Source organism: Tripterygium wilfordii, chromosome 19 (genome assembly GCF_013401445.1).
Source record: "Tripterygium wilfordii isolate XIE 37 chromosome 19, ASM1340144v1, whole genome shotgun sequence".
Lineage (NCBI taxonomy): Eukaryota > Viridiplantae > Streptophyta > Magnoliopsida > Celastrales > Celastraceae > Tripterygium > Tripterygium wilfordii.
In genome coordinates this window covers 1,940,437-2,208,180 of record NC_052250.1, presented here as the reverse complement: position 1 = coordinate 2,208,180, position 267,744 = coordinate 1,940,437, and the positions used below count along the sequence as shown (strand labels likewise).

The window sequence follows — 267,744 nt, the reverse complement described above, 5'->3', positions numbered from 1 at the left end:
TGTTGAAATGTTTTAAAATTTAGATATAACTAAGTCCATCAATAAAAGTCTATTACTTGTTTTATAATTCTTTTTTTTAAATCACGTACTTTGGAAACAAAAAGAAAAAAAGAAGCTATTATCAATAGTAACTAAATTAGTTGTCCTATCCAGAATTTGTGTCATACTTTTATACTGCTTATCAAACGGACAAGGGATTTTGTGGAAAAGAAAAACTCTTTATTTCTGTTGACTGTTACATACATGTGATCATATTATATTACATCAAGTCTAGTCTAATCATAGATGTTAATTGCTTCCGCCCGGTCTAATGCATTTATCGTGGTCATGGTTTGGACTATGATAGTCAAGCACTAGTTTAAAATAGATTCAGGGTCACAAAGTAACTGTGAATTGGAGGCATCCCGATTTAACTAAATTAGTTATCATATCAAAAATTTTGGGTCATGCTTTTATCATAAGACTGTTTATCAAACGGACAAAGAGGGATTTGGTGGAAAAGAAAAACTTCTTTATTTCTGTTGGCTGTTACACGGATATCACATCAAGTCCGGTCCAGCCGTTGATGTCAATGACTTTGGCGATGATAGTTTATCCAAGCGGATAACACAAGACCACCGCCCACCGATTTTCTCTATCCTTTTAGGCTATTTACGGAAAAGGCCCACAAATTAGATGGATATTACGCAGCAGTCCCTGTGCGTGCGTTGAGTCTATGTATTTAATTATTTATTTATACTGGCATCATTCCCTCTCAACCATTTCTCTCAATATTACTTTTCCCATCGATCTCGTTCCCTCTGTCTGTATCGCTTCGGTCACCAGATTCCCTCTGTCTGTATCGCCTTTGGTCATCAGATTCTGTGATCGATTCAAGGCTTTAAGGAGAAGCAACTCGTCCGTTTGTCTCGATCTGTTTTGGATTCTTAACTATTAGGTACGCTTTCTTTGTCATTCTATACGGATTCCTTCGTTTTTTAAGTTTGGGCTGTTTGGGTTTAATTCTTGTTTGCTGAAAGGTCAGTAGAGGGTGTTTGGTTGTTTTATTTTTGTTCTGGTCTTGATCCATTAATGGGTTTTTTTTTATGGGGGTTTTTGAGGTTGCTCTGCTCTTGTTCTGGTTTTAATGGATTGATGGGTTTAGTTTATGGGTCTTCAAGGTTTATATGTTCTTTGTTTTTGTCCCCTCCTATGTGTATTTGACTTTTTCTTCCTTTTACATTTGAGTCCTAGCTTGATCTTTAAATTACTGCTTCACAAAACTACAATCTTTCATGGTCAATTATGTAAGAAGAAATATGCGCAGTGCTAGGATTGTACTTTTTGTTGCCTGAATCTCCCCCCTATATGGGTTGTAGTTTCACTTTACTTTGTTTCTCATTGTTTTTGTGGATTCTTCAAGTTATTTTCTTTGTTTTAACTTTCATCATCCACCACAAATGCGTCTCTAATACGTATCCTATTGGTTTTCTTTGCATTCTTCTGCTAAATGGTTTTTGTTGTTTGACACGTTTTAAGTAATATTGGAAATCTGAATGATATGCCAAAAAGAAAAGTTCACCTATTTCATAATACGAAATGAAGATCAAGTGGTTACAAACCCAATAAATTGATGCACTTGTGATGGAATTATTTACTTTTTAACATTTTGGAGGATTGGAGTAGATTCTATGTTTCTTCATTGCAACATATATGGCCTCTTGAAGCTATCACAGTCCTGTCTGTCTTGGACTTGTCACAAAAAAGGACAACTTTGAAGGCTGAATTTAAAATTATGCTATTCCTAAAAAAGTTGTATAAAATGCTCATATTTATGTTTACTATTGGTGGTGGTTGAATCTTTCTTTGTTGAACTTGTTTTAATTTAGATGGGAAAGCAGACCTACCTTCCTTTATTATTTTTCTTATGTGATGTACATTACAAAATTGTGTATATGCTTTGATTCGTTAGTCCTTGTTCATTTGTTCTTTATAGATGATTTCCCCCTTGAATGTTGAAATTTGTGTGATTAGTCGTGATTATTGCATTTATATACTTGCATTGTTTGGTCCCTAAATGTCCTAATCTAAACATTAAAATTGGCATAATTATTGGTGAATGGTTATTGTGTATGGACCAATCTGTCTCTTTTTCACAGGAACTATGGACTTTATGCATAATTGTATGTACTAATAGAACTCAATGTGTGAAACAGGACACATGGCTGTGGAACAAGGTTTCTTTCAACCAGAAGCTCAATTTGAATCCGATGGAGATGTTTCACCCAAGCAGAAGTGGGATGCCATGAACAGCTTGAAGGAAGTCTCACATAACATAGGTGGCTGCTTTGATTGCAACATCTGCCTAGAAACAGCACGCAACCCTATTGTCACACTCTGTGGCCATTTATACTGCTGGCCTTGCATTAATCAATGGCTCCATGTCCAAAGTCCCTCTCCTGAGGCTGACCATCACCGGGAACAGAATTGCCCCATCTGCAAGTCTAATATCTCTCTCAATACGTTGGTGCCTCTCTATGGCCATGATGCATCCCCTTCCGAGTCTGAAACCAAGAAGCCTGAATTGGGTCTCGATGTACCCCGCCCGCCTCCTCCTGCCTTGATTACTTCAGCTTCACCTGCTGCTTCCCTCGGCAGAAGTCAACAATTTAGCCCACAATTTTTCCAGACACAATCATTTTACAACCATCAATACTTTCCTAACCCTTATGGAGGTATAACGACGACAAGTCTACTGAATCCGACCATTGTGATGTTGGGAGAGCTGGTGTTTGAAAGGGTCTTTGGGATGTCAAATATGAGGTTGTTTCCGTATCCGAATTCTTACACAAGCCCTAGAATGAGAAGGCAGGAAATGCAGCTTGACAAGTCTCTCAGCAGAGTATCAATCTTCTTCTTTTGTTGCCTTATCATATGCCTTCTTTTGTTTTGAGCACATGATATCTTATAGGTATAGAAATTTATAGTTGTAAAGAAAAAGAATCCACAAGTCAAGTCATGAACAAAGATAGAAGACATACATTTTGTTAGAAATTTTTGTGAATGATCATTGTTGGGGATCTCTCTCTGGTATTTCATGATGTAAATGAATATTTTTTGGCAAGGATTCTTATTAGTATATTTCACCTGACTGAGCATTATTATTGCCTCTTCCTTTGTCATCAAGTGATTTTCCATCCCTTCAATTCCTTATTGCATAATGAGAAGTGAGAATGATATATGCATCAATATAGGAAATTTCAATATGTATGTATATGCCAGGATTTGCATGAACATTATGAGAATCCAAACACTAAGTTCAACATACTCAAATTTATTTTGTAATTTATAAGTTTAAACTTAAAATTTAATTTAATAAAAAAATTTATTAAAAAATAAAGAATTTACCAAAAAAATAAAAATTCATAAAATAACAAACCGATGATTTATTTTATCTTCTAAATTAAATTTTAATAGATTTTTTCACACCAACAGCTACATATTATTTCACAATTTATAAACGAGTTTGCAACTTATTTTGTTAGCAAATAAACTCTATCAAAAGGGAATAAAGTCTCCCGTAAGAAAAAATTTAAACCCAGGCCCAGCATTCACTTCAGGCCCAATTATGACAAGTCCAAGTCCAAGTCCAAGATTCATGAAGCCCAGCCCATCCAAATTTGTTAAGACTTGAGAGGTCGTCAGACTCAAACAGTCTTGCTGGCAGCATGAAATGGCCTTGCAATGAACCCTCCCTCCAACACACAAAGCAGCTTAAACGACAAACAAAACCCTAAATCCTCAAAAGTTGATGGCTTCATCAATCTTCTACACAATTTTGAGGAGAACATACCACACAAGAGGTAGGGATATCCACCTTTTTACAAGAATCAGCCCTCTTGGGGACCCTGATAATAATGCCGCTTCAGTTCTTGATCAGTGGGTGGGAGAAGGCAGGAAGGTCAAGGAGCTTGAGCTCCAGAACATTATCCGCGATCTTCGTTCCCGCAAGCGCTATACTCAGGCCCTCCAGGTGAGTCATCTCTCTTTCGTTTGCGGATGATTTGTATGTTGCAGAAAAAAGATGAATGAAAATGTGGGTTTGGTGTCATTTTCTGTGTTGGGACCTTCTGGGTTTTACAGCTTTTGTAAGATTAAGGTAAACCTAGTACCTATTAGATAATCTCATTAAAAATAAATTTGATTCAGAATGCATGGGTTTAGACTTTAGAGAGGTACTCACCTTGTCCTTAATATATTGCATATATTATAAGTATAGGAGTTGGGAAAGAATAGAATGAGAAAAATAATGGACTGATTTTCGTGTTGTATTTTGTTTTATAACCTAAGAATTATATCTGCATGAACTAGAAATATTTATAATTTTATTTTCTTGATCAGGTTTTGAAGCGATGAACTTTTTTATTACAATATGATAATAGAAAATTGTAAGGAAATAAAGTAGAAATTAATGTTACCTGATTAAACATCGATAACCATTTTTTCTTGATACTCAATGAAAGTAATTTTGATGGGCGTGTATGGTCTTCTCTAGTATCTTCTGGAATTTGTTAGTTATACAAATTTGTAATTAGATTTTAGATTTTTTTCTACATTTATCTGTTTTTTTTTTACAATATGGCACTTCTGTTCCATCTGTGGTGCTTCTGAAATATTTAGCCCCAATCTTGCAGATGCATGAAAAAAAAATATAAAAGCTAACAGAACCCAACTGATTTCTTTCTCAAAAAGCAGAGTCATGATATATTCATTCATCCTTGTGCACTAGCCACTAAGGATTTTGTATATCTTGAATGGGTAACCATTGATTTTTTACATTATTGAATTGTTTGCATTCAAGAAAACATTTCTGAATTGCTGATGTTGGATGCTGGGTAGCAGGTTTCGGAGTGGATGAATAGCAAGGGACATTCCTCATTCTCACCAGCTGACCATGCAGTGCACTTGGATCTGATTGGTAAAATTCGTGGAGTGGAGTTTGCAGAGAGCTACTTCAATAACTTGGCTGACCAAGACAAAATTGACAAAACCTATGGTGCTCTTCTAAGTTGTTATGTCACTGAAGGCCTGGTAGACAAGTCCCTCTTCCATGTGGAGAAGATGAAGGCGTTGGGTTTTGGTGTCACTGTTCTCACCTATAATAATCTATTGTGCCTCTACGCTAATATTGGTCAGCTCGAGAAAATTCCTGATGTTTTTACAGAGATGAAGGCCAATGGAATCAACCCTGATAACTTTAGCTATAGAATTTGCATTAACTCTTATGGGGAAAGATCTGATCTTAAGAATATGGAGATGGTGCTAGAAGAAATGGAGTCCCAGCCTTATATAACTATGGACTGGTCAACGTATTCCATGGTGACTAATTTCTACATAAAAGCAGGCCTCAAGGAGAAAGCTCTTATATGCTTAAAGAAATGTGAAGAGAAAGTAGGCAAAGATGCACTAGGCTACAATCATTTGATTTCACTCTATGCAAGTCTTGGAAGTAAGGATCAGATTATGAGATTGTGGGACCTTTCAAAAATCAAGCGTAAGAAACAACCGAAAATGAACCGGGACTACATAACCATGATGGGATCTCTGGTGAAGCTTGGAGAACTTGAAGAAGCTGAAAAATTGCTGACGGAGTGGGAGGTTTCTTGTGATTATTATGATTTCCGAGTGCCAAATGCTCTACTTATCGGATATTGTCAGAAAAGCTTGATCGAAAAAGCTGAAGCAATGCTTCGTGGCATAGTCGAGAAAGGGAAAACTCCAACTCCCAATAGTTGGTCTATCATTGCAGCGGGGTACTTGGGTAAGCAAGATATGAAAAAGGCTTTTGAGTGCATGAAGGAAGCTCTGTCTATACAGTCTGAAAATAAAGGATGGAGGCCTAAACCAAATATTATTTCTAGCATATTGAGTTGGCTTGGTGATACTGGTACTATCGAAGAAGTGGAGGCATTTGTGAAGTCGTTGGAGACGCAGCTGCCAAAAGGTAGGGAAATGTACCATGCCCTGATCAAAGCAAATATCAGATTTGGCAAAGAAGTGGATGGACTCTTGGAGAAAATGAAAGCCGACGAAATACCAGAGGATGATGATGAAACAAGGGCAATCCTTAGCTCAAGACAGCAAAAAAACCCAAATCCGATTACTGGAGATGATGCTTAAAGATGCTGCCAATGTGAAGCTGTAGTCAAAGTTTTACGTGGGGTGCTGTCTTCAATCCACAACCATTGCTTCTCAGCCTCAAAATCGCTGGATTGAAAGCGGAAATAGCTCTGTGGTAGCAAACTAACAATCTTGTTTTCGTTTATAGTTGATTCTTCAGTTGTATTTATTGGATTTGTTTATTTTGTAATCATTTATTTATCAGTTTCTAATTAGCTTGCCGTTGTTGTTATTTTTTTCTAAGAAGTTCATCTGAGACCTAGTCCCCCCACCATTCTCTTGAACAGGTATGAAGTTCCTCTGTGTTTCTTTCCCTTAAGAAGCCCATGCCCATGATCCCTTGGAGCAATTAGGCCTGTTAATGGATCCGGATATTCAATTAGGATCCAATCCACAGGGCAATAACATTTTTGGGTAATGAATAATGTGATTCACTTCGATTCGGGAATCCATTTTTCAAACGTTTAAATGATATATTAGATTTAGGAGTCGGTCGAGGTTTATGTTTTAAGATTTAATATATTGGATGTTCAAAAGAAAATTTTGTATGATGTTATTCTTTATTTTTTAAAAAAATACTTAAATATTTTTCTTCCAAAATCTATTATATTATAATATTATGAATATAAAAAATAGTTAACACATTTAATCGATATTTTAAATTATTTTAAAAAATTATAATAAATTTTTAACTAAAATGAATTATTGCGCCCATCCCGCAAAAAAAGGGTCATATTCTTCATTCAGTAGTGTTGTCGTCAGTCTAAACGGCGGATTATTTATTCCTTAAAAAATAGATATTTTTATATCGGCTTGTTTTATGTGTAGTTCGGCTAACGGCTCCTAGCTTAAAGCCAAAAAGTTTACAATTAGCCGAGTCTAATGTCTAAGCTGAAGAGCTGAGCCATCAAAAGCCAACCAGACAGGGATTCTGCCATTCTGTAAGAGTAGGGACTAGGAGGAGGGACTAGGGATTCATATACTTCACTAGATTTTTGGGGTGCCGGGGCTCTGCTGTAATTTTTGCTGTAATAAAAATTACAGCAGACCCCATTGTAATGGCAATTTGAGACAAAAGATTTTTTTATTTTATTTTAAAAAATTATAAATGTGTAGTTTATGGTCTAACGAATCCAACGATATATTTTTTGTTCAAAACAAAAATCATATGCTACATGAAAAATGCTTAACAATTTTAGACTATCGGATATAAACTCAAAACATTCGGTGTCTGAATCATGATAAATTTGATTTTTGTTTCGAACAAAAAATATACTATTGGATTCATTAGATCATAAACTACACATTTATAATTCTTTTAAAATAAAATAAAAAATTTTATGATCCAAATCATCTACAGCGGGGTCTACTGTAGTAAAAACTAAAGCAGACCCCTGCCACCCAGATTTTTGTCCTAAAAGCAAAAGAAATAAAAGTTTATTAAACTATTTTCTTCTTAAGATTTAAGACTTAAGATGTTAAATAAGACTTCTTTAAAAAAAATTCCAAATCTAAAAACTTTTTTTTGAAAGGATCTAAAAACCCTTTTGTTTCTGCTTTCCCCTCTTTTTAGCTCCTTCTCTCATACTGTTAGCTGCTACTTTACCATACCCATTTCCCTGAAACTTCCTCTTTGTATCTCTCTCTCGTTGTTGGGGAGGATTTGATAGATAGGTGTATATACAGTGAGAGTGTGTATTGGGAGAATGAGGGGTCCTTTGGGGGCAGTGGTGGGTAGATACCCATCAAGTGATGGGAGTACCCATCTTGGTGGAATAATTAGGCACAACAGGAAATGCAGAGATGTTTCGTTTCTTGTCATCTTTGTAGCATTTTTGGTTGCTATGATTGTTAACTCCAGTTTTGGGTTCAATCAAGGGAACCCTTTAAGGTAAGGATTCTGTCAATTCCCATGCCCTTTTCGTTTGCTGCTTTGAAACGCGAATGGGTTTCAATTTTGGAAATTTTTTTCTTAAAGTTTTGATTTTTAAGGTAAGTCTCACTTGGTTAGGTTCGGATGGTTCCCTATCTAGCTCTAAATTACCTTGTTATTGCTGCTGCTTAGGCAATCTACTTTCCTACTGTTAATCTTCACTGAAGCTTTCTTGCCTTTTATAATCTTGGTTATCTGTTTGGTTGCTTAGAAGATTGTGTGAAATGAAAGAAAGTGGAATTATAATTTGCAATGCCCTTGGATTGTGTTATGACTATAAGTTTGGAATGTTTGTGCATATAATTTACCATTACTGATGTAATTAACGGAGCCCTTATTGAGCATGCTGAGCAGTTGAAATCCAGCTTCGGAAGTCTGGGTATTCATGTTTGAAGGAGATAGAAAAGAGTAGGTAGTGAAATTTCGTACTTGAAAATCTTGTGGAAAGCTCTCTCAGTTTGAGCCTGCAGGTCGTGTGTCAGTATTGTTCTCATGTTACTCTTGGTCTTAGCAGAAGTGACCCAGATTTACTGGGGAAATAACAATGGGGAACTCAAACTATTGTTAATCGGTTTTTCTATATTGCACTTTTGCTATCAGCAATACTTACAAAATCATGTACGACTGGATAAATGCTGATTGTAGGTCCTTGCCAGAGATAGAATCTGTTGATATCTGCTCTATGCCTCTAACTGGTTTTTCATGTTATGACATTGCTTTGAGCTATCTTTACATTTCACACTTTTCTTGGTAATTATACATTTCTAGATGGCTACAATCTGTGTCAGTCTATTGTTCATTTATGTTATTCTGATAGCTGTGCTTTGACTTTATAGGCTTACTTATGGGTTGGACTACAAGGGAAATTTGTGTGGAGACAAGCATGCACATCCTAACCTTCGTGAATTGGAACTCAGATATTGGTTAAACCCTAATCAGGTCTATCAAAGTGGGTTGAAAGATAGTCAATACAGGTTGACCAATGCTCGGAGTATTTGCTTGTTGGATTGTCCCATCCCATCAGAAGATGGACTTAATTGGGTCTGTGATTATCCAGAAGGAGATATCCGTCTCTCAGTAGATGACTGGATTGACCGGAACTATGATTATTTCGAGTTCCTTACCCCAGAAATGAGAAACAGTTCTCTTCAACTTCAGGGTCCATGCTACCCTGTGATATTTCCAAGCGTAAATGGTAAGTGAAAACTAATAACTTGTCAATTGGGTTAGATTATCTAAACTAAACATTATTTTTTTTCTTGAAATATAAAATACCAATATTTAAACTTTTCAGTATTTAAAATGTGTATGTATATGTTAGCTGTTTGTGTACGTGGTTTGTGAATTTAGCTTTGATTGAAAAGTTTAGGAGTACATGACAAGAACTTTTGCACTCTCCAATACTTTACTGTACAAACATCAATCCAAGGTTTAACATAAGCAAGTACACTTATTCTTTTCCCAGTTTATTGGAGCTGTCAATTTATTGCTCGTGCATCAAACATGTCTTTGCGGCACTGGCAGCAGATGGGTGGAGTGAAAATCAATGAGGACATCGTTATTGACAAAGCCATTCATAGGTCCATCAATTCTCGGTCATCTGTCTTAAAGGTTGGGACCAGCATTTGTACGTCTTTCTTTCTTGTTTAAATCATTAACATTGTAACTAAATTAAGGGATAATATTGCACTTTTTCCACAATTACATATTATTTTTTTAGGGAAGAGTATGGCTTGTTCTGATGTTCCAAGACTTTATGGCCAAAACCTATGCTGGGCTGACTGCTTTTTGGTTAATAACATGATAACGAGCTTCCTCCTTTTTGCTTGCCTATATAAACCACCAAAATTATGATTAAATTTAGCTTCCACCTAATGTGCTAATATTCAACTGAGCTTCTTCCTACTGGTGTGTAAATCCTCTAAAGAGAGCCTGGATAGTCAGATTCAAAAAAGAATTCCATGACTTATTGGGCATTTTATTGCTTAGTTGCTGTTTCTGACTGAGATTAAATGCTATTGTGGGTTTGAAGATTACATGCTTGATTGTTTGATTGAATACAGTTCTCAAGTTGTTCCATTCATGACTAACTGGATACTTCACCATCTGGATGATAATATCAATAGATCTAATCTAACAGAAACTATATGATAAATTAATTGCTGCAAGCTGAGAACTTCAGGTAATTGATTGGTTCTGTCTGACAAGGAACTTTCACTGATTCATTCTCTCAGAATTTCGTGTTTGTATACCATATTAATATTGGGTTCTCTGTATGTGTAATCCTTTTTTTTCCCATTGAGATATATTTAGGGTTATTACATATCCTTGAATTTGTAATTCTTCATTTACACGCTTTTTGCAGAGATACATGGCTGATATTGGAAAGGCATGGCCAGTATTGATCGTTTGTGGAGGTCTCTTGCCGCTATTTTTATCAGTGATTTGGCTGCTTCTGATTCGGCATTTTGTTGCTGCTATGCCGTGGATAACAGTTGCCCTCTTTAATGCCCTCATAATATCAGTCACATTGTTTTACTACTTAAAAGGTTAGAAATGCATCTTCTGCAGTTATTTTGTTTCCACGAAAAATTGGCCTTTTAAGTTTTAATGTAATCAGCAATATGGCAATCTTAATGCTAATTTTCTTAATATGTTCAGACAATATTTGCATGTTTTTTGAAATCTTCTTCAGTGCTTCATGTAATGGTCTAATTACTGAATAATCTCACTGTGGAAGATTGAACTAGTGTCTCTTTCCTTGCAGCTGGGCTATGATTTCTTGGCCCTATCTTGATCTGGTGTTTTAGCACCGGGAATGTGTTGAATTTTGACCTTTTTTTAACGATACATGTTGAAAATCTCATTAACATATGTGTTTGTACGTTTATTATCTGAATAATATTCTGTATGTTATATGGTACGGACAGTGGCAGAAACTAATAGTGACAACTCAACCATAATGAAAATTCATAAAAAAAGTATTCTTTAGATATAATTTTAGAAAAAGGAACATTAATAGGCTTACGTGAGTTTCACGACTCCTTTTTTACACTTCTTGTTCTAGGATTTCCAATCCAACAAGTGCTTTAATTCTACTTTCATCTTGCTGAATTAAAAGATTAGGGGCACCTGTACTCCTTTTCAGATTGTTACTCGATCCTCAAAGATTATTCTTGTTGTGTAGGCCCTCTGAGTTGTTATATCTGATGCAACGTCACTGTCAATTGCTTCTGTTTCTAGTAGTTGGAGGACTGATGATAGTTTATGGTGAATGATTAAACTGAGGAGTAATTGGCAATCATTACGAAGGTTCCATTGCAGTGGTCTTTTAAAGTAATGCATCAGATTTCAGATTTTCTTAGGTTCATTTACTTGAAAGATTTTCTTAAGTTCACTTTCCTCAATTTTGGACTTTCTATAAATTGTGATGTTATAAAGTTAATGGGTCACTTCATCTTTAACCAAACACAGGTATTTTCATGAATAAATAATGCTAAGTTTGTTTGCTTATGTTCTTTGCAGCTGGATGGATTGGAAATGATGCCGTCTCCCCTATCATTGGCAAGCATGATCCTTATTACAATGTACATGGACGGGTGGGTTCCATTATTTACTGAGGCCTTTGAAATATTGAAGTCTAAAGCACATGCACACTATCAGTCTTACAGATTTGAGCTTCTGCTATAGCGACAGATTTGATCATCAACAACATCCTTCGGATTGGGAGGGTAAATGTGATCGGAGATGTTATTCTGTTTCTCGGAAAATTGTGTGTCAGCCTCTCGAGTGCCGTTTTTGCTTTCCTCATGTTGGATACTCACAAATACAGATCTGCTCATAACAAGATCTCCTCCCCACTGTTTCCGGTGTTGGTATGCTTTCGTTTTATTAACTTCAAACTCAGTTGCATGAAATTTAATTTGTTGCTGCATAAAAGGGGAGAAAATGTTTTAGCTTTTGACACAAGGCTTTGCATTGAAATATGAATATATGCTAACTAAGAGTTCAACTTCTGGAGACTCGACTTTGCTATTGCATATGTAAGTTAATGGGCACAATTTTCCAAGGAAAATGCAAATTATCGTTGATAGAATACACCGAAGCAGCAAACTCGTTTGCTAGGTCTGTAGTGCCTACTGCAGAAAGCAATGTGGGTAATTCTTCTGAAGTCCAACTTTGTTCATCTTATTGCCGCCATTTTTGATATACTTGCTTTCAAAATGTGCTAAAGCGTAGCCATGCCACAAGATCCTATTGCTTAGAAGCTATAGTAAACATTCGAAGACATTTATATCGAACACAATGAAAACTTTATGCAATTTTTGTGTGTGTGCAGGTTTGCTGGGTTCTTGGTTATGTTGTTGCCACTCTCTTCTTTGGGGTGGTGGAGATGTCAATCGATACAATCATCCTATCATTCTGCCAGGACTCTGAAGAGCACCAAGGCACAGCTCAATATGCTCCCCCGCTCCTCATCGAGACCCTCAATGACCAGAATGAGATGCAGAGACTTACTCAATAATCATATAGAACACCTCAATGTATAATGCACCTTTATGAGTTCTGCCTAATGAAATTTCAGAATTTGATTTTAACTATCTTTTTGTGCTATTATATGTGAGAGACTGAAACCTAATTCAGAGCTTTCCTTTCGCAAAAGGTTCTCCTCCGCAAATGACCAGAGAGGTGCAACTACAGACACAATTATTAGATGAATACAAGTCAATTACTTGAGAAGAGGGGTGATTTAAGTATCCCGGGTTTACATGAGCTAGAGGTCATGGTTCCTTGTAATAATACGCACTGTTGAGTGTACACACGAGAGTCTACAATTAAGTAATGTTGAATGAGACTTTCGAACAATCTTGCAAAGATCACATTGAAAAAAGACGGTTAAGCGGTTAAGCTTGACACTGATGTGGTGTCGGCCGGAGAAGTTTCGATAGTCAAATTAGTTGACGGTTTAGTGATTTATAGTGAGAGAGTTTAGAGAGTGCAGAATACCTTCATAATTATATGATGAACACGGGACCTCTGAGCTGGCAAGTACTAGGGCGTTGATCAGACCATGGGCCGATGAAGGAGCTTTCTAGGTTGTGAGCCCATAGACTAGCAATGTAGGCCTTGGGCCTTTGTCGAGTGAGCTATGATTAAGGCAGAGGGCCCATTGAGTAGATAGCCGAGGCCGTGGATTTGTTGGGCTCGATTGTGGCTTGCATGGGCATGTTGGGCCCGACTGTAGCTTGCGTGGGCCTTTGTTGAGTAGACAGTCTAGGCCCATGGCTTGTTGGGCTCGACTATGGCTCGCGTGGGCCTTTGCTGAGTAGATAGCCTAGGCCCTGAGTATGTTGGGCTTGACAATGCGCAAATACGGAATTTGACCCATACATTCTGTTATCTGAAAATAAGCTTGGAAAAAGGCATGGTCACAAGGAGATAGGGAGAGCTCCAATTCTCCATCAAAATCATGTTAAATCATGAATTAAAATGTGTGATTGAGTATTTTGGTGTTTATATAATGTTATAAACTATAAACTATAAACCCTAAATTCTGAACTCTAAACCCCAAAAATTAAAAATTAAATCCTAAACCCTAAATTCCAGACCTCAAACCCTAAACTCTAAACACTAATTCCTAACTCCTAAACTCTAATATGTCATTTTTAACAAAAGATTTCATGATTTAACATGAGTTTTGAAAAGGAATTGGAGCAAAAATTGAGGTAAGAATTGGAGCTTCTCCCATCCTGGTCAGCAAGAGGAGCAACTGGTAGCTCATTATATTTGACTGCAAGAACCATGCGTGGGAGAACAAGTAGTTGGGTCAGATCTGAAAACCACCTCTGTTGGAATCTCAAGCACCACCTTTAGAAGAGGCCTTTGTAAGTTTATTGGACAAGCATATTAATGTTGTCCTAAAGTAGAAACAAAAAAGCATACTAGAAATGCTAGATCTAAGCAAGGGAGAGGAGGAACAGAGGCTCTCTTCTTCTCCTTCCCTTGCAGCCATAAAACAGCTTTGGATCTCTGAAACTTTTAGAGAGAAGGATGAGAAAACGAAAGAGAGAGAAGACTTTACATCAATATTTATTGCCATAGAGAAAACTGATAATGATTCAAGCATCATTGAAATGTTACGCTGGCAAATTCTAGCATGAGAGCTGTTTCCCCTGAAGAAATATTTATTGAAGCAGTTCAAAAAGGTCAAGAACCTCATGTCCATGGAATTTCCCATGCAACATTCATAAAGCAGGAAAAGTTGGCAGGCATTATCATCTCACATGCAAGCATCAGCTTGACAATTTGAAAAACCCTCTTCCTTACCAAAAGCATAGTTTTCTAGTCGAAAACAGACGGAGTGATCTAATTTGGCGTCGGATTCTTGTTTTTAGCAAAACTCAAGCTCTTCGGGTCAATCCTGTCCACTTGGATTAATATAGTGTTGCCATTATCTCCCTCAGTCCATTGTATTGATTCTTTCTCCAGTTGCTTCAGTAGCTGCACAAAGACATGTAAAAGTCACTTCTCTTTTCCATTTTCATATCAAAATGGCAAAATGTCTGAAGCATCTAGTGCATTATAACCAACATTCTAGCTTTAAACGTGTCTTCTTCAGTTCTATTAGCCCTAGCCCACGATACACTACTTTCATATTGACAGCCCTATGTCATTTGTTAGTTTATCTATTTTTCTAATGAATGGATAGTTTTGTATAGTTTTGACTTCTGGTAAGATAATCGATGTGATGAACCGAACTTAGTGAGTAGTTAAAAGGAAGTGGAAGATAATTACATTAAGCACCTTCAAGGAATGCTTGTATCACTCTGGGAAAATTGTTCAAGAAATGTGCCAACTGTACCTTGAAATAGGAATATCTATTTCTCTAATAGATTTGCAACTAGTACATGCACATGAACCACAGATGAAATCGTTATTAGCATAACCATATCACACATACTTCATTTGTTATACAATGTTGAATTCAGCATCAAAGCAGAAACCTACTTCAGTTAATGATTAAATGCCCTATTGGTAAGTCTTTACTATTAGTATCTTCTCTGAAGGAAAGGTTGTTTTTTTTTAAGAGAACAGATTGAAACACACACGTTTGACAAATGTAATCAAGCTGTGAACAATGGAACAATAGAAAGTTCACTTTGCTTTGCTTGATTTTAATAACTTGCAAGCATGGCTATAGCATCTGCACTTGACACAAGAAGTCTTGACTTTCTAAACAAATTTGAAAATCATTCATCAATGGAAAAGGTGAAAGATCAGCACTAGTGCTTTACATTCTACTAATCACCATTTATGCTCGCTCTTTCGATATGATTCCAGTAACGCTGTCCCTCCTATTAATTCCATGGAGTGTGGAGATGGAAAAGAAAAAAAAAAAAACAAGTGATGCTAAAAGGAAAAGAGGGGAGACCCAAAAAGTCATGGATGGAAGTGATAAAAAGGAAATTCTATAGGATTATTGAGTGTAGCTTTTGATGGAATAAAGGATGATTCGCTTGATAAATTCTTATATGGAAACATTTAGATGACCCCAAGACCTTTTTTTTTGAACCTAAGATTGTTTTGAATCAAGGCTTTGATGAGCTTATATAGAACTTTAGCTTCTTTTTTTTTTTTTTTTTGTAATGGGTTGGAGGCAAGGTTTTTAAAACCGGACCGGTCATTAAACCGGAAAAGTCTTCGGTTCACGGTTCAAAGGTTCAACCGAGGTTCAAACCGGGTTCGAACCGGTTTTAACATAATGAATTATTTATATATATATTTATATTATATGCATATAATATGTAAGAAAACTTCATAAAAATACAATATATTTAAATAAAGTACCATTTTAAACAAAGAAAATCTCATAGCCTAGTGGTTAAAGCATTTTTTAATGAACAAAGGTCATGAGTTCAAACCCTACAAATAACAAAATTTCAAAAATATTTTATTAACTTTAATAAATGACCGAACCGGTTAAAACCGGCCCGGTTCTGACCGGTTCAACCGAAGAACCGGCCGGTTCAACCGGAAATGTCCCGGTTCATCAATTACCGGTTTTGGCACCTCAACCGGACCGGACAAGTGGCCGGTCACCGGTTGGACCGGTCCGACCGGCCGGTCCGGTCCGGTTTTCAAAACCTTGATTGGAGGAACTTTAGTTTAGTTTAGTTTCTCAAAATCTATGCATTTCCCGGAAAAGCTTGGAATCTTATTTCTTTTGCATTAACTATATATGTATAATAAAATGCATTTGTTTAGCAGATTCCAGAGCAAAGATTATAGTCAAGAAGGAACCTTAATCTACTAAGGTTCAAATAAAATACTAGGCCTGATAAGGGAATTAAAACATACAATTCAACCTTGAAGGTTTGAATCCTCTCGCGGACCAAAAACAGCTAATAATAAAATCCCTATTATTCATAAAAAGGGAATTTAAAACATATATTAGCTTCGTAATTTAGTCATACCAGTCTTTTCCGAGCCTCCCTTGTGTCATCTTCACCATCGGCCCCCACTATTAGTCGAAGATACTTCATAGCTGCACGCGAAACAAAAATAGAATGTCAAATTGTTTTTATACATTGAATCAGAGAGAGATGGAGGAGCAAGACAACCTAATTGCGATACCTGATACGGTGGTTAGATAAAACCTAAGAAGACGCAGAGCTTCCTTGGGCTTATGGGAGCGCAAGTCAATTGGCAATACTTCATCTTCTTTTTCCTCTCTGAAACAAAATACTCATATATTTAGGACATTTGGTGAAGAAATTCCTAAGAGTTCAAAGAAGTAGTTTATCACTGACCCATTTTCGATAATCTTTTCCCAAGATTTTTCATCAGCTTCCCGAGCCTTTTTGCTGAAAAAATGCCCCTAGACATTTTTTCAGAAGAGTCAGAGATCTACATATCTTTATACACAACTATAAGGATGCACCGTATATGGAAATAACTATTGCATGAACCGAAATCGAATAAAAGGTTTTCTGAACAGCTTCCATATTAAGTCAAGGAAAGTCAAGATTTTGACTTTATCTACCACAACATGGCATCCCCGACGGAATAAATCCAATAAGAAAGTTCCTGCTAGGACGTGAATATAATAAAAATCGAGAACTAAGAAGCCATACATGATAGTACTGAAAAGCCAATGACATAATCCAATACAAGGATAAGACTATCCAAGACCTCCACATCCCAAAATTCTCGAGTGAATCTGCAGTAGATCCAGCCATGGGTCGAGGGAAGGAGGAAAAAGGTTTAAAAGCCATGTCACTGTCACTTGGCCATTTTTAAAACTTCAACAGTCGCTTAATTGTACTTTCTAGGTTTTCTTGCATATAATTTCATGTTGACTGTGGACCAATCTTAAAAAGACAAAGAAAAACAAAAAAGTAAAATAAAATGTAATAACCAAAAACCTTTAGAATTGAAGTATTGAGCTGTAATCCTAAATAAGTAGGCATGAAACTAATTTAATACAGTAGAGAATGTAGCATAGACTTAATATAGTAGAAAATTTGGCAACGCCAAAGAGCAAGACACGAATGACCACTGCATGTCATCACTGAGCATTGATACATTTACTTTAGCGAAGCATAGGATTTTACCTCCTCCAAAAATTTTGCAGCACGTGCATGATCACCATTAACAAATGCATCAACAGACTGTAAAGCAACAAAAATAATTGGTAGTAAGCATCAAACTCTAATGATGACAATAACCAAGTCATAAGCAGTGTATAGTTACACAGCAAAACAAAAACTGAAGATCAATTCAAGGAATGGAAAAAATTGAGATTCAACACCACATGGAATAGAAAGCTGTGACAAAGACATCAATAGCCTTTAACCGTTTGCTAAACCACGTGGCTGGATTGCAGAACAGGACCAACCCTTATCCTCTTACAATTTCCCAATCCCAGGAGATGTTGAGAATAAACCCCAGAACATTTTTTACTTCGAAAAAATAAAGCTTTATGATTGCCCTTTACCACCAAATTGAAAAGGGTCAGGGCAGCAGCATCCTGATGTAAATTCCATATAACTTTTTGAAATACATTTCACAAGAAAATAATGAATTAGAATCTTACAGCAGTATAGTATGCTTTCATTGTAACCCAATGTTCCTTTGCAGCTTGTCGTAAGACATCGTAGCTATTTTCATCAACTTCAACATCTATTTGCAAAAGAGTACCAACATGCCAAAACCAATGATGTTATCGTATAAGAAACATGAAAGGGAAGAACAAATTAAAGCCTTATATAGGACAATATATGGCCATTGATATTGGTTGTAATGAGTACTAGGGTAATATCATGTCAGTAGGCATTCTGCAAAGCAATATCAGTCAGTTGATAAATTTATACTAGCCCTTCCATTAGCACATGGAATTACACTTGCTAAAACCAGAAAGCATTTGTATTTATGATATAGTTTTGCATTCGTCCCAGACGAAGAAGAAGATGATCAGGAAGATAAAGTTTCACAAGCAATGTAGGAGTTAGGTTGACTCAGAGTAGAGGCATGATTCGGAAAGCTTTTATTTGGCAAAATAAATGCATCACACCATATAATGTTACGGACGTAAGAAATCAGTACCATCTCTACTAACAATTTGCGGTTCTGCAGCAGTAAGCTTATGTTCCACAGCAGGGTCTTTGAAAGGTTCAGTCACCAATTTACCAAATGCTCTTGATCTCTTCACTTCCCTTAGCAGGCGAATTTTTTGTGGTGTTTCCTCAGATCTTTCAGGAACAGTAAACAATGATTGCAGAATTTCTTTTCCCATGTCAAGTTTGTCTTTGTCCCTTCTACGTGATTTTGTCAACTTTCTTGACATGCCTTCAGTTCCGTCACTGCAAAGGTGCAAACAAAAAAGAAAAGACAAAACAAGAAAGACGAAAAATAGAACGAATTTCAGGTCTCTTTCTAAAGAATCAACCAATAATAAGTAATAACACAACATCATACATTTGAGCAGCAACTGGCTGATGGGAAAGTTCTTGATGGAAAAAGGATTCACAGTCTAGACTCTTCTCTCTAGACTGTTCAAGGAAATTAGATGAAAGGATTAAACAAAATTTTCCAAAAAATGAATGATTTATTATTATCTCCAACCCAACCATGTCCTTGGACAGAGCACATGTTAAAGCAAAAGCTTACAATTTCAGCAGCTTCATCAACAACATTCCCACGCTTCTCCAAAGAAGAAACTGATAAATCAAGCAGTTTATTTACGCTCTGCATTATCAACAACATGGCGACTTCAATACATATACACCAAAAAGAGAACTCTATCTTGTGCATGGAAACAATGAACGAAAGCTGAATGGCATGAACATATAGATGTGTAAAAATAACTAGTAAGGGAAATATAACCTCTAATGCAAAAAGATATGAAACAAAAGGCAAAAGGAGACACTTCAATGTTAAAGTTGAAACGCACTTTACCTTATGTAAATCATACCCGCACTGGCCTGCAGTTGAATGAAACGCCAGATTAACATACAATGATATAAGCAAGTAAATTTGACGAGGTACAAACACTACACACAATCCAAATCAAGACAAGAAACGGCAACATTAAATCTTACATTTACTGCATAAGAAATACAGAATTAAATTTACACTTTGGAGAGAAGTAAACAGTAACGCATAAGGTTAACTTGCATCCCAAATCCTGACACGCCATTCTACTGTGGGGAAGAGCCTCCGCAGGGGTCAGCTTATTCTAAGGTAAGATGACAACAAACAATTTGGGGTTGGCTACACGAGTTCATTAGAAAATAATTGGTCATATCATCAAACGTTATCTGAGAAGAAAGAATTAGCTTCACAAGCACATAAGGATAATGGGTTAAAGTAAATATGAAATCGGAGGAAGTCACTCATGGCTGATAGTGAGTAAATTACAGCACTCCATTAGTGAGCAATGACAAACATCCCAGTACAATCATATTACAACAAACAAATGTGAGAAAGTCCAGGGTTACAAATTACAGGCCAACTATATTAGTGGATTAAAACAATTTTATCCAAACAAATCAGGCAACTTAAAAAATTTTGGTAAAGGGAATAAAAACAAAAGGAATGAGCCAATGAGAGGAAAGCCACAAGGCTCTTGACAGAATTTGGTATATTAGAACATTTGTTCAGGGAACTTTATAAAAAACAAAAAGATGTCAATCTCTTTCTGAAATACAAGATGTTGAAGAAAAGTAAAGCATCAACTGGAGAATGCAGGGGGCAAATTAGGGATTCAGGGTCCAGAGGTCCTACCAAAAATTAAAACAGTTGCAAGACAAATAAGACTCGTGTACTTAGCTGTATAATATGCACACTAATTTCCGATGGTATCCTCAGACATTTAACAGGATATTAGACATCTTACATAACCAAGGGGGCAGAAGAGTTACCAAGTACATCTTGAATTACAGTCATGTCAAGTTGAAAGCCATCCCCCAGCATTTTGAATAAAAATTCTTCGATTTCCGCCTGCTTATTGTGCCTTGCTGTCACACTAAGTGAATTCTCCTGGTAAGATACTCCAGAGACCGGAAGGTCCTTTGAATCTGATTTCAGAGGTTTGGTTGTGTTTAAAGATCCATCAGTAAGTGTCCTAGATCAATCATAGTCTATTCCCATTATACTTGAAACAGTACCTATTGATGCAGAACAATCTTTTGACTCCAAATTTTCACTATTTGTTTCATGATAAAATTTTGAGGAACCACTTTTAGATGACTCTTTAGTAGATGCTGCACTGGAACCCTTCAGTTCAGAAGACATAAGAAAGGGCATGGCATCTGCACTTTTGAATTTATTTCTAGATGTAGAAATAGCAGTCCTTGAAGTTCTTTCACGCATTCCACAAAGAATTTCACCAGCCATATCTACATCATGCCTTGCCTCGCTATAAGCACAGGCAATGTCTTCAAGAGAAAACTCAGAGCCAAAAGCTTCAAGCAACTGTTCCAACTCCCTTTCTTCGGCATCAGAATGTGTAGTCACTGAAACTGCTTGCATAGTTGTAGATGCTTTAACAGAAGAGAAGGCAAAAAAAAAAAGCAAAGATATGTCAGTATACAAAGTAGTCTCTAGCTGGATAGAAAGAGGTTGACTCAATAACTTTTATTCTCATCAACTGATGAGGTTGACTCAATAACCTTACATCTGATCCACTATCAATGGAACTACACCAAAAGGAAGGATGACAAACGGTACTGGATAGTGTTTTTTCTTTTTGATGACGACACATTGAAGCTCTCACAAGCAACACATAATTCAGTTATTTCCCAGGAATGAGTGGAATTTCCCATAAGAAGATATAAATGACTCTAATTTCATGCACTATAAGATTCACAATTAAAAGTAGATGGGAAATTTTGAAATATTTGTTGCTTGCACGCGCCTCAAACTTTGAGCAACAGCATACAGGGAAAAATTCTTCGAAATAAAGATCACTATAGCATCATTTCTGCATGCCCACTCAGAAAAGTAGTCGAATGGCGAAATGATCATTATATTTCTTTCTTCCTCTACTAGGAGAACTTAGCTACAACTATTTTAATGCTATTCGCCTGTTTTAAAGAGAGAACGGTATCAGCACCTGCAAGTATCTAACTCCACAAAAAGGCCACCTTCCTAGTCTCTAAGATGCTGAACACAGACCAGCCAGGGAAAGAGAGAATGGAGGAGACATATACCAAGATGAAGTCATCAGAGCAAGAACATGTTTAGCAGATTACAATCATCTTCATCATTAGGAGAAATCAGAGCCCTACCACTCAGCTTATGTCTTACTATCAAAATCAGATTTCTACTACTCATCTTTCTTACTTTTCAAGAACGCTCAACCAAATTCAACTCCACTCCAACAATTTTCACACTTACACTCACAACTCTCCATTTCCAAGTCCAAATAAATCAGTATTAAAACACTACCAAACTTTATTTTCTTTTCTTGGCAAACAAACAGAAGAACCTAAAACAAGTCGTCCAAAAAAGCATCAAATTTCTTCATCAACCAAGAAAGAAACGAAGCACAAAACAAAAGCATTGCAGTTCCAATTCGTCAAGAATAGCAAACATTTCAACGAAAATGGCAATTTACATGAACAAATGCTACGCTCCTGATACATCTCTGGAGCGATTTCGAAGAGCCAATATGCGATTCTCTCTTCTTCTACGGATTTACGCGAAAGCTTGTCCTCCGCAGAGAAATATATCGTGTGAGGTGTGTTTTTGGACAGAGTTGGCTCCGCTAACCTTCCAACGCAAGGAAACCTCATATGTCCGATGATGAGAGGAGTTGGTTAGGTGAGGTCATTTCTATGATAGTTAAGGCACTGTTTGGGAGGGTTTTTTTCCCCCACTTTTGGCTTTAAAACTTTGTGGGGTAAAATTGCAAAAAGTTTCTCTACTCCGGGATTTGAATGAAAGAGAAACAGAAGCTATGGACGTGAAAATAATTAATACAAATTAAAATCCTCATTTCTTCAACCCTTTTTTATGAAAAATCAGAACACAAAAATATTTTCCAAAATTACTCATAATAGAGCATCTGAAAAATCATAAGTTACATTGATATAATTCACAAATCTTTATATAACAATCACTAAATCATGATTCATTTAGTTAGATTTGGGGACAATTTTGGGGGTTTTCTTCATATCGGCCTCATAAAATCGTATCGCACAAAAATCAAATAAATGCATAGATTAAAGCATCTCAATTAATATGATCAAGAGGTTCTCAATAAGATTTCATGATTCTGTATGGGGTTTCAATAGAAATTGATATACATTTCTTTTAATTGGTAGATTATGGGGTTGATCTAGGTCTTACATTAATAAAAGCCTACATTATACATGAAAAAAATCACTTAAGAAACAAATATCGAATTTCACCATCTTTACTCGTATTTGACGACTCTAATATCACTTTCAAGAATTGTTTTCAGATCAAAACGCCAATCGATTCAATAAATTTAGTGCATACCTGAAGATCTACTCGATTTCACTGCAACCTTGAAGATCTGAGCCGAGGAGTGAAGAGGGGAAATGACCTATTTATAAATAAATCGGGAGTTCCGCCACAGTAAAGTACAATGTATTAGTAACGCTTATATGGTACATTTCAATCGTATCAACCCACTTGGTGTGTACGTAAGAGTGACATGTACATACCATATGAACATGGTTTTATTTAGACATGTAGAGCAATAAAAGTAAAGGAAAACATAGAATTTTTGATGTGATTGAATTTAAAAATATTAGACTAATTCAAAATGAGTTTGCTTATATTATTCTCAACATGTCCTCATAAACAAAATAAGTCCAATACACACAACCAATTTATAATTCATCCCTTAGGAAGCCTTTGAAAAAATAAGTCCAACTCTTAATATTCTTGGTAGAAAATGAAAGAAACTAGGACTAATAGGATGAAAAAATTTGTAGTTGGGCTCATAAAAGAAACTAAATAGAAGTTGGGTGGGTTTTTAATTTTGCTAGTATAGCCTATACTTGATGAATATATGTACTTTTTTAATCCAAATATTGAAATGTGAAATAATTCACTAGTGTGCTCACTCAATTGCCTAATTGAGACAATTTTTTTTAAGAATAATGCTTGAGACCCCCAAAAAGTGACCCCCAAAAAGACCCCCATTTAATGTGGAGTGTTGGATGTGAAGTGAGTCCTACATGTGTTTTTAATTAATGGCTATTTTAATGCCACATAGATTTGGGGGACTTTTGGGGATGATATTTTGGGAGTCTCTAGCATTGTCCTTTTTTTAATATTATAATTTTAACCACGTGAATGATAACTTAGTTGGTGAATGTATATGTAACCAAATCGTATGGACTCGGGAGGTTTTGAATTCGATTCCCACTAAGAGCAATACTCGTATGGTCACGTGCTGGATTTTGGTTCAATTTATCATATAGTCAAGTGAGAAGCTTATGTAAGCACGGATTTGATGGTTCAAGTTTAGGGGCATATTAGATGTCCGAAAAACAAATTTGTATGATATTATTCTCGCTTATTAAAAATAACTCGTAATCTTAATAATCTAATTTTTTGTTATAATCTTCGCACAGGTAGACAAAGGAAGGAAATACAACACCATATTGAAGGCTAAAATGGTAAAACGAGCGCAAGAACCCGTTCCGCGATCGGTCTCACCATTACGACCACTGTACAACACAAAAACCCAAACCCTACTCAAAGAAAGCAACTTTGGGTAGCCACAATTGGAATCCAATCCAACTCTGCTTACAAACAACTCTGCAAGTTTCTGGTTACTCTCTTTTTCAGGTACCCATTTTCTCTCTGTGTATTTTTTTCTCAATTTCTTCTGTTCTGAGATTTTTTAATTTGCTTGAAGATAGTTGTTCTGTTGTAGAAGCTGTCGTCTTTGTTGATCAGCATAGCATTTTCTATTGTTGGCGCAAATGGGTTTAACAGTATTGGAGTTTATGTTAAAAGATACCTATCCAACCATTGAATTTTAATAATTTTTTGATTTTGAATCTTGTCGTTATTTGTTCTTATCGCTCGCTGATTATTTGATTGAAATTTGATGTATTTCTCTGTGTCCTTCAAATTACACAGTCACACAAATGGATATTTCTATACTCAAGGAATTTGTTGACCATGAAGAGTAAGCTAAATGCATAGTTTTAAGGTAGAAGGCCATTCCAGTGCTTAGCCACCTGAGAAAGACCCACGATGATGAGGTGTTAGTGAAATATCCTCTATGTTTTGGCAGATAAGTGGGATTGTGAAGCTTTCCCCACCTCCACATTGGACCAGAATAATACATTATAAAACTATAATTTTCGAAGCTTCCTCAGCTTCTTTTTCTTCTCATAGGATGTGATGTACAAATAGGATACATCAGTGCTTCGTATTCATCGTCAGGGGCTGGGATTTGTTTTACATTTGAGGTTATCTTTAACAAGGGTGATGTTGAGAATGCGATTCTCATTGCAATTTACAAGTAGCTCCGACACCAACTTGAAATTGGTATTTTGATGCCCCTAATATAAAATAATTAACTAGCTAATAGTACCAATATATGTTCCTTAGTTCAGTCTGAGTACTAACAAGAATAGGAGAAGAATTTTACAGATGCTTCCTTTGTTCATAATTTGGATGATCTGGATGGAAAGCAATTGTAGGATTTTCAATCCTAAAGGGTCTTTGGTGTACCTTCCTTTGTAACAATGTTCTTTGGGTTATAATTGTAACCACTTTGTAAGCTCTGTTTTGCATCATCATGGTATCTCGATAAAGTTTTTCCTTATGGTGGGAATAGGAGTACAATTCCCATGGCACGATGTCATTACTTGCTAACTGAGTGTAGCCTAAAGATGTCGGTGTACTTAAAGCCATTTAATTGTTTTTGCAGTGAGGAATTATGTCGCGGGGTGTTATTGCTGATAAATGGTCCATGAGGGTTCTCTGGCTTTGTGCAATTGGCAGTGCAGTCGGTATGGATATCAGTTTATTTCCCTTTCTTTTGGAAACTTGCTCAAGACAATTTCTTCTTCGTTTTAATATCGCCTCTATCTTCTGTTTTCCCCTTTGCTGATGCATCATTATTTATTATTATTTTTTTAATTTCAGGCCTATACATGGTTGCTGTAGAAAGACAGATGCAGAACAGGGAAAGAATGTTGGCTGAAAGTTTGAATAACATGGAATCAGATGCCAACACTGGCAAGGAAGATTGAATGCAAAATGCTTTGCTGTTGATAACTGATCCGTAGCAGCACGTCCGTGTAAAGTCTTCCCCATCTTCCAGATTCAGTTACGTATAAGACTATTAGCCTAAAGGTCTCAGTTTGAATGTGAAGTTCAGATGATTGTACTGAGTTTTATTTCTACTTATTCAGTGCATATAAAGGGTGGAATCTTTGATCTTCATCTTTTGTTTCATTTATCTGTTGACACATTGTTCCTTGGCTTGGCTTTTATAGCCTCCCTGTGCCTTTCAACTTTGTAAGAAATGAAATATGAACTGCAAGTGTATCGAAGATCGCTTGTGACTGCAGATTTGATATTGAAATCGTACTCTTTGCACGTAGCTTTTCTTGTTACAGAAACTGATAAATGGTAACAAACTGCATGGTTTAGGCATGGAAGGAATGAAGGAGTCCAAACCATGTAAAATGCATTTAGTGAAGTCGTGATGCAGATGAACATGGTTGAGGGTCTTCTGCAACATTGACAACACGCAAGTTCTTACTCATCAAAGCTTCATGACACCAGATTCTAAGCTTAATTCAAGCAAACCCTTTGGTGCTTTTGAAACACACATTCTCCCTCTCGTGTCATGCATGGCTTCTATTATATATAGCTGAGGAGGATCATCAGAGGGTATTATCTCATAAGAAATGGCCTCACTAAAATGTGCCTTCCTGGGCTTTATGTTGTTGCTCTGTTTGAGCTTCAGCTTTGCTCACAGACTCCTTTTGGATACTTCCACTGAAGCCCAAAAACTCAACGGTGTTGAGCTTAATAGTGCCGTTGGATCCGGAAGTGGTGTGGGAGTCGGGTCGGGAGGTGGGTATGGTTATGGGTCAGGAATTGGAGTAGGTTCTGGCTTGGGTGGTGGGAGTGGAATTGGGTCTGGTACTGGCATTGGATTTGGGAGCGGGCCTGGAAATGATGCTTATGGGTCAGGAACTGGTTCTGAATCAGCTGGTGGGCCTGGAACTGGCAGTGGATCTGCCCGTGGGCCTGGAAGTGGCGCTTTAGGATCCGGAAGTGGCACTGGAAGGGCTTCTAGTGGGCCTGGAGCTGGTGCATATGGATCAGGAAGTGGCTCTGGAAGTGCTTCTAGTGGGCCTGGATATTTACCAGGTGGTGGTGGTATTGCGTATTGGCCAGGTTTTGGCCCAATAGGTGGTTATGGGCCTGGAAGTGGATCATATGGATCGGGAAGTGGCTCTGGAAGCGCGTCTAGTGGGCCTGGAACTGGTGGTGCATCTGGATCAGGAAGTGGATCTGGAAGTGCTTCTAGTGGGCCTGGATATTTACCAGGTGGTGGTATTTGGTATTGGCCTGGTTTTGGTCAACCAGAAGTTGGAGGTGTTGGCCCAATAGGTGGTTTTGGGCCTGGAAGTGGATCATATGGAACAGGAAGTGGCAGTGGAAGGGCTTCTAGTGGGCCCGGAGCTGGTGGTGCATATGGATCAGGAAGTGGCTCTGGAAGTGCTTCTAGTGGGCCTGGGTATTGGCCTGGTTTTGGCCAACCCGGATTTGGTGGTGTTGGTGGGCCAAGCCCAGGTTGGCCCATAGGTGGTGGTATTGTGTACTGGCCTGGAGTCATGGGACCTAATACTGGAGGTGGTGCAATTGGCACTGGAACAGGTACTGGTGAAGCAAGTGGACCTGGAGGAGGTAGTGCTATTGGTACAGGTACTGGTGTTGCAAGTAGTGGGCCTGGAGGACCAGGATATGTTGGTCAAGGCCCATATATCGTACCCGGCTTTGGGCCTGGATACAATTGTGGGCCTCCAGTCTATGGCTGTCCTACAACTGGAATTGGTAGTTCTGCAATGCATAAGGCAACAAAAGCTACACATGACAAAACCAAGGAGACACAAGGAAGTAATGTGTGAAAAATCCAACCACAATGAGTGAAGAGAATAGTTTGTACTTCAAATAAAATCTCCAAAAGAGAGTTGAATAAAAGCTCACTTTCTCTTCCGTCAGTGTGTGTGTCTATATATATATATATCATCATCATCAACCGAGCTATTATCCCAAAAGTTTAGAGTCGGTTACACAAGTCTATAGTAACAAAGTGGAGAAAATGAAATAAGAAGTATCTTCATACTGAAACAAAGTGGAGAAAATGTTACTACATTTTCTAATTCAGAACTACCAAGAAGACTATTACAGAAAAATTCATAAAATGATTCCTTAGTCCATTCTACAACTTACAGCCAGAGTATTCTATCCGACTTAATCCTTCATTTCGATCCATAATTTTGCTAAACAGAAATTTAGCCGCGCCCTCTATTGTTGTTTTGTCGCAATGATGAAGCAAAATCCGTATTGTTGAATCAGTCTGGCCTTCTATGTCGTCCTTCACATTTTGCTTCACTCTCTTCTGGCCGGCAAAGAAGAAGATCGTGTAATGCCTTCAATATGCAGATTATATGGTGTTGATGGAGAAATGGAGGCAGAGGGCCGGAGGAGAGGTGTTCCAACCCGACTTGAGGTTTCGTTAGCAACTGGGGAAGGTACATTTATGCTAACGGAGTGTGGCTGTAACTCAATTTCATGGAATGTAGTATCAGCATTATCAGGAATATCTGTCAACTGACGATCATCTTCCTCGAGTGATAAAACTGTGCTGGTGTCTGTGCGTACAGTTGTTGAGTCATCAACCCAAAATCCATTTCTTCTCTTTCTTCTAGCTTCCTTTCCCCATCCATGAATTGTTTCCCTTATCCTTTGTGGAATTAAAGCAGCCTTATAGTTTGTTCCCATCTGAAAAACAGCAGTGTGGATAGTAACTAGAGAGCGACAAGTGAAGATCATAGTACTCAATAAACGAGCTGGCGTTCACCAAATAGAAAAACAGCAGTGTGGATAGTAACTAGTAAGCGACAAGTGAAGATCATAGTACTCAATAAACGAGCTGGCGTTCACCAAATAGGAGGCATGTGTGTGTCTAATCACTTGCTTACAAATCAAGAAGAAGAAAAATTAAATCCCAGAGTTAATTATAATACCTGAGTTACTAGTGCATACAGTGGCAACGTGCTGTAGCTGCAGAGGAACTGTCCTGCAAAACTATGGAAAAATGAAAATAAATTAAAGGTCAGAAGAGCCAATATACCATCTGTAGAATCACAACTAGGTAAAAGCTATACATACCCAAAAACAAGCCGTAAGTATACAATAAAATGGTTCCGAATAAAGCATGAATTATAGCCAAACTGCCACTGTAATTCAGCAAAAACGAGAGATTGGTTAGAACAGAATATCCAACACCCTATGCTAATTATAGAGAAGAAAAACCACTTCTTGTGATATAAAAATTATTCAGGCACAGAAAAAAAGGAGGTACCCAGAACCAAAAAAATGAAGCCAACTCAAATGCATTCTGCAAAAGGAAAAAAATAAAAGAAACACGAATCAGATACACTGACGTTAGGTCTTGAATTTTCCAGGGTAAAAAGGATATAGCAACATTTAGTGACTGATTTGTGAAGAGATTTCCACCTGGAACAGAACAAAGTGGATCAAAGACAACAACAGTTCTGGCTTCTTGAACCAGAAAAGCTCATCTCGAGGCCTCAGCTTTGTACCTCCAAAATATCCAGTTATGCCAGCATTCTCCAATGCCAAGGTTGCAATAACATGCTGTAGCTTTGCGCCCACCAGAAGAACAAGCTGTATATGAACAAAAGATGTCAGAATAACATGGCATATACAACACAAGCTCTTCTAACGAATCATCTGACAAAGGAATGGTTCTTCAGGAATCACCCTTTACTCTACTAATTCAACACCCAATTTTTTGAAGTGTTCATATGTTGGGCCATTCAATTAATGCATATCACGGTGACAGAAATGAGCACTTGCTCAGCATACAGGTGACTGATAAACAGAAACTGGGCAGATTGATTGCTTACAGTGATAGGAATGATCGCTATCCAGAAATAGAGATTAGACCCTGTCATAAGGTGCAATAGCCAAATGATAATTATTAGTGTAACGGGTTCAAACTTAAAAAGACTGAAATGTAAGATGATCATAAAGATGGGAACTATTATCTCCATTAGTTACATATGCTATCAACCATTTGTTCCATTGTTCCACAGCATGTCAGGAGCGATTTTCCAAAAGTTCAATATGAAGTTCCTCTAATGTTTGCCCGAGCATTCAATAAAGCAACAGTTTCTCTATTACATAATTTTTCACGCAAATTTAAAGCAAGAAATATAACCTCATTTTGCACATAACCTGCCATAAAGTTCACCTATTGGAGGAAAAAGAAAGACGGCATACCTTTAATATTAAACAACATGAAAGCAACAACAAATCCCCATAGTGGAGCACTGCAAGAGAATGAGATAAACAGGCATTTGAGCTTAGAAATTCCCAATGGATTGCAATCATGATTCACGATGGACAATAATAGTATAGCTCTCATGCCCTAGGACATATTTGTCTGTGTGTATGACAAGAAGAGAACTTATAGCTTCAGACAGTTTGCATGCAAGCCTCCAATGAATAGTCTAGGCAGAGAGCAGAGAACTGTACCACAGATTTATAAAATGACAACACTAATAACAAGTTTTCCAAACCAAACACACTCCGAAGTCAACTAGCAGGAGAGGAGGTTTAAACATGACCACAGATTAGACTATTCAAGTTCTGATTATTATGTCCTGAAGGGAAAAAAAATTAAAAAGCATTATATATCTTTTACCTCACACCAACAATCCTTTGAAATTCTTCTTCCATTGAGCGAATCATGTAGCCGTGAAAATCATATTTCAAAGGGAGGTTGTGATTCTGCATGAATAAGAGATTAAGGTAAGTAATTACCAAGCATTAATTTCACTAGAATTCCCTTGCGTATTAACATCAAAAAGCTATCAAATTAAAAAACAGTTCAAGCATATAACAAGTGGACACAGAAGCAGTCATATATTCCAATACCATTTCTTTTCTTTTGCACCAACTCACAACACACATTGGTATGCACTATATGGCAGTGGCACAGTAGGAGTGTATTTCAATACATTTTAATCTTGTGATATTCAGACCAGAAATTGACCATTAACAAGTTGAATGAGACCTAAAACAAATGTCAAAGTGTCGATGACTAATACAAAAAAATAAAAAATTTCACTTCAATAATTTGGAAACTCGGTAAATTATTGCCATCACAGCCACCTAGGTGACTCTTTAAGATGCAATCAATTTCAATAGCTATTTTCAATTTTGCACAGATCCTCTAATAGAGTAGCCAACTACAACACAACATGGTCAAAATGTCAGTCATTGTTGATCGTTATAAGGTCTATTTGAATCCACGATTTCCCAGTTATAAGTTATACTCACACAAAGTGTTGAGTTCTTTAAAAGGAGTGTGGCAAAGAGTCTGTATTCTTAGAACTACACACGTGCCTAACATACGATAAAGCTTGGTCTTTGCAGAGATCATATCGTATTCTTAGAACTGTTTGAGTCATTTTTCAGTTCGGAGACCATGAACAATAAAAACAGAGGACCTTTAGGCTTTAAGTCTTTAACACATTCTAAGCGAGAATTAATGCTAGCTGTGACTGTTGAGGAGGAACTGTGCAAGGATAATCTTCCTCCCCCACCTTTGTTGAAATCTTTTGCAAAATTAGTGAAATAAAGTAAAGGATGAAAAATTGAACTCTAAAGTAAAGGATGAAAAATTGCAATTACGAATTAATTCTAGCTAAACCTCCCTTAGACCTATTCTAAAGTAGTCGGATGATTACTAGATGAAATTATTAAAAAAATTAATTTGTTTTGTTTATTTCCCTAATTGGGTGGTATAGTTTATTGCATATGCATGCACTTTCCTCTCTTGATTGCATGGGATTCATTGGCTCAACTTCACTAACGCTTGCTATACTTTCTTTTATCAGGAGCAATGAATTCAAAAATTTTCACAAAATTTTCTTTCATTGTATACCTTACAACTTTAGCCTTTAAAAATAGCACCACGTTCCATATGAAGAAAAGAATGTGTACCAATTCAAAAATCAGCGCTATTTAGAACTATCCATTCCGACATAAATAGTGGCTTATTAGCCAGCCAGAATTAACCCAGTGCAACAAATGTAACTTCTATCATTTCTATCTCACGATGGCCTCTTATAGGTAGTCAATTTCAGCCCCTCGACTGGAGTTGCAGAAAGCAGGCCAAACTGGGGTTGCCAAGTGTCTTAGACCGAATTTATACATTCTTTTTGTTGATAAGATCTTTTCAACATTATTCTGCTCTCTTTGACCATCGCAAATTCTTTACGACAGGGTATAAGCCTGTTGGATTCTTTTTATCCTTAATTAGAGTATATCAGCAAATTATTCAAAAAATTTCCAAAAGAATTTATTGCACAGGAAACCTTCAGCAGCTAATATAAGAGAGCACAGCATACCGTGATGAAGCCCTTGCGAAGTGTAAGGTAGTCAGTGCGAACAACTGAGCGGCCAAACTGGCGGAAGAAGCATGTCTGCGAGTTGGCAAAACCAGCAAGCACAGAATAGAGAGTCACCATTAGATGCTTTAAAGCATGACTAAAAGTTGCACAGACAATTCAAGAATAGGTACCAAAATAAGAAAGCTTTTGAATACAATTTTAAGGGCAAAGCAGAGGAAACCTTGCATAGTGCAAAATGCGAACAATAGAAAAAACTACAGAGACTGGTGGGTTGGGGGTGCTTAACATTATGTCAATGTCTCTAAATTCAAGTGAAGCATATGATTGATATACAAGTAGTTTGTACTTAAATTTACATCATACAATAACAAAATCTGAAATCATACAGTAAGAAATGCCATTTAAAGGTTTTCGTCAAAAGGGTGTATCAAAGGGTAGAATTTAAATAGCAGAATGTAATTAAGCTAGAAAGAAAACTCTGAACCCACCACCCAAATAAGAAAGCTATTCCTGGTCAAAGGATTTGACGTGTGATATCTAACGAAGGTTGTTTGCCTCCGCATTGTCTTCTCTCGTGCAATTTCTGTTACAAAAGAAATGGTTAACTCGTGAATCTTGTAGTAATATTGTGCAGAAGGAATATATAACATTTACCTTGAACTGATTAAGACTTTAAAGTATGAGGTAGCCAGAGTAACAATCATAGTTGAATCTCATTCAAGATTTACCCAACATCACGTTACTGTTTTAAGCTTACCTGTTAAGGAGTCCTGATGGTCCATATGAGCCTCATCCTCCCATTGTCTCCAACTGTGGATCTGGCAAAAAATTACTTATCAACGAGGTAGCCAGAAGTAACAAAGAAAATGGAGGTCTAGTTTCTTGTTTGCAAGGGATAAGTAGCATTTACAATTCAAGAAAGGTAAGATAAAAAGAGTTCCATCTTCTTGAAGAAAAATTTGGCAGGAAATGCATTTGGTTTCAATTGAAGATACTGAAAAGTGCCTCAAGTTTCCCATTTCACAACATGCATAAGAACAAAATATATGATCAAGAAACATACAATTGCACCTAGATGCTCAAAGAAAGCCTCCTTCCGCCAAATAATCAAAGCAAAGTTGTGTTAGCTCTATAACCATCAGAATAGATCATTTCAAAGAGCTTGTTCAACTTGTAGTTAATTGGTTCTCCCACAGCAAGAGCCCATTTTTTTCCACCGCAAGGAGCTTAACCACAATGGATTATTGACCTTTCTTTACAGTAGAAAAAAATAATTTTCCCTTCTAATATTTACTAAATAGTATTCATCCAACCACCAAGGATTCAAACTCTATTTCAGGTGTCTCCTTTAGCATTACCTTGCCGATGTTTACATAATATAAAAGGCAAACAACAACTCCCGTGCCAAGGCTTCCACAATGGGCAAAGTCGAAGACAAGCAAGATGTACGCAACCTTCCCCGCATAATATGCAGAGACGCTGTTTCCGGGGGTTTGAAACTGTGACCTCTAAGTTGCATCTTTGAAACTTAACCATTGGACCATATTTTCGCCTGTTACCTTAAACAACTCTCGTGCACAAAGTTCCCACAATGAGCGAGGTTGGGACACAGCATGCCATATACTATGCTTAGATGAAGCATCATTTTTATTTATTCCATTGCACAATCTAAAATGGAATTAAAAAAAATACTAATAAGAACAATACAATTTGAACAAAGAATAACTATGTCCACAAGATGCGGAAAGTTCGTAGAACTAGAGAACCACAAAATTGGCATTCATAGAAGCAATTCTTTGGGCTAGACGTAGAAAATATGCAGTAGAAGATCTAACCTTCACAATTGCAAGCAACATTGTCAAGCAACTGTAAGATACATGAGTGATTGCCATGACAAAAATGAAGCGGTGTAACTGCTCGAGACCTTGATATGAAACAAATGGCTCGTGCCCCTGCACAACAGAAGAAATTTTAGAGCACCCCCACTATATTCAAGATGTAAGCAGAAAGAATTCACATCAAATTATATTTTAAAAGTAAATGTTAAAAATTTTGTATAAATTCTACATAAATAAAAACAGCAAATGGTAATAAAATAATCCTAATAAATTACTTTGGAAAATTTCCTCTTGTAGAAAAAAGTAGACAAAAAGTGAAAGTGTGAAACTGGAATCCTAGAACATTTTATACAGGCAAGTGACATGCCTCTTTGCAGGTATTTTTATCCAAGCTATTCAACATTCTCCGAAGTGAGTGTGGAACTGGAAATGCAGAAAGCATTAGCAGTTTACGGTCCCCAGAAACATTTTGTTCTGTTTCTTCGTCAATCTCAGACCTGGTGCATGGAGCAAATTTGCTGTCATAGAACTTTGATGAAATGCAAATGTTTGCTATTGTGCTTGAGGTAGCTGTCAGAAGGAGTGATATGAATCCTAGAAGCATCAACTCTGAAAACAAAATACAGCAAAGAAGAGCTTATTACATTGAAGATGTACACTACGCATATGAATAATTTGTCTCTAAACCATCAGAGACAAATCTTATTGTACTTCAAGCAGTTGCATTAGTTAATATACCTTCTTTCATCTTCTCCACAGCTGCAAGCAGAGGTTTTCGATTTGTTCTCCGCAACCACTGAAACAAAGGTATAACATGTCCATATAAGAGTGGGCAAAGACATTAGCAAAATTCTTATTGCAGCAAAAGATATCAAATTTAGGCCGAATTATATACTGATTAGTGACATTTTCTTGCTGTAATGAGTAGTTCCACTAAACAAGAGCATGTGATAGCAACACTATTATCAACACAAGTTCGAGCCAGTCCTTGATCACAAGCAGTTAAACTCCAAACAAAAGCGTGCAGCATACCATACAAGTTTTTGATGCAGGGCCCACCACAACAAAATTCACCTAGACATTTTGATTTCGCTGACTGCTGAACATACAAGTCACCTTGAAAATGATTTTTCTTTTTGGAGGGCGAAGAGGGAGGGGTAACTAGCAACATGATAGGCACATGCCTGAACTAGGAGCTTCTTACATAAACTAAAAAAAAAAAAAAAATTCCCCAAGTTCAACAACTAGGAAAATTTTGAGGAGTCTAATTTATGGGTTTTCTACTCGGATCAGTCTCCTAATACCTAGATCTAAGACTGCTTCTGAAATTTTGTAAAGTCACCAAATATCATAAGGATTACACGAAAGAGGATATATAATGTAACCTTGAGTGTGGGTGCAGAGATTCCAGTTTAGGCCTAGTTACCATTTAGGTCAGAAATCCTCATACGCATTCATAGCAAAAGGGAATTTCAAGGGATAATAACTTTAATTATCTCAACCCAATGTAGGTGTAAATTGAACCAAGTCTCCTCATATGTATTTATCTAGGTTGTGGTTCTGGAGTAAAACATATTCACAGGTACAATAATTAAGACTTCAATAAGGTTTCAATGTAAATTATGAATGAATACATCAAGGAAAACATGATTTTGGTACTTTATAAATAACTATTTCCTGATTGAAATACTTGTCCCAACAAATAAACTTGATGTGTGAACTTGCATTTAGTTTCAGTACTGAGAACCATGTTCTATTTTCAAATTATATATACAAGAACTACTTAAAAGGTTTACTTATTTTTTTTTGAATTGAAACATGATTAATCTGTCAAAGTCATGAGGACCAAATAGTTAAAAAGGTGTTGAGACTAACAATACAAGCTTAAAGGCTTCATCAAAACCTTAATACCTTCATAAAATATAACACGAAATACTGTGTTAGTTTTTCTCCTTGATTTGATCCACAAAATCATGAATGAAAGTCAAAGGCACATAGATCCTCATTAAATTACTTCCTGACCTCTTGCCTAGTGCCTTGGGCAAATATCCCTACCAAATTTTCAATAGCTCCATTCGAGTACTTAAAGCCTGTCTGTTTTCAACTTCTATTTTGCCACCAGAAACTCCCAATGAATTTTAAATGAAACTTTCCCTCCCTATTTTTGAAATTATGGAAGCATGAACATGAGGTTTGGAAAAAGAAAAGGATGAAATGATGGGACATACAAAGAGGCCATGATGCAGGAGGACCATTAATATAGGCTTTTATAAGTTAGTCTATTATTGGGTTAATTTGAAGTAAGTTTGTTTTAGTTTTGATACCAAGGGTATTGTCGAAATTTCCAGATATGTTGGAATTTCGAATTTAGTAATAGTTATTTGTTTTGAGAGTCTTATTAGGTTATTTTGTTAAGTCAAGTCCTAGTTATAATTGGAGTCATATTAGTTTACCTTTAGGGATCCTAGTTTTATTTGAAGGAAGTTTCTTATGTAATTAGGATTACTAGGAGTCTATATATATGGATGCAAGTCAAGAATAAATAATAATGAGAGTTTTTATACAAATTTGCTATAGGAGAGATTCCTTAGACACGCTCGGTGAGAGGCTGAGAGGGGAAGGTGAGTTTATCCAACCCTACCTGAGAGATTCAGGATCGTTTTGTTTGATTCAAAAAATTCAAGAATTTTGGTTCCAGATTCAGATGAATCAGACCTGGAATTGTGAATTTATGTCCTAGGGTTCTTAATTTTGGGCTTAATTTGGGGGTTAGGGTTTTGGTTGCTCAATCCTAAACAAATTCTGCATCGGTAGTTCAAAAACTACATCAGGCCATTTACTAATGGAAGCTCATAGGCTTCTACAAAGTTTTAGTACCTTTGAGAAGAAAGAACACAGAATATTGGCTTGGTTTATCTTGCATGGTTTTATCCACAAAATCATAAAGGAAAGGCAAATGATTCTTATGGATTTTAGTTTGAAATCTTTCTACGAATGACTTTGTGAATATCCCCTCCCTAAACATCCAACAGATCATAGTAGACCTTTTAAATTCTCAGTATGAGATAACATACATAGGCATTCATATTGCAGTCTCCATCAGAATTCAAAAATCTCACTCCAAAAAACACTAAATATGGAATGTAAAGACATTTCAAGCAGCTGCCAAAAAGCACCGAAAATGAATGCAACCATAACAGCAACAACAAAATAATAACTAGAAATTCTTAACTCAAATTCCCCAAAGATCTCAAGAATAAAATGTATGCTTGGAATCATGCCACTGTTAGAACCATTACTACGTTTGAATGTCCACATTTTTAAAAACCCAAGACACTAGATTGAGTTAACAAATTTGTACTTTGGAAATGCACCTAGAATTTGATCAAAGAAATACACATATTTGGCATATTGGATTCAGTAACACGAAATCATCGCTCAATTGAATGCTCCCACAGTTTCCTAAAGACAAATAAACTGAAGCAACCAAAAAACTACTCTTATCAATTTTCTTTTAACTCAATTGTGTGTAATGATCCAGATCATTTCTCAATTTCCAGAAAAAAGGATATTAAGAAGTATCAAAAATGACACCAAGCCATTTCACATAACATTCGTAGTATTAAAACTAAAACAGCAGCAACAACATAAAAAGACATCAGGAATCACTACTAATTCAAATATCCAAATACTAAATGCCACTTACATTACTCAAGCGGTGAATTAAGCGCTCCACAATCAAAGAAACAGCTACGAAGATTGTCAATACTGTAGCAACAGACCATGTTGGAGTCAAGGCCAAGGACCGCATTTCTTTCGAATCGTCTGACATTTTGAAACCCCTAAATCATAAACCTTATCAATCTGCCCCACAATCACGCTCTTAGAGCAGCAAATATTTTCATACAAGCACTGACAAAGAACCTTCCTTTCCTTAATCATACAAGAGAACCCATATAACAGAATCAGAGATCACAACTATTACATCAGACACCAGTCTTACAATGTATGAACACCAAGCATACTAAACGCTACAAACTACATCCAGGCTAGTACACAAGAGATAGATACAAAAGCCCTCAATTTATATATCCTCATAACCAAATTTACCAAAATGAGGAAAAGAATAGGCCCAAGAAACTGCAGTCCATCCTGAACGACCCAAATACAAAGAAAATAAAAGATCCAAGACCCCTTTTGCAGGCGAATAGAATAGTACCAATTGCCAACTACAACAACGTCGATGGGTAAAGAAACAACCTCAAACTTCTTCTATTCCAAGAAAAAAAATAATATTCTTCAGCACTTGCAGAAGCGCCAAGAAACTCCCAAAGGAGATGGCGTTCCCTCAATATTGGGGAAATCGATTTGCAATCACAAAACACCAAACCCCTCTTCAAAGAACACAGAACTCGCAAAAACGCAGAAACGACTCCCCTTTCATAGCAATAACTGCTCAACTGCCTCTCTCACTCTCACAAAAAGTCCTGAACCAGTAGTTCAAACTACAACACCTACCGATATCAAATGTCTAGCCTTTTTCTCTCAAAACCAGAACCCACATCAACATTCAAATTAGATCTCCCTTGCAACACAAAATCCGCCTCAAATTCTTGGTATCTGACAACAACTAGACCAAAAAAGTTAATGAACTACTGGGGTTTTAGGAAACCCAACATTGTACAGACCAGAACACTTGGGACAAAAAAAGAAAGAAAGAAACCTTCACCAGGAGAGATCTCAGTCTCTCCTCTCTTTTGATTTATGAACAAAACAAATGGCAGTCCATGAATTAAATTTATTCATTCATACGAGAAAGTCGGCCTTATTTTTACTTTTTTTTTTTGTGCCACAATAACAAAAGGTTTGAACTTTTTGGATGTTGAAAGTTGGGAATTGGGACCCAACTACTCTAGTGTTTTGGTCCTCACTCCTCACAAATCCCCCGTTAATTGGGGGGCTCCTTTCCGGAAAGTAGAAACCCAAATGCATGCAGAGTTACAACTAATATATACTATTAATTAAAATATCAAACACATGCTTAAACTTTTCTTTTCTTTTTTAAAGAGAGGTCATGGACGTGAATGTAACGGGTGGCAAAAAAAAATCTGATTTTGGGGTGAGACAACAACACGAACTTAATTGATCAAATTTATATTGAATTAAATTTGGACAAATAAATCGGATAATGATCTAATTCAGGTTAAGGTGCAGACAAATAGATTGAACAAGATTTTATGTGTTTAGATCCAGAGTCGATTTTAAACGGATAAAAAATTTGTATTTAGACCCAAATTTCGGATATATAAATTATGTTCAAAGCCTAAATTTGATTTAATCTGAATCGAACAAATTTTGACATCCAAACCAAGATAAAATAAAACAAAAAAATATGGGTGTTTACTTTTCCTAATTCCTATGAACACAATGACATAAGGCAAAAATAGGCGCTTGGCTAGATTAGGCCCCAATTTCACTATTCACAAAATTTCATGTGAGGTATGAGCCACCAACAACAAAAATGTCAAACATCATTATCAATAGATTTCACAAAGAAAAGGAGGCTCAATTAATCAATTTGGATCATCTCAAACTTCATTATGAAGTAATTCAACATATTCCACACAAGCCATATATATACATATTAATGTTTTTCAAGCCAACAACCCCTCAGCAGACGTGATTAATACTTGTATTAAAATTATGTGGTACCCATGTTCGAGTCTACATTCATACTTACCTACTAAAAGATGTTTTTCATACACTTGGCATTTTGATATTGTGCATACACTTTGTTAACAAAATGTTTCATACTTTTATATATAGGTCAATTAATTACCTCAGGTATTTATTAATTTTATTTTAATGATATTAATATTGATAAATTTATATTAATGACATTAAATTTGATTTTGATATTCATCAATCTCTACATTAATCACATTGTGATTCTTAGTAATTGTATATTAATCATATTTTGATGGTATTACATATGAGATTGCTGTATTAAAGAGAGGTGGTTCAGTTGATAATCGGTTGAATTAGGTATAATATATGTGTCCAAAAGTTCGATTCTAACTGTAAATATATTTCATTACAATATTCTAAAAAAAGAAAAAAAAAGAGATGAGATTGATGTGATATTTCCCCACTTTTATGGTGGGGATTGATATGAAGAAAAACACAAATTAAGGAATTGATGTCTCACTTTTGAAAAAGCAGTCTTAAAAGAGGATCAACCACTGGTACTGAAACAGAAACAGCCATGCAACAACGTAAGCAAAGCTGTCCAATTTGGCCCTTTGCACTTTGAGACAACACACTTGTGTTTGTTAACAAGACGGACCCCCCCACTAATTATATTAATTTAAGTAAAATACCCTCTATTTGAATATATAAAATATTTAAAAACTGAAACGTTTAGAACTTATATACGTGCACTGGTCAATAAGAAATCTTTTGACCAACGAAAGGTGATTTGGTTGATAATTTATTGGGTTAGACATATGTATGTACAAGGTTCGATTCTAATGAGAAACATATTTCTCAACGGTATTTCAAAAAACATGCTAAGAAGAAATCCTTTGTATTTGGACTCTATAAACAATGACGGATCTAGAATTCCAGTCATTAGAGTGCATACTAATCAATTCCCATATTGATCAAACCGGGCTGGCTTTTTGGGGCATTGTTCTTCGTATTATCTTGAAGAGAAAATTGACTTCTTTTTTTTCTTTCCGTGTCGTGACTTTTTGAGTCTTGTTCTTTCTTCGTCTTTGTTGTGTCTTTTTCTTTCTAGAGTTTTTGGAATGTCGTTCTTGGAATTTCGCTGGAGGACTAACCCCCCAATGTGGTAAGAGTAGATCCGCCTCCGTCTATAAACATATATAATGACTTTTTTTTTGTATTGTTGTGACTTTTTGGGTCTTGTTCCTTTTTTTTTTTTTTTTCTTCTTGCGTTTTTTTTTTCTAACGTTTTTGGAACGTTATTGAGTAGAGACAAAATGGACTATTCAGACGTGGATTTAGCCTAATAGATTTTTTCTTAACCAGCTCAGCTGCTCAATACTTTTGCATGTGTACATGATTTCACTAGGGGCCAGGCTCGCAGTGTTATGATAGTGGATCACCCCTCTCCGGAAACATATATAATGGTTTAATTAACTTGAATGTAATTATATTACTATTATATATATGTGCGTGTTGAAAATTAATTTTATATATAATATTTGTTAAAAATCAAAATTTATATTGTTGTTGGCACTTTCTGCAAATAGCACGGGCTCCCAATTAGTTCAAAGAAGGCAAATATATTTTATGTGACGTTGCTTAATTATACATAATTATTTACAGTAACCTAATCTGTGTGCCTTACTCTTTCTAATTAAGTCATATTTTGTCCTCACTTATTTTAATGTGGTGGTTGAATTTCACAACCACAATCATGTTCCCACCGACCAAATAAAATGGAAATTAAATCTACATGCATGCATAGAGAGATCTGAAATGATTTGATTGTTTATTGATCGAGGCTATCCGATTTGGCGACCATAAAAAAACACATTTGATTTTCGGGGTAATATAATGTTTAGTCATTGAAAGAGTTGACAAGCTCAGTCACTGAATTTTCAAACATTCCAACTTAAAAATCCAAAGTTGAAAATTGTTCTAATATACACACAGACAGATTTCTCATTGTTTGAACATATTTCTTAGTTTGATTTTTTATGCCACAACAGCGAGTTTATTGTTCGAAGAGTGAAAAATCTGCCCATATATGTAAATTGGAATAATTTTCAATTTTCGATTCTTAAATTGGAACGTTTGAAAATTCGATGATCTAATTGAGTCTGATCAATTATTTCTGTGACCAAAAATTATATTACCCCTTTCATTTTCAATGTGAGTTCATTCCTAACTTCAGCACCAAAAATAAATCAAAGTCAAAAAAGTTTTTTTTTCTTGGTGTGGATCAAACATATATGGCATGGGCTAACCTGGTAATTCATTTTATCAAGCAGGCCCAACCAAATTTATGTGAGTGTGATCACACTCTTGACAATAAATTCTGCAAAATAGATAACCACAAAAAAATTGAAACAATTTGTATTTTAATTGAAATTGTGTTTGCACTCATTTGTCTTGCTCTCTTCTCGTGTGTTCTCATCTAATTAACGATTGAGAAAAACTTGACTTAATTTGGATTTGACATCGCTTTGACTTGAGTAAAATTTCAAGTCGCTAAGTTCCCTGGAGCATCTCTCGGATTCAATGCTTTAGATTTTGGGTCAATGCACTTGAAGTATTGTTTACGCTATGGATTTAAAGCCCATGTGACTTTATCTTTTTTAAAGAGCATCAAGTTTTTGAAGATGACTTCAAATTTATAAACCACATGGTTGGTGCTTACAAAATCGATGTAGGACATTTACGTCTTACACTCCCCTGCGCTTGACTTGTGGGCTCGATTATACGAGACCCAACAAGTGGAATATGTTCTCTCTTTCCTGACTTTATAGTAGCTAAAGTTTCTTGACTCTTCTAAAACTTCTTAAATGAAAGGAACCCGGAAGGAGTGGAGTCGAAAGATCATTAGTATCGTGTCTATGCTCCAATATCATGTAATAATTTGAAGAAATTGCGAGAAATGTGAAGAATGGGATCATAAGTATAAGAAAGAGGGGTGAGAGATTTTGGGCCCAATCCACTTGAGGTATTGTCTACACTTTGGGCCCAAGGCTTACATGATTTTGTCATTCTAAAAAGCACTTCAAGTGTTTAAAGATGATCTCAAACTTATAAATTATATGATTGATACTTATCAAGCTGATATGGAATATTTTAAATCTTACACGTTTAAAGAAGTAACTAGTGAAAGCAAAATAGATATAATGCTTAAGGAAAATAAAAGTTGATTGAAACTACACTACACGGTTCTTAAAGTTGCCTGATTACTTAAATAAAAAGCCTATAATCTGTCATGTGGTAGGTAATGACGGACTTCGTTACCTCCAGTGTGTGTATATATATATATGTTCGATGTCTTCTGTATTAGATAGTAGATATCCAAAATCCAATTGTTAGGGATAGCAGTGTTTGGGTTATGGATGATGTGTGGTCAGATGTGTTGGAACTTACTGTCAGTCCAAAAATTTTGATTAGCGGTTGTACCAAATCTGACCTCTTCACCAAACGGACTATGTGTAAGCTGAGAACACAAGATTGCTGGTTCAAGGTTGCCTTATGAGAAAAGGACTTAAAATTCGTATCGTGCCAACCTGAAAAAATAAGAGACATAAGACTATCACCGGAATATAAGAACTTATATTAGAAAGAAATGAAAAACAACATATTGTTGGAATGCATCAGGAATTTCATTGAAAAGGAATACATCCTAAAATGTATCTGGCGTGCTTTATAAGCCAAAATGAAACATAGCCACGGAAGCCTTATAAAGTAAAGGGCTGAGCTAGAAAGTAGTTGGTCGGAGCCATGCTAATTGACAAGATAAGTGATCGGAGTCATTGCCTAAGAAAGCAGTAAAGATATGTAGACGCATAGTTTGTGTTTGACGCGGGGTGCTTGTAAATTTCTCTTCCTTCTCCTTTTATATTGTTCACGGTGACCATGGTGAACTTCAACTCCTATTTCCCTAGCATTTCCCTCATGTATTTTGTCATGGGGAATTATGGGAAACCACATTCTCTTTGCTTTCTTGAGTGATTGGGTTAGTGGTCTTCATAACCACAACCTTCTCCTGAAAAGGGGGATGATGACACACTTCCCTAGTCGTGCTCCTTCTTCAAGGTGGATGTGGATGCTCAAGGAAGCTGTGGTGTGCTCTACCATCCTGGTTTGCAGGCTTCGTGCTTCAAATTGTGGAAACATGACTAGTAGCCGCCATTCTATTGATACTCCTGCATGAAGGGTCATAGGAAAATGTCTTCTTCTTCGGGGTACAGTGATTTTGGCTTCTTAGTGCTGTGTAGCAAGTGGAAACGTGTTTGAGAGAATTAAAAAACGTAGGGCTAACAAACCCTCGACTTCTCCTGGACTTCCTTTGAGATAATTCCGCTAAAAACTCGGTTCTCTTTTAACAAACTAATTTGAAAGATGATAAACCGTTAAGACAATAATTTCCCTATTTGTAATCTTTTGGATATTGATTTTCAGACACTCCTGATATCCAGCAACTAATTCTTGGATATCACACTAATAAACACCAAAAAAAACTGCAAAATGAACAAAAATCAAAAATAAAAATCGTCATGCTCTTGCCACGTGTCAGCTGGAGGTTGACTGTTCTTTGAAAAATGTGGGACCCAAATTCTGACATGTCAATAGATATGTGAGGGTCATTTACGGTACAAACAAACACACACACAACACAATATTATATCCATTAATCAAACTTTCTAGAAAATTGTAATCTATTCAATTGTGTTGGCACTTGATTCCTACTTTACATTACCTCTTTCACGAAAGATTAGAGAGGCCCAAGAAATAATAATACCTCATTAGGGTTTCTTGTATTGAGCATATGATAAGAATGGACAACCATGTGAGAAGAATGAACAATCAGCTTCTCTGTTTTCATTATATTATGTACAAGAGTATACACACACACATATATATATATATAGCTCATCATGCTATTCTTGGGAACCCCTAATTCGTCAAGCCTACAATCACGGGATCTCACTGAGTGTGAAACCTATACAAATTACGACATAGAATCCCTACAATCTCTCCTAATCAACTCATGTCAACATCTTGGTGGTCTTAGAACAAGCTTTCCAATAGAAGGTACTATGAAGGAAATTGTTATTTGTCCCAACACTTTTGGTCCCAAATCTTCCCATGAAACTTCTTTCACATGCAAATGTAGTGGGTGCCTTTGACTTTGGCTGGTATATATGTCCTTAGTTCGCTATTAAGCAATGGACAAGGCCGGCAACTGTCCTATCGCCACCAGTCTGTCTTTTTGGCTGTTACTGTCCAAAAGTCTCAGAGGAAGTTCGAGTGTTGGGAGTTAGGACACATAACACGCGCCAAAATGCCAACTACCATGTGTGGATAATCTATTGTTATCCACTAACATGTTTTTTGAACGAGGAGTAGAGATTTGAACCCTGATTATCAAGGTAATAGACATCATTTTTATCACTCCAATTAATAACTCGGGTGTTAAGGTATGCGGATGATTTACTCAGCAAGATAACATTATGAATTCATATTCAAGACTTATACGATTGTGTTCCTTGTAAACCACCAATAAAAAAGTATAACCCAATAACTTTTACCAATGATAACTCTCCCACATGTACATGAAATCACACATTTTTGTTGGAATGAGAACATCATAGCCATCCCCAAAACTTAGAAATCAAACCTAATATTGGTCCTCTATTTATGACTCTCATTTTATCCACTATTTCTTGCGATATATTGAATGTTAAATCAACCTTAGGTGTATATTTCACGTAGGATTGAGAGTAAATTAAAGGTCTATAGCATTGCTCCTCTTTGGAATGGTCATATACCTTAACAGGGGACACGTGTATGTCACATATCGCGTCTACCACCTTTCCCCTACTTGCGCAGCTGATGTTGTTATCTATAGCTCCAATGGCCAGCTGACGCAGAAATCCTTCACTGTGCCGACGTGGGAGCTGCATTGTCCTCCACGTTTCGCCTGAAACTCGCTAACAAATGCTTGACGAAGAAGAAACAACCAGAAGTGGCATCCACAAGAGCCCCACTTCAGTGCCCCCTTAAATTCTCCGGAGAGAGAGACAGCAATGACAGCAAATAAATGTGGCCCATAAATAGCCGCACAAAACACTGAACTTTTTCTTCGTTTACTTACTATTTCAATTTTCAATTGGTCAGAGTTTCTTTTTGTTTTTCTATAATCCCAATTTGTGACATTTCGGTGAAATCAGTGGGGATCGGCGACGAAAAGCTGACTTCTTTTTTTTCTCCTGGTAAGATTTTTGGATCTTTATCAGCTTTTCTTTCATGGGTTTTTGAATTTTTATCATCGCTTGCTTCGACGATCGCCCAGTCAGTGTCTTGAATTAGCTCTACTTTTGATTTCCATACTCCGGTTCAATTTTTGTTTCTGATTGTTGTCCTATTGGGTTTTGATCAATTTGCAGGAAAGTCTCTGCATTTCGTCGAATTCACGACAAATTCCCCCGGGGGGGGAGGGGGGTTGATTGTCACACACGGATGTTTTATTTCCAATCACTGTGTTATAAACCTGTCGATTTTTCGTCCAGTCCTCCGTTTCTGAAATCAATCTCCTGTATTTCCCTTCCTTCCGACGCCGTTTTCTTTATATGTTGCTTTAATTGCCTTAGATTCCGCCTCAACATTTGATATATATTAAGGACCTAAACCATCTTAGTCACACTCAATTTTCTAAAACAAGAGGAAGAAAATTTGATGGTGTTATTCTAACAAGATGGCTGGCCGGCATAGATTGCTCTCCATTGAGGAACTGCCCTCACATTTGATTCTAGAAATTCTGAGCTCTGACCGGCTTAGTGCTGCTGATCTGGTGTGTTTGGAGTTGACTTCCAAGACTTTTGGTGGTGGGAGTTCTTTGTTGTATCCTCAGAAATTCAGGTCGTTGGTAGATTTTGCTGCATTTCAGCTATGTATTGGGCATTCGATATATGCTGGGATGGAGTTGAATTTGCAGCGGCAGTTATTTGACCGATGCAATGGGAACTGGAAGCGGGTTTTGAGGTTCTTGCAGGCTGTGGAGCAATCATCTGATACAGTCAAGACCTCAGCAGGCAATGTACTATTTCTTTTGATTATTTGCTTTACGTTTATGAATGACTGAATGATCTGTTTGCGTATGGTAGAGTATGAATACGATACTAATATCGCGAGCTTAACCTGGTTGTTAGACTATGTGAATGCTTGTGGAAGAATTGTCATTTTTTATACATAAGTAGGGGAGATGGGAAGGTTAACACCATTTATTTTTATGTTTCACCGTCTACCACTTGTTGTGGCCCTACGTCAACTTACATTTAGGAAATTTTGATCGGACTATTATGTCATATTGCGATTGTATGTGCCTCGTGGGGTTTTCTGATGGATGCTAGTGTTGTGGCCGGGAACATCTTTATTTCTTGTTGATTACTTCAAATGTTAGAAGAAAAGTATCGTAGAACAGTTTTTCAAATTGGGTAACTTGGAATATCCTTTAATGGTGCCTGTTTTTGAGTGAAAATTCAGTTGAATTCTTACAGGGGCTATCCATCAACTGGGATGATGTAATTTGCTAAGATTAGATATATTATCAATATGCAAATTAGGCTGACAGGATTATGCTATTCCATACACTCCTTTTGCCAGTGAAGTTGTGCTTATCAATCATCGGTCTTTATATGCAGATGCAGATTACAACAGGAAAGTATCACACGATGCTGATCTGCAACTCGTCCGTTTACTCCTGTGGTTCGGGTTTGTGTGGTGTTCTTGGTCATGGTCCAGAGACGACTCAATGTGTAGCATTTTCTAGGATTAATTTCCCATCATTGGCACACGTGGTACAAGTCTCAGCCACCCACAACCATGCTGCCTTTGTTTTGCAGTCTGGAGAGGTATGTGGTTTCTTATAATTCCTATTCATGCCAGTCATTTCATGTAATTCGTTAGATATCACAAAATTCTTGTAGTTGTTGGGCCATCTGATTTGCTTATATATGGAATTTTGGGGTGCTGCTGTTTAACTGGGCATCTGTAATTGCAAGAACCAAGCAAACTTTTTGACATTAATGTGAACCTTGAATCAGCTTTCCTAAGAGACTATGCCATTATCTTTTGTTCATGCAGCGGCACCCCCTGGTTGCCCTTATAGTAATACTTTTGCTTCTTATTTTAAAAATTCATATGTGATTAACCAAATTTTCCATGGGATAAAATTTTCTTTTTCACTCAACAAAAGAAAAAAATGCACCAAATCAGATAAGTTATTAATGACTCAAGAAAACTAAGAAATAACCGCCCCTTTTAAAATCAAGTGATCCAATTAAATTGATTATGATTATTTGTGTGATAGAGAAAAATTTGTGAACCTGATTTTTGAGATTGCTTCGGATATGCAAATAGTGTCTAGATCTGCTCTATGAATAAACAGTAGATATATGCCTATAAGTTTAGTTTTAACTTATGAAAAGCTGCCTGTTTTGTTTGTGCGCATTGGTTGGTTACGTGTTGCATTTTTATTTTTTATTTTTTATCTACCATTCTAAGGCCAGTTTGCCGCTGTTGGTGCTTAGTAGAACTACTTAAAGAAGATGCTTATAAAGTTGATTCTATGAAATGCTGGAAAAAATGTTTTGAAACGTTACTTCAAAAAGTGGTTTTGAAAGCAGTTAGATGTTTAGTTTATTATATTTTTTGAGTACTTATGCTTACTAAAATAGACATATACTATTGAAAGATTTATGGATAGTAGGTAAAACTGTAAATAGTAAAGGATATTGCCCTTTGTTTGTCAGTCTTCTTGTCTGTTTGCGTGATCTTTTAAGAATAATAACCACTAGAAATTTCTGCATATCACCAAGGAAATGGTTTATGTATTATTGTATTTGCAAGATATACCCCCCCCCCCCCAAAGAAGTAGTTGTCATACTCATGTTGTGTTTCCAATTACTGATTCAGGTATTCACGTGTGGAGACAATTCATCATTCTGTTGTGGGCACAGAGATACAAGCCACCCAGTATTCAGGCCTAGGCTTGTTGAAGCACTGAAAGGAGTTCCTTGCAAGCAGGTAAGTGCGTATCCATTTTGGAATTTGCAAATGATGATGTTGCATATTTGTTCTAAAACTAGGAATGGTTGTTCATTAATGCCATTTGATAAATGCATAAATTATTATGCTTATAGGGTGAAAGTTGTTTATTTGTGTTAGTGTAAATATATGCCTACCAATTCGAATTCTATTATTGTTCATAGATACTATAGTTCTTACTTGGTTTGATTGTTTTCTGCCAATTTTAATGTATGGAGATGGAGTATATTCATGTGTAAATTCCAAGTACTTTTTTGCTATCCAGAGTTAATTTAATTCATCTGCACTTGTGAAATGCAAACAGTCTTTGTTAAAACGATGTATGCCAGTGCAGATTTTTTGGTCTTCAGTTTTCAGCTGTTCATTATTTATAGGGTAGTCTTTAGTTTTAAACGGTTTAAACTAAGTAACAATTCTTATAATATCATCCATGAACATTTTTCTTCATGATTTGATCAAAATAAGGGTCAAAACCCTCGTTATGAACTTCAGAATTCTTTAATTTACCTTGCTATTATTCCAATTGAGGAAGTGATTAGCTTTATTCCCTTAACTTCAGTGTCTCGAGAACTGCAGTCCCCTTTGGTTTGTTGCCTCCGAATTTAAATAGACGGAACGTTTTTCAGGTTGCTGCAGGCCTTAATTTTACGGTTTTTCTCAAGATACAAGGCCAGGTCTATACATGTGGGTCCAACACGCATGGCCAGCTTGGACATGGCGACACATCAGACCAACCAACCCCCAAGGTTGTTAAACTGCTTGAGGGAGTTGGCTCTGTTGTTCAAATTGCTGCTGGTCCAAGTTATGTCCTAGCTGTCATGAACAATGGGGTGGTCTACTCTTTTGGTTCTGGTTCTAATTTCTGTCTTGGTCATGGGGAGCAGCATGATGAATTGCTTCCCCGTGCAATCCAGACGTTCAGCAGAAAGGGTATTCATGTGGTTCGTGTCTCTGCTGGTGATGAGCATGCAGCGGCATTGGATTCAAATGGACTTGTATGTTTCTTCACCAGAAGTGAACTCTGTTCTTAATCAGTAATGGTTGATGGTGCTTTGTTTTGCTGAATGAATTTTTTATGACGCGTTGTAGGTATACACTTGGGGCAAAGGTTACTGTGGTGCACTAGGGCATGGAGATGAGATTGATAAGACTCTTCCACTACTCCTGAACACCCTCAGGAGCCACATTGCTGTGCAGGTTATGATCATACTTGTTAAATTTATTACTTTCATCGACATTTCTGTTCTGGATATTTGTGGCAAATGTATGAATCATCTTCAACGTACTGCCAATTTCTAATTTTTGGCAAATGCATGAATCATCTTCGTCTATGGAAGTTGAACAGTAGATGAGGCTGTGTTTTGCATCCTGCATCCTTTATCCATTCCCCACGATTGCTCATCTATTGATCGCGAATCATGACTTTCTATAGGTATGTGCAAGAAAGAGAAAAACCTTTGTTTTGATAGATACTGGTTCGGTATATGGCTTTGGTTGGACGGGGTTTGGTAGCCTTGGGTTTCCAGACCGAGGATTATCAGACAAGGTGATGAAGCCTCGAGTACTTGATAGCCTACGTGGTCAACGCATTTCTCAGATTAGCACAGGTCTATACCACACGGTTGCAGTCACTAACCGGGGAAGAATATTTGGTTTTGGAGATAATGAACGAGCGCAGCTCGGGCATGACACTCTAAGAGGATGCCGTGAACCGACTGAAATTTATATTCAAGAAGTGGATGAAGAATTAGCTAGGTCATGATTCAGAAACTCCATGACCTGATCTGCAGGTCATATCTGCTGCTTTGTAAACTATGTAGGTATGTATGCTTTTCTGTATATCATCCATGAACGATCCTCAAGTTATCATAAAATTGCAGCTATGAATTCTTGGTGAAAGTGATAGATCAACTGACTGTAACGAGTGATGGTTGCTTTTAATCTTTGTTTCTTCATATGAATTACTACTACATTTTCGCAAATCACAAATTGCATGAGTGTTTGATGAGCGGAGTTATTAGCAGCAGACCTGGCTGGTGGTAGATAAGCGGACCATCGAGGTTTATAGGATCGAACCGTTTTGGTTCTACAAAAAAAACCAGAGTTGCAAAGAAACTGGTCAAAGTCAGTGTTTTAAAATACTGATTGTACTGATTGGATTGGCCGGTTCAACCGGAAATTAGAGGAATCGCCTGTAAGATTTAATAAAGTATTAGTGAAAGGTCTAGTAAAAAATCAGTTTGATTGGCCGGTTCCTGCTATGAATATTGGTTGTATTTAAAATTGAGAATTTTCAATAAAAAAAAACAAAATATGAAAATAAATAAGTAAAAGCAAAAAACTAAAAGAGTAAAAGTTCAACTTAATTGAGATTTAAATGGTTATATTGGATTTTGACTTTATAATTTATATGGTTATGTTGGACTTTCTTATAAGGATAGGATGTTTGTTAATTTGAGATTGAGTTTCCTAATATTGTGTTTAATTTGAGATTGAGCGTGTTATTATTGTGTTTATTATTTTATTTGGATGGATTTTAATTTATTGTATTTTTAAAAAATTTTCTAATAATTTATAGGTTTGTAATTTATTATAAATTTTCAAATGTTTTAGGGGTTTTTATCCATAAGGAAAAAAAAACTAAAAGTTGTATTCTAACAAGGATAACCTAAAAAAAACTTCAGAAAAAAGGACAAAGCTTACCAACTTATCAAAATACCCTCACTCTTTCTTCTTCTTGCTCCTTCTTCCTTGTGCCACCATATCAGAAGTTGGCCGTCTGACCATTGTTTTCGACGAATGAACTACTAAAATGAAGCTCTAGGTCAGCCCGATCAAAGTCCAGTCATCACCAATAGCCGATTATCACTTGAGTAGCCTGAAAAGCTTTGTGAAATCATGATCACCGTTTGAAAAAGAGTTAGATATGGCCAATACGTCCAGTGTCGACGACCATCCACACCTCCAATCAACTTCACGGACCAATGCACAGCACCTTTGAGGTTTTATTGTTTTTTCAAACTTTTTTTTCTTCTTCTTCTAAAATCGGATCTGAATCTGCAGATATTACATCTGTTTCAAAAATTCTAACAGATAACATTTCATTAAAGACAAATAATATTTTAACAAGATAGATAACATTTAACAAGACAGATAACATTATGAAATATATCAAAATAATCGAAACAGATAACAAATCACTTGCACTCTGCAGATCCCAAATCAGAACAAAAAACCATGAAAATCACCATAGAAACTGTCGAAAATAATGATGTGACGACAAATCGAAGGAAAACAACAAGATCTATAAGTCCCGAGGTGAGTATGAGTAGATCTAGTTCGAATACAAAAAAAATCGAGATGGAAAATCACTAAAAAGTGTCATAGAACTCTTGAATAAGTCATGAGGGGCGGAGATGAAGCTTCTGGCAGAGGTCAAAGATGAATCATGTGCAGGAGACATGTGTCATGTTTGAGGATGAAGATGAGATAATTTAGACAATAAAACTATATATTTTAACTTTTTTTGTCCTTTTTAGAATATTAGTTCAAACTATATGAACTTTACGCAATAAGACTTTTAAGTGTGTCATTCTTGGAACAAAACTCTTAAATGAGAGACTAATATTTAATTTTCTCAAAATTTTAATTAATTAAATCAAACCAACCGACCGGTCAAACCGGTTGCTGATGGCATAACTAGTCCGATTTAAAATATGGCATTTAAGACATTGGTCAAAAATAGTGAACTGGCAATCTGAGAAATCGAAAGTTTGATTCAGAAATTCAAATCTTTTTTATCCAAAATTATGGCATGATTTAAAATTTGGCAAAATATAACATTAGATCCCTAAACTATACCCCTATTTTCACTTTCGTCATTCAACTTTTTTCCCTCTTAACTTTGTCATTCAACTACTGAAAGATATCTATTTTGTCCTTTAAGTTAGAGAGTGACTAGAAAAATCCAACGTGACATCAATTTGGCATATCAGAGTAATCCTAGTATACAAAAGTGAATGATATTATCCCTAAACTATTAATGTCTAGCACTTTTAGTGCTTAAACTATACAACAAAATAGTTTGGAGATTTTGAAGAGTTAGGTATTTTGAGAATTTTGTGAGATGACATATGTAAAATTTAAGCCAAATGGGATGACAGGTGTAAAAATAATGCCAATTGGGATGTCATGTATGATTTTTCTTATGCCGATATCATTCGAGGGACGAACGAGATACCTTTGAATAGTTGATGGACGATTTTAAGAGTAAAAAAAGTTTAAGGACAAAAATGAAATTAAGAGCATAGTTGAAGGATGAAATGTATATTTTTGCCTTTAAAAATTTTCATTTGAATAAAACTTTTATTGAATTTTACATTATATAAACGGTCCCGCTATATAGCCCAAAGGATATAGTCCCAAAATTTCCCAAGCTGAGGTGTCATGCCAACTCACCTTGTCCACATGGATATTTTGAAATTTGACATATTTTGAAATCAAGTTATCACCTTGAAACACGTTACCTCTGTGTGAACCCATTTATCACCTTCAAACACTCTGTAACCCCATTTATCACCTTGAAACACGAGACTTCAATGTAAACTCATTCTCTCAACGCAAAGGTGAAAGCTTTTTCATGTATTGTTTCGATTTCAAGAAGAACTTGTAGGAGATTTGTTAACGAAGCCGCTTTGTATAAGTTCGACGTTTATCATCGTAGAAACATTTGAAGGTATGTCGTGATTTTGCACCAAATGTGATAGGCTACATCTCGATTTTCGTGGATTCTATATGCTTTTGATCGAATATGATACTATGATGTTAAACTCGTCAAATTGGTCGATAAAATTTTGGGTTTTTTCCGCCCTATTAGTGTCTTTTAAACAGCTCATGCCATCTGAGTAATGGGTTTCAATTCTAATGGCGATTTCGATGACTATTATGCATGTGTTTTATGTAAATGGTTTCTGGGTACATTGTTTGTAACCTAAATATTCCAGCTGATTAATATGAGTTGTTATTTGCTTATATGGAGCTTGAGAGTTATGGGTTTCAATGTGCATGGATATCGTCCATATATTGCAGATGCTAACTTTATGGTTTTCAATGTGCATGGCACATTTTATTGGTGATATCTGATTTTTTGGTGTTGGTAAAACATTGAGATTCCTATGCATTGGCTATAATTTATTCCATCTGCTGAATTTATGGTTTTCAATGTGCATGATTTTCGTACATTGTGACTAACAGAGTGTGTTTGAAACTCTTTTAATTCTCACATTGATTTAGATTATGGTCTCTGGGTTTCAATGTGCATTGTTTTTAAACTAAAAATTCGAGCTGAATCCAATGAGGTGGTTTTTGCTTATCTGAAGCTTGAGGTTTATGGGTTTCAATGTTCATGGCTATTGTCCATATATTCTAGATGCTGAATTGATGGTTTTCAATGTGAATTGCAAATTTTCTTTGTGAATCGCTATTGTCGTGACGTTGTTGATATTATTCAATGTATCTTTATCATGTTTCAGGTCTGACACTTGCCAATGGCTAATGAAGATGTTGAGAAGAAAAAAAGAGGGCAAGATGGGTACCCACTACAATACAAATCATACCTGGGGGGATTGCGTCACTAATGAAAAGCTTGTGTCTACGAAGGGAACATAAAAAGTGGCTGAAGAAGACACCCTGCTGGAATTTATTCAATCAATGGATAGGGAAAACTCCTGAAGTGAAGATAAGGAAAAATGACAAAAAATGACAACATCATCTGTGATATAATTCGTACCTATAACCACAAACAAGATGCATTCATATTAGGTAAGAAAAAGGTCCATCTAACTTCAAAGGACTTCACACTGATATTTGGAGTGTTGTCAGGGTGTGAGGATATGGTCATCGCAAGACAAGGGAAGCGTCCAGAATAAGAATTTGTGGCAAGGAGATTTGCTAACGACGTTAGGACTATGAAGGCAGTAGCTATTAAGGCTGCAATAGACAATGCAATTGCAGGAGATACAGAGGTTGATGCACAAGATGTGGCACGACTGCTAATGCTTTACGTATGTCTCACACTTTTCTTCTCCATTTCAGCAGATGGGATTACATGGGGATTCATTCCATACATTAAAGATTTGGAGAACATGAAGAAGTACAATTGGTCGAAAGCAATTGCGAGTAATCTAATGGATTCTATTAAGAAGTGTTCACAAAATCCTGAGAAGGTGACCGGCTGTGTAACTATTATATCGGTAAGTTAGTTTACATTGGTATTTCAATGCTTGAGGTTTGTTGGTTTCAATGTGCATGGATATTGTTCATATACATCCGGTTTTAGCTGCTGTTCACATTGTTTAGGTGCTGGTTTAGCTGTTGGTTTCAATGTACATGGTTTGGTTAATAATCTGAGAAAATTGGTTTGCATTGTTTAGCTGTTGGTTTCAATGTACATGGTTTGGTTAATAATCTGAGAACATTGGTTTGCATTGTTTAGCTGCTGGTTTCAATGTACATGGTTTGGTTAATAATCTGAGAACATTGGTTTGCTATCTTTGTGTGTATTGTGTGCTTACATTGTGCTGCATACATTGATCTTGTTAATTTCAATGTTTACATTGCTTGTGATTTTAACAACTGATTTCCCTCATCATATGTAGTACTGGTTCTGCGAGCATACAACATTGTTCGTTCCAACAGACACAAAAGGTTTCCCAAGATTCCTAAAATGGGATCTTAAAAAGTGGCCAAGGAATTTCAAAGAACAATACATAAACAATCTAACCGGATCCAAGGTAAACATATAACCCCTATATAATTAATTATAGTTTATATATAGTGTATATTGTGTTACATTGTTTTGATACACAATGTAACAACATAATAACTACGTATCCCTCAGGTTTTTAACTCAGAACTTGTTGAAACTGATGAGGAAACAACACTGATAATTGAAGACGCAGATGATGAACTCAACTCGGAGGAGGAAGATGAGGAGGAGGAGCAAGAGGATAATGAGGAGGTGGAGGATGAGGATGAGAAGGAGGATGATGATGATGAAGAGGAAGAAGCTGATGATGATGAAGAGGAGGAAACTGGTGAAAATGAAGAAGAAGATGTTGAAGCTATAGAAATCAATGCGAAAGGTGAAAATGTGGATTCAAGTGCTGTTTTGGATGGCTTGCAAACAACTATTACGCAATTGAAGCATGAAATAGCTGATCTAAAAATGAAATTGGTAGAAAAGGAAGAGTTGGAATCAACTATTGCACAACTGAAGCAGGAAATAACTGATTTAAAGTTGAAATTGGTAGAGAATGATGATATATTGAAAGAGGTTTTTGTTCGATTGAATGGTATGAAACAAGATATTGCAAAGAATGAGGCTGATTTGGAGGAAAAGGAAATGGAAATGAGGTACTTGAAGATTGTCAAGATCGAAAAAGAACAAGAAATCGAAAAAATGGGGGAGAAGTTAGAAAACATGAGAATGAGAGACCTTGTTTTGGTAGGTAGTTTACAGAAACACAAAGAATACATAATTGAGATTAAGGAGGAAAAAGAAGAGAAAGAAAATGTAACACCTAGCCCACAACAGATGAGAAGGGAGCAAAAAAAAAAGGGCATGAGAACAAGATCTATGATCACGAATGTGAGGGCGAGAACAAGAAGAGCAAAAGTGGATTCTGACTTTGAGTATGCAAATACGAAGAAGAAATTGCCAATAAGCAAAATGGTCACGGAGGAAAAGATCGAGAAAGACCGTGCAATTGATCTCGATGCTTTGGAGAAAACCAATACTGTGGCCAATGTAAAAAAGCATAAATTTGGGGCAGCATTTAAATATTTAAGTCCTGATGACCAAGCAAAGATGGAGAGAATTACAGAAATTGCAAATCCTAGGTGAGTATTCCTGGAATTATACTTTCTAAAAGCACACATTGTATTTTTCATTGGATGCATTGAATTTAAGAATTCAATATTTATGTTATTTCAGCACAATTGTTTGGTCTGGTGAGAATGAAATTAGGTTCTCAGACATGTTGAAACTGTCGGGTAATGGTATGGTCTCAAACAATGTAAGTTCTTGTCCTATGTAATTCCATTATTTATAATTCTTATACAATGTAACCCCATTATTTAAATTTCCCCCTGCAGGTTATCGATGGATTTGCTGAGGTCCTCACAAGGGAGCAACAACTAAATAGAGACACATCTAAAACCCATCCTGTATTGGCCATGGCAGTGACAAGTTCTTCTCTAGTTAGTAATGTAAATTTTAATTCATGCATTGGATACGTACATTGAAAAGATGAAAGTAACTAACCCCGATCCTTCTATACAGGCTTACCTCAGATTAAATAGATCTGACCTGGTAAGGGTACTTTTAACAGATAAACTTCGTCAGGAAGTAAATAATCATAGGCACATACTCTTCCCACTTCATGCCAAAGGATCGCATGAAATACCAAACCATTAGACATTGTTGGTCTTGGATGTTAACGAGGGAAGTTGGAGACATTACAATTCCTTGCTTCCAAGACGAAAAAATGCAAAAGATCCTTACTCTGAAGATGCAAGAGAAATGGTGATATTAATTAGTTGTGCTAAATATAGTTTAAATTAAGTATGTTAGTATGAAAGTAACAACGTTTACTCTGTTCAATAGATTGGTTATTACGAGACAGTATTCCCCCGCGACCCTACAATGCCATCCACAACATTTACAACAATCTTGGACACACCACAACAACCATCAGGATCGTAAGTATCAGTGAATTTATTTCATTATGATTCCCATGAGTTCATTTTTGCTTATCTGATGCTTGAGGTTTCTGGTTTAAATGTGCATAGCTATTGTTCATATATAGCTTTGTTTTGCTGCTGCTCACATTATTTTTAAACTGATATAACTCAATTGTTTGCATCCATACTTGGAATTCAATGTGCATGGGAAATCTGTTTATAGGTAATCTGTTTATATGTTGTTTTTCAGAGTGGATTGTGGGATCATCGTCATGCATATAATGGAATGCTTGTTTACAAAGAAGCCGATAGCAAAGGAGATGACAGATGAAAGCCTTCTTCGGTTTAGATCTCATATTATGCATGTCCTACTCAATGACAATGGACATGTGTGGGATGAAACAAATTACCAACTCATTGCTGTCAATCAAGACAATACTGTTGGATAGTCAATTGTCTAACCATGGTGCACTGATATAGTTATGAACATAGTGCATATGTGCCTATTTTGTATACACATGGTCTCTATGACCAATGTGCATATTTTGAAACTAGTAACATTGTATCTTAACTCTGGATAACAATGTATCTTAGTTGTGGATAGCTTTTTGTTCACATACATTGCATTTTCAAACTTTATATAATGAATTCCTGTCCAAACTTGGTGTCCAAACCCTATGTGAATATTTTATAATGTCATACATTGAATTGCACTGATATAGTTCTGAACATAGTGCATCTGTGCCTATTTTTTTGTATACACATGGTCTCTACGACCAATGTGCATTGTATTGGAACTAGTAACATTGTAGCTCAACTCTGGATAACAATGTATCTTATATGTGGATAGCTTTTTGTTCACATACATTGCATTTTGAAACTTTATATAATGAATTCCTGTCCAAACTTGGTGTCCAAACCCTATCTGAATATTTTATAATGTCATACATTGAATTGCTACATTTCCCTGTAAAGTGTAAACAAATGAATGTGAAATATGTAAATTGCGAATTGGTAAAATCTTCATTCCAATTAAGTCATAACCATAGTACAGATTCTCATATGAAATTTGTTTAAACACACTACATCCTTGAATTAATAAGTACATGCAATATATCAAACAAAATACATTTCTACGAACAAACAATGAAAGTTGAGCATTATCATCTTCTCATTACAATTGACTTCATCATCCCATGTTACTTGAGTCCTGCCAAAAAAAACAATGACAATGTATTAGTAAAATATTACTACAAAATATGCTATAACTGAAGAAGCTATGTCGACATTAATGGTGTTAACAAATTAGTACCAAATTCCCATTTGTGCATTGTATTGGTGTCCCTGGTTGCAATCTCTTCTTCTTGAATATCTTTTTCTTCCTTAAAGATGGTGGACGTCCTTTCCCTCTCTTTGGAATCGGATCATTAGAGCTACTACCTGGTGTAAACCCAACCACATGGCTTACATTCATCTTCTTCGTGGCATCTTCAACCCAATGAGTTACATAATTATAGTTGTCAACATTATCTGCAGCCAAATCCGCCAATTTAGTGAATAGACTACACATCTCATCATATCGTTGTTGATCGTCTGTGATTTTCATGCCTTCATAATGGACTTTAACCCGAGTATGATATCTCCTGATATCTTTACGCCATCGTCGAAAAATGTAATGAGGTGGAATTTTTTCTTCACCATTACGAATTAACACAGTCAACGCATGCCTACACAATATGCCTCTGAACTCAAACCTGCAACAAGTACAAAAAACAGTGGATGTGCTGTTATCATAACAAACCAAGTAGGCAATTTTTTTCTTCCTTTATCTCCATAAAAAACATCTTCTTCCACTTCAAATTGTGCGAACATTTCATTCCTCATCACAGATTTTATCATGCAATAAAGTAAACCAGTCAACTCCTTCTGGAACTCCTTAAACTTAGACTCAGTATACAAGTCTAGCATCTGTTTCTCCATTAAATATGATGTGGCACAATTTAGATGCTTGTGGTATGAATTGAAATCTGCTACACTTTCCTTCTCAGCTTTGTTCCTCAATGCATTGTTATACTGCTCCACAAACTGTTTCAAGGTTGTCTTTGAGCTTACATAACCATCAAAAAACGCGTTAATGCTCTCACTCCTCTGTGTGGTAGACATACCAGCCCAAAAGAAATTTTTACATAAATTGGAACCCACATTTCCCTCTCTGCATACATTGTTCCCAACCAAGAGTTACCTTGTAAATTAAAATTTTCAATCATCATATTCCAGCTCCCTTCAAACTTCATTGTGCTCTGTGATTCATATACCGCTTCCCCCAATGCATATGTTGTTTGTTCATACTCATTGTATGATCCCAACTTCTCAGGCACTTTCTTCAAAATGTGCCACAAACACAATCTATGCCTAGTTTCAGGGAAGACTATGGCAATAGCATTCTTCATTACCCTATCTTGGTCAGTTATGATACCGACTGGATGAACATTATGCATGCACGCAAGCCAAGCACTAAATAGCCAAATAAAAGTGTCAGTATCTTCATTGGAAATCAGCCCGCACCCAAGCAATATTGACTGCCCATGGTGATTGACACCAACAAACGGTGCAAATGGCATATCATACTTATTCGTAAGATATGTCGTGTCGAAGGTGATAACATCCCCAAATTCCCTACATGCTGCCCTACTCCTTGGATCAGCCCAGAAAACATTTTTAAGTCTGCCATTGTCATCCCAATCTATCAATGAAAAAAACCCATCATTATGCGATTGCATCTTCATAAAATAACTTTGAATTGCATTTGCATCTCCTTCACCAAGCCTCAAACGCCTTACTTTTGCAAGCAAATTACGAGTATCCTGTTCCAAAAAATGCAAATTCTCATGTCCTCCAGCCCCTATCACCTGAGCATTGTGACTTTTATTAGGACGAATCCCCGCAATGTCATTAATCTCAAGTTGTCGCTTAACATGTGTGTTAATGTCGCGATTGCAGCTAAAATACCTTGATTGAGTTGGGCTCATTGCATGATTGTGCACATCCAGAAACTTGCTTATCTCCCACTTCCCGTCTTTGGCTATACGCGCACTCATTCTAGCCTTACACTCATTCTTGGCATTTGACCGAGGGTTCACAAAATTCTCTGACTTTGAAATACACTTGTCTGATCTACCACAAGTAAATGTAACATATTTAATCATACCATCCTTATCCTTGTTAACAGTCATGCGCTTCACAGAAAATCCCTTCCTTTGACCATATCTCTTGTAATATCCAAACACCTCATCCAAGTCTTGAAATAACATTCCAACCATCGGTGCCTCTGAATCATCAAGATCAATGGCTCCCAACCCTTCAACGCTTGAATCTGAACTTTCAGAACCATTGTACATCATCTTCTTTGATCCCTCTAAAATTGCTTCCCCACACAGTGTATGCCGATCATTCACTACTTCCATGGATTCACCTAAATCAATGGATTACCCTGCCAATTCATATCAGATCCATTATAATCTTGAAATGCATATATTATAACCCACATATACACTAATGAATCAGTTCCCCCATAAAAAGAATGTGCCCCCCCATATTCCCAATAAATCAATGTATGAGTTATAAACACTGAGTTGATAATGCATAGGTAAGCTTGACATCCATGTCTTGTTACAGTTATACACAATAAAATCAATGTATCAGTTATAAACAATGGACATCAAACTATTCCCAATTAACAAACCCATTAACACTAATGAATCAGTTTCCCCTCAAAACAATGTGCCCCCCCCCCCATATTCCCAATCAATCAATGTCTGATTTATAAACAATGTGCATCCAGATAATCAAACGTACATTGTTCTAAAGAATAATATAACAATGTGTTGATAATGTGTAGTAAAACGCATTTAAACAATGTACACTAGAGGATTCGAGATTAACCGAACTCTAACACTAATGAATCAGTTTCTGCTAAAAAACAATGTGGTGCCGACTATAGAGGATATACATCAACCATACCTTGTTAGTCGGATGTATCTGCCCACTCTACAATGACAAACTGGAAGATACTCCACAACAACGACAAAATCAAAGATACACAGCTCTGTAACAAAGTATGCACCGGTTTGATTTACTTCACATCGTCGAAATCCATTCTTGACCTAGCCTTGTAAAGTAGGAGAGAGAAGCGGAAATTTTTTTTATTTGGGCGGGGAACAACTCATAGAAGAATCAATCTCTTACCTTATTTTGTCTTGTTCCAGGTTGGCATGCTGAATAAGCACGCCAGCTAAGCTGCCAACTCGATCTGGGATGATTTGGGACTGTATCGCCTGGGACAAATAACGTTTTCGTTATATAAATGTGAATGGTGTGAACCAGCGGTTAAACCGAGAAGAAAAATAAAAAATTGATAGATTTGTTAGTGGGAATTCCAATCCTAGTCTGATAACTTTTACTTTAAATACAAGGCAGATGTTATGTGTCAGAAAGCATTTCCACCTGTATTTTCCTTGTTGACACTATTACGGCAAAAATTATTCCTATAGCTGTTAGTAATATATATCTTTGGAGTTCTGTTTTATGTTAGGTATTTCAAAGCATATATATATATATATATATATATATATATTTACTAACAACTATAGGAATAATTTTTGCCGTAATAGTGTCAACAAGGAAAATACAGCTGGAAACGCTTTCTGACACATAACATCTTTATTTTTATATATATATATATATGTATATACACACACACACACACATATATATATATATATATATATATATATATATATATATATATATATATATATGAATTCTCACATAAGGGTATAAAGTAAGGGTGTAAAATAAGGGTGTATGTTTTATACAATTGATTTGAAATATATGGGACCCAAAGTAGTGAACCCTACTTATCACCTCACTCATCCATACCATTAAAAAGTAACACTTATTTTACACCCTTATTTTAGACCCTTATATGATAATTCATATATATATATATATGCACCCAAGCAACTCCTCATGTGTATGAATGAGATGGAGAAAAATTCACTGGTATACATCTTCTTTGTATTTTCATTCACTTTACAATATTCATATACGATTGTTGTAACAAGAACTATAACAGGAGGTCAAGGGTTAGAAAGTTGGGGTTGTGTTGAAGTTCAAACGAGTATGCTAATATTTTACTTTTGATAAGTTATTTAATCTCTTTTTGAATATAAATTGCCTTATTTTTTATTACTCTGTTTCGATATACAGAGGTCCATTTATTTTGGTGGCATTATAAGAGTCATTACTTAACAGCCATGTCATCACAATTTTAACGGAAAATTACCTGAAGGGTAAACGAGACCCGTTATTGGAAGTTCAGGGATTGGTATGGCCCCAAAAAAAACTGTGGGGCTCAAGTGACCTTTTCTTTGTAAGTTTAAGGGCTTCCCTGATACTTATCCCAATATAAAAAAAAAAAAAAACAACTTTAACAATGTTTAATCTACAACGAATAATTTGTGAGCACAGTAATATTAATGTGTATATTTTATGATAATTGATCATGACTTATATTATCATATATAATGGTAAGAGTTGAGAGTGCTGGATTAGCATCTACATAAGACATGCAAGTAGGCGGCAAAATTTAAGCTACATTGGAATTTATGATTTAATTAAATTATATGATGCTTAGAAAAAAGGTTCGCTTAGGGAGAATGGACCGACGTCAAAAGATACCTAAACGGCTTCTTGTCCTCTTCTGGTTGGAATGGCACAAATTAGGAGGCTCAATTGTTTTTTAAATTTGGCATTGGGTATTGCAAAGTTATACATACACATATACATATATGTATGTACCAACAAATTCCTCTTGAATATGAATGAGATGGAGAAACATTCCCTTATATGCCTTTTCTTTGTATTTTCATTCACTTTACAATGTTCATATAAAACTATTGCAACAAGAAATACAACAGGTGGTGATCAAGGGTTAGAGAGCTGGGGCTATGTTGAAGTTCGAAAGAGTATGTTAATGTTTTACTTTTGATACGTTATTCAATCTCTTTTTATATATAAATTGCCTTTTTTTTTTTATTTCTCTACTTCGATATACAGAGGTCCATTTATTTTGGTGGCATTATAAGAGTCCTTTTAGAGTTGAAAAATCATCCGCACCATGGCCAACAATTTTATGGCTTCAAGGAGGCCCTGTGAGTATTCACTCTTGGAAAAACATACACTATTAAGTTTATAATGAAAGTAACTTGAAATTGAGATTGATATATTACAAAATTTAGGGTGGTTCAGGAGTTGTACTTGGAAATTTCTTAGGAATGGGACCACTAGATGGACAATTAAAGGCTCGTAAATATTCATGGGTTCGAAAAGCAGATCTCTTATTTGTGGTATAAATTTTAGTACTTTTGTTCTTCCTCCATTCAAATATATACAAAACAAATAACTATTTGTTAGTGAATATGGAATTTAGGATAGTCCAGCCGGAACAGGCTTCAGTTATGTCGAGGATGACACCTTATTGGCTACAAGTGATGAAGGAGCAGCAACTGAGTTACTTGTCTTGTTGAAGAATCTCTTCAACAGATTTAAATTCCTCCAAAGAAGTCCTCTTTATATATTCGGAGAGTCATATGGAGGAAAAATTGCAGTTGTTCTTGGATTAGCAGTTGTTAAAGCTATCCATGAGAATGAATTAACGCTTAAACTCGGCGGTAACACATATATGAATTCAATTACCTAGTATCAAGCATAAGCCTAGCATAAATGTTATTGTTTCACTTTAAATGCAGGAGTAGTTTTAGGAGATAGCTGGATTTCTCCTGAAGATTTTGTGGTGGGTAAAAAGTATAAACTATTTAATTATGCAATAATCTTTTTGATACTAATGGATTGAATCTATGAACTAAATATGTAGTTTACATGGGGACCTCTTCTAAAAGACATGTCTCGTATCGATGACAAGGGTTTAAGCACATCAAACCAGTTTAGTAGTTTTGAATTTCTAAACTATCTACTAAACATTATTTGTTCATATAAATTTACCACAGTAATTTAATTTAATGTAGTTCCATTTGTGAGGGCAGTTTGGCGCAAGAAGTAAAGCGTCACCTTGAGAACCATAAATATAAAAAAGCAACTTCAACAATGTTTAATCTACAACAAATAATTCGTGAGCACAGTAATTATGTGGTACGTTTCGTAGCTCACACACGTACATACACACACACACACACATATATATATATATATATATATATATTTATTTATATTCGTTAATTGCAATCACATAAATAATACAGGATTTCTATGACTTATTGGTGGATCGTGGCACTAAGAGGATCAATGTTGATATGCCTAGCTTAATGAAGGACTTCATTAGAAAGAAACTAGAAATTATTCCTGAAAATATAATGTAAGTTCATTTTGTTGTTCAAATATTAATGTGTATATTTTATGCTAATTAACCATGAGTTGTATCATCAGATAAATTACTTACATATTTGTTTTTTCTTGAATAGTTGGGTAAATGAACCCAAAAAAGTTCGTAATGCTTTTATGAAGGAGTACATGAAACCTAGAATTGATGAGGTAAATATCCATATCATATATTTTAGGAGTAATGAATTAATTAATCCAATATTATAATTCACTTATGTTACCTTAAATTTTTACATCGATGATTTTACTGAATTTTTCAGGTTGACCAGTTGTTGGCCAAAGGTGTGAGTGTCACCATATACAATGGACAAGTAAAAATTACTTTCACCTATTATATATTCATTGGTTATAGATTTATGATTAGTAACACATAATTAAAGTTTTTATTGAGATAGCTTGATCTCATATGCTCAACGAAAGGAGCAGAAGCATGGGTCAAAAAACTTAGGTAAGAATTAAATTCCCACCGTTATCTAATGAAAGCAAACTCAAAAAGGTTAGAATATACATTCTTTTGTTATTATTTTATTTAATGGATATGAATCAGGTGGAACGGCTTGGAATATTATTTAAGCATGGATCGTGATCCGTTATATTGTGGAAATGACAAGACAATAACCAAAGGGTTTCGAAGAAAATATGGCAACTTTACTTTCTATTGGATTCTCATGTCAGGTCACAATGTAAATGCTCCATCTTCAACACAATATCATTATTATGGTTTGGGATCATATTTATTGAAAACTCTCTCCTCCGGAACTAAAAATTGAATTACTATTGCATTTGTGACAGATTGCACGGTACCAACCACGTTTTGCTTTGCAGGTGGTGGCGGAAATTACTAGATCCCCCAGTGTTTTCTAGTAACATATGAATGTCAAAGACATAATTGATGTAGATCGTATAACTATTGCATTTATGGAGAAGTTTGATCGTCGTAGTGATTAAAGGGCAGAACGGTAATTAAGGTCATTATCGCCGGTGTCAGATTGAGCTGAAAAATCGCACAGTTGAATGTTCCATTCATCACGATGTCTGCATTAGTATACAATAAATAATATCATCGTATTAGCTAACAAAGAATAAAAGTGCAAAGTTGTAATGTTATAAGTATTTACTAGTGTGTAGCCCGCACGATGCGGCGGGTATGTTGTTGTAGCGATTTGGTGGATTATTTCTTATCATTTGGAATGTACATTTGTTGGAGGCAATTAAAGCTGGCGCTATGGAGTCATTGTAGAAGGAATGAAATGTGAATATGTTGTAGCGGTATTGTGATTAGGGGGTTATATTCGTGAGGACGATGGTCCGAAGAACTGTTCAGGAGAAGTTCGAAAGCGAACTTTCAAACTCCCATAGATCAGCAGAAACAAAGGAAGAGGAATTTTGACTATGTAAAGTATATTTAATCTGAAGAGCATGTGAAACAACAGAACAAACAAAGAATGAACACATGCAAAACAACACAACACCCTGTTGCAAGGCAAATGAGTTGAGAACACTGAACATAGGTTTGTATTTAGTCGACAAAAAATGAGAAAATAGATTCATATTTAATGGACAAAGAATGAGAACATAGGTTTGTATTTTCATATGAGGCAAATGAGTTAAGAACACCTAGCATTACAAATGAACTATAGGAATTATATTTTCTCTAGTTTTTTAAAAAGGCCAAAAGGCAGCAAACAAATTGGTCTGGAGAGAATATAGAGAAATGAGAATCATGTGGAGTGCATTATGTAAATAGTGTCATTAGGAAGTTTGTCCAGTAATTGACGGCTGCAAGTAATGACAGGCAGAAGCATTGATATAAACATATAGTCGTATTATACATGATACTATTTCAGGTTCTTGATATACATAGTCCTTCATATATGTAGTCGCATTATACATGATATTGTTCGATGTTGTTTATATATGTAGTCCATAATCTTCTGGTTGGTTGAAATTCACAGGGGAATGTTTGAGCAAAAGCTGTTAGTCGTAGACGGTCTTCTTTTCAAAATCTATAAGCAGAACTTTGCGAACAACAACATTAATTGAAAATGGTGCACCTGCATTTTTAGTTGTCCTGGTCTGACGTGTTGCAGTCATTTTGTGGATTTGGTTGTTCTGTATTGGCCTCCCTTTGAGATGATATGATGTCTATCTGAGCTGCCATTGAAGTTATTGTGCTTTGGAACATGTCATACTTAAATACTGAAACTCAAACCCATTGAAAAACAAAAAAACAACATATTACCGTAGAACAGGCATGCCTAATAGTATGTAAAGGATGGACATACCTCCACCAAATTGCCTCAACAAAACCAACTTAGGATGGTCATCTAGTTACGCTGTATACAACCAAAAACCACAAGAATATAAAAAGCTCATTGGTTACAGAGCCTGCAAAACAAATCACAAAGTAAGTTCCATTAATTTTAAACAGAAGCTACCGAACACAGTCTACGTCATGGAAGGAAATTTTAATTATAAACAGAAGCTACCAAACACACTGTAAGTCATGGAAGGAAATTTTCATGACAGATACTACTATATTGTCCTATAGCATCAACTTTTATAGCACAAAAAATGGTTACTACTTACATTCTACTGAATTAATTCCTCAAGTTCTCTCTATAGGTTAAACTTTCTTTCTGCTAATGAGGATTTCACGAAGAAAAAAGCACAATAACAAAAAAGCTCATTGGTTACTTACAACCAAAAACCACAAGTAAAAAAAAGCTAATCGGTTACAAAGCCTGCAAAACAAAGCACAAAGTAAATTCTATCAATTATAAATAGAAGCTACCAAACACAGTCTAGTGATGGAAGGAAATTTTAATTATAAACAGCACCTATCAAACACATTCTAAATCATCGAAGGAAATTTTCATCACAGATACTACTATATGTTCTATAGCATCAACTTTAATAGCACAAAAAAATGGTTACCACTTACATTCTTCTGAATTAATTCCTCAAGTGTCTTTTTGGCTTCAAGTTTGTTTTTGCTAATGAGGATTTGACGAAGAATTCCAAGTATCCTCCCAACATTGTTAGGTGCCCATCCTATCAAAACAGAGATAACAAATCAAGCAGAAATAATGAGACACCAAACAACACCATTCAAATCATAAAGGCGTAAATATTGTGTGTATAACCAACAAAACTTGTGTCAAAATCAGATTTTCCAAGTTTAACTGCCACCTTAACTTAACTCCAATTGCAATATACTCCATTGGAATTGAACAAAGCTAAACCGACATAACCACAACAATTACCAAAAAAAATGTCACATAATGAAAGAAAGAAACATGAAAGCAATGGAAATTCCAGAAATTGGTACCTTGCATTGCTCTCACCTAACGACACCAACGCACTGAATTTAGATGACTTCTTCACAGCAAAAACGAAATCGATCACTGAAATTCATGACCAACATAGCAAAGAACTTCAAATTTTTTCATAATAGTGGAGCAAAACAGCTACCGAACACAGTATTGGAGCTCCGTCTAACACTCGTAGCGAAATCTTGGATGAATTGCCACCACTGAAAACAATTGCTTCATGCACGAAGCTGCTCTTTACCAAAAATCATTAACCCAGGCATTCCTTGTCCATTACTCTCAGGTAACAACACCAGCGCACTCAATTTAGATCAAATTCTTCACAGCAAAAACAAAAGGGAGTATTGAAATTGAACAACAACAACATCGCAAAGAAGTTCAAATCTTTTTCATAATCGTGGAGCAAATATGCTACCGAACATAGTATTCGAGCTCCGTCTAACACCCGTAGCACAATCTTCGACGAATCGGCAGCACCGAACACAACCGCTTCACTGATAGAAGCACAAGCCGCACCATAAAGCGACAAATCGAACTCTCCAGCTAACAAAACAAAAACACACTGTTCACCAACAGAAGAAATACACCACACAAACGTCGTCGTTTCGCGTCACCAAACAATACACAAAACGCAACGAAAAAGACGCCCACATTCGCGACTACCGAAAACAGAAACTACTCGCCACCACAGCACAGGCCCACCAGGGGCTTTATATATAAATATAAGTAATAGATGTGTCATGTCTGGACTCTTAGTAGCAAGGAATGAAATGACACGTGAGAAGGAAATACACACGTATATATAATCACTTTGAAAGATGGGTGTTTTTAAAAGTAAAATATTGTATAAAGGAAAAATTAAAGAAAATAAAAAAAAATTGCAAAAAAACCCTCTTCGCTCACGATTTTCTCTCTCTCCCCTCTTTCTCTCTCTAAAACGGGTTAACCTGCAATTTCATGATTCCGACGACGGTGACGGTCAAGGCTGGTATCAAAAGAAGCGTACAGACGAGACGAGTGTAACCCAACTTGAATCACGCTGATCGGAGCTTCGGTGTGGGAGAAATCTGAGATTGAAGTTCTGGCCACTGTGAACTTTCTTTGGTCGATCCGGTCAATTCCGGCGACGGTTTGGCTTGATTCAGGTACCTATGAGTTCATTTCATCGAGCTCTTCAATTTGATATAAGATTTGGCAGGTTTGGGTGGTCGGATCGCCGGCGGTGACGTTGAATGGGTTTCGGCCGAGTTGACTCGGTTCTCCGGTTCAACCCATTTGACCCGGTTTAACCCGATTTTGACCCATTTCACCTGGTTTGACCCGGTATAACCCATTTGACCCAGTTTTGACCCTGCTTGACCCGGTTTTGATCCATTTGACCCGGTTTTGACCCATTTGATCCGGTTTACCTGTTGACCGTTGATTTTGACCATTGACCATAGTTGACCGAACGTATTTTAACTGTATTTTCGTATAATGTGTTTTTCGATGTAGACGGTGATCCCGGTTGAGATTTGAACCAGGTTGACTTTCAGAGTTAGGGGGTTTATTGGGGACGCGTGCGTGGTATTCGGTTTCCGATTTTCAGGTAGGGGTTTTCTATGTATCTTGCGTGTGATTCTAGAGTTCCGGTTTCACGGAATCTTATTATATTATGGTTCTGTCGGTTTTCGGGGGTGGAAATACGACCTGTTTGTATGATTTATACGTATTTTATGTTGATTATCATTGTTGGTACGTCTTTGGGAGTGGGATGATTGGAGGTGGTTGAGGTACACTGTGGGGCCCATATAGGAGCCCAATATATTGGATTATACAATAAACTGGGTACGTACCTGTAGACCGTCTGTGGTGAGGTGCATCACAGGGGACGCTCTCTGGTGTAGGCTATGCTATCGGGATATCCGATCCTCATCCAGTTTCGGTGTGGACCTGGACTGGGAGACACCCTACGGGGATTAGGGTGGGTCCAGGGGTGGATTATGGATTACCGAAGACTGGTGTTTGTGGTTACGGTGCTGTATAGCCTTATCGGCTACCATATTACTTGGTTGAATTGTCAATGCTTGTATATTTATTGTGCTGCATATTATGCGTCATATTCCTTGATTTCTTTTTTTTTTTTGATATCGGTGTTCCCTTTCTATGCCCTACTGAGCTTCTTGGCTCACCCCTCTTCTTGTTTCCCATTCAGGTGAGTTGGGTTTAGGTGATGCTGGTCAGTGGCGGGACGCATGAGCTGGTGTGTAGCCTCGAGCTGTTTCTTTAGCAAGTTTTGAGGATTTTGGGTTTTGTATTTGTATATATGTTACTTATTTACTCAGTCTGTTCTCGGGTAGATAAGTCTTCTTATTTCCGCTGTTGTATAGATACTCCGATGTTTTCGATAGGTGTATATATGTGGTATTCTGGAGAGACTATGCCCATGTTATATTTCAGGAGTTGTTACTATTTTATATATTTTATATATTGATTTAGGTATATTGGATTAAGGGTTGGTTCGGGGGATGGGGTCCTCTGCCGGTCACGTTCTTATGGGTTTAGGTACACTTCGGTATACCTTAGGAGAGAGGGGCGTGACATTTTCTCCTTCCTAAGTAACGCCTTGTGATATTTCTGTGATATCAACACATTTTTCATTTGTATTCTCTAATAGGTAAAATCATTATTTCCAATAAAATTTGAAAGTTTGTGTGCTCACAAAGATTGTTAATCAATAATATGGAAATGTGTGGAATAAGTAAAAATAAACGAACACCATAATTTTTACGAGGAAACCCAAATGGGAGAAAACTCAAGTTTATATAGAAACCAACCTTTGAAACAATCCATTATATATGATAAAGTTTAGAAAGGATAGAACCTGATCTCACTCATTCTAATCTTTTGAATCACAAACCACTATGATCTAGTGTATGTTTCAACACAGTTGGAGTCCACCTTAACCGTAGTTTAAATTGAGATCTACCAAGGATTTGTGTTGAGAAGATCTTGCTTGGAATTCATCAAACTCGAACCAATCTTGGAATCTACCAAGGATCTTCATATTGCCGTCTTCAAATTTGAAATTCACCAGAAAATCTCACATGTGTTTTTGGTGTCTTTATCTCATAATAAAACTCTCTCTTGATCATTATACATTTGATTTATCTCTCAAATACAAGAGAGTATGAAATCGAAACAAAGACACAAAGCTACAATAATCTTAGGATATTCTTCAATTGCTTCAATCATTCACTTCAAATGTATTGTCATGATTTTATAGAAAGCTGTGACTTAGAGATCATTTGATTTTAACAATATTATTAAGTTCATTTCAACAAATTGCTTGTTAAATCTCTTAAATAATGATATTGAATTTTCAATTACCAAGAGATAAATGAACTTATCTAAGATATTCTCACTATCCATTGGAGAGAATTTAACAACTACCAGATAGATGACCATTTATCTAAACAAATAAATATTTCATGATTTTTGCAAATGTCAAATATAAATTTCATTTGTTTTATCCACACATGATTAATTAGACAGCATATAAGTAATAAACATATTCTAATCCATGCGTCTAAATAATCATCTATGTAACATATAAGATCTGTTCAATCAGATCGGATCAGAATGGTATACTTCAAGATTACTTACACAACAAGTTAGATAAAATCTGATTGACCACACAACTCTCATAATCACTACGATTAAAAATTCTACAAACTTCTCTAATTCATACTTCCCCACATGCACATTAGTACTTGTAGAAACCATACCAACCTTTGAATCAACCCAATTCTCCAGCAACTGACTTTGAGGAGTTTTCATAAACACCTTGTGTGCAACAAGTAATCCTAGCAGTGAGCCAAACAAATCTTGAGCAAATTCAACCCTAGATCGTAATCTCGGTTCCGACACCAATTGTTTGTTTATAGTGCAGCAGAACAACACCGCAAGATAGCACCTCAAAGAACAACAGTTCACAAGAAACCCAAATGGGATAAAGTTGTGCGAACCAACCTATTAGGTTGAATTGATCGGATAAACCAATATAAATCTCTGTGTTATTTCTTTATTGCTGTTTTGATTTTGCTTGCATGTGATTTTAATTTATTCTTTGATTATCTAGAATTGATTTGTTGGTTAATTACTATCTAATTCCCCGTTTCCATAAGCGAATTTCATTTGAAGTTTTGTACAAGAATCACCCATTGTACAAGGTTCTTTTTTTTTTTCCCCACGATCAACATGCCATGACTTCCCAAAAAAAAATTGCCCATTCTAGAACTAGTCTCGCCCAAACTCACTTGATGTTAGAGTTTTGAACTAGCATGATCCAACCATATACAGATGGTTGATTTGAACGATGCACAAGATCCCTATTAGTAAAACAGAACGAACATGTTGAGCAGAAAGGATGTGAAACTTACGTACGCTTATAAGGAGGACTGTAGTCTGTAGATGGTTGCGGTGTCGAAGTTTACAGCTGATGCTGATGGAAACAAGCTCAAAGTAAAGCATAGTGATGCCATGAAGAATAGAAAGTAGTTTTGAAATTGGAATACTATAACCTAAGAAGCACTAATACGTTAGTCTTGCTTAGGCATCCGCACTGGGTGTGGTTGGAGTGCGGGTGCGCCACGGGTGCAGCTGAATTCGTACTGGGTGCGGCTCCCATATGCCATACACCCATTTAACACTTAATTAGAAGACTTAAAAGACATAAAGCCCAAGCCCATTGAAAGGAGGGCTTCATCATCTCCACTTCACGATAGAGATAGAGTTAGTGACATACCCTAAACTCTCCTGTCGTCCGAAACTCCTGTCTGGTTGGATACAACTCTCCGGTGCTGCTGACTCCAGCTCTGCATATAGTTATTTTTGTCGAATATATGTATATAAAAATTATATTTATATAGGCCGTATCCCATCGCGTCCGTTTCCTAGTTTTTGAAAGAAATGGCGAATCTCCGTGCTTCGTATCCCGTATTCCCGCACCCATACCGGTGCTTCCTAGACTATAACCTTTTGTTAATGTATGCGAAGGTTGCGGCCATATACATCTACAAACAATTAGAATCTGATAGATTATGGAATCCAAATTACAAAAAATATATCAGTTGTTATTAAAATGTGCAAGTACTACATGCTATATCTATTGCCATCTTCTATATGTTATATCTATTGCCGTCTTCTATATGCATAGAGTTGTTTTGTCATTCTTCCATTTACTCAATAATTGGTGAGTGGTGGTTACTTCATGTTGTCAAAAGGCCAACTCTTGCTTCTTATATGAATTCTTATTGATACAAAAACACATCAAATCTTCTTCAAGAAAAAATTAAAATGAATTCTTTTACAATTTAAAATTTTTAGGGAGGATTGAATATTTGCTATCTCCTGTTTGGAATATCACTCCTAAACGGCATATTGTTCTCTTCTACTTGGAATGGCACAGATTGTTTGAAAATTATTTAAGGAATAAATTATATCTCTATATAGCCGTTACTTTTTTTTTTTGATAAACTCTATATAACTGTTACTAATTTGTAATCTTGGAGTTCTCATTTGTATTTTTGTTTCATTTTGGGTGTTTCAAAGCTATATATATACATGTATCAACAAATTCCATTTGAATATGAATGAGATGGAGAAACATTCCTTTGTATGCCTTTTCCTTGTGTTGTCATTCACCTTACAGTATTCATATACGACTGTCATTCACCTTTTCCTCGTATTGTCATTCACCTTATAGCTAAACGGCCTATTGTTCCCTTCTGGTTGGAATGGCACAAATTATGAGTGGATATAACTCTAGTAAGTAGATTTCACTCTTACATAAAAGAGAAATAGATGATTTCTTTAATGGCCTTTTGACTCACCAAGTAAGTCTTTGCTACTTGTTTGATAGAAGCCGTCATCTCTCGGTCCATAGAGTTCGTTTCCCCATCTAAGTCACAATTTACATATTCTTAAGTAATTTCACCCCGAAAGCTATATACTTATCCCATTTTATATTTTACCATCTAATTTTTTTACTTTCCTGTTACTCTACATCTTTTAGATAATTTATTAAAGCATATATCTACCACTATCATCATTGTATGTTGTGTAATTAGACTATTGCTGGGAATTACTTTACTAAATTTACAAAATTATCTATTCTCTTTTATGTAAGAATGAAATCTACCTGACTAGAGTTATATCCACTCATAAAGGAAATTAAATGTGATTATATTTTCTTAAACCATGTATTTATAAGACACAAGTAATATGCCAAGGAAAAATATAAAATAGTTTCTTCAATCTCATTTTTATCCTCAAACTTATATCTGTCATGTACACTATCAAATTTTTGCTATCTCTTCGTACATGTTCAATTTTAAATGTAGACTAAAATCATATTCAGACAAATCAAATGGTAAGTCCAATCTTGCGAAAGGAGGCTAAGACGGCTAGAATGATTCAAGAGCTAGGGTTCACTCTGATACCATGTTAAATTTAGAGAAAGAGAAAGTGTTTGGTGGAATATTTGATATTTCCTTGAATGATGTACAAACACATAGACCCCAATATATGGTGATACAAGTATGCTATTCTAGGAAAGAAATAATGAACAATATTCCTATGCTATAATCATGGAATTTACAACGATTCATGGCTGTACAGTGAATCACGGCTAACGCTATGAGATTTTGTTCTAATATTTAAGGTAGAGTATGACTGAAGGTGAACACAGTGATATAGCGAAAGTTATGGTTTTTTTTTTATCAAAGTGGAGAATTGTCGAATTTTGAAAAAAGGGGGGTTAAAGACTGAAGAAATCTGGGCATGGTGCATCCATTTGGACAGGCGGAGAAGCCTTCTTGACAGTAGATGCGAACAACAGCAGCAAGCATAAACAGAGATGTAACTGTCCAGACAGCTCAAGGAGTCATCCTGACAGTTGACAGAAAACTTCAATTCGTTGACGTGTTTTTTGTGCTACAAAGATAACCTGTTTTGACAAATCTCGTTTTTCAAATCTATCTCTAGTTAGGAATGTGATTATTATCGTATTTGTAACCATAAAAATCTTGGGGAGGCACTCCTAGATAGAATTAAACTCTAAGATTTTATTCTACTATAAATACTAATGTTTCATGAGTATTTTTGGTAGAGAAACAAAAAATTGTGTGCAGTGAGTATTGATAGAGAATAAGAGATTTTATTCTTGGGTTTTGCATGGATTTCTTGGTGAGAGAAAATTATCAATGTGTGGTTGTACAAATTTTCTACATAGTGAAATTTTTTCTGAGTGAAATTTTTTCTGGTTGTCTTTTTAACAATACTCGTGGTTTTTCTCCGATTTTAGAATTTTCTACATATATTTTTGTGTTGAGATTGTTGCAATTCTCAATTTCAATTTTCTCTATTGTCGTGAGATATTTCTATTAAGGATGATCAAGTCTAATTTCCCAACATCTTTAATGTTCTTTTGTATTATAATGCTACACATTCTGTGATTCCTCCATTGATATCTCCAAACATGTTCATTGTATTTACTAAAAAATATTAAAACAAAAATTACAAAACAAAATACGGATAAACATTGTTATTCACTTGAGTACTTACTTGACTCTTGCGTCCTTGACTCTTGTTATTTACAAACCTTACAGAAGATTGCAGTCGTCATTGAAGAGACCCAAAACCCAGAACCAGAACCTCTGGTCAAGAAGAGAAGGAGACTACTATCACCTCTCTGAGTCTCAGCTCATCTCTCTCAGTCTCAAATCGTCTCTCTCCGTCTCAGATTTCCTCTCTCCGTCTCAGCTCATCTCTCTCAACCCCGGTCTGGAATATTTGGTGTCGCAAATCGCGAAACCAGTCCCAAATGTCGCGAATCACGGTTCCAATCTCAGATCTAGTGTCGTGAATCGCGAATCGTCTCTCTTAGATCTTCTTCTTGATTCTTTTTTAATATTTTTTTACTCTCTATGTCCTCTTTCGTATTGCAATAACTGATTTGGCATATGGATGTATTTTATCACTTGTGATATTTATGTTTGTGATCTGTATACTGAAGTAGTAAAGTGTAGGGTGAAGGTGAAGTGCAGGTGTTGAACTGCATCTAATAGTGAATATTTTTGATACCTTTTTTACAATTTTTTTATGTTATTTTGTAATTGATGAACCGACCCATCGAGCAACCGACTTTGTCGGTTGCAAACCATTACCCGACGCACAAAAGTCGGGCGGTAATGGTTGTCAATGTTGAGAATAGTCGGTTGGATTATCGATCGATAATCAACCGACCCGACCCGACCCGACCCAGTCCCAGCCCTAGCTTGCATCGTATAGTTCTTTTGTTAATTCCATGCTTTATGGATAAGATTCGATCAAATTGGTGGATCTTAAGTCATCTTTGAACTCGGTAGAGTTATGGACCAAGTTGAATGTCGAGGGTAGTGATCTGCTGTCTGCAAGTTTGTTTGTTAAGGGTGGTAGTGGTTCAAAGAAAAGTCATGATAAATATGGAAAAAGTGCCAAGTGCTTCTATTGTAGTTACCAAAAATCGTGTGGCCCCATGGGCCTAACCAATACATTTGAGCCCACACTAAGGCCCACTCAGAGGCCCCTGTGCGACCTTCGAGGCACTGTTTAGTGACAGTACAGTCACGCAAAGCATGTCTGACTCTAACGGCTAATATTTTCTTTTATACTTGCAGATAGAAATTGAGAATTGTAGTTTTTATTGAACTTGCTTAACATTGAACACAAGTAGTTATATATCAAGACCTTGACTACCTAATGCTATACATGATAACTAATCCTATCATAAGTTGTTGTACAAGAGTAAACATGAAACATGACTTGTAGATAAGAAGAAGCTCCACCCTTGAACTAACACTTGCCTTGAGTAAGTTTCACCTGGGACAACTCATTATTCAGCAAACCAATCCGGTTGTGGAGGAATATGTGAAGGACCCGCCTTATCTCTCCAAGTAGTCTTCCTTATCTCTCCATGTGACTGTCTTATCACTCCATAACAACTCCCTTGATCCTTACACATTTGTTGATCATCAGACAATTGTTTGTCATTATCCTCCCGCAAACGAAGCCGAGGGACGAGGCAAAGTTTGGTGCGGAAGAACTGTAACAATGCTTTTGACACAGGCTTTGTGAGAATGTCTGCGATTGGATACTGGGTTGGAATGAATTGGGTAACTAGCTGGCCCAGGGTAACTCGCTCACGAAAAAAATGATAGTCCAACTCAATATGTTTCGTTCGTGCATGAAAGACAGGCTTTACAGTCATGTATAGTGCGCTCATATTATCGCAAAATAAGGTAGGGGGCCTTAGAGCCAGAACTTGAAGGTCCTTTAGAAGAAAGGATAGCCATGTGAGCTGCACATGACCAATTAAAACTAGTTGGTTCTTGGGTACCCAATTGCCCATCGATAAGAAGGTAATGCATTCAAGTATCAAAGATGTAATTGCCGGATTTGAGCCGAGCTCGAGTTTTGTAGGGTTAGAGAAAAATTGAGGTCGGGCTCGGCTCATTAAGAACTATCAAAACTTGAACTCAAGCTCAAACTCGGCTCTTTTTAGTAAACAAATTTGAAAAGAGGCTCAAACTCAGCTCATTTATTAAATGGGCGGAGCTCGACTCTTGGCTCTTAACGGGCTGTCCACGAGTAGCTCAATCCAAGAATGGATAAACAACAAATTTGACACAGGCCCAAAGATAATATGTGATATAAGTTAAGACTTAAGAGTGGTGGATGAGCACCACCATAAGACAATTAGGTGGCCAAATTTAGCGACATTGTGATTTATGGCTTCATTAAGTTATATTATGCATAGAAAAAAGGTGCCTTTAGGGCGAATGGACTGAGGTTAATTAAAAGCATATGACACACCTAAACCAGCTATATATTGTTCTCATCTTGTTTGAAATGGTACAAATTATGAGGCTTAATTAATCATACAATTTTGTCAACATAATGCCGGCACAAAATTGTTCCTCTGTATAGCTGTTAATAATCTGTATCCTTAGAGATCTCAGTTGTATTTTTGTTTCATGCATGTGGAGTATTTCAAAGTTAATATACATATACATCAACAAGTAGCTAGCTCTTCAATATGATTACTGAGATGGAGAAACATTCCCTTGTATGCCTCTTTCTGGTATTTTCATTCACTTTACAATATTCATATACAACTATTGCAACAAGAACGACAACAAGTGGTCAAGGGTTAGAGCGTTGGGGCTATGTTGAAGTTTTGACGAGTATGTCAATAGTTTACTTTTGGTACGTTATTCAATCTCTTTTTGTATATAAATTTCTATATTTTTTACTGCTCTAATATGATATACAGAGGTTCATTTATTTTGGTGGCATTACGAGAGTCCTTTTAGAGTTAAAGATCCATCCACACCATGGCCGACAATTTTATGGCTTCAGGGAGGCCCGGTGAGTATTCCCCGAGAAAAACATATATGTGTTAACAACTTGAAATTGAATTTGATATATTATAAAATTCAGGGTGGTTCAGCAGTTGCACTCGGAAATTTCATAGAAATAGGACCACTAAATGGACATTTACAGCCCCGTCATTATACATGGCTTCGAAAAGCAGATCTCTTATTTGTGGTATAATTTTACTACTTTGGTTCTTCCTCCATTCAAATATATAGAAAAAGTTAATGCATACGCTAATTATTTACAATGAATATGGAATTTAGGATAGTCCAGCGGGAACAGGCTTCAGTTATGTCGAGGATGAAACCTTGTTGGCTACAACTGATGAAGGGGCAGCAACTGAGTTACTTTTCTTATTGAAAGATCTCTTCAGCAGATTTGAATTCCTCCAAGAAAGTTCTCTTTATATATTTGGAGAGTCATATGGAGGAAAAATTGCAGTTGTTCTTGGATTAGCAGTTGTTGAAGCTATCCATGCAGAAGAATTAACATTTCAACTTGGGGGTAACATATATAGTAAGTTGTGATTAAGAAACCATGAATTCACTTTCAAGCATAAATATTCTTGTTTCACTTTAAATGTAGGAGTTGTTTTAGGAGACAGCTGGATTTCTCCTGAAGATTTTGTGGTACGTAGCAAGTATAAGCTATTTCATCATCATCATCAACTCCCCATAAAAACCCGGATGCATTCCTTCACTTCATCCACCCATTTTAACTCTATTCGATACATATTCACTAATACCTAAGTCATCATAGAAAATCGTAACAATATATTTTAAAATCTTATTTTTGGTACTTATCTCACATTCAATTCAATTGTTTCTTCATTCCTTGTCTACTCTTACTAAACTTTTATTTTATATATAATAATATTCCTCGATAATCTTTCTCATACTTATGGATCAAATCTTTGAACTATAATGCAGTTTTCATGGGGATCTTTTCTAAAATACATGTGTCGTATCGACGACAACGGTTTAGAGGCATCAAACGAGTTTAGTAGCTTTAAATTTCTAAAATATATACTAAAGATTTGTGAATATATATTTTATCATTGTGATTTAATGTGGTTCCATTTGTGAGGGCAGTTTGGCTCAAAAAGTAAAGGGCCATCTTGAGAACCACGAATATAAAGAAGCAACTTCAACAATGTTTGATCTACAAAATAAAATTCGTGAGCACAGTAATAATGTGGTACGTTTCGTAGCTCTCACACATGAATATATATGTATATATTCATTCACTGAAATCAGATAAATAATATAGGATTTCTTTGACTTATTGGTGGATCATGGTACAATGGTGGTCGATGTTAACTTGTCTAGCTTAATGAATGACATTATTAGAACAAAACTACAAATTATTCCACACAATATAATGTAAGTTCATTTCCTTGTTTTAATTAATATTTAATGTGTATATTTTATACTTAATTAATCATGATTTATACATGATCAGATAAATGGATTATATATGCTACACTCTTTTTTTAACGTAGTTGGGAATATCTACCCAAAAAAATTCCTGATGGCTTTAGTGAAGAGTACATGAAACCTAGAATTGACGAGGTAAATATTTATAACATTATAGGAGTAATTAAGTAATCCAATATATATAGTACCCCCTATGCCCCTTCTAATTTTTACATTGAATTTTTTTTTTAGGTTGACCAGTTGTTGGCCAAAGGCGTGAGTGTCACCGTATACAATGGACAAGTAAAAATTTATTTTCACTTTTTATTAATTGGTTATCTATTTATGATTAGTAACTCATAATTAAAGTTTCTATTGTGATATAGCTTGATCTCATATGCTCAACCAAAGGAGCAGAAGCATGGGTCGAGAAACTTAGGTCAAACTTAAATTCCCATTCCTATCGAATGAAAGCAAACTTACGTTCTTTCGTTGCTATTTAACGAATATTCCATCCATATGAATCAGGTGGAGAGGCTTGAAATCGTATTTAAAGTTGAATCGTGTTCCATTGTATTGTGAAAATGATAGGAGAACAACAAACGGGTTTCGAAGAAAATATGATAACTTTACTTTCTATTGGATTCTCATGTCTGGTCACAATGTAAATGCTTCACCCTGAACATAATATCACTATAATGGCCGGCTTACTGAAAACTCTCTCTTCCGAGCCTAAAAAATTGAATTACTATTGAATTTTTGACAGGTTCCAGCGTACCAACCATGCATTGCTTTCCAGATGATGGCGGAAATTATTGGATCCCCGAGTCTTTCAAGGTAAAGTACCAATGGCAATCACAATGGACAAGATGTATACACTAACTAATATGATGATCTAATAACAAGGAATTGGCGTCCAAGTGGCTGAGTAATAAAAGTTGCTGAAGGTGATATGAAGGGTCTTAGTTGTTTGAAACTTTATTTATGATTTGTTTTTAAGTATGTGGTGCATGACTGTTTAGTTTTCTTTGGCTTGTGTTTTTTCTATGCAAATAAAAAGAAAGAAAGAATAGTCTCTTGCAAATTCCTAGTATGAAGGGTTGTTTCATGCCTATATTTATCTCGAATTCTAATAAAAAAGAGTAGATTATCTTTGGTAAAAAATAAAAGATTATCTAGGATTAGTTCCAAGCACTCAGAGATTTATTGGCAATGGTTCCAGAAATCTCTCTTCAAAAAGGGGAAAAAAAAAGTGATACACATTTTAAGTCCGTATTTTTGGTCCGTATAGGAGATTCTCTTCATATATATAACATGAATTATACAACTTATTGATGGATCATGGTACTATGGGATCAATGTTGACATATTTGTCTTAATGAATGTGCCCTATTAGAAACAAACTACAAATTATTCCTCAAATGTGATGTAAGTTCATTTTGCTACTTAAAATATTTTATGTGTATATATTTTATGCTTAATTAATCATGATTTATATGATCAGATAAAGGAATTATATTAGCTAATTAGTTGAGAAGATATACTGGAAAGATTTCGTAATGCCTTTGGTTTGTTGCCTCCAAATAAATAGCTAGAACGTCTACCAAGTTACGTTGCTGCAGGCCTTAATTTTTGGATGCGGGAATCCACAATTCTTTTAAAGCTGTCGAGTTTTCCACTTCAATACAATGATTTGGACGTGTCATGTGCTACATCACATCAGATTTTGTTTTTTTATTTTTATAACTTGTTTGACTCCTAGATGTGAATCGTAACTCTAAAAAATTGTGGAGCCTCCAAATCCCTTAATTTTACAGGTTTTTCTCAAGATAAAAGGCCATGTCTATACATGCGGGTGCAACACGCATGGCAACTTAGACATGGTGACACGTCGGACCAACCGACACCCAAGGTTGTTAAACTGCTTGAGGGACTTGGTTCTGTTGCTCTAATTGCTGGTTGTCCGAGTTATGCCTAGCTGTCATCAACAATCACTACAACAGTGATGTTTTTTACGTCGCTTTTAAAACGCCGAGAATAACCAAAGAGCGCCGTTAAATGTATTTATCGATGCTTACTTAAAAGCCGAACAAGCGTCGTAAATATTCGTGCCGCTAATGATAGCGCGGCGTTTTGCGAAAACGTCGTTTTAATTATATTTAGCGCTGCGTTTTTTAAACCTCCATAAAATAGAAATAAAGCGCCATGATCTAAGGAGTAGGATTGATATTCTAAGAAGGATAAAGCGCCGTCTATTTTCTTTTTCTTTTTTTGGTAAATAAACTGCTTATTAACGAGGAAATAGCAAAGAGTACTGCCACAACCAACAAAGAGAACCTTAACCCAACCAAACAACAGAAAGGGATCAGGGATAACACAGCAGCCCGCATCTTGAGCAACAGAGAAACAAGCCACAGATGAAGCTACAAAAATGGGCAGAAACCAACCAGAAAAACAGAACCAATGCTGCCCTGATCTTAACCCAACTCTTACTGCTTTTAGCTAAGAGTTGTTCATCAGAATTGATCATGAGTTCTGGACCACTGTAAGGAAGATTGATATTCAGAGCTTTCAACCATAAACCACATCTAATGAGGATTAAATAGAGCACATTATCCCAATCGACCTGCTTGTTCTCAAATATCAGATTGTTCCTTTCAGTCCATAGTGCCCATGTAGCAGTTGAGAACATCATATACCATACTTTATGTTGATTCTTTCCTGTTGTAAAAGTGGACAACTGATCAAAATATATCCAGTTGCTTACCATCAACAATGCATTTTCTTGGAGGAGAACATCCCGTAGTAATTTTGCAGTTAAGCGTGCTTCTGCGAGAGCACTATTGGGATGAGTGACCTCCTGGGAAGGCAAAGCCATGCGAGCCTGATGTATTCACGGGAACCGGACAACTCAAAGCGGACAATATTATTCATGTGTATAGGCTGCAAATTCTAATACAAATAGATTGCAGATTGTATAAGCACAACACCAGTCCATGCCCCACCAATTCATAAATTTATACCAAATCGTCCTCGGGCCTTCAAAGAGAAGAAGAAGATGATCTATAGATTCTTCTTGTTGCTGACAGAAAGGGCAACTGGAGTTATTGGGAGGGAAAAATACCAAGAACTAATCCTCCCTTGTAGGGCAAGCCAAATCAAGAATTCAACTTTAGGGGGACCAACCTTTCCACACTTGAGTAGAAGACTCTGCTAGAAGGGGAATATCATGATCTTCAGAAGCAGAAGTCAGTGACTAGCTAGACTGAATATATAATTTCCCTCCACCATATGACTCCATATGATTTTATCCCTCTTCTATGGACATATGACTGTGCCTCTTATAATGTCTGGCAGCTCATTTTCAAGAACCTCTTCCCATTGAAATAAATCTCTTCTCTAGGAGATTAACCAAATCCATTTTAGTCTATCCCAAAAGCCAACACTCTCAATTGGCAGGGTTGTGAAGGCAGGAGACAGTACTATAAAGCTTTTGAAAACTACCTTTTAAAGGTGTGTTTCCAATCCAAAGGTCTTCCCAAAATTTGATGCTTTTACCTTCACCAACACTGAATGCAGGCCCTCTTCAATAGCTTTTTGTACATTACCCCCTCTGGGATCCAATAGATTCTGAATATTCTTCCACAGAGTAGACATTTTAAGAGAATTGATGGGACTCTGAATGATCCCGCTGGTAAGTTATACTTTTCTTGAATCAGCGATTTCCAAGACTTTTGAGCTCTCTTGAGACTTATTGAATCTCCAAATCCATTTTGAGAAGTAGGGCTTGTTGATCATGACTTTCTATAGGTGTGTGCAAGAAAGAGGAAAACCTTTGTTTTGATCGATACTGGTTCGGTTTATGGCTTTGGTTGGACGGGATTTGGTAGCTGTAGGGGCAATTTCTACAATTGTTAAAAAGTCAATCTCGATGATGCAGGGCTCGTTTGTACCTTTGAATCTTGCAAACTTCACAACAAGAGCAATCGTGAGAAGCTCTAGACCCGACTGGGGGGTGCCGGTGGTAAAGGCTCCGACGATCAAGTCAGTAAGATGAAGAAGGAGATGATCGATCGATCGATCGTAGGAGGGAGACCAGTGGGAGATGGTGTTTAGGCTAAGTATTTGGTGAGAGATAGGAAATACCTTTTCTTTGATAATTGTGCAAATCCCTTCCCAGAGATGGGATAAGAGTATTTATATGAGAGTGAGTTTCGTCTTGGAATTTTTGGGTCAATACCAGAGCATGTATGTGTAAAGTCATGTACACGTCACCTATTAGGTCAATGAAAGGATGTATGAATCGCTTGGTTATATTCCTAAACAAGAATATGATGTAAGTCGTCTTGGTGCCTGATGCCTACACGGTCGTGGCGCCGTATCCTCTATGTGTCAGTTAAATCGTGTTCGGAAATGATGTCCTGTGAGCAACAAAGATGATGTCAGACGCGACTTCTATTGTGGGTATCAGGATGACACGTATGACTTATTGCTTGTGATCCTTTGATTCATGGGCCCAAAACTCGATGGGCCATGCTCTCGACTGTTGAGTGGGCCCGTATCCACCCGGCTGTTGGGCCTTGGCCCATGTTTGGAAGTTATTTGGGTCAGGGCTTACACGAATTTTGGCCATTAATTACAATAGCCTTGGATTTCCAGACGGAGGATTATCAGAAAAGGTGATGAACGAGCGCAGCTTGGGCATGACACTCTAAGAGGATTCCTTGAACCGACCGAAATTTATATTCAAGAAGTGGATGAAGAATAACAAGAGAGTAGGTCATGATTCTGAAATTACATGACCAGCAGGTCATGTCTTGCTGCTTTGTAAACTTTGTAGGTATGTATGTCTTTCTGTATCATATATTGTTTCCCCCTCAAGTTATCATAAAGTAGCAGCTGTGAGTTCTTGGTGAAAGTGAAACATTGTTGTGTAATAAGATCAACCGACTGTAACAAGTGATAGCAGCTAAAGAGGTTTAGGTTCGGACCGTTTTGGTTGTACAAAAAACCGGAGTAGCAAAGAAACTGGACAAAACCAGTGAAGTGGCTATCTGAGAAACCAGAAATTTGATTTTAAAAATACAATTTCAGAAATTTTAAATTTGTTTTTTGAATAAATTTTTTTATGAAATTATACATATAGCTGTCTTTTCCTTGTGTAAAATTGTTTCAACATTCTATGGAGCCCTTACCATAATCGCCCAAAGATAATATATAATATATAAGTTTAAAATTAAATTCCCGTGATCAACACATTGTTTGTTAGTTTTGTTTGATGAGAATATTTTTCACCAAAGTTAGCCAAGACGGCGACATTGATTGATTATGATATATGATTTAATTAAATTATATGATGCTTAGAAAAAAGGTGCGTTTGGGGAGAATGGCATAAGATGCACCTAAAAGGCGTATTGTTTGTTTCCTTCTGGTTGGAATGGCACAAATTATGAGGCTATATAGCTGTTAATAACCTGCATCCTTGGAGATCTCAATTGAACTTTTGTTTTATATTGGGTGTTTCAAAGTTATATATATATATATATATATCAAACAAATTTCTCTTTAATATGAATGAGATGGAGAAACATTTTCCTTTTTGTCTCTTCCTTGTATTTTCATTCACTTTACAATATTCATATACGACTATTGCAACACGAACTACAACATGGAGTCAAGGGTTTGAGCACTGGGGCTATGTTCAAGTTTTAACGAGTATGTTAATATTTTACTTTTGGTACATTATTCAATCTCTTTTTGTGTATAAATTGTCTTATTTTTTATTGCTATACTTCGATGTATAGACGTCCATTTGTATTGGTGGCATTTTAAGAGTTCCATTAGAGATGAAGATCCATCCACACCGTGGCCTACAATTTTATGGCTTCAAGAAGGCCCGGTGGGTATCCACGTGGAAAAACATATATCATTAAGTTTATAATGTGAATAACTTGAAATTGAATTTGATATAATATAAAATTCAGGGTGGTTTAAGAGTTGCACTTGGAAATTTCTTAGAAATAGGACCACTAGATGGACATTTACAGCCCCGTCACTATACATGGCTTCGAAAAGCAGATCTCTTATTTGTGGTACAATTTTACTTTGATTTTTCCTCCATCCAAATATATAGAAAAAGTTGTGCGCATACTAATTATTTACAGTGAATATGGAATTTAGGATAATCCAGCTGGAACAGGCTTCAGTTATGTAGAGGATGAAACTTTATTCACTACCAGTGATGAAAGAGCAGCAACTGAGTTACTCTTCTTGTTAGAGGATCTCTTCAATAGATTTGAATTCCTCCAAGAAAGTTCTCTTTATATAATTGGAGAGTCGTACCGAAGAAAAATTATAGTTACTCTTGGATTAGCAATTGCAGTTCCTCGAAGAAAGTTCTCATTATAGCGACCATTTACATTTACAAACAATTACAATGTGCTGGATTATGGAATTTAAATTGCAAAAATTATGGTGGCATTGTTCTTAGGAAATGGTGCCAATTAAAATGTACGAGGGAAGCTGCTGCCACCTTCTCATCATGCTCATATGGCCGGGGGATGAATGGGAATATGCAAGGCGGCTTTTATGCATAGATTCGGCGATTTGAAAAGAATTTCGGAGTATGCTATATATGTTGTCGCCTTTCTATATCTGTATAGCTGTCAATAATCTGTATATTTGGAGTTCTCGATGTATTTTTGTTCTATATTCTATGTTTCAAAGTTATACATATATATCAACAAATTCCTCTTGAATATGAAAGAGATGGAGAAACATTCCCTTATATGCCTCTTCCTTATATTTTCATTTACTTCACAATATTCATATACCAGTTTTGCAACAAGAACTACAACGGGTGGTGAAAAGTTTGAGCGTTGGGGCTATGTTGAAGTTCTAAAGGGTATGTTGATATTTTACTTTTGTTATGTTATTCAATGTCTTTTTGTATATAAATTGTTGTATTTTACTTTTTATTGCTCTACTACAATTTGTAGGAGTTCATTTATTTTGGTGGCATTTTATGAGTCCTTTCAGAGTTAACAATCCATCCACACCGTGGCCAACGGTTTTATGGCTTCAAGGAGGCCCGGTAAGTATTCACCTGAAAAAAAAATATAGATAAATTAAGGTGCAATTCATGTTCATAGTGTGAATAACTTGATATTTGAATTTGATATATATTATAAAATTCAGGGTATTTCAGCAGTTGCATCTGGAAATTTCATAGAAATAGGACCAGTTGATGAACATTTACGATTTCGTCGATATACATGGCTTCGAAAAGTAGATCTCTTATTTGTGGTACAGTTTTAATACTTTGGTTTCTCCTCCATTCAAATATATAGAAAAAGTTAATGAACACGCAAATTATTTATAGTTAATATGACATTTAGGATAGTCCAGCTGGAACAGGCTTTAGTTACGTCGAGGATGAAGCCTTATTGGCTACAAGTGAGGAAAGGGTAGCAACTGAGTTACTTTTCTTGTTGAAGGATCTCTTCAATAGATTTGAATTCCTCCAAGAAAGTTCTCTTTATATATTTGGAGAGTCGTATGGAGGAAAAATTGCAGTTACTCTTGGATTAGCAATTGTTGAAGCTATCGATGCAAACGAATTAACGCTTAAACTTGGTGGTAACATATTTAACAATCCGTGAATTAAGAATTATATGAATTAAGTTATCTACTTCCAAGCATAAGTTTAGCATTAAATATTCTTGTTTCACTTTCAATGCAGGAGTTGTTTTAGGAGATAGCTGGATTTCTCCTGAAGATTTTGTGGTAAGTAAAAAGTATAAAACTATTGTCTTTTTACATTTTATACAAGAATAATATTGCTCGATAATATTTCTTTCTGATACTAATGGGTCGAATCTATGAACTAAAATGTAGTTTTCATGGGGACCTCTTCTAAAAGACATGTCTCGTCTCGATGACAGCGGTTTAAACAAATCAAACGAGTTTAGTAGCTTTGAATTTCTAAACTATCTACTAAGCATTCGTGCCTATAAATTTTACCACAGTGATTTAACTTAATCTAATTCCATTTGTGAGGGCAGTTCAGCTCAAAAAATAAAGCACCACCTTGAGAAACATGAATATAAAGAAGCAACTTCAACATTGTTCGAGCTACGAAATAGAATTCTTAAGCACAGCAACAATGTGGTACGTTTCGTAGCTCCCACACACACATATATTCATATATATATATACACACACATATATATATTCATTCATTGCAATCACATAAAATACTATAGGATTTCTACAATTTATTGCTGGATCATGGTACTATGAAGATCAATGTTGACATGTTTCGCTTAATGAATGGCCGTATTAGAAGTAAACTAGGAATTATTCCTACGAATGTACGGTAAGTTTATTTTGTTGTTCAAATATTTTACGCTTAATTAATCATGACTTGTATGATCAGATAGATTGGTTATATATATATACATATATTCATGAATAGTTGGGAAGATCAAATCGAAAGATTTCGTGAAGCCTTAAGTGAAGACTACATGAAACCTAGAATTAAGGAGGTAAATCCCCATAACATTGTAGGAGTAATTAAGCAAACCACTATAATACCTCCCTAATTCCACTTTTAATTTTTACATTGATCTTATTGTTTTTTAAGGTTGACCAGCTATTGACCAAAGGCGTGAGTGTCACCGTATACAATGGACAAGTACAAATTATTTTTACTTCTTTTTTTATTAGTTATATATTTATAATTAATAATTCGTAATTAAAGTTTCTATTGTGATAGCTTGATCTCATATGTTCAACCAAAGGAACAGAAGCATGGGTCAAGAAACTTAGGTAAAAAATTAAATTCCTATCCCTATCTAATGGAAACAAATTTAAAAAGGGTAGCAGTACATACATTATTTTGTTATTACTTAACCAATTCTCCATATGAATCAGTTGGAACGGCTTGAAATCTTATTTAAACTTGGAGCGTGATCCATTATATTGCGGAAATGACATGACAATAACAAAAGGGTTTCGAAGAAAATATGATAACTTCACTTTCTATTGGATTCTCATGTCTGGTCACAATGTAAATACTTCATCTTGAACTCTCTACTTGAACCCAAAAAATATCATTCAAATTGAATTACTATTGATTTTGTGCGGCAGATTCCATTGTTCCAGCCCTGTATTGCTTTGCAGATGGTGGCCGAAATTACAAAATCCCCGAGTCCTCACTAGTAAAGTATCAAAGGCAATGGCAAATATATACGTATACAATGACTAATATGATTGCATTAGCTAACCAAAGAATAAATCATGGAAACTTGTAATGTCAAAAGTATTTATACCCATGTCTTGACTCTTAGTGGCACAAGAATGAAATAACATGTCACATGTGACAAGGAACTATATATATATACTAGCAAATGAGTCATTGGCTGAGTGGTAATGACTTTACATGTCCCTGACTGAGGTCATGAGTTCTAATCTCACCTCCTCCGAATATTTATAAGGAGGTGTGTGGGCTTAGTCTGCCCCTGCGTGGGCTTGATTTGTGCCTCTTGCGTGGGGCCTGTTGACACCTGTACTTTCATAGGCTTGATCTGGTGATGTTACGTATATTGTATTTGTACTTGTATTCAAAAAAAAAAAAAACTATATATATACTAGGTTGGAGACCCGCTTGCTGCGGGGATTATAATTTCTTATTGTACAATTTTGTTAACAAAGGGCAGAAAGAACATGCTCTTGAAGAAAAATATAAAGCAATGGTTGTGACTAATAGAAATAGCTTATCACATTGTTATATGTTTCCATTGCAAAGAAGCTCCAAACATCAAATTAAACATCCTGGTTCTAGCATCCCATGCAAATATACAAGATCATGAAACCATCATAAGTGTGTGCTGCTCAAATTTAAAGCCTCTTTTGCACAAAAACCACTGTGGTTATGAAGTTTCATGCAGCTTTGAGAAGAAAGAAAAATAACAACATGAAAAAACAGCCATTTAGAAAAACAAAAATTAGTTCCATAGGAGTACACGACCAATCTTAAATTTATGGTTGACCACTTCTGGTCAAACGAATTTAGAAAACCGAAACAAAACGAACCCAGGCGGTCCACTCAGTGGTTTGGTATTTTTGAACCCAACAGTTAGACCAGACCGGTTATTTTGGAACCTACTCGTAGTCACATGAACACACTCTCTCTCTTTCCATTTCTTTCCCTCTCCCTCTCCCTCTCTCTCTTACAATAGCAATCAAAATTGAATTTCAAGTGCCTGATATTTTCTAGTGTCATCGTGGATGAAACTTTATTTAATACTTGATATTAATAAAAATGCCCAAATTCTCATGTATATGGAGTGTCTCTCTAGCATAGACCCCATTGTGGATGCTCTGATATGTAGGGGTCACTATTTGACCAGCGGACCTAGGCCCGACTCGAGCCCAGCCCAAAATTATACCTGACCTGGGTTCCATTTCTGGGGTCGGATAGGGTCCGAAGCCCGATACCTCTGGCCAATTTTGACCCGGCCCGGGCCCTGGTCCGAGTCCAAACCCAACCCAACCCAAACCCGACTAGACAACATACATTATTTATATATACATATACAGACAGTGCAGTGTACACTGTCTCTATATGTGTATAGATATATATTATATATATACAGACAGTGTAGTGTGCACTGTTTCTATGTGTATATATATATATATATATTATATTTGTAATGTATGTGTATATATATATACATAATACATATACATATATATATTACATATATATTACACATATGCATATATATAATACATTTCCCTAACAAAATACATATATAAATATTATATAGTCAAAAGTTGGGTCCAACCCAAAAGCCCGAGCCTTAGCCCGAGCCTCATTTTAAGAGTCAAACCTAGTCCGAAGCCCGATTCTCAAAATCGGGCCGGGCCGGCCCAATGTCGACCCTTACTTATATGTATTACTAGATTTATTAACTATTTACACTTCTTTTGCCAATACTTTTTAATCAACAAAAATACAAAATAAAATCCACAATGTCTGTTTTCACCAGTGTAAATAGTTAATCAACCAACAATTTTCATCTATGTCGGGTCGATCCTCATGTTGAACCGAACAAGTAATTGACCAATGCCAAACCGGTATGACCCGTGGTTGATTCTTGAACCGCACGGTTTAACGACTCACGGGTTAAAAACCTTTTTAAAAATTATAACTTTTTTATCGAAGCACTCAGGATTTAAGTCAAAATATTTTACCTACAAACCCGTGTACGGTCATTCTTTTATGTTAAGCTTGTGGTGATAAATTTTATAAGACTTGATGTGGGATTTCCCACCAAAGAGAGAAAATCAGAAAAGATATAACAATAAATTAATTGAAAATTGTTCAATAATGATTCACTTCATGGATTGATGGGCCCATGACAGGCGTGGGTCCCATATTTGCTTTGGCTTGAAGCATTTTGTTTTTTATTTTCTCACTACTTTAATAATAAATTTTTTTATAACCTTTTTTATATTATTGTAAGTTTATAACTGTTTTTTTATGAAAATTCTTAAAACTAATTTCAATACCATGTTTATTACTGTCAAGTATGATATTATATTACTATATTTTTTTCTTTCTATCTTAAAATAATTAATTATCATTGTTGATCTATTTAGTAATTGATATAAAACGACACACATAATTAAGTTAATATTTATTTATTAATATTTATAAATAAAATTAATTAATTAAAAAAATGTACTGTTCAACCCCTTGACCCTTCGGGTTAATCGGTTGAACCTTCAAAATTTCTTTCACGGATTGATGCGCGGGTCGAGTCTGATAACATTGGTTTTGACCCATGCTCCTGAGCTGTCATCCACAACATATGATATTGAAACAAAATCAGAGAACTAAATCACCTCCCCTTTTCTTTTCCAACAAAATGAGTACAAACAGACATTAAAAAGAACATGAACATCATATTTAAACAAGTTTTTTTTTTCAACAAAAATTACATCAAACACCCATACTTGAAACTCCTCCACATTCACAAACTTCCCCTAAACCTCACAAAACTAGGCTACAAAGCTCTCACCTTTAACTAGTCCACGGACTCTAATTGATCTCTGAAAACCTTCAACATGTCACAGAATGTAACAATACCAACCAAACTACAATCATCTTCAATGACCCAAACATAGTTCACTCTGTGTGCAATTGCTTGAATCATCACTGCCACAAGTGAGCTTCCTGGGTTACAAACTATTGCTTCTGCTCTTCTAACCATTCTAGCTGAGTAACTCAAAGACCTACTGTACTTCCCTGACCTAATAACTCCACCATTACTTGATTCCTCATCAGAAGATGATAATGGTGAGTTTGGGGAAGATGGGGTTATTGAGAATTCTTCAAGCATTCTCTCCAAACCCTTCTTCTTCAACCTTTCCTTCACTACCTTTACAAGGTCCTCTGGAGGTCCACCACAGTCAATGTAGGACATTAAGTCCCCTGTAGACAGTGTTGTCAATGCAGCTGCCACCGTCTCCGGGCAGCAGGAGAGCGTGGACGGAGAAATCTCGCCGATTAGGATCCCGTCAGGGTCGATTACGGCGACAGATGTTTGGTTCGACAATGAACGAGAGATTGGCTCAATTGCTTCTGAGGCAGGGGAGAGATAATCGATTGTTATAATGTCAGTGCTGATAATGTCGAGAGACTCGATTGAAAGTGCAGGGATAGGTGAAAAGAGACCAATTGAACTTAAGAGGAACCGCATCATGTCTTCTTGTGTTATCCAGCAATATTCTCTGCCTCCATGGTTGGCCTGTAAGTGCTTCTGTTTGTGGTCAACTCTTCTCCTGGTCTTGATTGGTACTACCAAGTTTTGAGCTCCTTTGAGGATCAAATCAATTGCTTCTAATAAGCTGAAAATGAATCAAACCCAACATTTAATCCATGGAATTGATTATATAAACAGAACCCATATCTCAAATTGAAGCAAAAATTGAAAGAATCAACCCAAACGCTCATATGGTAAAAGCCAATAACTTCCAAGTATAAAACCCCAAATCTAAAAAACTTGCATTTTAAGCAAAAATCAGTTGTTTCAAGTAAAGCTAATTGATCCTATAAACAAAACCCAAATCTCATTTTGAGACCAAAATTGAAAGAATCAACACAAACCCACAAGTGAATTAGCACTAAAACTTTCAAGAGTTAAAGAAATTTTCAATACCTTGAAAAGGGTTCGATGTGCATGACAAGTCCAGGAGCTTCAGGCAGGAGAACAGAGACAGGCGATTTGAGAGCCAGAGAAGGAGACAACAAGTTCTTTTCTTGTGACAAATAACAAATCACATCAACCATACAAATCTTGCCTACACATTTACACTCCTCTTCTTCATTCAATCCACCACCGTGACTGCAGCTCCAGACACTGATGAAGCTGTCCTCGGATCTCTTGAGAGCCGATAAGGCGTCGGCGACGGTGGCAGTGACAGAGAGGGACCTCAGTGCGGGTTTTCCCAGACAGAGGTCAGACACTACATGCGATAGCAATCTCTCTGCCATGCAAGACTTAAACCTTAAACGAGAAACCCAAAAGGCTGTAGTGGCGGCGGCGGTTGTGGCGTTGGCAGCGGCGGTGTGAGATTGAGAGTGGGAGTGAAGAGGGATTTATAAAGAGATACTGGATACGGTACTCTGTACTGAATAATTAATTAATAGAAAATAAAATAAAAGGTATGGGTAGGTGTGGCCGTGTGTGGCCCTTTTTTGTTTGTATATTATTTATGAGAAATTTTATTTATCATGTTAAAAAGTTTATATTATTTTTAAAAAACATTTAGATTTATATCCCTATAGAAAATGTTTACGAAAACTCTATACATCCCTTACAATTTTTTTCATAATCGACCATAATAATATTACGTTATCTAATTACATTGAATTTTATTATTGCGTTATCTAATTATATTGATTTTCGTTATTACGTTATCTAATTACATATTATGACTGAATTTGTTAGGGATGCGTACCTTTATCAAAATGTTTAATATGTTCTTAATGAAAATAAATCAACACAACTATCCCAATTAAATTTTAGATGTAAAGTTTAAAAAAAATTAGCATAAACTTATAAGGATGTAATAAAATATGTGGAGCTAGATGGTCTAATTAAGGATATTGGACATTGACTATGTGATGTAAGAAACTAGGGCATTGAATGATTTTACTTTGAGAGAGGTTAATTAATTAGGGCCGTTCATTTCATTTGGAGCTTTATGCCACTTTTCTCACATATTTTTTTGATGCTATCAAATCTTAAATAAAGTTCCTTTTGATGTTAACAACAAAGTTAAATGAGTCCACTAATTCAAGGTAATTTTTCCTAAGTGGGGTATAAAGATTAAAAGATAACTCCTCCTCTCTATGATACTAATCATGTAAGCTTTCTTGCTTTTCCTATTATTATTGACAAAAGAAAAAAGAAATCAAGCAATTCTAAATGAACGGTCCCACACTCTAATAATTTTGTTTTGCCCTATAATATATGTATATATATCCCTACAAAAGTACGTGTAATTTAGGCTACGGTTTATATGATGTTGGGCAAAACCTAACGTGGATATTATTCTAATAAGTGGGATTTGACCTAGTAAAAATTCACTGACTAAACTATCTCCCAGGTGATTCACAGTTTGACACACATGTTCCTCAACCTTATTATCATTAGTCTAAATTAAGAGTGGTTAAGGAACATGGGGGTTAGACCAACATGTGCTCACACATGATATGACATGTCATAAGACAACCATATTTATCTATGATAAAAATAACACTATGCATGCATGATTAGCTAGGTGTGTGTATATATATATATATATATATATATATATATATATATATATATTGGCCATGCTATATAATACTCATCCAAATCAGAGATATGATCATATGCCATGTTTTATTATGTAAAAAAAGAATAGCAGAATCAGATCATGATTCATTTGGAGGCTATATTAATTTGTAATGCAGTTACGCATGAATCTTCCACACTTAATCTATTCACAGACATAGTCCAAACACAAAGAGAGCATTGCGTATCGAACTATGTATCGAATCGTCAATACTGAAATTTCATGATTTTTTATGTTCAACTAGTACCGTTGAACGCTAATTATATGCTATTGATAAGTGATAAAACATACACTTTAAATAATTATTAATTATGGACGTTTACGAATATACAAAACCTGGAATGATATTATTAATTGTACATATAAATTGCAAATGTCATCCTAAAATCATTTTATTTTTATTATGTCTTTTCAGGCCAAATTGATAATAAAAATGAGGTCATGCATGCAAAGTCGGCCCACTTAGGCCCAGCCCATCACCATGCCCAGCATCACGCTGATCTCATCACCATCATCTCCATCTCTGCACCAGCATATACCCCACCCATATATAAGTGGGGTATATATATACCTATAAGAATGAAAAGCCCTTATCATAATTGGTCATGATATATGGGGTAAGGATAACTGTCATCAAGTTCAAGTTATCTTGGTGTGGAACCCTAAATTCCCCTTTTCCCTTTCTTAACAAGAATCCATAAAGACTTCATAAATCTTTATTCTTCACACCATTTCCCTTGTGCGTGCATGCAGCTAGTTCCATCATCAATTGAAAGAAACATTAATAATTTCCTATTATTATTGTTAGGAAAGTATATCTAGCTAAACTCTCGAAAGCTACTTTCATGATTACAACTTTTTAAATTATATATATATAGGAATTCTCCTATGTGGATCAAAAAGTGTGGACCAAATTAAATGGTTATAATAAAGCACAACATAAGTGGGGGTCATACATTTATTATGGTTGAAAAACAAGTCCATAAAGTTGGTCCACATAAGAGAATTTTTATGTGTATATATGTGTATAAATAAATATATATATATATATATATATATATATATATATATTTATATGTATGTAAAAACAATTGAAAAGGTTGATGGTGCAAATAAAAGATGTAATAATTGTGGCCCCAAATAATATACCTTGTTATGTATATATATATATAAATTGTGAAATCTATATATATAGAGGAATTTTTGTAAATATATATAGAGTAATTCTCCTTTGAGGTTCTACAAATAATATACCCTTTCCATGTTGATTCGTCTCAATTTCGCTAAAATAAAATTGAATAAACAAAATATAATCCCATTAAATGTAGTACAATTTTTCATTAATTAAAAACAATTCCAAATATGTATTTTTAAGGGAAATTAGTTTTAGAACAAATTCATCATCACATAACTACAACTATATATATGAATAATGATGTCATCTGCTCGATCCGTCAAAGAATTGATGAGGAAAGTAGCTAGTAAGAGTCTTATTTAATAAAGAAAATAGAGAGAAAGAAAGAAGAAAATATTCTGTGTGTGTAAGAGGTCAAAATATAAAAGACCTAGTTACTGATATATAAGCATAACTTCACTTGATATAAGCCATGTTTAGTACGAATACTCCCACATGCTTGGAGTCAGAATCTGTACACTTTTTGAGGTGCAATATATATATATATATATATGAACTGATAGCATATCACATGCATGATCATATATATACAACTTCTTTCTCCAAAAATGTCTTCAATTGTTTTGTTGGCTAGTGTTGGTGGATGATGCATGTAATGACCTCATCATGTCTAGAGGACTACACACATATATACACAAAAACATATATAATAAACAAATATTTGTTATTTCTTGCCATCCCTGACCTTTGGTAAGTACATTTACAATTTTTTTTTGATAAATAATTTAATTAGTTTTTACATGTACATGTATTGTCTTGGTGGATGATGCTTGTAATGACCTCTAGAAAAATACACACATATATACACAAAAACATATATAAACAACTACTATATGCCATATTTGTTTCTTGACAGCCTACCTTGTCAAAACACATTTTGTGATTCCTCCATTGATATTGTCAAAAATGTTCATTGTATTGATTTGTTTCGGTAACTACATTTAACCAATACATCTTCATCTCTTCTAATATTTGATCTAATAAAGTATAATATTTTACACTAAATAGAGTACAACCATTTTGATGCTTTGGAATTGCTCATAGACGAATTTTTTACCTTTTTGTGTAATTTCAAACATAACTTGGTCTATTGGCATCTTTTTTGTTACCAAACGTTCTACGATACCTAAACTAATAACGTAAACTTCTAAGAACACTAAATAGAATACAACGATCCACTTTGTTGCTTTGAAAGCTCAACTCTCTCCATAGACGAGCTTTTCACGTTTTTGTGTAATTTCAAACATAATTTGGTCTATTCACATCTTTACCTTACGAAACGTTGTACGAAAGCTAAACTGACAAGTTAGAATTCTAAGGATACTAAATAGAGTACAACGATCCATTTTGATGCTTTGGAATTGCTCAACTCTCTCCATAGGTAAGCTTTTCATGTTTTTATGGAATTTGAAACATAACTTGGTTTATTGACATCTTTTCGTTACCAAATCAAAAATTGAAGCCAATAAAGCCGAAAGAAAATATTATTTGGAAAAAAAACTATTATTTAGAGAAAATTCAAACTTAGAAAGAATGCTATTATTTAGATTATTTTTATAAAGAAAATAAGCTGTATCTTTGGAGTTCTCAATCATGGACGGAGCCATGTAGGTTTTCTTTGATCATGCCCCCAAACCCTTGCAATTGCAATACCCCCCTCATTCTAAATCATGGCTGTGTTCATGTTTACAACTGTATTTTTATTTCTTGTTGGATGTTTCAAAGCTCTATTGTGAACCTTATCACAATATACTATATACATATGCCAAAAGCATACGACACACCTAGTTGTTTCATGTCGGGTGTTCCAAAGCTATATATATTGGGTGTGTGTGTGTATATCAACAAATTCCTCTTAAACATAATTAAATGGAGACGCATTCCCTTATATGCCTCTTTCTTGTATTTTCATTCACTTTACAATATTCATATACGATTGTCGCAACAAGAACTACAACATATGGTGATGAACCGTTAGAAAAATGGGGCTATGTTGAAGTTCTAACCAGTATGTTAATATTTTGTTTTGGTAAGTTATTAAATCTTTTTTTATTAAATTATATATTTTTATTTCTCTACTGCAAAATACAGAGGTCCATTTATTTTGGTGGCATTATAAGAGTCCTTATAGAGTTGAAGATCCATCTATACCGTGGCCAACAATATTATGGCTTCACGGAGGCCCGGTAAGTATTTTTCACAAAAAACATATACCATAAATTAAGTTACAATTCAATTTTATATTATGAATAACTTTATATTGAATTTGACATATTATAAAATTCAGGGTGGTTCCGGAGTTGGACTTGGAAATTTCGTAGAAATAGGACCATTAGATGCAAATTTAAAGTCTCGTGTACATACATGGGTTCGAAAAGCAGATGTCTTATTTGTGGTACAAATTTAGTACTTTGATTTTTCCTCCATCCAAAGATATAGAAAAGTAATAATTATTTATGGTGGATATGAAATTTAGGATAGTCCAGCCGGAACAGGCGTCAGTTATGTTGAGGATGACAACTTGTTGGCTACAAGTGATGAAGGGGGAGCAACTGAGTTACTTTTCTTGTTGAAGAATCTCTACGGCAGATTTGAATTCCTCCAAAAAAGTCCTCTTTATATATTCGGAGAGTCGTATGGAGGAAAAATTGCCGCTACTCTTGGATTAGCAATTGTCAAAGCTATCAAAGCACAAGAATTAACGCTTAAACTTGGCGGTAACATATTTGTGAATTAACATACCTACTATCAAGTATAAATCTAGCATAAATGTCATTGTTTCACTTTAAATGCAGGAGTTGTCTTAGGAGACAGCTGGATTTCTCCTCAAGATTTTGCGGTACATAAACTATTTATACAATATTATTGCTCAATAATCTCTTTTTGATACTAATGGATCGAATCTTTGAACTAAATTACAGTTTTCATGGGGACCGCTTCTAAAAGACATGTCTCGACTAGATGATAAGGGTCTAAAGGCATCAAACAAGTTCAGTAGCTTTGAATTTTTAAGCTGTCAACTAAACAGTTGTGCATATAAATTTATCACAGTGATTAAATTTTTAATGTGATTCCATTTGTGAGGGCAGTTTGGTTCAAAAAATAAAGGACGATCTTGAGAAACATGATTATAAAAAAGCATCTTCAACATTGATTGATCTACATCAAAAACTTCTTGAGCACAGTAATAATGTGGTATATTTCGTAGCTCTAACACACACGCACACACACATATATATAGAGGGTTTCTTAGGTGCGGGATTCCACATGTTATTTAAAGTGCTGGTACCATCTAACACCATTCACACGCGGATCCCATCGCGTGTGGGGGTCACACTTACACATAATGAATAGTGTTTGAGGGATCACTCACTTGAGAATTTTTCACATATATATATATATATATATATATAAAATCTATTCGTTAATTCCAATCACATAAATAATACAGGATTTCTATGACTTATTGGTGGATCATGGTACTAAGACGATCGGTGTTGACGTGCCAAGCTTAATGAATGGCTTTATTAGAAGGAAACTAAAAATTATTCCTGACAATATAACGTGAGTTCATTTTGTTTAACAAGTATATAGTTAATGTGCATGGTTTAAGCTTAATTAATCATGACTTTGTAGTTTTCTTTTTCACAAATAGTTGGGTTGAGCATTCTGAAAAAATTCGTAATGCCTTTCATGAAGAGTACATGAAACCTAGAATTGAGGAGGTAAAATATCCATAATATTATAAAAATTAATTAAGTAATCCAATATAATACCTGCCTTATGCCCCTTTTAATTTTTAAATTGAATTTTTTTTTTCTTTAGGTTGATCAGTTGTTGGCTGAAGGCGTGAGTGTCACCGTATACAATGGATAAGTACAAATTTATTTTCACTTTTTATTAATTGGTTATTTGTTTATGATTAGTAACTCATAATTAAAGTTTTTGATTGTGATATAGCTTGATCTCATATGCTCAACCAAAGGAGCAGAAACATCGGTCCAGAAACTTAGGTAAAAATTAAATTCATATCCCTATCGAATGGAAGCAAACTTAAGAAGAGTAGCACATACATTCTTTTGTTATTATTTAATGGATATTCCATATGAATCAGGTGGAACGGCTTGCAATCTTATTTAAACTTGGATCGCGAACCAATATATTACAAAAATGACATGACAACAACCAAAGGATTTCGAAGAAAACATGAAAATTTTGCTTTCTATTGGATTCTCATGTCTGGTCATAATGTAAATACTCCATCTTCATCACAATATCAATATTATGCTTTGAGCTTATATTTATTTGAAAACTCTCTCCTCCAAACCTAAAAAATTGAATTACTATTGAATTTGTGGCAGATTGCACTGTACCAGCCGAGTATTGCTTTGCAAATGGTGGCAGAAATTACTAAATCCCCTAGTGTTTTCTAGTAAAGTACTAATGCCAAAGACGTATACGATGTGGATTATATAAATGTCGCATTTATGGAGAATTTTGATTGTCGTGGTGATTAAGGAGTGTAACAGTAATTAAAATAATTATCAACAATGCCAGATTGAGTTGAAAATCACACTGTTGTTTTCAAATGGCATGTACTTCAAATCTGCAGGTTACTGTTATTTTGGTTTTATGAGACTTTTACTGTACTATTACTATTACTGTTATTTACTTTTGAGTTTTTTTTTTCTTCAGTTGACTTGAATTCTGTTCCGTTTACTATTCAAGGTTGTAATCCTCACTAAGGAAATGCAATTTGTTGGAGTTTAGTAAAATTGCATAGCCGAGCCACCTTTTGTTTCCAACGACTTTGGTATTATTTTAGAATCAACAAAGTGTTGAAGTCTGAAATATGATTTCACTAGTCGAGTCATTAGATATAAGTAGAACGTTCCTTTCATCACGATGCCTGCATTAGTATACAATAATTCATATCATTGCATTAGCTTACAAAGAATAAAAAAAATATATAAATTTGTAATGTCATAAGTATTTATGATCATGTCTTGATTCTTAGTGGTAAAGAAATGAAATGACATGTGAGATTATCCACATAGAATATATTATCCTTCTAATAATTAAGGAAAGAACCAATTAAAAGAAGATATTATTCTCTTCACTTTCTCAAATAACATTTCAAGGTTTCTTTTTCTCACTTGTGTTCAAATCAATATGTAGTTAGTTAGAAGTCTTACATAAGCTAATAGTGATGTTTCTTGAATGGAAATTTCAGGTACTTTCATAGGATATATATATATTGTGTGTGCATATATAACACACCTAGCTTTTACATTGTGGATTGTTAATATAATCAAAAAAATTATACAATAACAATCATCCATTATATTATATGAAGCAAATTAAGAAATTTTAATAAACACATGCATTGACAGACAGATGAATCCATTTACATATGAACATTTATAAACTCACGATTTAGATGCTGATTATTTATTCAGACTCAGAGTCAAAGATACGCGGTTATCTTTTTAAAAATAAAAAATAACAATAGCTTTATAATGAGTGGGGTGGATTTTCTAACATAGACTTCAAACTGACTATTATTAGTCTAAATTAAGATTGGTTAATGAACATGGGGGTGGATCAACATGTGCTCACACATGGTATGACATGACATAAGATGCATGCATGCATGAACACTTGCTAGGTAATTATATATATTGGTCATGTAATATAAATATGTAATACTCATGCAAATCAGAGATATGATCATATATATATATATATACACACATGTTTTATTAAGTAAAAAAACATATCAGAATCAGATAATGATTCATTTGGAGGAATTGATGCCAGTGGTGCATGAAGAATCTTGCAGGCAAAGGTCAAGACTGGTCGAAAACCATGAGTGGTTCAAATAACACTCATAGAGATGTCGAATTCGAGTATCCTCAATTCCCTTCCATGTAACCAAAAAGTGAAGACTGTACTAAAATTGTTTTCAAATTAAAAAGTAAAAACTACAATGCCCAGTTCAAGTCACAAATTGATTTTTTTTTAGGAGTATATTATTTCTCGATAAAATTTCTATGTATTTTCATCTAGAAAGAGAAACGAGAATAAGATTGGCTTTAAGAGATTGCAAAAAAGAAAAATCATAAAAAGACTTGATATATCCAAAGAGTTTATGAAAAGGGTCAAGATCTAGAGTCAAACGAAAGACCATAGATCTTTGACTCAAAACGGACAATATTATTATGATGTGTTGGGGGTTGGATTTTGTAACGTCCAAATACAAAGGAATATCTTATTTTGAATATTTATTTGACAGTATATGTAATGAGTCTACAAGAGAATTGTTTACAGTTCTCTACAAAATCTTTTGCAGGGTTTTGAAAATTAGGTAAAAAGTGAAAAGGCAAAACCGTAACTTGAAACTAATTTCTTTATAAAAACAAGGGCGTTTGAGATTCTTTCCAGACGAATCTCTTAGCCACATTCAATCTCCCATCTCACATGCACCAAGTAATAAACAGGTCTCTTAGAAATTGAGAGTGACTCCAACAAGATTTTCGTGTAAATAAGGTTTTGAACTCCATGCCTACGCTATGTAAGGTACTTATAAAGACTCGACTTGTCACTTGAACTAATCATGATTGAAAAGCTTACATTCAACGTTTTTTACTTAAACTCTTGTAGACTCAAAAATCTACAATCAATTTGTAAGTCGATCGAGGCCTTCGAATACCCTGTAAAATATTACACTAAGTAGACCGTGAAGCTTGACACCGGTGTGGTGCTAGTCGAGGAAGCTTTGACGATCAAGTCAATTGACGGTGAGGGAAATATGTAGAGAGGGAAAGCAAGAGATACCTCAAGTAGTTGTTTCCTTAATATGGTTGGGACCTCATGTATTTATAGGGGTCTGAATCACGTGTGGGGCACGTGTCGATCTGACTGATGGGCCTTGGGCTTTGATTGAGCCAAGGAATGTGGAGGGAGCTACCTGGCTGTCATGGGCTTTGAACCTTATAATATAGATGGGCCCTTTTGTAGGCTCATATGACTGGACCCTCCTGGGCCAATATGTGGACTGGGCTTCAATATGCCTCTTGGTTGACTGGAGTTCAGTGGGCCCTATTGTAGACTGAAGCTCTCATGGGCTTCGTTGTAGACTACCTAGGCTCCCATGGGTCTTTTGAGCAAGGCTCAAGACTCTCATGGGTCTCTTTAGAACTCGGCTTTAGACTCTTGTGGGTCTAGTTGCTAGTTTGTTTGGGCCTTGGGCCTACCAAGCTCGATTTAGACTCTCTTGGGTCTAGTAGTGTTAGTTGGATGATGGGCCATGGGCTTGGTCGACTTAGACTCTCACGAGTCTAGTATTTGTTGATTGAGGCTCTCGTGGGTCTTACAGTGTAGATTTGTATGTGGATGATTTTTGGTCCATATAACTCTAAATCCTAAATCTAAATCTCTTATGACAACCATGATCGTAAAGCTAAGGGTTATTATGATAATGGTTAACGTTATCGTAAACTGTAAACTATTATCATATCGATCCCTTCGGTAACTTAAGAAATGCAATATATATTGTTACCGGTAACGTCGGTAAACCAACCATGATATGACATTATGGCTCTACGTACATGGACCTCCGACGATGGTAGAGATAAAGGTTAAACGAGGCTTCATGCCCCATGTTGCCCATGAGCGTCTATGCACATGTTCAGAATTGGAAGACTTTCTCTTATAACTCGGTTTGTGGGCCAATCCACAGTAGTCCAGTAAATTAAGATAATTAATACTGGGCCTGCCCAAGCCTCAGTTGGGCCTTGACAAAGCTTTATTTGCACTATCATTGTGGACCCCACTATAAAGGCCGGTTTGGAGGGAAAAAAAATAAGAGACTGGCAGTGAGACAGGGACATATAATATAATAATGGATATCGATAAGGTCTCTCTGAAAAAAAGCACCAAAACCATCCACAGAAATCAGAATACTTCTTTAAAATATGTGGGCTGTGGCGGCCCATCTTTTTCAATACCGGAAAATTCCAAACCAATATCATTTGTGGAATTTTTGGACATTTAGATCCAGTCTAAAAATATTTATCCCTATAAGATACCACTGTTATGCTAATTACTTTCTTATCATTATCTTCTTTCTCCCATAACAACTACACTTCTTTTCTCTTTCTCCCTCCTCTCTCCTTGTTGTTGCCCATTGGTATCCAACCTAAACTGAAACTCACATCAACACATATATACTCTGACCTTCCGCCACCACCAACGGCCGTCCATTTGGCAGGAAAACGATTGTAAAGTCGCTACCACCGCAAGACAAAAGCCTCATATCTGACGCACAATGCCCAGCCAAATATGACCCAAAACAACCACCGGATATGGCTGTTTAAAAACAGTAACATTGATCGACCAATGTTACTGTTTCAAAATAGTAACATTTGTCGGCCAATATTATTGTTTCAAGATAGTAATTTTTGTCTTCAAGTTACTATTTGGGAAATGTTTTTAAATCTGACCAATTCTAACAATGATTCACCATACCACTATCACCATTGAACTCCCGTCATTGAAGCACACAATGCCCAATCATATATGGTCAAAAACGACCACTGGATATGTACATTTTAAAATAGTAACATTGATCGACGAATGTTACTATTTTAAAACAGTAACATTGGTTGGCTATTGTTACTATTTTGAAAAAACTTCAAATCCGCCCGATTCCGATGACGGTTCGCCACACCACCACCATCGTTGAACTCCCTTCATAGAGACGCACAATGCCCCGTCATATTTGGACCAAAATGACTACCAAAAAAAGATATTAGAGAGAAAGAGAAAGATGTAGTAATAAGAGTGAGAGAGATGCACTAAGTGAGAGAAAGATGTAGTAGGAGAGAACGATGTAGTGATGAGAGAGATGCAGTAGAGAGAGAAGATGTAGTGAGATGAGAAAGATATAGCATAGAGAGAAAGTAACTAGAGAGAGAAATGATATTAGATTTAAATTTCTTTGAAAAAAAGAAAAAAAAAAGCAATTAGATAAATTTAAATGATTTAAATAATTATAAAAAATAAAATGGACTTATGATGGATAAAATTTTTTGGAATGGACTTAGATGTCTAATAGTTTTGAAAATGGTATTAATATGTCATTTTTCATTTTGGATAAGCCTAGCTACCACAATTAGTAAGAGGCTAAGAGCAACAACATGGGAAACCATTTCTCACAGTTATGTAGGCAAGAGCCGATATTCCAGTTATCAAGCTACGGATTTGTCCGCACATAATATGTGAGACATGTGAAGCTCACGAATTCACTAGAATCTTGTGCATTCAATTATTGCGATAATTGGGATATCAACTTGGTCTTGTATCAATTGAAAAAAATCCATAAAATGTTCAACAAAAATGATAAAGATCTCATTGATAACCATCCCAAAAACATCTCAATAGTAAATTCTGTCTAGTCTGGATGATCAAATTTGTCCGAACTGGATTAAACAAAGTTTGGACATAAATATGGATCCAAACGCAAAATTTTTGTTCGGTTTAAAACTAAGTCAGGGTTCAAACACAAAAATCTTGTTCGATTTACTTGTTCGGATTTAAACCAATTCGAGTATGATCAATTAGGGTTCAGACTTATAAATATCTCGTAAATACGTGCACTTGTCCGATCCAAAATCGACCTAAAACTGATTTTTTACGATTCCTAATATCACCATATCCAATGAAAGTATCACACATTGTTGAGATGTTGATTCGATAAATGGGATACCAACTTGGTCTTGCGTCGGTTTGAAGAAAAAAAAAACCCTAAAATTTTCAAATTCACAAGTCATGACAGATGTTGTTGGAGAGAGAGAGCAGCAGCACTTGAAGACAAAACATAGAGAAACTAAGAGAAAGCAAGATAAGACTGCATTGAAGTACGAGAAATCAAACGATCCTTATCCAAACTCCCACTAGGAATCCACCCAAACTCCTATAAATACTAGAAAGTGATCTCAATCCCTTTTGTCATAATTTAAAAACAGAAAATTTGAAAGACTTTCTGAGATATTTTGTCTAGTTTTGAAGAAATGTTGGCGATATTTCACAAGGCTTTTGCAAACCCACCTGAGGAGCTCCACAGTCCTGCATCACAAGATGGTTCCAAGAAACCCAAGCTCCCTGAAGAAACCCTTCAAGGATTCCTCTCTCGACATCCTGAAAACACCTTCTCAATGAATTTTGGTGAAGCTGCTGTGCTTGCTTATGTCTTCCATGACCATTCTTGCTCTCCTCATCAAAGGCAAACAATACACACACACCCCCTCTCTCTGATCTGCTCTGCTTTCTCTCTGTTTTTGGTATTAATTGTTCTTGTTGTTTTTGTACAGGTTGTTCTGTGGGTTTGATGACATTTACTGCTTGTTTCTGGGGAGTTTGAACAATCTGTGGACACTGAATAGGCAATATGGGTTAACAAAAGGGGTTAATGAGGCAATGTTTGTGATTGAAGCATATAGAACTCTTAGAGACAGGGGGCCATACCCTGCTGATCAGGTTGTCAAAGATCTTGATGGAAGCTTTGCCTTTGTTGTCTATGACAGCAAGGCTGGAACTGTCTTTGCTGCACTGGTACATATATATATATTTTCTTTCTCACCATCTTTTTCCAGCTTCCATTCTAGATTGAGCTATAAAGATGATGATCATTACAGGGCTCTGATGGTGGAGTTAAGCTGTATTGGGGCATGGCAGCTGATGGGTCTGTGGTGATCTCTGATGATGTGGATGTTATCAAAGAGGGTTGTGCCAAATCATTTGCTCCATTTCCAATAGGTAATTTGTAAAAATCTAGACTTAATTTGCACAAACATCAACTGTATTTGTTGAGACAACATATTGGGTAAGTCCCAACCGAGTGGTATATGTAAGTCCATCCCTTACAATCAACAGAGCCTTTAAGTCCAGTGAATTGCGCTCTGATTTGTAGTAGTTGGGTTTGCTCAGTGAGTGGGGCTTCAGCTAGTAATAGCTGAGTCAGTAAGCCTTTTTCTAAGTCCAGTGAGTTAGGCTTTGATCCATAGCAGTTGGGTTTGCTTAGTGTGTTGGGCTTCAGCCTATAATAGCTGAGCTAGCTTAGGAGGGACAAAGCTATGTTGTTTTGATCTATCCACGCAAATTGGATAATCCAAAACGAATAATATTGTTGGTTTGTACAATCCAAAACGAATAATATTGTTGGTTTGTACGGCATGTGAATTTCTTATAGTATTTGCATAAATAATCTCATGTGGTGGTGTGGTGTGGTGTGTGCAGGGTTCATGTTTCACAGTGAAGGAGGTCTGATGAGCTTTGAGCATCCAATGAACAAGATAAGAGCAATGCCAAGGATTGACAGCGAAGGGGTGTTGTGTGGAGCCAATTTCAAAGTGGATAAATACACAAGAGTGGACAGCTTACCAAGAAGAGGAAGTGCAGCAAATTGGACAGAGTGGGACTCTCATTAGACAAGCAAGAACTGCTTATGTTGTTTTGGTGTGTCCCAGGATTTGAGTGCGTGTATATTGGGATTTCTTTTCTGAGTGTTTTAACTACCTTTTAACATGCCAATAGGTTCACAGAATAAAGAAATAAAGGTTGCATTCTGCATCAGTCTTGTGATAAAAATGATAAGAAACTTGCTTTATTTTATAAGGTTCTTTCATTGAAAGACAAATCAAAGAGTTGGAAAAGTTACACTTGAGTCATTGGTCGGAGTAAAGATGGTATGTATCATTTTAGAAAGACAAATCAAAGAGTTGGAAAAGTTACACTTGAGTCATTGGTCGGAGTAAAGATGGTATGTATCATTTTAGTGATAAGGATTCGAATCTCCCCTCATTTCAAAAAGACTTGGAAATGTTGAAGAAATTACCATTTCATTCTTTCCACATATCAGCAAATTCATCAGGCTCCAATGGATTTTCAAGCTCATGCATCTTCCTCCTTGTTTTTGCCTTGACTTTCTTTGCATACTTACCACCCTTGTGCTGCTTCTCCAATGCTCCAATCTGGAGGAATAAAAACAAACCATCTTGTTACGCGATTAACAGAGATGATGCAAACTCCCCAGAAGGGGCAAACAAGAAGAATAAAATGGTAGGGGAAAGAGGAGTACGAAGAAAAACAGCATAGAAACTTTATTTGTTGCAATGCCAGCTCTATATGAAGAGTACTGAGTGTTCATGAAAACCTCGCAGCCTGCATCCCCAAAAAAGAAATAGAGACCAAAATTTATGCAATCCCTTGATGGTATTCATTTGGGCTGGCAAAGAAAGGATAGGGCTAGCGGCCTTTGACTTATAGCACATCACCAATCTACATGTATCAACAGTCATAGGGCTTGTCAAACCTCCCAAACCACAAAAACTTATCTGTTGCCAATCACGGTAACGTGCTACTAAGGACTAACAGTCAGGCCAGTTGTGGTGAATCCTGCATGAGCCATCGTTCTCACCCGCTAAGCCAAAAATAACATACTAATGACCTAGGAATTATTACCATCCAAGATGAACCCCAATTCAAAATATACATACATAAAACGGATTCTCATAAAGTGTTGGACCCAAAGCTGCCACCAAATATTTTTATTGGATTAAGGCAAAATGTCGGACCGACCTGCAAACAAGAAGTAAAAGAATCACATCATGATCGCAAGCGCTTTATAGATACCACACGTTAATGTAACAGTACATCAATACACACCTCAGTAAGGGTCATTTTATCGAGGCCTCCTCGAGCAACTTCATCGGATTCATTATGAGGAACAATTATAGATACCATGCGTTAATGTAACAGTACATCAATACACACCTCAGTAAGGGTCATTTTATCAAGGCCTCCTTGAGCATCTTTATCAGATTCGTTATGAGGAACAATTATCTGAGATACAGATGAAGTAAAATAAACACCAATAAGAAACATAACTACAAGAACCGTGACTTACTTTCAGAAAAGGATTCTGAAAGAACATGCGGAGTGCAAAGAAACTTTGTTTCAGTTAGTATGGCAATGCCATGGTTTTTACAGAAAAACACCATGACTGCTCACACAAACAATATAACATTTCAATTTTTAAAGTAACTTCACCAGCAGGTAAAAGCCACTTGTCATTTCTTGACGTCAGTTTCAACATAGATCCCCCATATAAACCTACGACTGATAATTTGAAATTCCTAGTTCAAATAACTTAAAAAGAGGGATAGAGCGACCACTTATCAGTGGTTTACAAGGCAAAATGTCTGCATCAATAACAATGTCACTATTGATATATGTGGCAGTGGTGCCAACTTTTTAGATTGAAAAACTCAAATTCTCCAGTAGTTAAATTATAAATATGACACAGGAGATTGAGAAGAAACTCCACGGGAAGTTTGAACTCCCACTTAGCTGATAATTTCGGAACCAAATATGGCCATCAAGGATGGAGAAAGGAAAGACATGATCATGATAAGGCTTTGATTTCCTATGCTCCTTTGGAGTTCCACAAATCTGACAAGCAGAAAATTAAAAAGAAAAAGAAATGTCATAAATTAAGATTTATGCAGATAAAGTGGAATTGCCCATCAAAAATCAGAGAAGAATCAAAAGATTATTGCAGTAGAATTACCCATCAAAAATTTGGTAAATGGAAAAATTTTGCAGTCATCCTAGGAGCACAATATACCCATCACCCCCCCCCCCCCTCTGACCTCTGAAGAAATAGCACTATCTATCTTAAGCCCTTAAATGAGAGGAGTAACATAGCAGAACAAGAGCATCACCTGAGAAAGGGTTGTGGAACAAATGCTGGAATATTTTGCTTACTGTTAACAGAACTATATTTATGCATTTGGTTTTTCACTCTATCCAGAACTACAAGACGACTAAAATACCCATTGAAGGATTGAAAAGAGCCTCCTCATAGCATTGCATGGATATGTGAATATGATATCAACCATTATGGTTCAATTTGTGTAGAAATAGCAGCATCTCACAGCATGTGAGAGCAAACCATAAATAAATTCCTACAAAACTAAAAAAGTGGTAGAGAGAACCATACGGCATAAGAGTCAACTTCATTAAGAAAGATCGACCCCGCTCCTAATGAGGAAAAAAAGAAGTGGATACAAGGAAACAATTGGCAGAGAAAGTCAAGAGAGGTCCTGAACCTTTTAGATTATTTCCACTGAGCTTCAGTTCTTCCATTGTGTGCGCTGAAAATGAAGACAAGATATGATACAAAAAATTACAGGAAAGTCGTTAACCAAATTGGATCAGAGATAACAGAGGAAAATAAAATGCGATAGAAGCTATTCCTTGTCAGAAAACTTATCTTCACAATATCATATTACTAAGAAATCAGAGAAGAATATTACCAGCACTAACTAAGAATTTCACTGAGGGACCACTGGGGCACTTGGCCATCCAAAGATACAAATCACTACGTTTCCTGCACTGAAATAGACAAGCGAGAAGCATAATTGCATAAAAATCTAAGGTAAAGAAAACTCAGAACTCTGTTCTATTTTTGTGAACCCAAACCCCAACATTTTCATACTAGAAAGAAAAGCTCAAAATTCATGAAGCAATGAGCCTATGAAAAGAGACAAGCGAAGGGCTCTTTGCTCTTCACTTGAGGCTCCATTAGTAGTTACTGCCGTTGAAATAAACCAACATATACATACATGTGTTTGCACGTTTATTTGTAAGATGCATGCGAACAGAACAAACCCAGAAAACAGTGACTAATAAAACATGCTTGTGAAAAGAGATAAGAGTCTACCTCAAAAAAATAGGCAAGAAGAACAGCTTTTAAGCTCAACAAGCTCATTCAGCGTTGCCCCTTTACTGCTCTTTGACTCAACCTTGTTATCCTTCTTGCAATGTGGCAAGAGAGAAACAACATTCAACATCAAATGCCGATACCTAGCAAATTACCCACCCACTCAGTCACCACAAAGTGCCAATTTCACCCAAACAAACACGAAACCCCCCAAATATTTCATAACAAACCAATTAATGCCCACCTGTAACTGATGCGGCGTGAACAAGTAACAAGGATTTTCTCTTTGTTCCTAAAAACAGTATAATCAGCCTGTTCCTTCACTTGGTTCTTGTCTTTCCATCCCATGAGCGTCCGCTTGGGTCTCTCAGGGGCCGTGTCGTCCTTTGGTGCCGTAACCTCCGTCTCGCTGTGCTTTCGCTTCTTACCCATTTGTTATTTCATCTATCAGGCAAAGAAAATCCAAACCTTTATAGAATTCGATGAAGCAAACAAGAACGTACATTGAATATGAAACCTGCAAAACCCTAGTTAGTTAAAGTGTTAAACTCCGGCGTGAAAGAGAGAGATCTGGCCCATTCATCTAAAAAGCTCATGAATCAACGAGTTGCAAGCTGGGCTCTGGATCATCAGTTGGGCTGGACTCTGAGTAACTTTAGTAAGGCCCATTAAGAGCTATTGAGGAGCTGCCAGAAACTACGCCAACAGAAAGCTACCTTGTTCCGTTCGGTGAGACAAAGATGGCTGACCGTTACTTCCCAAACGAAATGCCAAAATTTGTACCTGAAACCACGGTGGACGAAGGAACCAGTGATGGAGGTAGAGACTCACTTAAGCTGCTTTATCTTCCCTACAGAACACTTTCGGAGAGGCTTAAAAGATCAGCCTTGGAGCTAAAAGAAACGGTCCTCACTCATATACTTGACTTCCATGCACCATCTGTTAGTTGCTTTTGATACGCACAGATGGTTGTTTTGTTTGAGCGAGCTTGAATTATGATTTTTGGGTTTAGAATTTTGTGTTTATCAGCGGCCACCGACTGGATTTGAAATTCTGGCAGAGTTCTGAGTGTTGGGTTTATGGGGATTTTGATGTAATTGGAGATTCTCTATTTGGAAAATTGGCTGTAAAATTTATGTCTTTTTGGTTACAGGTGATGAAGGAGACATGGGTATTGAGAAGAAAAGTTGTGCGAGATTACAGTCTTTACACTGGGGATCTTGGAACAGCTTATTTGTTGTTTAAGGCTTATCAGATGACCAAGAATGAAGGGGATCTTAAAGTGTGCTCTGAGATCGTTAGGGCTTGTGATTCTGCTTCTAGAGACTCTGGGTACTCTCTCTCTCTCTCTCTCTCCCCCTGATAAATGGTTGCTAGATAAGTTTAGCTCAAATTGGTTTCGTGTTCAGTTTACGAGTACGAAGGCCTACCAATTTACTTGTATTTGCATGAATATGTTAGGACTTAAGACTGTGATAACTAGTTAGGAATTGTATCGCGCTCAATGTTTTGTTCTATTTTAAATCTTAGGCTGAAAATGAGCAATTGGGTTAGCTAAGAATTTGTGTTTAAGATTTAGAAATGTTTCAATTGATGGAAATGGTAGTACACTATTTGCATCCACTTAGGGCTAGGCCGCTAGCTTGCATAATTTAGGACAGAGTACTTTAGCTGATAGCTCAAGTGAAATAATTTGGCATGTGAGCTTTGCTTTTACATTTTTGGTTCGTTCCTTGTTTGAAGTGTCAACGTCTATAAGGAATGAGTTCAACTTGGTCTATCCAACATATGAGAATGCACACTTTGCAATATATGTTCTTGATAGTGGGTGCAAAGCCATTATATAGTTTGGTATATAATGGCTATATCATTATGGTCTCTGGTTAGTACTTAGAATTATATGCTTGAGATAATGGCTTTCATTCCTACCTCACTCATCTTATTGAGGGTTACATGATTTAGTTTTTCTTACGTGGCCTAACAATGTCAGACGTGTGACATTCATATGCGGACGAGCTGGTGTCTATGCTCTTGGTGCTGTCGTAGCAAAACATTCTGGTGATGAAAGGCTATTGTATCATTACTTTACCGAATTTAAAGAGGTGCTTGATTGCATTGTTACCTGACCTTGATGGAATTATTTCCCTCTTTAAAGTTGGTTTTGATTGTTCATTAAAATTCTTGCTTTCCTTGATGGCAGATCAAGCTTCCAAGTGATCTGCCTAATGAGTTATTATATGGGCGGGTAGGCTTCTTATGGGCCTGCTTATATTTGAATAAGCATATTGATCAAGGAACAATCTCTTCAAGAAGGATGGTAATGCGTTCTTTTTCTTCTTCTTTTTTTTCCTTTTGAGATCTTTTTACTCTATTTCATCACAGTCGGAAGTCAAATGATGATTTCTTTTTTCTGTTAAATGGAATTAAAATTTTTGTAGAGAGCAGTTGTGGATGAAATTATTAAGGAAGGTAGACGATTAGCAAACAAGGGAAGATGTCCATTGATGTATGAATGGCATGGGAAGAAATACTGGGGTGCTGCCCATGGACTGGCAGGCATTATGCATGTCCTAATGCATATGGAACTGAAACCAGATGAGGCAGAGGCTGTCAAGGATACCCTACGCTACATGATTAAAAATCGTTTTCCAAGTGGTAACTATCCTTCAAGTGAAGACAGCGAATCTGACCGTCTTGTGCATTGGTGTCATGGTGCACCTGGTGTTGCCCTTACCCTTGTAAAAGCAGCTGTGGTAAAATTTCATTATCACCAATTTCAAACTTCAGACTAAGTAGACTGACTAAATTGATGCAAGCAAATCCATGTAACTCCTTTTACCACTAACTTTAGGTTTTCTCTCCTCTCTCTCTCTCTCACTTTAGGTTTTCGGAGATGGGGAGTTTTTGCAAGCAGCTGTTGATGCAGGTGAAGTGGTATGGAACAGGGGGCTGCTTAAGCGAGTTGGTATGTGTCATGGCATCAGCGGCAACACCTACGTTTTCCTCTCACTCTACCGATTAACTGGTAAAGTGGAGTATCTATATAGGGCAAAAGCATTTGCTTCCTTTCTATTTGATAGAGCACACAAACTTATATCAGAGGGGAAGATGCATGGAGGTGATCGCCCATATTCGCTGTTTGAGGGTGTTGGAGCAATGGCTTATCTTTTTCTAGACATGGTTGAACCATCTGCGGCAAGGTTTCCTGCTTATGAACTTTGATTGTTTCACATGTAATGATCTAGAAAACATGATCACCTCTGCTACAAACATTAGCACTTTTCTGTAAATGCGGCAATGTTCCAATCCTTTATCTACGATTAAAAGCAATACAGAGAACGTCACCATGCAATCTTGTCCTCTGCACATTCGATGTGGATCTAAACTCACAAACTCCTCACCCGGAGTTGAAGACACATCATGACACATAACAGCTTCACCCATACACAGAACAGCTTCACCCATACACAGAGTGGTTATGATTGTTATAATGTTCAAGACATACTTCCATTATTGACATCTTCACATCAAAAAAGAATGAACCTCAGAAAAGCACGTGTATTACCTTACTGAATCATTGTGTAAGTCCCCAGTTTCTCATTCTTTTCACCATTGTTATCTGCTTCCAAGTCTTCATTGGGCTCAATATGGCAAACATGGTAGAACTTTGATGCAAGACTGGTGAGCACAACAAAAGCTGCTCCTGCTTCAAAAACTCCCCTTCTTAAGGTCTCGCAATGGAGATCATCATTCGCTACGAAAATGGTCCTGTACTTGGTGCGCTTAGCGTTTACGACTGAACCAAATAATAAACATGCCTCTGCAATTAAGAATGTCAACCAGGAAACAATGAGAAGAACGATTGCACAAGCAGAAGATCGGTTCGAGCTCGAAGTCTTTGGTTTGCAGCAGCACCAGATTGGCTTCATTGTGAGTACTTGACTTGCCAAGAGAAGAGAAAATGCAGTAATCCCCAGAACAGTTGAAATGTTTGGGTCATAGAGACAGTAACAATAGTTAAAATCTTCATCCGTAACGATCTTGGCCTAACAAAGGAACCAACTTCATCATTATTAATCATGTGGATACAACTTCGTCGACATAGCTTGAAGCAATAAGAAAAACGATACGAAACTATTAGGAGTGGATAAATGTATACTCTATGATCAATAGAAATGAATGGAGAAAACGAATACACGTGATGTATTCCCGACCCCAAACTATTGGGATAAATACTGAAACAGAGTTATATGATCAATAGAAGGGAAGTTGCATTGCATCTGCATTCACATTTGCATACCCATTACTTTCCAAGGATTAGTGGATTGCCTGGCAAGATGCCTAGGCACACATGGGAGGTCAAATGGGTAGAGTTGTCAAAGACCGGTGGCTTGGCCCACCTCTTAGCGGGCTAGGTCAGGGTTTTCGGTCCACATGGGCCGGCCCATGACAAACAACTGGTAGTTCTGGGCCCAGCAGGCCCGCATAGTTAAGTGCAATATGGTAAAAAAAATAAATTTAAAGGTCTTAAAACATATCACAAGAGAACATATATCAATGAAGTTGTTCTGGTGTAGTAGTTATAATAACAATGTTAGGCATCCCAATGATAATCATTTGAAAAATAAATCATAGTAGTGTGTGACACTGATTCATTGGTGTGGTGACATCATAGCAATGAGCCATTGAAAATCACACCCAATGAATGAATGAGTATCACATATTGTTGGGATGTTTTTGAGATGATTATCAGTAAGATCTTTATAATTTTCGTAGTTATAAATTTGGTTTTGTCTAATAAGGATCCGAGTTCAATCCATCCCACCTACACGTTATTTCACATCCTTATTGAAGGTTCGGCCTACGGGGCTCGACCCTTAGGTACTAAGAGGTCGGGCCATAGGTTTTTCATATTCACAAGCCGGCCCGGCCCACGAACCTTTCGAGCAGCCTGTGGGCCGACCCACTTTACATCTCTACAAACAAGGAGTTTACAAGATTGCTATTCATTACGAATTACAGAACTACAGCATTGAAGCAAACAAGAGCATAAAAAGGCAACAAGCTATGGAATAAGAGTTGCCTCAAATCCAATCTCCATTCATAGCTCCTGAAATCCAAGTTACAAAGTGAAAAGGACTAAAACCAAATTTGTCTAGACCATTAATAAATCAGGTCCTGATCTTTCACTAGTGTTGTCATTGCTATCTGCAGGTTCTTTTTCTTTGGATATAACATAGCAAACATGGTACATTTGTGGTGCAATACTGGTGAGGGGGATAATTGCTGCCCATAATTGAAACACACAGTCTCTGAAAAAATCCCTCACAATGGATAATTCCTAATGAGAACACCTTCCCTTTGTACTTGCCACCTGCAATCCTCTCTGAACCCACCAAAAACCATGCCTCGGCGACGAAGAATGTTGCCCTAATTTCGAACATTTACACAAAATGAAACCAAAATGTTAGTACAATAACGTTGAAAATCTCAATCCTACTCACATTAGTGATATTGCCGTCTCACTCAATAGTATTGGACCCAAGAAAAGCATCATTAAGTGGTAGGGAGGGACTTGGTTTTTTTTTTAATATAACCCCACATCATTTGGGTTATCCAAGCCATGTGGGACTCGACAAGTCTTGACACTCGGTTAGGATTTTGTTAACAAATGCTTTTAGGAGTTAGGATACTAATTAAAGAAACGGAAATGATAAAGATACTAGCAGTTGATATCAAGCTATCTCAACTGCTGAGCAACCCCACATGATGCATCTAAAATTCTATGCGTACAACTCAACAGTTAAGATAACTTGTAACTGGGATTCCAACTTCAACTGTTGGAATCCAAATATCATAGATAACTGTTAAAGAAATTACCTACCAACAGATTACAAAAAGAAGAAGCATTGCCCAAGAAGGAGATGATCTTTTCGGATTCGAAGAAGGCTTGTCAGCTGAGCAGAACCACCAGCTTGCCTTCATCATAAGTACTTGATTTGCCAATAGAAGGAAAAACACAGTAGTTCTCGATTGTGTCCATGAGTCTCTGGTGTAGTCGCAATAAGTATAGTTGGTTTCTTCATCACTTCCAATCAAAGGCTAACAAAACAGGAACTGGGTATAAGATATAATGAAGTTTAATATATATACACACACACACACATGTAAGGAGAGGAAGATAAGACCTATACATACAATCCTTCTTGGCTCCTGAGAAGCAAGAACAAGAGCAAGAGTAGAAGCTATGACATGAAGAACAAAGGTCACCATCAATTGTGTCAAGGCCATCTCTCTCTCTCTCTCTCTCTCTATCTCCTTTGTAATTATCATCTCTTATGGATCTTGATAGCTATACTTCACAGGCAGAGTCAATGGTGGTTGATAGTATAACATATTGACAATTAATAAATTATTTTGCACATCAGTTGATTGGCTGAGCTTGGTCAACAATATATTGAAGACTGTGATTTTCAATGGAAGCTGCCTTCCATCTTCTTTCCTTGAAGCGTGGAATGATGGTGACAGGTCGTTTCTAGGGTCGGATCTATATGTTAATATGTATAGTAAAGAGGCAATTGCTCTCCTTACTTTTTTTAAAAATGCCCATATTTTCAACTATATCCCCATTAAAAAAAATATTTTCCTCAAATTTAAACACTCTATTCATATTTTCATGGGTCAATTTAATGGGCATGGGCCCTACTCGTGCATATAAATATATTACAAGTTATGGCTCATGAATGTACTTTACATACGTATGACTCAGTCTACACTTTTAGTGGATCAGATTCGTTATTTAATTCGGCTCATAATCAAGCGAAATTATATCACAATTTTTGAATTATGTCGGAAATTATTACATGAGAAAGTCAAAGAACGATTACCTGATTGAGAGCTTGATTCGATTGGTGTTAAATATTCGTGTTTTGAGGATGACTACAAAACGAGTAGTTTTAGCTATAGATCATGTTAAAACAACACTTATGCAACAAAAATTTCTTGTAAATAATCCTACGAAAATTAGATTTCAAGGGGCACTGCCTCCATACCTCCGTAATTTTTTCCCCTTTTTATCTAAAATCATGCGCCCTTGATAGTGTTAGGTTCGACCCAAGACTCTACTTCTACTGCCCAAGTTCAGGCATACATTGCGACTACGCTTGGCATGAACGTTGGTTGGCATTGGTATGTGAGGATTTGGAAGAGTTTCAATAGAAGATGAAAATATGCATTTTTTTTACTAAGGCTCCCTCCCCAATGCCTGTGAAAGTCCCTTCTGCGACATTTGGTTATACTCTAGTGTATACTCTATCAACTATACTCTCTACCAAACGCAGCCTTAGAGGATGGGATGAGGGTGTAAATCAACAATTCCCTTATTTGATTGATTTTGGAAGGGTGCAATCCCAAACTCATTGTACCCTATATTCTCTCTTTATGGAGAATAACCAATCTCACCAAAATGGTGAGAATGACTATTCTCGACAAGGAAGAATGAGTTTTAATATGTAAAAGATTATTTTACCATTATTAGTTAAACTAAAATATTAGAAAATATTTTTTAAATTTTCAAAAGGAAAAAGGGTAATATGAAGATTATACTATTAAAATTCTCATACTCATACTCACTATTTATTTCATACCAAAGATGGTCATACTCAGCTCATAGACTCATATTCATCTCACGTTCACCTTACACTCATCTTACACTCACACTCATTCAATTATAAACCAAATACGCTGTTAGTTCGATCCATAGTCTCTAGCATAGCATACAAGATAAGTGAGGAAAGAAACATTGGTATTTAAATTTTGGGTTGTTTAAGTGAAATGGGTAATGAATATGATTGCTATAATTTGTACGAATACACTTCCATTATTGACATTTTTACAGAAAACAATAGAGTGAAATCACAAAGATGCAAAATTTGACAAATAAGACAGTAATGTAACATTAATTCCCAAAACCATACATACATATACATATATGACTTTAATGATTTTTTTTTTAAATTTTAATCAGTTACATATGAGTTCCAATAAAATGGGATATGATGCCTTTTTATGCATGATTTTGTATCTCAAAATGTAAGGAGATAAATCTAAAATGGAAACAAGTTATATGCTGTTTATTTGCAGAAATCACTCAAAATAACAAAATATTTCCTAATCTGGTAAAAAGAATAGCTAAGATATAAGTAAAAAGAATAGCTAAGATATAACATGTTTTCAATTTGATCATAAAAGGATTTATTCAATATTAAGTAATTGTCTCCTCTATAAAACAATCCAGGCCAAAAACCCACTCTATGTTATTTTTATTCTTTCTTCTTCTTCTTCTCTTCCTTCTTGGAATCAGAAGTGCTACGGATCCCAACAACTGTCTTGGAATTGCGATTGCAAAACATTGAAACAATGTGGGCTGAGGTGATTGATCAAGTGTTTTTATGGTCCAAAGTCAAAAGATGGAGAAAAGCTTCTAAGTGGTAATACAATACTCTACACCAATCTCTCTCTTTTTTTCCCCAATCCTCCAATTATGTTTATTCATTTTTGGTTCTTGTAAGATAGAGTTACTGATCTTTATTTGTTTAACCATGAAGCTTGATTGTTAAACTTGCTATTTACTTCATGATTCATCTTGTAAGTACTATAGAGTACAGTAGTTTACGGATCCCAATGTTTTTTTTGTCCCAACTATCTCAAATGTTGAGATGTCCACCCACGAATTCACATGGATCATATGCGTTAATTTTTTTGTCTTAGCATATGGGATAGCTGGGACAAAAAATACAGGGATCCTTGACATTTTTGCAACACGATACTGTAAAATTGAGTCATAAGTCTAATCATGTATGTATGCAGATGTAGAATAGATGTAGCAATTGAAACTTGAAACTGCAATTGGTTAATGTAGCTAAGTGTGTTTATGTGATAGCAAGAGTCTCATCAACAAAGTCCAGGTTCATCTGGGTCTTCAGAAGAAGAGAAAAGAAGCAATGATAAGGCAATCTCGGACCGACATTGCTCTCCTCCTCCAGAATGGCCAGCTCCAGCAAGCCCTCCCAAGGGTACTACTTCATTCTAGTCATTCACAAGTTTAAAAACCACAAGCAAGAGTTTTGTGAATTGGGTTTGACATTTTGACATCCTCTTATAAAAATATCCAGGTTGAGCAGCTCTACAAGGAACAATGCCGATTTTCTGCATACGAGCAGATCGACTTGTTCTGTCAATGCCTTACCACCAACGTTCCCGATGTCATTCAGCAGAGGTAAAGATGTCAGTATAATTGCATCCGCGCAACATTTGAATCGTTTGATGAGGTGATTTCATGTTTTTGTGTAGTGACCAGCATTGCTTGCCTAGTGAAATCCATGTAGCAGTGTCAAGTCTGATATTTGCTGCATCAAGATGTGGTGAACTGCCCGAGCTCCAGATGCTGCGATGCTTCTTCAGAAAGTATTATGGCTGCAGGATTGACAAAGACAATGTTCAATTACTACCAGGGAATCTTGTGCATTATGAGATAAAGGAGAATCTGTGTATCAGTTCTGTACCTGAAGACGAGAAGCTCAGATTAATAAGTGATATTGCTAACAAGTACACTCTTCATCTGGGTTATCAAGAACACCACGAGGTTAGCTTCAAGGCTGAGCAGAAAGCTGAAGTCATGGACATGGACATGCAAGATATCTGCAGTGATAACAGCGATGAGGGTTCAACACAAACAATGAATCTCAGGACACCAGAAAACATAGGCTCTCATAATATGGACAAGAGATGTTCGAACAGAAAAAATGTACCTCCTAAAATCAGATCTCGCCGCCTCTCCACAGGTGATGCCTTGGCTTATAATCAGAGCTCAATGTCTGCCATCGATCGTCGTTCTTTCGACCGTTCAATCCGTAAACTGAAAGAAGAAAGAGGCAACTCCCCTGGCCATGTTCATCCTAAACTTCCTAACTACGAAGATGTAGTATCTGAACTCACTGATATCAAGCAAGAGTATAAGCGGGGACAAAGCTACTCAAAGCACTCATTCTTTTAGAGGACAATGTAGCCATGAGGACAGTGTTCATTCTATTAAAAGGAAGCACAGAATTAATGATGGAAGCAATAATAAGAAAAATAAAATACAATGTCGATCTGGGAAATCACTGAATCCGTACAAAAAGATGAACCCAAGACTTCATCATTAACTGCAATTTCTGGAAACTCAAGCATTCGATCCAAATATACCTAAATCAGACCCAATTCACCATTAACTTGCTTTATAATTCAATTTCCTACATTACAAATTCGAACCCACAAGAATTATATGATGATAATAATGATCCAATTCAAATTTCAGTAAGAATTATATGATGCCTTCGCAGAATGGCATGTGAGCCCTCAGGGCGGAGAGTGGTGGACCACCTTCCTTCTGGAAATATGATCCTTAGCGCATTTGACCAGTTAAGAAACTGTTAGTCTCAGTCAAAAATCAAAATCAAAGGTTCGAGTTAGACACGACCAAATCCATCTGACAAGTTAAAGAAACTGTTAGTCTCAGTCAAAAATCAAAAGTCAAGGTGATGACATGGGCTTAGTTTGAATGATAGAGCAAATCCGTTGGTCAATCATTAATTTCGGCAAAAGGTATTTATTATCCATTAATTATTGATCGGTTTCACTTTCATCCTTCAACTCTTTTCTTCTCCTTTTTTGGTCCCCCAACTATGGGAAAACATTCCGTTTGTCCCTCGAATAAATCCGGCGATGGAAAAATCCAACGTGACGTCCTATTGTTCGTCAGATTAGACTTCTTCGGCGTGCCACGTAGGGATGACAAAAAAAAACCGATCCGAGCACTATCCGCAGGGTACTCGATCCGTTTAAAACCCGAAAACTGATCCCATAGGTTTTGGAAACGGTTTAGGTTTTGGTTTTCAAACCCGTTATGGTTTAGAGTCGGGTTTGGTTTTTGATACTGGGTTTAGGGTATCCGAACCGTTTAATAAAAAGATCAATTATAGTAATAATGTTATAAATCATCTATAAAGGTGTACTATTAGGATACTAAATTATAACATGATAAAGCATATTAAAACATATATATTTATAGAAACATACTAATAAAACTATAAATTAGACTAATTTGAATTATAAAATCATAATTAATATAAATCATACTTAATATTAATTTATATTAACATAATCATCAAAGAAAAAAATAAAAATATTAAAAGTTAAAATGATAAACGGGTACCCGAAATAAACGATTATGGAACGGTTCTGGGTTTGAAAATTTAAATGGTATTTTAAATGGTTTTGGAACGGTTTTGGTATAGAGTATCTCAAATGGAAACGGTTTTGGTATTTCCTAATTGGAAGGGTACCCGACCCGTTGTCATCCCTAGTGCCACGTAAGCATTTTCCTACCCCAATCTCATTTGAAGGGCTAAAATGATATTTTTCAATAGTTGAGGGATGAAAATGAGAGGAAAAAAAGTTTAGGGATGAAAATAAAATTCGTCCCATAATTGAGAGACAGAAAAGTACTTTTTTGCCCATTAATTTCCATGGCGCTCGAATTAATATCGAGTCTTCTTCTTCTCTCAAAATATTAAATATCCGGTGAAAGAGTATCAGCAACACTACCTACGCCAGGTATGATTCTTCATTCAATCTTTGCTCATCATTGTCATCATCTTTTCCTTATCGTTCTTCTGCTTCTTTTGAGTTAGATTCGTAGTGTGAGTTCTTGTTTCTGAGTAAATTTGTTTGATTATTTTCATACTCGGTTTGATGATTCAAGTCTGATTTTTCTTGAAATGATTCGTTTGTGTGTTTCAACGCATAAGCGATAGTTGTGATGATTTGTTTGGAGTAGATTTGTGTTACGGTGAAAATTAGGGTAAAGAATGGAGAGAATCATGGTTTATGTATTTTATGGTCAGTGTTACATGTCTTGTAGAATTTAAATTCATCATAAACGTGATAGGGCAGAATTACGATTCTGTCAGGGAAGAACATAAATGGGTTATTGTTTTCTTCTCTTTCTGAAGAGCACTCAGCTACTGATTCTGTCATTATTGTTTCGCTACACGCCTACACAGTTTTGAGTACTATCAATTTCTTTGGTTGTTTGAATTTATATAAGAATAATTTCGCACCAGTCTAAAAGGCTGTTTGTTTGTTTTACTCGAGAATTGTTTTGACGGCAAGATGATTCTAATCTAATTTAGCATCCTTGATTTTGATTCCTGTCTTGCAGACTGTTCTCTATTGCACTATGGAGTCTATAGGGAAAGCTGTTCTCTCATGGGTTTCTAACAAAGTCAACCATCATGTTTGTCTTGATGAAAATGTGAACAAGCTCAAAAGAAAATTTGAATATTTGAATGGCCGAGAGGAAGATGTAGTGACAAGATTGGGCACAGAGCTTCAGCAAGGAAAGAAGTTAAAGAAAGAGGTTGAAGTTTGGCTGGGTGATGTGCAACGGATTAATGATGAAAGACATGCCATAGAAAGTGAAATAAGAGATGGGAGATATTTATTACGTACAGAGTTGGGAAAACGTGTTGTGGAGATGACCGATGAAGCAGAAAGACTTTATCAGAAGGGCAGCTTTCCTTGTGGCCTGGTTTTTGATGCACCTCGTCCCAGGGGAGAGATATTGGCGACTACGAATCTTGTTGGCCAAACTACTGCTCAAAGAAAGATGGAAGAAATCTGGAAAATCTTGAAACACAATGATAATGTTAGAAAGATTGGACTTTATGGGATGGGAGGATCTGGTAAAACAACACTTATGAAGCACATAAATAATCGTCTCTTGGAAGATCCACCGAAGTTTGGTAAAGTTATATGGATCACTGTGTCAAAACCGTTTAATATCAGCAGATTACAACATGACATTGGCACTACTCTAGATTTGGATCTTTCAAGGATTGAAGATGAAACAAAAAGGGCATCAAAGATACATGCAGCATTACGAAGAAAGCGGAGATGTGTCATCATTCTGGATGATATGTGGGAAGCATTTCCTTTAGAGGCCATTGGTATCCCTGAGCCTACCCAAGAGAATAAATCCAAACTAGTTTTGACAACTCGATCACTTGATGTATGCCGACGAATGGAGTGTGAAGGTATTAAAATGGAGCTTCTTTCAAAAGAAGAAGCATGGGAGTTATTCTCTGGTAGAGTTGGGAATCACGTCTTAGTTGATCCATCTATTGAGGCAATAGCTAGAAAAGTGGCAGATGAATGTGCTTGCTTGCCTCTTGCCGTTGTCACGGTAGCTGGAAGTATGAGGGCCAAAGATGACCTGTGTGAATGGAGGACTGCATTAAGAGAATTACGAGAAGTTACAGAGAGGCACACTGACATACTCGAGACGCTGAAGTTCAGTTATAATCGCTTAAAGAATCAGAAACTCCAGGAATGTTTTTTATATTGTGCATTATACCCTGAAGATTTTGAAATAGATAGAGAGGAGTTGATAGAGCATTTAATTGCGGAGGGAATAATAGATGTTTTGGACTGCAGGAAAGCTGAGCATGACAAGGGCCATGTCATGTTGAATGAACTAGAGAATGCATGCTTGTTGGAAAGGGTTGAAGGGCACCAGAGACTCAAATGTGTCAAGATGCATGATTTGATTAGAGACATGGCCATCCGGATCATGAGTGTGAGCCCTCGATCAATGGTTAAAGCGGGTCTGCAATTGAGAGAAATACCAGACGAGGAAAATTGGACAGCAGATCTTGAGAAAGTCTCCTTAATGAAAAACTACATAGAAGAAATCCCTTCTAGCCATCGGCCAAGATGTCACTCTCTCTCAACATTGTTTCTTTCCAGAAATGAATATCTTAGCAGCCTTTCAGATTCTCTCTTTCTGGATTTGTGTGGGGTCAAGGTTCTTGATCTTTCATATACAAGAGTTACAGAATTGCCGTCTTCAATCTCTAATCTTGGGAATCTGAGGGCCTTGTTGCTTCGCTGTTGTGAGATGGAGTGTGTTCCCTCTTTGTCAAAGAATAGAGCATTAAAGAAATTGGACCTCTGTGATTGTGCTAGACTTAAAGAAGTACCTCATGGGATAGAGATGCTGTCCAATCTTACATACCTTAATCTTCATGGTACAATCGATCTAGAGGAGTTACCATCTGGGATATTACCTAAACTGTCCCGTCTGCAGTTCTTGAAATTCCACTGCTTCTCACGTAGTTTGACTGTTGCAGGACAGGAAATTGCGCGCTTGAGAAAGTTAGAAACACTGGAATGCCAATTTAGTGGTGTGGGTGACTTTAATAAGTATGTCAGTTCCCTAGCAAACTATCCTGGACCTTCAACAAGGGATGATGACATGGAGGCACAGCGGTTGAATGACTACCTTCTTGTAATGGGGCCAATTGATGGTACCTCATTGGAAACTCACTTCAGAGAAAAGAAGTTTAGTAAAGAGGCATGGTTACTGAACTATAGCATTGGTAGAGAAGCGCCAAACCGCCTAGTACTTCCAAAAGATATTCAATCATTATTTATTGAAGAGTGTCATGATCTGAGGAGCTTATGCAACAACATTCCATCCTTAAAGTATGCAACTGAATTGAAGTGCCTTGAGGTTGAATATTGTGATGGGGTTGAGTGCCTCCTTTCTTTGTCCTCTTCAGCCTCCTATCGCCCACTCCAGAGCCTCGAGAAATTGTGTCTTGAGAAATTAGAGAGCTTGCGTGTCCTCTTCAACACCGAAGGATTTGTTGCGTCACCATCAGCAACTATATGCGGTGGTACCTTTTCCTGTCTCAAAATATTTGTTCTTTCAAAGTGTCCCAATATAAAGCAGCTCTTCCCCCCTGGCTTGCTACCTAACCTTCAAAATCTTGAAGAGATTCAAGTGACTAGATGTGAGAAACTGGAAGGTTTTATTGTTAACAACAACGTTGATGTTCTCATCACCGAATTCAAACTCCCGAAGTTAAAGGTTTTCAAATTGTGTTGGCTGCCAGAATTGAAGAGCATTTGTGGTCATGGTGTGGCAATGGCTTGTGATTCTCTCCAAGTGATTGATATAAACTGTTGTTGGAAGCTAAAGAGGATCCCTTTCGTATTACCAGCTCCATCTCCTCTTAAAAAGATCTATACCAACAAAGAATGGTGGGAATCGTTGGAGTGGGATCATCTGGATGCTAAGAATGCCCTTCAACCCTTGTGCCAGTTCATCTATACAATGTCTTACTGAAATGGGGCAAAAGCAAGCTGACTAAGGGAATGCCTAACCCAAAAGGTAAGGCCTTGCCAGCTTCAATGTTGTTCTTTTCTGATTCATCTTTCCTTGCACTTCTATCCTATTTTACAGTAAATTAATTCTTGCCTGGTAACATGCAGGACGATTATTCTGGGACTGGTCCATCGCACTTACTTCTGAGTTGATACATCTGACCTGTAATTCTAGATTGTGCCTTCCTACTTATCTGCTCTTTTTACATCCTTGTCGTAACCGGTATTTGGTTCTGTATTGGTATGTACAATATTCTAACAAATAATTACATTGTAATTTCAAAGACTACACAGCTCATTTATAGTAAAAGTAGTTGTATTCCAAAAGTTTTGTTCTGCTTTATCATTCTCAGATTGGAATTCATTGTGTTCTTTACATTGTAAAGCACTTGAGTATATCAATGCAGGGTGTGGGTAAACCAATTGTGTGAATTAAGGAGGTCTGTGTGTGTGTGTCAGATGATATGTGGAACATGTATCAGCAGCATTTTTCTTGGGTGCAAAACTGCAAATGAGACTTTCTACATATGGCTTCTCTGATAAGCAAGCCATGTCACAAAGGTTTGCCCAGTAGTATTGAGTGGGGGTTGTGTGGTATTGAAGTCTGAATATGTGAGCTGTTGGATATAGAGGGGGAAAACATAGTGGGATATAGTTATGTCAGGGATGAGGGAGGAATGAAGTGGGACTACCAGAGGTTGAATGGTAATATTACTGGGGATGGGAAGTTGGGAGATGAAGTTGGGACAATGGTGACCCAATGGATAAGCATATACTCGAGTTGGTGATACTAGAGTTGATGGTATTCAAGTTTGAATCTCTTATTTAATATGGACTAAAGTCGGATCATTAACTTCTTACACAAAAAAATTTATCAGTTGAGGTTGAAGACGGTGTGAATTGAATCATGAATTGGGTCAAAACCTAATGTTAATCCAATGTGTGACTACAAAGAAAGATATTGTTATAGGCAGGTTGAAGTTTGGTCACGGAGTAGACAAAGCCATCTCGGATTTTTTATATTAATTTTTTTATTAAATAAAATTATATAGATTACATATCACGCCACATAAAAGACTGATATTTTCTGTTCATTTGGGGGAAGTAGTTAAGCAGAAGGGAAGGGAGAACCTAACCTATACATACGTATCGATTAGCTCCGCCGTTGACGACATGGCCAACACTTTCGAGGTCGCAGGAGTTCATGAGCTGAGAAAGGTGGAGCTTAGCCGCCGCGAGAAGATAGGACAGTTCCTAATCAACGTGCGCAAATTCGCTATCGAGTCCGCGATCACGGAGTCCCTTAAAGGGGTTAATGGTCGGTAACCTCTCTGTCTCACGCTCGCATCGTTTAGTTAGGCGTTTCATGGCCTTTTCTTATGCTGTTTTGGTCTTTAATTCTCATGAAAGTTTCGTAATTTCTTAAAAGAGTATATCATTTGATTCTTTTGCCATTTGAGATGCGATGTGTATTTGGAACATGGATTTGAATTTGTATTTATCTTATGTTGAATTCAAAGTTTTGCGAGTGTAATATTGCTTTTGTTTCTGAAATAGGTAGTGCATCTAGGATTTGAGCTTAGTAAGTGCGAGTATAACTGCTATCATTGCACTTATAGCTTCACAACCCATGAAATTGCATTATGAAAAATCTATTGTTTGTTTTGCGTGCTTGAGAGAGGGAGTCAGTGTCGATTGTACGATTTAATAGGGCGTTCAAAATAAAATGAAATTCTGAGATTACAGTACTGTTTCCTACAATCCTACTCTTCCTTTCAAGAGCCAAATTATTAGGAAACTGATGAGAAACAGGGAGCATTAGAAAAGCATCGAGGATATTTCTGTGAAAAATTGTTGGTCAGTTGATTTGGTGAATTTCCTAAAGTAATCTTATGTAATAGTGAGATGTAGGAAGTATGTTATGATTATTGGTGTTAGGGTGGTTTCTATTTGGTGTATTTGTTGTCTTCATTGTCATTGCTTTTAGCCGTGCTCTGGTATTTTGATTTTGTCTTGTTGGTAATCGTCAAAGAAACACTTATAGATTTGCTTTTTGAGTTTAGTGGGTGCTTGGCCTTTGTGTGGGTCATTGTGCATCCATATGTATTCAATCACAGGCATGTACTCTGGCATTGCCTGAAAGTGGTTTCTTTAAGTTTTGAACAATTGCAACAAAACCAAACCTTTTGTTTAGCTGACAAGAAGGATATCTTTGTGCCGCCGTAAGTTGGGGACAATTAGCCTTAGAAAGAATGATATTTAGAAAATGTTTCCACTCTCGCTTAGTCATCATTTATCCTGTTATTACACTAATAAACCTTTTCTACGTATCAGTTTGCACTTGTGTATATGTCTCTGTGTGTGTGTGTGTGTGTGTTAGCTGGGTAAATGGCATTGGTGTTAGATATCTGGCTCTCTTATGGGATAAGCTCCTGAAATGAAGCTCAGACCCTAGTTTATTTGCTCCCTACAAGGAACAATGTCTTGCCAGCATAAATGAGACCGAAAGACCATAGGTACCATGAAACAACCCATTGCTGTCCATTTTCCTTTTATTTTGTCTTTTTCATGTAGCTGAGTGATAGAGTCGCGCCCATACACGCTCAGCGCCCAAGGCCCAACCGACACCCACCCATATGGGCCGGCTGTACCCAAGGCCTCCCAGCCCATACTAGAAAACCTTGGGTACTAAGGGAGGCCCATACCTCCCCCCTATAAACAACACCTTAGCTCCCACATCTTTCGATGTGGGACAATCCTATCAATACCCTCCCCTTCAAGACCAACGCCCACGTTGGTCGTGCACCATGGCCGACCACTCCGGCAGGCGCACCCCCGTTGGTCGAGCACCATGGCCGGCCACTCCACAGGCGTGGCCCCAATTGAAAGCACAACAGGATCATGCTCCGATACCATTGATAGAGTCGCGCCCATACACGCTCAGCGCCCAAGGCCCAACCGACACCCACCCATATGGGCCGGCTGTACCCAAGGCCTCCCAGCCCATACTAGAAAACCTTGGGTACTAAGGGAGGCCCATACCTCCCCCCTATAAACAACACCTTAGCTCCCACATCTTTCGATGTGGGACAATCCTATCACTGAGAAATGGTCATTACTTTTTAATGTTCTTATTCAACATGAATCAAGGCCAATAGCCTGAAGTGTTGGATATGCTATTTTGATTAGAGTATGGAATAAGATGAGAAAAATATATAATAAGAACAGGAAAATTCTTAAATGAGTTGGGTGAGGTACTTAGTTGGCATGATGACCCAGTAAAATATTTCAGTGGATTATTTCCTGTCTCGTGCCTTCATTTCTGAAGCCTGATTTCGAGATTCCCATTCCTTCAGTCAGTGGTTTAGCAGTCTTGGACGTACATTTCTATCCCAAATCCAAGTTGAGCGTGGCCGATACTATTTGAATCTCTAATCCTAACTTTTGAGATTTGAGCCATGATTTCAAATAATTGGGCGCTTTTCAGATTTAGATAGCATTTGTTGCTAATGAACCGTAAACACAAGGCCTAATGATATTGATACAATCTTGATCTATCTCAATTTGATCAACTGCATCTCTTATTTCAACATTATTTATGAGTGTGAATGCTTGATAAATTTATGTTCTTCATTCTTTACTGTGTTGCATTTGGCGTTTGAATTTGCAGGCATGAAGAGAGTCTATAAGATTGTCCAGGAAAGATTTATGGATCGAGCCCCTGCACTCCCGTCGAATGGCCAAAATAAATGTGAAGACTTTGCATTAGCTGAGGAAATACGGGCTGAAATGGAGGGAGCGCAAGAAAACATGACTAACTTGAAGCAAGAAAACATGACATCAGCCAACTATGTAGATGAATTGCAGGGTACGAAGAAGATATCAAATGAAAGGTTCAAGGGATCAGATCTATTAGAAACTGAGAGGAAAAGGGTTTTTATTCGATCCCGGCTGTGAATTGGGTCAGCTTGTTGGCCTTGGCATATGTTTGGAATTGAACCCTTTAATGTGTGTATTTTTTCTGTCATGATTGTTATCCGCAAGCACAAATAATGTAAACCATTGCTAAATCTAATGTCTCCGTGATATGATTCTAAGTTTTTGTATATGTCAATATAGCTTGCATATATTTTGAGTGATCTTTGTCTCTCATGCTAGCTTTATCTTCTTGGAGATTCCACTTGCAAATTTTCTGAGGTGACTTATATGGTGCCATAGTGACTAAACATACATGAGATGAATATCATCATTTTTTGATTCATACTCAATTACCTTATTAAATACTTGCTCTCAGTATCTTATTTCTAACATCATTAATACATGAATTTATGGGTTTTTTCCCGAACTCAACATGACCATCGAACGGTTGGATCAGATAATCAACTCAATTTGCTCCACATTGATGACAAGAAAGACAGATTGAATCTTGTGACAAATAAAGCTGAAGTTCTTGGACGTGGAAGGAATTTACAACCTCCCGCATTTACAACAAGTTTTCATAACCAACTTTACCATCTCAACCTTGAATTTATACATGATTGTCACTGAAATTCTTCATCAAAATAACATGTAAATCAAAATATTCTTACAAATGCAGAAATTGCCAATCCAAACACTTGTCTTTGTCATTAAAAAAAAAAAGTCTCTCTTCTTTTTCTTTTTCTTTTTTTATGTTTTTAAGTATTAATGCATGGAGTTTGCCAGGTGTCCCCTTCTAGAGAGCACTTTTTAGTTCTCGTAGTTTCTCTCTACGCCTTGTCACACACTCTGTCTCTCTCTCTCTCTCACTTCACAGAGCTTCTTAGGATGGCTGCGTGGACAGGTGCGGCTCGCCAGGCCGCGAATCTTTCTCGGCTCTACTCCCCAAAATGGGTTTCATCTCCTCAGGCTGCTTCCCTCATTCAGTGGCGGGGTCTCGCCGGAGGCGGCGGTATTTTACTCTCTCCGACGCGCCATCTGATTGTCTTAACAGATTCAATGTGTAAAATTTTCTATTAGTGCGCATGATTTTTAGATTTCATCAACCAAATCATAGAACTTGTATTTTTTTTAAAAAAAAATTCAGTGTTCTTTTTAACGAAAAACTCATCCAACATTGGATCCCCACCCGCCAAATGCATTAATGAGGCACGCAAACTCCCCTTTCTACATGCACTAAGGCTTTCAGCCATGGGGTGGCTCCAAAGAGATTTGTTGGGAGTTGAACCTAGGACCTTAATCCTGTCAACTTACCACCCGGCCAATGGTTGGTTTCCCAAGGAAATTGTTTTTAAGATTTGTTTATTAGTATTCAAAATGGTTTCTTTGATTCAGTTTTCATCCTAAACGTGATACTGTTTATGAAAAAGAGCGAGATGTAACGTATAGATATGCCTTTAATCTAAAGGTACTGTTTATGAATAGCTTCTATTGTCTTGTAGATCATCATGGACCTCCAAAGGTTAACTTTTGGGAGGACCCAATGCATCCTTCTAAATGGAAAGAAGAACATGTAAGTTGTCTCTCACTTTACTGTCTGTGATGCTAGCTCTTATAAAGTTGAAATTTTGATTGCTGTTTTTACCACTTTAGTTATATAATCTTTTGTGATGCCTGAGAAGGGCTCTGGAATCTTAATATGCCATTAGTGGTTGTTAAAGATACCATTATGTATACACACAATTAGGTGCTTCTATTCTTCAGGATTGAATATTACAAGTTGTGGCTACTGACAGAAAACTGAACCACCAGCTCCTCTTCTTGTATGGCAATTATTTGGACATTTTTTTTGGCTATTTGAAATAATTTCTGTGAATAAGCCTTTGTGAACCATTATTTGTCTTCTTAAATCCCTTTTTTTTGGGTTTTATTTTCCATAGTTACTGCTGAATCCTCGAGTTGGAGTAGAAACTGTGTGATTTTTCTAAATTAGATGTCCACTTAGTGTCACACCTTTTGTTTTAGGTACTGTTATCTCATGGCCCTCCTCTTCCCATGAGATGTGTTGGAGAGTGAGACCATGAATTCAAGCCACAGTACGTGTGAACATGAATTGAAAAAAAAAATAATGTTCTCATGTAGCTCAAAACATCTGTCAAAACATTTACAAAGCAAAGTTCATCTTGTCTTATTCTTTCTTTCTTTTTTCCATGGAAAAGAAATTTAATTGCAAGACACTAAGGAGCACTCTTGTTGCCTTTTTAAAAAATTTCTTAGGGAAACTTGGCTGCAGACTAGTGTAGGTATTATGGTATCCTGAATTGAATATAATTTGTGGCTGTGCAATGGGTCCTAAGGGTGATATTGCCAATACTTTCAAACACAGGTAGCTTTCTGTATTAGTGTATTATGGATACAGACGTCAGTGGTGATAGTAGTGGGACTTATGTAGTCGAACGTCTAGTTGAAAGGAAAGAAGCTGAGATATTTCCTTCTGACCATTATAATTACTTTAGTATGCTAATGCTTGAGGATTGGAAATTCAAAGTTTTCTGCTTCTTTTCTATCTATTATGCAAAAAAGCAATATTTTACAGTTCAGCGGCAATGACAGGTTACATGATATATTTTCCTTGAACTCTCTCTCTTCGCAGTTTGTGATTGTCTCTTTAACTGGCTGGGGTTTACTCTTTTATGGAGGTTACAAATTCTTCACCAAGGGCAAGGACAAGAAGGAAGAGGTACATTGTCCAATTGCTATTACCTAGTTCTAACTGGTGATGGATTTTCCGTGTTTCTACCTATCGCATTATGCACATTGTCTATCTTTTTCTTTCTAAAGCTGGGCTATAACGTTTACTAGCAATTAACTTGAATCATGGAACAGAGTTGTGTTAAGAAATTGAAGCAAGCAACATTGTTTGATGGTTTTTTCATAAAATAGAAATAATTGAAAAAAGCCTTAGTTTCAAATAATTTGATGTCAACCTGTATCCATGGTGAAAATCATTTGGAGTTGGTTTTTTGTATCATATTTCTTGATTTAGCTGTAATCAATCTTTAATCTTTTGGCGTGCATATCTTTTGTTATTACTTTCATCCACATTTGGCATTCCTCCTCCTCTTCTTAGCATCTTCAACCTGAGTATTCTGAACTTTTTTTGCATCTGAGTGATTATAATATACATTTTCATGGTATTTTTATTTCGGCTATTCCTATCATCATATCTATTTGTATAGTTTGATGTGTTTTGTCACTCTACATATATCATGTGCACTTTGGCTGGTGCCCTGAACTAATGGAACTTGGTTTTAAAGTTTTTACTTGAGATAACTTTGCATCCTTGAATCCTGATATAAGTGTTCAAAAAGAACTTGTCTTTGATTGGAACTTCAATTGAAAGTATGTCCGTCTTCTTTCTCGAGTTTTGAGTGGCCTCGCTTTGTGCTGCAGAAGGTTGGAGAAGCAAAGCAGTAGGTTTAGCTCAGTACCTGAACATATTCCCTGAAGTCACAGCTGGACAAGGACCTCTGTTCTACACTGTTAAGACTCCATTTTGTGCTGTTTAGCTGTACATGTCTCCATAACTGTTGGTTCCTAGTTTCCTTCTATTTTTCATAGTTGCTGTTGCGACTCTGTTTATGTATTTAGTGAACTTTCTTCTTTTGTCTAATAAAGCAGATCCTCAATGGAACATTTGAATGCCCTCTTTATCTCTATGCAAAAAATTTGTGGGATACAGATTAAGAGGTGTCTTTACAAACATTTGTTCCTGACAATAAGAATGGTCTTATTGTGGAAACCATTGAATTTGCAACTATATTTATCAAAGGAATGGAAGTTCCTCACCAAAGAATGAAACAAAACAAACAAATATTGTACAGATTGAATGTTGAAAATGCACAAACACATTATACTGAATATGGTTACATTTGCTCCTAAAAATTCTTCCTACAAACTCAGAAAATATACAGTATGGTGGAGGTAGAAGCTGGAAACGACGTCAAAATTTTCCAATGCAATGCACCTTCCGGTCGAAGGGCTTATCATAAGATCAACACAATCCATGGAGGATATCTGCTCCCAAATTGAGAGTGTACACCTGCAGAACTGTTTCATCACACCATTAGTCGTTGCATACATCATTGAATAAAGAGCCAACACATCAATGAGCCAACCCAGAGGTCCCAGACTACCGTAGGCTGTGAGAGAGCGGCAGAGGGAAGGCGATGGAACGATTAGTCATTTTTTATAGCATTGTGAAATCTTCTCCACCGAGATTCAGAACAAAATACTTCTCACTGACAGACTACCAATTGTTTCCAACCCAAATATAAGTCCCAAGTCAATGCAAAAATTGTAGAATGTGAAGACTCCAAACTTTTTCAATTGATTGGGGAAAATTTTGTGTCAGCAAAAGCGACCTAACCAAAAGCATTAATATCTAGCATCATCTATCAATTTAGACATTTAGTCATTGAAAGAAACTTTCTCAACATTTCCATTGCAAAGTAAATCATTCAGCCCCTTTTAACAATGCAGACAGGATCATCTAGTAAAAGAATGTTTACCAGGGTAAGCTGGCTGGCACCTCAGTCTGCATCTTTTATTTCTGCTTCAATATCAACAACTGTGGCACCAGAATCCTTTCCTGCACAGAATTTATGAATCATCAGTATCGTGAATCATCCCATGAACTATAATTTCAGATTAGTGAGTGGAAGTTGTTATACGTTCATGCAGACAAACCAAAAATATACCAATAGGAGGTACATTGCCCTCGCTTTCATGCACAGCAGATGATTACATCTCCTTGCTGTTCTTAGGGAAAAAAAGATGAAAGAAAGAAAATGGACTCTACGAGTGATAATAGTAAAGCAAATTGCAGAGAATCTTTTGATATTTTGTCAGAACTAAAGTTTGTTACCATCAACTCTGGTACTCTGGTAAAAATAGTCTAATTTTCCTACCCAAATATATCAAGAAAGGAGAAAGGGGTAAGCCAATAAAGTTTGCGTACATCTTGTCTACCCCAACCCCGCCTACTACGGGAGCCTTGTGAAAAGGACTTGTTTACCCTTTTTTACCACTGGGCAATCATGGTATATTTTCTTATACCAGCAGAATGTTTGAAAACTATGGAAAGTTTCATGTGATGGTTTTGATAGATGTTAAGGTTCTTGTGATGCATATTTTATTTAAAAGAAATTAAAATCTCGAGAACGAGGAACCCCTTCAAGGTTGGACCCATTGGACTCAACCATGCAGACTAACACCCGGATAGTAGCAATCACCAATTAAAAAAAAATTAGTCAATTAAAGTCTAGTTTCACAATAGTGTGTTATGGCCGTCAACATATCACAGTAACTGAATCAAAAACATAGATTCTAGAGGAAGAAAACAAATCAGAATGTCAGGTGGGAAAAACCTTTCTTGAAACCAGGTTTGAAATCACTGAATGCTTCGCCAAAAGTAGTGGATTGGTTGGAGAACTTCACAGTATCACTAATAAACTCATTGTCCACCACTGAAAATAAAGAAACATTTCAAAAACTGTGAAGATTCATAACATTTGTATTCAATTGAAGGAGGAAATGAGAACACAAACAATAGAATTGGCAGTAAAATAAGATTTTATCTCGATGATTGTCCCCCTCAGACATTTACATTGCTAAAATATATCCACAATGATATGAGACTACATCTCAAGAAATCAACAACAAACATTATTCAATCCAGTTCGGAATAAACAACTTCTGCAATTCACCAACTTGGCTTTACTAAATCGAATTTGTATTCAGCAAATGCTCTTAAGAATATCCATTAGTTCATAACAAATACATTCAATTGGAGAAAAATGAAATGATTCCACCAAATATAGGATTAGCTGTAAAATCAGAACCAATATCGTTATGCCATGAATGTGTTGCAAAGATATATGGACAGCTTTATCAGTCAACAAAGTCATTTGAACATTACTTCATCAAATACTGCATGAAACAGATAACCCCCAGAGCATGTTAACACTGATAATTATATATCGCCTTCGGACTGGCGCAAACATCAGGTTCTAGACAAGTAGAACTCCAAAATTATTTAATTTTTTTAAAATTAAGAGTCATCCAGATCTTATACAATTCGCTAAATACTGATAGCCTTGTCTTCTTTGCTAGACTAAAAATAAATTCACACATATTAAAGCCAAACAGCTGGATAATATTAGAAGGAGAAAATATAAGTCTAACTCATCTGAGTAAATTTATAGGATCAGTTTTCCCCTTCAAGGTCTAAAAGCTAAATTTTCATGGCATAGTTAGAAACAGTGAGATAGTGAGACAGTATTTTTCAAAAGTGTAGAGGCATTGGGAACACCCAAGTCCAGATATTATGACCAATTTATGTCAATACAGCTTAAAATCAAGCGGGAAAAAAAAAAGACACAATGATAACAAAGATGCCAAACACTAGAAGTTTAACCAACTTACGCTCATCCTCACATTTACCTTCAAGATTTCTTATACCAAAAAATCGATGTTTGCCATTCATTGTTATCATGATCATCATTGTTCATGTCTACTGTCTTATGATGATGTTATTAGTTTACCAGTAGTTCTGTCCCACCATCTTATTTGCACAAAATGTTGCAAGAAGTCTTTTACTATGTTATTAGTAGTAGATTCCAAAACTTAGCTTCACCTGAAAATGGTTGAGTACAGAAGGGGCAGAGCTGTAATTCATCATTTAGGGTAGATCTGCAACAGATCCGACATCCAAGTCAGTTAACTCTTCATGTAAATCAATATGCAAGAAGTCTTCAAAAATGAATTTTCTTTTTCATAGGTTTCCAAAGCACTTACTTGAATACCTGAAAATCATTTCCACAATTTGGGCACTACACGTGGAGGAAACAATACCGTTAATCAAGGCAACAGAAAATAGAGCTAGCTTTTTAAACACATATTTTTAAATAATTTGTAAATCATGACAAATAAGATGGAGATAGATTAGAAGGTTCATAAATTGCACATGCATAATGGAGAGCTGGTCACTGAAATGATCCAGGGAGTTCCTGGTTTGTAAATTATATGCGCTATAGATAGTGGTCTCTAACTTGCACAGCATACACAAATTCAATTTGGGTACAAAGTGAGATCTTCTACTTGTTGAAGGAGCACTAAAAGAAATGAAAGAACGACAGTAATTCATGAAGAATTGAACAAATATGAAGAGTGATGAAGCCTCACTTGGCCTTGAATAACATCTCGTCCTGCCCACCATAGAAATGCTCCCAAACCCACAATAGGAATAAGCACTGCAATGAGCTGGATATGAAAAAACATCAATCAATCAGATCAACAACTTCATATTGATGTCACTCAACAAAATAACATTTAAGTGATGCTATCAAACCAAAAGAGATAGTACGATAAGCTATTTATTTTCACCCATAGACAGCAGTCAGTGCCTGGAACCAAAATGGATACATGGCAGCATCAGCCAATAAAAGATAAAGAGTAACTGCTTGGTATCAAAAATATATATCATTTGCTGCGCTTAAATCATCTCATTCACATACCAGAAACAAACAAGCATAACGTCAGTAATATCCACTGGCGATAAACAACTGGAAAGAGCTTCAGAATATTGAGCAAACCACTAACAGTATCAAATTGCAGAATTATTGGGTAGGTGTATTGACAGTGCCATGCAAACCCAATCGGCCACAATGAAACACACACTTGTATCAGGAAACAGAACTATACATGCATAACCGCATAAATAATCAATTCACATATTAGAGAGCAGAAAGAGATACCCAAATTGACACAATAGCATCCAAAACCCATCCAAGCTGCCCAGTAACGGAAAGATAAGTCAAACCAATTGCGAAAGCAATATTACCCAGAAGCCTCGCATTATCTCTCCCACCACCACCACCACCACCGCCGCCGCCGTTAAACCCAAAACCTTGATTGAACCTCACCAAAACTATTCTTCTGTTCCTTTTCCATCCCTCCTCCAACAAAATCGCATCCCTGCCCCAACTCCCTCCCAATGAAAACCACCTCTCCCCCCTAGAAACCCTCGGTTTAAGCCCATTCCGGCGCAAAGAACCAATCTTTGAACTTGACAGAGAGTTATAGTAAATGGGTTTCTTGCAACAGCCACCATGCGTAGTTCTAAGAGCTGAGAAATTGAAGGAGATATGTAGAACTGTTGTCATGGCAGAAGCTGTAAATACTTATACCATATCGTTAACACTGGTTTTGGGTTGTATATTGAGGATATATCGTATTCTCGTCGATTAAACAGCTTAATATAAATTATTATTCAGCCTAAAATCTAGCATATGCGACGTCTATGTGTCTACGGGTTTTCTACTTTTCTCTAGATTATTAGTCTGTATCAGCCTATAGAAGAGTGCCACTTTGTTTGGAGTGGCTTGGTTGGCCATTTTCTCCTTATCATTATCCATTGGGTCTCATTTGCAAGCTTGAATTTGCTTCTAGCAGTGACTGCTTTGATATTAGCCACCCTTATGGCACACTATTTTTGAAGGTGTGATTGAAGTTAGTTAAATTCTGTTTTTTAGCTTAATTTTGTAGAGTAAGAAAACTTTGATTCAGTTGAGCCAAACTTGAAAGGTTTTCCTTAAATAAGTTCGATTTACTCTTTCTTTCTTTTTTGAAACCACCCAATCCAAGCTGTTCTTTTGAACAATTAAGTGGATATAAATATCGGACATGTTAGAATAGCCTCCACCTCCCAGCTGGTTAATTCGTACCCCCGACCTATTAGAATAGCCCCTACATCTGAAGAGAGAATCAACTAGGCGCCATGGTCGCTTGACAACCTACTACCCGTTGCTTTCTGTTAGAGAATAGGTCATCAAGGTTTTCTATTGTAGTTGGAGGTGGAGTTTGCTCTGTTGACATAAACCCATACCAGTAATTCAAAATCAAACACTACAGGGTCTATTAATATATATCAACCATTCCTTAACAAGCATCAAAAGCACAATAGCAATAGTAGGGTGATCAGTATAAATTTACCAGGTGCAAATATAATAACAACAGAAACGCCATGGACCTTTTTATTTCTAGTATGATAGCTAGAGGTCCTTATAGACCGCTGATACAAAGTCCCACGGACGGTCTATAGCTTATACATGCTTACAAGAAGCATTACCATCATCTACAGATAGAAGCACGTCTAGCCACCGTCAACGAGGGGCCTCCGTGTTAATCTTTCTTCTCTACTTTAGCAATGTCATCCCTGTATGGTGCAACACTGTACGCATGCTGCTGAAATGCAGAAAAGAAAACCATTTCAACGCACACCAACACGTTCTGGAGTGCTTCTTCAAGATGCTCCACATCAAGCCAGAAATGATGGGACCGGATTACACCGAGTGACACAAGAGTATCAAGCACAATTCCCTGCGACATAGAATCAAACGAGCCGTTTAATTAAAATTTCATTTCTCGAAGAATACTTGAAATGCATAGTTGAACAAGAAGTTGGGATGAATATTTCTCCGAAGAAATTGTGGGGTTCTAATTAACATTCTTATCAATCTAAAATGAACTCTTTTATCATCGGAGCAACCAAGCACGTATCATGGATTATCTAATGTCATCATGACATGCATTGACAACAAAATTCAGTAAAAAAAACAAGGTGCTCCACAAAGAAACAACAAACACAGTGACAAGATTCGTATGTAGCATAAAGGCAGAGGTGCAAGTTCCAGATACAAAAGTACAATGACCAACATACACCACAAAGACACTCCCACAATTTACACGAGATCAAGACATCAATTATCTAGTTATAGTTCAAGGAACGAATTGTTCAGACTTCAGAAGAATCAGAACTAACGACCAAACATGATACATTACCTGCCAAAAGCAGAAAAATACAATCCCTTTGATGCACAAGAACTTCGCAAGAGGTTTGTGTGGCCCCAACTCCTTAGCAAACACGTGGTAGAAAACCACAAGAGAATATAAAGCAAGAGATACTGAAATATTCAGAATGATTGTGAAAGTCCAGCTGACCCAACTAGTATACAACCCAAGAAGTTGAAGAGTAATCATCAAGATAGAGCAAACAGGGCGAATCACAACAAATTGCCAAGTCCAGTACTTGAGAAGCTTCAGTGTGTGATGGTTCAAACGAGCAGTATGAGGCTGAGATTATTATACACAAGCAAGTTAATATTCACACTTCACAGATAGATTCTTAGATAGCCGAATTAAAACAGAGGATGCAGAGCATTGGGCTTAGCTATGAGAAACCAGAGGGCAAAAATAGCTGCATATTGAAGCATCAAGAAAGTAATGTGCTATTAATATAAAAATTCCCAGTTCTTCTTACAAAAAGAGTATCCGCGCGTCAGTGAACCTGAATACAGGATACAATCATGTTGCGATAACTTTTACGTATACCAACTCAGTTTTCTTCCTCCCTAATATATGTCACAAACACTTGTTCACAAGCCAAATCATTTAAATGGGAGTCAACCCAAGTAGAAACCAATGGAGAGGTTACGTAAAACTGCTTTATTGGAACAGTAGGTAATTATATTCTATAGTTGTCCCTAAAGATGGTCCATGCTTGCAAAGATCACTAAAGTTATGACATTAATAAATATTATCTCCAACATTCAAATCATATCTGCATTCCTTCAATTTTTTCTTTTGCAGAATTCAGTCGGACAAAAGCGTAAGTTAAGAAAGAAAACTCCTTCACCTGGAATAGAGTCATTGGAAAAGAATGGTGGATCTCCCTACCCTTGATCTCATCGGGCACTATGTTTTTACTTATGGATATGTTCAGATAACTGTACAACAAAGCCAAGAACTTAGCTATCACCTGCAATTCATACACTGAAAAACTTAGTCGTCAAAGTTGAAATATAAATGAAATTATTTGTACAAAAATAGATTTCAAACTTAGATAGAAGAACCAAAAGTATGGCTATCCTGATCTAGGAGTCTTACCAAGGCTTCATAGCATTCCTTAATTGACTCCAAGAACATGAAAAATGCTTTGCTTCCCCGAAAATCTAGTAACCCAACATAAGAGTCAATGGCATATATAGGAGCCATAAGTACGATAATTAATATAGCCTTTTGTTCCTTAGGCTTCTTCCAGTGGAGTAGATGCTCCGATATAAGCTGTACTGAAAAATGTGTTGTAAGCATCACACAGATAGTGGATCCAAGTAGAGTGAGTTGCCCTGGATTCATTGTAGCCGAAACTCTGGAAGTAGGACCTGCAGCAGAAGAACTTTATTTAAGGTTTAAGACCAACACCAATCGGGTTCAGAGAAAAGACTAAAGCTCTATAAATTATTCAGAAAGAAAGAGAACATATATCCTAGAATGAGAACATGCAGAACGTCATAACAATAGAGCTTTGACCTATGTAAATAAAAAAAATTGTGGAGCATAGAGTTATCAATTCAAAGATTTCTAAGTAACTTAGTCAGATTGTAACTTCATATTTTTCATATCTTCCACCACTTCAAATTACCACTCATCAGTAACGGACACTTCTTCAATGGTGGTGTGCCGGTGTCGGACACGTGTCCGATTTTTTTATAAATTTTTTGAAGATGGACAAGACTTGGCCACTTCCCGGACACAGCAATAGACAATATATAAGTTACAGCAAAGTCACAAAAGGTTTGAATTGCAAGTCTGGAATCTCCCTTATCAACACCCCACTAAAATGGAAGTATACAGAAATTATACTATACAAATGTACTTATGTACCTGGATTTAATTTTTGAAGACACTAATTTCAAGATCATACAGAGTTAGTAGTTTCAATCCATTACATAAATTTTTCCAGCTAAGTGTGATTGAGCATACACATTTGTCAAACAAGTTGAGTCAAGATATGTAGTCATTGTTCGATAAAAATAGCAATTTTTTCTTGCTTGTGTTATCCTGAAGAGAACCCATAAATGATTTTTATTCAAAACAATTTTTTGCAATTAAAAGTGGTGTTATCTGAATAAAATGAAAAAGAGTTTCACTATCTTAAATAGCTGTTAGAGTTTCCAAGGTAAAGAAATAGTATAGAAGTAGCACGATGCCTTTTTTTATGGAAAGGTAGAATAATGCCTTATGTTGGCTAAAGCTGCAAAACAAAATGGACTTACAAAGTTCAACAGTACAGTTACGGTAAGCATCTCCCATACATATATAAATGTGAGCTCTCAATTACACTTTTTGATGCAATTTCCACGAATGATAGCAAACAAGATCTAGATTTCCCTTTGTGAAAACATAGCTTATCAAATTTCTAAGTTTTCTTCCCGGATTATAGAGAATGGCTTTTCCTTCTACTAAAGCTCCCTGCTTGTGATATTAAGGTAGTTTAGCTACTGTTGGACTTTGAAACTCCTGAGAACTGACGATATTTTTACTGCATTTAATCAATATTCAATGAAAACAAATCAAATCTAATTAAAATTTTCCAAATAATATCTAGCATAACAACAAGAATCTGAAAAACTAGTCACTTGAATATAATCAAACACCTAACAAAGCCACCTCTTAAGTATGAAAAATGTAACCCAGACCAGAAAGCTTAAACAAAAAGTAAATCCAACACAAATCATCTCCAGACTGCAGAGAATCCGAGTCTTTCATTCAGGATCTACTAATTGAAGTAAAAATGTCATCTTTTGACGGATCTTAACTGTATCAATCAAAATACTTCTATGTCCTTACAATTCTTCAGTTTTCTCAGTAAGAAAACTAACCAGATGACCAATAGAAACTAAAACGCAGCCTCAGCACACCCACATAAAGAAACTAGAAAAAGAAAAATGCCATAGCCAACTAGCTCAAATACTTAATACTATGCTTTTAATTACATATTTTGTTAATCTGATTGTTTGCAATGAAAAATGTATGAAAGAAAGATGAAAAAACAAAATCCTCATAATACTCTGTCCAGCTTTTTTCGTGCAGCTAAATATAAATAAAAAGAAAAGGAGAAAATGGAAGAAGAAAGATGACTAACACACGGACGATAAAGAGGTATCTGGGTTTTTCTTCTTCTTCTATTTCTGGTAAGGAAGATGTGTGCTTTCACTAGAACTCGTTATTGATTGTGCTCTGCAGACACATTGAATTCGGTAGCTCAAGAAAATGTACTAGGCATTATTGAACTGTGAAGACGCTCCAGTCTGACAAATGATTGATTTACCCATTCAAAGCAATTTATAGAAAGAAATTATTTTTAGGAGTCCAATACCAATCCCATCTTGCGGGGATAGCTCAGTTGGGAGAGCGTCAGACTGAAGATCTGAAGGTCGCGTGTTCGATCCACGCTCACCGCAATAATATTATTCTATTTTCCCATTTCATTAAAACGACGTCGTTTTTTTTGTGAAATCAAAATATAGGCATCATTGAGTGGTTCTAAGTCTTTTTTTTTTTAAAAAAAAGATTTAATTGTTGAATACACAATCCAACGGTCAAAATCTTACATACCATCTATTTATTTTTAAAAAAATATTTTATATCTTAAAAAATGAGGAAGAGGAGGAGCTGCCTACCCCAATCCCACTTGGGTTTCAAACAGAAGCAAAGACTAGTCTTAACCAAGATAGCATGAACAAGAAGTCCCTAAACCAGGAGTGCAATAACAAATGTACAACCAAGCACCAACAGTGAAGGCAAGTACTGACTGTGACAAATGAATCAGTATATAATACATTATCCCATCATTTCTGAAAGTAGGGAAAAATAAGGTTTTGGAGAAAGAAAAGGAAAGAAAGATGTGTTCATCTATCTAAATACAGAATCTACAACTCCTCATTTCTCTTCTGCCTACAAAATTGGCTTCACCAGTAACACAAGATATAAGGCCATCCCTAATGCTTTTAAGCAATCTAAACTAATTTCTTCCGAGACTACCAATAGATAGTACGGCACTGGTTCAACAGAAACAGCTGCAGCATACGCAGAAAGTAATGGTTTCATAGGAATCACAGAACATGTGCCTCCTTGTTGATCGATTCTCGAGCATGACTAAATATATTTCAATACATCTCCAAGAACGAGGGCCCATTGAGTCCAGTGAGTGCCACCCTGCATTCAAATATAAAACCAAAGCTGGTAATTAATTGTTTGCTGAGGACAAAATATGTCATTCAATTCTGCTAGAGCACAAGCATTTTAAATATTTAGATGGTAGGCTCCTTTAAGTTAAAAGAAAAGATAAATCTGCTTAAAGCTCATTGAGGAATGAAGTAAGATTCAAGCAAGAACCTGACAATATACAGCAAATGGCTCCCTTAGTGGACCATCGCAAGAGAGTTCACTTGTGCTTCCGTCAATAAAAGTACCATCAGCAAATATCACCTGATAAATGATGTTTATAGTTTAGACCAACTAGAAAGATCACAGAAAAGAGCTATTTCAAGGAACTTTGAATGCTAAATATAGTTCACATATATAGTTTGTAAATTAAGAAAAGCTAGACTGAATCTATGGTCTGGGATATTGAATTGTATAGGCAAGCTCATGATCGGGACATGAACACCTTTCTCTATTTCTGGAAGATGATCTATGAGTCCAGCATTAATAATGGTGTGGAATATACAGTATGCTGGAACCACTTGGTTGACAAAAAAAATTTTCTCAGAAAGTTCAATGATGAGCTGATGAACAATCATCATCTAGGGCAGTCCAAGTTTCCTTGGAATCTGCTTTTCAGAAATAAGGAATAAAGAAGACCCTTGAGCCTTCCCTAGCCACATGCTGGCTAATATGGGAAAAAAACATTAAAGTTTACCAAGATAAGGAAACTTGTTTTGATGTTTGTACTGATAGCTGGCTCAGTACATTTAAGTTCCATACTTCAACCTCAACTTTCCTGGAGCTATTAACTAGCTTGTTTTTAATTGGTTGGTGGATCTTTGATACGTTGCCTATTCATTCAAAAAATAGTCTGAAGTCTGAACAAGCCAACGGACACAGTAAGAGAACACTTTTCAAACAAACTTGAAAGAAAGCTATATTTAGCACCCATTTATTTTACATATGCAACTAGGAAGATTATTTTTGTCTATTTGAATAATTCTTTATTGAGCTTTTTTTTTTTTTTGTTTTGAAGATGAATAGCAGGATCATCCTGTTCTCACATAACATTCATGGGCAGTTTTCCTTGTCATTAGGACTGCCCAGCACTCAAGGGTTATACTTTAGAAGCAGCTGTTCAAAATCTGCCCTCAGAACATAGACAACAGGCAATTTAATAAAATTCATCTTCAAGATATACAAAATGTAATGTAAAGGGGAGCATGTTCAAACCTCTGATGCATATCCTGGGGTTGTACCTGGTACAGGTTTGGTGAACGAACCTACTGGGGAGCTTCTCTGTACAGCCTCACAGAAAGCGAGCAGGCGCTCACGGCTTCCAAGCTGTACTGCCTGAAAAGCATTGCAGAACAATTTTCAGCTTTCCCCTCGTCATTTCATAGCATCCTTTGGAACAAATATTTTAGTGAGCTTATCAAGAGATTCAAGACTGGGAAGACCACACCATAATTTGGTACCTTTACATAATAAAGGTGATGGTCTAAACCCAGCTAATATGTAATAGAACACCATTTATGAATAGAAATAAATTGCTGTTGGTATACAGAGTGCATCTCTTGAGCAACCCCATATGATTTTGCTGAAGCTTCATCTGAATGTGTAGAATACGGAAACATAACCTGCACAGTATCATGACGGGGCACACGAGGACGAGGCTGGACTTTATATCCTTTGGATGCCATGACTTCAGCAATCAGCAAGGTTCCCTGCTCTTAAAGAAAGACGAGCATAAATTTGTTGCAATTTTTAAGTAGTGAAATCAATGAACTAAAAACATGCTGACTAAATACCTTGATAGCCTCGCCAACCATTTGAGGAGAAAGGAACAAACCCTGAAAATATGCCCGCATGATATTGCCAGGTGTTGAGCCACAATCCACTCCAAGTCCTGGTGCAGAGAGACGAGCAGCTGCAGCTTCTACCCATTTTCTCCTTCCCGCAACATATCCACCACATGGGGCAATTGTTCCACCAGGATTCTTTATCAAACTACCTGCAATCAAATCTGCACCCTGCCCCACCATTAACAACAATGATGTCACCTCCTTTGGAAAAGAAAGGAATGCAAACCATCCTACATACCACCATTGGAGGTTCAAAACTTTCTGCAAATTCACCATAGCAATTATCCACCATCACTAGGCAACTGGGATTCTGCATCTGTATAAGCATGTGCAAATAATGGTGAGGTAATAATGTCATGAATACTATGACACAAATAGTGAGAGAATATAGTTTGATACAAATGCTTTAATATTGGAATAGCATGAATATGTCACTATCGTATACCCTCCAAATGTAAGGAGGTTTACCTTGATAATCTCAATAGCCTTCCCAATCTCATTTATACTCAAACTTTGACGCCATGCGTAACCGCATGACCTCTGTATAAGTGCACATTTTGTCTGAGGTCTCAAAGCACCTTTAAGTAACTCCCAGTTGAGTCCACCATCTTCAGCAAGCTGCACATGAGGAAAAAAATTGAGGTTAAAACACAAAGTAGAACCAAAAGATTTCAAAGCTACTTTGCATTAATATACCGGAACTTCACGGTAGTCCACTCCAAAATCCCTCAGCGAACCCAGCCCATGGGAGTCTCTCTTTCCAATAACTTCCTCTAAGGTGTCATAGGGAGCACCAGCAATTGCCAAAAGCTGCCAATCAAACTAGTTTAAAATATATTCTATTGAAAAAGAGCAGACAACCTCAGTAAAACAGAAAGATACAGTTTACACAAGATGCCAAGATTGAAGCATAAAGAACATCTAAAGTAGCAGTTCACCTCATCCCCAGGCCTCAAAAATGCAAACAAAGCACAGGTGATAGCATGGGTGCCTGAGAAAAACTGACAGCATAAAAACAAGTTAGGCCCAAGGATTGTAACACATCACAATCTAAAGACAACAACCCTTATAAGTATACATATAGGAAAACCTGTGAGCGAACAATTGCAGCTTCGGCCCCAAAAATTTCCGCAAAAGCTTGATCAAGTGCTTCACGTCCCCCCGCTTCATCGTGCCCATAACCAGTAGATCCAGCAAAGTGCTGAGTATAAATATAAGTAACACAAGTCTTTAAGGCTAAAGAATAAGTAGGAATTTATTCCACTGAGTTATTACAAATAGACGGAAATTGCAAGATATTGAATACATGAAGAATCAAATACACGATTAGAAAATTTTTATTTGTTCTTCTCTGAGTCATTACAGGAAGGTGACATTTTCATGGCTATTAATACATGGAGTTCACAGATATGTGGAAAGTACGCATACATTCTCATAAAATGCCCACTTAAGATCAGAGCTAGACCTAATTACGTCCAAGCAATTTGCCATGTTAGAAACATTATAACCATGACCTGAAGCTTAAAACTAATCAACATTCAACAGCATACAATGAATATTATGCTAAGTATAACTAATAATACCAGGTGTGTCATTGTCAAAGGAAATCTACCAATCTATTTACCCACATGAGATCCAAGCCGAGCATTCTGAAAAGCTTTAAGAACACGGGCAGTATTGCGTGCCACCAAATTGTCCACAGCTCTGAAATCTAAATACAAGGAGTCAACTGCTTTGACAACCTGTGTTGCAGAAAAATGAAGCAACTTGAGCATCCAATATCACTAGGTTCCATGTTCAGGTGAACTACTACTTTAATGTCCTACTGAACACAAGTAAACTAAACAATACTAGAAAGAAAATGAAAGCAGGCTCACATAATCTACAAGAGAAAAACATTTTTATCTTTTTCCAGTCGATTAAGCAACAAAATGATGCTGTTTTATTAATATTTCAAAAAGAACCCTCTTTTCCTTGAAATCAAAGGTTGGAATGACTGGGTTTTGAGGTATGATCAACCATAACAAAAATTTTAAGGGTTGCCAACTCTTTTGCAGCAGAAAATCAAAGAACAAACAGAAAGTTATTAAATTTCGATCTTTGAAATCCTAAATACTACGGCATATACTCAAAGTTCCACTTTTCTTCCAGCATTTTCTGGGGAGACAAACAGATATGAACCAAATTACAATATCTAAGTCCATATCGCATTTTCAGAACAACCAAACAGAACCTTAACCAAACTATTGAGTGTTGATTTTCATTTTACCTCAGGAACAAAGGGATGGCCATCACTGCGAAAAGAGACTCGAGAGCTTGAAGTAACGGCCACAGGAGGCATGGAAGCCCGCTGAAGCCGCGCAGGATTTGCAGGGGCGGCGCAGGATAAGACCATCATCTCTCCCCCCAATAGATTTTGCTACAAAGTTGCAAAATTTTAAGGCCTTTTTCCCCCTTTTTGTTTTCAAATATTTTGTTTTCTGTTTTTTAACCATGTTATTTTAGTTATTTATAGGGGCTTGCACATTAAAATAGTTCATTTGTAAAATAGCAATCACCAATTTTTTTGATGAATTTAATTATTTTTCAAACAAAAATACACAATTATATTCACAATGTTAAAATATATCTATCTATTAATTTTTTCAATAATTATTTTTCACGTGTTTTGCATTAAGTCGTATGGACAACATTAATCTTGGAATATGCCCTCGTATTCTTATATGATTTTTTTTTAATACAATACTCACCAAAAAAAATTAATGATATCAATATTTTTTTTCTTAAAATGGATATGAAACATACAATTTTATTTTTTTTCAGTAAAGGGGAAGGAGATGAGGAGGATCAAACTCGAAACATCTATATTAGTGGTGGATCTACGCCTTGCCAACCAGGAGCATGGCCCCCAATGACTTCTGAAAATTTTTACTAAGTATACATGTGACTTCTTGACAATTTGATATATAGGCCCCCAATAAAAAAAAAATATGACCCCAGTCCATTAAAGCCTACTAAATAATTTTGACCCAATCGTCCTAAGTCACAGCTCGTAATCCCATTCTATTTTCCTTGTCAAGCCCAATTGTCCAAGCCCCTCAATCGCTAACCGAACTCTATTGTATGCCCTTTACATTGTCAAGTCCAACTGTCATTTACCTAGTAACCAAATGAATGATCAATTTTTGAGTGATTGAATGATCAATTTTTTAGTGACTGTCTTGTATGTTATATATAGAAAAAAAAAGTTGTTTGGAACTATTACTAATGTTATAATATCACGTTTTCAATATATGAAAACTCGTGGAGAACAATTGTGATAAATTACAATGTATTTTTATTGTTTTAAATTAGTAAATGTGTTTTTTTTTCGTTTTCGGTCTATATTTAAAAATTCATTATATAAAGAACCAAAAAAAAATTCGAGGGCAACCCCGCACCACTTTTGTGCCTCCAGTGATCACAATTTCTAGGTCTGCCACTGCTCTATATGATCGTATAAACATATTTATCATTAAACTCTTCAAAAATCACTTAGAGTGTGTTTGGATTGAGGGATTTGGAGGGGAGGGGAGAGAATGGAAAGGGAGTTTCCTTCCAATTCCCTTGTTTGGATAGTTTATAAAAAAATGCGGGGAGGGATTTGAGGGGATTTAGGAGGAAGATTTCATTAAATTTTTGTCAAAATTCTTTCCTCCCAAAATGGAGTCATTTGTAGGGAAGAGATTAGTAATTAAGTTACTTATAAGTTTAAAACATATTTTATCCTTGGACATAACACTTAAACATAAAAAATAAAGATAAACTAGTAACTTAAACTAATTTTCTTTCCTTTCTTTTTTTTATCTATCCAAACATAAGAGAGGGAAATGTATTTTCCCTTCCATTCTCTTCTCTTCCCTTCCTTCCCTTTCCCTTCCCCCCAAATCACTCAATCCAAACACACTCTAATATTACGAACGTATTCATAGATTTGAACTTTAGTAAGAAAAATATATTTGATGATCCAATGTATCTTCCTCAAGGAAAAAATCCATTGGACCATAAAGCATTCGGTTGAGTTTCCACAAATGGAAAAATCATATCCTCCCCAACCGCTGGCCATGTCTCCGTCTTCTTACCTTGAGTGTTCAGCATATCCATAGGCCATTGTTGTTTCTGCATGTTCATCCCAAAACTTGTCACTGGCTTTTGATCAACCAAAAGCTCCTCGAACTCCATCGCAGACGGTGGTGGCGGTGACGGTGGTGATGGTGTTGGTGTAGGAGCTACTCGAGCAGTCGTATCATTCACATTCTTATCATATGACTCATAAGCCTTGTGAAGATCCTTCAGGTTCTGATCAATCAACCATCCGAGATCGTTGAGATCCATCATGTTCAAGCCCTGAAGCGATTCCCCTGTTAGGCTCCGGAACATGACATGAATCATCTCCTTCTCCCGATTATCCTGCCTCTGCTTCTTGAGCTGCTCGTTCGCCTTGACTATCCTCTGTCGAAGGAAGCTCTCTTGATTCACCATCTTTCTACTCTGCTCCATCTCCGGAATCTTCCTGAACTTCGACAGCACGCGTTGAACACCGACGGGAGAGGGCCAGACGTCGGGCTGAGAGTCGTAGGGGCTGTACACAATAGCACAAGCATCAATGCCGCAAAGGGTGCTCAACTCACTCACCTTTTTCATCAATCCCTTCTCTCTCTTTTTGAAGGTTGCTTTTCTTGCTGAATCATTGGTGATATAAGCAAGCTTCACTTTCTTTCTGGTCATTTTGGCAAACAAAAATTCAGAGAATAATGGCTATCTATGGAGCTCTCTATATATAAACTCCATGGAAAGATTAGGTAGAGAGGTGGCCTTCTTTCTCTCCCTCATTTGTACAAAATCATGAAATTTAATTATCAATATATCCTAAATAGGAATAAATTAAATGTGACAAATCATAAAATTATGTAGCCAGAAATATCCAATTAAAAAACAGATCACACAATGATGTAAATGAAATTAGTCAACCTTAATGTAGATATGATGAAATATGGATTGGAAGATATTATGGTATCATATAGGTAAGATAATTAAGTTCAGGAGTAGGTGAATTTCTCCTTTAATTCACACAAGATTTTATGAATTTTTTTTATAATTGATAACGACACCAAACAAGTTTATTCTTTAGACAATTGACATAGGCCTAAACTCGGACGCATAGAAGTTTCCCACATGATGATGGGGTAAGTTTGATCAAAACCCAACTCTTGGCTACAAGAGTATTACGATTTGGTCCTAAGAAGAATCAAGCTTTCATGACATCTTTTTATTTTAAATGAAAGTATCAAATCGAATTTATAAAATTTATGACCATTTTTTTGGTCTTTTTCATATCTTATCACTTTTCCTAAGTATATAAATGTATATTTTTACTACCTTCTCTCGAGATTATTAAAATCACGTGCTTAATTTGCACAAATCTTAGATGATGAAGGTTCTAGACACACATCAGGATTCAAAACCCTATTAGATTTGTCTTTATTACAAATAATTTATTTTGAGTAGTGATTAGAAATAGGTAGAATAAACACCATACAGTTGAGTACACAGTTTTCATAGAGAAATTATTCAATGGTCCTAATACACCATGTCATATGCTAATATGGTATATACCATAATCAATAAAATGGTATCAATTTACGAGTAATTGATGACAATGTATGGGTAATTAAGAATGGAGGTGGGTGGTTTACAATTCAAATTCTAAAAATGAATCAACCGCATGTGAATTGGCACCGTATCATTGATTCTGATGCATCACATCAATGCATGACATGGTGTGCCAGGACCACTGAATAATTATTCGGTTTTACGATCCACCCAAAGAATGGCACTCTATGAACAACTAGTTTTTTCATAAGGTATGAACAATTAATTAATTTGGACTTTTAGATGTAATGCCAATTAAGAGATAATGTAAATGAAATTACATCTTTGGAAAAATTAATATTGGATTTTTTTTCCTGTCAATATTGGGCCTAAGTTCGTCCATCCTATTCGAGTTCATTTTCGACCCATTATCAGTCCGGTTTCAGCATAAGCCCAGCCCATTTCATAGCTGAAACACTTAGCAAGTGAAATAGGCATGATTCTGTCCACAACAACTAATAAAACAGGGAAAAAGGATTCAATACTAAAGTATGAAATAAGAGAATGTTCTATAAAGAAATATGTTGTATGCATACAAGGATACCTTGTAAACCCTAAAAGGCACAAAAATTACAACCAAATTTCCTATAATGCTTTGTTGTTGACTACGGTTTGCTTGTACATACAGATTTTTTGCCTAAACTTTCAGAGCTTGATCAGCCACTTAGTTGCTCACCATCAGTGAAACCACTGTTCTACAGTAAACAATGTATAGGACATGACACCAAAGGAAGAAAACGCAGGATCGATCAGGTCATCTCCTCATGGAGCATGCATTTGCACAAAACAGAACGCATACTAAAATGCAAAGCGTCTGAAAGTTACTAATTTGACATTTAGACTGTAACTTACTGGCCAACAATCAGCCGGTGCTTGCCCCTGCCTCTCCGTGCACTAGCAATACGAGAAATCAATGAACTAGCAGCAGCACAAAGGGCGTCAGATCCCATTAGCTTCAAGCCGAGAGTTTTTGTTAAGTAGGACAACTTAGCTTCATCCCCTCCAGTATGCTGTTGTAGTTCATGTGCCTGTTCACGAGAAACTGATGCGTAGAGCTGCAATGGAAGCTGACGGCCTTGTTCTATTTCCTTCCTTAAATCCTCACCACATTTTTCAAATGTAACTCTCATAAGCCCCATTGATTTTGGGTCTTCTGTTGAAGGGTTGAATACAAACAAGAATTTTCCAAATGCAAGATCAGGCCTCCCGAATAGATTTAGCAGTATATCGTTGGTTGTTCCAACATTTTTCTGCACGGACTTCCTTGAACTATTTTGACGACTTCTTGTAGCCTTCAAAATGGTTGAGGCTTCTCTTAGGCCACTCAAGAAGGCACCATGCATGGTCGCTGGATATTTCCTAGTTGTGGCCTCACCAGCGAAAAATAGCCGACCCTCCACACTTTCTGCCAGTGTATCATAATCTTTGCCAGATGACTGTACCCGAACATGAGAGTATGCACCATATGAAAAGGGATCACTGCCCCATCTTGTACATATTGTTTGTATGGGATTTGGCACATCAATACCTTTTGGACCATATATACCTGCAAAATCGACATATTATTGAAAAAAAAAATATGGCAAACACAGTGAAAGCTTCAAAGAAAATGAATGCAAGAAAAGGAAGGCGGGAGTGCAATGATAATTTATAACCAGTCCTTCAAGGGTATGTGATACCTCTAAGAACAGTTAGAACACGATAAAGCAAAATAGATGGATTTGTGGCTTCAAACATCTTTGCAGCTTCACCAGCTACCAACGCCATAAGAACTGGTCCTCCAGAAACAGTATGCTTTGCATAGAACAAAAAGAATGCTCCTCGTTTATTGCTGTGTTCATTGAGACATCCGAAAGTGTCCAGGTCCTCACCCCAGAAAACATGAGGAAAAACCATGGCAATTTTATTCAGCAATCCAAAACCCAATCTCTCAATTGCTGCCAGCTTTCCTTCAGGCAACTCTGGTTCAAATTGGATGGCTCTTTTCTTCAACACTCCAAGAGGCACGGTGCACAAGACCATATCTGCTTGAAACACTTGATCACCAGCAACCACCTCCACTCCCTCCTTTCCATATCTAATTGTCTTCACAGTCTTCCCGTAGAATATAGGAATTCCTTCACATAATGCTTTTACAAGTCTCCAATTGCCACCAGCAAGGAAGCAGTGGTCCCCATCCATTTCATAAGGATCATCCTGGTCCCAGTAGGCAGCTGACAGATCCGAAAGACATCCTGCATTTGCATATTCCAAATTAGCAAGATGCCAATCAAGAAGTTGTTTCTCCTCGGTAGTCTTAGCCAAAGCATACAATCGCCTTAGTGTCTCCAGAACTGAATCGAGAGAAATAGTATTTGCAAATCCACCCATAAGTTCTCTTAGTTCGCTCACCTTATCCAGCAACTTATTAAAAACAAACTCGATCTTGGAATCAACTTCCTTTTCAATAGGTGCCCCATCTGGTTTATACAAAGGGCAATTATCTCTGACCTTGTGAAGTGGAATGCCAAGCTGCCTAGCGAGAACTCCAAGAGGATTAGCATGGATGCCAGTAATAGCACTGCCGCCAACATCAACAGCTGCAAACTTACCCTTTGTACCCATCTTCTGAGTATAAACTCTACCACCAGGCCTATTTCTACCTTCTAGAACAACCACCTTAAAACCAAATGACATGAGCTGCCTTGCAGCTGCTAATCCAGCAAGTCCTGCACCAACTACTATAACAGATCCCTCAGTACTCACGTCTGGCATAGGGGAAGTGGCTGATGCCAAAAGCCCAAAATTGATATATCCATTATAGAGAAGAAAGTCATATGCTGTAGACATCAAATGCTCATACTCACTACTCACTGTTTCTCTAATCTGTCCTTTTGATAGCCACACCCGCACATTACTCCTCCATCTAGCAAGAATATGATTTCTCACAACTAAGTAATCATTCTGCTCTTTTCCACCATATTCACTCACCACCTTTGCTTGAATCTCCTCCTCAAGCAAAGCATCAATTGGAAAACCCAGGGATATTGCTATCATAGCCTCTGTTTCAGTTTCTTTCTCCAAATCTTCCCTTGTTCTATTTCTTTTCTTTCTTGAAGTACCCAAGTGCGTATCTATTAACTCGTCGATCAAGTTCTCATCATAATTTTTAGAACCTGCTTTCTTCCGCAAGGTGTATTTCCTAACGGAACCATCAGATTCAGGAGTGTCCGTCATAGTTCTTTATGTCCTACAAGTACAAACTAACCAGTAACTCAATTCAAATTTAAATTCATTAAGCTTGTGAAACCCAGCAAGAACAAGTTTCACTCCAATTTCAACTACATATCATCTTGAACAAACAAACAAAAAAAGGCTTCTGTCGTCACACTCGCATTAGAAATCCCATCAAAAAATTGCAATACGAATTCATCACCATTTCCGGCACAAACTACAGAAATTAAACGGTCAAACTCCCAAAACTTCAAGAACCCACCCGAATTCATCCATTTACTCAAATTACTGAATCGAACAAAGACAATTACAAAATTTTAACACCAAACTGAAGGGTTTTTATGCTGTAACTGACATTAATGATTTCGTTCAAGATTTCAAATGAAATGGAGTCAAAGGATCGTGCCAGAGAAAGTCGAAGGAGTAAAGAAGAAAGGCGACTGACCTTCTGTGCCCAAGTCGACTCGCAGAATACGAATTTGAGAGAATTATTTGGTATGGTTTTAGGGTTTTTCTTTGAAAAGTGAAGTTGGAGAGGTAAAAGGTAGGTAAAGCGTGAATTAGAAAATTTGTAGTGGAGGGAACACAATGGGAGTTTTGGCTGTTGGTGTCGTCAGCAAATAATAAAGGAAATCATATAAATATTTTGATTATCACGTTTATTTAAATTAATATGATTTTTTTTGTTTAAATTCAACCGTTAATATAATTTGTTATTCTCTTTAATTTTTTTTATTTTTTTTTTTTGTAAATATGTGAAGATTCAATAAAATGAAATTGAGTTATGTAGATGCGAGAATTTACAATCATCGTTGTACGAGGCCACCAAGCAAATATCACACAAGGAGCAAATCATGAAGAAGCTTGACGCTAGTGTGGTGTTGGTCCAAGACACTCCGATGATCAAGTCAATAATATGGTTGAGGGATTGTAGTGAGAGAATAGACAATATTTAGAGAGAGTCAAAAACCTCAAAGTCTCTTTAATGTGATGGGACCTCATGTATTTATAGGTCTCTCGCTCACGTGATCCACTATCGGCATATGGGCATTGAGTTTGATGGGCTTTGGGTTTCTACTTTGGTATATGTGAGCCTGTGAATGAGCTTATTGGACTATGGACTCATGCTGAGTCAACTGATGATTAGGTTGTGAGCTTGTAGAAGAGCTTTTTGGATCAAAGGCTCGTAGACTGACTCTGAATGCCATGGGCCTTTGCTGAGTTGGTTATTGCCCATGTCGTGGGTCTATTGGGCTTTAGATCGACAGTATGGCCCATTGGTCTTTCCAGGTAAACTGCTGCCTCGTCGTGGGCCAATTAGACTCGAATGTATACGTCATGGGCCTTGTAGAGTTGACTATTGCCCAGGTTGTGGGCCTATTGGGCTCAACTGTATAGGCCATGGGCCTTGCTATGTCGGTTGTTGCGCAGGACGTGGACATGTTGGGCTCGACTGTGTATGCCATGGGTCTTTCTATGTTGACTGATGCCCAAATTGTGTGCCTGTTAAGCTCCAGTGTACAAGTCACGGGCCTTGTTGAATGCTTTTAGGGTTCATACAGATTTCGCAAGTCTGTATGCGTGCATGTAAAGCTCCACACTGTCTTACAAAGCACGTCCATAAAAGGGTCCTTTATTGGCCTCACTTCCATGGTTGACATGCAGCCTATTATCAATATTAAATCCAAAATTACTGGCTCCAAAGCATTTGACCAAGATTAGCGTTCAAGCTTTAGCCAACAAAGCCATGTTCTTCTACTTGAGATGAACAACAAGAATGCACAAAGTCAGTAGCTTAGATTCCTTGAGAAGTATTAAGACACCCAAGTGAGACTATATAAGGAGATAACAGCTAACAAGAGAGGCATAATACTTGTGCAGTTGAGTTTAGGCAGTTGAAACTGAGAAGAGCAAGCATGGAAGTCTCCAACAGCAATGGCATATTGATTCTTCTGATACTCCTTGTATCCAGCGCACAAATCCATGCATTAACCAAGACCTGCACCATCCGGAAAAGCCCGTGCTTTCTCAAGAAGCTGATATGTCCGGCGGAGTGCCCAACAACAACTCCAAACGCGAAAGGCAAAGTTTGTTTCATCGACTGTGAATCCCCCATTTGCAAGGCAGAATGCAGAAGTAAAAAAACTAGTTCTGTTAAATCAAAATCACTTGTCCTTAAATAGTTTTGGACCATGACTCACAAAAGTTCTTTTTTCTTTTAACAACAGGGTGGAAACCAAATTGCAATCGCCCTGGAGCAGCATGCTATGACCCCCGTTTTGTTGGAGCAGATGGTGTTGTTTTCTACTTCCATGGCAAAAGCAATGAGCATTTCAGCTTAGTGTCTGATCTCAACCTCCAAATCAATGCCCATTTCATCGGGCACCGACCAGCTGGAAGGACCAGGGACTTTACTTGGATTCAAGCACTTGGTATCCTCTTTGATTCACAGACCTTCTCTCTTGAGGCCACCAAGGCAGCAGCATGGAATGATGAAGTTGACCTTATTAAGTTCACACACAATGGGAAGGAGTTAATCATACCTGAAGGCAATCTATCTGTATGGCAGTCCTCTGATAATGACATTAGGGTAGAGAGAACATCAAACAAGAACAGTGTCCTAGTCACTCTCCCGGAGTTTGCAGAGATTTCAGTCAATGTTGTGCCTGTGACGAAAGAAGATGATAGAATTCATAAATATCAGATACCTACTGATGACTGCTTTGCTCACTTGGAGGTACAGTTCAAATTCTATGGCTTATCATCCAAAGTTGAAGGAGTGTTGGGAAGGACTTACCAGCCTGATTACCAGAACCCTGCGAAGCTAGGCGTTGCAATGCCAGTGGTGGGAGGTGAGGACCTGTACAGAACCTCATCGCTCCTCTCTACCGATTGCGGACGATGTGTGTTCTCCCCAACCGGAGTTTTGGAACAAAAGGACCCATTGGCGATGGAATATGACATGCTTGATTGCACCAGCAGCTCGACAAGCGGGAACGGAATAGTTTGCAGGAGATAAATGCATCACTTTACTCAGCCAGTCTGATGGTTTGTGATCTGCTCCAATACTTGCACAATATGCTAATAATGGATTACTGTAGATACTTTTTTCTTTTTCTGCTTGCTAATTGTCATCTCCAAATCTCTAATGTTCATGGTACAATAAAAAGTAATCTTAATCTTTAAACCAAAAGAAAAGCTTTCAGTATGTATCTTCAAGCTTCAGCCTCATTTGAATATATAAGACAGCACAAATAAGAAAAAGGGCAAGCAAGTTTACCAACTTTCCCACATCCTATACTCATTCCATTGAACAAAAAATTCATTTATATAAATAATTCCGTAGCTCATGAAGGTATAAAACTTAACAAGGGCTACGAAAACCCAGATGAAGTTAATGAAATCCTTATGAAATCTTACACACATATCTGATGGATACATTGGCACCCATCAGTTGACTATATTACAAAATAAATATACTATGAATGAGATTTGAGGCAAAAGATCCAGAAAAGTAAGACATAACCTCAATCATTCTGGATAATTCCACCCACTCGCCAGTCCAGGATGCCAAACTGTTCAGGATATCCATTGGTAGAGACAATGAATAGCAGGGATATATGATTGCTTCTCATCTTCCTCGAGGATTGACTAGCTGAGAAAATACAGCGCTAGTGGCAGCATCATCATCTGTGCCAGAGTTTCTCACGTCAATTATACTTACACTGTTATCAAATGGCTCAAGTGGTGCCAACGGAATATCAGGTATATGGTTTGTGCTATTATCTTCAGGGTCCGTAAGTGCAGATGAAGTCTCTTCAAGCTGGAGAGCATATTCAAGATTCCACAAGACATCACCCATTGATGGCCTGTCAACTCCATACTCAGCAAGGCACTTCTCAGCTGTCTCTCCAAACTTTTTGAGGGAAGCTGGATTCACCTTCCCCACCAGATTGGAGTCCATAATTTGATCCAACATGCCCTTCTTCTGCCAGATCATTGCCCACTCGGCTATGTTAACTTGCTCCCTTGGAAGAACAGGGTTTAAAGCTGGTCTTGTGCATAGAACTTCCATTAGAACAACGCCAAATGAATACATGTCTGATTTCTCCGTGAGCTGTTGCCTTCTGAAGTACTCAGGATCGAGGTAACCGAAGCTACCCTTGACAGCAGTACTCACATGGGTCTGATCAAGAGCTGGACCTGTCTTGGAGAGGCCAAAATCAGCGACCTTAGCAACAAAATTGTCATCCAACAGAATGTTTGTTGTCTTGACATCTCGGTGGATGATACTTTGAGCAGCACCAGTGTGCAGATAATGGAGCCCCCTTGCTGCACCAATGCATATTTCAAGTCTTTGCTTCCATGACAGAGGTGGTAGATCCATTCCATACAGATGGCTTCTGAGGGGTCCGTTAGCCATGTATTCATAAACAAGGACCATTTCTGACCGTTCATCACAGTAGCCAATAAGAGAGACAAGGTGCCGATGGCGGAGCTTGGATAACATCTCAATCTCCGTTCTGAATTCTGCAAGGCCTTGTTCAGATCTTGGGTTTCCTCTCTTGACTGCCACCTTAGTGCCATCTTCTAGTGTTCCCTTGTAGACCCTTCCAAAACCACCAACTCCAAGAAGCAAACTTTCATCAAATTTGTTGGTTGCATCAATAATTTCTTGGAATGTGAAGATGCGGCCAAGATTAGATGAACCTAATGAAATGCAACTTGCTGTTCCACTCTTTTGAGAAGTTGTGGACATTTTTGTCGTTGTCATGGTCTGAGAGTTTCCATATAAGGGCAGAGGCAGCCATGAATGCCCTTGCTGAGGAGTCTTTGACCTACGCGCCATCAAATAACAGCAGTATAAACCAACTAAGGCGACAGCAGCTGCAGCTCCGATGACGGCACCAACTATTATTCCAATGTTTTTCTTCTTTGAGTGTGATTTAGGAAGGAAACTCTCAACAGAAGAAACCCCATCCAAGCTTCTAGCTTCATTGCTCATCTTCATGACCTCCAGGCCATTCATAGTTGCATTCGTAATATCTGCCATGGTATCTGGACCAACACTAACTGTCAGAGTACCTGAATCTTCTGAGGAATTGGAAATGAAATCCCTGTAATAGGGTACATTCAGGTTGCCCGTCAAGGATGAGAGGTCAAGACTCTCAAGAGCAATATCATCATTAATGTAGAGATTGAAGACCAGAGTGTTCATTGACCTGCTCAAAATATCACATAGATGTACCCGAACAAAATACCTGAAGTTTGGATTGACAGAAAACACCCATGTTATGTTGAAGTTCGGATTGGCTACATTAGCTTCTGCTCCCATTGTTTCAGCGGTGGCATAAACCATATTGGGTGCCGTTTCAGGTGTGACTGATGGGGGATAATTTATGGATGAAGGATTAACTGAAACAATCAAAGCAGAGCTGTTGACATGGAGGTATTTCACATCATTTTCCCATATTCTTCCCAGAGTATCATTTTGGGCTGTAATCAATGGACCCCCCACGTTTAGCCGGTAAATAGTTTCAAAGGCAATTTCGGAAAGACCACTAAATGGGATAGAAGGATGTAGAGCCAATGCCTGATCAGGGAAGACCTCGTTCGGAATGGAGACAACTTCTATGGCATTAACAAATGTTACTGAATTGTTCAAAGGAATGAAAGTAAGCGTCAAAGAATCAGAAGTCACATTGATTGCATACTCCTTGAACATATAAGAACCATTGTAATTCTTGAAAGTGAAGTTGTTCAAGAGCACTACATCATCTGTGACTACAGTTATTGAGGCTGATGCCAACTTTTGGCTTGAACTGGGAAGAGGATAGAAATAAAGGCGGACCCAATGCCGGCCTTCTTGTTCAATTTTAAATTTGTAAGAGGCTATGCTAGAGAAAATTCGAGCAGATTGGTATATTGGAGATGGGGCACTAGAATTGGAACTTGCAGCAATGGAGTTCCCACTCTTCAAGAGCCCCGAATCGGGAACGAAGGTTCTGCCTTCCAAGGTGACATTTTTGGAAGAACCACATGCGATCAAGTAATTATCAATAGGAGTAAATGAAGCAGATGATTTGTGACAAAGAAACTCAAGCAACAGACAACCAAGAACAAAAGGTACCCACTTCTCAATCTTCATCTTCACCATTTGCAGAGATGAAAATGCTGAAGAGCCCCACAAATCAAAAGGATGTCCAATTCCTAACTTAGCCAACTAAAACAACCACACTGCTGCAGTAACCAATCCCCAATGCACCAAGATCCACAAAATACCCCAAATTCACTATTAACAAGCCCTCAAAAGACCCAACTGCTATAAAAAGAAAGAGTTCCCAAATCACAACTCCACAGAACCCGATATCCCAGAACTACCAGATCTGTCTAAACAATGCCAATCGAACTAAACTCCATTCAAACCAACAAACTAATCACTATAATCAAAGAATGTGTAAGGCAACACCTAGAAAGACAAAAAATTTCTCAATCTACACAAATTTTTCAGTTACTTTACCTCAAGAAGAGAAGCGGAAGACGGGTACAAAATCCGGGTAGATAGCAAGATGGGTATTGATTGAATGCTCAAAGATCAAAACCCAGTTGAGAAATAGTGAATGCAGCCATGAAAACCCATCAAGCACTGCTTTTTAGTGCAGCTACAACACAACAACCCTTTCCAGGCTGTTGATTAGGCTGTCATTTACCAGTGGAAGAGAAAGAGGACCCCACAAAGAATAAGAAAAATTATACAATGAAACTTCCCTTCAAGATCTCTTCAATATAGCTTTAACTCTTGAACCCCCAGACCCCAGGCTGTTAACAGAAGGAAAGATGCTGGGGTATGATTTTGACGGTACTATGTGTGGAATATAAATATATAATAACATGAAACGCCATGAGAGACCCTCCTCTGTCTCTGACTCTCGTTCTCTACTTTTGTTTTTTTATTTTTTATTTTTTATTTTCTGTTTCAATATTATGTATAGTGACATGTTTGTTAGGGTGTCAAAACTCTGTGTGGTCCGAATTACTGAATTTGTTCGATCCAGATTAAATCAAGTTCGAACATAAGTTATATGTCTGAAATGTGGATCCAAACATAAAATTTTTATCCGATTTAAAATCGAGTCAAAATTCAAACACATAAATCATGTTCGGACCCTAACCCATATAAATTTATTGTTCGATTTACTTGTTTGAATTTAAACTAATCCGGATGTAGTCAATTAAGTACGTCTAAAATCCAATCAGAATTAGGGTATGGATATGTAACTATTTTGTAAACACATGATATTGTTCAACCTGTAATCGATTATTTGTCTGAAAATGACATGCAGCCCATCAGTTTCGTAGCTCATGGGAATCCAACAGGTTTATTCTATTAATTTAATCAATGAAATAGTTTTATTTCCATTCTTTTATCTCAAAATTCATTATCCAAAATTTATTGTTTTAATATAGATTCTATTATTTTTTAAAACACAATTTAAAATTCATTGTTTTAGTTCTGAATTCATTTGTTTTTGAAATTCCATTTAAAAAAATAATGGAATTAATAAATTTCAATTAAAAAAATAATGGAATTAATATTTACCCAATAAAACGCATCGACAATGGATATTGTTTGAAAGAGTTTTTGTGTTGATTTTGAATATGTAATTTTTTAAAAAATCTAACATTTATTTTAAGAGTTAAAACGTTTTAAATTTTCGTTTAAGATACTTTGACTCCCGTAGAAGCATGATTTTTTTTTATTTTTTTTCTCGTTTGTTTATATATATGTTTTTTTTTTTTAAAAGAAAATCCTTGAAGAGAATGGCTGCTTTGCTGGGACCAACGATCAATGGGGCCCACTTTAACGCGGCTTCGAGTTAGGAAGGAGACAAGTTAACTGCGTGAATGACGGTGTAAGGTCAGCAACAAAAAGGTCCATGTGTTTGTTTTTGTAGGAAACTTCATTATTATTTATTTTTGTATATTTAATATTTAATAATTACAGATAAATTTTCTCAAGTTTTGGGTTACAAGAAAGTAGAAACGACTGTTTTTTTATTAGATTACAATAATATAAAACGTGAGAATCTATAGGAACCTTGGTAAGGACTTCGTTATTGCAAAGGACAATGTTAGAGACCCCTAAAATTTAACCTCCAAAAGTTTTCTAAATCTATGTGACATTAAAATAACCATTGATTAAAAACACACATGTAGGGCCCACTTCACATCCAACACTCCACAATAAATGGGGGATTTTTAGGGATCACTTTTTGGGAGGTCTCAAGCATTATCCTATTGCAAATTAGTGTGTTATTAATTTTGACAACACTTCGCGTAATTAGATATTTCTCATAACTTAAGATATAAAGAATATCGTCCAAGGTCAAATTCGATTATAAGTTAGCGCAGCTACTTTTAAGTGGTTTACGCTATACCACAGCTCAATTAGTCTGTCGAGTGGGTTTGTGTGTGTTTAGCCCAGTCCGAATTTAGACTTAGTGGTTTGTCCAAAGAACATGCATGTTGATTTGTTGCTGGATAAAAAAAAATCGGTAATTTTGGCTAACTTTATGTGAAAATATTAGCTAATTAGAACAATACATTTCGAAATATATATATATATATATAAAGTTGTTCCAAGTTTTAGGGTAACGAATTGAAATTGACAAATGTGAGATTATCATGCATGTGTCATGTTACTACTTGATTTATTAATTAGGTGTAACATCACATGGGATAAGATTTTGTGGATTAGGTTGATTTTGATGTTTGTATGGAATTCATTACTCTTTGCATGGTTTTGTCAATAATTATATGGTGGAGATTTACATGCCAAAAAATAGAATCGTCCTATACTAATCCTCAATCACAAGTTATTGCAATATAGTGATTGAAGTGTAGCACTACAAACACAAATCGATGTGTAATACCCTGATGATCAAGATTCGAATCCCCCTTCCCGTTTCAAAAAAAAATCTTAAAATTAACATAATATAGAGACAACACACTCCAATCAAATTGTGTGGAGTTGGATTGAAATTCTTGACAGAAAAATCCGTGAGTAAATAGTGATCGCTTCACAAATTTACATTATTTTTTTAGCCGATAATGACACCATACAAGTTTATCCTTTGGACATCCGATATGAATCTAAAATTGGATCGTCAGAAAAACAACTTTATATGATGTTTCATGTTAGGATCAATGAAACAATTTTATCATTATTTTTGATAAATTATTGTAAATATACTGTAACTTTATGTATTACATAAACTATTTACGATTGGTGGAGTTGAGAATGAATATTATTAGTTGAGAGAATCAAAAAATTTTTTGGGCGAACTCATTATTTATATTGATAGAGCACATTTTTACAATCGGTAGAACAATCCATACAAGATATTTTTATAAGTAAACAAAAATATATCTACCCAAAATAGAAGAAAGAGTAATGCAAATATTAGCTAATTAGAACAATACATTTCGAAATATATATACCTATAAAGTTGTTCCAAGTTTTAGGGTAACGAATTGAAATTGACAAATGTGAGATTATCATGCATGTGTCATGTTACTACTTGATTTATTAATTAGGTGTAACATTACATGGGGTAAGATTTTGTGGATTTGATTGTGATGTTTGCATTGAATTCGTTACTCTTTGCATGGTTTTGTCAATAATTATATGGTGGAGATTTACATGCCAAAAAATAGAATCGTCGTATATTAATCCTCAATCCCAAGTTATTGCAATATAGTGATTGAAGTGTAGCACTACAAACACAAATTGATGTGTAATACCCTGATGATCAAGGTTTGAATCTCCCTCCCCGTTTAAAAAAAAATCTTAAAATTAACATAATATAGAGACAACAAACTCCAATCAAATTGTGTGGAATTGGATTGAAATTCTTGGCAAAAAAATCCGTATTTACATTTATTTTTTAGCCGATAAACAAGTTTACTCTTTGGACATTCGATATTAATATAAAATCAGATCGTCCGAAAAACAACTTTATATGATGTTTCATGTTAGGATCAATGAAACAATTTTATTATTATTTTTGATTAATTATTGTAAATATACTATAACTTAATGTATTACATAAACTATTTACGATTGGTGGAGTTGAGGATGAATATTATTAGTTGAGAGAATCATTTTTTTTTTTTGGGAACTCATTATTTATATTGATAGAGCACATTTTTACAATCGGTAGAACAATCCATACAAGATATTTTTATAAGTAAAGAAAAATATATCTACCCAAAATAGAAGAAAGAGTAATGCAAATATAAGGAATGCAACTCAAGTTTACGGCCCTTTTGACCCTTTGGGTCACCCATAAATGGGTTTGAACATGGTAATCGAAGTAACTTTAATCGACAAGTGATGAGAATACTACAAACTAAATACATCTTGCAATGGAGAAATTGAAAGAGCAAGGTTGCAACTCCATCTCCAATCTCCATAGCCAAAACAAGGTTAGAAGAGCACGAAGGCCAACGGATATGTCATTTTAAGTGATCCACAAATCGATCAGTGTTAAAAAAATCGTAAAAATCGAGCAGACTGTCAAATTGATCAATTGGGTGGTTATTTTTTGAAAAATAGTTAGAACCGATCGATAATATACCGAAATAACCAAAAAAATTTGTTGATAATCAACCGATTGGTCGATCAATTCATGTAAAAACGAAAGGAAAAAAACCCGACCGTAACAGATCGTTTACACACCAGCACAAATATGATCTGGATGAAAATAAGAGACTTTAGTTGTCAATCGACCGCAAAAGTGTCGGAAAATAAGGTAGAGAAACACAAGTAAATAGTTTTGAAATAAATTAGAAAGCAACATGGAGGACTCCCCAAGATTGGAAATTTTTTTGAGAACATTTTATGTAGAGTGAATAACGAATCAAATTTGATTAACCACACTAATACCCTTGCACTCACCAAAATACTTGGAGAGAGTGAAGCAATCTATATTTTACAATAATTAAAAAAAAAAGGAGAGTAAAACTAGCAAGTGGTAGCATCACCGGCTCTGACGGCGTTAGAGTGATAGAATCTACAGCACAGGACCGTTATCGTTGACGTCGACATGTTCCTCCTCATATGTTTTCCACACAGAAGCACCGCACTCGGAAGTCGGAGCACATGCACACCCACTTTCAACGTCTCTGTCTGTCTGTCTATCGTTTGATATTCTGAATTATATTCGTAAGATTGAGGTGCTTGTTAACCGACTTACCTCATAGGTGATTGGACTAACCGGTACACAAGTTGTCGGCGTGAACAATTCTTTGGATGTGGTGTGGATCCACAGGGGAGGAAAAGATCTCCTACATTAATAATCTTTTTCTTTTTCAGTTGATAATTGAGTGTGAAATGTGTGAGTAGTAGCTGGAGAATTTTCTAGTGGAGTGACATTGGTGTTGTTTGGGAGTGCTGTCAACTGTTATGAAGTGCTCTGAGTTGAGTTGGAACGTAAAAGGTTGTTTGGCACATCACTTTTAAAACTGTAGTGCGGTGCTGTGATGTACATTTACGTTGCACAATTCAACATATTTTAAGTTGTTTGGAAGTGCTGTGAGGTGAGTTCTATTGTAAAAACATTTGATGTGTCGTAAAAAATTGTTGTGGTGTAAAGTGCACTAAACGCAGTGTAAACACACTGACAAACACTATCACTGAGTCAAGAAAGGCAATGGAAGCGGTTTAGAGAAGACAAACGAGATCGGATTTTATGAAGACTTTTAATCTTCTTGAGTTTTTATTTTAGGGATTTAAATGGACGGGACACTTTGAATTAATGTTTGAAAGGGACATCAAAGCATGTTCAAATCAACTAATAATTAAATTAATATTATTTAAAAATAAAAAAAAAACAACAAAGAGTCAGTTTAAGACTTTAAGTGCTCATTATATGTATTTTTTTTTACCTAAAAATGATAACATACAAACTTTTCTTTATATCATCTCACATGGCCTAACTCGGGTCATCAAGCCTGTGCACATAAATTTTCTAACCTCATGACAAAATAAGTTAGACAAAACATAACACGTGGTCATTTAGGTCACCATATCATTTTAGACAGCATATATGATACTCTTCAAATCCTCCATCAAATCGAGCCATAATAATGTAGTTATACTGTTGTCTTTGTGTAGTGGATACTGGATAAGACACCGCCAGTTACGTTCGGCCCCGTGAATAAAGGTGAGCGCCGCGTTTTGATGATATATTCATTTAGCAGAAACTAATCCCTCCCACTAATTGATATTAGTCAAACTTTACGTGTTGTTTAGTGCGAGATACGTGATCTCTCCCTGCATGTCTTCTCTCGCACGCTTTGATTGTCGTTTTGTCAAAGCTTTTTTTTGCCTTCCAGGCCAGATGGGTTGTCGTTTCATAATGTCTTAAGAAAAACACAATTCAAGCTTTTCTACTATATATTAGTTGCTTATTTAGATGTGTTGTTGCGATTTGAAATAAATTACAAGAGGGTGGGTGTGTGTGTATAACATAGTACTGTATTTGACAAAAGTGTGGCATGTCGATCGTGTTAAATAATCACTCATATTATATAATTACTTAATACCTAAAGTCTTAAAACATAAAACAATCGATTTGAGGCCCTAAACGATGGAATTTCGCAAAACTATGGTGGGGCTTGATTCGGTTCAAAATGCCGTTTCGTTTCAGCCGGTCAAATTTCATCGAAAACCGACAACGTTAGTAAATTTCCCAGTTGAGCAGTCACACCCTCAAAAATGATTTTTACTAGTTAGTAAAAGTTGTAATTACTTGTAATTTTCTGTTGTTTCTATGAAATCAACTCCAAAACACTCCAAATAAAAGCAAAAAAAAATAAAAATGAAGAAGGATCTTTGGGAATGACATCATGTTATTTGTCCTCTTTTTATAGAAAACAGAAAAAGAGAGAAATTTATGTTTTTTTTAATATTAGTATTACATTTTGATCCGTCGGGACTGACGGGCCTCGAACCCGCAAGAAAGGGGAAGAAGTGCGAGAGATCGGGGGTGGAGCCCCCGTGGTATCGTACGGTATTATTGGTGAGTGTTGATTAGTTTTAGTATGAGATATAATTATATTTTTTGGATACCTAGATAATTGATACAAAAGGAAAAACCTAGTCGAATTGTACTACTCGAATTCTCATAGTGAAAACAATTATAAACTCTATGAACATAAACACTCTGGCCGAACCATGCAAATCATGTGTTTCTTCTTCTTCTTTCTCTGCTTTGATTGTTCCGTGTTTATTATTACTCTATTATTTGATTGTTTGCGAGAACCTATTTTACAACATATCGTGGGGGCATTATCATCAATGCATCAAATTGTATAAACAAATATAAAATTAGAAGGTTAATTGTGATGTTATTGAATAAATATTGGACTATAGAAAAAAAATAAAATAAAAATGTTTATGTAGTGATGTGGATGTGATTGCCCAATTTGATGTCTGTCTTGTTTTGTAATTATGGGCTAATTGACTGCATGACCTGTCAATCTGTCATGCAAATTGCAACGTGGGTGACGTCATTTTCTTAAAACCCCTCCTCGGAGTGTGACACACTCATGCATGACCATTGACCAGCTACTGAGGCTTATGAGTTACAAACATGGGCCAAGCCCAACGAAATGCTTGCTTGGGTCGAAAGAATTCTCCAAACCAAACCCGGTTTTAAGGGTATAAGCCCAAACAATTCATTCCAATATAACAAAGTTACCCCTCACATCGCGATAGCAGTCTATAAAATTATAAATCGAAGTGAAAAGTAGGCACCATGACTAAAGAAAAAAAAAAACAAACACTGCGATGACTAACATTATTTCGAGATGAACACGGACAGACTAAACAATAAACATAAAACAGACGCAACATACATGGATTGGATGGATCTAGGTTATTGACTTCAATTTCATCAAAAAAATATTGATCTCCACCATATCTAGGAGCCCGATCACTGTGCATTAGATATGTGTCATTGAAACACACCAGAAGAACTGGTGTGGTGAAGAATTCACGATAGATGAATGAGAAGATTCAGATTTCACCTTCATGAGAGACGATGTGGTGAAAACCCCTAAAACATTCTTTATTCAACAAAAAAAAAAGAAGAAAGAAAACAAAAAATCCATACAAGAGAAGTGTATGTCTATGCTAGGGGAGGAGGATGAAAGACAGGAGGCTTATCGCCGTCCTCCTCCCCTTACCTTGAAAAAATAGCTTTCGAAGTTGAGAGAGAGGTGTAGGCCATATAAATATTGGGCTATTTGGAAGTTGGAACGTTCCACTTTTCTTAAATACCTTGGTAAATCGCAAGGAACTTTTCTGAACATAACTGATGCTTCTTTTCACTTGTGAATGTCATATTTTTATACTTTTATTTATTCATTATTATGTATTTTCTTGGTTGAAATTGAATCATCCTAAGTGATATATCAGAGACCCGATGTTAAACTATATATATATATATATATATATATAGAAATTCTCCTAAGTGGATCAAAAAGTGTGGATCAACATTGTGGATCAAAATCCAATGGTTATAATAAAGCATAACATAAGTGGGGATCATAAATTTATTATGGGACCCACCGCATCTATGATTGAAAAATAAATTCACAAAGTTTATCCACACTTTTGGTTCACATAAAAGAATTTATATATATATATAAATATAAATATATATATATATATATATATACACACACACATATATATGTGGATGGATATCTCTTTTGAAGAGGACGGATCGAATTTCGTTACGTCAATTGACTTAGCTATCTACCAATATTGTGACGAAAAATGTCTCCTTATATACTTATTATCCATACATTTGTCATATTTAAAATTAAGGCTAAATCATATTTTGTACCTTTGAAGTTACATGTTTTTCTCGTTTCTATCCTTAAAGTTTAAAATTTACCCCAAATACCCTCTATGTTTCAAAAAGTAAGTTGTTTATGTCCCGAAATCACTGTACCGATGAGTGATAGCCGGAAATTACTTATTTGGCAACCGAAAGTGCATGTTGACTTATCCACGTCATTATTTTTATTAAAATAATTTACATGTCATTTTTTTATTAAAAAATACACTAAATGAAAAACAGAAAAGAATGGAGTGGTTGTAGAACAGAGAAGAACGGAGGCAAGCTTGTTTGCCGATGAAGGGGTTGAAGAAAGGAGGCACGTGGCATCTCTGGATCTCACTGGGCTCGACCTATCCGGTACTCTCTCTCCTGAAATCGCCACATCCTCTTCCTCCAAGACCAGCACATCTTCTCTGGTAAGGACATACTCATATCTTCTTTTTCTACAAAATCAGGTTCGTCATCATCTGCTTCTATAGAGACTCCATTTGATTCATTAGCCTCTTTCCCTCCCGAAAAAGATTCCTCCTATAATTAATGGACTTTTACCAATCAAAAAGTTCTGAAGTTCCATGTCTCCTGAGATCTATGAGATTGTCGGCCTAACAAAAGAGTCCGGTCTGGATCTCCAGGTAGTAGCAGCTATGCCATGTGACAGGTTGCTAATTGAGGGAGAGAGATTTATGTGTTTGTGAGCAAAAGAAGATGAGAAGTTGGGGTTTTACCGAGATTGGGAGATTGCAGATCTTGGACCAAGCTGTGTTCTTCGTTATGGTTTTTGTTTTTGTTTTTGTTTTTTTTTAATTTTACAGCTGTAAAATTATTGATTCTAAAATGTTTTATTTCTTTTTGAGTTGACTTTTTTAACTATAAAATGTGTGATGTGTATTGCATAGGTGCACTACAGTTTGCCACCTCTGCATAATCCGGCGAGGATATTGCCGGAGAGTCTGACTTGGGATAGAAATGAATGACTATTTGAAATATTAAGGACATTTAAGATAAATTTTAAACTTGAAGGACAGAAATAAGAAAAACGTGAAACTTTAAGGGCATAAAATATGGTTTAGCCTTTAAATTAATGTCAATGATATTTAATGTAAGTCCCTTTATCCCAACCATATATATGCCCACATTTTCTGACTATACTTATGTACATTATTATTGGTTCACATATTTTAGTTAACTAGGTACAAACCCTTCTTAAATTCTGCCTTGTCTGCATCTGGTCTCAAATTTGGACAAGTCCATATAAATTTTGTAATAATTATAGGTGCATCAAGTTCATGAACCACATATTTTGAGAAAGGTGGAATGGAGATTGAGATTGATATCTACATTTATAGTTTCAAAAATCAATTTAATTTTATGTCAGGATGGTCCACAGTTAATAGACAGAAGAAAAAACAGAATCATTTATTGTTGATAAATTTGGAGAAAACATATGATAGAGTGCTTTGCGAAGTCATGTGGTAGATTTTAGAGAAGAGATAGTTTCGATTAGTTATATTATTATGATCAAGGAGAAGTCGTAGTTAGTGTTAGGACTAATGGAGGAATTACATGTGAGTTCCCCGTCACAATAGGTTTGCACCAAGGGTTGACACTAAACTCATTCATATTTGTTATAGTGATTGATGAACACACAAAATATCCAAAGTGAGGTACTTTGGTGTATGTTGTTTACAGATGATATAATATTAGTGGATGAGACAATATTGCGAGTTAACTCAAAACTCGAAATGTACGTGGAGGCATGCATTAGAGTCTAAACGATTTAATTAAGTATAACTAAAACGTAATATGTGAAATGTAAGTTTGGTAAAAATAGACAATGGAACGAACAACCGATTGAATCACATAGGAGATAAGTAACAAAAAGTAAGGTTTTTAAATATATCAACTCGATTCTCCAAGATGGAGACATTAGTGAAAATACTAAGATTAAAAACTTATGGATGAAGTGGAGGAGTGCACATGAGGTTTTATGCAACCAAAGAATTATTTTAAGGTTGAAGGAAAAATCCTTTAGGTTGACTATACAACCCGTGATGATGTATGGTTCTGAGTATTAGGTTATTAAGAGATCACAGATTCAAAAAATGCATGAAGCATAAATGTGAATGTTTCATTGGGTGCATGGGCACACGAGAGAAGATAAGTTAATAAATTAGATTTAATGTAGGAGTAGCAACAATTGGAGATAAGATACGAGAAACCCGTTAAAATGGTATGAGCATGTACAACATAGAAATAACAATACGAAAATGAGGAGAATCGAAAGAATTTTTATATGAGAGAGTAAGAAACGAATAAGAACATATAAAAATACATGGTTTGAAGTAGTAAGAAAAATATATGAATTGAATAATAACTAATTAATGAAAGTAAGATCCTAAATAGAAATGAATGACGAAAACAAATACAAGTAGTGGATTCTTATTGATTTTCTCATAGACTCTTGTACGTAGCTTACCACAAATTTTTGGGATAAAAGATCGGATGATGATGAGTTACAAACCATTCTTAATTAATTAATTAGTTACCACAACTAGGTTGCTCAACTAATTATATTAGTGCCTATAACTAATGGGTTTGCTTCAAATTTTCTTGGTGCATGCATGGCTTAGAAGCCTTAATTTTTTTACGCAAATTGATCAGGCAAGCTAGCTATTGACAACATTAGTTACTAAATAGGTTTGTATTAAGTTGGCTAAGAGAACCTAGTTAGGCTAATTTGGTACATCGAATTCTGGTTGGGTTTCCATGAATTTGTTTCATCATGACCTTGTCCTCTTACAATATACATTAATTAGGTGTGTCAGGAAAATTTCGATGCCTCCCACATTTGACTGGAACTCTGGGCTATTATTTTCATGGTCAAGTGGTACATATTTATTAGGGTTAGGTGGAATTCAATATTGGAAGATTTTGAGTATCCTTCGAGAAGTACCATAATCAATCTTGTGGACAACTTTGTACGTCGTATGGATCCATGATCAATTATTTTTTTATAAGTTAGGTTTTTTTTTTTTTAAATTTATTATTAGCTTGAGGGAATTGGAACATGTGATCTTTACCATAGCTAGTTAAAGTTGAATATCAAAATATGCCTATTATTTATATTTGATGTATACTAATATTATTTTTGTAAACTAGCTTGTTTCATTTGTTAGACATCCAAGCCCAAACACATCAACAAATAATGTCTGTTATGGGTTACGACCCCCTCGAATTTGTTCTGATGGACCATCTCTGTAGTACTTAGGTGCAAAGAATGTATTTATTATGTGAGATGTGCTTAACCTTTACTTAAATGTCATTCGAATGAGTTATGTCAATCTAACGTTAGATAATATATAAATCTTGACAATCCCCAGCACTTTTGAGTGGTTCATGTTTGACTCTCCATGCACACAACATATAAATGTACAAAAAATACTGTAACTCTGTTAAAGACTTTTCTTTGCATGTATAAACAAACAATCAAACTTACCTAACAGAACAAACCCAGAGTTATTGGTACATGGAGGAACTCCAGAATCTATGCATAAGACTTAAGAACAGCACCACAGAAGCTACAAATAATCGCCCTCCAAGACCTCCAATAAAATGGAACATAACAAAACCTAGTCGCCGTCTTCATATCCGCCACTCTTGCGCTCCGGCCACACCTCGAACACGTCCCGGCCACCGGTTTGCTGCTCCTTATCTTCCTCTTCTGATCCACCAAGAAACAAAAACAAACCATTTTGACACAAAAACTCAGAATCTATTGAAGTAGAAGAAGAGATTTTGTGTTTTCAGAAGCTTGATGGTAATACATATCGTATTTATAGTGGCTACCAGCTAGGCATACATATATTGTGTGTTTCTCACATGCAGAATCCCATAGTGTTTTAAAAGTGCGGGATAGGTTTTCAGCCGTTCATCATATCAAGTGGCTCTGACCCACATTAAGGTACACCTGTGCAATGTCAGTAATCAAAGGTGAAAAATTGTATCCCGCACTTCAAGAAATTCACCGGATCCCGCATGTGAGAATTGGGGTACGTATTGAAGGTAAAGATATTTTAGGTGTTATTGTCCTGCTGATTGAGCGGTTGATGGTTGACACGTGTACGGTTGTGGAGGTTAAGATTTTGTTGGAATAGTATTTGTTCATGCGTTTGTGGCGGCAAACCTGCTTAGGTTATCATACAACCCTGTGGGTGTGTGACACGTGTACAATGCAGTTGGAGGTTGTAAATGTTTTGATAAGACGTCGCTGTGTTAATTAATGACAATTAAACTAAAACATCTCAGACGTCGCTGTGTGTTTTTTATTTTTTTTCTCCTTCTTCTTCTTATAAAAAAAAAAAAAAAGAATTAATGTTTTCGAGAACCTTTTAATAAATAATATTATTGGTGGTTAAATTAATTAATTGTGTGTATTAGGAGTGTAAATGGTCTGTTACGATCGATTTTCTTTTTCGGTTTTTTGACATTGATTTAACTGACCAATCGATCGGCGTTCGGTTATTTTGATCAGTTATACGTAATTTTTTTAAATAACTGACCCATCAATCGGTTTGACGATCAATTCGATTTCTATGGTATTTTTTAACATTCCTAGTTTGTACTGATTAAAATCACCCACCATTAAATACTGAACTAAAAAGGTTTAAAAGAAATTGAAGAAAAAAATCAAAGAAAGGATTCATGGAATTTTCTTTTTTATATGTATTTGCAAAAGTTTAAAGTTTGTATATATGTATATTGCTATTAATGATTTTTAGTTAGAACTTCAATCATAATCATATATGTATATTGCTATATATTAATGATTTTAGATCATTATATATATGTAGATATATAACTAATAACATCCGTCGAACCAAACCTTTCCATGCACTAAATTTGACATTATTATAAATGAATTTAATGACTTTTGATAGTAGATTAGACAACCCATTAAAGAAAATGAACAAAGAAGAAAGAAAGATCATATAGTCAACATCAAAAATATGATCCTCGTGTTTGGTCTACGATTTTTGGGTTGTGTTATCAAATTAAATGTTAAGTTACTTGACAACCTAATATGTGTTGACATCTCCTTTATGGATTTTTTTTTAAAAAAAAAAACCGACAACAATACTCTACAATTTATACCATTTGGATTGGGATTATAAAAATTTATCCAGAAAACCGAATTGAACGATAGATTTTCGGTCAAAAAAAACATATTTCTTTAAATAACCGATAAAAAAACGAAAAAATCGATAATGATCGATCGACTAATTAGTTAAATTTATGTCAAAAACTGATCGTTTTCATGCACCCTTAATTTGGACATCCGATATGGGTATAAATTTGCATGCACAGAAAATTTATCACCCGACGACATGGTAAGCGGGGCCAAACCCCAATACCTGACCAAGAGAATATTACTACAAATGAAAATCGAACTAAAAACCTTTCGAGTTCATAGGGTTTGACAAAAAAAAGCCCAATATCAACCAATAAAATCATAATAGATTGATCATACAAAGCAAGTTGAATCATGAACCACCATTTTTTAAGAGAAATCATTGTCACATAACAATTTTCTACTATTATACTATATATTCCTTTTTTTTCCCAAAACAATAGAAGTATAAAACATGTGTTAAAATTAGTACTATATATATATATATATAGTAGTGGATCCAATTAAAAGCCCTTCTTTAATAAAAGTGCACCAGAAATACAAAATTATAGTATATAAATCGTTGAAATTGATAAAAATTAATGTCATTGAAACAAAAATTAGTGTTCTCTAACTTCTCAAAAAAAAAATAAAAAATAGTGTTCTCACCAAATGGTGGAAATATGAGCTTAAAGCTTTGAAATTTTGGGCTTAAGCCAAACTTGGCCCAATCAATGTGAGGCCCATTACCTTTCACGTCCTTGGCGGGTGCCTCCCCTTAGCCCTTGCCAATTTTCTAAGATTTCAATCATCTCTAACGGGCTTCAGTTTCTGTATGTAAATGAGGGTCTTTATGCAAGTCCGTGAATAAAGATAGTAAAATTTATGTTTTGATGTGCATGCGTCTTTGATTTTGATTCTATGCTGTTGCTTGATTTCAACTTGGTATGTTTGGGACCTAATAAGTTGCAAGAAAGTGAAAGGAAAATTATGAACTTTTCAGTTGTTGGATACCTCATATAGGTTTTGCAAGTGTAGTTGAATTACACTTCAAAATTTCATAGGTGTTTTTTTTTTTTTTTTTTCAATTCAATTGATCGTGGCGGCTTGGATGGGATGACCTAGGCCGCGGCCAAGGCCCCCAAATCCCAGAAGGCCCCATATGTAGTTGCCATAAAAAAATTATGATAGTCACTCGCATGTCATTAAAAGAGTCATTTTGATTGAGAGAGAGTGATTTTACTTACTATAAATCATCAATAACTTACACCTAATCGATATTGATACAATTCTTACTATTCCCCCGCGCATGAGTCATTGCTTAGATATTGTGGTGCAAGGATTTTCCTAAACCCAAGCACTGAATCTTGAAAGTCCGCCCCTGACCAATCTTTGGGCATGGATCCTGCTTAAAGGTATTGTATGCTTTAGGTCTGGATCTGGCCTCCCTCACTGTTAGAATTCATGAACTCTTAGTACCAACTTACCACTAAGAAGTCATGGGCTCTAGTAGTGAGGGAGGCAGGACTTTGCTAAGAAATAAATATGTGAGGGTTAGACCCAAAGTGGATAGTGTCTTAAGCAGGATCTATGCCCAAAGATTGATCAGATGCGGGCTTCCAAGGTTCAGCTTGGGCCTAGGAAGATCCTTGCAGCAAAGAAACTAACAGCTTTAGGTGAAGGGCCCAATCATGATGAGAAGCCCAAAAGCCACGTGGCACAAGAGTATCATCCATTAGTCCACATCAGCAAACTCATCACACATGATCTCAGGGCGCGTGGAAGCAAAATTAATTTCCACAATATAAATTTAATAAAAAATATTACAATAATTGATAATTCTAGGCGGTGAAATAGGTTCTCCTCCCACTGTCACACGAAACACAACACTACTCCGTCTCTTTCACTGCAAAATTCTCTTCTTCTTCTTTTTTATCTTTCCCTAAATTCCCTCTCCAGTAATCCCAAATCGAATCCACAACGATCGCGACGTCGCCAAACAGATTCAAGAGTCCTGAAGGTACTGTACTTTTGATCACTGGCTTTTCTGGTTTCTTCAATGTTTTGATTCTATTGACTCGATTGTTTGTTTGGTTGAATATCTTTGGCTTTGATTGATTTGAATTTTATTTTTTTTTAATTGTTCTTTTGGTACTTTTATTGATCTTCCGCTGGTATTGATGGTACTGTTCTGTTGAGTTTGGCTGCTGGTTATGGATTGGGAGCTGTGATTTTTGTTAGGGTTTCGCTGATTGCTGTTTGAACTAGGAGCTTATTGTATGGTTATGTTGACTGTAACAGTTAGGTCAACCAAAGAGCTGTGTTGCCAGTGGACGATCAGTTTCCTGTATATCCCTTATTATTGAGCTGTTGACTGTATACATATGCTCTCACACCATGGGACTGTCTTTTGTTTTGTGAATCTTTCTTTTGCTGAACTGCAGGATATGATGCATCAACTGTCTTTAATTTTTGAGGGCGTTGGATTTAAGTAGAAGGGAATGGGAGGCTGCTGCTGCTGTTGTTCTTCCAAGAGAGCTGAATTGAACAGCCCAACTGGATACTATTATGTGAGTATAATGTTTTACTTCATTGTTAGATTATTAAGTTAGGGCATCACAATCGAGTTATTATTGTGACTTATAGCCAATCATTATATAAAAATTTTCCATCATAATATGGTAGAACATAACCTCATGGAAAATTCACATCTTCTCTTATTTATTAGATCAATTTGTTGGTGATTATGTAAAATCTGCTTTTTTTGGTCTTAGCTTAGCCTGTCTAGGTTTTCATGGGACGTCTTTTTGAGCTGTAATATAGTTTTCTTGTTTGTATCCTCGAAATTTCGACATACCTTTCTCCTTATTCACATGGCATAGATTACCTTTTGCATGAGATAAGCTCCCTGTGGCGCAATTGGTGGCTGTAATTTGCCACATTCTAGCCCTTGTATGATTTTTTCAAGGTATGCACGTACAAACAATCCAGATGTTGTAGCTATATTCGTGCATGAGAAAAAAAATAGTTGGCAATCAATTCTTTTATTTTTGCTTCAGGAGAATTGAGAAGTAAAAGCATACACATGAAAGTGTAGCATTGCAGCACTGACTGACAAGTAAGCAAAGGCGTGCCACATTAGCAGTTTACTTCTCCACCAATTTGAATCATTTTACTGGTTCCATAGATTGATAGATTCATCCATTCCTTGTAGAGAAGTAGATTTCATGCTGAGTATTAGTGGTTTACTTCTCCATCTAATTGCTCATGGTACTAGGTTTATGGCTTGCAATATTTGTCAGAGCATTAGTGTAAGTAAACTTAATGGTAGAGATTGATTTACTTTTAACAGGATTTCAAACAATTTTTCTTTAATGCTTGACTTGGAGTTGGAGTCATTTCTTTAGCTGTTTGCTTGTGGAAAAATGAAGTAACTAAAAAATATTCGTTGCTTGTTTAATTTTCAATCTCTCTGCAGTACCCTAGGACATTGGAGGAACGTGTTCCCTTGTCATCTCCCCATGTTGCACCTTTTCTCTAATGCTTGACTTGGACATGTAATCATTTCTTTAGCTGTCTTCTCGTGGGAAAATGAATTAACGAAAAAATATTCATTTCTTTTTAATTTTCATTATTTCTACAGTACCCTAGGGCATTGGAGGAACGTGTTCCCTTGTCATCTCCCCATGTTGCACCTTCTGCAGTCTCTTCAGGGTTATTGGTTGATACAAATCTGGACACATCAATTCCTGATGCTTACAGACCACCACCGGTACCTATGCCATTTGATGCGACTCCTGGGCCTCCTCAAGCTCGAACTACAGCTCAAGAAATTTCAGGTGATAAGAGAGATGCATCGGTGCAAACAACAATTTCCGATTGTCTTCAGGAGTCAGCTGATGGTAATGACCTAGATACTTCTCAGAAGTGTGAGGATCTGAAGCAATCAAACAAAGGCGAGATCAATTATGATATTGAATCATTGAATGAGGAAGAAATTGAGCTTTCAAAGTCAGCTATACCTGTTTCTGCTGTGGAAGAGGAGGATGCTTGTCCTATCTGTCTGGATGGTAAAACCCTTTTTCTTATTCTTTCATGCATGCAATTGCGGGTTGCCTTACTGTACTTGAAATCATTTTTTGAAACTTTTGCTATTCCGGCTGCACTTTATTTCTCTCCTTGAGCCTTTTTCCTTATGTGGGTGATAGTGGAACGTTCAGTGCATTATGTTTGGAACAGAGACCTTGTGTTGAGACTTTTTTAACGTGATAACGTCTTCCCAGCAGACTATGATGTCGAGAATCCCAAACTCACCACGACATGTGAGCATCATTTTCACCTTGCCTGCATTCTTGAATGGATGGAAAGAAGTGATTCCTGTCCCGTATGTGATAAGGTTTGCCACGAAAATATATTTGTTTTTCAGTGATTGGATGTTATCATCAATTACCGTGAATGACAACACCTGCATTCTGTTCTTGTGCAGGAACTGATATTCGACCCTCCAATCGATTAGTAACAAACATCCTGGAAGTTCATTACAGTTCAACTTCTTAGCCAAGGTTACAGGTGCATGAAGTTCTCAGTTTTTGAGTTTGCTGTTCAGTGTCTGCAGATTTGGATTCTCTCTCTTTTTCTTTGTCCCATCTCCCTCTCCCGGTCTCCCTCCCCCTTTCACTCTATAGGAGTTGATGCCTTTTGAGGTACCTGTTGCCTCTATGATAAATTCCCTTGAGCTGGGAAAAATTACTTTGAACGTTACCTGGTAGTAAAAATACAGGGGAAAAAGTTTGTGGAGGAAAATGTCAATGAAGCCATACACATCCCTCAGTCTCCAATGTCTCTATACATTTATACATTCTCACTGGTACTTGTATCACCATATTAATTGTAAGTTGCATCCTTAGAAGTTCATAAAAAAAGTTGCATCGCTAGAAATCCAATTATCCAAGACGGTCACGTGGTTTGCCCACAGAGCCAGATTACTTCTACAACAAAGGAATGGGGAAAGGTCCTTCCCTCTTTGATCCCCCTCTCAGCTTTTGGCTTTATTAAGCTAATCTCCGATAATTTGATTTCTGTTCTTTTCGATATACTTTGCTAATAGCTTTACAAATGGCTCTACTTCTATTCGCTCTGGGGTCGGTTTTTTTTTTATTGCTGCTTGGTGTGAGGAAAGATGGCGAAAGTTAACTGCACAGGCCGCCTTTTATTAGATGATTTGTGCAAATTCATTTGATTTCGAGTTTTTAGTCAAATGGATGTTCATAGGCATCTTCAAAGGTTCAGCTTTGTATATGATATTCCTTTGTGTTTTTACATTTCCATCATTGGCATGTCTAGAATTAGAACTAGTGTACAGTTCAGACGAGGACATTAGATATGAGAATGGTGAAAATATGTATAATAAACAGATGGCTTGTTTTGTGTTGATTGTCTTCGAACTTGCAATACACGTGCTTATCCTTGTTATTCACGTTTTGGTTTTTTGTCAATTCGAAATAAATTATCTGCATAAACTCAAAAGTTGCATAGACTTTTGTGTTTGGAAAAGGTGCAAATGCAATCAAAGGGATCATGTGAATCAAGAACACAAAGGAAATTTGTATTGGAAGTGGTAACTGAAAGCGATGTAGCCAACTAAGGCACATAAAAAGAATGTGGGACGAAGCCGCCTGGAATTTTTATGGTGCTCTTTATGCTGCCTGCAAGTAGCGATGAGATATTGTTGTTTAACGCATAATTAGGATTTGATTCCCATGAGCCACACGAGATTGCATGGATAAATTTGGATGAAGAATCGATGCCTGTTTAGAGACTTTGTTTGGCAGGTGTCTTCTTCCATAAACTATTACATGATGATGCGTAATTGATACTCCGACGAAACTTTGAAATTATCAAACGGTCATACTAGGTCAACTAATCAATGGATGCCACTAATGTCTTCTTCAGCCAATTATCAGATGATAATGCATATCAATTAGAATTGTTTGCAATCAGGTTTTTTTTACATAAATTTAATCGATCAAATAATTAGTATCAACAAGGTATTTGTAGTCGGGTTTTTTTTTTTTACATAAATTTAACCGATCAAACGATTAGTTTTGTTGATTTTTTAATGTTTGGTCAATTTTTTCGATTTCATTGAAAAATGTGTAGGTTTTTTTTAAAGAATACCGACCAATCGAATTGGTTACGATGATGAATTCCAGTTTTGATGATTTTTTAAAATATAAACTGTCAGTCAAAGGCCTGTTGGTTAAGTTAATGGTTAAATATAGTTTTCATTCAACGTACACGTTGAATGTACACATTAACACATGGTTCTACTCTTATGACTTATCACTTACTAGTCTTATTTATTAACAGTGGGCAGAGTTAATAATTAGGTATTAACAGTGGGCAGAGTTAATAATTCCCCTACCACCCACAGCTTTAGACACGCCGGAAATTGCAGTCAAGAAGCAATTTTCTACACCCATATTCCGTAGCCTCTTGGATGGCTAGTTGAGCTACGAGAGCTTCTACAGTAGTTGTAATCGGTGACGGAAGATTGAGCAGTAACGGCAGGAACTTCTTCACCATTTGATTTCCTAGCACACATCGGCAATTTCGTTTGTATGTTATTCTCTTTGTTGAAATCATCATCATCATTATTGTTATGCTTTTTATTTGTAAGTCAGTGTCACTGTCCTAATCTTCTGGTTGGGAACAAATGATGATGTTGAGGTCTCTTGCCAACAGGGAATGTGTGCTTAGGAATATTATGATTTATATTTTTAAGCCTGTCTTTAGCCTATACTAACCTCTATCTGTATCTAGTCAATCTCCATCTGTTTAGTGCAGAAACAAACTGCACGGGTAATTTGATGCCTTCAAAATGGTGAACTTGCTGTTGATTCTTTGTATGCCTCTTTACTCATGATTATTGTCTGTTGAAGGTGGAAGAAGTTGTTTTCAAAATTCAGAAGCTTGAAATTGCACCCTCTTAAATGTCATATGAGAATCTCATATCATATTGTTGCGATTCACTCGAGGTATGATTGAAGATGGAATGCCCTTTTAATGTTAAGGAACAATTTGAATGATAAAGTAAACTTTTTTTCCCTGTACAATAGTCGTTCTTTAAAGATTGAGGATAAACCATTTTTTTGGATGTGCTTTTCCTGGTTGATTATGGGTGCAGATGATGTCATGTGCATTGCGTTGTCCATGCTTAAGTATTTTCTCTTCTCATGTTTTCATTGTATTTTTTGTTTGACTTATTTGCATTCTCAAAACTATGCAGAAAAACATCGGTGGAGGCTTAATGGTTTGCAAGCAAATGGAGAATGCAGATGTGAAACCAGATCCAGATTCCCAAAATTTCACCTATTTAATAAGCAACTGTGATAGTGAAGAGAATAAATAATGTAGCTATAATTTTGTTGCTTTACGTTTTGCTTACTGCTTGTGAAGAGTACCTTCATGCAGTTTTTTATTATTGAACAACATAGTTCTTTGTATAGTGGATGGATGTGTTTTCCGTAATACATGAAAGTATAGCGTGTTGGGTTTTGTCATCTTTGCTTGCAGTACTGTGAAGAGTTGCAGTGTACTGGAGTTCAAGTTACGAAGCATGTTTTACTGGTCCTTATTAATGCATATGCAAGTATCGGGCAGTTTGAGAAGGCAAAACTGGTAGCTGTACGCGTGGCATTTTCTTCTTACGACAAGAACCATGCAAGTTAATAGAACTCTCAGTATTGTTGGTGGAACTTTTGAGATTATTTCATCTGGGACCAATTTCAAATATCACAAGAACTTGAGGTATGCATTCATTTGATTAATTTCTTTCCGAGTAAAATGTAATATCTAGTTGCCTCCTAAACTGTTAACAAATTTCTTATATATTAAAGGAAAAAAGACTTATAGTCCATTATGCATGTCTAACATCACTGTTCTGGATTGTGTACCTATTGCTTTGACTTATTCTGTAATGCCTTGGCCACACATGCCTGTTACAGGGATGAACACACAGGAAACTAAAAAATAACATGCAGATTTTTATTTGGGGTCTTTTTTTCAATCTTTTCCTTGTTTACTTTACTTCACCTATTTGCTGAGCATTGTTATACAGCCAATTGAAAGACAGGGTTTACTGTTGGATAGTTGAGGGACAAAATGTGAAATACTTTTATAGTTTAGGGACATAATGTTCAAGATTTTCAAAGTTTGCCACGTAGGAATTTTCTGATATGCTACCTTGGATTTTTCTGGCTACTTTCTCACTTGAAGGATGAAATAGGTATTTTTCCATAGTTGAGGGACGAAATTGAGAGCAACAATAGTTTAAGAACGAAAATGAAACTACGTGTATAGTTGAGAGACGAAAAGTTATATTTAGCCACTAGTTAATGAATGTCAAGTGCTCTATACCGCTATTTTTCCTTTGCAATACCGTACCCTTTAAAATCCGCAAACATATTACCTCATTAATTGTAATTTACAACTTAAAGAAAATAATATAGAAATAGCAATTAAAGAAATTTCCATGCAAAAACAAAGCTAATTTCAGCAAGAAATTAAAAATCCTAATTATTAGCTATCCAATTTCATGTCAACCTTTAATGAAAATTTAATTCACCAATGCTCATGCAAGTAAGAAAAGAAAAATTTGTTGGTGAAATTGTCCATTATGGTATAGTTCACCTTCATTTACTCACAAAATGTTGCTGCACGTGCACGCTTTGAATGCATTGCATGTATTTATAGTCTCCCTTGAACAACAACTATTGAGTCTATCTGCCTCAACTTGAACAACAACTATTGGGTCTCTGTTTGTTTATGCAAAAAAAAAATGTCTTTTTCATTGAAACGTCGAGACGTGGATTTGACGGAACTGTAATTGTTTTTTATCTATCTAACTATCTATAATGTTGTGATTCTTTAGTTTTTTGATTTGATTTGATTTGATATGGATTTGTTTTGTGGTTAATTTTCTAAGTGTGATTGATTGTGACACAGGATGATGAACAACTACAAAGTGGAGACGATTGATGATGGATTGAATGAGTTCCATGTTGAATTTCAAGGACCAAAAATAGTAAACAATAATCTAAATCCACATCTCCTTAACCATATTTGATCCTCCCCCACTTTTGGCTTTGTTTCACTGCATTGAGATTGTTCTTTATGTAAATACTTGGAGTTGTATAAATATGCTTGACTTGAATTAACTGTCTTTTTTCCTGACCCCTTTTGGGCTTTTCTTTGATTTAGATTAATTAGGTTCTTTCTATATGGAATGCGATAATCAATAATCGCTGCAGCTTCGCTGTTCAATGATTTTCTTCAATGAAGATATATAAACTGATTATGTTTATTGGTTACTCGCTTAGCAGATTGAAAATCTGAATTAACTTTGGTTGTAACTTGGCAGCTTTTTATGAGGGAGGTGTATGGAAGGTAAGGGTGACGTTTTCAAATGATTATCCTTATACATCTCCATCTATTGGCTTTATCAACAGGATCTACCATCCGAATGTTGATGAAACGTGAGCCAGCTTTTTTAGTCAAAACTCTTGTTTTGCTGTAGTTTTTCTAATAGTTGGCGTTGAAGTCTCAAGTTCTTGTTTGTATTCGAGTTTCAGGTCAGGTTCAATCTGCTTAAATGTCCTCAATCAGACATGGAGCCCAATGTACCGTAAGCATCTGCTCTATGATCTTCCAATACGTAGCAGTATTTCATCATTTATTTCAGTCACCTTTAGATTCTGTTATCATCTTGTGATTATAGAGTTTGAATCATAAAATCATATTCTAATTTGCTTTAATTCCAAACAGAACTGCAAAATGTGTTTGATGTCTTTCTACCACAACTTCTTACGTATGCGAACCCATATGATCCACTGAATAGAGAAGCTGCTAAACTAATGATGCGCGATCTTACTGCTTATGAACAAAAAGTGAAAGGTAGTAGCAATCATACTCAAACTTCTATGTTCTTATTTCATATTGCTTTGTTAAATAAATTATGCAGTTTCGCCAATGTTGGACTTAAATAAATAAAATTAATACAGGTATCATTTTTATGATCATGTATTGATATATCAGCTTTTCGATGTAATATCTAGTATCTGTAATTGGTAGACCTGTTTTATGGTGTTGAATGTCATTATTGTATTTGTTTCATGCCTGTTTTGTGATTGTTGAATGTCATGTTCGATATAATTATATTGTTTCAGGCTACTTAATTTGACATGTTCAATGTTTAAAGACTAAAAGCATTGGTTTCTTTGTTCTTTCAACAAAACCAAATGGCCTACTACATCACCAATACATCCATCTAATGTTATATCTATAGGTATCTACTTCTCTACAAATGCTCAAGTGCTTCACTTTTAATCTGCGGCTTCGTGTGTAACTATTTCTTTATGTTCATGTTCTATTTCTGCCAATTTGGAAATTCGACTAGTTTTCATCCATGACTTGCACATCATTGTGTTTTTCAGAGCATTGTCAGACATATGCAAAGAAGTCGGAAGCCGTTGTTGCCAAAGAAGAGGAGAAATCTAGCGACATGGAGCTGAGTGAGGATGAATGTGACTCTGGTGACGACGAAGCTGCTTGTCAAATGATCATTGATTGAATGCAATATAATTATGCTTTTTCTAGGAATCTGTCTTGGAAAATGATGAGACATTCAGCTTCTGGCAAATTAAACCCTTAATAATGCTCGTCAAAACATTAAACATTCATGCCCCTCAATTTAGTTTTTAAATCTATCAAGTTTCGGATATTTGTTGCTTGTTTACAGATTGATATTTGTTTAGTTGGAAACTGTTTATGATCAGAGTAGCCTGCTTTGCTTTGGGTGTCGAGGATGAACCTGAGGTTTGAGGGTTCTTCTTACTGGTGCATAGATGCCTGGTGAAGGGTGTTTATTGCAGAAATGACTCATATTGTCGTGAGTAACTTGCGCTACATGATTCATGATCATCCTAAACCTTGTTTATATGGCTTGCTTCTGTGTTAAATTGCACAAACCATACCTATGAAATTGGTTTTGTGTTGGGAATTTTAGCATTTTAAAGATGTTTTTCTGGTGTGATTTTCTGATGGTATGATATATCAATAACCTTAACATTAAGATCGAACATTGTTAGGTCTGGAAATAGGTGAACATTGCTAATATACTTGTGAAGAAGTATTTACCTATGCTTCTCTTGTATGTCCAATTCTACCCGAGCCTGGACATGACACTTGATTGGGGGGTTGTACTCGAGCCAAGCATTGGCATGTCCAGGCTCGAGCTTGTATGTTTGTTGATCACATCAATAATTTGAGCTCTAATGCAACCAAGCTAAGGTGAGTTAAAATGGGTGGAATCAAATAAACTAAAAATAAAAAATGAATGTGTGTTGGACAATTAACAAAGCTCGTTATTTATAGCTCAGTGGTAGAGTTTACCATAATTTTGGAACTCACATCACCTCATCACGGGAAGTCAAAACAAAACACATTCCGAAGAGGACTCTTGAGCTGGGTAAAAGTTGAACATAAAACTAAGGTTAATTAAGCTCGAACTCAATGGTACTACTGAAGTTTCGTTTTGTGTGGGAAGATAGGGTTACTTTAAAAAAGATATGGAATTAATGCTGGCTTGGTAATCAATGAAAGCCCTTATAGCTCAGTGGTAGAGCGCCAGTCTTGTAAACTGGAGGTCCGTAGTTCGATCCTGCGTGAGGGCATTGAAAGTTTTCCCTTTTGCGGCTTTTTCTTTTCTTAAAGATTTTTTTGCCCTTTTCCTTTATTTTTAGAGAAAAGTATCAAGGAACCCTTGAACTTTCACAAAGAGACCGAGTCTTAGTCCAAACACAAAAATATTTTTTGATTTATTTATCCGAACCATAATTCAAATTAGGTTATTGTTCAATTTACTTATCCGTATTAAAACCAATCTGCGTTTAGTCAATTAAATGCATTCGAAATCCAATTAGAATCAGAGTCCACTCAAGTAAAACCATAATTAAGTTATTGTTCAATTTACTTATCAGTATTTAAATCAATCTGGGTTTAATCAATTAAATACGTTCGAAATCCAATCAAGATTAAAGTCCGAACATGTAAATATTTCATAAACAAGTATTGTTATCCGATATGAAATCGACTTGAAGTCGATTTTTTTTCCACCCTAAGGTGACGGTCACATTTAGGCCTTACCGACAAAAGCCCATTAAAGAACGACATAAACCTAACCACGACTAAAATAATGTATTTCAAATGCCTCGATTATCGCAGAATTGACCAAAGAAGTGATCTGATCTGATCTGATCTGATCTGATCAAAGTATCAGATCACATCACAAGCAAACGATAAATCACTCATAGTAGACACACCAGATTATTGCTCTTCTTGCAAATAATGAAAATCACACCACCGATCTGATCAGAGAAGACTCCTTGATCCTCCGGTCACGGTTTTGACCATCAAATTCAGACGGACAGTAATTCCTAATAGCAGTGAGCTCCCACGGCGCCGTATCAAGGGCCAACCACTGCTCCACCGTGAACTGTTGCTGCGAACACGGGGTGTGTACTCCCCCTGTAAATGCCCATCAACGTTTGTGGCTTCTAAAAGCGGTGATTCAGAGTCAGAGTGGCCGGAGAGGACCATTATACTTACACTCTTCTCCACCAGGAAACATTTCCCCTCTACGGTAACACTCTTCTCCACCAGGTAACAATCGGCATCCAGACGTGTCTTTTTGCCCAAAGGGGATACCAAATCTTCATCCCTCTGATCCATCTTGATCTACAATTACTTGTGGTTTTAATTTATCTTTCTGGATTGTTGATTTTTTTTAGTGGATTAGGGTTTAGGGTTTTACTAAGAAAGAGAAGCCATGAAGAGAGAGGAGAGGAGATAGGGAGCGGGAGTTTTCTGTAGACAAGGTGATGCAGACGGAATTGAGAGTTGCAACCAATTGGTTGGATGGAGAATTTTGAATAAAATTTGGGGAAAAAATTAGGGTTCGAGTAGAGATTTGCTATCTCAGCTCCGTTTGCCACATAATCAAGTTTGGACGGTCAATTAACAGTCAATTTGTCAACTCGATAGTTTGACTGAACAAAATTATCCAATTATGCTGGAGTGATTTAATTGAAACAAATTCAACTATCGATGGTTAAATTGACACAATTTGAGAGTTAATGACCAATTTAAGACACGGGTCATCTTTCAGTGGTTAAAAGTTATATTAACCCGTACTCCATACTCATGTACATGTTAGTTTGAATCGTTATCATTTCTGGTCCATCGTTGATTCGGTTAATCGAACTGATTAATCAATTACTGATCAAGGGAAGAGGTGATTCTAGAAGAATGATATGATCTCTGAATTCGTAATTAAAGGAAGAAGAAGTAGGAGTTTTTGATAGAGTGAAATAAGATTTGGGGGCAAAATTAGGGTTTGTGAAGAGGAGTTTTGCCACCAAATAAGATTAGGTTCTATTGAAATTGGGGAATTCTCAACTCCTAATCCCTTCAAATGGTCAGATTCTTGGTGTTTTTTTTCCTTCAAGAAGTGATTTTGAGTGTTTTATTTTCTGATTAAAATTCTTTGGTATCAAAAATAAATCTTAACTGGGTCAAATCAGAGCATGATCAATTTCTTCAATTTCGCTGCTTTTGAATGAATCACGCATAAAAAATAGTGATTGACACTGTTGCAAAAATGGGCTAGTCGCTAGGCGGTGCTTGCCATTTCTATTAGAGGTTAATCGGACCACTTAATCGTTAATCGGATCTAGTCGGACCTAATTGACCTAGGCTTTTTTTTGGGCATGGGCCTTTTTTTAACTGGACTTTTTTTTGCCCCAATTTTCTTCTTTTGGCCCACTTTCTCATTGAAGTCCAATCACAACTGCCCAAAAACTCCCTCTTCTAGTCTTCTGCTGCGCGACTTCACCCTCCAATTGCAGATGCTTGAACCCTAAAATTCGCATACGTATGTTCTTCGCTTGTTGCGCTGGGGATTCGACTCGGTTCTGTGCTATTCACTTGTTCTATTCTTTGCTGTCGCTTGTTATAGTCTCTGCTGGATCTATTCTGTATTCTCTTTCATTGGTTCTAGAGGTGTTCCTGTTCGTCGGTTGTTCTAGTCTGCTGGTCGACTCAGGTTCTGTCTTCAATCTGCTATTCTTGTACCATCTCGTGTTCTGTACTCTGTCTGCTAGTCTCTGCTGTTGTGTTCTTCGATTCAATCCTTTGAAGAGTCTCTGCTCTTGTGCTCTCTCTGTTGTGTTCTGTATTCTGCACTTGCATTATCTAATTAGTTCAATCAAATACACTCATATATATATATGTATGTATGTATATTGATTGAATGATTTTTTCATTTATATTGTGTATTTTACACACACACATATATGATATGTATTGCATATATCTATTTATCTATTTTTTAAATTAAAAAAACTCAAAACGATTAATCCGATTAATCCCCGACTAGTCCCCGATTAATCCAATTAATCCCTAAGTCCCATGAACCGCCTAGCGGCCGACTAGCGATTTTTGCAACCATGGTGATTGATTTATGATGCCATGGCAATAGATGGTAACGGTGGGTTGTCTTTACTCTCTGTATTTAAAATCAGGTTTCGTGTTCGATTGGAAAGTGTCTTGCAATGGGAATCAGTAAAACGGAGGTGAACTTGAGGAGGTTGCTTGCAGCTGCTCCTCAACAGCAAAACCAAGCCAAGCTTATGCATGTGAGTTGTTACTCTCGTGAGAATGCATTGTTTTAAAATGTGTTTTCTAGTCTTACTGTGTCATGAGATAAGGAATTTTCATTGACTCTGCAGTATGTTTCTACTTTGCGAGGACAATTAGAAGAGTTGGCAGAAGAGAGAACCCCGGAAGGGTTGCCAAGGTATGCATTTATGCTATGAGCACTGAAATATATTGCACAAACTACAGTGTATTTGTCTATATAATTTCTGGTTATGCTATTTGTTGAAGCCTTTTTCAAGTTACCCGTCTGCCTGTGTGAGTAGAAATGGGCTCTTTTGGTTACTCAGAAATGTAGAGTGGGAATCTTTTTCCACTGGACGTGTAAAAGAAATACTAGCATTTTGCTTATTGGTCCTTAATGGCTGTGACTGTGGGCGAGTGCCTTAAAACTTTTACTAACTTGAGAAGAATGGGGAAGATATCTAGATAAATCAATCAGTTTTCTTCCATGAGGTCCATGTGGTTGCTTTATGGATTTTTTGTTGATATCTGAACTGAGGCTGTAGGACTCTTATTTCCATTTGGTGCATCTACCTTGTAAAATGAGCACACCATATTCTTTGTTGTCTTTTCAATTTAGTATCATTAATGCGTACAAAAAACAGCTTCACATGCAGAAAATTGAGTGTCATACTGTGCTGAAGTAATTGGATCTTGTTCTTCAATCAACTGATTGGGCTGTTTGTGAGACTCTTAGATTTTTCTTTGTTCGTTTTCTTACTATTGCTATTGCGACTATTAACTGTATAGTATCCTTTTATGTGAATAGTAGACTGCCTTCTGTTCCAAGTTGTCTCTGTGGTAGTTGAAGGAGCCTATTGGCTATAACTGATAGTGTTCATGAATGTTTTGACTTGGATTAGACGCTTGAAATGAAATTCATTTTTTATGGTTGAAAAAGAGTTATTAATGTGGAAGGTATCTGATTGCGTCCACCCAGGGCATAAATCATCTAAATTGGATATTTCTTATGTTCTAGGCGAGTTGAATAAGTTAGTACTTGTATTACTCTGTATACAGAACAGCTTTGTGATCGAAGATGGCACTTTTTTGGAGCCTTGTTGCTGATCCCTAGTTTCCAATGAATTATGGAACTTGTTTCTCACGTCTCATCCATCGTGTCCTCTAGATGATCTTGAATGTTGTAAAGCTTTGATGATTGATTGATTCATTCTCTCTCTCTTGACAACATGGAGTTATAGTGGAAAGTCCCAACGTTTATTGGGACTTATGAATGAATTTATATTGAGTTTTTATAAGCTTTTCAGAGTAGAAAATTGCATGGAGTTAAAAACCCAAGCATGCTAGCATATGGAACATTGACTGATCCCATCAGTGTGACGTCCGATAAAATTGGAATGCTACAGAATGTTAGCCTTGTCCCCTGGCAAGGATGACATGCCCAAATCGCAAAATGCTCCTAAAACATAGAACATTAATTGCTAGACAAATCTTCTTTTGTTCATTGGTCTTTGTTTACTATTCTAGTTGCAGGATGATTGGTTGTTCTCAAGTGATCCAAGAAAGAAACAAATGTTGGATAAAGTTGCTTTAGATGTGAAGTATCCCCTCCCCCCCCGGGCCACGCAACTCCCAATAATTTTTAACCATTAGAAAGGAAAAAAGTTGTAGATTCACAACTTCTTACAAAATTGTAATAACTTAAGTTCTATTTTTGATATGTTCTCACAGAGTTTCAAAGGTGAAAGTGAATGAATATTCAGAGAAGATCGAGGCCATTGCTTCTAAATTAGTTGCTCACGTGGTGCGTGTATAAATTGAAATTTTATGAATTTGTTTCTATAGAATTTTATGATTTTAATGAGATGCATATATGTATATTAGCATTTTTGGGTCGTAAAAGGTAATTATACTGATTTATTAGTTTGTTAATCACGGCATTCTAATAAAGGTTGTTGTAATGGCACAAATATCTTGGACTCCATGTAATCTTTGTTTTGTTCGAAAGCCAGAAGGCGCAAATTCCATCCCATACTAATTTTGTTATTGTTGGTAAGGAATAGCATGGAATTTGGCAGGTTACTGCTTTAACATAAGTCAGAATTTTGGAGGAATGCTCTAGAGTCAAAAAGACAAGTGCACTAGATATGAAGGCTTTGGAAAAACACTTTGTTGTTAAGAAATACTTAGGAGTGATCCGTTTCATTATCTTGAATCTATTATACAGAAAAGAAGGTGAGAATGAGGAGAATATCATCCATGGACTTTGAGCAGGTTGGTCAAATGGAGAAGTGCAATGTAAATGTTTTGTTTGAAAAAACAGACTATCCATTCAAAAAGAAGATGGAAAAAACTAAGCAAACTGGAATGGGGATTTTACAGAATTGCTATGAGCCTATAAGACCAGTTCTGCTTAATGTATTAGAGTTCTGGGAAGTATAGACACCAGTTTCACATGATGCTGATGGTTGAATAAGGATTTTGTTGTGGATACATTTTAAGATAAGAAATATTGACTAGCAGACAGCAGTGAGTGCGTTTCCTAGCAAGTGGATGCTGCCCCATTGAGTATGTGATGCAGGAGGACCATTAATATAGGCTTTTATAAGTTAGTCTATTATTGGGTTAATTTTAAGTAAGTTTCTTTAAGTTTTCATACCAAGGGTATTGTCGAAATTTCCAGATATGTTGGAATTTCGAATTTAGTAATAGTTATTTGTTTTGAGAGTCTTTTATTAGGTTATTTTGTTAAGTCAAGTCCTAGTTATAAATGGAGTCATATTAGTTTACTTTTAGGGATCCTAGTTTTATTTGAAGGAAGTTTCTTATGTAATTAGGATTACTAGGAGTCTATATATATGGATGCAAGTCAAGAATAAATAATAATGAGAGTTTTATACAAATTTGTTATAGGAGAGATTCCTTAAACACACTCGGTGAGAGGCTGAGAGGGGAAGGCGAGTTTATCCAACTCTACCTGAGAGATTCAGGGTACTTTTTGTTTGATTCAAAAAAATTCAAGAATTTTGTTCCAGTTTCAGACCTGGGAATTGTGAATTCCTGTCCTAGGGTTCTTAAATTTTGGGTTTAATTTTGGGTTAGGGTTTTGGTTGCTCAATCCTAAACAAATTCTACAGCGGTAGTTCAAAAACTACATCAGTATGTTTGTTTGAATTCTTGGCTTTCCATGCTACTTTTTTCTAAAAATAAAAGAAAATTTTCTGAGGTCTGGTACTTTATTGGTATGTTATGCTTATAGTCATTCAAGCCTCTATTCCTCTTCTTTTTTCTTTATTTTCCTTGTTTTATATTTGTGTTCCAAACATTGGTCATGATTGATTATGGATTTTGTCATTACTAATTATTTTTTATTTCATTCATTCCTGTCTGGCATGCAGGCTTCACCTGAAGACTTTTCAGGGGATTCCGCCAAAGAAATTTCTCCAACAAGTGAGGAAGAGATTCCCATCCCCTCTTCTCCAGGGCTGAGAAGGAGATATGTGTAAGTAAAGCGGTAGTTAATGATTTGTGGAAATGATGCTTGATCCTGTTGGCAGTTATTATTGTGATTTTCTTTACGTTGAGTTACTTAGTCCATCATTCAGGCCTGCTGTGAATGCGGAAGATAGAAGTCATGACACCAGTAAGGCAGATACATCAGTGGCTGTCAAACTGGATGCTTCAGCACAGTCACACATTGAAAAGCACAGGTATTTCATAAAGCTTACTTGCTTTTATGACTTGAACTCATTGAATATTAAGTGATTTAAAAAGGATTTTACAATTTGGTGTAAAATTTACGTATGATTTATATTTGAATATAATGTTATTTTTTTATGTTACTGAAAATTGTTTCCTAAACTTGGGTTCAAGGAGGGCAGTGAGCTGCGTACATGTATCAGCTTGCAGCAGTTTTAGAAAGCTCACGCTTAAACTACTTAGACAAAGTTCAGTTAGTGGCAGCATTATGGACTGTGCTCTTAAGTTTCTTGTTTCAATGTATGGTAGAGATTGAATCTTGGTTAAAGCCAATATCAAGTGGAGTGCCAGTTTCGCCTTTTCCTTTAATCGGGATTAAATTTCACCTTGGAATTAGTATGTTCTAACAAGGACTACCTGGAAAAAAGTTTATAATGAAGGTATTTAGCTATAATAAAATTTAGCCAAGCAATATATTCTCCATTACATATTTGCTCAAAACTTACATAATGATGGATGTCTGTGCTTAAAAATAAATGTAGTAAAATTTAATTTGTTCCTTTTTCTTGCTTTCTGATGAGGGCAAGCACATGGCCCCATGGCAAGAGCCTTGTGCGTGAGAGTTGTTTACTCTTTTAACCTTTCTTTTTTCTCTGGCTTTTTTGATCAAATATTTTGTCAATTATGATGTCCTCTTGCAGGTGTACTTTTGCAATTGCCCTTTGAATTAAGTCTTTTTGGTATAGGGATTAGGTTTAAGTTAAAACTGCAAAAGAGAGACTTCAGTTAAAAGTTTACTGAAGTAGTTTTTTATGTAATAAGATCATAATGAAGATAATAAGGATGTAAACACTCTCTCAGCAATTGGAGTTTTAAAGGCTCTGAGAAATCTAATTTATATTCAGGACTGGAGTGAGCAAAAACCCATGAGGAGTACCAGGCAAAATTCCTGAGCCTTGTTTAAGAAGTTTGCTCAAAATTCAATTTCTGGCCAAGCTTCATGAGATTCTTGAAGAAGCCACTCAGCCTACACCATGGTGGTTGCTGCCCACTGATGATGTTGTATAAGGACCTTGGGATTTGGATGCCTCTTGACCATTTCATTTACTTTCTCTAGTTTAGTTAGATTTTATCCCAAATATAAGCGTAACTTTGAGTTCTCCTTTGGGTGTTCACATATCCGGCCTTCTTTTAATAGCTATATCGAAAATTTGTACCGCAAGTGTTTGAATATATTCAATGAATGTTCAATTTAAATCAAAATGATTTTTGTATGGTATCATTACTCTGATCTTTTCTTCCACTTGTAACAGAAAGCTTCAAGAGGATTTGACTGATGAAATGGTGGTTTTGGCTCGACAACTTAAAGAGGGTAGTCTCATGATGAGCCAGTCTGTGCAGAACACCGAAAAGGTATGATTTCTACCATACTACTAAATCCTGCATAGTTCTTAAATTCTCCTTGAGAACTTTATGAGATGCATACAATGGAAGTGTTGCTATTCCCAGAATATAATAACGTTCATGTTATATTTTGGCAATAACGCCATCTATAAGTTGCGCACTGCTCTGATGTCCCTTGTCATCGAACAATTATTTGGATGCAGATACTTGATTCTACGGAGAAGGCTATCGAGCATAGCCTGGCAGGCACTGGTCGTGCCAATGTGCGGGCCATGGATATATATTCAAAGAGTTCGAAGACAACATGCTTCACTTGGCTTTTGATGTTTCTAATGACATGTATATTCATTATGGTCGTACTCTTAATTCGCATCACCTGATAATGCTCAGAACTCAAGTTTCTCCTCCAAATGCTACTCTTGTATTGTTTCTAATGTCATACATCGGGTTCAGACCAACCTTGTACTCTTTTTTCTTGATGAAAATGGAATATAGGTAGTTAGACACACTATGGTCAATGTCTATTTTAATGCTTCAAAGTTGTATTCTTTTTTCTTCTTTTTTTATGGCTTCAAAGTTGTATTCAAGAAAAAGCTCAAGCCGGTAAGACCAATGTTTTCATATGACAAATCGTCAACTTTTCAGTAAGGGCTAACCATATGCTAAACTTCTCTGATAAATGTATTTGTGTGTGTGTGTAGGAATATCTATGTAAATCTATAAGCTTATGTATAAAATCAATTTTTTTTTATTATGAGATTGGTTTTATCTATAAGCTTACATGGCTCCAATCTCACAAAAGAAGAGAGGAATTAGTGTGTTTGGTCAAATTCTGCTTGGTAACTTTAAGTGCATAATTTGACTCCCTTTTTTGGTAATCGGGAATAGATCATACCGGCTTATCATTCGAACATTCAATATGAGTCTAAATTTGAGACGTCAGGCTCACATGCACAGAAGTGTCTCATCTGATGATAGTGTAAGTTAGGTTAAAGCTGAGCGCATGGTCACAATAGTATTGTTTTTAGTGAAAATCAAACTCAGAACCTCCCGAATCCATACAATTGGACCCCAACGAGATTCAATACTAAACCATCACCCAAGTGAATTGAGTGCATAATTTGAATCTACATCACTTGTCTTGTGTGAGGTATGTTACAATATTCAATTCAACGAGGGATCGAACTGAAAATCTAGTCTAGTGCTTATACCACACAATTTCTTTTGCAATTGTAGAGAAATAAAATAAATGAAACTACACGAGGGAAATTCACATCATAGGCTTGGGCCGCTTGGCTCCATGTTAAGGTGGACGCGATTATACTATTGTAGTACGAGTCGTCGATGTTGAAACTTCAAAGTCGAGTCCGCAATTCCACCTGATTGACGTCAATAATGCGACAAGGTCGTTTTTGGTGGCTCTGATTGAATTGTCCTCTCTGTTTCTCATATTCAATTCGAAAAATTACTCGCTTTTTCTTCTCTCCCAAAGTCCGGTCTGGGTTTTTCATCTGAGGCAAACAAGAAAAAACAATACTTTCAATGTTAGAACCATAGCACTGTGTGATTGCAGAATGTAGGGACGAAAGCTTCGAATTTTTTTCCATTGTTTCAGCGAATACCGAGGTGGGTATTTGAGGAAACGTTGTTCCTCCATCTGGGTATTTAATTTTTTTTTGGGTTGAGCCCGAATCATGGATGGGGAAGGCAAGTACGCCAGAGAGTTGGACGTGGCGGTAAGAGTTGTGCATATGGCGTGTGCTCTGTGCCAGAGAGTGCAGGAGGGGTTGGTGTCTTCAAGCAGTGGCCAGGTTACGTCTAAGGATGATGATTCTCCTGTTACTATTGCAGGTACTTGAAGTTTGTGACCATTTTTTAGGGCATTTCATTTTGTTTCAGTTTCTAAAATTGACACATTGTGCTTTTTGGTATTTAATAAGAAACTGAGTTTAGGGATTTGCATTTTGTGTTTAATTAGAGTTTTTCTTGTTCCCTTGCATTGTTTGTTTGCTTGACAAGAAACGGTAGGATTGTAAAGGAAAGTGAGATTACATTGAAAATTACAGTTTGGGATTGTAATTTTAAGATTTAGGGAACTTGCTTTTAATTTCAATAATGTGTTTTGGTAATGTATTAGAACTCAGAAGGATCATCGACTAAAGATTCAACGAAAGAAGAGCTTTAGGAATGGCAGTTGTTGCTGATGCTGATAATCAGCTTCCGTATATATCAATTCATATAGTAATATAAAAGCATTATGTTCAATAAAAAAAGTCTAATATGGTGAGTTTAGATAACCTATATGACACAAAATCCTGGAAGTTTGTTGAGTTAATGATTGATTTTGATTTTCCCAGTTCTGGTGAGCATTCTGTTGTCTGGAGATTTTGTGTATGGCCTTTCTTGGAGATAGAAACCTGAACATAAGTGCCATTTGATTGTTTGATGCATATTGCATAGAGTTGAAGCGGTGATGATAATGAAAAGACTTGGGAGTTTGTCTACATGATATATAGAGCGACTGGATAAAAGCATTTTATATTTGCTTGCTTATCGATGTTGACAAGGAGAAGGTATTCAACAAATAAGGCCATTTTTTTTAAAAGTAGTGAGTTTGGGGAGCATGTGTCTCTTAATGTTGCACATTCAGGTCTTGACTTTAGAGATGGCCACTTACATTCAAAAATTTATGAAGGATAAGACTTTCCTATAATTTATCCATTTGGGGATCCTGCACCAGTCGTACCATAATCAAATTGATAATGAACTTGGACTGAAGAAAATACTGTTACCTGCAAAAGCAACATTGAGAAAATTTAACTGTACAATGGAAGTTGGTCCATACTATATTCTCTTCCTGGTATATATCTAATGATGCCTAATCAGGTTCTGGGTTGAGGTTCAGTGAGAAGGGGGTCAATGAAGAGAGTAATTTAGTTTATCTTGCCCTTCCTCGACCCCACCACGTGAGCCTTGTGCATGTGATTGTTTCCCTTTTTCTTTTAGTTAATGTTCAACGGGATCCTCTGCCCTTAGGCAGGGTGGTGAGGAGCAATCACTAAACTAGTGGTGCTCCTATTGACCAATTATATATGTATATTTGATGATTTACAACTCCCTCTCTCTCCATGGTATTGGGTGGAAAATAAAACTGTGATTGAACTCTAATTGCTTGGGACAGTAAACTCGCTACTAAAATTGAATTTTATGTGGGTTTTTTTGGTAAGCATGAAACTAACACTTCCCTAATGCAGCAGAAGTGTACAAGAGGAACAGAAAATTGCGAACTCTAGTTGAAAATTAAAGGAAAGATGAAACGTTATGAAATTACGTTAAAATATGGTGCCTAATACTTAAAAGTGAAAAGTACAAAATTCTAAACAGAATTGGGTACCAGAGTATGGATGAGCAAGGCTGTTCTCTTGCACTTGCATCTCTTATGGTGCCATACATAACCATTGAGAGTCAGTGTAGGAATATTTGATTTCATATTGGTTTTCTCCGCGGGTGAAATTTTAGATACTTGTGAGAGAAAAATAGAATAGATTAACCTGCAAGTAAGTGATCAAATTGCCTGCAGATGCAACATTCATGTTGATTTTCCAGAATAATGTTTCATTTGTTTAAATTTTACTTTATAACCTTCATTGCATCAGTTTTACTATGTGCATTGAAAAATACTGTACTCACACTTCTGGATATATTCTATATTGCTTAAAAAGATTGGAGTGTTCAAGCAACTGTCAGCAGGATACTGTCAGATATTTTTGGGGATAACAATGTATCAATTGTTGCTGAAGAAGATGTGCAAACCCTCTCCAAGCCTGAATCAACAGATTTGCTGGCAGCCGTGGTGAACACTGTGAATGAGTGCTTGGCTGAGGCACCAAGGTATGGTCTCCCGACTCCAGCCACTGCCCTTGATACTTTCCAAATTCTTGAGGCTATCGGTAGATGCAACTCTTCTGGGGGTCCAACTGGAAGACATTGGGTACTTGACCCTATTGATGGAACATTGGGATTTGTACGTGGTGATCAATATGCTGTAGCTCTAGCATTGATTGAGGATGGAAAAGTTATGATTGGAGTTCTTGGATGCCCTAATTACCCGATGAATAAGGAATTGCTAAATTACCCTTATCGACACCATCAAGCTTTGTCAAAATTGTCTAAACCTGATCCTGATATATGGGAAAAAGGATGTGTAATTTATGCAATAAGAAGCAGCGGTAAAGCTTGGATGCAGCCATTGATTTATGGAGATATGAAACTTGAATGGCCAAATTCTGCAAGGCAAATCCATGTTTCTTGCATTGATGATCCAGCACTTGCAACCTTTTGTGAATCAGTGGAAAGGAACAATACAAACCACTCTTTAACTGCAGGAGTTGCTCACAGCATGGGGCTCAGGTGTGCCGTGTTTCTATTTCCTGTTACATATTTGAATTGTAAAATATTTCTTCCACCTATCTAGTTGTGTTAATCTTTTTAGCAAAAATTAATGAATGATTAAACTTTCTTATGGTTATAGGATTAAGAATTTCCAACGAATGATGTATTTCGTTAATAAATGTTCATTTTGCACATGCTCTCCTTTCAGTTGCAATTAGATGCCTTTGGCCAATGTGTTGTGTAGAAATTGTTAACTTTTTTACTTTACTGATATTCTAGCCTCACACGAAATCTTCTTTTACAATTTAATGGCAGGAAAAAACCCTTGCGTGTATATAGCATGGTAAAATATGCAGCCATTGCTCGAGGCGATGCTGAGATTTTTATGAAGTTTGCTAGATCAGGCTACAAAGAGAAGATATGGGATCATGCTGCTGGTGTTGTAATTGTGGAAGAGGCAGGTGGTGTGGTAACTGATGCAGGAGGACGTTCCCTAGACTTTTCGAGGGGTGTTTACTTGGAAGGTCTTGATCGAGGAATAGTTGCTTGCTCTGGCCCCATACTACTTGAGAAGCTAATTGGGGCTGTTTATGCTAGCTGGGACTCTTCCAACCTATGAAACTTACTGCATTATGTGGCAATGGAACAAGCAGAAGTTTATGTCACTATTTTGGGCTGGGTAAGATCATTGCAGAACCTAGCATCTTACATCATTAATAACTTTCGTATGTGAACATATCTGCATATAGATCCCTTTTTTTGACATTTATATAGAGCCAAAATTAATCTTATTTCCTGAAATCGATTATTATAATTCAAAGAATGAGTTTTAGCATCTTCAATTCATGAAAGGAGAAATGGGAATAATCCTAAACTTACCATAGAAATGCGAGACCTCCTATTTTCTCTCTGAAGCCATAAGTTTTCTGCTTTGCATCTAAAACATCATAAACTATCAGTGACAGGATCAAAAGTTAGTAAGACTTGCCACTAGTTAATCTGAAGTACAATTTGGCATGCCTTCTATTCAGGGATGCAAAACTCATCATAGTTCAAAATTTTCCTTCCCGCTGTACATTTTTCTAGGTTTAGTGGGAAGAAAAATTTCCAGGTGTATCAAAGAAAGAGAGTATTTTGATATTTTCTTTCTTATTCTTTTAATTTTTTCAGCCTTTCTTTGTTCTCAATTTTTAAAATTTCCCATTAGGTGACAGGCTCCTATGAGTATGGGTTGGTGGTATAAAAACCTTGATCGTCACCCACTATTGACAGACGCTAAGGGCAAACCTCGTCTTCCTTGTAGAGTTGCTTCATTTCAACCTATGTGAGAGTAAGGGTACTTAAATCTTCCTTCCCCACCCTGCGAGCGAGAGTCTTGTGGATGGGAGTTATTTACGTATCGCTAGGTCCTTTGCAAAAAATATTACCGCTCTGATATAATCAATTTTGTTAGCTTATTGGATTTTGTGCTCTGGGTCTTTTGTTTGAATAAGAATCATTCAGTAAATTTAGTGACTAGTGCTAAGAATTTATGTAGCAGTGACCAAAACGGTTTGGTAGCATTTACACCAACAGATTGCTTCCTATATTGGTCTTGATCTCTCTTTCATCATTTTCAGGTCAAGCGATTTGCAGAGAACAGTCACCGCCAAAGTTGGCCTGCATCCTTTGATTCGAGTTGGACATCATTTGGTGCCTTTTTCAACAAGTAACAGACTGGTCATTAACTCGATGATTTGAGGTTTAGTATCAGTATGTGCTACTTTGAAGTCGCGGTTAGCTCTTTGCTTTCCTCAGCTAATGTACGAGCATCCGGTTTTCGTAAGGTTGCTTAGAACTTTGCTGCTATTTTAACAATTTCAAACATAGTTTTGCGATGACTATTTTAAAAAAGTAAAACTCATACATGAATTTTATTCAGTTTTCTATTCATTACTGCAAATAACTCGCATCAAGAACCTTTCACAGATCTTTACAATTCTTCCACATTGTGGCATCCCTGTTCAAGATTTTCTACTCTTGATTGTCTCCTTTAGGCTTGGAAATTTCTAAGTGCCTGATGTGTATAAAATATATGATAAATTAGACCAAATCCCAGAAGTTCTCATTAAGATTCCCTTTGCTGAGGAGTATATAGTCGTAAATTAGTGTTGCTTACTGCAAGTTAATCATGTTTTCACATCCTGTAATTATCTTAGACTGTTTATCATGTGAGTTGTTCATAGTCACGATTGATCCACCGATGATCGCTGAGATTAAAACCAAAATACTGAGATTAAGTTCAACATTGCCATTGTATTCAATATGCGAATACTTGATCTTTGGTTTTGGTTATTCAGATACAAAACAAGTGCAGCTATTTATAGGAGGATATAAAAGAATGAATATGTGCATTTAGGGTTTCTTTTCGAACGAGGGCCTTTGCAGTAAAAGTCTCCAGTTATTTCCATTTGCAATGACTTCTACCGCAACGGCTCTTAACCCGTTTCTTTCAGTTTGATTTTATAACATTTGATTTTCTTATCATCTTTGTTTAGTGATTTTATGTATTTATTATGTCTTTTAATAGATATATTTATGTATAGTTACAAGATTTCCTGATCACGTAAATAGCTATATATGTGGTGGTATGATTAAAATGCAGCCTCTCATGGGAAAAAAAAAAGAAAAAAAAAAGGAAGATTAAAATGCAGCCAGAGCTCTAAATTTCCCCATCAACACATTGAACAAGTTTAAGCTGAATGTGAAAATCTTATTAAATAACTTCTTCTATCCTGATGCACAACAATCCAACATCATATGTACAATAACACAATAAATACACAAATCAACTAGCTCATACCGGCGTCGGAGAGAGTAGAAATTCTGCCTGTAATTTCTGAAGCAGAATCCCACAGAAGGGACACAAGGGTCTTGACAAAACTTCAACATCAGAAGAATCTGTCAAGGATTTGACTTCTATGGAATAATCAATCATTGTGAAGAGAGTCTCCGGTGCAAGTTTGGAAGTCCATCGATGACAACACTTACAGAACCATAACGGAGTGGCTGGGCAAACCTGCATAGAGACCGAACACCTTGGCAATTTGTGGCTATGAGAAACTCCATCGACTATCTCCAGACCCTGGCAAAATGCAACTTCTGGAGAATCGAAAAGAACTGACCCAGAACAATAGCTGCACGCCTCTTCTGCTACATATTCACTGGAGCGGCGTCTGTTTGTCAAGAAAAAGTACATCACATGACAGTTGGTGTAATTCATCGATTAACTGGGCAATGAATTAATATCTCTTTCTTTCATAACATGCAGACATTTTCTGATGCAAAGGGGCACCCAGTTGGGCTGGAATTCAGCAGACCCAAGAGTACCACAAGGTTGGGCCTAACTAATCATTGGAAAACCGGCTTACCAATGTTAGGATTCTGCATCATTCCCCCCAACTTGAAAATGCATGTCCTCGTGCATATGAACAAGCCTCGCCACAGGCCACGTGATACCACATGGCACACAGGGAATCCACCCCTTACCAATGGACCTGGAGGTCCACCGTCCAACGAGGCAGCGCACGCTGACGTTGGCTCCGATACCAATTGATACAAAGGGGCACCCAGTTGGGCTGGAACACCACAAGGTTGGGCCTAACTAATCACTGGAAAATCAACTTATCAATGTTAGGATTACCCTCACTTATAAACTACTCTTGAAACCCACCATCTTTCGATGTGGGATTCTGCATCACTTTCCTTCTCCTAAGTGGTGAGGGGGAAAACTAATATTTTTTGTTTATCATCATTATATGGTATGATTCCAAGGTCTCACAAGGTACAGACCTAATTCAGTAATCAACCGATAAAAGTAAAGACATCAAACTGATTGAGACTCTTGCACCTCAAATACCGGAGAGCAAACTGTAAAGATTACCTCCTTCCATGCTTTCCAACTTTTGATGCAAGGCCCTTGAGTTGATCCCTCACATGATCACGAGTAAGACCCACCCACTGCTCCATTTGTGCCAACCCAGAAGGACACCAATTTGCAGTTTGGGAAAAATTTGTGGCTGAATGGGATATGAGACTTAAGTACACAGAAAAACTGAAACCCACAAGCCTTTCTCGGAGTTCTCTTTCGTTTCTCAAGAGTAGCTTCATCCACAAAGTCATTTGCCCCTCTTCATCGGTTGATTCTCTAAATCTTGGCCCATCGAAGTTAATTTGATCAGCCGGGAGCTCAGATAGCATTACTCGTCTACAGATGATATTCAAGAGGTGTAATCGTCGAGAACTAATCTTGAAGAAACATTTGGAGACACGGGACAAAATCTTTTCAACAGAAAGGCCTGCCTGGGACTTCAAGAATGTTTTTAAGAGCCACCTAACAACTAAATGCTGCACATACTTCGGTTCAGACTGCTTAAAAGCCAGTAATGCTGCTATGATATCCCAAATAACCAGTGGCCTATCCTGATCTTCAAATTGTTTTATAGACCATAAAAAATTTGACTCCCAATACATCAGCTCTTTCTCAGGGAAACCAGGAAAAGCTTCATACTCGAAGTCTGGGGACGTGTTGGGTAACATATCCACTTGCTGCCCACCAATCCATAAGAACTCGACAGCAGCCTTCATGGCCCTGCCAAAGATCCGAAAATTTCATTTTCAATTCTTCAGTCAAAAAAAGGAAACAACACCGTGCACAAAGCTCCCGCAAAGGGCAAGGTCGAGAACAAGCAAGATGTACATGTGCTGTTTTCGGGGTTCCAATTTTTTCAATACAGATAAAAAAAAAATCCTTAAGGAACAGCTTTTGTCCTTCATTTTCTTAAGGAGATCATTTCAGTTTTTCATTCAGAATTTTTGTGATACTTGACAGGTTTTTTTTTTTTTAAAAGTTGAATTAAGTAAACTTCTTTTTTTAATGGAATTAAGTACAGCTCCTTAGATTTCCACCGTTATTGGTGTTGATTTTCCCAATCCTGTAGGAAATATGTAACAGTTCCAGTATTACCATATGCAAAATATAGCTCTAATGAAGAATTCAAGCGTTAGCATAGCATATCACCTTACTTGATACATCTTATCCAACAAATCAACATCAAAACCGCGAACCTGCAGAAAACAAGAATAATCTCAGTTAATTGATTGATGGCCTCAAAGTACACGTTTATCAATATTAACTTTTCAAATAGATTAATCAAAGAAAAGGGAGCTTGTTGAAGAATACGATAATATTATTTTTGTTGAAAGGATACGATAATATTAATTAGTTTTCCAAAGGGCTCTGAGCAGTCTCATATAGGTATTCAAGAATCAATCTCCTTACTTGCTAAGTACATAAAAGTTCTAGATAAACCAGACAGGTTCATTGTTAACTTTTACCACCCAAAGTCATTAAATTTTCTAAAGGAAAGGTCAGAGATGCCTAAAGTCTCAAGCAGAGTTGTATGTATAATAATTAACACTTCAAATTCAAGCCTGCACTCAGCCAAAATTATTGAGACTAGGTTGTCATAGAGCATATAATTTAACCATCAAGTATTTCATACACTGAAAGCATTTATCCAGTATCTTAAGAACAATATTCCAATAAACTTCAAAAGAAGAAGGAAATTTTTGAGGAGAGAGCAAATGGGTAACGCGATAAGAAAACAAAGAACGTACCATAGCAAGCACAAGATTTCCAGGGGACACTGCCACGCCATGGCATGAAAAGAATGCATCAGGTAGCTGCAAATGAATATCATAATATTTTACACTAGAAGATAAATTAGTTAAGAAAAGCAGATAAAAAAGAGAAACACCATACATCAGTAGAACTCCTCAAACCAGGGGTATTGGAAGGAATCGGTACTTCAAAGAGGGAACTGCCATGTAAAACCCAGCTCCGAACAAAATTATCCTGGCACCATTAAACGGTGGAAGCAAAAAGTTTTTAAAAAAAGCTATCTCAACACTAACACATCAGAAGTGCAAAGTATATAAAATGCAATAAATAATCAGTAAACTTTTTACATGCTGCTGAACTTCACAAATTTATTTACCTGGCTGCAGCTATACAGACAACGTCCATCAAAAGCCCAAGCTAAACCTGTAATCTAATGAATTGTAACGCAAGTAAGTGATTATAATTTTTTTATGCAAAGGGCTGGTCCACAACAGGAAACTTACAACATGATTGTGTGCGTCGTATGAGCCCCTTTTTTCAAATTTTTGGCAAGACATATCACCAACCCACACTTCAAAAGAGCCACATCCCTTGCCAACAGCTAAGAATGCATCTTGTGGGGACTGAACCGGCACCATAAGTGATAGTACCGAAACTGGTGCAACATTAACAGTTGTAACCTACATAGAACTTTGGAAGTCAGAATAGTGTTAATTCAGAACAAATAGAAGTACTAACAATAAATGACTATAATTAAACAAATGAGTTACCTCCTTCAACAAGGAAAAAGGAGGACTTTTAACATCCGATAACTTCAGCAATTCCTCACAACTACCCAACCATATCTTTACACTGAAATAAAAATGCACACAAATTTAAACATTAATTGGCTTGGAAAGATTTAATTGTATATCACTCATGATCGACTGGTGGTAATACTGGAAGAAAATTAAATATCTTTCACAACCATAATGCATCTACTCAATTCACGTGATGCAAGTAAGTTCATCCTCGTCCTAGAAGATTTTAACGTTTCTCACCAACCAGACCGCCAATCCTACCCAGTCATCTGCCCTTGTCCTGCCACCCCCCCAACGGATAGCATAGAATTGATAACTGATACTGTTTAGACATAAATTGAAAAACTACTTCTAGAAGCATTGTTTTTTTCCTGAGTTCCTAAAAGAAAGCAGTATGTAACCCCAATTAAAAAGGAAACAAAGCCTCTAAATAGCATCAGGAAATGTTTTTCTTAACACAGTTCACTATGTTTCTATAGGGAGAAGAATTGAAGCACATCGTGACCCTCATCTAATTCAATGCAGTAACAGAACAGTGGGAAAGAGGAAGATTAGATCCACAGACATACCTAACTCACCTCCCATCAGAACTGCCAGTTGCTAGTAAAATTTGAGATCTTGAATCATGCAATGCCCAACTGATTGTAGTGATCCATGAATGGTGTGCTCGGAGAATTCCTGAAAACATCACCGTACAAGGGTTCTTGCTGTGCTCAACAGAATAGCATTGCGGTGCATGGATTTTCCAGAATGAAACTTCGCCGGCCTTTCCACCAACTGCAAGTATAGAGCAACGGTTTGATGAATCACCTTGACCGAACGGTGAGATTTTAGATGATATCCACAGAATCGGTGACCAGGCAACAACTAGTGATGATAGTTTTGCATTGCGAGAAGCATATTGGAGAGGAGTAATGAGCGGAAGTGCACGTTTGTCTGCTGTCTGTTTGCTTGATTTCACTTTAGAATTATGTTTACGAATTGTCTGATGTAGATCCTTCTTTTTCACCTTGTCTGAGACCTAAAAGTAAGCAACAATTAAATAGAACATATGTTTGAGACGATAACCATAACCCTGTAAAAACTGATCAATATTCCAACCTTGAAAAGCAACTTGAAAGAAAGGGGGGGGGGGGGGGGGGGGGGGAGCGGGAAATGAGTGAAAGTTATGGAACCCCTCTTGCTGTCCAAATCCATATACCTTAGGTATCCACTCTCCCTCCATTTCAGTAGAATGGCTAGAGTCGTCACTATTATTCTCACTACTTCCAAGATCTAATATCTGGTCGTCCTTGAAACTTTTTAAGCCCTTCGTACTGTAGCATGGTCATTGAAAAGAAAATACATAATAAGGCAACACCTATAACTGAAAAATATCTAGGAAAACGATGCAATCCAAATATTCTGGGCATGTTAAAAAAAACATTAATGTAATTTGACCACGTGATTTGTCAGATGACTGGAAAAGCAAGAAAACAAGAGATGGGAAAGAGCCATTTACATTGCTCGAGAACAATTTCTTCTTTTTCGTTTATGCTCCTTTCCCACCAGGGATTTTGGAAGATCATCAGGGAAACCACACTCTGTTGCTTGTTCCTGGCAAGAGAAGATGAGATTGCAACTAAGATAATAAGGCTAATCCTAGTAAAACAACAACTAGAAAACCATAGCTCCGCTAGACAACGCAACCCAGGTAAATAAGTGGCAAACTAACTTACAGCATCAGTTTCCAAGGAACAAATCTCCAACTCCCCAAAATTGTCACTTGCAAGATAATCATACAGTTTATCTGACATATCTATGACCTAAATAAGAGTGGGATCAGAGAACTGTTATGAACAATATTTGATAAAGGAACATGAAACAAATGAACACTGAATAAGTTGAACAAAATTCCAAGATAAAATAGCATTTTCATATCAAGCTACATATAGATGACAGTAAAGTACCATTGTTAGCATTTGCAGATTAGTTTTTACTCCCTCCTTTCCAGGTTGTTATTGGGAAAGGTGTTGAGGATGTATATTTCTAGGTTAAATTTCCGAAAGAACTTGAAACAACAGAATATACATGCATGCTTGTATTGGTGGTATGGATTAGCATCACGGGGTTTCCCAATGCATACCTCTATCCACTCAGCACGGAAATCACAAAACGGTTGGTGATAAAGCTTCACTCGCCCTTCTATGGTGCAAATAGCCAACAAGCAACTGTACAGCATCAGCAAAGCAATTAATTCAGTAAGATACTCTAAGATATAATCAAGTAAACTAAATTATTGGACCAGGTGAACAAGACCATACTAACAGGTTTAGGGTCTTTGAAGTTTTGCATTCAAAAAACAAAAGAAGTTTATACCCTGAGTTAGGGGCCATTCCGACTGGAGACCATGAAATCGATCGAACACATGGATGACGGTCCCGAGATAAAGCGGTGGGCAACAAGCAATCAGAGAGCAATTCTGAAAAACTTCCAATTGAATATATGTTTAAGAAACATTCTTATAATTATCTTAAGAACTACCAAATTTATGAGTAAAACTTATTATGAATTCTGAGCAAAATACTAGATGGAGGACTCCATTCTTTCAGACTATATGATAAACGTATGCCAAAACCATAAATGAATATAGAAGGCACTTGCATACATGTGACATGGCTGCTCGTTGTTCTTAAAATTAGAAAGAGTCTGAAGTGCAAAGCCTTCAAACTTAAAGTACAAAGTACAAACTGACCTTCCTTGTTTTATGCCAAAATCATACATGAATATAGAAGGAACTCGCATACATGTGACATGGCTGCTCGTTATTCTTAAATTTACAGAGAGTCTGAAGTGCAAAGCCTTCAAACTTAAAGTACAAACTGACCTACTCAAATTCAAAAACTTTGATTCGCTATTTAGTTACTCTCTGTGTTGACAGAAAGACTCATAATTGGATCAAATATGGGTACATATGTATGTTGGATGACTAACATATATGAAGTAGAAGTAGAAACTGACCTTCCTTGTTTACCAAACCAATGGGATGAGGGTCACAACTTGGCACCGTGACCACACCTCGAGGACATACAGGCGATGCTGGATTCTGCTTCGAAATTACAAAAAGAAAAACAGTCCAGTCGCAGATTATTAAAATTCAAAACTTACAGTTTAAACAGTTTTCACCTCAAGAGGAGATTGCACGACACTCGACAGAAAATCTCAACTGGAGGAATGGAAAAACGACTAGATTACCAGTATTGTAACTAGCGGACCCGAGGCTATTGCGATTAAATTCTCTTCAGACCATGCGATGGCATTAGGAAACGAAGGTGCAGCCACCAATGCAGCAGCTTGGAAACGCGAAGTCATCTCCCCTCGTTGGTTGGTTGTTTTGGAGGGAAAAACCAATCCCCGCAAAACTGAAAGGAAAAAAAAACGAAGAGATCCTGGGATCTAATCAGAGAAGGCACAATTACTCTTCCTTTTTTCGATCGAGACTGAGAGAACCCTAGTTCGAGTACGCTGAATGTCTTATTTATTTATCCTTGAGCGAAGGCTGTCGGGGCCGCAGGAATTCTAGGGTTTGCTTTTGCTAAGACCGTAAGCTTGTGGGCTGATTTAATTTCTTGGGCCCGATTTTGATCAAGCTGCTTCAGCTTCTATTGACTAATTGGATATTGGGCTATGATTGGGTTTGACAATGTTGTCATTCCGTTGTTTTCTCGTGATTATTTGGTTTTTTTTGTTGTTTCTTGAGTTTGGATACCTCCTCTTCTTGGTTTTGATTTGTAATTTCTTAAACTGTTATCGTGACGTTAGGTGTAACTTTATTATCATGGAATTAATAGTTGGGCTTATACCCCTAAAGAAAAACCTAATATTTTTATTCAAAGTATGTTCTCATCCAATACACAAATTACATTATAAGCAAACAAGTAATAAAAGTCATGAAAACCAAGTAGCAATAATTCGAAATCACGACTTTAATTTGAAATTATGTTTTCCATTCCTATGTCACTCAAAAAGACCTACAATTACCTTAAATATATCTTACTTTTCTTTCCAGGAGGTGAACACAAGGGAAATATGTGACTAAATGTCACACGTTCAATTCCTAAAATAATGTCAACATACATCCTCCATGTCCTTGACGGGGTCAACGGTCGTGCTTTGGGTACAAGAGTTATTTATCTTTAAGCAAACATGTGGCCACATAATAATTTTATTCACATGTTATGTGGAGATAAAATATCTGTACATCCTATTTGTGTTCAACCTCATCCACCGCCAGAGTTTTGTACAGGAGAATTGTTTACCATTATAGACAAACATTTGACATTAGACACTATATATTCGGAGTAGTAAGCCATCAAGGACCTGGAAATATAAACAAATTATATAATGAAACCTCGCAATTAAACAAATCCCGAGCTTTACGTGGGGCAATCACCTAGTGCTGGCAAACATCCAAACAACAATTTTGAGCTCAAAAATTGAGGAGCTTTTTGGCAGCATAAAAGGCTACTTTTGAAATGCTTTTATTTTGGACCATTTTACCAGCATTTCACCATTTATGACTCATTTGTCCCTATGATTTTCACTTAATTACCTTATACCTTTCTTCTATTGAAGTTATCCTTCACGTATGAATATGAATGAGTAGTGTTATTAATAAAATCCTTCCCATTTAATAAATAAATAAATTAATTAATTAAATTTAATTAGATTAATAATTGATTAATTAATTTATAATTTATTATTATCTTCAATTAATTTAAATTCATTTATTGATTTTATAAAATTTGTATGTTTGGATACAGCGTATACAACTAAAATGTATAATACCTCTACACGTAATTTATCACAACATGCTACACAACACAAATGTTAACAGTAAAAGTTCAACCAAACACCTACCGAACATTTAAGCAGCATATCTACTATTAAAATTGTCCAATATTTCTGCTACCATCATTTCTGCTGACATATCTACTACTTTACAAATGTTCTACCAAACTAGCCCGTAAACTTTGAAAAAGAGTGACTTTCTAGGAAACCTATCATTTAATACACACTTAAAGCAAGGCCAAAATTAGACACGTGTATGCTTAAGGTATCTAATACACTTGCCAGATATCACGACTCTAGATGCTAAAGATCAACATTATGGGTTTGTTTGGTAGAGCGGTTGGATTGATTTTCAATGCTAACGAAAGTACAATGAAAAAAAAAGTTGAGCTTAAAGGTATGAAATATCCTATGAGGTGTTTGACAAACTTAAAACTTACAATAGCGGAAAAATGGTTGAATTAAAGTATTATAATATTATATTTTATTAATAAAATAATTTATTTTATTAAATATTATATTTTATGATTTTATAATAATTTTTTATTTATTTAGTCTTTAGATTTCATTTAATTAATTTAATTTATTACTAAATTTAATTTTAAGTATAAATTTTAAATATTTAAAATGAAATTATAATAATGTGTTAAGTTAAAAAATATAAAGTCAAAACGTGGCTCCACTGATTTTAAAAAGAAAATTACAAATTTTCATTTCATCAATTAGTTTTGTGGCCCCACATTAATTTTTTAAAAAAGAAAAAGAAAAAGGAATGTCGTTAAAATTAATTAAAAAAATGTAAACTGAATAATTTTAAATAAAAGTAATTAAAAAATGTTAATTGAGAAATTGTTACAACGTGGGCCCCATCTGCTTTTAAACAAAAATCTTTAAGCCAAAGTGGGACCCACATCATTTATATTTTAAAAAAAGCATTTCCGCTTTTGAGAAGCTCCAAGCTTCCAAAAGCCATTGAATCGTTGTCATTTGCATAGCAGTTCCGTTGCAAATGCCTTGCTGTTTGGCGAGGTTGTGGACACTGAGCATCCGTACAGCGGAAACACTGTGCCACCTGCCTTGCCAAGCAGGTGGTATGTAAAAAAATATTTTTTCTTCGGTCACCCTTAAAACTCACCAAAGTACCTTGATATTCAAAAATATATCCTTCTCATTTTTGCATTGAATAATAGTTTCCTGGCATATATCTTTTGCAAATAGGAATATCTCTACGATTACAATTAATTGAAAGCATTGCAGTCCCTATTTTTCCACACACCTACAAAGCTCTCTAAAAGTTGATGTCAATTCCAGTTTCCACACACCTTCGGGGCTCTTTTAAAAAAGTTGATTTCAATTTCAGCTTCCATACATCTTCAAAGCTCTCTCAAAGCTAATGTCAATTCTAGCTTCCACACGTCTTTAGGACTCTTAAAGCTGATGTAAATTCCAGCTTCCATACGCCTTTACGATCATCTCTCTTAAAGCTGATGTCAATTCGAGCTTCTATACGCCTTCAAGGATCCTTTAAGTTGATGTCAATTCCTACTTGCATATGTCTTCAGGGCTCTCTTTAAAGCTGATGTTAATTCCAATTTCCATACGTCTTTACGGCCTTCTCTCTTAAAGCTGATATCAATTTTGGCTTTCATACCCCTTCAGGGCTCCTTTAAGCTGATGTCAATTCTAGCTTCCATGTGCCTTTGTGACTCACTATCTTAAAGTTAATGTCAAATTTAGCTTCCATATGCTATCAAAGTTTTCTTTAAGTAGATGTCAACTCCAATTTCCAGACTCCTACGACGGGTCTTTTCTGATTGACTAACTTTTTTCTAACATAAATTACTCTCCAAGATAACCAAACCATCATGGTCCATGAATGTATCTATTTTAATAAAATATAGTGTAATGACTAAATATTGTCATAAAATACACCTCCTTTGACATCGATCCATAATTCTAAGTCATCCAAATATCAATTCAACCAACCATAAGTAAAGACGAGCCCATTTTGTCAACACAATTACCTCATATTGACGACATCAACCCATCATGTCGACGACATTGAACCCATGATCTAAAATGTCGGACCCACTCCTATTCAGGATATAGCCGTCTAAGTACTTATATCTGAACTCCGACCTCAACTTTATTTGTATCTAATGCAATCCATTGTCATAGGAATCCTTGGTCGATATTCTTTGTAGCATGCATCCCATCAATCATTTCGTAATCTCCTCGAGACACATACCCATTTATGACAACAAATTTGAAACATTGAACCTCTCTTTGGGAAAAGACAACGTCTCAGGGATTATCTCTGATACATCCCTAAAATTCTCTAAACCCAATCAATTCTGAGATCCGTATCTCAGGAAAGAGATGAATCATCCCCACTGTATACGGCGACCCCCCAAACTAGGTAAAGTGAGGAAGAAAAACTTACTGCCTAAACATTCACAAGATTACTAGAGAGACACACATAACTGACTTGATCGTCAGAGCTTGCTTATAGTCGAAACCACTCTAGCCAACAAAACATCTTTTGTGAGTTTTGTAGGATTGTCAGTGGGATTACACATCATTGATTATGTAATTATGCCCCTGTGGGGGAAAATTCCCACAATCAAGAATTTAGGATAGTGGGCCACCGATAATTTTGCAAAACCCACAAGAGACGTTAGAAGTTCCCTGACTGAAGGGGTTTTAGTCAAGGAAGTTTCGACGATCAAATCAGTCATATATTCTTGAGAGAAAAATATATAGGTTTGTTTGGTAGAACAATTGGATTGATTTTCAACGCTATCGGAAAAGCTGAGTTTAAAGTTCTGTAATATGCTATGAGATATTTGACGAACTAAAAGCTTACATTAGTGGAAAAACTGTTGAATAAATTATGTAGTGTTTGGTAAATTATCAAATAATTGACTTTTTTTAAAATAATTCGTATTAATAAGTTATAATATTTTCTGAACATTAATAAATAAAAATGCTCATTTTTCAATTTAAACTTTTAAATTATTACAATCATTATTTAATGATTTTGTTATTGAAAATAATTTGAATTATAAATATAATATTTTAAAATTATAATTTATTATGTAATATGAGATAAAAATGTTAAGTAGAATACTAATATAAATTTTTTTAAGTAAAATTAATAAAGGAATGTTAAGTTGAAAAATTGTTAAGTAAAATAATAATATATATTTTTTACGTAAAATTAATAAAAAATGTTCATAAAAAAATGTTAAGGGTCCCCTCTTCTAGTAGTGTTGAGATGGTGGGTGAGAATGAGGGTTGGTGGACCCGACATTTAGTCTACTCGTAACTGAGCTCTTTTTGTGCCCACAAACGTGGGAGTGCTCTTCGTACTGAGCATAGGTGCTCGGTTGACGCTACATGTATGGACACATGTCATGCTCTCATTGGAGGTTCTTTTGGTTATCATCGATATTTATTCTGATTAATTAAATAAATCATCGATACCAGATTGATTCTGATTGCTCATATGATCGAGTTTTATAGCTCAACAGTTTAGATAGAAAGTCAGGAATCAAGGTTTCGAGAAGCCACTAGGGTTGCAAAGGATAAGGAGGCTACAAAAGGATTAAAACTGAGTCTTGGATTTTGAATTTTTCAATACTTGATTGTTTCAGTTTTCTTCTTTTTGGTAAATGGAAGTCATGTTACTGTTTGCAGAAGTATATCCCCCATCCATTACAAGATTGTGTGCAGTTATGAAATCAGAATCTTCACTGGCAAGAAACAATGCAGCTTGTGCCACATCTTCTAGTGTTCCACCTCTCCCCTTCAGCAGACTTCCTCTCTCCCCGACGATTTTGCTCACGTCTTCCGGCCCAATGTCTGTCTTCCCAAGTAATTTTCTGTAGGCATCGACAAGCATCTCTGAGGGGACACCGTGCGGAGAAATGCAATTCACTCGAATTCCATGAACCCCCAACTCACAAGCAGTGCTTCTTGCCAATCCAATTATAGCCTCTTTCGATGATGTGTAGGCGTGCGATCCGAGGCCTCCCATTAAAGCTGCAGAGCTTGATGTACAAATGATACTCCCTCCCTTTTGGCCTCGAATCATAGCCCTCGCTGCGTGCTTGATTCCATGTACAATCCCATTCACATTGACTGAGAAGAGATGCTTGAATTTCTCCATGTCTATATTGGTGATGCTCCCTCCATAGCCAGGAATTCCTGCATTGTTGACCATGATGTCTAGTCTGCCTTTCCATTCTAATGCTAGCTGCACCGCTGATTCAACATCTGCTTCATTCATAACATCGCATTGTATGTATCGGCCTCCTATAGACTCAGCGAGGTTCACCCCTAGATCGTCGAGTATGTCAGCAATGACAACATGAGCCCCATTTTGCGCAAAAAGTTTTGCTGTGGCTGCTCCAATTCCTCTTGCACCACCAGTTATTACAGCAACCTTGCCTGTTAACTTCTTGGTTGATAACCCCTGCATCTGAACTTTTGTCTCCATAATGGTGCCTTGAACACTTAACCAAATTGCATTATATAGGGTGGTTTAATTTGAATGCCACAAAGATTAAAGAACGAGATTCTTTGCAATTAGTTTGTTTACTCCAACACACTCTTTGTATTCCTTACAACTACATCCAAACCATAAGTCGGCAGCCTTTATGAGCTCAGTTTTTGCTTGTCTAATTCCCAACAACTGACTGCCTTCCCCAATTACGAATTTTAGGTCACTATTAGTTCATTGTTGAGGAAGGAAGCAAATGTTAATCACCTAACAAATACTTTCTCTATAGTAAATTCAGCGCATGAAGTTTCTCAAGTATCAAGTATAGAATTTTTTTTTCCCTAGTGTAGAATTTTTTATATTTTTCATCTCCTTTTAATTCATTAGAATCGTCAAAATCCCAAAACAATATCATATATTAATGGATAAGTAGATACTTATAATTTTATTGATGCAGACAAGAAATACTTTATTTTCGTACGCGTCGGGTTAGTTAAGAACATGGTAATAGTGGCGAATTTAGAATTCAAACTCACTTGGGGCATAGTTAAGTAACGGGGGACCACTGTCCCAGGAGATTTTTGTTTGATTATTTATATGACAGCATTCTTGAGGATTATTGGTACTTCCACCACTTTCGATTTCTTCTTGGAATTTTCTTTTTGTAAGATGATCTAAGCATCAAATATGAATAAAATCTAAAGTTAACAACTTTCCAAGATCAAATGCATGCTAATCCTTCTTGAGAGAGAGCGCTTTTTTGGAGAGTTTCTTTATCTATTTTCCTTCTTAGTATTGATATGCAAACAAAGTGCATACTCATGGGGTTGTAACTCCCCTTGGGACTTCCCTACAACTGCCATGTGAAGTTGTAACTTCACAAGAAGGGTTTTGACCTATCTTGGGTGCCTTCTAATAAAAAAAAATAGATCTACATTTTTCAAAAAAGACCTCTTCAAATTTTTTTCACTGCAGTAGAACATGAGCAACTATCAGCAGATCAAAAACAGTGTTAACATGGAAAGTAGAGGAAAACTTAAAGCAACTAAAAATCAGTTATCAATACAAAACCCATTATGCAGCAAACGATACGATCACAAACACCCAATAGAAAGTAAACCAAATATTTAATCAGCACAGAAAAAAAAAATCAGTAAATTCAAAAGACTATAGGTACATGCATGATCAAAGCATTGAGGCATTTTGTCGAACACCTGCCATGCTTGCAAATTACACCATATTTTAGCACTTGCTTGTGACCCACAATGATCATTTACAAGTCGAACAAGAGTAAACAACACAATACATGGAGCTAATAAGCTACACTACCTAGCCTCAAAGTTGTTAAGTTTGCAAAGCGCACTTGAAGCTCAAAGGTATCGCTTCGCTAAAAAGAAGCCAGGGTTAAAATTCATAAATTGTTCAATAAACTCCGTACACAAATAAATTCAAGTTAAATTAAACAATCAACAACATATTAGAGTTATTCACAAAGTCATTAGTCGACCAAAGATTCAAATGGTGTCATGGCGAAAAAAGATTTCAACATCCTAAAGGGTTGATCAAACAATACCATGTACTGATGCATGCATGAACAGTTCCATGTACTGATGTCTGATGCATATATGCATGAACAGTTGTTTTCTAGACCAGAACAATATGTATATATGGCCAACCAACTTAACATTATTAACTTTGGAAAATATCATGGGAAAATTTTGGTCTGTCAATCATATATACCCAATACATGTCAGGTGACATACAAACAATATATATCAGAAGAAAAAAAAAAGATCATCATACAATCCCTCCTACTAATGAGAGATGGCTCGGTTAATAATATATATCATGAAAAACATATTGGAATTAAAAAAAATAAAATCCCTGTTCAGTCTTCACAACCAATTAATTACAAAAAAATAAATGATAAAAATTTAATAAAAACCAATGAAGTAAAAAAAAAAATTATAGAACTAAAAAAAAAACCTGGAATTTTAACAGAGGTGGAAGGCGACAGAGAGAGACGAGGAAAAGAGGACCGACAGAGGACGGAAGCATAATAAGGATCTGCAGCAGGAATTGTGCTGGGTTTCAACAATCAAGCCCAACCATTAAGGGGAATCCAAGAATTTGATCCAATTCATGTGTGTTGCTTTTGTTTTCTGTTTTTGTTTAGTTTGTCCAAGTTTATCCCGGGATAGAGTTATTCGGGTACGTTTCGGTATTGCCCGGTGTTTATTTTTCGACTTTGTAATTCCATTGCTAGGGTTTGTAAATTCCTAAGCTGCTAACATGATGTAATGATATTAGGTGTAATGTTTATTATTGTAGAATGACGAAGTGCTGGGTTTAAACTCTTTTCAAAAAAAAATAACTAAAGTGAAAGAAAAATAATAAGTTTAAAATAAACCAATATAAATATTATTCAACTTTTTATTTATTACTTCAAATAAATTATACGTAGTTCCTCGTATAATATAATTGGATCTTTTATGCAGCTTGACATTTGTCCCACATTTTCGCAGTTCTGCTCCAAATTTTATACTCTCGGTCTTCTCCTTCACCTTTGAATTTTTTGAGTGCAATACTTGTGAAAAACAAATGACAAGGTAGACCAAAATTCACAAGATTTGTGCAAAGAGTATCACTAATACTCCCTTTATTGAGGAATATATAGTCATATATTACTTTCTCGTCGGGTACATCAAACTTCTTTTGGCACTTTTCAAATGCCGTAGCATGAGCATCAACGATAAATCCACAGACCATCGACATTAAAACCAACAAGACTGGAATTAGATTCATCCTTGCCATCTTGTTTTAAAAAATATAAATACTTGGTTTTTTATTTTGGTTATTGAGATAATGAACAAGGGCAACTATTTATAGGAGGATGATAAAGGAGAAGGAGTGTGTACATTTACAATTTTCTAACGTCTTCATTTAAATCTCTTCAGTTTGATTTATAGCTTTTAGTTCTCTTTATTATTCAATCTTGCTTTAATATGTGAGTTTCTATAAATTTATTTTACATGTCTTTAATATATATATTTAAGCATATTATTACATTACAATATTTTATAATGCCATATTAGAAACTGTCAGAGCAAATGTTTTATTATCAATATTGTTTTTGATAATTAATTCTAATTAAATAAAAAGCAAGCTCTTATGTAACATTCCCAATATTATTTTGGAGTGTTGAAATGTTTCTCAATTGGCTTGGATTTGGAAGAGATATCAGCCTATCACTATAGATAATATATATATACTAGCGTCGTGCCCGCGCTTTGCGGCGGGGAGTTGGGTTGATGTATGAGACGGCGGTCATCGGCGCTTTGCCAGCTTCTTTTGGGACGTCTGGATCTGCATAGTAAATTTTTGGAAGTGTTGTGTTAGATTAAGAGGAGTTCGATGTCAAAATGCGAATATAATTTGTTATAGAGACCTAAAGAAGCAAATATTGTAATGTGATAGAGATTTCTTACCTGGCGGCTGAAATTCCTTTACAAGACCATCTGAATCAAAAACTATTAATTCAAATACCATATTGTCTGCGTATTTGAACATGAGAATGTCATGTAAATGAAGATCATGGTCCACTGCAAATTGTGTCCAATTGTTTTCAATCCTTCTTCCATCAATTCTGACATAATAGTTCTTTGATGTTGGACTTCTTATCAGTGCCCTGACATTATTCGTTGGTTCCAAGTGCCGCATGAACTTCAAAGGTATAAGCTGTGAGAAAAGTGTAATCCTTTACAACTATTTTATTGTATTGGAATGAGAAAAATCAGTTTCACGAGTCAGAGGATTGTACAAATTCTTGGCCGAAGTCGTCGTTTATGGGCTTTATGAAATGCAGACGGTTTGGGTTCATAATGCTGCCATCCATGCCTTTGTATCTCTGGGACAGTAATGAATAAACAATTTTCTGATCTTAATTTATTTGAAAACGCATATTAACCCACCAAGAAGAAAACCAGTAACTATGAAGTCATACAAATTTGTCATGCATAGTTTTAGAATAGACACGGGATCATGGAAAGAAACGGTACAGCATCACCTATTTCTGACCAAAGTAACAGTTATATCCATTTACAAAAAAGGTTTGAAGGACATCTTAGAATTGTATTATATGAACAACATGTACAGAGTTTTCCAGTACATCATCGACATTGACTTTATATAACAATAAAAAGGTAATCAGTTCAGATTGTATGACATGGCAAAGAAGGAGAAGATGAATCATTCTGACCTGTTGCACTGATGAACTGCGTTCAACTCTGTAGTTTTGTTTTTCTTTCTTCGGTTCGAAGAAGATAAGAAATTTTTCAAGGAGTTGTGTGGCTAGGGTTTCAAGTGTTGACCATCTTATTTACATACGGTTTGGTCTATTTAACCGTGGTTGGTAGTGTAGCTTCGAATTTCGTGATTTAGTTGTCCAGGCTATTAATACAAATTGGTTAAGGAGTGTCAGATGGGTTACATTTGTTGTGTTATGTGTGGTTGTGTATATTCACAAATCTTTTTATGACGACTTTTAGAGAGATTTTAGCTTCGTCGTCATGAATAGCTAAACAATCTAGTTGGCCAGTAATGGGATTAGGAAATCAAATGCTTGTTTTAATTATAAAGACATTTATTTTGTGTTATATAATTTTTGTTCTCATGGTTTTCTTTTTGTCATGTTTTATATAATTTTATGGTTATACTTTTACAGGTGCACTTTTAGATGTCAAGAGTTGGCTTCATGTTTCTGTTATTGGTGATCATAATGTTTTAACGCTACACATCATCTTAGTGTTTGTGGAAAATAACTAACAAACAAAAGTATACATAGTTTTTTAGTGTTTCATCGTTAGTACATACATGGAGAAGTACATTAATGAAGTAAAAGCTTAACATAACCAAAAACAACTACCTCTCACACAAATGATTTGTGGACAATTGTAGGCAGGACATAACGTTGCAAGTTTTTTGGATATTTGGTCATCCATGGAACTGTATATACAACAAGACAAAAGTGACGCTTTGCGTTACTAAATATGCTGAATGTTAACGACTTCTTTTTTCAGTAATGTACTTCAAACGTCTGCATGACGCTTATTTTTTCCGTGCGAGTAGTTCTTTTCCTCTGTTATGATAGCCCTGCGTTGCACAAAGTATTAATAAAAATTATCATAGATCAAGGTTAGGAAGATCTATCTTGAATGATAACATTTCATCTACGAAGTCGATTTAAGTTATAGCTGGACAAAGAAATTTGTAAATATAGAAAGTTAGGAAGATCTATCAATAAACATGGAAGTAATTCTAATGATAATCCGCATTACCATATAAATGTTAGAGTTCAGGTTCAAAGCTCATGTTTAGGAGAATGAAGAAATTGTTTACGCAGGTGTGCAGTTAAATAAGGAAATATGTAATCGCTTGATAGAATAGAAGTTTATTTTAATTTCTTGAGTATGAGAATATGCGACTGACCTATTTCGCTTGTTCTCTGAATTGTCTGTAAAGCTACCGGCCAGATCATTCTTCCCATCAGTTCCTGAGATTTGGAAGTGTGATTGTTCCACAGCTGCCTTATTTGGATCGTGATCATTTTCATAAACTTGAGAGACATTGAAGGTCAAAGTTTCAGAGTTGTTTTCCCTCTCATTGATTGATACAGTGAAGTTGTAGGTTTTGCCATAGAGATTCAGCATGATTGTTGGAACTTCGGTTCGAACAGAACTTGGAAGATCAGACAAAGTGCTTGCTGGTATTTTTATCATCCTCTCGACATGTTTGCCGAACAAGAGAAATTTAGCATCATGTGTCCCATCCGTGACATACATGCTTACTTTGTACCTAGTTTCAAAGAGAAATTAATGAAGTATGCAACGTCCAAAAAACAATGCAATTTTGGATTTTTTTCTTAACAATTAATTATTTACCATGGGATTGGCAATTTTGCCGTTGGTCCACACTTGTTGCAGGACAATTTTCCTTCATAGCTGTTGATACCGACCTTGCATTTTGGACATGCATTATACCACCATCCCCTTGATGCGTCTATCTCTGTTATTGAACCCACAGTAGTGAATTTTTTCCCCTGTCAGCAATTTAAAATAGAACACACAGTTACTCTGGCATTGGTGCTAACATTTGTAGTAATTGATGTCGAAGTATGAAAACTCACCATATTTGTTTTTTTATCGAGAGAGATGAGTTCTGAAATTGTCTTTTGATTATTTTGTGGGATCAGTGCTATTGGCATCTCTGAGTCCCGCAAATCATCAAGGATTGTTACCTCACTTGGATAGGACATGCTGATTGAAGAAGTTGTTGTTAGTTGTAGTGGAACATGGACATAGGATGAAGTTAAAAAGGTCCTAAACCTTCCAGGATTAGGACCCTAACCCATAAAACATGAGAAAAATATCATTTTTCGGAAAAAGACATTAATGATCATAGCAATAGGATAGAAATTGCAAAGAAAATTAGTAAATTGCAATCTGATAAACAATGGAGGAAGCCGTGTACATAATCTCATAATTACCCAGATTCTCACAGTTGTGGTTAATTCATACCAAGACCTATTAGATTGTATTGGAGGAAACATGTTTATGTTCTAACACATTTTCTATGAATAATGTATAGAACTTACTTGCTGTGGAATTTGTGAACTTCTGGTATATCTAGATTAAGGTAGATTTTGGTGGCCGATGTGCTTGACAGTGTTGTTTCACCTGCATTAAATAAGAATAGTCATTAAAATTCACATGTACTTATTTTGTTTAATAGACTAAACACTGAAAATATGAAGGGAAAAAATAAATACCCCGAAAAGATTTCACAGTCATTCCTAAAAGGACAATGATAATACGATCTTTTTTGGGGATCTTTAGAACATTGTCCTCTTCAAATTCATCAGCTATTTTACCCCATAAGGTGACTGGAATAGTCTTGTTGCTGCAATGTGTACTCTATCATCAACTGAAGTAGTTTGTGCTAAATTGTTACATAGTGTAAACATTTGGGAATATTAAAAATCTTACCTGATAGTATTGATAAGAAGGTTTTTTTTCCCAACCATCCTTCCATTAGCAAAAGTAGTTGTGAGCTTAGAAACAGAAGTTAAGTGACCCATGATATCTGCAAGCACGTAAAGCTAGTTCAAACATTTTCACAGCATTTTTTGATAAATATTATATATTTAACATACTAACATTCACATACCAGTGAGGTCAGCATCATTGTACAATCTTGACTCCAATATTTGGTCGTCGACAAAATTAAAACAATTCATCGGAATGTTCTTTTTGGTATCAGACATTTCCAATACGATGGTCCATGTACCAATTCGGATAATTTGGTCGTGCTTTGAAATTCTAAAACTCTTTCTCGCAGCCCCAACAAAGAAATTTGATATCTGATAGATTTTCCCCTCCACAAACAACTCCTTCATCCTGTTTGCATCTTCTTTCCTGATGGATCCTTGTATAGTTGTTCCCTAAAAGCATCATAAACGTAAAGACACTAATGATTTATTCATAAATGCATACATGCGTAGAAATTTTGTTCATACCTGTTCATCAACAAAAAGGAGGTCGACACTCATCAGCTGGTCTTGTTGAGATGGATTTGTAGAATCCCACATCCTTGCAACGCGAGCGACCACAGTGTACCCTCGCTGACCCATTTCCAGCTTGTTTAATGGTGTATGATCCATTATCCGCTGCTGGTAGTTTCCAAATGGATATGAGAATGAAAGAATAAACACGTTCTCGAAACAAAATATATTTTAGTTAAAAATGCAGCTGCATAAGAGACGAAAAGAGGGAATACAAGACGACAAATTAACCAAGAAAAAAAATCAAAGATTCTATAATAATAAAATGAAGAAGAAGGCAAGAAATCTTACCCGGGAATAAATGTTAGACTCAGTTTATTTTGGAGCCAGAGTAGCGAGGGAAATAGGGAATACAAGGAATTTTAAAATAAAGATGAGGAAGAAAGGCCGAAAAACTCACCCAAGAAGAAATATCAGATAAGATGGAGCTTCGAACTGCAATAGCTAGAGGAACAAAGAAGAATCGGTAAAATAATAAGAATCGATGAAGAACAACTGTAAGGAAAATAATAAAAATCAATACCTAGCAACAATACCTCGCACAGATGAAACGGACCAAACGAAAATGGATTTAAACCACAGCCAAGATGGATGAAGAAAGAGTAATGGAAAGAAGGAAGGAGGGAATATGTGATGTAAACCCAACTGACTGTCAGGCAATTAATTGAAGGCACCAAGACAGCTGATATCGAGGCAATTGATGTAGTAGATGCATGAACCGCAGTCTATTCGTTGCCATGGAGAACTACGACGTCGTTTTGGGAGAGGAGCTGCAACAAAAAAAAATCCTAAGCGCTGAAAACGACGTCGCAGCACTTCGAAGGCAAAGGGAAAGTGAGATACGACAAACACATGCATCGCAACCCGCGCTGCCAAGCTGGCAGAACATCAAAAGAATCAGAACTCACGCAGACCTTCGAAAAAGACAGAACAGACGCGCGCGTGAACACCACGGGAACAACAAAACAAAACGGCTAGGCATAAAGCGACGTCGTTTGGCTGGGCCAGCTGCCACACAACACGAAGACCAGCCGAGAGAGTACATGAAAGACAACGAACTCGCCACAGAATCACTCTGAATCTATGGACTTTATATATTGTAATTGATGTTAATATTTTTTTGTTATTTTATTAGATAAATATCAAGATGAATATTCATCGATAATATTATTTCAACGAGATGTATTATTGGAAATAGCCCTAAAAAATTATTTGAACGGTGCTCTAGGACCCTCGTAAAATATTTCAAACAGTAATATTAACCCGTCCTAACACCCCTCCGCCCTCATATATACATACCTATTAGTGTTATGACTATGTTGAAATTCCACTAATTTAGTACACTTAACTACTCAAGCTTAAGCTTTATTTTCAAACTCAATGATAACAATTTCCATTTCAGGCTTATTCAAGTTTGACATATTCAAGAGTTTTGATGATTAAGTATTTTTTATAAACATATTAAAATTTAGTTTATCTAGCCTAAATATGTCATAATAATAATATTGGAATTCGTTGTTTTGACATATTTATACAATTTAGCTAAATTCCATTATATCTATATATATATAACTCAAGATTGAAATTGATATTTTAGAAAATAAGTCAGGTTTTGGTCCAACAAAACATGAATTTTATATAAATATATAGCCTACTTAGGACGATTTGCATTGAATTCGACTTTTAACGTTCACATCTTATGATTTACATGTTGTTAATTATGTACAATTTTGATCAATACCAACAAATGTAATACGTTATTAATGAATTGGTATTGGTTTTAGTTTTATGTTTTTTGTGTTATTAGGTATAGAATAAACAAAAATTACACCTTTTAGTTCGTCAACCAAAGTGAAAAAATTAGTAAATCTAAAAAACCAATATGAATATTATTCAACTTTTTATTTATTACTTCAAATAACTAATATGAAGTTTGTGTGTGTGTGTATATATATATATATATAACTGGATCATAAATTAAAATTCTTTTATGCATTTTGACATTTGTCCCACATTTTCGCAGTTCTGCTCCAAATTTTATACTCTTGGTCTTCTCCTTCACCGTCGAATTTTTTCAGTGCAATACTTGTGAAAAACAGATGACAAGGTAGACCGAAATTCATAAGATTTGTGCAGAGAGTTTCACTAATACTCCCTTTATTGAGGAATATATAGTCATATATTACTTTCTCGTCGGGTACATCAAACTTCTTTTGGCACTTTTCAAATGCCGTAGCATGAGCAGCAACATTAAATCCACATACCATCGAAATTAAAACCAACATGACTGGAATTAGATTCATCCTTGCCATCTTGTTTTAAAAAATATAAATACTTGATTTTTTGTTTTTTAATTTGAGATATTCAACAAGGAAAACTATTTATAGGAGGATGATAAAAGATAACGTTTGTGTATATTTACAGTTTTCTAACGTCTTTATTTAAATTTCTTCAGTTTAATTTGTAGTTTTTAGTTCTCTTTATTATTCAATCTTGCTTTAGTATGTAGGTTTGTAGAAAAATTTATTGACATGTCTTTAATGTATATTTAAATTATTAAAATATTTTATAATGCAATATAAGAAACTATGTCAAAGCAAATTAATGTCCTATTATCAATATTGTTTTTGATGATTTATTCTGATACTAGTGTTAGGTAGCCCATATAATGGTGGCCCATGGGAGCCCAAGTCTCTTAAACAAAATTTTAATAAAAGTTTTAACTCTCAAAATATATGTTAGATTTTTAAAAAAATTACATATTCGGAATCAACGCATAAAACTCTTTCTAACAATATCTATTATTGATGAGTTTTATTGGGTAAATCTTAATTCAATTATTTTTTTTCAATGGAATTTCAAAACACAATGAATTCAGAACTAAAATAATGAATTCTAGATTGTGTTTTAAAAAACAATAGAACCTATATTAAAACAATAAATTTTGAACAATGAATTCTAAGATAAAAGAGTGAAATAAAGTTTTTCCATTGATTGAATCAATGGAATAAACCTGTTAGGCTCTCATGGGCTACCAAATTAATGAGCTACATGTCATTTTCCTTACACTTTGTTCAATATTTTGTAGATCCAATAGTTTGTATATTTACTATATACTTTATAGAATTAATGTGATTATGTAGTTGGAAAATGTCATATAAGTCTCAGATGTCTACAAGGATCTCTCATACAAAAATGTATGACCAAAAGTCCTAGTCTTCATTTAATTTGATCTTGTTGGCTAATATTCTGTAAATATTTTAATTTTTCTTGCATAGATAATAAATAATATCCTTTGTTTGAAAAATTCATCCATAACATAAATTAATACTAGTGCATTAAGAAATTCACGTTGTTAGCTTAAATGACACTCATGTGTATGGTATCTCATAGAGGTCTCGAGTTTGAACCTCCCCATTCCCCTTTCCCCCGTATTCAAAAAAAAGAAATCTATGTAGAATTAAAGTCATGCAACACAATACAGAGAGTTTGTGGAGGTCAATGTTAGGTTTATATGAAGACTTGATCACTAATTACTATTTAATTGGTTAGGTAGCTATGCACATACTAAAGCTACCTCAATGCCCACCCTCTTTTTCTTATGAAATTTTGAGTTATTAGATATGCATCAAGTTAATTTCTTTTATATATATATATATTGGTAATGGTAGATAAGTGAGGAAAACAAAAGTTGATCAACAATTATATGGTGAGAGATGTTTTGGCAAATATTATTTTTGCAATGAAGTTTGTGAAGGATGAGGAATGTAGTTGACAACTTCCAAAGATAAATAATAGTATATTAATTAAGGTCCTAAAACGACATTTAATTATAAAATAAGCCGAGTCATTGTTATTACGTAAATGATAAAAATCTCAATACTTGATATCCCAGTTACGTATCTGCTGAGTTGGACGTACATGATCTAAGTGAATTCATAGGCTCTACATATCTCACATTATGCACAGAAAATTATGTGCGTACAACTCAGCACCCGATATTGTTGTTGTTATCAAATATGAAACGTGAAAGAAGGCAAAAGGCAGTATCCAGGGATGACAAATCTAGTGCTTCCCAATTGCATTAATTATAGCAAATGGTTTGTGTCGGATCTTCACCCCTAGTTTTAAGATTTTTTTTTTAATTAAGAAAGACTTAATCAAAAGATTAATTTGTGGGTTTGGAAAAGATAGTGCCGACACTTTCTTTATAAATACCCTTTCTTTAGTGTCATTGTCTTTGACATAACGAAAAAATTGTACACAAAATTAAGACATATAAAAGGTCTCACATCAAATCAAATTAGTGTAAGCCAACGATGTGATTTATACGTGTGAACCACGTCTTAAACATTTGAGGCACATTTTGAATGGCAAAATCACGCAGACCTTGGGCAAAAGAGTGGACTATACCTCAAGTGGGTTAGCCCCAAACCTCTCTCGTATTCCTTTTCTACTTCTCGTGTCGTTCTCATCCCTCTCAGTTTCTTTATATGGTGTTGATAACAGGTGCTTTAAGAATACTTGTTAAGAATTGACTACAACATATCCTAGTCTGCCATGTGTTAACGAAGTATAAAGTTGGTTGACATGGCACTACATTATACAGTAGAACCAAGTCCTCACCTACCCAACAAAACCCCATAAAATTGTGTGTGTGGTCCAGATACTACAAAAACCCAGTTTTCCCTCAAATGAATAAAATAAAATCAAGCCATCAATGTAATAATATATATGGAATATTTTTTTTCCCCCTTTTTGTGACCAATTCTATGCCTACCTTGACACAATGACCTATTATTACTACTCTTATCTTATGGAAGCTTGTTTTAGACTGATTTTTTCAACCCTTTGAAAAGTCGGTGATCACAAAACATATACAAAGTTATGGATAAATAAAATGACAAATATCATGTCAGCATCATACTTGGTATGGAGAAAGAGAAATGTACGGGCAGCTTCCAAGAAGCTTCATACAAGGGATGAACAGCTAGGGAAAGGGTAGTTCTCAGCTCTTCTTTGGGTATATCCCAATCACCTCAAACTAACTTAAAGATATCTCGAACTAACGAACGTTCAAACGTCAAAAGATCAGGATTAGGAGAGATATGATCCTACCATCACACTCCAGTAACAATAATCTCCAATGTTTTATCTCCTCACCCTCTCAACCCCTATATAAAGAAGGTTGAGGTTGAGGTTTAGGTTGAGCCAAAGTATGTCATACACACTCTCTTATTCACTCTGAAATTATTAGAACTCCTTGAGTTTGACACTGATTTGAGCGTTGGAGTGTCTTTGAGCCATGAAAGGCCGTCATCTCCCTTGTTCTTGTAGGATTTACAAAGGTTTGCCGATGCGTTAGTCCTCTCAGCAGTTGACGTGTGAATCGTCCAGATTTTTGCATTAATTAATCATTTTTATTAATATGTTTTTTTTGCTTTGTTTAAAGTAGAAGCAAAAACGGCATCGTATCATTCCCTCCTCAGTCGCTTTCTTTCATTCCCCCGTCGTCCTAGTTGTAGGATCCTGCTCTTTATTACTTTTGCTTCAAACTAATAGGTGGACCCACTTTTAATTAATAATTTAATATAAACTACTCTTGGATTTTGCTCAACCAATGAGACGTTGTTATTAACAAACATTTCTAAACTCTTTTTTCAATTCATTTGACCTAATTGTCTCTTTATGATATTAATTTACCCAAACACCCTTCGCCAGTTACGCCCTCTTCACCTTCGCCCATTGTGTTTGTTGCACATCCAGCTCTAAGAGGGATTTGGTGGGTGACTACGCAATTCTCAAGAATTTATAATTCATATCTACTAATTGTAGGGTTTCCAATCCTCGAAAGGGTATTTTGGTTATTACACAAGCAATAGAAATACAGGAATGTAGTGTGAAAATTGGAAATACACAGTGAAAACTTTATGGCATGCTGCCAAGGGAACACAGGGAGGCTTGGTAGTGACTACTGGTGCAGTGGAGTCCTGGTCCCAAAAAAATACAAAAATCTCTAATAATAAAAAAAACTTGTCAATTACTCCAATCCCTAGCGTCATTATGTACGGTCAGGATCATCTGATTCCATGATTTGCGGAGGTTTCCTTTCCAAACCTAATTTTGAAAAAAAATCACAGTTCTATTTTTGAAAATATCTTGTTTATTTAATTAAACAATAACTTGAATTGGTGCAATTTCTTGTTAGCTAAATGTTATATCACTTAATTTTTTTTTGATTAGAGGGAAAGGGGATGGAGATGGGGGAGGTTAGAACTCGAGATCTCTATGAGATACCACACACATAAGTGTCATTAGAGATACTCGTGATTCTCGTTGTATCATTTAATTGTGCATAATAGTAATTATATTTATATTATTTTCCTTTTTCTTTTTTATCATATGTCTATTTTTTTTGAAATATCATTGATAAATTTGTTTCTCATTGGAATCGAATATTGAACACAAGTATGTCTAACCAATCGATTATCAATCGAGCAACTGCTCATTGGTATTTTATCAGATGTCCTTGAGGGAACTATTCCAATATATGCTTTAAAAACCCTTTAGAATTTTATATTTACTGGAAATATATAATTTGGAAATGTCAATTGGGGTTTTGAATTTTCAAAGCGTACATTTTAGTCTACCTTAGTCAAAAAGTTGATTATAATTCCACATCAATCACTTTACTTTCCAATTTTGCCCCCCTCGCGACTCTCTCTAGTTGATTATTTTAATTTATCTTTATCTTTTAAATTAACAACAAACCAAGTCTCCACCTTTTCTCATAAAAACCGTACAAAATCAGAAGAGCAGAGGGTAAGAACAGAAGGCTGGGATCGCGAGCATAAAGATTAAAGAGATAGGCAGTGATTGAGCGAGATGATCATCATCAATTTGCAGTGTCGGTTCTGTGATTCTCTCTGAATGTCCTCTCTGATTCGGAGGAGAGAGCCGGTGACACACTCAGAAATTCGTTGTTGTGCGTTCTTTGTGGTAAAGTCATTGATCTATGGTTTGTTGTTTCTTGGGATCAACGAGATATTCTCTGCAAGTCATTGATCTGTTGGTACCGGACAAGTGGAGGATTTGCTAGTTCTGGAGTCTGTTTGGTTTCCGGGAAAAAAAAAAAACCAGGGAAAACAGTGACCAGTGTCTTTTTCTGAAGTGGTTCAATCTCAACAGCCGTGTTTGGTAAATGTTTTTTCTCAACTTCTATTAAAGGAAATTTTATTTCAAATAAGGAGATTGAGACTCAATCTCCGGATGAATTTTGCTTGATTATCTCTGATTTTCTCTCATAATGCAGATTAATCAGTTTAAATCAGTTTCTTAATGTTCAAGAACCGAAATCGCAAACTGAGTAGAATGGGCAAAACGGTGATGACTACAGGAGGGAGAGACTGGACTCAGATCTACACCATATACGGCATGGACCAGTGGCAGACCTTACTATTCCTGCTGTTTCACGCGATCTTGTTCGCAGTCCTCTCCATTCTCTTCCTCGTCTACTTCGATTTGGTCTGTGCATTCTTCGAGTCCTTTTTCCTCTTTACCACCGACGGCGCAGCAAGATTCGCCGCCGGATTCACCGGCTGTGTGACGGCGCTCTCCGCCGTCTGCCTCTTCTTCGCCGCTGGTAACTTCTTCTACTCTGCTTTACCACTCCACCACGACATGGCGCAGCGGATTGTGAACTCTGTCGGCGACTGGTCCACCGTGAAGCTCGCGCTCGACATCGGCTGCGGCCGCGGGATCTTGCTTAATACGGTGGCCACTCAGTTGAAGAAGACCGGAAGCTCTGGTCGGGTGGTCGGGCTTGACCGGTCGAAAGGGACGACACTTTCCACTCTCCGAACTGCAAATATGGAAGGTCAGTCTCGTCATTTACTCGACTTAATTCCAATTTTAATGATTTTATTTAGTATTAATGAGGGTATAACGGTAATTAGGGGTTGGAGAGTATGTCACGTGCCGGGAGGGTGATGTGAGGAGTCTGCCATTTGGGGATAACTACTTCGACGTGGTGGTATCAGCTGTGTTCGTCCATACCGTAGGGAAGGAGTACGGGCATCGGACGGTGGAGGCTGCGGCGGAGAGGATGAGGGTGTTGGGTGAGATGGTGAGGGTATTGAAGCCGGGTGGGGTTGGAGTGGTGTGGGACCTACTGCACGTGCCAGAGTACGTGCGTCGGTTAGAGGAATTGAAGATGGAAGACATCAGAGTCTCCGAGCGGGTAACGGCGTTCATGGTAAGCAGCCACATTGTGTCGTTCAGGAAGCCTAGTCAGCACATTGTGGGGCCCTGTGAAGTCCGGCTGGACTGGATATTCTGACGTGGAAAATAGATAAAAAAGCAATTTATCAAAATTAGGAGAAAAAAATGGAAAGCAAAGGTAGAGTATACAAAAAAAAATAAAAAATGATGATGTTTTTATATATTTATATACATCTGAGGAGGCGAAGCCGAGCCAGATATTAGGTTATTTGAAGTATATATAGCTATATAATTATGTGGTTTATCAAGTGGAAGTGAAGTGTTATGTGTGTTTACATGTTATTTAAGGTGTAATGAGCTTGTTGAGGTTATTGGCTTGGGCAAAGGTGTTTGTCTGTAAGGTTTTCGTGGTTTTATTTTCGTTCGGTTTCGCGTTGTCAACTTATTTATCGATAGGTTGTGCGCGCGGCTTATTCTATCCAAATTCAGGTCCAACTTGACTGTCCAAAGATTTTTCGTGGGCTTTGTATCATGAATATATTGTCTCATTATTTTTAATGATTATGGCTTACCAAAATTTGGGAATTTCTTGCCAAATATGTCTACGTAATCCAATGAAAGTGTATAGTAATTAGTGGTTTATAACAATTTTAAGTGACAGAAAAAAAAGGTTAAAAGAGTTGCCATGTGACCTTGCCTACCTAAAGGAAACACCAATGGTGACCAAAATATAGTGAAAGGCTTAGGGTGGTTGTCCAGTCACCATCTTCTTCAAGTCATTAACAAAGGAAATCACATCTAATTGGGGGTTGGGACTCATAGATTTGGTTTGGGTGCTTTTCAAGCATACATAATCATCATCAAGTGATGACACAATGACACAAGGTATTTACGTTCTGTGGAGTTGAAGGAACCAGATCACACCTAATTCAGTGGTGCACCAGAATTTTCCATCCCAACTATCGAACATTGTTGAAATTCTGTCTGTATTCAGCAAATCACAAAGACACAGTAAAATGACATGGTTTGAAAAATCACTTGGGCGATATCTTAACTAATTATCTCTATGGACTTAGGGCATAAAAGAATCTTATCCGAGGTTGGGAGTTCTATAACTATTTTCAAGTGGTTTGTGTTAAGTCTCGGTTCACCTAACTTGTTGGGTGGGTTTACGCTCGCCTAGCTTGGCCCGAGGCTTTAGACAAACATACTTGTGGTATTGTTCATGGTTAATCCAGTTGACTGCCAACCAAGCCAATTCAAACCATATATCAGCATCAGCAAGCATACTACTCAAACTCAGAGCTCCTTTTCAAGATGTTGTTGATGCTTAAAGGCTGCTACACTTTTGTTGCTTCCTCTGATTCATGGATGTTCTTTCATGTTAATGACCAAGGGATGGTAAAGTTGCAAGGGGGTCATGTCTAGTTCATATCTTTTACATTGATCTGGGTTTTCTGAGGAGGTAGGAAAGCATACTGTTTTGAATTCTCCTTCATGATCACCATTCTAATTGATCTCGTTGGTTTCCTTTTCCCTTCTGTATTCGTTTAATATCCTAATAAAATTATTCGATTTATCAAAGAAAAAAAACCTAGTGCTAAAGTTTTTGACATAGCAATTATGCAGATGAATTTATTATATATAGCCTCGAAAGTAACTAAGACTTGAAAATCACAGTCAAATGGCCTCTCACAATCTCTCTTCCAGGCAAAATCAATTAAATGTGTGTATGTGCAAGAGCAAAACCAGGCACTTGACATCGTTGAGACTATAAGATCAGCTTTTCAAAAGGGTAAAGGCAAAAGAGTAACAACAATGTTAGGGATCCCAGTAATAACCATTTCAGAAGCATCCCAACAGTGTGTGGCATGTATTCAGTGGGTATGATGACATTATAATAAGAGACCCATTGAAAACCACACTCAATTAATGCATACCACACACTGTTGACATGCTTTTGAGATGGTTATTACTGTGACCTTTATTATTTTTGATGATTTTTATCTTCGTTCCATCTACTTTAGGTTTTGACCTAGGGCAAGGCATAGATAGGATGGACTACCCTAGGCTATAGTCCCAAATTTTTTTTAATATATATATATATATGGACACATAAATGTACTTAAGATTAACAATACATAACAATGTTAACCCTAATATTATCCATTCTGTTATTATTAATATTAAACTACAATACATAACAATATTTAAAAAAAAAAGGTTGAAATCGAAATATGACTATTTCATATTGTACATGGCATAAATTTTAATATGTACTTAAGTTAACATTTTGAGTTATTTCATGAGACCAAACATCAAGATACATGCATAATAGGCCTGAATTTTTTATTTATGTCTCGCTAAAATTTCTCGAACAGATCAAAATACTATTGTTTTAATGTCCACCCATCCCATTGTTACTTCCTGGCTCTGCAACCTCTCCCCCTGACCTAAAGCAACATCCTCCCTCACATGCACCTCCTTCAAAATAGCTTATCTCTTAGGCCGCATGATTCGAGAGTGTACTATTCTATGATGTAAACTGATGCATATTGTGATTAAATAAAAGGGAAATTTGAAATACGATAAGAGATTCTACTAGTTTCATTCCACCAAGAATTCAACAAAATATGGAAAAGAGAAATTCCTCAATTTAATTATAATTGACAAAAGCTTATCTCATTAGAGATTTAGTAAACCTTTTTTTTAATGGATTTAGTAATCTATTTGCAATTATATGGATTTAGAGTTTTGGATTTGAGAACACTTTGAGGGCAGTCCGGTCATTTAACAGCCACTCCTCACAACCTTTCAACACACTCCCATAAACTTAAAGATAGACCCTCTACAGGTGAGGCGCGCCAAAGCCTTGTTCTGCTAATGCCATTGCCAGCCAACGAAACCTCTCATGGCAGTAGCTTTATCTTCTACTATCATTCTCTCCTGTAATCCCTCCCTCAATGTCTCTGTCTCTCCTCTTACCTCAACAAGACAGCAGCTTCCCTCCACGGGCTTCACATTTCCACTCAATCGACGCCAAAGATCGGGCCACTTTGGGATTCGATGCCTTTCCATCAAGAATCGCACAAAGGTTCATTGGGTTTTAATCGAATTTTTTCTCTTTCGAAAAATTTGGTTTATGGGTGTGGTCCTGTAGTGGGAACAATTAACTACTCCAATGAGAAAGTGTGATATATTTTGTTTACTCTTTTTTGATTTTTTCCCGTAATTACTGTTTTTGGGTTGATTTTATGGAGTATAATGAGCAATGCTGTTTGTGAATTGCATATACTCTGCGGGTTGATCAGGGGATGTTTGTGATGCTAAATTGCATTTACTGTGCTTGTCGGGGCACTGTTTCGCTCTGGACAGAGAAGGAAATGTGCCAATGTAGTGCAACCATAGGGTGTTTGAATTCTGGAAATTTTTTGGGGTGCGAGTGACTAGTGAGAGTGATGGCAGTATTGTTTGTTAAGAAGTGCTCCCTTGCTGTGTGGTATTTGATGAAAATTATCTAGTTTGAAGAATGAAGATAGTCTCTTTTTGATATGCATGGTTATGTTTAATCCTTTTTGTGGGAATATGCTTTAGCTACGTTTCATTTCTGTGGCGCTCATTTATGTAATCATAGCAACACAACTGTTTGGAAAAGGATTAGTTCTTCGTTGTTCTCTTTCTTTGAGTGGCACTATCTTTGTGCTCCTGGAATTAAAGTTTTTGCACTAAGAGAATGGACTTTTTGGAGGAGGATTTATATGTTTGTGAAAGTTTTATTCTGTCGGTCTCCTTTCCATATTTCATGACTAGGGAAATTGAAATGATCTTAGTAATTCCACATAAACACTTATCTGGTATATGCTGATCACAGTATGTTATGGGATTTGAAAATCAGATGAAACTATGTCTCCTCTGCAAGGTCTTCCTCTTTATAAATGGGTTTCTATTCTTGCAGGATCTGATATGCCGACATGACATTTTTCCCAATTTGTTCAGTGCAACTTTTCGGCATGCATTGAGTAAACTTGAGACACTAATTCCTATGATCCTCATATTTTCTCAACTTTCTTCACCACTACCTTCGGGTGGTTGGGATAATTGGTTGATTTCACCTGCAAAGGCAGTACTTTATTCTCCTGACACCAAGGTCCCAAGAACTGGGGAGCTTGCTTTAAGGAGGGCTATACCTGCAAACACAAACATGAAGGCCATACAGGTTGTTCCTAATTATTCAATTCGTTGCCACTTGCTATATTAATCCCTCTAAATTTAAAACTTTTCCCTTATATTGCTTTGGTTTCTAGGCTTCTCTGGAGGATATCTCATACTTGCTAAGGATTCCCCAGAGAAAACCTTATGGAACTATGGAGGGTAATGTGAAGAAAGCTCTAAAGGTATTTATTAGCCTTTTCCTATACACTGCCAGTTACATTTGAAAATGTCGAGAGAATTACTCCTTCAGTTTCTTGGTGTTTCACATGTCGTTTTTGTTTTGTCTGTGCTACTCAGCCATGACACCGGGCCCTTTTAGCTTATATGAATCTTATTCTTGTAATGCTAGTCTAGTTGCATGTAAATCTGTTTTATTGAAACCAGCACAGAGGCGAAAGCTTGTCTTCTTGTTTTAAATTTTTTGAGCAAGTCTCTAATCTGCTACACTCTAATTTAACTCAATTTTCTTACTGTTCAAGTTTAATTAATCCTTTGCCTTTTGCTATCATATGCATAAAAGATATTTGTCTGGTATAATTATTTTTTCCCTGTTAGACCTTTCCAGATTGCGATGGACGAGAAGGATTCTATTCTGGCAAGTATACCGTCTGACTTGAAGGAAAAGGGTTATGAATTGTACACATCTCTCATGGATGGGAAGGTAGTTTGAAAAACATCAAGCTTAATTTGTTCAGATAGCCTCTTACATATTGTTATGCATTCTTCTATTTCCGTAACAATGACTGATTGCTTTTGGTTACATGACTTATGACTTACTGGGATGCCTTAATCCATTGTCTGAGAATCTGAATACTTGATTATGGGTGTATCAAACTTTGGTTGAATTCGCATGAATATTTATTTTTTGAGGCTGAACTGCACTTTGCTATGTAATTTGTTTGATTAGCTATAGACGCGGTCAGAGAGCAGTGTCGTGTAGGTAGAAAATGAAATGTAGGTTAATTGTTTATGTTTCTAAAGAGCTAATGGTTCTCTTATCGGTGACCTGGCTGTCTGGAAGGATAAAAAAATGTGATAGTGATATGACTGTTTCTGTGCTGCATCTGGGTTATGCACTTTGTCTCTTCATAGGGGTAGTTTGCCTAAAATATTGGTTGACTAATAAAGAAGATATGCTTGTATTGTTCATTCAACATTTGGCCAGGGCGGGTTGCAAGCACTCCTTCGATGTATAAAAGATCAAGATCCAGACAAAGTATCTGTTGGTCTTGCATCTTCACTGGATACTGTTGCGGAATTGGATTTGTTACAGGTAATTACAACTTTTGATAAAGTTTGATGAGTCTTCAAATGCTTAAATTGGATAGCAAGATGTAGGTATAATCGCCAAAGATTCTGACCAATTTTTCTCAGATTTCTGTCACTGCTATGTTTCTTTGAAGCCTGCAATTTTTTGCCCAGAAGTTCAATGTTATTGAAAAGCTATATTTTTTTACTAGGAGAAATAAGTGCCGAGAATCTCAACTTCGTATTTGTTAAAACAGGCTCCAGGGTTGTCATTTTTGTTGCCTGAGCAATACTTGAATTATCCAAGGTCAGTCTCTCCAAGAATCATCTGTTGAATGTTGATACTTTAACCATAGATTATACGAAATTGTTAATACCTGCGTATGAATTAACTAGATATGTTCTTGTTAAAACTAATGCTGATCTTGGGATTTACTCTTTTTTTTTTTTTAAATCTTTAAGTAACTGAAGAACCAAACTAACAAATCAAGGTCAAGATCATTTTTAGTGTATTAAGTTACAGGAGATCATTCTTGATCCTGAAGGCTGAATTTTGTGATTTTTGAAGAAAAAACAATGGGCGACACATTATACTTGGCCACCCGTTTCCCAAAATGTATGATTGTTTCTGAACAGGAAGACCACAAAGAGAATATTTGAGTTTTGTTTTTCTGATTTGTAGTTTGTACTGTCTTGGACTCCATTGTTTGATTCTTTTTCTGATCCCTCTATTTGTTCCTTCCTTCTCTGTCATCCCAATCTCTTGAATAGGCTCCCATTCCTGTTCCCTCTCCACCAGTCCTAGCTTTTCTCATCTACCCTCATCTTTCTCTTTGGAATTTTTACTCTCTTATAGTCTTTTCTTCCTTTCTTGCCATTATTCCCACTCCATTCTTTTTCCACCACCGTCCATGAGGTTGGTGTCGAAGATCTCCTACAAAAGCCTGTTAGACTCAGGATTGAGCTGCCAGATATCTCTAACAGTAGGAGGAACCATGATGATGCGCTGGACCGCTGGTGGGTTTGATGAGCCATTTATGAGTATCAGTGCTTGAGACTCGAGGATTTTGAAGCTATTCTGCAATTTGAAGCTGAATATGCTGTTCTGTATCTGATGCTTGTGACATTACTAAGTGAAGGCTCAAAGGTTGAGGTTGAATGTAAGGTTTGAGAATCTGGGTTTGGAGAGTATATTACATCGTTGCACGTGTTTGATCTAGAAGAGCCCACATTATGAATAGTGTTTTTTTTTCTGATAGACATATTATGAATAGTTGAATACATAGTTCCAAAAACTAATGAATTCATTGAGTGTGTAAAGAAATAATATTATCATGGTGTCAGTGCACAAGACTTTTCATGCATTTACATCATGCTTGGAGATTGTGTGTTGTTTAGATGTTGCATTTCGCTTGGAGATGGAATCAACCGGTTTGTTACGAGTGTTGGATTTGATACAAGTTAGTTGTGTTTTCTGTAGCAAATCGGTGGATCATATTGTTTCTTTTTGAACCTGTATACGATAACAAGAACAGTTTATTTCATATTTGACCAAATCTGGATGCTGCTTTAAATTGCAATCATACATCTGAAGATATATATTTGTTTGACTTAACGAACACTAACTTATCTCAATTACTTTTGACATACCTTATCGTGTGTTGCAGTAGACTTTTGACTTATTTTATTACACGGGGAATGATAATAGTTAGTTATAATTATAGCTAGTTGTAATTTCTAGGTTAACTGGGAGAGCAACAGTTGAATTTACCATTGAGAAAGGTGATGGTTCAACATTTTCTCCAGCCGCTGGTGGCGAACCAAGGAAGGCTGCTACAATTCAGGTATTCTGGATATTAATAGGATTTAGAAGAATGAATCATTCCTTTGTGTCTTTTTTCTTGTTAGCAATAATTAGGAGTAAATCATAATTTGTTCATGGATTTCAACTCCACTGCCTATGAGGATTGGTTTCTGAGGTATTCATACCACTTCTACATTTACTGCTTTCTGTGCAATGAATGAACTTTGCTTTCATTTCCCCTTCCATCTTTCATACCGTTATTCAAAAGGCAGTTGTTGAGTGGTTAGTGGTTTTCATTTCTGTGTAACTTGAGATGGTTTTCATTTCCATGTAATTTGAGATGGTTTTCAAATTACAACCCATGACTATGGATACAACCCTAAGCATTGTGGGAATCATACAAATTCCTGTTACAGATTGTTTCCGGGTTGACACATTCATTTATAATTTTGCTTTGGTGATTTGAGCTTCAAATCTTCTTTGCACTGTAAATACCACCTGGTTGAACACTTCTCTCAGTGCCTGGACAACAACCAGCAATCATTATGGAATCTAGTTGCCCAAAAGTTTAAATATTGGATTCAGTATGCAATTTGATACAACTTACTTCACTTGAAACTGGTCAAATGTATTGCATATGCTTCTCTCATAAATTTCATGTCAATTGATTGGCATTGTGTTGGTTCAGGTTGTTGTAGATGGATATTCAGCCCCACTAACAGCAGGAAATTTTGTAAAACTGGTAAGGTATTTGAACATCACTTCAGTCTCATCAAACTTCTATTTACTTTGTACATGTTGGTCAATGGAGTTGTTCCTTATAGTGTTCTACCATAGTTTATGTTGATGAGATAAACACAAAAAGTTACGAAATTTCAGGTGGTTGATGGGGCATATAATGAGGCAAAGCTCAACTGTACTAACCAAGCTATTCTAACGGATAATGGACTTGACAAGAACCATGGCTACAGTGTTCCTTTGGAAATAATGCCCTCTGGCCAATTTGAGCCATTATACAGAACAATGTTAAGTGTGCAGGTACACGACTATGTTCTTCCATTTCAATATGTAGATGCTCTCCAGTGACTTATAATTCTAACCTTCATTATTCATGTTGAAGGATGGGGAACTACCAGTTCTTCCACTGTCTGTTTACGGAGCTATTGCTATGGCACATAGTGAAACTTCTGAGGAGTATTCAGCGCCATATCAATTTTTCTTCTACCTGTACGACAAGAGGAATGTGAGTTAAATTTAATATATTGTTGAAATTGAAATTTTATCCCCTTGTGTTCATGATCTAATGTCTAATACTACTTTGCATGGTTCATTCCTTGCACATACTAAGTTTTTTCAGTTGAAAGTAAAAATTCAGAATATTGATACTTTTGTTATATATGATTGTGAAAGAAAAAAAAGCCGTATAATTTTACCATTACAATTCCAGCACATACTCCAATGAAAATTTCATTTTTCATCTACCAGATCTTAAACTTTACCAAGAGCAAGTACTTAATAACTCATCTATATTATAAAACCTCATATGTTTTTATATCACATCTTATAGAACCGAATCCGTTTTTCTACATTACGTTTTGTGTAGCCTCTTTTGAAACAAGAAAACCGATATATAGCTTTTATATAATAATTTTTAAATCACTGTTAATTCTCTTTAATTGTGAAGCTAACATGAAAATGAAATGATCTAAAAGTCTTGTACATAAAGAGTATAATTATTTTACTTTTAAGCCAGAAACATCACTAGTTGCCATTTTCATTGTTATCACTCTAATTTCTTGGTATATCTGATGTAAACATATCATTCCATCTTCCAGTAATGAATAACAAGGATACATTTTTGTGGTTGTTTTGAAATGTAATAGTTTGGTTTGTATAACAATTTATCTCGCTTTCCGGTCCTAGCAATCCGAATCATTGATGTTGAACTTCAACCCTTGCAAAGTTTAGTAGATTTTTTATTGTTCAACCTTTCTTTGTTCAACCCTAGCAAAGTTTAGCCCGTTTTCACGTGTACGTTTTGTTATTTGATCATTTGAGAACAATGTCGGAACGAAAAGTTGGTTCTTACCAGACCCTCCCTTTATTAGTTCCCTCATGCTTTTCTAATTGTAAACAACATAATCTTTTCCCCTTTTTGCCTAGTCTTTATTTTTCATTTGTCAAAAGTACTGTAACCATGCTGCACTTGTTTTATAGGCTGGCTTGGGAGGGTTATCCTTCGATGAAGGGCAATTTTCGGTTTTCGGGTATGTCTTTAACCTCTAGTTTCTTTCTACCCATGAGTGCAAAATTCTGTCTGGATGACTGCATTATTTATTTTCAACTGATTTTGTATTTGATGATATACTTCTTCATCACGCAGATATACGACTGTTGGGAGAGACATTCTTTCGCAGATAAAAACAGGGGATGTAATCAAATCCGCAAAACTAGTAGACGGACAAGATCGGCTTGTAGTGCCAAATGAGAGTTGATACATTCTCTCACCAAACAATCTCTATTTTCTGAATTTTTGTCATTTGGTATGGTAATGAATTATGAATGTGAATTTCTTGGCATGATTGTGTTATAAACACACTAAACGAGGTTTCTAAGCTTTGGTTGAGTGTTTTTTCACTCAATAATTGTCCTTGTGAGTTTCCAATTTTGAGATACAAATACTTCCAAGCTAAAAAAACATGCAACGTGATTACCGTTTAACTAGTAAAATTGCCTTCAACCAACGACTCACTTACATGGATAATTTGATTCTTCGTCAAAATTGCCTACGACTCACTTACATGGATAATTTGATTCTTCGTCAACATAGTAAATGGGAAAGGGTATAGATTTTTTTGTAAAAGATGAAAAAAGAGGTAATTAATTGTGACACGTTCACTAAAATAATCCTTTTGTAGCGAACATTTATTAGGAAAATTAAACAAGCTTAACACGACAAAAGAAGACCTAATAGTAACTTGGTTCCGACATCCACCATTATACCCACAATGATCGGACAAACAATTGCTATTCTATTCACAATGGAAAGGAACATTTACATCTTTATATAACAGATCGATGGTATGACATAAATTAGAATTTGCACACGACATTTTGATTCTTGTGTACAAAAGCGAGAACAATATAAAAAGGTTGATGCGAGCAAATTATAGACATGGACTACCGATAATTACGATAAAAAATTTTCACCACAATGTCGAGCTAGTTTTAGAGTTGCAGTCGTACTATATCCGCGAATACAAGTATACAAGGTATGTGCAGTATCAGCCCTTTGAGGTAGAGTGCTGCTCGCAATCATCAACCCAGCAAGTAATCGTTCTCCCTTGCCTACTCGTCATTCACTTCCTTATCTCCTGCTGATGATGAACAAAGAAATAACTGAATATGTCTCATGGATTGTCTTTGTCTTGTTTACTACCCAAAACAATCTAAGCTGCGTAGTTACTTCACGTACCTCAGGAACGACGGATGTAGAAATGTCACTGGCTTCTGCCTCGGAGATTCTTGCTTCCGATTTCTCGTTTGAATAACTGGCAAAGGGAAAAAAAAAACAAGGAAAACAAATTCAGAACCTAATCATGTCCATATAATCAATGGACAGAATGAATTTATGCCCACCATACACACACATGTAGTTCTGGTGGAAAAGGGGACCATGCAATTGTCATCGACAACATAACGATTATTTCAGTGATTCTATCCTCCACAATTTTTGTGTCGTCCATTTTAAAACTTGGGTGGTGGACTACTTCGTTAGAAGAAAGGAAAAAAAAAGAGAAAAAAGGACAATGATATGTGGACAGCTAATTGTCCTGGCTCTACCAGCCGAACAGCGACGACCTTAGATTCCTTCAAGTCTATCCCAACATAATTTCACATCACATAAATTCAAATAAGCCACCAAAAATAGTGAGTGAATTATTTCCTTATGAATGGAAAACAAATTCAAGAATCCTCAAATATTTGATAGCCTCCGATGTCTGTTTTCATTTCTCTGCTGAGAAACACTAAAGTACTACACCATTAAACAAAACACGGGTAAATAGTGTAGTTTCAATTTAAAGCACACAGAACAAAAAAAAAATATACAGCAAAACAAACTCAGAGACTTACGTTGATAGTATTGTTACCCAAATGAGTTCCACGCAGTCCACCCAAAGAAGTCTTTGTTCCACAGGGACCACTCCATAGGTAATAAGATGAGCAAATGGCCAAAGTTTCCACCCAGCCTGAGCAAAAAACACATCCACGACACCATTAGATGCCATACAGATGCGCATTCTTAGCCTTATGAATAACCTTAAGCTTAGCCAAGTTGTAAAGGATGTTGAACTAAATCCAAATATCCATTCTTCCCGCAAACTAATCTGCAAGTGTTTAGTATATCTTCTTTCTTTGATCTAACCCTACTATTTCCTCTAACCAAGAATCAACTCAAGTGATTGATATTGTATAAAATATAAATCGCCTCAATGACAGATAGATATACTAAAGTAGAATCCACCTTAATGACAACAAAAAACTCATCCTACCCCACAGTAAAGCCTCATCAAGGAAGCATTGGCTTCTTAATCCTTGTCAAGGAATCGAACATATTTTGTTGATAATGACAGCAGTTTCAAATATACATTAGAGAAACAGAGTGGCAAAACTACTGAATACTAATATCTTTAGATTGCAGCGTTTTGGGTGGCCTACTCTTCTAAATACCTTCTTATTGGCCCTGAGAGAAAAATTAGCTAATCTGAATTCTAACTCTTTAACAATGAAGGAAGAAAAAAAGGAGCAATAGAAGTAGCTGATGTTTTACTTACGGTGAGCATCGGCCAGAACGTTGCCTTCAATTCACTAAATATGCTGACAGGGGATTCAAAACGCAAGAATCCCAAAACAATATAATAAATGCTGTTCCAAGTAGCTGCCCATAGAGTTTGGTCAAAGGCTACTTTAGCAGGAACCACCCACCAATCTTGAAAGGGAAAAAGCTTCTGTATACAAAGAAATTTGTTTCAGCAAACCAATGAAACACTATAATAAGGCCAACTAACTCAAAATGCCAAACAAATTCTAAGCACAAGGACCACCTCACAAAACTCGTAATAGTAGTGAGAAAGAGAACCATGCAGTGTGAAGCCAACCAGGCCTGATCTGAACATGCGTGTACGGTCAAACTCGAAAAGTGGTTTCCCTTCATAGCACTGAAAATCAAATGATACAAAGAGAAAAAATGTAATTAAGGAATCTTAACAGCCAAAAGAAATGGAGGGGGAAATTATTTTGCAGCACGGACAAACCTGTGCAATCCAATCGCCAAGAGAATAGACCACCCCACTAATTACCATCTTGGCTAAAACTGGATTTGTCTTTAAAGCTTCTTCATAAGCAGTCCAGTTATGCTGAGGTGCATATCTTAGTATCTCATATATTGTCCACCCCTAAAAGAAAAGGAAAAATGAGTCCTGGAAGATCAAATTGATTAGATACAAAATTTTACAGTCCCCTAGTAGATCAACCAAATGAATAAGTATAATTTAGAAAGAAAAAATAATGCATGGAAATAGAGTGTCGAAAGCAATTTAAATCCTATTTTTTTGAAGTTCTGAACAAATTACTAAACTTTCCAACATAGCCAAAAGATAGTTTTTCAATCCTATCCCCACTTCTTCTGTCATGGACAATATTTAAAAAACCTTCTCGAAAAGCCTTCCTCATCACCACAAGTCCGTCAGCCTTAGCACAACCCGTTTCCCTAGAGACACTAAATTCTGTTTGCTATAAAGCATCAAATAGATGAGAGCCTCTACCATCAGACCAATCTCTTAGCATTCATTAGCAGACCTAGTGCATTTTCCCCCTAAACTATATCCTTTCTTAGCTCAGCCCCAATCACAGCTGTACATTGCGCCTCCATATATCCCATACCGGCATGAGCCTGATGCACTAGATTGCTTTATCCTATCCCACAATTGATAGCTCATCCATCGAGACAAACTTTACCAACGCACCCCTACCAGCGCTCCTACCACATTTTGATCCCGAACTTCGCATCATGAATAGCCTATATATACACACACACACATTAAGTGCGGCAAAACTTGGCACTTCATGTTAATTGTAAATCATGTTAGACCCTCTTCTAACTACAAATTAACGGACCCATTACGGAAAATCCCTTTACAAGTACGGACACAGTCACATTCAGATATCGAATTGCTGCACTTAATTTTTTTTTTTGTTCTGAAAAGAAAAGGCATTCGAAAATATTCGAAAATACTTCAAAGAAGAATAAAAATAGCCTACTGATTTAAAAAACACTTCAAAATTTGGGAGAAAGAATTGTCAAAGCCATACTAACCCAATCATCAAAATTTACAAGTTTTTCTCCTTTTTGTATCTCTAATCATCAAATCCATACATTTTATCATAAAAAACACATATATACATATACAAAAGGATATTTACGCTTACATGCCAAAAATCCCTGTCAATGGTGAGCAACTTGGAGATAGCAAAAGTACCCGCAGCCAGCACAATCACCGCATTTATTGTCCTATCAATCACCCTATCCATTTCCTCCTCAGCCACACTCCTTCCAATAATAGATGAGGAAGAAGCGGAAGAGAATCCTTCGAGAGATAATTGCCCCTCATTCGCTCCAATCCCGGTGACCTGACTCATCTGACTCACCAACTCCTCGTCTTCTCTACCCACCACCACACCCTCCTGCTGATCCGTAAGGTCTCCGCTCTGCACAGGAATCACATCAAAATCCTCTTGGACCACTGAATTCACTGCCAAGCTGTGTCCTTTCTCGCTGCTTTTCGGGAAAAGTGGGGGCTGCGAGAATTTGAAGGGTATTCGAGAGGTAGGCTTTCTGGGTTTGGAGAGGGAGAGAAGGCTGTGAGACGAATAGATGGTGGTGTGGAGAGAGGAAGCCATCACTGAGTGAATTGGGAGGAACTGAGCTGAGTGATCGAGTTCTCTCAAACTTGACTCACCGTTCTCCGAGTTTACGAACGGTGGAGGAAGGATTAATATATTCGTGGTTGTGGGTGAGTGATTTGGTGTGGCGGGTATACCGATGGTATTGTGTTCCCGCTTTTTGAAAATGGACGATGGTGATGGTTTGTTTGGATTTATTTTCATTACGTAAAGAATTAGTGGACAAATGAAATAATCTGTCCCTAATTTCTTATGGCATATATTGATGATGACGATATATATATATAGGAAGATGAATGGGATGAGAATACTTGAATTCAAGATTTCGATAAAATATCGCACGGTTCAAATATATGAGTGTCATGTGAGTTACTCGTAGTTTTCATATGTATATACACACTTAGATCTGAAAAAATCCATTATTTCTTTTGTTTTTCAAACTAAATATATGGGATGTCATATTGGAATTGGATATGTTTAATCCCAAAGAGATTGAGTGGTCAACATAATTGGGAGGTGAAAATTCATACAAGAACATGTAAAAATCTTGAAGAGTGGGACCCAGTGAGAGATTTATATGGACTTAAACAAGAGAGTGGGCCACCTCTTAGTCATCAACAATCCACAAGGTGTGGCTCTCATCTTATGCATGGACAACCCACCAGTCATTCCATCCTGTGGGCCTAGAATTGAAAGCGGCCCATTTGAGTCTCTCCTGTTTTTGGATTCCAGAATCCAGAGAATCTATATGGACTACAATAATTTGGCTGCAAATATTGTTAGCCATTCAATTTTAAATTCCTAATTACAACATATATATTATAAAATTTAAATGAAATAATAATAAAATGTAATAAATATGTTTCCACATTGGGCTTCCATTAATGGCTATGGGTTCTCTTTCACTGTGGGCCTTCTTTTGCCCTTTCATCTTCTTCTTACCGCACAATGACGAAAAACGGTGCGTTTTAGTTTACATCTGTTTTATTTATGTTCTGTGAGAATAGAATGTGAATGAGGGTGTGGAAGACGAGTTAAAAGTCACCGTTCGAGTAACAGTAAATCAACTGAGCCGAAATCATACACACACGCACCGCGTCTCAGTTCTTATAAGCATATTATTTTATTATTTATAGCAAAGATAGAAATATAGAATACATTTTTATAAAAACTACTTTAAAAAGAAAGCAACCAAAAGGCCTGAAACCTATATATATATATATAGTGTGTATATATATATATATATATATATGTATATGTAGTTATAATGTAATCAAGGGAAACCGCCGGCACCTTTATGCCCAACCGCGCCGGTACCACCAGAATTACCAGGCCCGCCAAGCTCGGGAGGCTGACTGTTACCTGGAAGCCCACCATTACCTGCTGGGTGCCTGGGTGCTGGCTCACCATTGACTGGAAGCCCACCTTTTACACCATTACCTGGAGGCCCATCATTACCTGGAAGCCCACCTTTACCACCATTATCTGGAAGCCCGCAAACCCCACCATTACCTGGAAACCCACCAACCCCACCGATACCTGGAAGCCCACCACCACCACCAAGGCCTGGAGGCCCACCAAGCCCACCACCACCACCTCCACCTCCACCTCCAACCCCTATACCTCCAATCCCAACACCTTTTCCAAAGCCTCCTCCAAAGCCAGCTCCACCAACCCCACCACCACCACCACCTCCACCGCCACCTCCAATCCCTACTCCTCCAACCGCACCCGCACCTGCACCAGCACCAACTCCAAATCCACCTCCACCTCCAAACCCAGCTCCACCAGACACCAACTTCTCATCCTCAAAAGAACCAATATTTCTAGCACTAGCTGTAGCAAACCAAACAACAGCACTAAGAACCCAAAAAACCACCACCTTATTAGGACTCATTTCTTTTTTGTTTTTCTCTCCTTCTTAGTAGCTTCAAAGAGAGACTTGTAGGTGTAAGTATATGCTCTAGAGTGGGTGTTTATATATAGTGATTTTCAAGCAAATTACAGTTGTGTAATGGCCTTAAATTTTGTTCAATTTCTTAATATTGTAGCTCAACTGTTCATCATATACTGCTTCCATAATTATATATACAAATTAATTGCACATTCTTCATTCATGGTATGATATTAATATAGACTGTAAGTATAGTTTCCATCTTATGTGTCGAAAATAAAGGGTGTGAGTACTTGCTGCTTTAATGGTGCTCCAACAACTTGGTTATCTATACAAAAGAGAGAAGAATTTTATTTTTTTTTAATTTTATGATTGGATTAGTTGAGGCTTAAATTGGTCATGAGATTTTGCGAAATATCTGTTGGGATTGTCAAATTAATGTAGTTTCAACTGTAAATGATTTTGTATCCCTTAAGGTATTTTGTTTAATGTATTTTTAGATTATCAAACAGAAAAAATTAATGTTCACATAAAATTGTCTACATGTGTGTGTGTGAGTGAGTGATTTCGTTATTTGATATATAGATTATCATCTTAATTTAAATCAAAATTTGTTTTGACAAAATTTAGCTTATACATATATATTTTTTATATTTTCTTTTAGTAGTTATATTTAGAACTTATAATTATAAGTGAGGAAGCAATACACACATAAAATATATATATACACACACACACAAATATATATAGCTTAATTTCATGCACAATATCTAAGTAAAATATCTATAGGTACACTCTGATGAATGGAACCATTTATAGATCTCATTAATCAAAATTTGAAGAAACCCATATAACTATCTAACAACCTTACCTAATAAATTGTGTTAAGATGTCAAATCTGCTTAGTTACCAAAGATTGACTTTGTTAAAAGCAAAGTCATCCACTACCAGTTCTTATTATAAGAATATCCATATATAAGTGAATTCCTCTTCATGATTTATATACTATAATTGTTTGTAAGAATAATAAAATATATATAAAAGAATCTCTCATGCAGACTTGAAATAGATATAAAATGTGGACCTATATTTTCACAATTGATTTGAAATATGTGGGCCCCACTTATCGTTTCATTTATACACACCCTCAAAAAATGGTTTGCATTTTAGGTTCTTATTTTATGTCCCTATATCGGAATTCATGTGTATATACATACACAGAGAAAACACAATAGAAAATGAAAAAATGCCATAATAGACATTACATGTACCGGAAAATAATTAAGTACACCTCAATCTTAATATACCGCAGTTAAAAATATAACATTTAGTAGTACACCCCTTTTTGTTGTTTTGTCAAGAAACACAAACTACACCCCAATACCAAACCTTAAATCTGCAACTTTGGCGAACTCGAGCTGCGATGCCGCATCCCGTGCGACGAAACTCCAGCTACTGTGACCGCATCCTGTTCGTTCAGACTCTGCTTCAGTGTTTCCTTGGAGTGGCTACCGACAGCTCATAATCTCAACCTCCTATATCTATCCTTGATGACCCAAGTGTGAGTAGAGTCATGCACAAATCCAGCCATTCAGGCCAAAATAGGGAGAGAGACATACATCTAAGAAAAAATTGGCCCGCTCTGCCACATCGGTACAATATATAAGGTGGGCCAATCACCATAACACATAACAACCGATTTTTCAAGTGAACCTTGGAGGGCCGATGGGCCGGACTGCCCTGACCTAACCTAGGGGTACAAATCCGTGAGAACCCAATTCCAATGGGTTCAGAGCGGACAAACTGTTGTGTGTGTGTGACAACCCAAATTATAAGAGCAATTGAAGGCATGGTCATAGAGATGTGAATATACTTCCCATCATTAACAGGTTCGTTTCATCATGATGATGCAAGTTGATTTGGGGATGAAAGTGATTTTATTTTGAGTGTTTTTGGTTTGGTTTTTAGGGTTTCATGGGAGAATAAGGAGATTTGGGGCTGAAAATGGTAGGGATAGTGGGGTGTTTAAAAATTGTGCATTTTGACGATATTTTGGGGTGTACTTAGTAAAACGTGAGGTGCATATAGCGCTCATCAAGCCTAACTAGTAGTTGCCATATCGTGTCCATTGTTGTCATTTGCTTTCAACATTCTAAAATATTGACAATCATAATTTGAATGCTAAATAACAAGAATTAAAGAGCAATTGTGAGGGGGGGAAACTGCCAAGAAAATTTGCGCAAACGATTAGGGGGAGAAAAAAGATTGAAGACAATATAATTATTTTTACCTCTCAAGACTAATTTTGTGACTTTTTTATCTATTATTTTTTGAAATAATTAATAACATAAACTCATAGTTTTTCAAAGAAAATGAAAATAAAAAGCCAACATATTTATTTTAGGAAGGATAGTCATCCAAGAACTTAAAAGATGGGCCTTATTGAAAGTTCGATAGTATGGGCCAAGGCTTAACAAATAACTAAACATATATATATATATATAAATTCTCATATAAGGGTATAATGTAAGAGTGTAAAATAAGAGTTACGTTTTAATGGTGTGGATGAATGAGATGACAAGTGGGGTCCACTGTTTTGGGTACTACATGTTTCAAATCAATAGTGTAAACATAGACCATTATTTTACACTCTTACATTACACCCTTATGTGAAAATTGCGGATAAGAAAAATCAGAAAAAAAAAAATTTAATCAAAGACAAGGCCTTTGCTTTGTCTTGCATCATTAAAAAACAGCGAGTGAATGTAATGTCTTTCTATGCATGCTTTGTTCCCCTCTCAGCTAAAAAAAACCCAACATTTATTAATTAAATTAACAACACACTATCAATATATTCACATTTTATCACACACATTGGAACCAATTAATTAAAGACTTGAAAAAAAAATTTCCTTCAAGAATGAAAGACAAACTATATATGGACATAGATTATGGCATGAATTTTTCAAGTTGGTTTATGTATTTGCATAAGCGATTCTTGATATCTCTTAAGAAAGAAGCTCTCATCAAGGAATGGGGCATTAAATAGCTTCTTTCATACCTCCCCAAATTAACAAAAAATCAATAAATTTCTGTTGTCAACCATTGATGCTCCATTGAAGGACATGTACCTTATTTTAGCTTACATGGTTAACTAATAATTTATATTAGGGATGTAAGAAAATAACCGAATAACAATAACCAATCAATAACCAAATCCATCAGTCTATTATTTTTAAAAAATTACATATTTTTGTAATAGAATCGAACGATAACAACCATCTGATCGGTTAAATTCTTGAAAAACCGACCTTATACACCCTACTTCATATGTTAATACAAAATTTTCACACATAATTCTTAAGAGAAGTTGTATACACACACACACACATATATATATATATACACACGCGCGCGCGCGCCATGGTCCTACGTACACCTTATGTGTCATGCATTAGAACTAACGACATATAATTAATTATCTTTTCATAACTTATTGGGTTTCAAGAATTAAAAGATATATATTAGACATTACAGTGTTGTTTCCACATGATAATATATGATTATATGTATGTTATTCACTTCAATATTGTCCTTTCCTCAATTACTCGTTAATTAATCTACAAGTTAAACATATTATGCAGACACCCGCAAGTTACATTAACTTACTCACCATTGGTCTGATGGTAAAGTACATGAAAGTCAGGTTCAATTCTTTTCGGAGACGTGAGCTCACACATGTATTTTTCATGTGTTTGTCTGACATGACAACGCATCAGTGATGGGCCCAGAAATTGATATCATTGGAGGCATAAAAATGATGCGGGGTCCGGGGGACAGTGTCCTCATGAATTTTTTTGGGGTTCTTTATGTAATGGATTTATAAATATATACCGCACACAAAAATACATTAATAATAGAGGCGGAAGGGCTCTGTTGGGAGAATGAGAGATTGAGGGGCTTTGACAGTTGGACTTGACATTGTAAAAGGCACACAATAGAGTTGGGCTAGGGTCTGAGACTTAGGAAGGTTTGGGTCAAAATTACTTAGTAGGCTGGGTGGATTGGACTGGGGGCCTTAATTATTTTTGGTATTTGTCAAGAACACATGCAATACTTAGTGCAAATTTTTGTGGGTCACTGGGGCCCATGCCCCCAGTTCCCTAGGCATACGTCTGCCTCTGACATACATAGTTTGTGGGTAAGTACACAGGCCCGATGAATTTATCCATTGTGTACCCAAAGGGTTAGTTGTTGTGAGTCCCATTGAAAAAGGAGATAGATATATATTACATGAAAGGAAGAAAAAGTTCTGCCTAAAGGAGTCCACAAACTTACATTATAACCCAAATTAGGAAAGATAATGTGTTAATTTACCTAACCTTCAATTCAAGGTGTCTTGTAATATTTTTCTATTCCATAGTGAAGAGAACTTTCATGGGATAATATTTTCTATTCCATAGTGGAGAACTTTCATGATAGAGCATTCAAGGTACAAAATAACATATTACACACACACACATAGATGTAAGGAAGAAACAAATAACTTTCGGAACTATTAAATAAAAGTTTCTCAAAAATGTGGAAAGAATTAATGTATACTTTCTGTTTTTTATACACCCAATTCATAATTGAACAAAGATTAAATATGAAGGAAGTTAAGAGATCTATATATTTAGGTTTACCATGATGAGAAGTTGAAATTTGAGTGATACCATAATTTGGTCATGAAAAATTGATCATAAGTCTAGCAACTCACATGGGTGACCAACTAATAACTATGACCCCAAAAACAGAATATCTTACAATAAAACGCGTAACTGCTGACCCAAAAGTTGAAATTGAGTGATTCAATGTTGATGATAACAAACGCGTTTTTTGCCTAGAAAATGAGGGGAAAAATACAAAAGAAAATAAGAGGAATCAATGAAGACATCATCAGGTGTAGAATATGAATATTCATATGTTACAAATGTTCAATCTCTCTCTCTATAGGCATGTGTGTGTACACATACATGTATATGTATGTATTCTCCCTTATAAGATCCTAAAATGAGGTCGTTAAATGAGGCACTAATTTTTAGGTTTCAAAATTTTTTTTAAAAAAAATTTGGAAAAATATATTTATATTTTGATTGGTTTTATGAACCCAACGATATATTTCTATTCAAAACAAAAATCAAATACAACCTGAAATATATATGAAATGACTTTTGTTTTATATCTAATGGCCCTGAATTATGATACACTTTTTATATTGAATTTGATTTTTTGTTTCGAGCAAAAAATATATCGTTATGTTCATAAGACCGAGCAAAATAAAAATATATTTTTTCTTAATTTTTTAAAAAATATTTAGAATCCTAAAAGTCAGGACCTCATTTTAAGACATCATTTTAGGATTTCATGGGAGAATTGCTATATATATTTCTAAGTGGGATCCACAAATTGTTGTCGTATAAATAAATAAAATTGCAGAAAATAAATCAAGACGCATGAATGAAAATAAAACACACACAACCACACACCTCTCTATGAGTTTCAATGAGCCATTCACACATGGCTTTTTCCAACACAAAATACATAGGAAATTTGAAGAAAATATTGATATGTCGGCAAAAGATCTCATATAACCACTTGGGTAATAGCTTAGTTGGTGAATATTTCTGAAACCAAACATATGGATTATGGAGGTTCTGGGTTTGATTTCAATGGGAGCAATATCCTTATGGTCACGCGTTGGACACTGATCCAATGTACCTTGTCTTTAGGTGGAAAACTTCTGAGTGCGCAGACCTGGCGGCCCGAGTTTAAGCCCATATTGAACATCTGAAGGACAAATTTATATGGTATCATTATCGATTACGAAAAAAAATAGAGATCTCATATGGGGTCCTGCCCGAATGCAACATTATATTATTCTTGTTATTAACTATTTTAATATTTTTTGTCCTTTTTTTACTAACATTTATGTGATTTTTTAGCCTTGCAACAAACAGAATATGGACTATTGTGAAATGTTATGCCATATTGTACGTGTAAGTTTAGCTAGACTGCCTCACTTGTATAAGGTGCATCATTAGAGCAAGAGAATCGAAGTTGCTTAAGTTTATGTCCTTAATTTAATTATTTCTCAATATTCTTCTTCGTGAAGTTAAAAAAATAAAATAAAAATTGACCCGTATTTAATGCAGCAATTATAGCTACAACACTGTTTCTTTGACTGTTCCGTTGATGAATATGATCATTATGTTTCTCTTATGTTTTTTTTTGACTAGTCCGTTGATATTTTGTTCGTTTGTCATAATATATATATATATATGAGTAATTCATCTTAAAGTGAGGTCTTAAAATGAGATTCTAACTTTTACGAATCAAAATATATATTTTTTAAAATTTAGAAAAAATATATTTATATTTTGATCGGTCTTACGAATCCAACGATATTTTTTATTCGAAACAAAAATAAAATTATCTTATGTGGATACCCACAAGTTATATTAATTAATCAAGATATAAATATATTTTTTTCCAAATTTTTAAAACATGTTTTCAACCATAAAAGTGAATTATAAAAATTAGGACCTTATTTTAAGATTTTAAGATCTTATAAAAGAATTTCTCACATATATAAAGAGAATTCCTCAGGTGTGGACGTCCATAACTTTTAATCTCAACTGCAATTTTGGTCAACGGTCGAGATGAGAAACTTTTTTCACTTCTATACATATCAACACTTGATTTGAACATTCAATCAATCTCATATGTGTTTTTGAACTCGATTAAAATCAAATTGTAATTTATTTTCTAACAGGGACTCAAACCCTGGAAAAAGAAACTCCTTCTGATTTCAATTGGTGCTCCAGAATACTGTGCAAGTACTACTTTTCACTCGGATCTTAATCGCAAATTATGTATGGATGTTTTCAACAGACAAAACCCTAAAGTTTAGTGAAGGGAAGTAGACAAGAAAGTATAGATCTTACACCTAGCTAGTGAAAAAATCTAAATCCAATCAAGTTGTAAAGATTTTATTCCCCAATAGATTCACATAACTCAACTGAATGATATATAAATAAAGATTTAGTCATTCTCACACAATCAACGTTTTTCTATTCCAAGAACCAATCAAAAAAAACAAAGTCGTGTAAGCCTTTGGCAAAAAACGGACAATATTAATTTGAAGTGTTTGGGATGGATTTTCTAATACGGTATCAGAGCAAAGACTCGGTACTCCAGTTGAACATGACCTCTATCTGTTCACTTATTGGGTATGAAAAAACACAACCTACAAGTGCGGGAGAGTGAGTATTAGGACTTTATCTTATATCGGATTGACATAATCTAACCGAGTGACATATAAACAAAAGTCTAGTCCCTATTACACAATTAACGCATTGTCTGAGTCTAAAAACTAACGACAAAGGCTCAATAAGGATAAAGTCGTACAAGTCTTTGGCCCAAAATGAACGATATTAATTTGTAGTGTTTGAACGAAATTTGTTAAGTTATGACCCACGACAATGAGGTCCAAAAGGTGACCTTAGAGTCAAATCCTCACTCTCAATGAAAGAAAAAAACAAAGGGCTTTTTATTGGGGTGGGGGGTGCATGGCATGGGGTCCCCTTAGCCCCAAGGATTGGTGGGATTTGCATAACAAAAGCATGATATCTTGAAGCGCAAAGCTTATCTTTTTTGTTTCCATGTGTGGGTAATGGGTCCCCACTTAAATCTACCCCACGTGTCGTCCTGTCCCACCTTTTGAGAATCACACGTGTTGCCCCATTAACGGCTCAAATTCCAGTTTACGTCACTTTCACCCACCCATCACCCGCCCTAATTTCACAAACGCCCAATTTACTAACCACCACTTGTCTTTGTCAAAATAATGAACAACAAGGTTAATCAAGTAAATCCAGTCTCACCAAATTACCAATCTACCCCTCAAACGTTCCGCGTGTCAAAACCCTATTCACCAACACCTTAGTAAACTTGTTGACAAAAGCAGCTGATCCTTGCCCTTTCCCTGGACATCATAGTCATTCCATGAGAGGCTTATTTAACACAACTTTCATGCCATTTCAGTGCAACAAACATATCAAACACCTTGCAACATTGGTATTTTTTTCATTGCTTAATCCCTCCAAATTCATCAAAATTCAGCTTTGCTGATCAATTTGGATTGCACCCCAATTCATGGAGAGCACCGACTCGTCCACCGGCGGCTCTCAAAGGCCTAACCTCCCACCGGGGTTCCGGTTCCACCCCACCGATGAAGAGCTACTTGTTCACTATCTCAAAAGAAAGGCCTCCTCTGCTCCTCTCCCAGTCGCAATCATCGCTGAAGTTGATCTCTATAAATTCGATCCATGGGAGCTTCCAGGTACAACAAAATATATTCGCGTAATTGAACATGTAATCGCTGAGTTGTAATGATGTATTGGATTCAATATAAGACTAATTTTATTGGGTTTGTGTTGTTTTTTCAGCTAAGGCGACGTTCGGGGAGCAGGAATGGTACTTCTTTAGTCCTAGGGACCGGAAGTATCCGAACGGGGCGAGGCCGAACAGAGCAGCAACTTCAGGGTATTGGAAGGCAACTGGTACTGATAAGCCAATATTATCATCTGGGGGTACACAAAAAGTTGGTGTGAAAAAGGCACTTGTGTTCTATGGAGGTAAGCCACCTAAAGGAATCAAGACCAGTTGGATTATGCATGAGTACAGGCTTGCAGACAACAAACCCAGTAACAAACCTCCAGGATATGACTTGGGAAGCAAGAAATCATTGAGGGTAATCACAAACTAGTCCAATTTCACAATTTTTAGATCATCGGGTTTGTTCTTTTTGCAGATATTGACAATGGGTTTTGTTTTGTTTTCTTGATTGTTTGTTCAGCTTGATGATTGGGTGTTGTGTAGAATTTACAAGAAGAACAACACTAACAGACCAATGGATCATGAGAAACAAGATTTGATGGAGGATTTGATTGGATCGATACCGCCTTCGATAACGATCGGGAGCTGCAATCAGAATGCAAAATTGATGATGTCAAGTCATGACCACAACCTGTTCGATGGAATGACTAGCAGTGATAATAACTCTATGTCAAAACAACCAGATCAGTTTCCTTTGCTTCCTCTTAAAAGGGCTTTCCCTTCTCTGTACTGGACCGATGAGGCCGCGGCCGACCCTTATTCTTCGAGCAATAAATTTCAAGGTGATGATCATCATACCAACAACAATGAAGGAGGAGGAGGAAGTTCAATGGCTACTCTGCTTAGCCAACTACCACAGACACCTCCATTGCACCAACAGACAATGATGGGGTCTCTTGGAGATGCCATTTTTAGGCCTCCATATCAACTTCAAGGCATGAATTGGTATTCATAGTTCCAATTTAACCTCCTATGGTGATATTATATATAAGTTTCAATACTACTATTTTGACCATTCAGTAGTAGTGTAATTGGTGTCAAACTTGGGAACTAGGGATTGCGATTTTGGTTGCCAGATAGGGAAGACAATAGAGAGATTCATAAACTATATATATACACACACATACATATATAAGTGTGTGTTTGAATTTCTAGGTATAGATGCATAGGAAAATCAATGATGTGTAGAAAAATAAAACCCCATTGGATATATTGTGATGTATTTTTTGCTTGAAGATATAACCCCATCATATACAATTTATACAATTAATTTAACATGGTTTGTAATTGTGTATACATATACATATACATATTCATATATATATATATATATATATATATGTATATTTATACAACTCCTAGTTATTCTGTATGTTGATTATGGTTTGTCTTGTATGTCAGTTGAAGCATCTTTATCAGTCATTTGTCGATCATTTTTTCTTTTTTCGTCTTATTCACTACATCCATCTTTTGGTGTGTGTTAAAAAAATTATTTGAATTTTTTTTTGTGTATATATGTTAAAATTTGAGGGATTTTTAAATCTCAACCGTTCAATAGAGCCAATGACATGAGATAGAAATGCGCAAATTATGTTAATTTGTGGGTATCCACGTAAGAGAAATCTTTTATATATATATATATATTTATGTGTTGGTGGTGGTCATTTATTTCATTTCCATGTTATTATGGATTTGCAAAACCTACCACTGATTATCTTCCATAATTAAGCATATCCAGGTCACAGAAGAACTTTAAGTAGTGGTTTTCTTTATTAATTAGAATCTCTCAAGATGGGGACATTTACTATTTATACTAACCAATTATTTTCTTTAATTTAATTAATTAAAGAAAAGCAAGATATTTGAAGGTGGATGTCATTTTCAATTTCAATGGATTAATTAAAGATAAGACCAATTACTTAGTATATTCCATGGCCCCCCAATCAAAATAAAAATGACTTTTGATTTTATCTTTATTGACTATGGGGACAATGATCGCTATCAATAAAATGGAATAAATATCTTAAAACCACACAAAAAATAATTACACTTTCATTTTGCATGTATTTCCTTTCTAAGGAAAGGCAACTTCTTTTATGATATTTTATATCATTAGTGCTTAATTATAGAATACTAATCGTGACCATATATGAATTTTGTGATAGCTATGTTATCTCTACTCCCATTAATCTACTTTTGTGGTGTACATGCTTTTAGGCAAAGCATGGAATTCTCTACTAGTATATGTATGCATATACATACAAAAATACGTGTACATGCATATTTTTTTTGGTAACCAAGAATAACACTATACAAGTTTGTTCTTTGGACAACCGATATGGGCTTAAACTCATGTCATCGGACACTAGTGTACATAAGTTTCTCACCTGACGACAGGGCCAAAGCTTAGCTTGTGGCCATAAGGGTTTTACTCCCAGTGAGAATCAAACTTAGGACCTCTCAAATTCATATGATTTGGCCCTAGAAAGAATTATCAACTACGCTAAACCCAGGTGGTTGTGTGTACATGTACATGCATGTATGCTACTATCATGTTATGCACGTATGTATATATAGGGAGACAAAACCATACATTCAAAGATGATAAATGGTGGCAAAAGCTTGAAAATCCTCGCAAATATTTCGCATACATACATAAACAAACACATATGCATTCGTACACCATTTCTTTACAAATATACATAGACCTTACTGGTAGAATTTACATTTAGATTTTTAGGGTGTAGGTTTAGGGTTTATGATTGAGTTTAGGATTTAATCTCAGTCATTTGGTCAGATCAAACGGATTAGAAGTAGAGATACTTATTTTAGGTAAAATAATGATGTATTTATTGAAGAAGAACTAATATATATAGTGTCATTTGCGAATTTTATTTTCAGCCGTTGGATCTGTCCAACAACTGAGATCAAGTCCCATAATTTAACCCGAAATATGTGTCGAAACGGGTTCTAAGTGTTCAACCCATTTCGACGTCCTCTACCCTCCTCTCCTCTTTGCGATTATTACAGATACATCTCCTATGCATTCTTCTATGTCAATTCCTTCATTCCTAAACCCAAATCCAACTCTCCTTCATCGAAACAGTCCTCACTCAGCAGAGCCCCAACCTGATCACCTACCCGCATCTTGTCCCACCCCCAAATCGACACAGCCCCAAATCGGAGCTCAATCAGGTTTCGATTTCTTGCATTGCAGGCCATTAAAATAAAGTGAAAGGACAGGGAAGTTTACCAGAGATAAAGGGCCAGACCGAGCCTAAGGTTATTATCGTTGAATTTTTGTAAATGAATGTTTTAAATAATAAGAATGTATGTTGAAAGTGAATTTATGTGACTGGCAACAATGGAAATTTTGTGTCTTTTGTTCTTGGAAATTTAGTCTGTTTTGTTCTTGGAAATTTGGTGTGTTTTGTGCTTGAAATTTGTGTGTTATGTTCAACAGTGAATGTATAATGCGGCTAACAATGATTAAGTGTTTTTTGTGGAACGAATATGTCTAATTGAAATTTAGTTGTTGGGTGCATATGCTTGATCCCATATTCACCAGGACATATCAAGAAAAAAAAGAAAAAGAAAGAGTTCTTTTCTTTAAATAAGGGGACACTTAAGTGCCCTCCATTTCATGTTATCCTCTTTGTACATGAATATGGATTATGGGACTTGATCTCAGCCATTGACAGATCCAACGGCTGAAAATCAAGTCTGTAAATGAGGTCCGCACGATTAAGAGAAAACAATATATATATATGTATATATATATATATATATGAAAGGAGGATACAAAGATGATAATATGGAATGGAAGACACTTAAATTCCAGGCAATAAAGCCAGGCAAGAAAGCATCATGGACCCTTCATATCATTTAAGCCCAGGCCCATTGTTTTTCGGAAAATTTTAATAATATTCATTGCTAAAAGATAAGGTAAATTGGGAACCAAAATACAACCTTAATGAGAAGTAAAGTACTAATCAGAAAATAGCTCCCGACAAAGAGACCTCAAAGATCCTAAACACAGACCCCTTGTGAACGTTTGTAAATTGCACGTGACAGATGTGCTTCTTTTATTTCAACGAAAATTATAGGGTTAATATCATTTTTACACCGAAAGATAATCAATGTTTTAATTTACACACAGTTGTTTAAAATGTTTCAATTTGATCACCCAATGAAAAAAAATATTTTAAGAGGAGATTTTCCCACTTTAGGACAGTCAAACTGCATATGTGGCAATCAATATTTGGGCAGTCAACCTGCCACATGTGCAATTTGACTGCCCTAAAGTGGAAAAATCTGCGATTGAAATAATTTTTTCATTGGATGACCAAATTAAAACATTTTAAACAACGGTGTGTAAATTGAAACATTGACTGTCTTTCGATGTGCAAAAGTGATATTAACCCGAAAATTACACAATTTAAACATTGATATCACCTTTTATATAAACGATTATTATGTGTGATTGGAAAGTTCCACAATGCTTAATTAATACGCATAATATTAGGGTTCTTGTGTTAAATAATGACTCATATTAGTAATCTTATCTAGTACCTAAAAACTATGAGAAAATGAGAAGTTGTGCGAAAGAGAAGCGTAACGTACCAGTTGAGAAAACCCTCGCCAAATATACTAAAGAATTTCCTATATTGAAAACAACCACAAATCCCGAGGACGTAGGCAAATTGTCGAATATCGTAAATCTTGTGTCCTTCTTCTCTTCTCTCGCTTTTTCGTTTGATTCTCTATATTGTTCTATAATCTGTTATGTGTTAAGTATGGGGCTCCATATATATTTTAATGTGTATGATATGGGTATTGAGGGTATTAGTTGGGTAATTATTAGGTTAAGTTAGGGTCTTTTATGTCTTTTAGACATGTGTATTTAGCCTAACTTTTCTTTGTGTTTGGGTATCAATCAACAAAACTTTACAACTCTCTCTTTTAGAGAACTCTCCCGATCGATCCACATTGGATCGTATCATCATGGTCTGTGAAGAACGTGTTACACAACATCTTGAATATGTAACGACTCAAGTTTTTGAGTTCATACATATACTTAAAGACTCTTTTGCGCAAAAAATCCCACAATTTTTGTTCTTTAATAGAAATTGTCCTCCAATGACAACGCATGCCAATTAATCAAATTAATGTGTAGCATAGGATAAAATATTTTTGCACCATTATCTTGCTAATGATATTTGACTAGTGCAGTAGTGCATTTGGACATCTGATATAAATCTAAATACAGGTCCTCAGACCTACACACATAGAAATTTCCCACCTAACTATTGTAAATCTATACCCCCATACACACCAACAATATTATCCATTTTGGGTTGTCCGGTTCATTGGATACATTTGACCCACAATGAGTTATTCGATTTCTGTAAATACATCAGACCCGAATGGCTTTGTTTCCCTCTAACTAGCAAGTGGGCCAAAACCTAACTCACTTAATTAGGGAAAATGCCTACTTAGTGGTTAAGGATGTGTGTGTTTGATCCTTATAAATAAGATATATCCACACATCTTTATCGATGTGAGATAGCACTAACAAGTATATAGCTTGAGCTAAATCTCAACGGGTGTCAAAATAAACTTTGATTTGCATATATGGTATTTTATAAAAGTTTTCTTATATATTATAGGCATATATATATATATACATATAAATAATTCATTACGTAGAACCCCAATTGAACCTTTGAATCATGAATCGAAGATTTTTTCGGTTCAATGACCGGTCTTATTTTCAAAATCTTGTTTATATGTTTTTTTTTTTTTAAAAAGGTAAGACGATTTGGTGCACCCAAACCATTATGTGCACGCTATCAACCTCCAATCATGTATTACCAATTACAAATGTGAAGTGGCAGTGCAGCCATGCAATTTGAGCACACGTGCAAGAAAAACAAATTCAAAAGAGAGAGAAAGAGAAAATCCAGTCAATGCATATCTTCAAAAACACTTTTCTTGTAAACTAAGATTTAAAAAGAGCATATTTTGGGGAATCACTTGAGAACACAATTTTGACTTCTATGTTCTGATTCCTTTTTAAGTAAAAAAAACCTAGTACTCATCAGATATGTGCCTATAATTAGTTGACACGTGGAGAGTCTTATAGCCATTCGATTTTGATTATTTATGTATGTAGATCTTACATATTAACCAGTGCCATAGGAATAATGATTAAGGATTAATCCGAGCATGTTATGTATGATGAATACTTCCTCATCAATTTTGAAAATTTAAAATACAAATTCAATGGAGCTTTTCAGACTCCAAAGCATCCCTTCTTCTTCTTTTTTAATAAAAGAGGAGAATATATTAACGAGAAGAACTATTGGTTACACAATCCTTCGTAAGGGAAGAAGCAATACAAGCTGAAAATTTTTCTAACTAAACACTGAAAGGCTCCAACTCCCAAACTTTCCTTGCTAAGATGTGAGCAACGGAGTTACAAATACGTCTTAGCATGTTGAAACTTCACATGGTCCATGGAAGCCACCATCTCTCTACAATTAAGATAGTTCATGTTGATCTACTCGAGAATGTTTGTTTTCAACATGTCTCACGACAATAAAATTCTACAACTCACACTCTTGTTAGGAAAACTTATATATGTTTGAGGCCCTTAGAATGGAAGTGTCTTCTTGTACTGTGAGAATTGTTGAGAATGAGTCGATCTAATAAAAAATTGTTCATGTAGGCATAACCTTGCATAAATTATAGGGTAATTATCTTCTAGATATGGACTTTCATGAATAAGAATAGTATGTGTATTAAGAAAGGAAACAAATGGATCCATACATCAAGACAGGAAAACTATCTAAAGCCTAAATACTTCATACATCAAATAGTGTCATATACCCACATGACAAATGTGTCCAAATCTACAAACCGTTTGAGAAGATTAAATCCTAATTAAGCATAAGTTTCATACATCAAATACTAATAGTCTAATAGTGCCTTGTCCACATGACCAATGTATCCAAATCTACAAACCCTTTTGAGAAGATTACATCCTAATCAATATTTCAATAATCTTGAAATTGAATCAAATTCTACAAAGACGTGTTTGGTGTGAACTAAATCTAACCTCCCCAACCAAGGGCAAAAGATGGGTAAAATTGGAATTTTACCCCTACTTGGTGTATTTCCCTCCTTTTGAAATCTCTATAGCCAAAATGTTGGACCAAAGAATTCCAGATTTATATACAGGGAAAATATATTTTCACTGCCTAAACCCGAACCCGCTCGGCTGGGTCGGGTACTTGAATACAAACGGGTCGAGCGAGTTCAAGAAATTCTGAGCCAATGCTCCCGAGTTCTGATTGGAAAAAGCGGCGGAGCTATCCATCCCTTGCCCTCTCAATCCACTCTGCACCTCCTCCTCCACCGAGTTCCGAACCCTCGTGTCCACGTGGCATACTTGTTGTTGCAATTGGGGGATATAAACGTCATTTTGTCCATAACTCACCATCCCCTGAGTGTTATTTTGTCCTCCCGCAAATTGTTCTGCCATCGAGTTGATCCCGGCAAGACTCGCCCAATCCAAGCTCCCCGAACCCAGGTTGTGCAAATTCACCTTCTCGTCGCGCTGTGATGTTCTAAGTGAGTTCATACGAGGCAAATTGAAAAACCGGTCGTCAATCTCCGGCAATGAATCGAGAACGTCGTCAAGGTGGGAAGAACAAGTAGATAAAGATCCATTGGTGCTGTATTCCTTGCTCGAAACAGTCGCAATTGGTTTCTGACCGCTTGAATTCTTCTTGTATATGCGACACAACACCCATTCATCCAACTGTAATTACAAAAAATGCTCGATCAGTTAAAACTTGCAAAAACAGAGCATGAAACAGAGTATACACAATCGAATGATTTTGATACCTTTGAACTGCCGTTTTTGCGAGAGGACTCGATAAGGCGATACTCGTGCATAATCCAATTGGTTTTGGTGCCCTTCGGTGCTTTTCCTACATAGAAAACCAGAGCCTTCTTGATTCCGACCTTTCGCCCTTCGGTGGTGATGATTTTGTCCGTACCCGTCGCCTTCCAATAGCCTGACCCAGCAACTCTATTGGGTCGAGACCCGTTTGGGTACTTCCGGTCCCTCGGGCTAAAGAAGTACCACTCCTTTTCACCAAATATCGCCTTACCTGACATGAAAACGAATCAAAAAGAACGTCAATCAATAAACCGTCAAAACATAAATCGTGAACCAATTTACGTAAAACTGAATACTGAATTTCGAATTCCAGACTTACTGGGTAAGACCCATGGATCGAATTTGTACAAATCAACTTCTCCAATGATTTGCAACGAGAATGGCTGACCAGCGACTTGGCGGCAGAGATACTGAACCAGAAGCTCTTCGTCGGTCGGGTAGAACCGGAAACCCGGTGGTAAGCTCAATTGGGCAAGTGGGTCTTTCTCTTGGACTCCCATTTTCCGAAAGGAAAAACCTGTATTAATCTACTTGGCTAGGAGGAGGAGAACCAGAACTCTCGCAAATCTACGGTATGAAAATTTAAAATTTTCAATATTGGAAGACACTGGACCTATCTATATAGCGAACGCAAAAAAATACTATTAGAGCCGATAAGTACGGTCGTCCTCGTCGACGGGACCCACAACTACTAAACACCGTTTAGAATTCGACACGTAGAGGCATCGGGCTGCCGACCTTCTCTTCGGTGCATGAACCGTCACGAAAAGAGCCGCAATGAGTCATCTGGGTAACGGACACGTGTCGGAAAAAAGCTGAGGTAGTACGAATTTTACATGACCCCAAGCGAATAAAAATGATTTTATTTTTTATTTTTTTGGTGTTGCATTTTCCACGTGAGAACACGTGGACATGGTTGAGCTGAAATGTTCTTCTTCATTCCTCGAAGAGTAGAGAGTGAAAGGGAAAGTCACAAAAGGTAGCATCAATGGCAGCATAAACGAGGGACACGTTATTGTTATTAGAGTTTTTTTTTTTATACTTTCTTTTTCTTCTTTTGGTGGGTGTGTCCTTTTTAATGTTTCTTTCACTCAAAAACCTCTATGAAAGTTTCCAAAAATAAGTCCATTGGTATTATCATCAACTTAATTCTCATTAAACTTCATTTGACTTTTCAATTTATTTGATTTTTGGAGCATTTGTTTATTGAAACGAGGGAGGAGGATTCGAACTTTGGTGATCAAGATAATACACATCATTTTTATCACTTCAATTAATGATTTGAGTGCTTGATTTTTAGAGCATTAGAGGTTTTAGTAATGAAAATTAGAAAATTTTGATTAGGTTTTAGAGTGTATATGAAATGGATAATAATTAAGTGGGTTTAGACCATTTGTGTCGTTTTAATAGAAAAGCAAGGTCATGATATATATATATATATACATATATATATATATGCTCCTCCTTAATCAAGGGTCGGTTCTTAGAATTTTGTGTACGTGGAATAGTTAGATTCAGAAAGATGGATGCATTGTCTATCATGGGTTGGATATTTGAACATGTTTGGTGAGTCAAAGTGCCACGTAGAGAGAAGATACGCATATATCATACAGACGTGTATTAAATGGGTGTTGTAAGGATTGTATTTTGACAAGTGTGTTACAAGTCTTTATACATGTAATAGTATTCTATATATATATATATATATATATATACATGTATATATAAAAAGAAAATTATTTAAGGTGGTATGGACATATTCAATGTAAAGATACCGATACGGTGGTGAGGAGGAAGACCTAAAAAGACATGACTTGAAATAATAAAAAATGATATGAATTTAGTAGGAGTATATGAATGTATGATCCATGATAGAAATGAATGGACAAAAACAAATACATGTGTTAGATTTGTGATAATGTTTTCATAGGCATATATAGCCGATTCTAAAGATTTTGGGATAAACGCTCAGTTGATTATAATGATAATATATATATATTAATTAGGATGTAGTGTGAGTCAATTTGGATTTATTAAGGTTTATTGACTTGTTTTATGACACGTGCAATTTATAGGTGGCGAAAACAAGTATTGGCACCATACCTTGAATTTTGATGACTAAAGGGGCGTCATGAGATTCTGCTGGCACCTAACTTTTCTTCAACTTTTTAGTGTTTCTAGTTCCTACACATGGATCTTGAAATTTATTTTTTTCCCTTCTGTTTGAAGCAGGTGTTTTTTTTAGACTTTCATCACTCATGAAGGTTCATGTAGTCTTCCTTACCCTTTTCAATAGTAGATTTTGACTAGTGCCATTTTGGGTATGGCCCGTTTTAAGGCTCAAGACTCGCACTATTTTTATCTACAGTTGAGAAGAGTTGGGATTTAATTGATAAATCACACTCTTGGCTCTCACCTAACCGATGAGGAATGTTTTGTATTTCTAGCATCTATCGGGTTCAATTTAAGATATGAAATTATGAGATTGATTAGACAAAGAAAATTTGCGAGCGAGAGATAAGTATTAGTTATCGTTATGTAAACACTAATGTGAAAGACTAGTATGAAAGAATCAAATACAATTTGCAATTGTTTACTAACTAAATCAAAGAGAATATTCAAATACTAAACCCTAACTAATATGAACAATATGCTAGCTTAAGCAGCATAGAATGACTACCCCACACCAATCAACCCTTAAGCTACAAAAAAAGGCATCAATTCTTAAGTTGGAGTTGAATTTGACTTTGATCAGGCTAGTGGCTGCCTGATTAGTATAATTGTGACTAAGAAAAACAATGCTAAAATGAACTAATAATAGCTCATTCATACACCCGAGTCTAGTTCGAGTAGTAAGGATGATGCGTATCACCCTGGTAACCAAGGTTCGAATCCCCCTTTACTCTCCCCGTTTAAAGAAAAAATTGCATGCATGCCAAATTCAGTTTAAAATTTTAAAAAAAAGATTTAATAGCCAAATAATCCATATAAATATGTACTAGTTAATAAGCATTTGACCAAATTCGCTAGAATGTGATGTCACTGTAGCATTCCAGTTTTGAAAGACGGTCATTTTGACAAACACTTGGGGGACATAATGATATGTTGCAATTTCAACATCGTAATTATAAGAAAGAAGTCCCTCAAATGACTTGAATTTTTCTGGGTCAGCTTGACAGTAAGGACTGGTAACCACACTACTTTTCACATTTTGTTCAATAGCCTAGTGAGCCAAAATATTCATGATTTTGATTTTTTTTTTTTGTATGTGTGATTTAAGAAACATCACAATTATTTTATTATTGAGAATTCTCAATCTCAACATGTTCATCGAATAGTTGCGCCAACTCTAAACTTGGATTACCAACCCAACCCGCGTTACGCCAATAACAGATAAGATCGGGGCAAAGCTCGTGCAGGGAGAACAAAGCTAAATCCCACAAAAGAAAGTTAATTACACAAAACCTCTAGTGAGCCTTTATCCATACTGTTTTTTTTAAAAAAAAAAAAATAAGACAAATATTTTAACCTTTATTGGCATATACGTATGCGTGGTGTTTACACCAAGTATATATAAAGATCACCTCGTAACGTAAAGGCTTATGGTTTTAAGTTGGGATGAGGTGACCATTCATGTCTATTGGGTCTCCCCAACACATTCCCAAAATACACCATATATATATAAGGCCTGCAAAATAAACCACTAAGCAACCACCCTGTTATGTTTCTGATGTTGAATATATGTTTGAATGATCAAAATGCATATGATTGAACTTTGATCTATTAAATATTTATGAGATCTAATCTGAATTTTGAAGTGTTTAATTACAATCTGTTTTACTGCTTTGAAGTTATGTTTGATTATATTCGTTAATCCTGTATCGTAAGGTTGATTATGTTTGATGAGGAATTCTCCTATAAGTAATCAAAGTACGGATTTAAAATAAGTACACATGTTTTCACCAATGA

The 267,744-nt window shown here is 36.2% G+C and overlaps 40 protein-coding genes, 3 long non-coding RNA genes, 2 other non-coding genes and 1 pseudogene across 66 annotated transcripts; 26 read left to right on the top strand and 20 right to left on the bottom strand.

Annotated features, from left to right (window-relative positions):
- Positions 1 to 745: 745 nt before the first annotated feature.
- Positions 746 to 3,140, top strand: LOC119985113 (E3 ubiquitin-protein ligase RMA3-like). Its single transcript, XM_038829286.1, has 2 exons — positions 746 to 937; positions 2,196 to 3,140. The coding sequence occupies exon 2, from the start codon at positions 2,201 to 2,203 to the stop codon at positions 2,930 to 2,932; it is 732 nt and encodes a 243-aa protein (XP_038685214.1). The 5' UTR covers positions 746 to 937; positions 2,196 to 2,200; the 3' UTR covers positions 2,933 to 3,140.
- A 568-nt stretch (positions 3,141 to 3,708) lies between these two features.
- LOC119985154 (pentatricopeptide repeat-containing protein At4g21705, mitochondrial-like) lies at positions 3,709 to 6,390 on the top strand. 2 transcript variants are annotated; one of them, XM_038829351.1, is made up of 3 exons: positions 3,718 to 3,842; positions 3,920 to 4,012; positions 4,882 to 6,390. In XM_038829351.1, exon 3 carries the CDS (start codon positions 4,894 to 4,896, stop codon positions 6,157 to 6,159), a length of 1,266 nt encoding a protein of 421 aa, XP_038685279.1. In that variant the 5' UTR covers positions 3,718 to 3,842; positions 3,920 to 4,012; positions 4,882 to 4,893; the 3' UTR covers positions 6,160 to 6,390. The 2 variants fall into 2 exon arrangements, with proteins under 2 accessions (XP_038685278.1, XP_038685279.1); XM_038829350.1 differs by having other exon boundaries at positions 3,709 to 4,012.
- A 1,313-nt stretch (positions 6,391 to 7,703) lies between these two features.
- Positions 7,704 to 12,737, top strand: LOC119985441 (choline transporter protein 1). The gene is made up of 7 exons (XM_038829747.1): positions 7,704 to 8,050; positions 8,929 to 9,287; positions 9,558 to 9,703; positions 10,458 to 10,641; positions 11,618 to 11,695; positions 11,771 to 11,967; positions 12,432 to 12,737. The coding sequence occupies exons 1-7, from the start codon at positions 7,866 to 7,868 to the stop codon at positions 12,615 to 12,617; spliced, it is 1,335 nt and encodes a 444-aa protein (XP_038685675.1). The 5' UTR covers positions 7,704 to 7,865; the 3' UTR covers positions 12,618 to 12,737.
- A 1,435-nt stretch (positions 12,738 to 14,172) lies between these two features.
- LOC119986063 (putative nuclear RNA export factor SDE5) lies at positions 14,173 to 22,361 on the bottom strand. The gene is made up of 13 exons (XM_038830610.1): positions 22,212 to 22,361; positions 20,761 to 21,135; positions 20,515 to 20,670; positions 19,550 to 19,575; positions 19,262 to 19,339; positions 19,070 to 19,143; positions 18,698 to 18,954; positions 18,189 to 18,274; positions 17,707 to 17,763; positions 16,903 to 16,970; positions 16,727 to 16,824; positions 16,567 to 16,637; positions 14,173 to 14,593 (listed from the first exon to the last, which is right to left on the bottom strand). Exons 1-13 carry the CDS (start codon positions 22,237 to 22,239, stop codon positions 14,459 to 14,461), a joined length of 1,509 nt encoding a protein of 502 aa, XP_038686538.1. The 5' UTR covers positions 22,240 to 22,361; the 3' UTR covers positions 14,173 to 14,458.
- Positions 22,362 to 24,257: 1,896 nt separating this feature from the next.
- On the top strand, positions 24,258 to 26,143 carry LOC119985984. The gene is made up of 3 exons (XM_038830491.1): positions 24,258 to 24,421; positions 25,518 to 25,599; positions 25,736 to 26,143. The coding sequence occupies exons 2-3, from the start codon at positions 25,527 to 25,529 to the stop codon at positions 25,840 to 25,842; spliced, it is 180 nt and encodes a 59-aa protein (XP_038686419.1). The 5' UTR covers positions 24,258 to 24,421; positions 25,518 to 25,526; the 3' UTR covers positions 25,843 to 26,143.
- Positions 26,144 to 26,505: 362 nt separating this feature from the next.
- Positions 26,506 to 27,735, top strand: LOC119985440 (glycine-rich cell wall structural protein 1-like). The gene has a single exon (XM_038829745.1). It carries the CDS (start codon positions 26,506 to 26,508, stop codon positions 27,733 to 27,735), a length of 1,230 nt encoding a protein of 409 aa, XP_038685673.1.
- A 190-nt stretch (positions 27,736 to 27,925) lies between these two features.
- On the bottom strand, positions 27,926 to 37,947 carry LOC119986254 (MLO-like protein 14). Its single transcript, XM_038830829.1, has 15 exons — positions 37,822 to 37,947; positions 34,854 to 34,911; positions 34,483 to 34,724; positions 34,113 to 34,229; positions 33,035 to 33,095; positions 32,766 to 32,860; positions 32,275 to 32,349; positions 30,564 to 30,649; positions 30,140 to 30,189; positions 29,764 to 29,804; positions 29,351 to 29,521; positions 29,196 to 29,231; positions 29,003 to 29,070; positions 28,858 to 28,918; positions 27,926 to 28,612 (listed from the first exon to the last, which is right to left on the bottom strand). The coding sequence occupies exons 1-15, from the start codon at positions 37,945 to 37,947 to the stop codon at positions 28,220 to 28,222; spliced, it is 1,680 nt and encodes a 559-aa protein (XP_038686757.1). The 3' UTR covers positions 27,926 to 28,219.
- A 7,777-nt stretch (positions 37,948 to 45,724) lies between these two features.
- LOC119985090 (ultraviolet-B receptor UVR8-like) lies at positions 45,725 to 50,892 on the top strand. Its single transcript, XM_038829261.1, has 7 exons — positions 45,725 to 46,102; positions 46,277 to 46,926; positions 47,531 to 47,740; positions 48,804 to 48,914; positions 49,562 to 49,930; positions 50,025 to 50,132; positions 50,368 to 50,892. The coding sequence occupies exons 2-7, from the start codon at positions 46,585 to 46,587 to the stop codon at positions 50,695 to 50,697; spliced, it is 1,470 nt and encodes a 489-aa protein (XP_038685189.1). The 5' UTR covers positions 45,725 to 46,102; positions 46,277 to 46,584; the 3' UTR covers positions 50,698 to 50,892.
- Positions 50,893 to 58,866: 7,974 nt separating this feature from the next.
- Positions 58,867 to 61,141, bottom strand: LOC119985439 (protein FAR-RED IMPAIRED RESPONSE 1-like). The gene is made up of 4 exons (XM_038829744.1): positions 59,843 to 61,141; positions 59,548 to 59,762; positions 58,990 to 59,431; positions 58,867 to 58,887 (listed from the first exon to the last, which is right to left on the bottom strand). Exons 1-4 carry the CDS (start codon positions 61,139 to 61,141, stop codon positions 58,867 to 58,869), a joined length of 1,977 nt encoding a protein of 658 aa, XP_038685672.1.
- Positions 61,142 to 63,564: 2,423 nt separating this feature from the next.
- On the top strand, positions 63,565 to 65,999 carry LOC119985438 (serine carboxypeptidase-like 51). Its single transcript, XM_038829743.1, has 13 exons — positions 63,565 to 63,703; positions 63,795 to 63,889; positions 63,977 to 64,084; positions 64,168 to 64,408; positions 64,487 to 64,530; positions 64,612 to 64,679; positions 64,781 to 64,886; positions 64,997 to 65,109; positions 65,216 to 65,285; positions 65,396 to 65,446; positions 65,531 to 65,583; positions 65,683 to 65,818; positions 65,928 to 65,999. Exons 1-13 carry the CDS (start codon positions 63,565 to 63,567, stop codon positions 65,997 to 65,999), a joined length of 1,296 nt encoding a protein of 431 aa, XP_038685671.1.
- Positions 66,000 to 66,945: 946 nt separating this feature from the next.
- Positions 66,946 to 69,073, bottom strand: LOC119985320. 3 transcript variants are annotated; one of them, XR_005465084.1, is made up of 4 exons: positions 68,467 to 69,073; positions 68,080 to 68,189; positions 67,421 to 67,523; positions 66,946 to 67,289 (listed from the first exon to the last, which is right to left on the bottom strand). It is a non-coding gene; the product is annotated as an uncharacterized LOC119985320 (long non-coding RNA). The 3 variants fall into 3 exon arrangements; XR_005465083.1 differs by having other exon boundaries at positions 66,946 to 67,523; positions 68,467 to 69,065; XR_005465085.1 differs by lacking the exons at positions 66,946 to 67,289; positions 67,421 to 67,523 and adding an exon at positions 67,867 to 67,879 and having other exon boundaries at positions 68,467 to 69,065.
- Positions 69,074 to 78,596: 9,523 nt separating this feature from the next.
- On the top strand, positions 78,597 to 81,181 carry LOC119985319 (serine carboxypeptidase-like 51). The gene is made up of 13 exons (XM_038829584.1): positions 78,597 to 78,732; positions 78,822 to 78,916; positions 78,989 to 79,096; positions 79,189 to 79,429; positions 79,511 to 79,554; positions 79,855 to 79,922; positions 80,017 to 80,122; positions 80,195 to 80,307; positions 80,427 to 80,496; positions 80,593 to 80,643; positions 80,727 to 80,779; positions 80,869 to 81,004; positions 81,107 to 81,181. Exons 1-13 carry the CDS (start codon positions 78,597 to 78,599, stop codon positions 81,179 to 81,181), a joined length of 1,296 nt encoding a protein of 431 aa, XP_038685512.1.
- A 4,738-nt stretch (positions 81,182 to 85,919) lies between these two features.
- Positions 85,920 to 89,562, top strand: LOC119985436 (serine carboxypeptidase-like 51). Its single transcript, XM_038829742.1, has 17 exons — positions 85,920 to 86,055; positions 86,145 to 86,239; positions 86,325 to 86,432; positions 86,521 to 86,735; positions 87,177 to 87,244; positions 87,339 to 87,433; positions 87,538 to 87,645; positions 87,738 to 87,978; positions 88,082 to 88,125; positions 88,237 to 88,304; positions 88,404 to 88,509; positions 88,605 to 88,717; positions 88,817 to 88,886; positions 88,985 to 89,035; positions 89,117 to 89,169; positions 89,275 to 89,410; positions 89,491 to 89,562. The coding sequence occupies exons 1-17, from the start codon at positions 85,920 to 85,922 to the stop codon at positions 89,560 to 89,562; spliced, it is 1,779 nt and encodes a 592-aa protein (XP_038685670.1).
- A 2,677-nt stretch (positions 89,563 to 92,239) lies between these two features.
- LOC119985172 (CBS domain-containing protein CBSX5-like) lies at positions 92,240 to 93,992 on the bottom strand. Its single transcript, XM_038829374.1, has 2 exons — positions 93,570 to 93,992; positions 92,240 to 93,258 (listed from the first exon to the last, which is right to left on the bottom strand). Exons 1-2 carry the CDS (start codon positions 93,902 to 93,904, stop codon positions 92,436 to 92,438), a joined length of 1,158 nt encoding a protein of 385 aa, XP_038685302.1. The 5' UTR covers positions 93,905 to 93,992; the 3' UTR covers positions 92,240 to 92,435.
- Positions 93,993 to 98,317: 4,325 nt separating this feature from the next.
- LOC119985435 lies at positions 98,318 to 100,881 on the top strand (annotated as a pseudogene).
- Positions 100,882 to 106,451: 5,570 nt separating this feature from the next.
- On the top strand, positions 106,452 to 108,171 carry LOC119984982 (stem-specific protein TSJT1). The gene is made up of 4 exons (XM_038829128.1): positions 106,452 to 106,733; positions 106,822 to 107,062; positions 107,146 to 107,266; positions 107,747 to 108,171. The coding sequence occupies exons 1-4, from the start codon at positions 106,522 to 106,524 to the stop codon at positions 107,935 to 107,937; spliced, it is 765 nt and encodes a 254-aa protein (XP_038685056.1). The 5' UTR covers positions 106,452 to 106,521; the 3' UTR covers positions 107,938 to 108,171.
- An 89-nt stretch (positions 108,172 to 108,260) lies between these two features.
- On the bottom strand, positions 108,261 to 111,765 carry LOC119984984. 4 transcript variants are annotated; one of them, XR_005465022.1, is made up of 8 exons: positions 111,478 to 111,764; positions 111,234 to 111,376; positions 110,827 to 110,905; positions 110,620 to 110,664; positions 109,175 to 109,960; positions 109,006 to 109,087; positions 108,588 to 108,904; positions 108,261 to 108,480 (listed from the first exon to the last, which is right to left on the bottom strand). It is a non-coding gene; the product is annotated as an uncharacterized LOC119984984 (long non-coding RNA). The 4 variants fall into 4 exon arrangements; XR_005465024.1 differs by having other exon boundaries at positions 109,283 to 109,960; positions 111,478 to 111,763; XR_005465021.1 differs by having other exon boundaries at positions 108,588 to 109,087; positions 111,478 to 111,765.
- A 197-nt stretch (positions 111,766 to 111,962) lies between these two features.
- Positions 111,963 to 114,550, top strand: LOC119985340 (lanC-like protein GCR2). The gene is made up of 6 exons (XM_038829614.1): positions 111,963 to 112,138; positions 112,387 to 112,565; positions 113,224 to 113,335; positions 113,434 to 113,550; positions 113,672 to 113,986; positions 114,117 to 114,550. Exons 1-6 carry the CDS (start codon positions 111,974 to 111,976, stop codon positions 114,453 to 114,455), a joined length of 1,227 nt encoding a protein of 408 aa, XP_038685542.1. The 5' UTR covers positions 111,963 to 111,973; the 3' UTR covers positions 114,456 to 114,550.
- Positions 114,551 to 120,235: 5,685 nt separating this feature from the next.
- On the top strand, positions 120,236 to 121,287 carry LOC119985434. The gene is made up of 3 exons (XM_038829741.1): positions 120,236 to 120,307; positions 120,407 to 120,510; positions 120,585 to 121,287. Exons 1-3 carry the CDS (start codon positions 120,236 to 120,238, stop codon positions 121,285 to 121,287), a joined length of 879 nt encoding a protein of 292 aa, XP_038685669.1.
- A 1,515-nt stretch (positions 121,288 to 122,802) lies between these two features.
- LOC119985859 (probable disease resistance protein At4g27220) lies at positions 122,803 to 126,846 on the top strand. Its single transcript, XM_038830304.1, has 3 exons — positions 122,803 to 122,888; positions 123,496 to 126,510; positions 126,612 to 126,846. The coding sequence occupies exon 2, from the start codon at positions 123,514 to 123,516 to the stop codon at positions 126,463 to 126,465; it is 2,952 nt and encodes a 983-aa protein (XP_038686232.1). The 5' UTR covers positions 122,803 to 122,888; positions 123,496 to 123,513; the 3' UTR covers positions 126,466 to 126,510; positions 126,612 to 126,846.
- Positions 126,847 to 127,599: 753 nt separating this feature from the next.
- Positions 127,600 to 130,642, top strand: LOC119985860. Its single transcript, XM_038830305.1, has 2 exons — positions 127,600 to 127,821; positions 130,174 to 130,642. The coding sequence occupies exons 1-2, from the start codon at positions 127,677 to 127,679 to the stop codon at positions 130,458 to 130,460; spliced, it is 432 nt and encodes a 143-aa protein (XP_038686233.1). The 5' UTR covers positions 127,600 to 127,676; the 3' UTR covers positions 130,461 to 130,642.
- Positions 130,643 to 131,234: 592 nt separating this feature from the next.
- Positions 131,235 to 134,127, top strand: LOC119985164. Of its 3 annotated transcripts, none has more exons than XM_038829365.1 (4): positions 131,235 to 131,433; positions 131,924 to 131,994; positions 133,075 to 133,161; positions 133,878 to 134,127. In XM_038829365.1, exons 1-4 carry the CDS (start codon positions 131,310 to 131,312, stop codon positions 133,896 to 133,898), a joined length of 303 nt encoding a protein of 100 aa, XP_038685293.1. In that variant the 5' UTR covers positions 131,235 to 131,309; the 3' UTR covers positions 133,899 to 134,127. The 3 variants fall into 3 exon arrangements, with proteins under 3 accessions (XP_038685293.1, XP_038685294.1, XP_038685292.1); XM_038829366.1 differs by having other exon boundaries at positions 133,847 to 134,127; XM_038829364.1 differs by having other exon boundaries at positions 131,236 to 131,433; positions 133,875 to 134,127.
- A 131-nt stretch (positions 134,128 to 134,258) lies between these two features.
- On the bottom strand, positions 134,259 to 138,925 carry LOC119985162. Of its 3 annotated transcripts, none has more exons than XM_038829362.1 (7): positions 138,239 to 138,898; positions 137,667 to 137,744; positions 137,280 to 137,314; positions 137,119 to 137,174; positions 135,851 to 135,949; positions 134,993 to 135,072; positions 134,259 to 134,523 (listed from the first exon to the last, which is right to left on the bottom strand). In XM_038829362.1, the coding sequence occupies exons 1-6, from the start codon at positions 138,644 to 138,646 to the stop codon at positions 135,014 to 135,016; spliced, it is 735 nt and encodes a 244-aa protein (XP_038685290.1). In that variant the 5' UTR covers positions 138,647 to 138,898; the 3' UTR covers positions 134,259 to 134,523; positions 134,993 to 135,013. The 3 variants fall into 3 exon arrangements, with proteins under 3 accessions (XP_038685290.1, XP_038685289.1, XP_038685291.1); XM_038829361.1 differs by having other exon boundaries at positions 134,259 to 134,531; positions 138,239 to 138,885; XM_038829363.1 differs by lacking the exon at positions 134,259 to 134,523 and adding an exon at positions 134,559 to 134,845 and having other exon boundaries at positions 138,239 to 138,925.
- Positions 138,926 to 139,374: 449 nt separating this feature from the next.
- On the bottom strand, positions 139,375 to 143,634 carry LOC119985064 (transmembrane protein 184C-like). Of its 3 annotated transcripts, XM_038829227.1 has the most exons (6): positions 143,467 to 143,611; positions 142,598 to 142,863; positions 141,429 to 141,703; positions 141,178 to 141,300; positions 140,325 to 140,615; positions 139,375 to 139,862 (listed from the first exon to the last, which is right to left on the bottom strand). In XM_038829227.1, the coding sequence occupies exons 2-6, from the start codon at positions 142,632 to 142,634 to the stop codon at positions 139,665 to 139,667; spliced, it is 924 nt and encodes a 307-aa protein (XP_038685155.1). In that variant the 5' UTR covers positions 142,635 to 142,863; positions 143,467 to 143,611; the 3' UTR covers positions 139,375 to 139,664. The 3 variants fall into 3 exon arrangements, with proteins under 3 accessions (XP_038685155.1, XP_038685157.1, XP_038685156.1); XM_038829229.1 differs by lacking the exon at positions 142,598 to 142,863 and having other exon boundaries at positions 143,545 to 143,634; XM_038829228.1 differs by lacking the exon at positions 142,598 to 142,863 and having other exon boundaries at positions 143,467 to 143,622.
- Positions 143,635 to 143,712: 78 nt separating this feature from the next.
- TRNAF-GAA lies at positions 143,713 to 143,785 on the top strand. Its single transcript has one exon. It is a non-coding gene; the product is annotated as a tRNA-Phe (tRNA).
- A 285-nt stretch (positions 143,786 to 144,070) lies between these two features.
- On the bottom strand, positions 144,071 to 148,842 carry LOC119985294 (uncharacterized protein YnbB-like). 4 transcript variants are annotated; one of them, XR_005465082.1, is made up of 12 exons: positions 148,665 to 148,842; positions 148,024 to 148,137; positions 147,474 to 147,596; positions 147,334 to 147,396; positions 147,092 to 147,205; positions 146,864 to 147,013; positions 146,634 to 146,711; positions 146,342 to 146,563; positions 146,171 to 146,257; positions 145,790 to 145,883; positions 144,720 to 144,812; positions 144,071 to 144,539 (listed from the first exon to the last, which is right to left on the bottom strand). XR_005465082.1 is itself a non-coding variant. In XM_038829550.1 (12 exons), the coding sequence occupies exons 1-12, from the start codon at positions 148,791 to 148,793 to the stop codon at positions 144,480 to 144,482; spliced, it is 1,353 nt and encodes a 450-aa protein (XP_038685478.1). In that variant the 5' UTR covers positions 148,794 to 148,842; the 3' UTR covers positions 144,071 to 144,479. The 4 variants fall into 4 exon arrangements, 3 of the variants coding, with proteins under 3 accessions (XP_038685478.1, XP_038685479.1, XP_038685480.1); XM_038829550.1 differs by having other exon boundaries at positions 145,764 to 145,883; XM_038829551.1 differs by having other exon boundaries at positions 145,764 to 145,883; positions 147,486 to 147,596.
- A 1,537-nt stretch (positions 148,843 to 150,379) lies between these two features.
- Positions 150,380 to 151,162, bottom strand: LOC119986293 (agamous-like MADS-box protein AGL80). Its single transcript, XM_038830871.1, has one exon. The coding sequence runs from the start codon at positions 151,160 to 151,162 to the stop codon at positions 150,416 to 150,418; it is 747 nt and encodes a 248-aa protein (XP_038686799.1). The 3' UTR covers positions 150,380 to 150,415.
- Positions 151,163 to 152,561: 1,399 nt separating this feature from the next.
- Positions 152,562 to 155,894, bottom strand: LOC119986292 (lysine-specific histone demethylase 1 homolog 2). 2 transcript variants are annotated; one of them, XM_038830869.1, is made up of 3 exons: positions 155,745 to 155,894; positions 153,766 to 155,315; positions 152,562 to 153,632 (listed from the first exon to the last, which is right to left on the bottom strand). In XM_038830869.1, the coding sequence occupies exons 2-3, from the start codon at positions 155,300 to 155,302 to the stop codon at positions 152,935 to 152,937; spliced, it is 2,235 nt and encodes a 744-aa protein (XP_038686797.1). In that variant the 5' UTR covers positions 155,303 to 155,315; positions 155,745 to 155,894; the 3' UTR covers positions 152,562 to 152,934. The 2 variants fall into 2 exon arrangements, with proteins under 2 accessions (XP_038686797.1, XP_038686798.1); XM_038830870.1 differs by having other exon boundaries at positions 153,766 to 155,328; positions 155,745 to 155,884.
- A 1,112-nt stretch (positions 155,895 to 157,006) lies between these two features.
- Positions 157,007 to 158,237, bottom strand: LOC119986295. The gene is made up of 3 exons (XR_005465224.1): positions 158,097 to 158,237; positions 157,843 to 157,965; positions 157,007 to 157,298 (listed from the first exon to the last, which is right to left on the bottom strand). It is a non-coding gene; the product is annotated as an uncharacterized LOC119986295 (long non-coding RNA).
- Positions 157,185 to 158,431, top strand: LOC119986294. The gene is made up of 2 exons (XM_038830873.1): positions 157,185 to 157,435; positions 157,528 to 158,431. The coding sequence occupies exons 1-2, from the start codon at positions 157,216 to 157,218 to the stop codon at positions 158,316 to 158,318; spliced, it is 1,011 nt and encodes a 336-aa protein (XP_038686801.1). The 5' UTR covers positions 157,185 to 157,215; the 3' UTR covers positions 158,319 to 158,431.
- A 172-nt stretch (positions 158,432 to 158,603) lies between these two features.
- On the bottom strand, positions 158,604 to 162,166 carry LOC119986290 (receptor-like protein kinase THESEUS 1). The gene has a single exon (XM_038830868.1). The coding sequence runs from the start codon at positions 161,454 to 161,456 to the stop codon at positions 158,931 to 158,933; it is 2,526 nt and encodes an 841-aa protein (XP_038686796.1). The 5' UTR covers positions 161,457 to 162,166; the 3' UTR covers positions 158,604 to 158,930.
- An 11,498-nt stretch (positions 162,167 to 173,664) lies between these two features.
- On the bottom strand, positions 173,665 to 174,043 carry LOC119986305. The gene has a single exon (XM_038830883.1). It carries the CDS (start codon positions 173,963 to 173,965, stop codon positions 173,759 to 173,761), a length of 207 nt encoding a protein of 68 aa, XP_038686811.1. The 5' UTR covers positions 173,966 to 174,043; the 3' UTR covers positions 173,665 to 173,758.
- Positions 174,044 to 177,237: 3,194 nt separating this feature from the next.
- On the top strand, positions 177,238 to 180,370 carry LOC119985006 (probable E3 ubiquitin-protein ligase RHB1A). The gene is made up of 5 exons (XM_038829152.1): positions 177,238 to 177,401; positions 177,826 to 177,951; positions 179,025 to 179,451; positions 179,668 to 179,777; positions 179,868 to 180,370. The coding sequence occupies exons 2-5, from the start codon at positions 177,883 to 177,885 to the stop codon at positions 179,895 to 179,897; spliced, it is 636 nt and encodes a 211-aa protein (XP_038685080.1). The 5' UTR covers positions 177,238 to 177,401; positions 177,826 to 177,882; the 3' UTR covers positions 179,898 to 180,370.
- A 2,731-nt stretch (positions 180,371 to 183,101) lies between these two features.
- LOC119985433 (ubiquitin-conjugating enzyme E2 4-like) lies at positions 183,102 to 186,320 on the top strand. Its single transcript, XM_038829740.1, has 6 exons — positions 183,102 to 183,190; positions 184,388 to 184,466; positions 184,784 to 184,917; positions 185,014 to 185,066; positions 185,207 to 185,335; positions 185,875 to 186,320. The coding sequence occupies exons 1-6, from the start codon at positions 183,102 to 183,104 to the stop codon at positions 186,009 to 186,011; spliced, it is 621 nt and encodes a 206-aa protein (XP_038685668.1). The 3' UTR covers positions 186,012 to 186,320.
- Positions 186,321 to 187,041: 721 nt separating this feature from the next.
- TRNAT-UGU lies at positions 187,042 to 187,113 on the top strand. The gene has a single exon. It is a non-coding gene; the product is annotated as a tRNA-Thr (tRNA).
- Positions 187,114 to 187,480: 367 nt separating this feature from the next.
- Positions 187,481 to 195,742, top strand: LOC119986173. Of its 4 annotated transcripts, none has more exons than XM_038830729.1 (8): positions 187,481 to 188,062; positions 190,021 to 190,134; positions 190,228 to 190,295; positions 191,849 to 191,921; positions 193,516 to 193,619; positions 193,711 to 193,827; positions 195,130 to 195,229; positions 195,424 to 195,742. In XM_038830729.1, exons 2-8 carry the CDS (start codon positions 190,051 to 190,053, stop codon positions 195,598 to 195,600), a joined length of 723 nt encoding a protein of 240 aa, XP_038686657.1. In that variant the 5' UTR covers positions 187,481 to 188,062; positions 190,021 to 190,050; the 3' UTR covers positions 195,601 to 195,742. The 4 variants fall into 4 exon arrangements, with proteins under 4 accessions (XP_038686657.1, XP_038686656.1, XP_038686655.1 ...); XM_038830728.1 differs by having other exon boundaries at positions 187,481 to 188,101; XM_038830727.1 differs by lacking the exon at positions 187,481 to 188,062 and adding an exon at positions 189,264 to 189,542.
- Positions 195,743 to 196,672: 930 nt separating this feature from the next.
- On the top strand, positions 196,673 to 201,581 carry LOC119985007 (PAP-specific phosphatase HAL2-like). Its single transcript, XM_038829153.1, has 4 exons — positions 196,673 to 197,071; positions 198,943 to 199,630; positions 199,928 to 200,291; positions 201,232 to 201,581. The coding sequence occupies exons 1-3, from the start codon at positions 196,915 to 196,917 to the stop codon at positions 200,229 to 200,231; spliced, it is 1,149 nt and encodes a 382-aa protein (XP_038685081.1). The 5' UTR covers positions 196,673 to 196,914; the 3' UTR covers positions 200,232 to 200,291; positions 201,232 to 201,581.
- Positions 201,582 to 202,308: 727 nt separating this feature from the next.
- Positions 202,309 to 209,600, bottom strand: LOC119984946. 2 transcript variants are annotated; one of them, XM_038829070.1, is made up of 16 exons: positions 209,309 to 209,600; positions 209,075 to 209,159; positions 208,433 to 208,535; positions 208,200 to 208,284; positions 207,793 to 207,879; positions 207,576 to 207,670; positions 207,276 to 207,390; positions 206,653 to 207,095; positions 206,045 to 206,126; positions 205,778 to 205,954; positions 205,651 to 205,704; positions 205,416 to 205,508; positions 205,271 to 205,336; positions 204,672 to 204,718; positions 203,535 to 204,242; positions 202,309 to 202,827 (listed from the first exon to the last, which is right to left on the bottom strand). In XM_038829070.1, exons 1-16 carry the CDS (start codon positions 209,423 to 209,425, stop codon positions 202,449 to 202,451), a joined length of 2,736 nt encoding a protein of 911 aa, XP_038684998.1. In that variant the 5' UTR covers positions 209,426 to 209,600; the 3' UTR covers positions 202,309 to 202,448. The 2 variants fall into 2 exon arrangements, with proteins under 2 accessions (XP_038684998.1, XP_038684999.1); XM_038829071.1 differs by lacking the exon at positions 209,309 to 209,600 and having other exon boundaries at positions 208,433 to 208,543; positions 209,075 to 209,135.
- A 4,956-nt stretch (positions 209,601 to 214,556) lies between these two features.
- LOC119985432 (short-chain dehydrogenase reductase ATA1-like) lies at positions 214,557 to 215,405 on the bottom strand. The gene has a single exon (XM_038829739.1). The coding sequence runs from the start codon at positions 215,403 to 215,405 to the stop codon at positions 214,557 to 214,559; it is 849 nt and encodes a 282-aa protein (XP_038685667.1).
- A 4,824-nt stretch (positions 215,406 to 220,229) lies between these two features.
- On the bottom strand, positions 220,230 to 223,544 carry LOC119985418 (replication protein A 70 kDa DNA-binding subunit B-like). The gene is made up of 10 exons (XM_038829723.1): positions 223,427 to 223,544; positions 222,982 to 223,131; positions 222,633 to 222,906; positions 222,452 to 222,548; positions 222,235 to 222,365; positions 222,061 to 222,142; positions 221,593 to 221,722; positions 221,348 to 221,505; positions 220,896 to 221,261; positions 220,230 to 220,559 (listed from the first exon to the last, which is right to left on the bottom strand). The coding sequence occupies exons 2-10, from the start codon at positions 223,123 to 223,125 to the stop codon at positions 220,496 to 220,498; spliced, it is 1,446 nt and encodes a 481-aa protein (XP_038685651.1). The 5' UTR covers positions 223,126 to 223,131; positions 223,427 to 223,544; the 3' UTR covers positions 220,230 to 220,495.
- Positions 223,545 to 229,802: 6,258 nt separating this feature from the next.
- Positions 229,803 to 231,755, top strand: LOC119985042. Its single transcript, XM_038829202.1, has 3 exons — positions 229,803 to 230,223; positions 230,339 to 230,902; positions 230,982 to 231,755. Exons 2-3 carry the CDS (start codon positions 230,365 to 230,367, stop codon positions 231,362 to 231,364), a joined length of 921 nt encoding a protein of 306 aa, XP_038685130.1. The 5' UTR covers positions 229,803 to 230,223; positions 230,339 to 230,364; the 3' UTR covers positions 231,365 to 231,755.
- Positions 231,756 to 234,107: 2,352 nt separating this feature from the next.
- On the top strand, positions 234,108 to 241,148 carry LOC119985287 (peptidyl-prolyl cis-trans isomerase CYP37, chloroplastic). The gene is made up of 12 exons (XM_038829541.1): positions 234,108 to 234,340; positions 235,202 to 235,462; positions 235,551 to 235,640; positions 236,024 to 236,119; positions 236,624 to 236,731; positions 236,964 to 237,013; positions 238,448 to 238,550; positions 239,199 to 239,252; positions 239,390 to 239,548; positions 239,631 to 239,753; positions 240,728 to 240,777; positions 240,894 to 241,148. The coding sequence occupies exons 1-12, from the start codon at positions 234,158 to 234,160 to the stop codon at positions 241,003 to 241,005; spliced, it is 1,389 nt and encodes a 462-aa protein (XP_038685469.1). The 5' UTR covers positions 234,108 to 234,157; the 3' UTR covers positions 241,006 to 241,148.
- Positions 241,149 to 241,507: 359 nt separating this feature from the next.
- LOC119985210 lies at positions 241,508 to 245,570 on the bottom strand. 2 transcript variants are annotated; one of them, XM_038829431.1, is made up of 7 exons: positions 245,000 to 245,570; positions 243,826 to 243,966; positions 243,616 to 243,729; positions 243,346 to 243,519; positions 242,645 to 242,760; positions 241,986 to 242,061; positions 241,508 to 241,887 (listed from the first exon to the last, which is right to left on the bottom strand). In XM_038829431.1, exons 1-7 carry the CDS (start codon positions 245,468 to 245,470, stop codon positions 241,870 to 241,872), a joined length of 1,110 nt encoding a protein of 369 aa, XP_038685359.1. In that variant the 5' UTR covers positions 245,471 to 245,570; the 3' UTR covers positions 241,508 to 241,869. The 2 variants fall into 2 exon arrangements, with proteins under 2 accessions (XP_038685359.1, XP_038685361.1); XM_038829433.1 differs by having other exon boundaries at positions 241,508 to 241,884.
- A 1,117-nt stretch (positions 245,571 to 246,687) lies between these two features.
- Positions 246,688 to 247,370, bottom strand: LOC119985431 (glycine-rich protein 5-like). The gene has a single exon (XM_038829738.1). The coding sequence runs from the start codon at positions 247,368 to 247,370 to the stop codon at positions 246,747 to 246,749; it is 624 nt and encodes a 207-aa protein (XP_038685666.1). The 3' UTR covers positions 246,688 to 246,746.
- Positions 247,371 to 255,460: 8,090 nt separating this feature from the next.
- On the top strand, positions 255,461 to 257,091 carry LOC119985941 (NAC transcription factor 56-like). Its single transcript, XM_038830427.1, has 3 exons — positions 255,461 to 255,750; positions 255,857 to 256,161; positions 256,267 to 257,091. The coding sequence occupies exons 1-3, from the start codon at positions 255,564 to 255,566 to the stop codon at positions 256,759 to 256,761; spliced, it is 987 nt and encodes a 328-aa protein (XP_038686355.1). The 5' UTR covers positions 255,461 to 255,563; the 3' UTR covers positions 256,762 to 257,091.
- A 5,497-nt stretch (positions 257,092 to 262,588) lies between these two features.
- Positions 262,589 to 264,366, bottom strand: LOC119984945 (NAC domain-containing protein 72-like). Its single transcript, XM_038829069.1, has 3 exons — positions 264,095 to 264,366; positions 263,718 to 263,986; positions 262,589 to 263,631 (listed from the first exon to the last, which is right to left on the bottom strand). The coding sequence occupies exons 1-3, from the start codon at positions 264,273 to 264,275 to the stop codon at positions 263,062 to 263,064; spliced, it is 1,020 nt and encodes a 339-aa protein (XP_038684997.1). The 5' UTR covers positions 264,276 to 264,366; the 3' UTR covers positions 262,589 to 263,061.
- Positions 264,367 to 267,744: the final 3,378 nt, after the last annotated feature.

Coding starts and splice junctions, on each gene's coding strand:
- LOC119985113 (XM_038829286.1), top strand. CDS start 2,201: ATGGCTGTGGAACAAGGTTTCTTTCAACCAGAAGCTCAATTTGAATCC.
- LOC119985154 (XM_038829350.1), top strand. CDS start 3,791: ATGGCTTCATCAATCTTCTACACAATTTTGAGGAGAACATACCACACA. Junction 4,013..4,881: donor GCTATACTCAGGCCCTCCAG/GTGAGTCATCTC, acceptor GCTGGGTAGCAG/GTTTCGGAGTGGATGAATAG.
- LOC119985441 (XM_038829747.1), top strand. CDS start 7,866: ATGAGGGGTCCTTTGGGGGCAGTGGTGGGTAGATACCCATCAAGTGAT. Junction 9,288..9,557: donor GATATTTCCAAGCGTAAATG/GTAAGTGAAAAC, acceptor TTCTTTTCCCAG/TTTATTGGAGCTGTCAATTT. Junction 11,696..11,770: donor CAATGTACATGGACGGGTGG/GTTCCATTATTT, acceptor TACAGATTTGAG/CTTCTGCTATAGCGACAGAT.
- LOC119986063 (XM_038830610.1), bottom strand. CDS start 22,239: ATGTATCAGGAGCGTAGCATTTGTTCAT. Junction 19,144..19,261: donor TTGATGAAGCTGCTGAAATT/GTAAGCTTTTGC, acceptor TTCCTTGAACAG/TCTAGAGAGAAGAGTCTAGA. Junction 18,955..19,069: donor CAGCCAGTTGCTGCTCAAAT/GTATGATGTTGT, acceptor GCACCTTTGCAG/TGACGGAACTGAAGGCATGT.
- LOC119985984 (XM_038830491.1), top strand. CDS start 25,527: ATGTCGCGGGGTGTTATTGCTGATAAATGGTCCATGAGGGTTCTCTGG. Junction 25,600..25,735: donor TGCAATTGGCAGTGCAGTCG/GTATGGATATCA, acceptor TTTTAATTTCAG/GCCTATACATGGTTGCTGTA.
- LOC119985440 (XM_038829745.1), top strand. CDS start 26,506: ATGGCCTCACTAAAATGTGCCTTCCTGGGCTTTATGTTGTTGCTCTGT.
- LOC119986254 (XM_038830829.1), bottom strand. CDS start 37,947: ATGTCAGACGATTCGAAAGAAATGCGGTCCTTGGCCTTGACTCCAACA. Junction 34,230..34,482: donor ATAAAAATACCTGCAAAGAG/GCATGTCACTTG, acceptor TCTGTTGTGCAG/GGGCACGAGCCATTTGTTTC. Junction 29,232..29,350: donor TCCACTTTGTTCTGTTCCAG/GTGGAAATCTCT, acceptor TTCCTTTTGCAG/AATGCATTTGAGTTGGCTTC.
- LOC119985090 (XM_038829261.1), top strand. CDS start 46,585: ATGGCTGGCCGGCATAGATTGCTCTCCATTGAGGAACTGCCCTCACAT. Junction 49,931..50,024: donor CATTGGATTCAAATGGACTT/GTATGTTTCTTC, acceptor GACGCGTTGTAG/GTATACACTTGGGGCAAAGG. Junction 50,133..50,367: donor GGAGCCACATTGCTGTGCAG/GTTATGATCATA, acceptor GACTTTCTATAG/GTATGTGCAAGAAAGAGAAA.
- LOC119985439 (XM_038829744.1), bottom strand. CDS start 61,141: ATGGAAGTAGTGAATGATCGGCATACACTGTGTGGGGAAGCAATTTTA. Junction 59,432..59,547: donor TCTGTGATGAGGAATGAAAT/GTTCGCACAATT, acceptor TACTTGTTGCAG/GTTTGAGTTCAGAGGCATAT. Junction 58,888..58,989: donor AATGCACAAATGGGAATTTG/GTACTAATTTGT, acceptor TTTTTTTGGCAG/GACTCAAGTAACATGGGATG.
- LOC119985438 (XM_038829743.1), top strand. CDS start 63,565: ATGGAGAAACATTCCCTTATATGCCTTTTCTTTGTATTTTCATTCACT. Junction 63,890..63,976: donor TATGGCTTCAAGGAGGCCCT/GTGAGTATTCAC, acceptor TACAAAATTTAG/GGTGGTTCAGGAGTTGTACT. Junction 65,584..65,682: donor GCATGGGTCAAAAAACTTAG/GTAAGAATTAAA, acceptor GATATGAATCAG/GTGGAACGGCTTGGAATATT.
- LOC119985319 (XM_038829584.1), top strand. CDS start 78,597: ATGGAGAAACATTCCCTTGTATGCCTCTTTCTGGTATTTTCATTCACT. Junction 80,123..80,194: donor GTGAGCACAGTAATAATGTG/GTACGTTTCGTA, acceptor TAAATAATATAG/GATTTCTTTGACTTATTGGT. Junction 80,497..80,592: donor TGAAACCTAGAATTGACGAG/GTAAATATTTAT, acceptor TTTTTTTTTTAG/GTTGACCAGTTGTTGGCCAA.
- LOC119985436 (XM_038829742.1), top strand. CDS start 85,920: ATGGAGAAACATTTTCCTTTTTGTCTCTTCCTTGTATTTTCATTCACT. Junction 87,646..87,737: donor AAGTAGATCTCTTATTTGTG/GTACAGTTTTAA, acceptor TATGACATTTAG/GATAGTCCAGCTGGAACAGG. Junction 89,170..89,274: donor GCATGGGTCAAGAAACTTAG/GTAAAAAATTAA, acceptor CATATGAATCAG/TTGGAACGGCTTGAAATCTT.
- LOC119985172 (XM_038829374.1), bottom strand. CDS start 93,904: ATGGCAGAGAGATTGCTATCGCATGTAGTGTCTGACCTCTGTCTGGGA. Junction 93,259..93,569: donor CACATCGAACCCTTTTCAAG/GTATTGAAAATT, acceptor ATTCATTTTCAG/CTTATTAGAAGCAATTGATT.
- LOC119984982 (XM_038829128.1), top strand. CDS start 106,522: ATGTTGGCGATATTTCACAAGGCTTTTGCAAACCCACCTGAGGAGCTC. Junction 106,734..106,821: donor TCTTGCTCTCCTCATCAAAG/GCAAACAATACA, acceptor GTTTTTGTACAG/GTTGTTCTGTGGGTTTGATG. Junction 107,267..107,746: donor ATTTGCTCCATTTCCAATAG/GTAATTTGTAAA, acceptor TGGTGTGTGCAG/GGTTCATGTTTCACAGTGAA.
- LOC119985340 (XM_038829614.1), top strand. CDS start 111,974: ATGGCTGACCGTTACTTCCCAAACGAAATGCCAAAATTTGTACCTGAA. Junction 112,139..112,386: donor CCTTGGAGCTAAAAGAAACG/GTCCTCACTCAT, acceptor TTTTGGTTACAG/GTGATGAAGGAGACATGGGT. Junction 112,566..113,223: donor TCTGCTTCTAGAGACTCTGG/GTACTCTCTCTC, acceptor TAACAATGTCAG/ACGTGTGACATTCATATGCG.
- LOC119985434 (XM_038829741.1), top strand. CDS start 120,236: ATGATAAGGCAATCTCGGACCGACATTGCTCTCCTCCTCCAGAATGGC. Junction 120,308..120,406: donor TCCAGCAAGCCCTCCCAAGG/GTACTACTTCAT, acceptor AAAAATATCCAG/GTTGAGCAGCTCTACAAGGA. Junction 120,511..120,584: donor CCCGATGTCATTCAGCAGAG/GTAAAGATGTCA, acceptor GTTTTTGTGTAG/TGACCAGCATTGCTTGCCTA.
- LOC119985859 (XM_038830304.1), top strand. CDS start 123,514: ATGGAGTCTATAGGGAAAGCTGTTCTCTCATGGGTTTCTAACAAAGTC.
- LOC119985860 (XM_038830305.1), top strand. CDS start 127,677: ATGGCCAACACTTTCGAGGTCGCAGGAGTTCATGAGCTGAGAAAGGTG. Junction 127,822..130,173: donor GTCCCTTAAAGGGGTTAATG/GTCGGTAACCTC, acceptor TTGAATTTGCAG/GCATGAAGAGAGTCTATAAG.
- LOC119985164 (XM_038829364.1), top strand. CDS start 131,310: ATGGCTGCGTGGACAGGTGCGGCTCGCCAGGCCGCGAATCTTTCTCGG. Junction 131,434..131,923: donor GGGTCTCGCCGGAGGCGGCG/GTATTTTACTCT, acceptor ATTGTCTTGTAG/ATCATCATGGACCTCCAAAG. Junction 133,162..133,874: donor GCAAGGACAAGAAGGAAGAG/GTACATTGTCCA, acceptor TTTGTGCTGCAG/AAGGTTGGAGAAGCAAAGCA.
- LOC119985162 (XM_038829363.1), bottom strand. CDS start 138,646: ATGACAACAGTTCTACATATCTCCTTCAATTTCTCAGCTCTTAGAACT. Junction 137,175..137,279: donor AATGATTTTCAGGTATTCAA/GTAAGTGCTTTG, acceptor GATCTGTTGCAG/ATCTACCCTAAATGATGAAT. Junction 135,950..137,118: donor CTGTACTCAACCATTTTCAG/GTGAAGCTAAGT, acceptor CTTTATTTTCAG/TGGTGGACAATGAGTTTATT.
- LOC119985064 (XM_038829227.1), bottom strand. CDS start 142,634: ATGGGAGATGCTTACCGTAACTGTACTGTTGAACTTT. Junction 140,616..141,177: donor TTCCAATGACTCTATTCCAG/GTGAAGGAGTTT, acceptor TAATAATCTCAG/CCTCATACTGCTCGTTTGAA. Junction 139,863..140,324: donor TATTTTTCTGCTTTTGGCAG/GTAATGTATCAT, acceptor TCTATGTCGCAG/GGAATTGTGCTTGATACTCT.
- LOC119985294 (XM_038829550.1), bottom strand. CDS start 148,793: ATGATGGTCTTATCCTGCGCCGCCCCTGCAAATCCTGCGCGGCTTCAG. Junction 147,397..147,473: donor GCTCACAGGTTTTCCTATAT/GTATACTTATAA, acceptor TTATGCTGTCAG/TTTTTCTCAGGCACCCATGC. Junction 146,712..146,863: donor AGGCTATTGAGATTATCAAG/GTAAACCTCCTT, acceptor ATGCTTATACAG/ATGCAGAATCCCAGTTGCCT.
- LOC119986293 (XM_038830871.1), bottom strand. CDS start 151,162: ATGACCAGAAAGAAAGTGAAGCTTGCTTATATCACCAATGATTCAGCA.
- LOC119986292 (XM_038830869.1), bottom strand. CDS start 155,302: ATGACGGACACTCCTGAATCTGATGGTTCCGTTAGGAAATACACCTTG. Junction 153,633..153,765: donor TGTTCTAACTGTTCTTAGAG/GTATCACATACC, acceptor TCGATTTTGCAG/GTATATATGGTCCAAAAGGT.
- LOC119986294 (XM_038830873.1), top strand. CDS start 157,216: ATGGAAGTCTCCAACAGCAATGGCATATTGATTCTTCTGATACTCCTT. Junction 157,436..157,527: donor TTGCAAGGCAGAATGCAGAA/GTAAAAAAACTA, acceptor TTTTAACAACAG/GGTGGAAACCAAATTGCAAT.
- LOC119986290 (XM_038830868.1), bottom strand. CDS start 161,456: ATGGTGAAGATGAAGATTGAGAAGTGGGTACCTTTTGTTCTTGGTTGT.
- LOC119986305 (XM_038830883.1), bottom strand. CDS start 173,965: ATGGTTTGTTTTTGTTTCTTGGTGGATCAGAAGAGGAAGATAAGGAGC.
- LOC119985006 (XM_038829152.1), top strand. CDS start 177,883: ATGGGAGGCTGCTGCTGCTGTTGTTCTTCCAAGAGAGCTGAATTGAAC. Junction 177,952..179,024: donor GCCCAACTGGATACTATTAT/GTGAGTATAATG, acceptor TTATTTCTACAG/TACCCTAGGGCATTGGAGGA. Junction 179,452..179,667: donor TTGTCCTATCTGTCTGGATG/GTAAAACCCTTT, acceptor TCTTCCCAGCAG/ACTATGATGTCGAGAATCCC.
- LOC119985433 (XM_038829740.1), top strand. CDS start 183,102: ATGCAAGTTAATAGAACTCTCAGTATTGTTGGTGGAACTTTTGAGATT. Junction 183,191..184,387: donor AAATATCACAAGAACTTGAG/GTATGCATTCAT, acceptor ATTGTGACACAG/GATGATGAACAACTACAAAG. Junction 185,067..185,206: donor GACATGGAGCCCAATGTACC/GTAAGCATCTGC, acceptor AATTCCAAACAG/AACTGCAAAATGTGTTTGAT.
- LOC119986173 (XM_038830729.1), top strand. CDS start 190,051: ATGGGAATCAGTAAAACGGAGGTGAACTTGAGGAGGTTGCTTGCAGCT. Junction 190,296..191,848: donor ACCCCGGAAGGGTTGCCAAG/GTATGCATTTAT, acceptor ATGTTCTCACAG/AGTTTCAAAGGTGAAAGTGA. Junction 195,230..195,423: donor CTGTGCAGAACACCGAAAAG/GTATGATTTCTA, acceptor ATTTGGATGCAG/ATACTTGATTCTACGGAGAA.
- LOC119985007 (XM_038829153.1), top strand. CDS start 196,915: ATGGATGGGGAAGGCAAGTACGCCAGAGAGTTGGACGTGGCGGTAAGA. Junction 197,072..198,942: donor TTCTCCTGTTACTATTGCAG/GTACTTGAAGTT, acceptor TTGCTTAAAAAG/ATTGGAGTGTTCAAGCAACT. Junction 199,631..199,927: donor GCTCACAGCATGGGGCTCAG/GTGTGCCGTGTT, acceptor ATTTAATGGCAG/GAAAAAACCCTTGCGTGTAT.
- LOC119984946 (XM_038829070.1), bottom strand. CDS start 209,425: ATGACTTCGCGTTTCCAAGCTGCTGCATTGGTGGCTGCACCTTCGTTT. Junction 207,671..207,792: donor GTTCCTTGGAAACTGATGCT/GTAAGTTAGTTT, acceptor TTCTCTTGCCAG/GAACAAGCAACAGAGTGTGG. Junction 204,243..204,671: donor GATAAGATGTATCAAGTAAG/GTGATATGCTAT, acceptor GATCTTTGGCAG/GGCCATGAAGGCTGCTGTCG.
- LOC119985432 (XM_038829739.1), bottom strand. CDS start 215,405: ATGGAGACAAAAGTTCAGATGCAGGGGTTATCAACCAAGAAGTTAACA.
- LOC119985418 (XM_038829723.1), bottom strand. CDS start 223,125: ATGGATCATACACCATTAAACAAGCTGGAAATGGGTCAGCGAGGGTAC. Junction 222,366..222,451: donor CTTCTTATCAATACTATCAG/GTAAGATTTTTA, acceptor TACACATTGCAG/CAACAAGACTATTCCAGTCA. Junction 220,560..220,895: donor TCAGAGAACAAGCGAAATAG/GTCAGTCGCATA, acceptor TGTGCAACGCAG/GGCTATCATAACAGAGGAAA.
- LOC119985042 (XM_038829202.1), top strand. CDS start 230,365: ATGTTCAAGAACCGAAATCGCAAACTGAGTAGAATGGGCAAAACGGTG. Junction 230,903..230,981: donor CCGAACTGCAAATATGGAAG/GTCAGTCTCGTC, acceptor AACGGTAATTAG/GGGTTGGAGAGTATGTCACG.
- LOC119985287 (XM_038829541.1), top strand. CDS start 234,158: ATGGCAGTAGCTTTATCTTCTACTATCATTCTCTCCTGTAATCCCTCC. Junction 235,463..235,550: donor CAAACATGAAGGCCATACAG/GTTGTTCCTAAT, acceptor TTTGGTTTCTAG/GCTTCTCTGGAGGATATCTC. Junction 235,641..236,023: donor ATGTGAAGAAAGCTCTAAAG/GTATTTATTAGC, acceptor AGACCTTTCCAG/ATTGCGATGGACGAGAAGGA.
- LOC119985210 (XM_038829431.1), bottom strand. CDS start 245,470: ATGGCTTCCTCTCTCCACACCACCATCTATTCGTCTCACAGCCTTCTC. Junction 242,761..243,345: donor CGTTCTGGCCGATGCTCACC/GTAAGTAAAACA, acceptor TTTTTTGCTCAG/GCTGGGTGGAAACTTTGGCC. Junction 242,062..242,644: donor TGGGTAACAATACTATCAAC/GTAAGTCTCTGA, acceptor TCCCTTTGCCAG/TTATTCAAACGAGAAATCGG.
- LOC119985431 (XM_038829738.1), bottom strand. CDS start 247,370: ATGAGTCCTAATAAGGTGGTGGTTTTTTGGGTTCTTAGTGCTGTTGTT.
- LOC119985941 (XM_038830427.1), top strand. CDS start 255,564: ATGGAGAGCACCGACTCGTCCACCGGCGGCTCTCAAAGGCCTAACCTC. Junction 255,751..255,856: donor CGATCCATGGGAGCTTCCAG/GTACAACAAAAT, acceptor TTGTTTTTTCAG/CTAAGGCGACGTTCGGGGAG. Junction 256,162..256,266: donor GAAGCAAGAAATCATTGAGG/GTAATCACAAAC, acceptor TTGTTTGTTCAG/CTTGATGATTGGGTGTTGTG.
- LOC119984945 (XM_038829069.1), bottom strand. CDS start 264,275: ATGGGAGTCCAAGAGAAAGACCCACTTGCCCAATTGAGCTTACCACCG. Junction 263,987..264,094: donor CGATCCATGGGTCTTACCCA/GTAAGTCTGGAA, acceptor TTTTCATGTCAG/GTAAGGCGATATTTGGTGAA. Junction 263,632..263,717: donor GCAAAAACGGCAGTTCAAAG/GTATCAAAATCA, acceptor TTGTAATTACAG/TTGGATGAATGGGTGTTGTG.